Genomic DNA, 281,418 nt, shown 5'->3' on the forward strand with positions numbered 1-281,418 from the left:
GAGCTCTTTAAGTTTTTCATCATTTCTCTTGTCATAAGTGCATTTTCACAGCAGTTCAACAATAGAACATTATATCTCCTCATATAACACCTTTTTTTTTATACAGTACCAATACATCACATTGAAACAAGTTGTCATTCTGTCATAACAACTTGCAAACTTCTCTAATTCTCAAATCTCATTCAAACAACCAAAGCAGGTATGTTGTTATGACAAAGAAACACAAAAGACCCACTCATTGCTCAAATTAAATTTTATTTGTATAGCACCAAATCATAAAATGCATTATCACAAGGCACTTTACAGGGTAAGGTCAAGACATTGCAATAAATAATAGAATAAATTATAGGCAATTTCTACAAAAAATTGACAACGACTAGATCATATGGTTTGATAAAAGCTTTAAACACAATGGTTAAAGTTATGGCTGAACAATTAACCAAAATATTAAATATTATCCAAATTGCAATAAGCCCAAATGCAACATCCAAATCACAGGAGCTGCAATGTTTTTGATGATGGGAAAATTAGTCACAACAGACCATAAATGAAGTGTTGTGGAGCTACAGAGACGCCCCAGCCTACAGATCATATTCTCCAGACAATGTAAAGGAACCTGATTGACTGGTACAAGACACAACAAAAATCCCAATATCATCATTTTTGTATTTTTTTCAGTGAATATGAAATGCAAAAATAACTATTCCAACTGAAATCGTGACTCATATCACAATTACAATATCTGTCAAATCAATTGCAATATGATTTTTTTGCAGTCCTAGTTTAAGTATCATTAAAACTATAAATTCTGTTCAGTACTGTAGTCAGGCTGACAGACAGCTACAGCTCTGTTGATCCATCTATACCTTTAGCCCTCAGTTGTAATGACTTTATGAGCTTCTTTTCCAAATAAAATTGTCTCTGTTACAGAAAAAAATTCACCATCTCCTCCCCACAGCAGGCTCAGATGTACTGTCCAGTTCAGCAGCCTCAGAGTCCACTGTAACTGGCTTATATTTGGACTGTTTCTCTCCTGTAGATCTCTCTGAGCTCACTTCAACAGTTTCTTCATCTAAACCATCGACTTGTCTTCTAGACCCCGTTCCAACAAGGCTGCTCAAAGAAGTTTTTCCTTTAATCGACAACTCTATATCAAGTCTGATTAACTTATCTTTATCAACTGGTTATGTACCGCAGGGTTTTAAAGTTGCAGTAATTAAACCTCTACTTAAAAAGCCTACTCTTGATCCTGATGTTTTGGCCAATTATAGACCTATATCCAACCTCCTAGACAAACAATGGACTTGTCTCTATACTTGTCCTACTAGATCTTAGTGCTGCATTTGACACCATCGATCATAAGATTTTATTACAGAGACTAGAGCATATGGTCGGCATTAAAGGAACCGCACCAAGCTGGTTTAAGTCATATTTGTCAGATAGACTCCAGTTTGTTCATGTTAATAATGACTCTTCTATCATCACTACAGTCAGTCATGGAGTTCCACAAGGTTCTGTGCTAGGACCAATACTTTTCACTCTATATATGCTTCCTCTAGGAAACATTATCAGGAGGCACCAGATACATTTCCATTGTTACGCAGATGACACCCAGCTGTACTTATCCATGAAGCCAGGTGAGACTAACCAGGTAGCCAAGCTTCAGGTGTGTCTTAAGGACATAAAAACCTGGATGACCAGTAACTTCTTACTCTTAAATTCAGACAAAACTGAAGTTATTGTAATTGGCCCAAAACACCTCAGAGATACACTATGTGATAATATACTGAGTCTGGATGACATCACCTTGGCCTCCAGTGCTACAGTCAGAAACCTTGGTGTCATTTTTGACCAGGACTTACCCTTTACTTCACATATAAAGCAAGTCTCTAGGACAGCCTTCTTCCACCTGCGCAATATTGCTAAAATCAGACCCATTCTGTGTCTAAAGGAAGCTGAAAAACTAGTTCATGCATTTGTTACCTCAAGACTGGACTACTGTAACTCTTTATTGTCAGGATGTCCCAAAAATTCAGTAAAAAGCCTCCAATTGATCCAAAATGCTGCAGCACAAGTACTAACAGGAACTAGGAAACGAGATCACATCTCTCCTGTGTTAGCTTCTCTGCATTGGCTCCCTGTAAACTCCAGGATAGAATTTAAAATCCTCCTCCTCACCTACAAAGCCATTAATGGTCAGGCACCCTCGTACCTTAAAGAGCTTATACTTCCCTATTTTCCCAATAGGACACTTCGCTCTCTAAATGCAGGTCAACTTGTGGTTCCCAGAGTTTGTAAGAGTAGAATGGGGGGCAGAGCCTTCAGCTATCAGGCTCCTCTCCTGTGGAACCAGCTCCCAGTGTGGGTTCGGGAGGCAGACCCCCTCTCTACCTTTAAGATCAGGCTTAAAACTGTCCTGTTTAGTAAAGCTTATAGTTAGGGCTGGCTCGGGTATGTCCTGACCCATCCCTTAGTTATGCTGCTATAGAGCTAGACTGCTGGGGGATTCCCATGATGCACTGGGCTCTCTCTCTCTCTCTCTCTCTCTCTCTCTCTCTCTCTCTCTCTCTCTCTCTCTCTCTCTCGACTATTATCTCTACCTCTGGAGCAGCAGGATCCAGATCCACCACTACTCATCATTACTATTAACCACTGTTATCTGTCATTATTATTGATAACACCATTACCTATACAGCTGTTCCTGGTCTCCCTCTCTCTCTCGACTACTTTATGCCATTAACTTTGTTTTTTTTTTCTCTCCCATAGTTTGTGCTTCTCCTCTCTCTCCCTTTCTCTCTCTGTCCTCATTCTGCAGGTCTCTCTGCCTCTGGAGCAGCAGGATCCAGATCCACCACTACTCATCATTACTATTAACCACTGTTATCTATCATTATTATTGATAACACCATTACCTATTCAGCTGTTCCTGGTCTCTCTCCCACTTTTTCTCCTCCCAAACCCAACCAGTCAAGGCAGACGGCCCCCCACCCTGAGCCCGGTTCTGTTGGAGGTTTCTTCCTGTTAAAAGGGAGTTTTTCCTCCCCCCTGTCACCAAGCGCTTGCTCTTTGTGGGATCTGTTGGGTTTTTCTCTATAACAAAGTAAGGTCTTGACCTGACCCTGTAAAGTGCCTTGAGATAATGTATATTATGATTTGGCGCTATACAAATAAAATTGAATTGAACTAAATTCAATAATTTGAGGGCTGTGTAAAAATGTCTGCAGAAATCATCTAGAAATATGCTGACACTGAGTCCTTTGGGTCCTTTTCCTACAAATCCGAAACATTCATGATAAAGTAGTCACCTCATGTTTGTACTGATTTATAAAGTAAAACATATGTTGTTATTGAGAATGAAGCACTTGTTGAAATGTGCTAGTAATCTGGTGTAACGTAGCTCTGGATTATCTCCGTTGTCAGTTGGGATTCTATGATGTGGACAGGGCTAATCTGTTATTGGACAAACACAGACAGGTATAACTTGATGGTAAAGGTTTGAATTAAATAAAATATTGTGAATCAGGGCCAACTTATGTTATAACAAGAAAACAAAATCTTTTTTAGATGAGATATACTGTTGGTTAACAAGACAGTTTGCTGATTCCATTAGATTAGAGTTATATGTAGTTATAATAAGAAATGTTTTTTAAGACAGAACAATGTAGTATGTAAAACAGAAAAATACATCAAAAAGAAGCTGTAAAAAGAAGTCTGATTGTATTGAAGTCTATGAGAAAATGTCTCTACTTCTCACTTGATTTATTGCTTCAGTAATGGTCTCAGTCTCTAGTTTCAAGTCTTCTTCAATACAATATGAGTACATTTTTCACATTATGGTCCATTTAGAGGAAAATAGACCATAAAGCAGGGAATGCATTAGGGCGGGACTACCGTGTGATCGACAGACTTTATCACACACCTGCCTGACAATCAGGATAGAGTACAGAGCAGGTCAGATCCACCCCTCACACCTCCTCAGCGCCACCTCCTCCTCCAAATATGGTTTCTTGTGGTTTCAAAAAACCATGATGGAGACAGAGAAATTACAAACTGGAAGCTTCAAAACAGCAGCTCACAAACCAGTGGGTGATGTCACAGTGGGGTGACACTAGGTTAGAGACACTTTCAGCTGATGTGAACCAGGTGTAACAACAAAGACCTCAGAGACTGAGGATGATAATGTTGATGATGATGAAGCTGACAGGGTCAAAGAGTTCAGATCTTCATCAGTCCACAGTCAGACAAACTGTCTATAGATGGAGATGGTTCAGGTCTAGATGACTAAGTCCAGCTGAGAGATTCCAACAGCTCAACAAAGAAGCTCAGAGTCACAGCTGAAGGCTTCAGGTCTGGCTCTGACTGGACTGCTCCAGAAGGTGGATTTACTCTGATGTTTACAGGCATTGTTCTGCTGTATCAGCAGCTTCTCCTGAGCATCAGCAGCTGGACAGACACCCTGACATGATCCTGAAGAGCATAAACTCATGAATTCATTTCCCCCTTGATGATGTGGAGCTGTCCAGAGGCAGAAAAGCCCCAGTTCCTGATGCTCCCTCCATCCTGCTCCACCTGTGGGAGGATGCTTTCACGGTGGTGTGCAGAGCCCTTTTTACACCACACATAGAGCTGCATGTTCTGCACACAGTTCAACCTCAGTCTATCAGTCCATCAAACATGTTCCAGCAGTGTTGTGAAGAATCAAACTTCAGGTCAGTGATGCAGCAGCTTCCTCTGTGGTGTCCATGGCAACAGAAGTCCATGCTCCATGATGTGTGTGTGGTGGACTCATGAACAGAAACCGTAATCCAGTGGAGCTACTGTGGACTGAGCTCATAGCCAATGACATCAGACATCCCGAGAGTGTGTCTGAGCTGAAGCAGCTCTATAGGAAGTATAGTCCAAACTTCCTTAACATGGAGCAGGTCTGATCAGCAGCATCTGAAGAGCTGTGTAGTATCTGAAGTTCTATATGTTATGTGAATTTATGGGTTTGGTATGTTTAGCTAGGGATTCCCTGGTCAAAAAGATTTAAGGGCCTTAGCTAGGAGGCTCTAGGTCAAAAGATTTAACGGCCTTAGCTAAGAGGCTCTTGGTCAAAAAGGTCTAGGTGTCATTGGGAGATGGATGACTCCCTCATCTTATGTAATGAAGCCCTTTTTTATTTATGGACCATATGTTTTACCTTAGGTTCAGAAAACAACCAACCTATATAGGAGGAAAGTTAGAGCTGTTATTCAGAGGAGATTCATATTGGCTTCGATTCCTCTCTCGAGTGCTCGGTTTGATGCTGGACTTCTTTGTAATAAACCTCTTTATATACAAGCAAGACGGTGTCAGCATCATCATCACATCATTGCTATTAATAAACAACAGCTGCTCTCAGGTTTAGCAGTTATTAAATCCAAGCTTCACTGACTGTTTCCATAGCACGGAGAAGGTTTAATGACTGATTTCAACAAACACTCAAAGATTATAACTGTTTGTCTGTTATTATCTTAAATTTTGTGTTTGTCTGTGCTTGTGACCAGTTTACATGACCACATACGTTTCCCTGTCACTGTGGCATAAAATAAGAATTATGGTAGAGAAATCAAAATAGGCTATAAGGAAATACAATGGCAAAACACTCTTATTTATGGGGTTTACTTATATCACACTGAAAAACTCGACTCTGATCAAACAGCAATTTACAAAATGTTCACATGATTTATGTCATTACTTTTCAACAGCCTTAAACAGACTTTGGGCCACGTCCCCCTGAACCGGTATACATACACATACATATCTGTTAACATTAATGAAGGGTCCCTATCTTATTTGTCTGAATTCATTGCCTCTGTTTTTTATGTCATTATTGTCTAACTGTGAAATTCACTAGGTTTACATCATAAAGTGGTTAATCCTGTTTACATTTAGACCTTATCCTTATCTGGTAGGTTTAAGTGAAGTTTAAAAAACTACACAGGGCATTACACGTAAACTAATACTAATAATAATATCTTTCTCTGGGAGGAAAAAAAAAAAAACAAATACAAAATTCCATTTGGACAAATTCCTGGTCTGTTAATGTTTTCTTAATGGCTTATTGATGTCTAACAAGTGAATCAGGCCACACCTCGGACCTTCTCACATCCCATCTGTAAAATCAGTTGTCTTAAAGGAAATGACAGCTGTTCCTCAGCCTGAGTTTTACTGTCTCCAAGACTGTGCTCTTAGGCTTCACAGGTGTGATATTAGTAGTGGTATAGCAGAAATATAGTAATAGTGGGTATGAACATTCATTGGTCTGAGACCTAGCTGCAACTGTTTCCTGGCTTTGTCTTGTTTTTCTGAGGTCTTGTGTTTCCTTGGCAGTCCAGCAGAGGGCCCAGGTTCAGCTTGTTGAAGCTAATGCCTGTTGTCTCCTCCTCTCAATATCCAGCTGAGTCTAGTTGTGACAGATTGTATTGCTCTATTTTATGCCTGTTGCTGCTGTGAGAACAGGATCCTGACTCCTGCTTCCATATATGGAGGAAATCATCAGACATTTCAGTCCCAGTCAGAACTGTATCCATCACCCATTTCAGCCTGTTTATTGTGGGTCTTCTCTCAGGTGCAGTTATTTTCCTGTTGTTTGCATGATGTGTCCTTTTCTTATTTTATGACAGGGAAACTAAAGACTATGACCACACTCTCCACCAGGAGAAAGTTTGGTGACCCTCCTGAACAAGCAGCCTGACCAAAAAATTCAGTAAGTGCAGTGATAATAACAATAATAGTGTGTGTGTGTGTGTGTGTGTGTGTGTGTGTGTGTGTGTGTGTGTGTGTATATGTGTGTGTGTGTGTGTGTGTGTGTGTGTGTGTGTGTGTGTGTGTGTGTGTGTGGAGGTTTAGTTTACAACCTCTTGTGTGCAACTTCTAGATATCATGATGGTAAAATATTACTTTTTCCCCTCAGTGATTTATTTTGCCTTCATGTAGCTTACTGTACTGCAGGTGAATGCATCTGCAAACTGGAAACACCAGTCAACAGTCATGAATTTTTGAGGTTCTTCTAAAACCTAGAACCCGAGTTTCTTCAAGAACCTCAAGCTAGTCCATGTACCTTCATATAGGTCTTAGGAATACCATGACCTTGCTGACTGAGAATCTTCACAGACATATTACATGAATTTCTTTGGACATATGCATGAACAAAGCTAGTTATATCTAAAATTTTTACTGTCATTGGATGATAAGGCTGGTGTTCTGTATTTTTCTTATCTTATTATTTTAAAATCCCATGAACAGACCAAAGCAGACAATATTCTACCTGCCTGGTCTGAGCCCATGTGTTGCTACTGGAGACATAAATCTTTATAAATGTCTTGCAATCATATAGTTTAGGTTTTATATATATATATATATATATATATATATATATACATATATACATATATACATATATACATACACACATTATATATTACCTATACCAGCATATATATATATATATATATATATCCTAAACCTATATATATATGTGTGTATATGTGTGTGTGTATATATATATATAACTGAAACTTCTTAAATAACTTATAAACTATAGTTTTCATTTCCTATAACAGCCTGACTACCCACATCACCGTGGTTTTTAGCAAATGTCACTCAAACAGGAGGTGCACTGATGCATTTGTTAAGGACTGTTATCAGCTGTGAACTATTACACATCTGGTGCTGTATTGACTGTTTCCAGCAGCAAGGTGGTTCATGTGGGATTGAGTCATAATAAACTGGTAGAAAAGTGACTTTGAGCCTCTATACTGGCACATCAGTTAATACCTGAGGACCAGAGGAGAGACATTCAACACTTTACTGTGTTTTCCAAAGGATCTTGCTGAGGAAGTTGACTGTTACAGGTGATCCAGTGGCTCACAGAAAAATGGTCAGTAAACAGGGATACTCTAATATATCTAATCAAAGCACTCTTTTACTATTGAACAAAGAAACGGCAATAACTACAACAAATATCAATAGTCAACTCAAATAATGCATCAGCTGCACAGTCTTTCCTTTCTTTGAGGCTGACTTTATAGCTGTATGCAAAAAATCACAAGATGTACACAGGTAAGAACCTTTGGTTTTCTGTAGAAGGCAGGACGTGTTTGTAGTGAGTAAACTGAGCTGTGTGAGTAAGCATCAGAGGCTGAGGGATGATAAGATGCTTTATATGCCCGAACAGCTCCACAAATTGCTCTATGACAATAATAATACTACATCAACAGTCTGGACGGAAACAGACATTTGAGGTTTACTAACTTGGTATTTACCACAGAACTATTGGACTGTCAGGGTGTTCTTATTCTTATTCTGTCTTATTCAGACTACTTGTCGAAGCAACACATAATGCAACAGTATTTATCCAGATAACAGAGAACAGACAGTTGGGCCTGCTGATTCGATCAGTTTTGATCCACTGGTTCTAATTCTATCCTGATAAAGGTGCTTCCACGGAACTGTAACCACTGCAACTGTAACTGACACTTTGGTGTGGAGGAGGCTGCAGCTGAGTAACCACTGATCATACTTCCTCTAATGCACGACACATTCATGATAATCCTGTCAGATCTTTGTGTTAAAGTCATCAGATAGAGGCCTGATGGAGCATGGCACCATTCTTGAACCCTACCTCAAGATTCAAAATGTTTTTCTACATGTTCCAGGTGTTTGATTGTGATGACTAAGTCTGGTTGTTTCTATTTACAGGCCCTGAAACAACATTGATGCTACTAATGTTGTTGACGCTCTCAGAAAAAAAGACACCTTTAAGGTAAACAAGATTAATTTGTGGCATCTCTATTTTTTATCATCTATTATGACATGAATCTTCATGTAACCAAGAAAAAGAAATAATGAGGCCATGAACTGAGCTGCAAGTGGGACTAGATAAAAGTCAAGGAATGATGAAGGTCATACTCTGAGGTCCATCCAGTATTAGTTGAGATACAATTTATGGCCAAAAGTATCTGGACTACACTCAAAGTAAAGCATCTGCATTTTCAGTGCTGGTGTGAGAGTTCCTGCCATATGTCATATATGTTTACTACATTATAACAGCTTGTATGCATTAATTCCAGTGTTAGGGGTAGTTTAAAGCTGCACTGATCAATGTTTTTATTAACTATGAAACAAATTACTATTTGTAATGTGAAAGGATGTACTTTCAGATTCAGATTTCCTTTAATGATTATTTTTATGTAGGTACATAAAAACGAAATAGTATTTCACATAAAAACTCCAGGCAGAACAAAAAGACCTTACAGTAATAATAATAACCCTCATCTTGTTGTCAGCTAAAATGTTTTAATAAACCCACCATACACAATGTTAGCAGATAGCAAAATAAATCCGGCCACATGCTTGTGTTCTTCTGGTTCAGTGCATGCCCAGTTTGATGCCCCAAATCTGGCTCATATACAGCATGATTACTTCACATCTGGGCCAATTCTGGCACACACACTGAAAATCTTCCAGCTGTCAGTCAATAACAGCCAGACCCTGCCCAGATGTGGCAATACATGGGCCAGATTCAGCCGAGAACCCATGCATATGTTGGGCCAGAGGTTTCATTTTGTTATCTGGGATATGGTGGAGCTTTCAGCAGCTAAGGAGATATTGTTCTCAGGAGACGCTTGAACCAAAACAGAGCAAAAAGAGTGAATATTGGACTTCAACTCAAATCAATGCTAATGTTGCTCTTTGTGTGCTGGAAGTACAGGCAACTCTTTGTTCACACATTCACATAACAACTTTATAAAGTAACATCATGTTAACAGTTTGTTCGGCTACACCTGGGTGGCCAAAATCATCACTGAATACAATAAAGTGATTGGCTATTGCTATTCACCTGAAACATTATGCCGTTCACGTTTTGTGTTAACCCTTTTAACATCAATCCGTCAGCACACATGCTCACACCATATCATTGGATTATCAATCAAAATAACTTATTATTGGTGTCCGACGATTTCCTTATCAATCAGCGACATTCACGCGGCACATTCACGCGGCTTCCGAAATGGAGAGATTGAATTTACGTGGGGACAGTGAAGGCATCAGTGATCCTGGTACCTTCTCATCACTGAGGTGTTTCATTGTGAGCCACCGCGGGGCTGGGTCGGTGCCTTGTCTCAGCTCGGAGAGTCCCCGTGTGTCTCAGTCGGTCACTGTCTCTCTCTGGTCTTGGGACAGGGTCTGCATGGCAAACGTCTTAGCCTCAAAAATGAGCAGCTTGCGGGCGTGTAAGGAACCGTTTGGTGAGTTTACTGTGCAGTGTGTTACTGTAACAGCTTCATTTGTTTTACATCGTTTTAATGAAACTGTGAACTGTAACTGGGAGACCTTTTACACTGATCTTCTCATTTATCATGTTTTAGTATTGTTTTTGTTTTAATAACTAAAATACACGTTTTACCATTTAAAGTGTTTTATTTGAGCAGCTTTAGCTCGATAGAAGATTTTTAAGACCGTTTCTGTCTGCAGCCACAATTTAAAAAAACTCCCCCTCTCTACTGATGGGAAATGCCTTTGCCCAGTGAACCTTTCTATAAATGTATGATGTGTTCATCCTGTGAGACTGATTGGAAATGAATATTAACAGTGACAGAAAAAGGGCTCATGTGTTAAAGTGGCCACATGTTCAGTGGTAAGTGTGTTTCTTTTCAATTCACCTGAATATAGTCTTTGTTACAACTGCAGTACCTTTAAAATCCCATGTTATTTTCAGATAACTAGAATATTGAATTATGACTAAACATAATAGGACACTCTTTGTACTGGTTTGTAAGCTGTACCTAATTCCTTTATTCATGGGCCTAACATGTTGCCATGTTAGGCTGGTGATTAACCTCCTCCGCTGTGACATTAGAAGAACCTTTTATAAATAACTTAAGACTTGTAATTGCAGATGACTTATCAAGTATGACCCATGATGCATTGATATACTGTTTAGATAGATAGATAGATAGATAGATAGATAGATAGATAGATAGATAGATTCAAATCACCTGAACCTTGCAGTCCACATGTATGTGATTAGAGAGAATGAGATCCTCCTCAGGTCATTAATCCCCCAGATTCATACAGACATGTTACAGAAGACCAGTGTCCTCAGTGGAAGCTACAGGCAAGGTTCCTATTAATGCCTATTATTTCTATTAATAACTGATCCATGCAGCATTAGGAAATGCTTTATTAACCACTAATTAACTAATGAACTTAACCCTGTATAAAGGCTGCTCTATTGTTTCCCCCTCAACACTCATGAGAGTTGACTGTCTACCCATGATTCAGTGAATAATAATAACATATGATATGGTCATATGTTTGTCCACCACCTTCTGTTTCATTCTGACTTTCAGTGACAGTTGTTAAAGAAAAGGTCGCACTCCAAAGAGCCACACTCACTGGTTTCTGTTGTAAACATGAGCATATTGAAGAGCCTCACCTGCACACTGTGACTGTGCTAAATACTCACTATCATGTAAACATCAAAGACTCTTGGCTCATCAACACCTGCTGTCTCAGCTCAGAATTCAACGTGATCTCACAGTGTGTGTGTGTGTGTGTGTGTGTGTGTGTGTACTGCTCACGCAGAAGTGTTATATCCTTTAGATTCAGGTGTAACCAGCTTTTCCTGCCTGTAGTTACCAAAACCACTTTCACACAAACACTATGTTTGACACAGGATGGTGAACATGTGTTTAGTCACACTGCAGGTTAATGGCTGTTTTTCTGCAATCCTATATGATCCAAGCACACACTGTAGTTCCCTTTACCATAACTAAACTGTAATTACAGCAGGTCTTCAGTAAATCTCTCAGCTAAGCCAGGACATTGAGTTTAAACTGGACAGTTCAAGATTCTTCAGTTGTCACTTTATAGAATTTACTTGTAGATTTATTGAATTTCTTTTAATTATGTGGTCACTTGAAAATATTACTGCAACAGTAAATATATCTACTTATTATCAAGTAACTAAGATCAGAGAGCAGAGGAAATACTAGTAGAGGAGGCAAAGCTACCACTAATATCTGTTAAACAGCAGTACATTTGTGATAAGTTTTTACAAATTTTATGTCACTGGATTTTTTTTCCTTTAATACCAAAAGTGAGCCATGTCAGAACTACACAAAACCACCGATGCGAGTCCTTGTCAGTTAATCCACACTGATGTATCCACACTGAGGTGGCTGTGGGTTTGCAGCTGCGACGGTGGTCCTAGTGAGTTAATCAGGTGGGACCTCTGTAGATTTTGGAACATGTGCGTTTGAAGGAAAGTCGGCGGTACTGTTGGAAAAAAAGAAAAAACACCTTCAGCATCCAGCCCTCTCTAACTCTGCGCTCATGTTTCAGCCTGCACACTTCACCTTCCCAGCACAGTGGCTGGACAGAGGGTGTAATATCTGTTTCTGCACGCTGTGGATAATCTACAGAACACGCTGTCAGCTGATTTCACAGGTACTGTTACTTTGGAAGAAAGGGTGGGGTCAGTGTTCACACTGGAAGTATTTCCTGATAAATTGCAGAGTATCCATCCACCCAGCATTTCTGTAGCTGCGGCTGGGGAGCACAGGTTTTGGTTGTGGTCTCTGCACATGCACAGTGGAACCAAACTAAGAAACCTCACTGTTGCACACTATTAACTGCACCTGGCTGCTGTTTGTTAAGAAACAGGTTCAGCATGTAGCTGCTACCGAAACCAACATCCTCATGTTTATGTTTCTGCTGAATTACAGGTGGAAAAAAAATAAACCACATCATGACGTCTGCTCCCAAACTTAACTCAGATAAATGATGAGTATGAAGCTTCTTATCAACATCAAATAAGACCTTTAAAACTAAGTTCTGCATCTGTTCAGTGGTAAAAACAATCAGAGATACAACAGAACATTAAGCTGTTGGAATATACAGAGTGGTTTTATGTGACTCTGATCAGGGAGAAATATCTATTTTAATTGGCTGATGAGTCATTAAAGCGGTAGTGTAAGCATGAATATATAATGTGCAGATATACCACCGTCTGTCAGATGTTCCACATGTAGCAGAGAGTCTACTGGGTGAGTGTATGAAGCTGCTCGCAGTCTAGACTTCACTGTGGCCTGAGTCAGGTATTAGTATGTCATTCACCTCCATTCATGTGCAGAAACAAACCCATGACAAAACAAACAGGCTGCTAAACAGGCTGCTTAGAGACTGTGCTTTATCCTTTCATGGGTGGTCAAAATGGAGAGAAGTTGGGTTCACCTGCATGGAATTATGGCCCTGAGCAATGTATTATGATGTGGTTTATATTTCATTTTTTGAACTTTATCCAGAGCATGCAGTCACATGCCCCTGCATTCCCAGAGAGGGAGAAACAATGCTCAACTGATCTGGGGTTTGACTTACACTTGGTAATTGGGTGACTGGCTCTAAGTCCTGATACTTAATTCGCTGTTTTTAAAGGGGAATACCACCCAGGGGTGCGTTTTTCAGTTATGTACTGATAGTTTTTCATCTTTGAGAAAATTAACTACAAATGGCCTACATTTTACATCACTTCATCGTGTTATTAAAAAAAATCCATAACATTTTAGGTTGATTTTCTAGCCTCCAGGCGGCCATGACTTTACATTCATCTCAGTGTTATGTGCTCTTTGTGGTGCTTCCAGCAACTTTTGAGATAAAAGAGTCAGCTGCTGAAATGCACTGTTGTTCAGACATCTGAAAACATCACCCTGACCTCTGGGATTTTATAGTCACAATTTTGTGACATGTAATAGACCAATTAATTAATTAGAAGGGAATGTAACTGTTCGATTAATCGATAATTAAGCCCGTCTGTGCACAAAGAAACTTCAGTCTCTGTTTTGACCTAATTCAGTCTGGGAAAGTTTTAGGTGATTGAAGTGAGATCCAGTTTTGAAGTGAGTAAAGGGGCAATCAAACCGGTGTCTGTAGGAATCATATTCACAACAGACCATTTTGCATCTCACAATTTACCATCATCCAAAGTCAGTGTTCACTGCCTACATCGGAAGTAGCATACCCCTTGATGTAGTGAGGTGGAAAGTAAGGGAGTGGAGGTCAGAGTGGTGGACGTGTGTGAAGCAGACTCTCATACAGGAAACCAGAGATAAAGTCTCATTACACACATTCAATTAACATTTACCTTTGTAGGAAGTGTAACCACAATGTTTCCCTAACCTTAACCACAATGTCATGTTTTATCGTAACAAGAGATCCATTTTAAAATGTTGCTATTAGGCATAAGTTTTGGAAAATCATCCAGATTTGACCTTCTTGTCTGGCAGTTAGTGTTTGGTCATCAGGATGAGCACTTATGACAACTCAGGTGTTGCCTGCACAGCAATGAAAACTGATGCATATGAACTTGAGTGGGGATTTAAAAGCTGCCAAGTAGTGGACCCTGCAAAGAGTCTTTATGCACTCCATATGGACTCTTCTTCTTCTCTTTTTATAGTGAGGAGCTCTAAGACAAAAAGCTGCTCCTCCACAGGCAGGACTGAAAACAGTTTTTAACAGTCAGTGACTGTGGTGATACCAACACTGAAGGCTGAGCTGAGAATCATTCACTTGTGTCACAGCTGGGTCTGAGATGATTTAGGCGTTTAACCTGAGGAGATGTAGCACCAGCCTGATGGTTCAATACGTTCTTTAAACATGTCTGGCACCAGCCCATGAAACTTTCCACAGATATATGTGCAAAAATTGTATTGTGCATGAAAACTAAAGAAGAGGTGGTTTGAATTAAGAAATATTGAAAATTGTAGACAGGTGTATTCTCAGCAGGACTTTTTCCATATGAATTGTTGATTCCATGCGCAAATACTCAATAACCAGTTATTCTAAAAATAGAGGAACTGAACACATCATGAAAGCCAAGTGCAACATGTCAACATTTCCTAGTAGTCTTGTGTGGGCTGGTCTACAGAAGCAGTGGTGACGGGGATTTACCATTCATTTCCTCTCCAATGGATCACACTGACTGTCACCTCCTGTGGTCTCTGCTGTGAAAACGTTTAATCCCTTAATGAGAAATACATCATCAGTGCTAGACAGGACAGTTGAAATACATACTATACGTGATGTAGAAATGCAGAGTCTCTGACAGTCTGGAAATACAGTATCATACACTGACCCACAGTTTATGATGGATCCACCTTCATCTTTTTGATAAGAGTCAGAAAAATCTCTGGAACGTAACAAAGATTTGTCTGAAGCGTTTGAATAATCTTTACAGATGTTTCACGTGCTCTCTTTGTATATTCTTTATGTTATCTTATGATTGTGTGTGTATAGGTGTGTGTGTGTGTGTATGTGTATATATATATATATATATATATATATATATATTAGGCATTTTTGCCCTCACACATTTTGACATCATATGTTGCACAGTGGAATTTTTGTGTGTTTGTGTGTTTGAAGAGGCGTGATCATGATGCACATGTGCCCCCACAGTTGTGTGTCTGTGTTGTGACAGGTGGGAGGCCTGCAAGATTTTCTGATTACTGAAAAGTTAAGAATAACGATCATCCTCACCTTCATTATTTTGACCTTATGCAGTTGTCCATTGGATGTGGATGTGGCTACACATCAGATAGGGGATCACTAATTTGGGAAATGCAGCACATTGTTTAACAAAACCATTATACTATTTACCTGTTTGTCCAGGTGTATCTGTAGTGTATCTGTGTATCTGACTGAAACAAAGATCTTTGTTTGGTCTTTGAGAATCAGAGATTCTCCTTTGGAAACTCAGAGTTGTGGATTTGCATTGTACGTTTCTTAAAACGTATTTTTGTTTATGACTTAACTGATGGCTTCCATCTAAAAGTATGGATGTTGATGTGTTACAACATAATGTACAATAACATAACCTTTAAAACCACATATAGAATGTACACTTTCATTTTTTAAAAAGGCTCAGTTGTCTCCTCAAACGGCTGGGCAGAGTGGTTGCTGCAGTTTTTAGCAAACAGACATTTGTTAGATCTATTTTCAGCAGATGAATCCACAGCAGGATGGTCTGTGGGACTGAGAGAGAATAAACTACAGTGTGGCTCTTTGCTGTGTTTCTAATAGTGTTTGGCTCAGAGGAATAAATCCCTGTTGGTTTGTGTTTGCATTTATGATGTCTTGACAGTAAGAGGTGTAGGCTATTACCAGACTTGAAGGTGCCCTGTGGAGTCTCTCTGGGCCAGGGATCAGTATGTCACTGGGCAGGTTTGATTCACCTGAGCTGTGTTTTACCTGACACTCGAATCGGCTCAGGACTGAAAGAAATAACTTAGAGAGGCGTCTAAAGAAGAAGTCTGTAGCTGTATGCAGCGGGTGAAGCTGTGTGTGATAAAGTGTATGTTGTTCCAGAGTCCTGTGACATACAGGCTGGTTACACTCTGTGTGACCTGCACACATGACTGCTCTCTCTCAGGTGAACACCACCTTGAAAGCTGCATGGCCTGCTAACACCTGAACACTTAATCCTATTTGTAGTTTCCCGTGCAAATGAAAGTTTCATCGTCACAGAGTGTAACCTAAGAAAGGCCCTTTGGATTCAGTGGCCTCAGCGTGACGTAGACTGATGAAGGCCCTCATACCCCCGTCCAGGTATTTGCTGGAGTGAAAAGCTGCCTTTGTGCTGCTCTCCCAGCTCATCTGTGAATGTGTGAGTGCAGAATATTCCTTTTCACTGCTGAGGGCATTTGATTTAAGAGTTTTCCATGTTGGTGCTGAACAGTCTTTTCATTGTTTCTGGGAAGTTTTCATGCACTATCACAAGCTCGCCTTCACATCACTGAGGTTCATTTGGCAGGTCTGATGTAGCTTGTATAAAAGCAGGGCCATGACATAAGTCGTCCTACACTCATAGTTACATTACACTGTCTCGTTTTAGTGCCTACATGAACATGTCCACGCTACATCACAGTCACATACCAGTAACTACTGTTGGCTGGAGGATGTGGCTTTTCTGTGCGTGTCTTGAGTTAATGTGATTCACAGGAAGTGAATGAGATGAGTGGAACTGATGACATCAGTTCACAATCCTGAATTCTCTTCCTTTTGTGTGACAGGTGGAACCAGCTCTGAACCTGTGGAGGACACAGACACCACCAACTTTGTGGCAGAATTTGTGAGCAACTTTTACTTACTTATCTAGTCATATGTTTGTCTTGACTTGTCTTCTATCCAGTTTGCTTTGTGCTGATTTCTCATTGTTCTTCTGTAGAGAGCTGAGTCTCTCAGTAATCTGCTAAGAAATGTACCAGAACTGAACACACTGTGCTGTGATTGCTATAGCCTGGAGGCTTATTGAGGAACAAGTCGTAGCAGGCTGTTCCCTCTCTGTGCACACAAGGTAGTAATTTTCCTCCACAGTTACAGACTACTTCTTGATTGCTGAAGAGACTGAATATGAAGCTCCCACAAAGAGAGTTCACAGCAGATGAACTTGTGTTTTTCTTTTTAGCTTTGTTCATTTTACTTTCTAATGTCATCATGTCTGCCCTTCTCTCCCACAGTCCGTGGAGGCCAATTATCCAGTGCAAGTGACAGATCCTCATGGTAAATAAGGGAGTCAGACCACAATTTGTCAATTTTAGAAAGCACACATGAACACACTCCTATTTCTGTCAGCATCCATTCATTCTGTATCTTCTCAGATAAAAACTGGTAATTAAGTAATGGCGTAGTGGATCAATGAAGGCCTGGGAGAAGTGCCCATCTACTGAAAGCAAGTTGATTGGTTGATTCAAACAGAAATTAAAATAAATGTAAACATACTACATACAAGTATAAAGGAAAGCTACACATACACAGCTTCAATAGATCAAGACAACAGTCAAATATACAACAGAGTGTGTTGTCTCTAATCTAAGCCAATAAAGTCCTGACTGTCGTCTGTTTATGTCAATTAAGATTTTACATACATTGTTTGACTAATCTGTTACTGTGAAAAATGTTTCTCAGTGATAAATGTGTATACCTGCAATGTTTTTTTGGTAATGTGTCCCCAGCAGATGCTGTGACGCTCCACCTGAGCTCCATGCCCTCCAGATACCTGAGCCCCTCCTCAGACAGAATAAGACAGGTCAGTATCACCTTTGATGTGTGAATGCACAACAGGTGTTTGAAAAATTAAACCTTTATCATCGTCTTTTACAAAAACTCAATTCTACAAGTGTTACACATGTCATTGAATGAACATAGATTTACACAGAAGTATGTTGTTGAACATTTAACTACAGTGTTCTACCTGTGTTGACACAGGGCAATGAACATGTGATGTATGTAATAGTAGCAGTGGAGACTCTCAAATTGTAGTGCTTCTTAAAGAAAGCCCTAATGTAAAAATAACTCAGTTGGTTTCAGCCTAGTGCCAGCTGGTTTCAGTCAAGTGTCAGCCTAGTGTCAGCTGGTTTCAGTCTAGTGTCAGCTGGTTTCAGCCTAGTGTCAGTTAGTTTCAGCCTAATGCCAGCTGGTTTCAGTCAAATGTCAGCCTAGTGCCAGCTGGTTTCAGTCAAGTGTCAGTCTTTTGTCAGCTGGATTCAGCCTAGTGTCAGCTGGTTTCAGCCTAGTGTCAGCTGGTTTTAGTTAAGTGTCAGCCTAGTATCAGTTAGTTTCAGCCTAGTGCCAGCTGGTTTCAGTCAAATGTCAGCCTAGTGCCAGCTGGTTTCAGTCAAGTGTCAGCCTTGTGTCAGCTGGTTTCAGTCTTGTGTCAACTGGTTTCAGCCTAGTGTCAGCTGGTTTCAGCCTAGTGTCAGCTGGTTTTAGTTAAGTGTCAGCCTGGTGTCAGCCGGTTTCAGCCTAGTGTCAGCTGGTTTCAGTCAAGTGTTAGCCTAGTGCCAGCTGGTTTCAGCCTAGTGTCAGCTGGTTTCAGTCCAGTGTATACTGGTTTCAGTCTAGTGTCAGCTGGTTTCAGTCTAGAGTCAGCTGGATTAAACCTTTATCATCATCTTTTACAAAAACTCAATTCTACAACTGTTACAGATGTCATTGAATGAACATAGATTTACACAGAAGTATGTTGTTGAACATTTAACCACCGTGTCCCTGTGTTGAACTTTCAACAGCTACAGAGCCATGAACATGTGATGTTCATATTGTAGTGCTTTTTAAAGAAAGCCCTAATGTAAAAATAATAGTTTCAGCCTAGGACCAGCTGGTTTCACTCTACTGTCAGCTTGTTTTAGTCTAGTAGCAGCGGGTTTTACCTCTCTTCTCTCTTCCTATTTGTGCTCTTATATACAGAATTTTAATACAGCTGAATTCACAATAAAGCTAACTCAGTCAGACAGCAACAGTTGCGTCTATACGGCCGGCCCTGTAGTCGTAGTCCAGCCAAAAAAATGAACGTAGCAGATACAAGAACTACAGTCTTAAGTAAAAGAATGAGCACACTTATATACCATGGATGGATTATGAGAAAATGGGCCCCTGGGCACAGATATGTAAAAGGCACCAGAGGTATGACACAACAAGCTTTGTGCACCTGGATTTGGGGATTTTCTGCCATTCCTCTCTGCAGATCCTCTCCAGCTCTGTCAGGCTCTATAGGCAGTTCCTCCAACCTTGGGGTATAAAGTCATTATGGGGTATTGTGTGTAGATTGATAAGAGGAAATTAATTTAAATGATATATAGGCTGCAACATCACAAATTGTGAAAACGTGCAGAGGTCTGAAGACTTTCTGAATACTCTGTATATCAGTGACTGTAGAAAGTTAAGACATTGATGAAGGAAGAACTTGCCCCTTTGTGGTGCAGACAGATTGACATTATAATCCATTTTAGATTTTGGCACACAACTGCTGAGGCAGATGAGACACTTAACAAAACTGGCAGGAAAAACACACAGGCAACAAGGGAAAACAACAAACGACAAGGGAGGTGAGAGATTTCAAAATAAATCAGGAAATACTAGAGTCCAGGGAGATTGTCACCATAATAATCAGCACGGCCTAAAACATTCTCACATTAAATTCCATATACCTTTAAGCCTTTACCAGATTTATGTAGTTGTGGCCTATTTCACATAAACTGCCATTATTCTTAATATATTTGTGCCTATCAAGCAAAAGAGTTGTTCTTTTTCTCACACGACACTGCAGCACCATCATTCATTTAAAGGGCCACAACTCTGTGGTCATGAGTCACCTGAAAACTTTACACAATCCATCCTATTACAAATGTTCATACGGCATTCTCCAAAAATACGACCACCATCAACCAATCGGCAGTAGGCATCATTCCTGTGTATTTTGATACACATTTTCTATTATTCAAACTACCAAATGTAAAGAATTATGTTCTGCCTTGCCAGAGGTTCACTCTCTGGGTGATTTCTAATTGAAGCTGTGAGCAAACAGGATGTGGTTCAGTACCACTGAACTAGAAGGTGCAGCTGTGAGCTTTGCTAATAACAGAGCAGGAGCACAGAGGGTAGAGAGAGAGTTAAGCTCATTCTCTATCATGCTTTAAAAGCTTTAAAGACAACAGTGTTGAACATACACACAGTATAAGGAGAAGGCAGCATGTGGAGGTGAGGAACTTTACGGTGTTCACTAGTAAGATGTGTAAATCCCTCCAGGGATAGTTCCTCCATTCTCTGTCTGGTGAGAACATGGCTTTTGTTGAGACATGTTCAACTTTCAGAAGACAGTAAAACAGTTTGAGGAGACCAACCAAACTTTTGAAAAACAAAGTGGGGAGAGGCACAGCTTTGATTCAAGACATGTCCAATATCATGTGACCACAGCTTACGAATGGAACATTAGCATGATGTCCTTAAACATCTAAGTTAATAAATCACACCATTAAGCACAAAGTGTTTGTGAGGCTATCAGTGTAAACTTTACATTTTAAGAGCTGTAGGATTAGCACTTGGTACAAAACCAGGGAAGGGTCAGTAAAAATATATCTACATGCAGAATAAAGTGAAGCAAAAAGAAAAACCATGTCCTAGTTTTCATTAAACTCAGAAACACTATAGTGCTACCATCAGCACTGTAATGCTAAATGCTACCAGGTTGGTGACACAGTGTGATGATGCACCTTGAGACCAACAGAGGTTTTGCCCTGATGTTTATTCGGGGGTGTCTGTCCCCTGGAATCTCTGGTTAGACAATGTGATGTTTTGAGCCTTGCCAGCATCAATGTCCCTCTGTCAATCAGTCCACCACTTTAATCCAGACTTAAATATCTCAATAACTTTTGGATGGATTGCCCTGAAACTTTGTTCAGACATTTAAGGTCCCCACAGGACAAATCCGACTGACTTTTGCGAGCCCCTGGCTTTTCTTCTAGTGCCACCATGAGGCTGACATTGTGGTTTTTAAATGGAAATGTCTGGATGGATTGTCGTGAAATTTGGTCCACACATTCATGTCCTTCTCCAATTTAACTGTAATAACTTTTCATTCAGTGTCATCATCAGATCAAAGTTAAATATTGTCCAGTACTGTGGTTTGTGACTAATTACCTGCAGAACTAATGACATTTCCATCATTCTCAGTGCCACTTTGTGTTTGTTGCTAATTAGTACACACACCTGCTAAACATCAGTATGTAGCATTGTTGTCATGTGCAGGTTGAAACTAGCATTGAGCTCAAAGCACAGCTGTAAACACTTGGTCGCGTTAATTCACAAACCATTTCTCAGAAAACAAACTGTATCATGTACTGCACATGTGTATCATGTTATAAAACTACATATAAATTAGTGCTGCTGTTGTTGTTTACTGTGAAGGATGAAATGTGACAGGAGCTAACTGTTTCTGATGTTTTCATATTTCAGGCGTGTTTGTCATTGAGTTTGGAGGCTGAAAGAAAATGATCAACATTGGATGTGGTGTGGTTTTTGAGTAATTGTTGTGTTTGTTTTTCTGTGTACAGCCAGTTGAAGATGTGGAAGAATGTACCTGCCCAACATCTACTTCACCAGGTAAACTGATCATTATATATTATTATAATAAGAACAGGAAAATCATTACTGACTCATTCTGCATGAAAACTGCATCATTTTTGGATTATTTATGAAAAATTTCCCAAAACATTTACAGCCTTGTTGAGGGTAAAGGGTGTTTTATTTTGAAAACTTAATGACCGTATAGGGTGTGTAATCACTTGAACATAATGTTATTGATATGAGGGTACCCTGCAGCAGAGACAGATAAGAGACATGTGGAAAGGAAGTGGGTGTGTGCCTTAGACCACTGACCACAGGGGCCCCAGTGTGGCCACCAGGAGGCAGATAGTTTATATTTACTCCTTTTAAATTAATGTGGATATACTGTAAAAATGTGATGCACACATTCTATTAAACTAATTACATTTTCCTCATGCATCTGTGAGTTCAGACTACCCCAAAGAACTGCAGCTACTGAACAGCCCCTGTGAAAAGTGCTTCTGTCCAGCACCTCCTCCAAAGATCAGCGACCTCATGAATGACAAAGACCTCCTGGACTTACTGCGGCTCAAACTGGATCCAAACCACTGCACCATCAAAAACTGGAAGAACTTTGCAAGTCGCTGGGGGATGAGCTATGATGAACTGACCCTGCTGGAGCACCGGACCCAGGGCTCGTTGTCCCACAGCCCCACCCAGGAGTTCCTGCTGCGCTACAACCAGAAAACAGTCACTGAGCTCACTGAACTTTGTCGCATCTACCAGCGCATTGATGTCCTGCGACTGCTGCAGAGCTGGATAGAGAAGGACTGGCCATCACGGTGGCAACAGACTCAGTGTCCAGTTTGACTCTGTGTATTTATCCAGTCTCTTTGTTTTCCTCTTCAGGGTTCTACTTGTTAGGATTTTATTCCTCTTCATGAGCTTGGATACATGTTACCACTTTTTTATGTAACTTTGTTGGCCAGGTGGTCTTACAAAAAAGGTAAAACATTGACCAACAACTGGAAACTTCCTGTGGAGAACATCACTGGGTGCTTCAGGTAGCACAGTATCCTACAGACAGTTTAGCTCTCACTCACATTTTTAACTGTTCCACCGGCCTGTCGCTCCAGACTGAAACATCTCAGTGGAGAGACTGACGTGAACATTTGTACAGATCTCGATGGTGACTGAATCCACCAACTTTTTTCATCCCCTGACTCTTCATCTAGCACCACCAGCAGGTCTAAATTTTTACTAAATCTAATGCAACATGCATTTTTACACATTAGTACAAAATTTGGTGCATGTGATGTTCATGGTTCTCAGACAAAGACTTTGATGATCTTTTTGTCTACTATCACATGAGGTTTGAACTACTTGGATGGTTTTTATAACATGTAGTAAACACATTCATGGCCTCCTCAGGATGAGTTGTAATAAACGTGGTGACATTTTCTTTAATCATCAGGTCATAATATGAATGTGTTCATTACTTTGATTTTGGACCAAATACCTGACCCACTGACAGTCTCATCATCATGTGTTTGTGTTTAGTGCTAATTTAACTCATCCTAACTAAATGGTGGATATTACCATGTTAGCGTTGTCGTCACATGCATGTTAGCATCCTGACCCTGGCATGTAGCTCAAAGTGGCACTAAGTTTAGACTCTTGGGTGCTGTGTTTGTGCTCTAGCAGTTTGGTGAAGTCCTGATCTTGATGACACAGACGCACAAACAGGCAAGAGGTTCAGTCAAATGAAGCAGCACAAAGAAAGTTGGTAGTGTTTAGTGGGAAATGGGCCTTAGACTTTTTCACTGAGAGTAGAAGCCACACAGCCACATCTGTTTCTAACATGTCACCTCAAGCCAGTCTGCAGATTTTATCACGAAGAGCAAACACTCTTTATCTAATGACTTCCCAGCTGGCAGGGGCGTTTAAACATTCTGTTTACTGTGTTAAAAGCTGGAACATCAGTAAAGCATCTTATCATTATCTCATTATTTATCTCTAAATAAGTATGAGTGATTCTTACAGTGTCTGTTGCTTCATACTGTATGAAAAGTTTCTCCCTCTGCTAATTAAATTTTCCACTGTGTGCAAATGACATCTGGCTGTCTCCATCAAATACTAGATGTGTCCATCATGTCAGAGTTGCATTTTATGTTTTACTCTTGAAATGCATTACAGTGCAAATGTTGGTGTGGTGCATTTTACACTGTGATGTTACATTGACAATTATAACATGAGACACAGTAGAAATAAAACTGAAATAGTGTCTGATTGATGTGATGATAGAATCAGCTTCATCAACATTTTTAATTTATTCCCTCTAATAAAAATCAACACCATCTCCCTCTGGCTGCAGATTTGTGGTTCTGTGTTCAGATCCAGACATCAGCGTCAGCTCCCTCTCTCCATTTGTTGATCTGTTGTCACCTGTGGCTGTGATTTGCTGAGCTATTTCAGAGATCCGTGATGTGACTGGCCAAGACTAACTTTATGAGTCACTGCCCCCTCTAACTCATAGTCCACCCCAGCCCACCCTTTTGAACTTATTACTGCTGCACCTACATAAACTAAAATAATGGGTGTGCTTAGAGGCAGCCACACAGTTCATGTGATCAGGACCTACCACCTTGTGCTTGTTGTGCTTCACAGTTAAATAGGACCTTTGGTCTTGTTAATGTATTGACTGTATGACTGTATGTGTGTATAACAAACAAAGCACAAAAGCAATGGCAGATTATTTATTTTTTATTAAAAAATTTAGTTTTTGGCAATAACACTCATACACATATACAACATGTTTTAACAGGATTTACTTCACAGCCTCTCTAATCACACTGTGTCTCATTTGTTTTAGTTCTATTGTTGCCTCCTGCTGGATGGAGCTATGTGGGAAACATCAGAACATATGAAATGACAGGTCAACAGGAATAATAACTTTTATAGATATTTTTATAATTTAGTTTGATCAAACAAAATATTCAACAAAAAATATAATTTGTGTTCATTTTAATATTTAAACCTCCAGTTAAAACCTGCTCTTCAAAGTTGTTTGTCATCTAGGTTTTTTTTTTATTTGAAGAAATAACTTTTCTGTACAATACTTGTTTTCTCACTGTAAAATAAACACGTCAAAATTAATTAGCAGCCACATCAGCCTTAAAGACATTTGTCTGTTGAATAAATACACAGCAAAACAACAAGCTTTTCTTTTTTTTTAAAATAAGGACCCTTAAATTATGTTTTGATATTTTTATCAGTAACACATTATTTATTGTATGGCTTTATTTTTTGGTGATTTCCTAATACTTTCTAAAAAGGTTTTTTGAAAAAAAGCAATGTAATTTTCGTACTGATTATACAGAGAGTGTTCAATTGGCAGCAAATAAGCATGAAAAAGTGCAAATGTACAATTTAAATCATATATAGTATAAGTTGCCAATAATTTTACTTGTGTTTAAATTGAGCTGTTATTCAAGAAAATTAGTATTTTTCTGATAATAAAGTACCAAATTACATTTTTTTCCAGGGAGTTAATTAGAAAATTTACTAATCTGTAAAATAAATTGGTGCACAGCTTCTCAATTTTCATACATCCATTTACTTTCAGTTTTTTCTTTACTTATCAGTTTCATTATTTTTACTTTTATCATAGGAAAGAATCAGAACAAAGTACATTAAATGTATTGAGTTATTTATTGAACAAAAAAATAACAATTGCAATCACTCACACAACTGACTTATCTTTAAAGTTTCTAAGGTAAAGTAATGCAATTCTCAGGAACTTAAACAGCTCAACGTGATCACATGCAATACTGAGGCAGTTATTTAATAATAAAAAGTAACATACTTAAAAATCAACTGTGTTTAGAAAAAAAAGCTCATATAAATAACAGGAATATACACATAGTTTATAAAAACAAGTTGGCAACCCAAAGTTATTACACATGGAAGCTGTAGCTAGCATTACCTGCAGAAAACTGTGGCAAATGTATATTAAACAATTGACGTCTCTATTTGTATGTATTTACAGTGTGTCTGAACTTCTATACCCAGCCAGAACTAGTCAGTATCTGAATCCTTGACATTAAGCCCAAGCATATTGGACAGGCTCAATGACAATTTGTCATTTTCATCTGATGTCAAAATTTCAGGGGCCACCAGGCCCAGTACAGACTCTGGTTTTTCTACTTTAAAGGTGCCTCCTCTCACCAAAGAGGAGTCTCCTGCATCTCTAGAGGCACTGACATCAAGACTTGGGGCAGCGGGCCTCAGATCAATGTCAGTTTTAGCTTCGGTTGGGGAGACATTAGCTGAGGATGCTTTTTCTTTCGCCATTTTCAATCTCTCCATAATGTTGATCTTTTCTCCTGATTTTGATGTTGCATTTACTATTGGCAAGCGGATCCCTTTGCTCACGACATAATCCTTTGCCTCTGTGTCAAGTTTTGATAAGCTAAAGGTATCATTGATTCCTCCAATGCCATCAATGCTGTTTCTGGGCAGTCTGTGGAATTTGAATGCAGGAACCTCCACTTCAGCATTTGACACTTCATTTTCAGAGTCAACACCACTTCCCTCTTCATCAGTTCCTGAACCAGACTTTAGTCCCCATTTGAAAGGCCATCTCAGCTTACTTTTGGGGGATTCTTTAACTTCTGCATCTGCTTCAGCTGTGAGATCCAGTTCGGGTGTCTTTAGGCTTGTACTCACTTGAGGTGCAGAGAGACTGACATCAGGTGAACTAATGCTTCCTTCAACACTGGGAGCTTTGACTTTCACATCAGGTGAGACATCGAGATCTGCGCTGGTGTTAACCTCTGGAGCTTTTATTTTATGTCCTGAAAATCCAAACTTTGGAAGCTTGAAATGTGGCAATTTGGGCTTTTCAAGATTAGTGTCTATATTTGGAGTTTTTACATCTATTTCGGGTCCTTTGATATCTCCCTCTAACTTTGGTGCACTCAGGTCTATTGCAGGAACAGAGATGTTGTCACCGGCTGTAATAGTGCCTGTGTTCATTGTGGGTGCCTCTATTCCAGCCTCAACTGATGGATTACCTCTGGGAAGTTCTACTTCAGGACTTGAAAGACCAAGTTTTGGAAGCTTGAAATGAGGCAATTTAAAGTCACCCACATGAGAATCTAAAGCTAGATCTGGTGTTTTTAACTGTGCATCAGGTCCTTTGAGATCCGCTTTGGGCAGGTTGATATCCACATTTGGAGCTTTCAGTGTTACATCAGGTGCTTCTAGTTCAGCTTTTGGCAACCTGATGTCTGTGTTTGGTGCTGAGAGGTTCCCATCAATTTTTGGTAAAGAGAGGCTGAGATCTGGTTCTTTCAAGTTAAGATCAGGTACCTGGAGGTCTGCTTTTGGTAGATCAGCTTTGGGCAAATTAAGTTCCCCGTCTAGGGTGTTAATCTTCGGGGTAGAAAGATTGAAGTCTGGTAAATCAATGTTAGTTTTGGGGGTGGAAGGGTCAGCATCCAGATCTAGACCTCCTTTAAATGCAGGGGCAGAAAGATTCAAGTTAGGTGCTTTAACACCAGCTGTTGGTAATTTAAGATCTACATCAGGAACAGAGATATCTGGAGTCTTAAGTTCTGCATCAGGTAACTGCGTCTTTGGTCCTCCGATGTTAAATTTTGGCATTTTGAATGTTGGCATCTTTAATTTTCCAGAAGGAGCATCAATGTCAACATTTGCATCTGGCCCTTTCAGGTCTGCTTTGGGCAGGCCCAGGTTCACATCTGGAGCAGCAATACCCCCTTCAGTTTTGGGGGCTGAAAGATTGAAGTCTGGTTCTTTTAGATTAACACCAGGTGCTGTTATATCTGCTTTGGGTAGCTTTGAATCTACATCAGGAAGAGACAGATCCAGATCTGCATCATCATCAAGGTTAGGTCCTTTTACCCTTGGCCCAGAGAAGCCAAACTTTGGCAATTTTATTTTAGGTAGCTTCAGTTTTCCAGCTGAGGCATCAACCTCTGGAGCTTGAAGGTCTACATCAGGGCCTTTGAGATCAGCTTTTGGTAAATTCATGTCAAGATCTGGTGCATCGTAGCTGCCCTCAATTTTTGGTGCAGATAAGGAGAGATCTGGTGCTTTTATGTCTACATTAGGTGCATCCACAGAAACTTTAGGTAAGTCAAGACTAGGATCAATATCTGGTGCTTTTAAATCAACATCTAATTCAGGGCCCTTGACTTTTGGCCCTTTGAATGTTGGTAGTTTCAATTTGGGTAATTTCAGTTTTCCATCAGGTGCATCAAGGTCAACATCTGGACCCTTAAGATCAACATCTGGACCTCTGACATCAGCATTAGGTATGCTGATACTTAGGCCTGGAGCATCAATCCCACCCTTTATGTTTGGTGCAGAAAGATTAACATCTGGCGCACTCAAATCCAAATCAGGCCCCTTGAGGTCCACATCTGGTACCTTAACATTGGCATCAATGTCAGCCTTTGGACCCTTCAGTGTGCCAAATTTGGGTTTCTTTAAAGTGAACCATTTGAATTTTCCTGATGGACCTTCAACATCTTGAGCATTGACATCTAGCTTGGGGCTTTCCAGGTCAGCTTTTGGTAAGTTTAGATTTACATCTGGTGCATTTATCTCACCGTCAATCTTTGGAGCTGAGAGATTCAAGTCTGGGGCTGAAACATCTAGATCCACATCAGGACCATCAACCTTAGGACCTGAGATGGACCACTTTGGCTTTTTAAGAGTGGGCCATTTGATCTTCCCAGATGGAGCATCAATGTCTACATTTGGTGCTTCAATATCAACACCAGCTTTAGGTAAATTCAGATCAACGTCAGGTGCTTTCACATCAGCTTGAAGGTCAACATCTGGGGATTTCACCTTTGGTCCAGAAATCAAGAACTTTGGCTTTTTGAGCGTTGGAAACTTGATTTTGCCAGAGGGGGCCTCAATGTCAGCATCTGGTGCTTTAATATCAACATCGGCTTTGGGTAAATTCAGATCAGCATCTGGTGTGCTCAGATCTGCATTAAGGTCCAAATCACCTTTGGGGCCATGAAGTTTGGGTTTTTTCCACTTTAGATGAGGCCAGTTGATTTTTCCTGATGGAGCATCAATGTCAAGATCTGGGGCCTGAATATCTACATCAGGTCCTTGAAGGTCAGCTTTTGGGAGATTCAGCTCAGCATTTGGTACATTAATACCACCTTCAATATTTGGACTTGAGAGATTTAAATTAGGTGTGTTTAGGTCAGTATCTATGTCTAAGTCTGCTTTTGGGCCTTGAAGTTTGGGCTTCTTCCATTTCAGATGTGGCCAGTTGATTTTACCAGATGGAACTTCTCCATCAATATGTGGGGTTTTCACACTCAGATCAGGGCCTGTAAGGTCTGCCTTCGGCAAATCAATGTCAACATCTGGGGCATTTATCCCACCCTCTACTTTTGGAACAGAGACATCAATGTCTGGTGTGCTCAGGTTAGCATCTAAGTCCACATCAGCTTTTGGGCCATGAAGATTTGGTTTCTTCCACTTCAAATGGGGCCAATTGATTTTACCAGATGGGACATCGATGTCAGGATTTGGGGTTTCAACATCTACAAAAGGGCCTTTGAGCTCAGCTTTGGGCAAGTTAATGTCAACATCTGGTGTACCTAGATCCCCGTCAATCTTCGGTGTGGAGAGATTGATATCAGGTGCAGACAAGTCAGCGTTTAAGTCAGCATCTGGCCCTTTCACTTTGGGACCTTTCCATTTTAGATGGGGCCACTTGATTTTGCCTGAGGCTGCCTCAAAGTCAACATCAGGGGCTTCTAGATTTACATCAGGACCATTTAGATCCATTTTTGGCCCATTCAGGTCCAAATCTGGACTTTTAAGATCTAACTTTGGGGCTGACAGGTCAAGGTCTGGTGTCTGTAGATTCCCATTGACAGAGGGGAGATCTATGTCTTCAGATACATCCATTTTTGTTTTTGGTGTTTTGATCTGAGGTAGATTGAAGTGTGGCATGGTGAATTTTGGGGGCTTGTATTTTCCATTGCCAGTCTTGATTTCTCGTTTCTTGACGTCAAATGAAGCACTGGGAGTGTTGACCTGGGGGGTCGAGACACTGACATCAGGAGCTTTGAGGGTGCCATCTAGATCTCCTTTTATATCTGGTCCAGTCAGTTCCAGGGAGGGCATTTTGAAGTTGGCTTTAGCATCAGCTGAGGGCTTATTTAGACTGAGACTGGGAAGGTCTCCATTGAAAGTGGGACCGCTTATTTCACCCCCCAACCCCTGTGCAGCATTTAGCTTTCCAAGGGAAACACCTGGTGCATCCAGTGACATCTGTTGGGAATGAAAAAGTAGGTTAAGTAAAGTAAAAGTAGGTGACAAATTAGGTTAACATATACCTTAACACCACTGAAACATAACTTAAAGCTTCTCTTGTTTTATTAATCAATTATATGAAGCTACTGCTCCTATTAATATGTTTTCTGACAATTGAATTAATGAATAAAATGTGCAAAAAAGGTATTTTTTGCAGGTCTTAGGGAATGTCCACATGACAACACTAACAAAACAAACTATCAGTGGAGGATGACTTTGAATTGCTGCTGCTTCTGACATCAGAGTGGGTCACCTCTTCCAAATGAAGTAGGTATATGACCATACAGATAGCTATGGTTTCAGGTGCCTCATCAGAACTACTTTGCCTGAAGATATTATACATATTGTTTATATAAAAACTGATCACAACTATTAACTAAATGTAATATTTCAATGATGGCTTTGGCTGTGATGTCTACCTCTCCTGAGTCTTTGAGACCTAATTCCAGAGAGCCAAGGCCAGCACCAGCACTCAGCTCCTTCTTTGTCAGAACCTTCATGTTGTTGTCATATGGCTCCAAGACCCTCAGGATGTTCAGCACTTCATTTTTGTCTAGGTGGTCTAGGTGTATAGTGGCTGCAACAATCTCATCCCCTGCAACACACAGAAACAACTTTACTAGAACCAGTTTAACATATTGATGTTTTTTCTCAAATCCCTGATCCACAGATGCTGGTCTGGTTGGACTCTATTCTACTGAAAGGTTTCTCTCTTACCTGCTTGCAGGCCACTCTTTGCAGAGATTGTGTCATCTGTGATTCCTGTAATGACGACTCCTCTCTCTGAGTCGTCTAGGACCAGGCATTCTGAAATACATGTACTCTTGCTGTCCCCGCTCTGTATTTAAAAGTGGTTATAATACACAACGTAAGACATTGTCTGTCTTTCATTATGGATTAAGACTGTCCACATTTTGTAACTGTAAAACTGAAGAGTTTTTGTGATAGTTCATCATACTTACCATCATTATGTGTGTTGTGTTTACATCCACATATCATGGAATTTATGGTGAAACACAAGAAACCATGGAATCTCAAAACCAGAGTGAAGTTAGCTGGAAACACCAGAGAAAAGCAACATTAGTATAACTCAAATCAGTGGCATAACAACACTGTGTACCTGATGCAAGAGATATATTTGATGTTTAGTCACTATTATTGTTCATGAGCAGACAGTCCTTCTTTAATTTAGAAGAACACAACCAGCAGCATATATTCGGTCTAATAGGTTCAGGTTTACACTTTGTAACTCTGAATATTCATATATGACAATGGTAAAGTGTGACAAGTGAGGATTTGGTATTTCTTAGTCTTGGTTTGATTTAGTTCAAACTGGTGTGGAAGTATTTATCAAAAACATATGTCTATATGTACATTAGATTTCCAACATTTGGACCTTTTAATATTTTACATACTTCAATCTGACTTGACTTATGTTTTCATATTTAATGTAACCTGCATACAAGTGACCTAACGTCTCCTGTTATCTGACCCTAGATGAAGGCACACACTAGAACATGAACTTTGACCTTGGCAGAAGAGACAATGGCAACACAAACAGCACCAGCTGAAGTAACGCACCAAACAACACTGGGGGTCAGCGCATTCCTCTACCCACTCTCTGAGTTCTTCACCTGCCTTCACCCTGACTGATGGAGGAACGACGCCCACACACACATCACCTCACGCTTCAGGAATTTAAAGCCTCCGCCAAGTTTGTTCAGGGGAATGTCTGAATCTGAACCAGTCAGTTTGGATACATTCTGACTAACATGCCATACACACACACACACACACACACACACACACACACACACACAGACACACCTCCCTTCAACCACACCCCAGCAGTTTCACATGTAAATGTGAATGTAGTCCACTTGCAACACAGTCACATAGATAAAAGCAGAGCAGGCTTTAGGTTGGGCAACGCAGCTTCCACTAAGATCCAAACTGTCTCCTGATGACACAAACACACCTGAAGTCAACACCCATCAGTGTTCATGCAAAAGCTAATTCTGTCTTCAATTGGGGAAACAGCTCCACAGTCACAACAGCCAAGTAGTTTAGACTGAGAAAACAACAACTTTGTTGTGCAAAGAAAACACACATCATACATTCATGGTTATCATATCATTATTTCTCAGAGCAGCTGACGTCACTGCTCCTGCACAGGTGTCTTTGATTTCTAAATCAATAAGAGAGAGGAACAATAAGAAGTGATATAACAGCACGGTGGCTTCAGGCTCTGCTTCCACAAACCAGAAATCAGCAGTGATCCAAAAAAAACAGGTAAGACAGTAAAGTCACAATAGATTTCAAAGAATAATAATAATAATTATGAGCGATGTGGCTAATGGGTGTATCTAGTAAAAGGGGAGGCAACACCAACTGTGTTGCAAAACAGCAGGGTGAGAGTCAGATGACAGCAGAGTTTGGGATTTCCCAGGTGCACTTCTTGTCACCAATAGTTAGTATAGAACATGATATAATGTAAATTCTTTACAGTTTTATATTCTTTTACAGTTTTCGTATGTTTTGAATCCTCACTTCTTAAACCTACAAACACACAACAGGTCTTCATGTTGTACCATGATGCATCAAAACAATGTCTGAATACATTTGGAACATATTGTAAAACAATCTGTGATTCCAGTGAATGTGAAGAATTAAAACCTACAACTTTAACCAGCTTTAATGTTCATTTAAACTCAGTATTTCAGCAATCACTTGTAGCAGCAGTCAGTTGTAACATTTTAAATAGACTTAATATTCATCATGGACACATTTTTCTATGCTTCATCTCTACTGTTTAAAGTCAAAAACCACCTACAACCTTTATAAGTGATCTAATATCAAAAAGAGGCTACAGACCAGATGTGTGATGGACTCACCTCCTGCTGCTGCTGCAGATGCCTCCACCTGAGGAGAGTCTAGATGTCTCCTCCTCTGTGTCACCTCTGCTCTGAAAGGCAGGATGGGATGGACCTGCCTGTTAAATGCCTCTAAGCTTAAAGCCAGCCAGAGGAACAGGTTAGGCCACATCAGCACCGCCTCTCCTGGTGCCCCCTGTTCTGTTTGCAAGACACACATATACACACACACACACACTCCCACACACACATACACACACAGACATACACACACCTTGACTTCAAAATATGTCACAGAGAGCGACACCTTGGCCTCTTGGCAGCCGAAACCCGACTAGAAAGCACAAGAGAGAAATAAACCACTCCTCCTTAACAGGACTAACCAGGTTTACAAAGAACATCCTTAGCAACACATCTCATACAGAAACACTTCACTAACACACTTCATTTGATGCTGAACGCATTTTCTTTGTGTTTATATCACAGACGTTCAGTTATTTTGACTTTTTTATTGAATCATAACTGAGTTTCCATTTACATTAAGTCACTGTTTCTTTACATTGACAACAATCATGGCATGATGTGTCCTGTCTATATTCACACTCGTGTTCATTCATTTTAGTTGTTGTGTGCGTGTAGACTATACAGTTCAGTCAGCACCACAGTGAAATGGAACAACAACAGAAGGAGATGCAATGATCACAGTTCACGTGTATGCCCCCAGATTTTCACACCAAAGTGATGTGAATGTAAAGTAGCAGCTGTCAGGACTCAATGTATGATGATGAAAAATAAAAATAACTGTGCTTGAAATAGAGATTCTGAAACTTTTGTTAATTATTTGACAGGTTTGAAACTTGACCATGAAAAATTCTACTTCCTGTTAAAATGACACATCAACAAACAATTTAAACTACAATGTACACTGCGGTTACCAATAGGTGCTTCACATCACATGACCTTTCAATTCACAGGTGAAGATTAGTCTAATAACTCTAATCTAACCTTAACCCTAACTGTTGAAGCAAGAGTTAAAAAACACTGAGAAGCAGGGTTAGCTGAGCTCAGCTGGAGAAGAGAAGCCTGGTTACACACTAAAGGTTAAAAAACTCACTGAAACACTGTATGTTATTTAATTCATGCAAAAAGTATGAAGAGCTGGTTTTACAGAGTTACTATTTCGTTTGTTACACTCAGACAGAGCCACAGTTTCCCCTGTTTCCAGTCTTTATGCTAAGCTAAGCTAAGCTAACTATGGTGGAGAGATAGTTTGTGAACAACACACAGAGATGGATGCAGGTGTGAACACAGGCTCTGAGGTCTAACAGCATCAGAATAATGCTGCTGATCTATGTGTAAAAACTCTGCTGTGCATCTCCACCATACATGACTACTCACTCACTTTCCTCTGGATTATCATCTTTACATTTCCATCACATGCCACTCCATACTTCACCACATCTGACTTTTAATTCCAACTATATTTCTCTGACAGCTGCAGTAAGGAGGTATTTGGCAGGTTAAGATTTTAATAAGACATAACGACCATATGAAGTCCAACCTGTTATCATACAGAGCTCCACCTCCACCAACCTCAATGAAATGACACTTACATCCTTCATTATGAGGACTTTGATTCTTTAATTACTTTTAGCTGTATTGAAGTAAAGCATGTGATTACGTGTGGGAGTTCTAATTGGTGAGTTTCGTGTCTCATGTAAAGAAGAACATACAGGGGCGGATCAAATATTACAAACACTAGGCTATCTAATGGAATACACTGTGATGATAATGAGATAAATACTACTGCTGTGATGCTAATGAGGGCCCTGCTGATTGAAGCCTGTGGTAAATTTTCAGACCATCACTTGACATGCTGGTGAACTGGTTTCACATTCTGTTCTCAGGCATTTCAGGCATTTTGAAGATAATATCACTACAGCATTCTCCTCACACAGATGCATAGCACTCGACAGTATGCAGCATGAGTCACCACCCAACCCATCCAACCAATTAATACAATGTGATGACTGTGTAGGAGAGATTGAGAAGGGTGTGGTCAGTGTAAGACAATAGCTTAACGATGAGCAATAGAAACTGATTTTCATCAGGAGAAGAGGAGTGAGTCCTGTTTTCACTCCCTCAGTGGACTCACAGATACAACATGATGTTCCTCATGGAACAGAGGAGCTGACAGATATAAAAGAGGCTCCTCATCAACCAGCAGAGCTCCCCAAGGACCTGTGGCCAAGCTGCAGGGTCTTCAGATTCAATTTTTTCAATTCAATTTTATTTGTATAGCGCCAAATCATAATATACATTATCTCAAGGCTCTTTACAGGGTCAGGTCAAGACCTTACTTTGTTACAGAGAAAAACCCAACAGTTCCCACAAAGAGCAAGGGGGGGAGGAAAAACTCCCTTTTAACAGGAAGAAACCTCCAACAGAACCGGGCTCAGGGTGGGCGGCCGTCTGCCTCAACTGGTTGGGTTTAGGAGGAGAAAAAAAGGGGGGGGTGGGGGGAGGAGAGAGGAGAAAAGAGAGAGAGAGAGACCAGGAACAGCTGTATAGGTAATGGTGTTATCAATAATAATGACAGATAACAGTGGTTAATAGTAATGATGAGTCGTGGTGGATCTGGATCCTGCTGCTCCAGAGGTAGAGATAATAGTCGAGAGAGAGAGAGAGAGAGAGAGAGAGAGAGAGAGGGAGAACCCAGAGTCCAGTGCATCATGGGAATCCCCCAGCAGTCTAGCTCTATAGCAGCATAACTAAGGGATGGGTCAGGACATACCCAAGCCAGCCCTAACTATAAGCTTTACTAAACAGGACAGTTTTAAGCCTGATCTTAAAGGTAGAGAGGGGGTCTGCCTCCCGAACCCACACTGGGAGCTGGTTCCACAGGAGAGGAGCCTGATAGCTGAAGGCTCTGCCCCCCATTCTACTCTTACAAACTCTGGGAACCACAAGTAGACCTGCATTTAGAGAGCGAAGTGTCCTATTGGGAAAATAGGGAAGTATAAGCTCTTCAAGGTACGAGGGTGCCAGACCATTAATGGCTTTGTAGGTGAGGAGGAGGATTTTAAATTCTATCCTGGATTTTACAGGGAGCCAATGCAGAGAAGCTAACACAGGAGAGATGTGATCTCGTTTCCTAGTTCCTGTCAGTACTCGTGCTGCAGCATTTTGGATCAATTGGAGGCTTTTTACTGAATTTTTGGGACATCCTGACAATAAAGAGTTACAGTAGTCCAGTCTTGAGGTAACAAATGCATGAGCTAGCTTTTCAGCTTCCTTTAGACACAGAATGGGTCTGATTTTTGCAATATTGCGCAGGTGGAAGAAGGCTGTCCTAGAGACTTGCTTTATATGTGAAGTAAAGGGCAAGTCCTGGTCAAAAATGACACCAAGGTTTCTGACTGTAGCACTGGAGGCCAAGGTAATGTCATCCAGACTCAGTATATTATCACATAGTGTATCTCTGAGGTGTTTTGGGCCAATTACAATAACTTCAGTTTTGTCTGAATTTAAGAGTAAGAAATTACTGGTCATCCAGGTTTTTATGTCCTTAAGACACACCTGAAGCTTGGCTACCTGGTTAGTCTCACCTGGCTTCATGGATAAGTACAGCTGGGTGTCATCTGCGTAACAATGGAATTTTTTTTTGTGTGTGTGTGTCCTGTCCCAATATCATTGGCAAGCAGTATGAGTGGTCTGGATGCCTTGTGTTGTTGGGGCAGATTTACTCTGCGAAGGAGGAGTGTGAGGGAAAAAAACAAAAACAAAAAAAAAATGGAAATGTATCTGGTGCCTTCTGATAATGTTTCCTAGAGGAAACATATATAGAGTGAAAAGTATTGGTCCTAGCACAGAACCTTGTGGAACTCCATGACTGACTGTAGTGATGATAGAAGAGTCATTATTAACATGAACAAACTGGAGTCTATCTGACAAATATGACTTAAACCAGCTTGGTGTGGTTCCTTTAATGCCGACCATATGTTCTAGTCTCTGTAATAGAATCTTATGATCGATGGTGTCAAATGCAGCACTAAGATCTAGTAGGACAAGTACAGAGACAAGTCCATTGTTTGTCTAGGAGGTTGGATATAGGTCTATAATTGGCTAAAACATCTGGATCAAGAGTAGGCTTTTTAAGTAGAGGTTTAATTACTGCAACTTTAAAACCCTGCAGTACATAACCAGTTGATAAAGATAAGTTAATCAGACTTGATATAGAGTTGTCGATTAAAGGAAAAACTTCTTTGAACAGCCTTGTTGGAACGGGGTCAAGAAGACAAGTCGATGGTTTAGATGAAGAAACTGTTGAAGTGAGCTCAGAGAGATGTACAGGAGAGAAACAGTCCAAATATAAACCAGTTACAGTGGACTCTGAAGCTGCTGAACTGGACAGTACATCTGAGCCTGCTGTGGGGAGGAGATGGTGAATTTTTTCTCTAACAGAGACAATTTTATTTGTAAAGAAGCTCAGAAAGTCATTACAACTGAGGGCTAAAGGTATAGATGGGTCAACAGAGCTGTGGCTGTCTGTCAGCCTGGCTACAGTGCTGAACAGAAACCTGGGATTGTTCTTGTTTTCTTCTATCAATGATGAATAATAGGATGTTCTGGCTTTATGGAGACTTTGTTTATATGCCAATAGGCTGTCTTTCCAAGCCTTTAGAGATTCTTCCAGGTTAGTAGAACGCCACCTTCTTTCTAGCTTCCTTGAATTTTGCTTTAAAGCTCGTGTTTCTGAGTTGTACCATGGAGCTAGTCTTCTCTGACTCACTTCCTTCTTCCTCAGAGGGGCCACAGTATCTAGAGTTGCACGCAGTGAGGCTACAGTACTGTCAACAAGATCATCAACCTGTGTGGATGTGAAGTTAAGAGAGCTGTCCCCTACTGCATTGATACATGGCAGTGGGCTAAGTACTGATGGGATTCTTTCTTTAAATTTGCTAACGGTATTGCCAGAGAGACACCTGCTGTAATGGATGCTGTGTAGAGGGTTAAAAGAGGGTTTTGGGGAAATACTGTTAGATATTCAATGTCAATCCCATAAGTCAGAACCAGATCAAGGGTATGGACACATGTGTCAACTGCTCTGCAGAACAACTGCAGTTACCAGTGACAGGTAAACTGGATTTTATTGGTCCTGTTATCAGAATTGTACTGTTGGAACATGTTTGTTTGTTTGTTTGTTTTTGTGTCTTTTTATTCTCCAAAATCCTACTCAACTGAAAAACTGAAAAAATAGATTTTTCCTTGTCTCAAAGAGTTTGGACATGTTCGTTGGGTTAATTGGCAACTCTCAAGTGCTGGTAGGTGTGAATGTGAGCATGAACGGTTGTTTGTCTCTGTATGTCAGCCCTGTGATTGACTGGCGACCTGTCCAGAGTGTAGCCCGCCCTCCTCCTACAACCCTATAATAGTAAAGCAGTATGGATAATGGATGGATGGATGAATAAAAGAGTTGGGCTGGTGTGGTAATTGTTGTTAGCATGTGAACCCCATTAGCCACTGTATGTGACACTGAATTGTCAAATAAAGTTGAATTAAAATGATCACTGTCTTCTGTGCAGATTTCACTGTGCAGCTGACCAGTGCACAACTACTACAGCTAAAGCTTTGTGCAGCTCCTCTGCATTCACACATCAAAATGCACTTAAAGGTGTAAGCAAACCAAAGTTATATTTACATTCAGTGTTACTCACCAACACACAGTATGTGCATCCTCGAGGTCTAACAAATGTGTTGAATGATCTCCTTCCTCATGTAACATTCAAAAAGCCATTTTTTGAAATATCATAAATAGTAGATTGATTACATTTATGTTTGTTTGTGCTTAGCTGTGTCTCCTGGTTAGTTACTGCCAGACATCAAACTAACTGCAGGATCGTGTGTCTCCAGTACATGTGCATGCAAAATTTTAATGATCCGATTTCTTAATTGTCAGTGCTTCCCCTCAGCTCAGTGATTCTTCAGATAGTCTTCTATCATTGTACAGCCTCCTGCTCCTCTGTGATAGCTCATCACTGTTTTATTTTCAGATCCCCAGTCTGGTGCCTCATGATTGGACATTTCACACCGACAGATGTTGACTGAAACTGTTCTGTTTTTGCCATTATAATGACTCTTTTTCTATTGACAAACTCTATGTTTTTCTGTGTATGAGACTCAGTTGGCCAGTGCCTCTTCAAAAGTGAACTCTGACTTTTTGGGCCCAGGTTAACCTTGAGGAGCTCCTCTTGATGTTTCAATGACAGCCTGTTTCTGTGAGGAGTGAGGATGAGGTTTTGAGAAGAAAACCTTTGTTCACAACCGGCTGCATACACAGCCAGGGTAGTGGCCAGTTGAGCAAGAATGGTGAGGTTAGGAAAATCTTCCAGGTGGTACTGTGTCACCAGTGCCCAAAGCTTCCACATGCTGTCTCTGGACAACTTTCTTCACCAGGGCCCACTCCTGTCGAGTTTGTTCAGCACTCATGAGGGGCTGGGGAGTCGTCTGGTGGTCCTCCCCGTCCTCCCTCCATTGGTGGGTTGCTTATGCCCATAGTGGGCAGCAAGCAGTACCAGCTCCTCCTCCCCATAGCCATTCAACTCTTCTTCACTCATGAAGCCAGTTGGATGGAGACTCATCACACAAAATGCACACAATGGAGAGGTGTTTAGAAACCTGGAGTTATTTATCAGGTTGTTAATAAATTTGATGCAAAACTGCTGCAGATCAAATGTGGCTCTGGTGATTTGATGCTCTCCCTTGTACATGTTGCCCTGGATGTCTCTGGTTAATGCTGTCAGGTTAGGCGATGTCATCCCCTTGATCTTTTCCAGGTCCTCGATGGCCAGGTCTAGCTTAACTTTTAACAAAGCCACATCGATGTTTTCTATTTGCAGGAAGTGGGATAAGACTGTAACAGGGGCCATTGTAGCCATCATCAGGGCGGAGATGTTGATGAACTTCACCGTGCCAAACTTTTTCTTTAGGCCATTTGCCTGTAGGTCTTTGCTGACATCCACACAGTACACATTCACCATGTGCGGGTTGGACCAAAGCAGTATGCCTGTGCACCTTTTGTTTCTTCCCGTCATGACGCCACCTGATCCAATGCTTATCACCTTGGTTAATGGTATATCCAGCCTGACATCACTTCCTGGAAAGATTTTGCAATCCCCACACCCATTCCATCTTTACACTCTTTATTTGCAACAAAATGAATGCTTGGTTCAAATGTTTGAGTATCAGTGATTTACACATACACAACAAGGTGTTTATAGTTGGTTATGTCTGGAAACTCATCTGTGAGTGCTGTCACAAATGGAGATTCCTTCACTTTCTTTCCACAGAGCTTGCCATACTGGACAGCATTTCCGTGGCCATGTATCGTGAACTGTAGGAAACAGCTTTTTGATGTAGAGGTATGAGTTCTGGGACAGAAACCTCTGTTAAAAAACGACTTAAGGACTCAAACTTGGACAGAGGGACACCCTCCTGAGTCATCCAGTGAGTGGCTTTAATATCACCATCACTGCTTTGTCACTGCTGCTCTGCTGATGTCTGTGGGTTGAAGACTTCAGGCTCATTGACTGTGAAAAATGTTCCACTTCATATTAAATATGAATATTTATGTGTCTCTGTTTAATTACTATATTAAAAATGTAACTGTCCCACACACTTCTTTCTACATTGATGTAAACCTGCTCACATTAAAGCTGAGACTTGTTGGCATTTTAATAAAGAATCCATTATTTTATTTTAAATTGAATGTGCTCAGAGCCTGAAGAACAAAAACTGTGTGCCTAATACATTATAAATCATAGACTGGGTGCAGAGATGTGTGATAGATGTAGGTTACTTTATTGTAGGACCTCTTATTGTATGTCAAAGAGCTGAAGCTCAGAGTATAAACAAACAAAAACTGTGTACCTGTCCAAACACTTATGACCTGGTCTGTATCTTCAAGTTAAGGTAAAGGCTCTGCTCTTCCACACAGGTGTTTTCAATTACCCTGGCCAATTAGATCTCCAGTCAGGTGTGCAGTGAGTTGGGTGGAGCTATGCTGGCAGTCACATGACATCACCAAACTCTATGCACTAGTAGGTACTCAGCAGGATGGGGAGGGAGACCCAGTCGGTTACATGACTGAAAAACGTGGGTGGACTGAGGGTGAGTAAGAGACATACACACTAAAATATGATGCATTACCATTGATTCAACTACCAAACACTATCATAAATGATTAGCATGTGCTCCATTAAAATGTTGTAGCTGGGGTCCACTCTGTACAATGAGTAAGTACTTCTACTGTTGATACTTTCAGTACATGTTTCTGATAAGGTCAAAGTTTGAATGCAGGACTTTTACTCAGAGCAGAATATCTTTGCTCAGTGATATTTCTACTTGTAATAAAGTAATGCATCTAAATGCTTCCTCCCCCTTCTCCACCAGCTGCAGAGGTCTGGGCTCCCGTCACCCTGGATGGTCACCTGGCCCACTTCAGTGAGATGAGGGAGGTCAGGAGAGATGCAGTTGTGTTGTTTCTGATGTCTGAGAGGTCCAGTGTTGGTTTTTATGTAGTTCTTTATTAAAACTAAAATCCCATCCAACCTCACTCACACACACATTTTTATTTTCATTTGTCTTTGTTTAACCACAAAAGTGTGTCAGGATGAAGAGCAGTAGCAGAGTTTAGAGAAGGGTGAAGGATCCATTCATCCATCCATGTTCTATACCACTTATCCGAACCTGGTCGGGGGGGGGGCGCTGGAGCCAATCCCAGCCAACATTGGGTGGGGGCGGGGTACACCCTGGACAGGTCTCCAGTCTATCACAGGGCTGACATATAGAGACAAACATCTAAAGGCAATTTAGAGTCACCAATTAACCTAATGTGCATGTCTTTGGACTGTGGGAGGAAGCCTGAGAACCCACAAGGAACCCATGCAGACACAGGGAGAACATGCAAACTCCACACAGAAAGAACAAAGGGGTTTGAATCCAGAACCTTCTTGTTGTGAGGCATCAGCACTAACCACTGCACCACCGTCAGTTTGAGTGTTCAGTAATAATGATTCAGTGATGTCTGTCCAGAAGTTCCCTCTCTGTGGTTCATTCAGCAGAGATCTGCCCACATGAATATTGTTGTACCATCCCTGTATGAGAGTACACCAGTGCAGTGATATCTGTGGTGTGTGTGAATATAGAAACAGGTATGATACAAGGTGCAGAATGTCTGTGAATGCCTTTAGATTGTTAAAGCCGCTCATACAGACTGTGAGCAGGACTGAGTCAGGATTCTCTGTCTAAAGAGCAGAGAGTCACACAGAGCCAGGTGTTCAGAGTGTGAGAGAGCAGCTGCAGGTGAGTTTGTTCATACACGCCTGTTAGCCGAGGGCTGCTTCTTCTAGAAACAGAGGGAAAGAAAAAAAACATGGCTCCTCGATTCATGTTTCAGTCACTGTCTCTGCTACAGGTCTGGACTTGTGCCTTTTAATGAATACCTGCAGAACAGTATTAAGGCCTGTAACACAAAGCTGCACACATAAACACACAGACACACACACCTGCTCTACTCTTACAACAGCACAAATGTCGTTTGCATCACTCAGAAGTCCTTCATTTATCAGCACCAATCTGCAGCTCCTTGTAACAGCAGCATGGTCACTTGTCATAGTTACATATATACAATCTCTGAGTGCATAGACTGTCATTCTGGTTCTTATGTAGCAGCGTCCTCTGCTAAGTGGTACCCACAGTGAGGAAAGGCATGTGGAGCATGTGATGGAAAGTGAGCTCTCTACAGCGCTACACAGCCAACACTGAAACCAACACTGACACAGGCTCATTCATTCAGGCCCTGAAGTATGCCAAGGGTTACATACCTGCTGTTTGCTTCACCTCCTCTTAATCCTGAAGCAGAGAGAGTCACAGTATCTAACTCCTCCACTGACTGTTCTGTCACACACAAAACATCTGGAAGACATTTCAGCCTGTCAACTTCACTGTAACACTGTAACAGAGATCCAGAGGTGGAACCAGAATCAGCTACGGCTTTATTTCATATGGACCAGAAAACCTCAGTCAACATCACACTGATGTAATACAACTGACTAAAGATCGAACCTTCAATTATAACATTACTTGACATGTTGTGTGACTCCATATGTCTCAATAAAGACTGTAATTTAAAAAACATCTAACATCATAGTTTATATGTGTATGTATCTGTTCTCTGTTCTTTCAGACGTCTTTATCAGACACTGTTTCCCAAAGCACAACGTCACCAGCTCCACAGACCAGTCAAGAAGCAGGTGTATAGAGCTGTGACAGTGGCAGCTCAGGGAACAACACACATGTTCTAACAGCTGGAAGGTTGGACAGAGCAGAGGAGGTTACAGAGAAGTTTCCTATGTACCAACAAATGACATTGAGTTACACATGATTAGGGCTGGACTCCATCCCAAGCCACTCTGCTCATACAAACCACCAGACCACTGATTCTGAAAAAATTGTGACCATTCACTGGTCAAATTGATTGTGCACAGCAGCAGACAAAACAACCTAGACCACAAGGAAATGTCCCAGCTACTGACAGACAGACCACCACTGCCCAGCTAATGAACCGCAGCAAGGTGGGAGGTGATGTCAGAGCTGTGTGACACAAACATCCTGTTTGACCTGAGCCATCAGGTTTAAGCAGCTGTTAAAAAGCGTTAACTAATCATTGTAACCCAGCTGTCCAACAGTTTGGTGCAAAGCAAGATACTAAACAATTACAGGCCTTTAAAGATGGCACCCAGTGGATGACTCCTCAATATAGTAATTACACTGACAATACATGTAACAGTTGTAAATATTATTCATTAAAGAAGGCATATTACCTGAACACCACCAGAGCAACAGATTTACATACTCTCTGTAAAAGCATGCATTGTGCATTTTTACAGTCATTTCACTACATGACACATTCTTTGACTGCTGTGTTGACGCAATAGACAATAGATGTCATGCAAACACACTTGGGTGTAGTGAAGGAAGCTCAAGATTTCATCTAGGATCCACCTGGATCAGCAGATGCTTTATTTAAAACTATACAGTAAGAAACACAAGTTGATGAGATGAGGGATACTCACAAGCCCCCGGATGAGCCAAGCAGTAACCTCCAAGGCTGAAAATTGAAGCCAAGACGGAAATGTCTGTAACTGCACTTCTTTGAATGACCACTGGAGTCTGGCTCCAACAGTGAGTCAGTCGCCAAAGACTCAGCCTGGTACAAAAACTGTCTTGGTCTCTAGAGTTAATTTCCTCCTTCATGACAACTGTATGGGCTGAATTTTATAGAACTCACCTGTTCACATTTTATTAAGACCTAAAGTTCTGCATAATTGAGTTTTGAGTGACGGGTGAGTAAGTGTATGGTAAATGGTAAATGGTAACTGGTAAATGGACTGCTTATATAGCAGCCCTGTATGCTTGCCACAAACAGGCAAGTCTTGTCTATCAGGCCTTCTTGGAGTCTCTGGGCAGTGTCCTGGAAAAGGTTCTGCCTGGGGATTCAATAGTTCTGCTGGGGGACTTCAACACCCATGTGTACATGGGTTATGTTTGAACATAAGGAGCTCATAAGTGTACTGGGTACCACAGCACCTTGGGCCAAAGATCGATGATTGATTTTGTGGTCATACCATCAGATCTGTGGTCCTATGTCTGAGACACTCAGTTGAAGAAACAGATCAAATGGCAGGGACAGACCTGGTTAATGCAAACGTGTAGTGAGGGCAACCTAGGAACATCTGGCAGGAACCCCTGTCCATGAGGTCTTCAACTCGCAGCTCCAGAAGAATTTCTTGTGCATGTTCAGTCATGTTCAATGCCTCCATTGCAAAGGCGGTGGTTTGGAGCTGTAGTCTTAAGGTCATTGGTGCCTGTTGAGGTGGCAACCCAAGAACCCGCTGGTGGACAGCACTGGTGAGGGAAACCATCAGGGTGAATAAGGAGGCCTTTAGGGCTTGGCTGACAGGTACTGGGGGTTAGAAGGGCTGCAGCTTTGGCAGTCGCAGAAGCAAAAACTTGGGTGTGGGAGGAGTTTGGGGAGGCTATGGAGGAGGACTTTTGGTTGGCCTCAAGGAAGTTCTGGCAAACCATTCAAGAAGGACCAACTCAGGAAGGGGGCAGGGCTTGACCCAGGCTGTGTTCAGTCAGGGAGGAGAACTGCTGACCTGGACTGGTGATGTTGTTGGGCAGTGGAAATAATACTCCATGAGGAGCGCCTTTAACATGTCCTCCGTGGAGGAGGCAGGGTATGAAGACTCAGGGGAAGCCTCATCCATAGCCCTGGCAGAGGTGGCTAAGGTAGTCAAGAAGCTCCTTGGTGGCAAGGTTCCAGGTATGGATGAGATTCTCCCTGAGATGCTGAAGGCTTTGGACATGGACTGTCATGGCTGACAGTGTCTGTGGTGTGGCAGACTGGGCTCGTGGTTCCCATATTCCCAGACCAGAGGCTGTGCTCCTGTAATCAGTGTATCACATTGCTCAACCTCCCTGGGAAAATTTACTCCAGGGTGCTGGAAAGGAGGCTTTGACCGATTGTCGAACTTCAGATCCAGGAGGAGCATTGCAGATTCCATCCAGGTGGCATATCAAAGGAAAACAACATAAAATGTCATAGTCATGTGTTGTTCCACCACGTTCTTCCAGAACAGCTTCACTGCTCGAAATCTCTGAACTCCACTGGAGGTTTAACACCACTCTTCATGTGGTGTCTTGATGATGGTGGTGGAAAGTGCTGTCTAACATGTCACTCCAACATCTCCCATAGTTCACCTGGACTGAGAGCTGGTGACTGTGAAGGTCACAGCAAGTGATTCACATCATTTTCGTCTTCATCAGACCATCAGTGACCCTGTGATCTGTGGATGGAGACATTGTCATCCTGTGTCTCACTGAGAGGCACAGTATGTTGTCTTATATCAACATTAAAATGTAGCAATAGAGCTAATCCTAGATAATATTTTTTTTCTGTTCCTCTTTATGAATTTAATTCCGTTGAATAATTGTAATTGTGTTTTGGCAACATATTCACAATGTCATGCCAATAAAGGCTGTTGAATTGAATTGAATTAATAATGCTACGATAACTGACTAAAGGAAATTAATCTGAATGTTAAACCAGCAGTAGTGGAAGAAGTATTGAGATGCTAAGTAAAAGTATTATCAGCAAAATGTACTTATCAAAGGTAAATGTACTCATTGTGCAGTAAAATGGTCTCTGTCAGTGTTTTACTGATATTATGATGCTTTTGGATTAACCAAATCACCAACCACGTAATCTCACCAAAATGACCAGAGCCGGCCTCAAACTCAGCAGAGACAGAGACAGTGTAGTTGATATAAATGTCCTAATGACTGTAGATGTAGTGTATAAGGTCAAAGGGGGGGTGGGAGGGTGGGATCATAGCTGTCTTTTTCTGTAATTTGACGGTACTTAAATTTACCAGTACAGATCCACAGACTGCTCTGAGCTGCAGCCACAACAGATTTACTTCAGTTTTCTTGCTCTTTCTGTTATAGACTCTGTCGACCCACACAAATATGATCCTGGTAACGTCACATGATGTGAACCACCTTCATCTAATGCATCAGATCATAGAGCTATGGCCCCTTAGCTCATCTTTTTTGTCCTTGATTGTACATGTCTATGTGTTACAGCATCAGTTAGTTCCCAGTTCTCCCAGTTTCACAGTGATGTTCACCAAGCTCCTGCTGTTATGAGTTACTCCCCCAGTTCCCTTCCTCTTCCTCTCCCCCTCCCCCCTGACTGTGAGGATGTGGTAAGAAAACTTCCTTCTAAACGCAGCATCATCAGAGGGTGAAAGAATGTGATATATTTTTACTCGCGTGGTGAAATCATGACATTTATTCTGAAATGAATTTTTTTTGCTAGTCGGCCACTCCCCTCATGGGTCGCCACAGCTGAACGCCGCATATTCTAGTCTGGCACAAGATTTTATTCTGAAATGAATATTTTATCATAAAATCATTCGTAATTATTTCCCATGTCAATAAAACTAACTAAAGATAAATCTATATTAGTTTTGTGAACCATGGGTTCCCAGACAGACTCTGCTGACAGTCAGTGTATCTTCACCACACACAGTGACACCAAGACATCTGGATATTTCTGCACATTAAGGATACAGATGTTGCATACAGTAAAATGTGATCATATCCTCTTCTTTGCAGAGGATTAAGACATGTCTGGGTTGTTATTATAGTCTGCCGTTACAAAGCTGAGGGCCTCACTGATCTGCATGATAAGGATCAGACTGTAGGTGTCTGCAAAGCAGCAGGTGTCAAAGGTTCCATTACATTGTATTAGTACTGATGTAGTACTAATACTGACAGTACAATGTATGTAACGCACTGGAACATCACTTACCTTCTCAGTCCTCTGCTGTTTCAGTTTGAGCTCTTCAGAACCAGTTTCCTCTGCACAGAAACACATTGTTCTGTTTGCTCATGTCAACAACAAACTATTCAAACATCACAATGACTGTGATTAAAACGTCCCATTGGTCTGAGGCATGTACAGTGTGTACAGCTTAGCCACTAACTGTTAAAAAATGATGCTCTTATCTGTGCATAATTGACTCTGGATTGTTTGAATCAGATGTTGTTGTAACAGAGACGTGTCGGTCACAGAGAAGAATCCTGATACAGTCTCTGCTCAGGTCATGTGTTCAGGAAACGCAGTCAAACTGCATTCCTGTCAAAATGTTGAGCAGAGTAGATATTTCATTTCTCACTGTTTCAGCCTCCAACACTGTCAGATACACACACACACACACACACACACACACACACACACACACACACACACACACTGAGGGTAAATACTGCAGAGTTATATGTGATGAATGAACCAGTTACATCCACTCTGCTCAGTGTTATTCAGAACAAACACAGTGTAATTATTACATAACACAAAACTGGATCATTATAAATCTGCTTTCATGGCGTCTGCACAGGAAGTGAACTAATCCTGAATCAAATGATCACAATAATCTCACAATAATCACTCAAAATCAGTAGGGGGAGGGACGTAGAAAATCTCCCCCTGTTGTTTCCCTTCTGTCTGAGCTACAATGGAGGAAAAGAGACTGAGCTCAGGGACATGTTCTGTGTATTGATCTCCTCCACAGCACAAACAGGCTCCACACGGTTCAGGGAGGAATTATTGGCATTGGAATCAGATGCCATTGCTTTTTCATCTCTACAGGCCTGATGTGTAATTGTGGTTAACATGGAACCAGCTACGCCTCCTACACACAGTTTCACAGCATGAGAAGCTGAAACACTCAACCAGGGGATCAACCTGGGGTTTTACAGGATCTGGCAGCCATTTTTGTAGTACTTTGACTTGCCTGGTAGAGATGCTGATACACAGGTCTACAATGTCATTGATTGGTAATCTCTATTAAATGTATTACAACTTGTATTTTATGTTATCATCATCTATATATCGTGTGGATACAGCTTGTTGTCTCGTCAATGGTTTGAATTTGTTGTTCTTGTCATTAAAAAGCCAATAACAACATTTGAATAAAGAAAATAGGCAAAAACTGATTTAAAAATCACCTCGATGGAAATAAAATAACAGAACAGATAACATTTAATATTACACAAAAAAATGATTTACATATTTTGATAGTGACACAGGAGGTGTCTGGGAGTCTGGGAGTGTCCCAGTCTGGGAGGTCCAGGATCCTGTTCAGGTAGGATTAAGTCCTGCTTGGGGTGTCCTGCAGTGTTACACAAATGTTTTACACAAGGTTCATGTGTTCAGGCAGAATCGAGATAAATCTGCTGCTTCTGTATGTCCACCTGTCCTCTCAGGGTATTAGCGGACAGGTGAAGACACCTGTGCCAGGGCAGAGTAAGTGCTGTTTGAGCAACAGTAAGTGAGGCTGGTGGAAAGTGACTGAGCTATGCGTGGTATCTGAACCAGCTCAGGTATTCTGCCTCACAGCAGCACTGAGCAACGACTATTGTAATAAAACTTCCCTCACACACATCCGCCTTCTTTACTACACATCTACACTGCAGCAATCCTGACTGACATTAAAGATGATACAGGGAGGTTGACACTGTTCGACTCAGTGGAGGACTCACACTTCTTACTTCAGTAAAGTCCAGTCATGACAAGTCAGTCCTACCAAAGTAAAAGCACAAAAGTATAGCCTTGAAATATACTTACATTGAGTGATGTATTATAGCATTTTATTATTGTAGCTGGTTTTAATAAGTCTATATACAGCTAGTTTAGCCCAGTGGATCACAACCTGACAGGCTTTTTACTTAACTGCTACAACTCACAGACATTTGCACCAACGCTCCACAAGTTGGTTGTTCCAGGGTCTTAAGGAAGCTGCTACAGAGTTGTATCTCTGTCTCTTTACATGTACTGACATAACTGTGTGGGGCCTCACTGTCTGCTGCAGGGCTCCCTGGTGTCATGCTGCTACACACCTACAGATACACATTTGTATAGAAAGGTAAAAAATACAATATATCCCTCTGAAGTGCAGAGGAGTAAAAGTATAAAGTACCAATAAATGGATATACTCAAGTTCAAATGTGTGCAGTGGTTGAGTAAATTACTTAGTTAAAACTTCTCACCACTGCTGCACTTGCTCTGTGCAGAGCCAGAAATGATCAATGAGGGAGAGACTACAAAAATAGTAACTTTAAAAATATATTAAATACCCATAAGTGGGTATTCTATCTGCTGATTTCAGTGTTTTTAGACAGTTTATTTAAATAAACAAGTTTCTTCTTCTCAGTTTGACCTGTCTGCTCCTCAGACAGAGCTGCAGGTTGACACAGTTATTTCAGTCTTCACACCCCATCAGTGTTTTCACATTACTTTGCAGCTTTATGTTAAAATTTGTTCAATTCATTTCCCCTCATCAGTCTACACTAATACCTAAGCATTCAGACACTTCACTCAGTTCTCAGTGATTACAGCCTCCAGTCTTCTCAGGTTCGCAGAGCTGGATCTCAGACTCTCAGGTTGGACAGGGACCATCAGTGGACAGACATTCTCAGGTCGCTGCAGAGATGCTGGATTGGGTTCAGTCAGGGCTCTGGCTGGGCCACTCTAGAACATTTCAACAATTCTATTGAAAGGCTGGAAAATATTAACAACATGAAAGGGTTTGAAAACTTTCTGAATGCTCCGTCAACCAAAACTGCAGCATGATTATAAAAACAAACCTGATGACAGATGTACGATGTTCTGTTTAAATGACACAGCTAAAGAGCAATTATTTCATTAGCTAACAGAGCTGGTTCAGTTCAAACTGAGCAGTGAAGAGCCTCTGCTGGTTTGTTATGTCTTTAGACAGGCAGTCTCAGTGCCACATTCTTCAGTTTCATGTAGGTAGGATTTTTTCAGTAAACACTCAAGCATGCATTGTGTATTTTCAGTTATCTTACTATGTGACACATTCTTTGACTGCTGTGTTGAAGCAACAGACAATAGATATGATGTAAACACACTCCTCACAAACACAGACCTCAGCCTCAGGGTCCACTTGGATCAGAAGACAGTTGCTTTATTTAAAACTACACATTAAGAAACACAAGTTGAGAAATCATTGACATATATGTTGTGTTTAAAAGCTTCCCTCCCACTGTGTGACACAGTCAGAACCTGGATCAGAAGCTGGTGATGAGGTTTGAGTCTGTCTGAGCTGAGCTGGTCAGCAGGTTGTCTTTAACTGGAGACATGGGCTTCGTCTTTGCCTCTTTACAGGAAGTCATCTTCTGGGCATCTCTGAAAAACACAAGCAGCAACATGTAAGTGCTGCTCCATTACAAACTACACACACTGTTAAACACTGACACATAGGATTTCACAACGTCAGACAGTTTAACTGCTCCTATCTCTGACAATGTGTTTTAATAATGTGAACTATCTGCTGCAATCAGTGTGTTGAACAAAGGGCTTCAGTCTTTATAGAGCAACCAATGACAGGGAATTGATTGGCATTGGATTTTTCCATGAGAGTCTATTGAAGTCAGCGATATCTCTGTGGCCAGCAAACAGCCAATATCAACAAAGAAAGATAATATGTTCAAATGAAGCACATTTTTACATGAGTTAATATTTATTGGGGCCACTTTTGCACTGTTTGTGAGTTGTTAATGCTATATACATGTTTAATAGATCATTTACTTTATAGATCAGTTATAAGTTATTGATTGGAAAAACTTCTGATATGTAAAAAATCTCTGGTTATTGAGTGAAAAGACTGATACAGTAAGAGAGGGTTTCACTGTCTAATAAAACCAACCAAGTCGGAAGGTATAAATCTTAATTATGTTTAATTAAAAAGGTCAAATGTCAACAACAACATTTAGTGAGAAATGAGTGATTATAGATACATTAATTTAAAAAGAGTCTTTAAGTGTAAATGTTAATTATTATCAACTCTTCACCCACACTGCAATCATCCAATCACATCTTAGTAAGAAATGGATTAAACAGCAGCATGCCAGTAACCAAAGAGAAGATCAAATCCAATGTGTAGTGTCTCTGGCTCTGGATGTGACTATCAGAGCGCAGGCTAACATCACAACGTAAGGCTAACATTAGCGCACAGGCTAACATCACAGTGTCAGGCTAACATCGGACCACAGGCTAACATCACAACATAAGGCTAACATTAGAGCACAGTCTAACATCACAGCAACAGGATAGTTGTGGTTATCTGATGTGGGGCTGTCTGAGGTAGTCATGTTTGGTCAGTAGATGCAGTAGATCCAGATCAGCTGCCAGTTAGGAGAGGCAGCAGGAACATGACACACTGACAGAGCGATGAGCTGCTGTGGACATGACGGGAAAATAAAGAGCTGAAAATATCCTACATGAAGCAAACATTTCAACATTGTTTCAGTGGTCTTTTGTCTTCTGTGTCATGTTCCTGCTGTCTCTCCTAAACTATCACTTTAATTAATTATTCAGTTACTACCTGTCAACCCTAATACAGGATGACTTGTTAGAAAGTTCCATCTGTTTTTCATAAATCCAGTTTACCAGCTGATCTCACTCTATCAAATGACACAGCCTACAGCTCTGTGAATGTTCATTTCAGCTCCTCATTGAAATCAGTTGCTCTGGTCACAGTGACTCTCAGGCTCATCTGTGCGTCAGGCTGCAAAAGCCAAAATGTTATATGATAAACAGTTGGTGAGTATAATTCACAGCATGACTGAGTCACAAAGCTGCTCCTCAGTGATGTAGCAGTCAGTCTCTAGTGTAGTTGTGATGTTAGTAAAGTCGACTGTGTATGGGTTGTATTTATTTATGCTCTTATGATTCTCAGGACAGTCAGAGGGAGAAAGGCATTCATGCAGAGGAAGAACAAAGCATCCAGCATGTCTAGGTCCCTCGTACATCCATGATGTACAGTGGGCTGAATTCTGGATTTCTATTTGAAATATTTCCACTTCTGTAATGTTCCAGGATATTTACCAGGCACCGTTCCTTTGAGACCAGGTTTTCAGAATCATGAGAGTTATTCTTCAGTAACTGGTGTATTTCTCTCTTACTTCTTGAAGCTGAAGTTCTTCCACAGGCTGCTGATGGTCGCCTGGACACTAGGGTTGTTCTCATTATTGGCAGAAGAGACTTTCTTCCCAGAGCCCACAGACTTCTTCCTCAGGCCGCTGGCCCTGGCTGGGCCCAATGTCTGTACCTTTGCTGGTTGACCCTGGTTGATGGACTTCAGCTTTGACAGACCTGAGACCTGGAGGCAGAGAGACCACGTACAGAGGACATAACAAAAACGTCATCATTTCAAAATGGAGAGTTTAATAATCTGCTGCCATTCCAGTGTGTGTGTGTGTGTGTGTGTGTGTGTGTGTGTGTGTGTGTGTGTGTGTGTGTGTGTGTGTGTGTGTGTGTGTGTGTGTGTGTGTGTGTGTGTGTGTGTGTGTGTGTGTGTGAGAGACCAGATAAGTAACAGTCAGCACCAACTATAATGAGAAGCCTGCATGTTTTCAGCATTCAGTGTTTGCTGAGAAGAGTTTAGATCAGTGAAGACCCTTATACTTCTCCAACCACAGAACAGTCCCTGAAAGATGAGAGCAGCTTTACTGTACTACTGTGTATTGGAACAATACAACTTTAATGGTTTTAATGGTTAAACAACTTCTATCTAGTTACATGAAGTCAGAGATGTTGAGACATGTTGAGGACCCCCCCAAAACTGGAAAAGGGAATTATTATAATATTTTCCTTATCAGGGTGGAAACCTCATTACCAGCACCTATCCAGTGCTATCAGTGGATACTAAACCCCATGCTAATGACATTCTTTAGTTGTTTGGAGCTCTATAAGGCGAGCTGACACCATCCTCCTTCACTATATGAGAGAGAAGAAATATAACTGAGATAGAACCAAAAATCTGAAAAACGTTGGCTGTAATTGAGGCACAAACTCACATTTGACCTCAGAGTGCCGGGTTTCTTATCTGAGTGTGTGGGACTCAGCTCTGGCTCTGAATCGCTGCGTGGATTCATTTCCTGAGGAAGCACATGACAAACACGTAAAGACACAGAGTCAAGCTACCAAAATAGATTTCTGCACACCTACTCACAAACTCTGATGATGACGTATGTGTCAAAGCTGACCCAACCACAGGGGATAAAGAGACATTTATAAGGCTGATGAAGATTTGTATGAACATACAGATACTGCATCCTCCTGGTGGGTGGAGGGGAAGCTGTAGGTGGGGACTTCCTCTTCATGGCAGGATGTAATGCAAGGCTGGGACTGGGAGCCATAGGCGCTGTCCTGGGATGGAGGGGAGTCTAGGAGGTTGTACTTGTCCTCTGGGTTTCCATCCATGGATGATGGACATGAGGATGATCCATCTCCAGAGGGTCTGTGGGTCTTTGAAGAAGAGGAACAACTCTCCTTCTTATACTGAAATTGCTGCAGGGCGGCGAGACCTGAGGTGGACTGAGGCGTTTTTGATTGTTCCCTGGAAGAGGAGCTACCTGACCAGTGGAACAGCTTGAGGCCTTGACTGGCTGAACTGGGGGATGTAGTGCTAGGTGATGGAGCTGGGATGGGGGGGTCCACAGATGGAACACTGGGATCATCACCGTCATTGGTCTGGGTGCTGGGAGAGGACTGGTGCTGCGTGGGACTGACAGCCGTGGGGTCCACACTCTGAGGTGAATCCCCCTGAGCGGACTCCTCAGTGCTCAGACTGGAACTGCTGAAGAATCTACATGTGGGAATAAACACAACCACATTGGGATAACATACAGTGTTAGCTTTAATTAAAACTACAGCTACATGACTATTAAATATATTGTAATCACAACTCTTGGTTTTGAGGAACAGTTCGACATTTTGTGAAATACACCTGTGTGAAACAGGAAGATGAACACCAGGAGATCCACTGACACTCCACACACAGAAGAGTAAAGTTACTCTTTGTTCAAGCCTTTAGAGACTGATGATGTCACAGGTCTACACGGTTTGTGAGATTCAACAGCAAAAACACAAATGAACAAACAATGCTCAGAACCTCATGCAGACAACTTCAAACAACTCTGCTCATAGTTCATGTCCCACCATCTACTTTACATGTTGCTGTGTTTTGTGATTATTGTATATTGTTCTCATGAACAATATCCTACATGAGCTGCCTCCAGCTTAACTCCAAGGAGAAGATGCATCAGTCTCACATCCGTGAGTGCAGCATCGAGCTGGAGCCAGGATGCGATTAGCCTAGCTTAGCATAAAGACTGGAATCATAGGCAAACAGGTAGCCCAGCTCTGCCCACAGTTAAAAAACTATGCCTCACACCACACTAAAATCTATATAATTACACATCTATATCTGTATGTTTAACACATGGTATCACTGCGTTTGTTTCATTTGTACACAAAGACAAACCTAAAACCAGCAACTTGTGGCTTTACTGGGACTTACTATACATGCTGGAACTATTTCTTGACAAACAGCAGTGTATCCATCCACCAAATACTTCTGTGATGCATCTCTGGCTACAGGTTTTGGTCTTTATACAGGCACGAAGATGCCAAACCTGGCAACCTCACTGTCATGACGAGAAAGCAGTGCTTTTACCTTCAGATTATTTCAAGGTTAAACGATGAGATACAACTTGAAGCCCCATTCACGCCAGCATTCAAAAACAGTCCAAATCTGTTCATTTTACTTGCGTCGAAGGATGACGTAGATCCACACAAGGTTTCTGTGAAAAGTTTTAACAGTGCTGAGGCAGAGAGTTCAAAACAGAGGAAGCTATCACAGCCTGTTAATTGTGTTACACCACCACTGTTATGTAACTCTGTTCTGCTAGAGTTTAAACTGCTCTGTGAAAAAGGCCTGGTTTGTATTTATGAGACAAACAGGTGTCTGTAAAAAAGTTAGCTTTTCATTCACTTAGCGACCATGCTAGCTCACCAACTGACAGCAACATAGCTACCTTGGAGAGCTATTGTGACTAACCAGGTGTAGCATTGTGTTGGCTAGCATGTTGGCATTTAGCTCACCAGCTACAGTGTTTCAGCAACTAGACAGTGCAGTAGTAACTCTGTCACCAAGCTGTTATCCAGTGCCTCCAAACTTTATGCTGAGCTAACCACATCATCCTGACTCCACACTTAATGCATTGGCATGAGAATATCAATCTTCCTGTCTCACTCTCAAGAGAAAGTAAATATGATTATTTCATCAAAGCTAAAACTCAAGTTGACAAGATGATTTTAGTTTTAGTTTTTTAAACACCACACATTTAATTTTTTGTGTGGATCATAGTTTATTTAGACTCTTAAGTCTCGCTGTGCTGATTTACAGATTTTTTGAAGTGTGGGTTTCTTGTAATCCTAAGTGGCATGGGCCAAATTTTTGCCATGACACAGAAATAAAAGTAAACTAACTAACTAACTAACTACATGTGATTAGTACTGTATTACCTGAGGGGCAGCTACAACTTCCTTAAGAGAAAGATTTTAATCATAGAAACTTCAAACTTCATATGATGATTCATCTTTAGAAATAAAACACTGCTTTCTCTCTTCTGATGATCTATTTACCAACTCATCTCCACCACACGTGTGTAAGTGAGTCCCCTATCACACATTCAGATGTATGGCATATCAAGTTTTTCCTCGTCGAGTGATATTTCCCCCAAGTGCATCTGAAGCTGCAGTGGAAACCAGAAAAACCACGACACCACGCCATTTTCTGTGTTCTTTATTCATACCACTGTACATTACCTAATATTTTAGGTAACTTTATTTACCCTAAAATATTCTGCTGTAAACTTATGTTTCTAGAGTAGTTAATGATGGCTGGACTGAAGTCAGGAAAAGGGATAGTTAGATGAGGCTGAATGCACATGTCACCTGCTGCGTGTGGCCTGGCCATCCCCCTCAGCTTCCTGGTTCCTCCTCTGCAGTAGGGTGGCGAAGCGGTTGCGTGGCAGGGAGGGACAGGTTAATGTGGGCTTCTCAGGCTGCTGGTCTGACCTGGATCGTTTCTGACTGGAGGAGTACTGCTGCAGCATGTCCTGGTCTGATATACTGGAGTCTGTGGGAGAAAAAGACAAGTACAGTTGTGATTAAGAAAAAAAAAAACTTAATATGTAAAATTGTACATTATATGAACAAACTATCTGTATTCATTATAAATGTATAATTATTCACATCCATTATTCACTTTTGTATAAATATCTCTTTATTTTCTTGTAATAACAGGTTTTACACTCATTCCTATTATTTCTGTGTTTTTGTATTGTTCTCCCAGTATTTTGCTGCCATGGTGAGGACCAGTTTTTTCTGCAGATTTTATTTCATTTAAGAAGACTGGGGAGGTAGAACTTGGTATATCTGTATTAAATAACATGTAACTAACTAAACACAGAGCTGACAGCTCACCTCTAGGTCTCTTCACCTGCAGCTCTCTGCAGGGCAACCTCAGGTCTTCAAGGCTGATGACTCTCTCCTTCCCCCTGGTGGAGGGTGGCCTGTCTGGAGAAGGAGCAGAGCAGGGTGGGGCAGCAGAGGCTGGCTTGAAGTTTCCACTCCAGATACTTGGCCCAGTAGGGGCCGGTGAGTCATTCCAGCGTTGACTGCGAGGTTTAGATGGCTGAAAAGACATTTGCAAAGTTGTTATAAATTAAATATGAAACTTCATTTTTATCATTCGGACTTCTTTTAACTGACTGTGATCAGATACCTGTGGAATGGGTTTGTCAGGGCTGAAGTCATCTATCCTCCCCATTGTGTTGATGTCAAGGTTTCCTAAAGCCATCTGCAGACCTTTGTCATCTCCTACATTACTGGATTCAGCATCGTCAAGGATAAGACAGCAGATGACAGAACAATTTCTCACCAGATGAACTATAAATACATTTAAAGAGGTGACACTTCAGGTCAGGAGGATACAGTCCAGCGTAGCTGAGGGTGGCCGGGTCAACGTGCTCTGGGTACGGGTTGAGGGGTACAACCTTCCTCCTGACAGGATCGAAGACCAGCTGGTAAAGGAAGGTGTTATTGGCTCTGATGAATCCCTCGATGTACTGTTCAGGCACGACTAGACTGATCTTCAGGTACTGGCCCATCTTTCTGATCACCTGATAGCAAATGTGTAGAGACATGACTGGTTTTATTTTTTTGTTTTTATTTTTTGCATTTCTAGTTTATTTTATCGCAACATTAGAGGTAGACGGGAAAGTCTAGAGAGAGGGAATGACAAGCAGAACAGAGCCGAGCTGGACTGAACCCGGGCCACTGCAGTAAGGACTCGGCCTTAGCCCATGGTATGCATTCTGCCAGCTGAGCTACTGGGGTGCACTGTGTGTGATTTTAATTACATACCTACAACATATATTTTTACACTTTTGTATTTCCAAACATTAGAACCTTGATGTTGTCTAATATAGTTGAGTAACAGTTTCATATTCAATCATAAAAGCCATTTTGTCTTTATTGACAGATACAGTGGCGAGACAGGATGACATACAGTCAGGGGCTCAGGCCAGACTTGGACCAAGGCCACTATAGCAAGGACTCAGCCTGGACACATTGTACACATTTAACCAGGTGGGCTACAGGTGCACTGTGTCATTCCTTAGTCTGTATCATTATATGTGGAACACTTTCTCATTTGATTTGTATTCTACAGTACAGTTGTTTATTTTGTACTTATCAGATTCATTCGGACTCAGTGTTTCTGATCAGAACATTTTTTTGGGGGCTTTTTATGCCTTTATTATAGATCAATGGAGACTGACAGGAAAGGGGTAGAGAGAGGGGAATAACATGGAGGAAAGAGTCGGACCAGTTGGGAGTCGAACTGGTGACTGCCTGCTAACTTAAGTTTTGTTTATGGTGAGCCGCTTTTGTTGAACGGCATCGTTTGTGGCAACAAGTGACAATCATGGTTCATTTCAAATGTACTACACCAGAGTAGGTAGAGTCATGAGTCTGACAGAATCCTTTTAACTCAAAATCCATCTATAGACTTGGAGATAAGTGAGCCATCTCCATGACAACTGAGCAACTGGGATGTGGTTGAAGATCTGCAGAAAGTTTGTTCTGAGTTAGGGTTGCGTGATCTTATCCACAGTCGGATCGTCCTATCATTACCCTGTGAAACTGCCAATAGCTCATACGATCATGTACAGTCAAATACATTTCATGGGTACGTTAAAACTAAACAAAACTGTCATCACAAAGAAAGAATTAATTATTTACATTTAATAATCAGAGCATTCACAATTTTCACTCAAAATCAGCTGGAGGAGATGCGTAGAAACCGGTGTTTATGTCTTCAGTTCCCTCGCTCTCACCTGTCCCTTCACTGTCTTGTTAGGGCCAAACGTTCTATGTAGAACCACGAAAAGCAGCAGGATAAGGAACCGAACTAAGTGACATGTTCTCTGTCTATCGATCTGCTGCTGCTGCTGCTACTAATACTACCTAACCCCAACCGTGACCCACATAAGTGAGTGGTCATTCCAGAATTTTTATTGCTTATGAAATCAACTTTTCATTTCCAACAGGAACAATGTGTTATCTCTTCTTTCATGCACACTCTCACTTTATATCTGTTGGACCCTCTAAGAATGGTGATGTCATTTTTTTCAGTCAGTTGATCGGTGTGAAAGAGGAGATTTTTGTACAGGTTTTAGTCTGATGACTCCGAGGTTCAAACAGCAGTTGCTAAAATGCTTCATCCACACCAACTGTTCTCACCTTGAGGATATCAGGATCCTTGGCTAACCGAAGCAGCTTGCAGGCCTTCCCCAGGCCGATGCCATGCAGGGAGGGCAGATAGTCGCAGCCAGAGAGGATGCACATGTAACGAAACTTCTCCTCTGTGAAAACGTTGCCCAGGGCACGACAGCGGCCTAGGTTACTTTGGTCTATCTCCAGGCCATTTCCCTGCTTGTCCATTTTGAGAATCACCTACATGGCAGTGAAAGACGATTGGTTTATAAGTTGAGCAATTGATTTATGTTTGGCAAAAAATTGTCTTTACTCAACATATGTTTTGCTGTAAACAGGCACTGCACTAACACTGAGTAATAGCGATACGTGTGTTGACCCATAACCTGCAGGTCGGGCAGGTTCGGGCCAGCACTAGGAAATGTCTCGGGTTAATAGGAAATGTCCTGGATTCAGACAGGTTAGGTCAAAACCAGACAAAGCAGCATTCTGACTAACAGACAGAAACATTTGTGCAACAGGCCTGACTGTGATTACTGGTCCCCCTCTCACACTCTCTCACTCATACACACATGCACACACTGGAGCGTGCAGGCAGTGTTAAGGCCTGGCTTTGAATAAGCTGCGATACCGAATTATAAAGTAACCTACATCTATCACACATCTCTGCACCCAGTCTATGATTTATAATGTATTAGGCACACCGTTTTTGTTCTTCAGGCTCTGAGCTTCAGCACATTCAAATTTGAAATAAAATAATGGATTCTTTATTAAAGTGCCAACAAGTCTCAGCTTTGATTTGAGCAGGTTTACATCAATGCAGAAAGAAGTGTGTGGGAGAGATATAGCATTTTTTAACACAGTGCCCAAGACATGAAGTCAAACTACATCATTTTATTTAATATTTTGAGGAAAATCCTCTGTAGTCAATGACAGCCTGAAGTCTTTAACCCACAGATACCAGCAGACTCTTTGTATCCTCCCTCGCTTCTCTATGCTTCTGCATTCATCCTGTTGCTTCCATCAGTGAAATAATCGATGAATGTGCCAGTGAACCAGTTCCACTGGGAGCCATACATTCCCAGGCCATAACAGAACCACCACCAGGTTTGACAAATCTCTCATCAATGTTGATCTACATATTGTTCCAAAGTTTGAGGGCTTGTGGCTGCAGCAGCTTTTAATGCAACAAACAGGACAATTACCAAAACTAAACAAAGAGGTCAGACTTGGAGGTGGGTGCCCTAAACAGCATGTTGCCTCTACAGGCTAGAGACATGTATACAGCTGCTGGAATCACAAATTAAGTATCAAAAAAAAACAAAAAACAATACACATCCATGAACTAACACTTAGATGACATACAGCTGCCAAACGAAACATTTAGGTGCTAAGTGTCTAGTTACTTGTAATTCAGGAACTATGTGTTTAAAAGACTACATCTCCCACACACCTCTTTCACTATTGATGTAATTCTACTCAAATCAAAGCTGAGACTTGGTACTTTAATGTAGCATCCATTAATTCATTTCCAATTGAATTTACTGTTCAGAGCTCGAAGAACAAAAAGAATGCACGGCCTGGTACTTCATACCTTTTTGCAGCCAAATGCCAGCAGATCTGAGTCTTCTGTGATGACAGCCTGGGCCAAACCGGATTTAGTGAGGTAAGCTAACTGAGCATCAGCTTCATAGGGAGCCACCACACAGTCCACCCCTCTCGCCCTTGCAGCCTGGTTCAAGAAAACACAGTCACACAAAAACATTTCCTGTTATACTTAACTTCACCAACATGCAACATTGCTGCAAGTCAGCATAAAACCTGAAACACAGTAAAAGAAACACAAGACGTATCAGGCAGCACATGTATCTCCTGGGTTAAGGAAGCTAAATTTAAGATTTTCTTCACATTTTTAATGTTGCCAACAAAAGTAAGTAACTTGTCAGAGAGATTGAAGTGGGTCTCTGCTGGGGTTGGTTGTGTTAGTACATCTAAACTCGTTGTGCAAATGAGACTTCAAAGACTTTTCAGAGACTTCAGGATTAACTATTGTTTTAAGATTATTACTGGAAGGCAAATGTTCTTGCATTGCCTCCCCTTCCCCTAAAATAAAAAAAAATTCATTCCATTTCCCACCTTGTACTAGCTTTATCACAGAGTTCTCAGACAGCTGAAGGTGATGTCAGAGGGAGACTAGATCACAAGCACTGACTTGAAGGATGCTTACTCTCAGAGGGTGGATGTCTCAGCCTCATCTCTAAGTTTCAGAAGGGCATGAAGATAACAAACGGCCTATTCCTCCAGTTGCTGGCCAAGTTGATGGTGGGACTGGCACACCTCTAAGGCAACATCTACTACATCATCTCCATCCAGACGAGCGTTTTAGCTCCATATGAGAAACAATCCACATCCATACTAACACACCTGAGAACACATATTTGTGACCATTCGTGGACACTGGGCATGTGCGAGCTGGTGTAAACAGAAAGCTGACTGTCTACTCTAAGGTGTACTCAGCTAATTAGTTGCAGAAAATACTATGACCAACAAATACATTTCATGGGTACGTTAAAACTAAACAAAACTGTCATCACAAAGAAAGAATTAATTATTTACATTTAATAACCAGAGCATTCACAATTTTCACTCAAAATCAGCTGGAGGAGATGCGTAGAAACAGGTCTTTATGTCTTCAGTTCCCTCGCTCTCACCTGTCCCTTCACTGTCTTGTTAGGGCCAAACGTCCTATGTGGAACCACGAAAAGCAGCAGGATAAGGAACCGAACTAAGTGACATGTTCTCTGTCTATCGATCTGCTGCTGCTGCTGCTACTAATACTACCTAACCCCAACCGTGACCCACATAAGTGAGTGGTCATTCCAGAATTTTTATTGCTTATGAAATCAACTTTTCATTTCCAACAGGAACAATGTGTTATCTCTTCTTTCATGCACACTCTCACTTTATATCTTTTGGACCCTCTAAGAATGGTGATGTCATTTTTTTCAGTCAGTTGATCAGTGCGACAGAGGAGATTTTTGTACAGGTTTTAGAGAACACATTTGTGTGACCATTCGTGGACACTGGGCATGTGCGAGCTGATGTAAACAGGAAGCCAATTGTCTACTCTCAGGTGTACTCAGGTAATTAGTTGCAGAAAATACTATGAACAAGGAAAACAAAGGCTGTTGTAGCGATGCTGGATTTAACTGAACGACAGCTGCTAGCAAAGACAACACAGTAACATTTGTAATTTATGTTTTCAGCATTGGTAGCTGAGGCTGATAAGACCCAATCAGGGAGCCAACGGGTGTGTGTACGTCATCGTTTCCAAAGGTCCCCATTTTGCCCGTCCAAATTAAAACTGCTGTCTGTTCAGCGTGTTCCCTTAAACTTATTTCCCTCCTGCTGGGCAGTACTGATAACAGATACCACCCTCTCAGGCTGGGGGCTGTATAGAACCACAGGACAGTCAGGATGACCTGGAGCGCTCAGCATGCAGTTCAGCAGATAAATGTGCAGCTGGTGCCAGGGTCAACACGTGAACCTGAAGAGTTACTCTAACCATATATTGCTGAAATTTTTTACAAATATTGCTGCATCAAGGCTTTATGAGCACCCTTGTTAAGTGGCCAGTCTGACTGTAGGGTCTCCTTCTCTGAATAGGGCTCTGCAGTTACAGCCCCCACCTGTGCTTGTGTCTTCATGGGATTTGGATTGTTCTGGCAGCGTTGTGCTCACCACCATCTGAACTCCTGTGGCAGGCTGAGCTCAGGGACATGTCTGGAAACACTGCCTTTCTCCTTTCTCCCTATTGCAACATGAGTTGGCTTGCCTTGTGCCTTGTCTGTTGCCAGGAGTGTTTGTGTTGGAATTTGGATGGGTGTTGGGTTGCTATGTGGCCCTTTTCACATCAATCAGCCTATCAATTTAGCAGTTTTTGCCCCACAGTGGAGGAACTGCATCCTAGAGTCAGTCCACTTTGTCATCCTCAAACTCAGAGACCGGAGGGTACAGGAAGGGATGTGCCTTCTCTAAACACACTTCTGCTTCCACAGGGTTAATGTGGCGACCTCTCATCCTACAGCAACAGCTGTCTTGCCTGCTCTTTCAGTGAAAAAAAGTTTGCTTGACATTTTTGCAAATATATTAAAAATAAAAAACAAAAAAAATCACATGTACATAAGTATTCACACCCTTTGCCATGACACTCAAAATTGAGCTCAGGTGCATCCTGTCTCCACTGATCATACTTCAGATGTTTCTACAACTTGATTGGAGTCCACCTGTGGCAAATTCAGTTGATTGGACAAGATTTGGAAATGCACACACCTGTCCCATAGTTGACAGTGCATGTCAGAGCACAAACCAAGCCATGAAGTCCAAGGAACTGTCTGTAGACCTCTGAGACAGGATTGTATCGAGGCACAGATCTGGGGAAGGGTACAGAAAAATTTCTGCAGCATTGAAGGTCCCAATGAGCACAGTGGCCTCCATCATCTGTAAATGGAAGAGGTTTGGAACCACCAGGACTCTTCCCAGAGCTGGCCGCCTGGCCAATCTGAGCGATCGGGGCAGAAGGGCCTTAGTCAGGGAGGTGACCAAGAACCCGATGGTCACTCTGACAGTGCTCCAGTGTTGCTCTGTGGAGATAGGAGAACCTTCCAGAAGGACAACCATTTCTGCAGCACTCCACCAATCAGGCCTGTATTGTAGAGTGGCCAGATGGAAGCCACTCCTCAGTAAAAGGCACAGGACAGCCCGCCTGGAGTTTGCCAAAAGGCACCTGAAGGACTCTCAGACCATGAGAAACAAAATTCTCTGGTCTGATGAAACAAAGATTGAACTCTTTGGCCTGAATGCCAAGCGTCATGTCTGGAGGAAACCAGGCACCGCTCATCACCTGGCCAGTACCATCCCTACAGTGAAGCATGGTGGTGGCAGCAGGGATGTTTTCAGCAGCAGGAACTGGGAGACTAGTCAGGTTCGAGGGAAAGATGAACACAGTAATGTACAGAGACATCCTTGATGATAACCTGCTCCAGAGCGCTCTGGACCTTGGACTGGGGCAAAGGTTCATCTTCCAACAGGACAACGACCCTGAGCACACAGCCAAGACAACAAAGGAGTGGCTTCGGGACAACTCTCTGAATGTCCTTGAGTGGCCCAGCCAGAGCCCAGACTTGAACCCGATTGAACATCTCTGGAGAGATCTGAAAATGGCTGTGCACCGATGCTCCCCATCCAACCTGATGGATCTTGAGAGGTTCTGCAAAGAAGAATGGGAGAAACTGCCCAAAAATAGGTGTGCCAAGCTTGTAGCATCATACTCAAAACGACTTGAGGCTGTAATTGCTGCCAAAGGTGCTTCAACAAAGTATTGAGCAAAGGCTGTGAATACTTATGTACATGTTATATTTTTGTTTTTTATTTTTAATAAATTTGCAGAAGTTTCAAGCAAAGTTTTTTCACTTTGTCATTATGTGGTGTTGTGTGTAGAATTTTGAGATTAAAAAATGAATTTAATCTACTTTGGAATAAGGCTGTAACATAAGAAAATGTGAAAAAAGTGAAGCGCTGTGAATACTTTCCGGATGCACTGTACATGCATACCATCTCTGGTGGTCATTCTCACCTCATAGACCCCAGTTATACACTCCTGTTTCGTTTTTAAATCACTTTAATCTGCTAACTGTTTTTGTCCTAGTTTACTGATAAATAAAATTGTTTTGAAAATATGTCTCCCTCCATTTTTTAATGTCTGAAAACATTATCATCATCATCAATTGAAGAAAGACTGTGCAGCACCAGGAAACTTGTCAGCATATGGTGAAAAATAAAGAGGTCACACCAAAAGCGTTAATGCTCACCTTAATCAGACTATGAGCCATGGCTGGTGTGATGTTAACACAGCGGGTGAAACAGTCTCTGGCCTCAGACAACTTTCCTTCACGTAGCAGCTGTCGGCCTTTTTGAAGGTTCGCTTCTCTGCGCCTGAAAGGTGCATGAACTAAGCATAATTAATAATGCTACACTCTGCACAAAGGCTAAATTTAATACAGCTTACATTGTAAAAACTCAGTAAGAAGGAGAGAGAAACAACTGAAGTCTGTTTCTGGACAGTGATATAAACCTACAAAAAACAGCTGTCCTGGTAGAGTCTGTTTGTTTGTGAGAGAGGTGTTTGGTCACACCTGTCTACAAGCCTGTACATTCCTCTCAACACCTTCACACATGAACAGTGTTGCTCTGTTGCTGTTTAGGAATGCAATCCCTCAAACAAACAAAGCATTGTCTGAGCGTGCTGGTTACCAGGTATAAGAAACACTGGGTTATTGTGTTTGGCAGGGGCCATCAGTGTTTCTCAAAAACAAATAATACAGTGACAAGAGTCAAAAGTCAGAGAACCTTTGAATGACTGGTTTTCTGCAGTGATTGGTCATAAAATCTAATCTCATCTTCATTTAAGTCACTAATGTAGTCAGAAATAGTGTCTCTAAGCTGATATCACACAGTTATAATCTTTGTGTGTTTGTTGAAATCAGTCATTAAACCTTCTCAGTGTTATGGAAACAGTCAGTGAAGCTTGGATTTAACTGCTGAACCTGAGAGCAGCTCTTCAGTAGCTCATCAGACCTGCTCCATGTTCAGGAAGTTTGGACTATACTTCTTATAGAGCTGCTTCAGCTCAGACACATTCTCAGTCTGATGTCAGTGGCTTTCTTCAGGTCTGGCTCTGACTGGACTGCTCCAGAAGGTGGATTTACTCTGATGTTTACAGGCATTGTTCTGCTGTATCAGCAGCTTCTCCTGAGCGTCAGCAGCTGGACAGACACCCTGACATGATCCAGAAGAGCATAAACTCATGAATTCATTTCCCCCTTGATGATGTGGAGCTGTCCAGAGGCAGAAAAGCCCCAGTTCCTGATGCTCCCTCCATCCTGCTCCACCTGTGGGAGGATGCTTTCACGGTGGTGTGCAGAGCCCTTTTTACACCACACATAGAGCTGCATGTTCTGCACACAGTTCAACCTCAGTCTATCAGTCCATCAAACATGTTCCAGCAGTCCATGGCAACAGGAGTCCATGCTCCATGATGTGTGTGTGGTGGACATATGAACAGAGATGTGAAACAGCTCCAATGATTCCTTTAAGCCTTCAGTTGTGACTCTGAGCTTCTTTGTTGAGCTTTTGGAGTCTCTCAGCTGGACTTGGTCTTCTAAACCTGAATCATCTCCATCCACAGTGCATCCGGAAAGTATTCACAGCATTTCACTCTTTCCACATTTTCTTATGTTACAGCCTTATTCCAAAATTGATTAAATTCATTTTTTACCTCACAATTCTACACACAATACCCTATAATGACAAAGTGAAAAAACTTTGCTTAAAATTTTTGCAAATACACTACAAATAAAAATCAAACAAAAAAAAAAAAATCACATGCACATAAGTATTCACAGCCTTTGCTAAATGCTTTGTTGAAGCACCTTTGGCAGCAATTACAGCCTCAAGTCTTTTTGAGTATGATGCTACAAGCTTGGCACACCTGTTTTTGGGCAGTTTCTCCCATTCTTCTCTGCAGAACCTCTCAAGCTCCATCAGGTTGGATGGGGAACGTCGGTGCACAGCCATTTTCAGATCTTTCCAGAGATGTTCAAATGGGTTCAAGTCTGGACTCTGGCTGGGCCACTCAAGGACATTCACAGGGTTCTCCCGAAGCCACTCCTTTGTTGTCTTGGCTGTGTTTGGGGTCGTTGTCCTGTTGGAAGATGAACCTTCGCCCCAGTCCAGGGTCCAGAGTGCTCTGGAGCAGGTTATCATCAAGGATGTCTCTGTACATTGCTGCATTCATCTTTCCCTTGACCCTGACTAGTCTGCCAGTTCCTGCTGCTGAAAAGCATCCCCACAGCATGATGCTGCCACCACCATGCTTCACTGTAGGGATGGTACTGGCCAGGTGATGAGCGGTGCCTGGTTTCCTCCAGACATGACACTTGGCATTCAGGCTAAAGAGCTCAATCTTTGTTTCATCATCAGATCAGAGAATTTTGTTTCTCATGGTCTGAGAGTCCTTCAGGTGCCTTTTGGCAAACTCCACCTGGGCTGTCCTGTGCCTTTTACTGAGGAGTGGCTTCCGTCTGGCCACTCTACAATACAGGCCTGATTGGTGGAGTGCTGCAGAAATGGTTGTCCTTCTGGAAGGTTCTCCTCTCTCCACAGAGCAACGCTGGAGCACTATCAGAGTGACCATCGGGTTCTTGGTCACCTCCCTCAGATTGCCCGGGCGGCCAGCTCTGGGAAGAGTCCTGGTGGTTCCACACTTCTTCCATTTACAGATGATGGAGGCCACTGTGCTCATTGGGACCTTCAATGCTGCAGAAATTCTTCTGTACCCTTCCCCAGATCTGTGCCTCGATACAATCCTGTCTTGGAGGTCTACAGACAGTTCCTTGGACTTCATGGCTTGGTTTGTGCTCTGACATGCACTGTCAACTATGGGTCCTTATATAGACAGGTGTGTGTCTTCCCAAATCATGTCCAATCAACTGAATTTGCCACAGGTGGACTCCAATCAAGTTGTAGAAACATCTGAAGTATGATCAGTGGAAACAGGATGTACCTGAGCTCAATTTTGCCAGTGTCATGGCAAAGGTTGTGAATACTTATGTACATGTGATTTTTTTAGTTTTTTATTTTTAATATAATAAAATTTCAAGCAAACATTTTTCACTTTGTCATTATGGGGTATTGTGTGTAGAATTTTGAGGTAAAAAATGAATTTAATCCATTTTGCAATCAGGCTGTAACATAAGAAAATGTGGAAAAAGTGAAGCGCTGTGAATACTTTCCAGATGCACTGTATAGACATATTGTCTGACTGTGGACTGATGAAGATCTCTCAGCGGCGTTTCTGTCAGTTGTAATGAAGGCCCAGTTTCTATCTGCTTTATCTCTTTTTCCCCAATCAGCCCCAGTATTTGTTGATGGCCCAGGACAGCAACTAACTAACTTACCTTTTTATTCATCTGTCATTTATTATTTAGATTACTATTTTAATGAGTTTTATATTATTGTAAATGGACTGTCATTGAGTTCTAAACTGGCCAGAAAAAACAGAGACAAGTAGAAAATACAGACAATTTTTTGAATTTTTTTAGTTTTCTCCCCCATGTTGTAAATACAAAACCAGTCTGTAGCTCTGAATCTCAAATTGTACATATAGATTATTTCACTCTGACATTATACAGAAGTAAACAAATTGTGACATCCATGTCCTGATCCACTGTTTTATAAGTGTTGGTTCTGTGCACCTGTTAATGACCTCTGGGGGTCTGTCACTGACACTTTACAAACAAGACAACAAAATGCCCATCTCTCCTGTTTTGTGGTTTTAAACCCAAGGTTCACTTATTGTCTTAGGACCAACAGCTGCGAAAAGTCATAAATCCTCAGGACCTGTTCAGACCCCCTCAATACTAGAGCTAGACAAATAAATCAGCAAAGCAGATATATGGTATCTGCGTAAATATACACTGTACACAATATGTGTATGATGTATAGATAAAACTTTGCAATGAAAAATACCAGACAAGGTTTGAGGCAGTCTAGAAACAGTGTCAGTGTTGCATATTTTTTCTACCAGAAGCACAAAAAAATATAAGGGATCTGTCAGGATTGTTTGTTATGTAAAAAAGATATTTTTAAACCAGGGGTCAGTTGCACAACGTTTTCTACTTAAGTATGAGAATTAAGGTTGAGCTTCTTCTTAGCTGAGGAAGTTACTTAAGATTTTTCACAGAATAACTTAAAAGGTTTCCTTATTGAAGTAAAGATGTTACGGCATTTGCAGCAATGAAAGAGATTTCACAGCGGAAAAATTCTACAGTTTCCATAGAGACCGTTTGTTTGACGACATTAGTGCCAGTTAATATCTCACCAATATATCGTCTCACAAAGTTGGCAAGAAGAAAAAAAAGGCAGGAGAAGGCAAGCAAACTAAATTGTTTAGAGAAGGAAAAGACAAAACTCCCTTTTTATTTTATCTCCCTTTTACTCCAGGATTTGTGAGGTTAGATGTCCAGTTTGTGTCCTGCATCCACACATTCATCCATAATCAAGATAAATACTCACTCTCTGCGAGCCTTCTCCACCTCTTGTTTGGAAGGCAGATTACGTCCATCAAACACCAGCACTGGTTTGACACCGAAGGTCAACAGCATGTCCACAAATTTCATGCAGTACCACACATACCTTGGTTTGAAAAAATTAAAATGCCTTCATCAGTCCTGGACTAGATTACAAGGAAAATACTGACATACTTCTGAACACTTTTTATTTTATCATTCATCTAAAATATTAAATAAAAAGGCTTACTGGTCAGTTGGTTCTCCTTTAGCAAGTTTCTCAGCACATGAAAATGCTCCTTTATGCAGCCAGCAGTATGTGTCCACAGCCACTGTCTGACCTCTGTATTTCTTCACACTGATTGGCTCTGCTGCATCTTTGATGAACTGTAGTAGTCCAGAGATTCCCATTTTTAACAACACTGAACCTGTGAAAGAATCAGGAAAATACTCATAAAAACAAATGTTCACGCTTACAATGAAGAAAGTTATGTCCACCATCAACAAAGCTCATTGTTAGTAACAGAGAACCTCGAGACCATTCCTAAGAGCACGCTTCAAATGGCCTCACATAAAAAGGTCGAAGAAAAATTGCATGACGTAACTTTAAGATCTGTAATTATATCTTAACTAGTTGCATCTTTTGAGTTAACATAAATTGAGTGCATACAGCAAGTGTTAAATACTTTGATAGACAAGGTTCCAGCATCTCCCCCTCTCATAAACTGGGGCCAAAGAACTGCAAAAGTCTGACAAACCCTTAGCCAAGACTAAAGAGACTTGGAAACCACTCAGTCATTATTCTCTTCTTAATATACAGTTGATATGCTTCACTATGGTTGAGTTAATGCTTTCAAATCAGTTACCAGAAAAATGGTCAACTAAAATAAGCTCTCTTTCTTCCCATTTGCATATTTAACAACACAAAATACAGGGATTAAATATACACCAATATGCAATATATATCTGACTTGCACTAGTATCATTGTGCAGTGTAATTTTATCTGATTGATGATCTGATTTTGTTTTTTTCTATTTTTGGGAAGATCTACAGCTGAATTTGAATCAGAGACGTTGTGGTTCATGGTTCGCGCCTTAACATCTCACATATCTTTCATCTCATGTATTAATGTCATAATAAGCACTTTTATTGTTAATGAATCTATCACATTCTTGAAAAGAAACTATATTAGATTAGAAACTAGAAACTCATTCCTCACATTTAGACAGTCTGTAGGACAAACACATAACTGGAACTAGTTATCACTGTCTTTGATGAATGGACACTTTAATACATGGAATAAGACAACTAGATATATCAACATTTTCTAGTGCTGTTAATGGTTGGTTAAGACAATTTTACATACAGAACACTTCTGTATCTGTAGCTGTTATTTATACAGTTAAACAAAACTGAACACCATTAGCTGAGATAAAATTCATGGTGTGATCACATACTATACAACATGTCAGTGATCGGGTTTTACAAATAACTTCATCATCTGTTTGTTTTATGACATTGACCGCTTAGGGCGACTGTATCAAAGGAAGCAGCTCTCAAATGGGAATGGAAACTTGACTTAAATAAAGAGAGCTGGACATTTTTACTTTATTTCTGTAGTAAATACTTTGTGAGTGTGTTGCACTTAGGACCATATAGGAATAATTCACCTCAAACTGGCGCATCGAACACATCAGAACCCTGCGTTCAGGTTTAGCAGTTATCGGTTGTTCATCCTATCTTCATCGACAAAGAAAAACAAACAGATGGAGCTGACGTTAACAGTAACTAACACCAGATTTCAGGAAACATTAACGGTAACTGAAGAAGGGCTCGAAGAAGAGCTGTTCGCAAAAGTTAGGATTTAACCGGGAATATTATAAATGTTCTGGATGTCTTAAAACCTGTATGTTTATTAATGAGGAAGTCAACATTAAAGTGGGGTTTTTAAATAGAGAATTCTCTACAAGCAGAGGCCGTCTCCGTATCGACAGGTAACACTAACGTTTCTTTTAGATGCTAACAGCTGAAACGAAAGCTGAAATGAAAAGCATCTTTCATCTTATGAAACAGTTACAGAACAAAGCTACCAGCAGCTCCTTTCGACGTTCGTGTAGACTGCGACTGAAAGGATTCACACTCTGACCGAGACAACACGTACAGGTGATATAGTTAATGTCAAACTCATGGTACTTACTTATCTCCTGTTGTTTTATCCACTCATACAGGCAGCTTGATGAGGTAGAAGCTGGAGCGAATTTAGTTTTAGCGGCAAAAGACGTATTTTAGCATGACTTGCTGCGATTGGTCAGATGGACCTAGGGGGCGGGATTAACAGAAGGAAAAGGCTGCGCTATCACGTGACTGCCTCAGGATGTTGACATGTTCACATAACTGCTGCGCTAACGACCTGATTTACAGCTTTCAACAATAACTGTTATCCCAGTTTCACACACTGAAGTTGCTGCTGTCGGAATGAATATCTTATATTTATCACTACCAGGTTCATTAGTAATTAATGATGAAAACAATTAGTCTGAAATAGTTAAATTTACACCGTCAAGCCCGCCACTGCAGACAAAAACTATGTGTGTGCTAGTAAAGACTGTGTGGTTTCCACGTCCTTTTATTATAACAAGAGAAACATTTACTGAAAAATAACAATAAGAAGTAAACAGAGCCAAGGGGACAGACAAAAATCACAATTACACCACAGTAACACAGTGGACGAGGTTATTACATAAGAATATTAAAGTGTACACATTTAGCGTTTTATAAACTTTCCTGTTTTTAGAGTAATGCAGTGTTTTAATGTACCCTTGCAATCTGTTTAAATTACTAAAAAAAAAAGATCTGCGATTGAGTATTTTCACCAACCATAAAATAAAATAAATATAGAATTCACGGACTTTAACAAAAGAATAATTATTAGAACCAAACAGTACATGTAGATAGATAAATAGATAGATAGATAGATAGATAGATAGATAGATAGAGAGAGAGAGAGAGAGAGAGAGAGAGAGAGAGAGAGAGAGAGAGGTTTATGACCACTATAAAACTCTTTTGGATCATCCCTGATCTCTTGCATTACTTGACTGAAAATTTACACGAGAATATTTGCTTGCAACTAAGAATAATATTATACATAGTTATGCAGACCTATGTCGTTTTTTTTGTTTGTTTGTTTTTTGTTTTGTTTTGTTTTTTATAAACAATTGAACTCTCAATCATCAGATGGACTAAAATGGACTAAAGCATTCACATTACATTTGCACTGGTTATTTTGCACATTTTCCTATGACGATTCCATTATATGTCCATGGTTGTCATAACAACCATAATATCTTTTCATGCAGCCCTTGGTTAGGATGTATTTTCTTGTAAACAGGTCCAATATCCCAGCTTTGTGACATGCCCTGAATGCATCATAAGACGTGTCTCATTACCCAGTATCCTCTGCACTTCCTGCTTCCAGCTGCAGCAGTGACAGACGGACCGAAAACAAAATGATATTTTAACTTTACCGATGAGCTTTGATCTAATGACAGCGTTACTAGCGCTTCCCGCCACATCTCACTGACCGCTGATTTAAATGTCATTTGTCTGGACCTGAGCCTTGTGGCAGTGACAGGAAATCAAGATGCAGTTCTCTCCTAACAACGGAGATTTCACGTTCGTCTCTTCGACTGAGGCTGAAGGTGGGCTAATGCTAGCTGAACTCCACAGGCCTCAACACAGCTAACCAGTGGCCTGTTTACGTGCCTTGTTTTAGCTGTCAGAAAGTAGCAAATTGACCTAGACACAAGTGCAGTCTGTCAAAAAATACTACTGAGGTGTGGCCGACGCTGTGCTATTTGCAATAGCTACTGTTACGCTACATTATTAAATGCCAAAGCCATTATTTGGTTTGATAACTAATTTCAGAACCAGTACGTGTTGTTTGTTAGCTTGAAAGGAGCTTAGCTGACAAACATCACTGAAAAACTGGAGGCTCCATTTAATCTGGTTTATCGTCCACGCTAGAAGGCCATTAAAATAAGACATAATCCAACTCATAGCTCTGTGACAATGGTTAAGTTATCTAACGTATTGCTTACACTGGTCACTCAGAAAGTTTCCGCCACATCATAACCTCCTGTGGCGGATGGAAAACAGATTTCATAGCATGGCTAGGTGAGTTAACAGTAAAGTAGATATAGGTAGAATACTTTATTGATATCAAATGGAAATTTACAAAACCAAATGAGGTAGGTTAGAAACATAAAGCAAGTATAAAACGGAATAATGTAAAAACCGATTGGACTCTCACATTTTCTGTAATATTCATTGAATATTCGCTGCACAATGATACTAATACACTGTAATGTAATGTATATTAGTGCAAGTCAAGTTGATTTTATTTAGCTGTACAGCAGGGCGCAGATTAGTCCTTGACAATTAAACATAATGAACTATACTTTGGATAAATGAATAATAAATGAATTTTGTAAATACAGATGAGTGCTAAAAAAACAGGATTTGAAAGATTACAGCAGATGAATCACGGATGTATAAAATGTGTTAAATGGATGTTTAAATAAACATGTTCTCCACAGAGCTCAGCGGCACCATCAGTGCTCCAGACATTAAACTAAACATGGGCAGTGACAGCGGTAAAGACCCATACGCCACCACCTTTCTGAGGCAACGAGGCTACGGCTGGCTGCTGGAGGTAGAGGAGGATGACAGTGAAGACAGCAAACCTCTTCTGTGAGTTCTAGCTTTTTCTGCACATCTTTTTCTGACTGTTGTTAAATGTAATTGGGATAGTTTCAAATTGTTTTGGGAGACAGAAGAATCTGTTTCCTGTTCTTCAGTATAAGAGAAGTTACAGCAGAAGTAGATGATTACTAATAGAAGTTCCAAGCCAGTTAACAGTAGTGGGTGGATCTGGCTGTATCCCCTTATGGCAGCTCTTACAATACTGTTAGTGCGGCTCCTGTTTTTCCACACAGGAGCAGGAACAGCATTCTAACTGATCATGCATCTCTAAGGTGCAGTTAGTACACCAAGGACCTTCCTACAAGCTGAGTAGCTTCAATCATGAGTGGACACAGTGTTGTGGGGATACTCACAAATACTTTGTGCATCTTCACCACTGACTTCATTCACAAATCATGGCCACACAGTTTGCTGTATTATGGGAATTTCTGTTGAATCAGTTTAGATCTGACTTCAACAAAAAGGAAAACATCAGGCCTGATGATGTCATCACCTGACTTGTTGCTATTTAATACAGTTCTTATGTGAACAGGTTTAATCCAGTGTGTGTGATAGTGTGGTCTTGTGTGTGTGAGCAGGGAGGAGCTGGACATTGACCTGAAGGACATCTATTACAAGATCCGCTGTGTACTGATGCCAATGCCATCACTGGGTTACAACCGGCAGGTGGTCAGAGACAATCCGGACTTCTGGGGCCCTCTGGCTGTGGTGTTGCTCTTCTCCATGATCTCCATCTATGGACAGTTCAGGGTGAGCAGGACTAATAAATACTACTAATGAGGGTCTGAACAAAGTGGTTTGTCCAATAACTGGACTTGATTCTATTTTTGCTGTATTTGTTGTGGTGGTCCATGCAGATGCAGTTGTAGTTATCTGTTTAGTTGTTTGTGTTGTGATGATCAGTTACAACAGACAGTGCACTACTACCAACTACCTGAAAGTAGCTGGAACCTGCTATGACACTGGTTACATTTGTTAAGCTCCTGCTGTGTTAAAAGGTTGTAAATAACTCAGGTTAAATTTTGAGGAAAACCATGAATACTTCAACATTTTAATACATTTTATTTGAATATACAGAAATGAAAATTCAGCAGGTTCAACATGAAGATATCAGAATTTATTTACATATTTGTGGTGCTGTTTTAGTTGATATGGTAAATTATGTTGATGGCTTGATACAAATGTTACATAATTGTGATGTTAACTTCAGTGTTGACACTAAATTCTGCTTTTATCTCTCAGGTCGTGTCTTGGATTATCACCATCTGGATATTTGGATCACTAACGATCTTCCTGTTGGCCCGTGTTCTTGGTGGTGAAGTGAGTGCAGCTGACACAGAGTCATCATCTTCTTCAGACAGTCAGAATATCGTCAGACTTGATGTTTCACTTGTTATTGTAAAACACAAACATGTTCTCATGGAGTCCTGTTGTTCTTTGGAGTAGGTTTCCTACGGCCAGGTTCTTGGAGTGATTGGATATTCTCTTCTTCCTCTCATCGTCATCGCCCCTCTGCTCTTGGTGATCGGGGGGTTTGAGGTGGTCTCTACACTAATCAAAGTGAGTGAAAGACCACCCAGTCTTTCATTTGTCATGTTGTGTAAAAATATAACTTTAAATGGAAAGACACTGTGTACAGTGACAAAAAAAAAATTCCCGCCATATGCAATATTTTTCCTATCTTTTTTTTTCCAAAACTGTGGACTAACCCTCAAAACTTTGAACTGCTGTTTAGTGGCAGCATCACTTACATAAGATACAACAATATCATAATTTATTATTTAAAAAAAAAAAAAAAAAAAGAAACAGAAACATAAATTAATAATAATAAGCCACATAATTTTCCCACCTCCTCCAATTTATCATGGGCTTGTGGTTTAATTTTTTTTCTAATGCCTTTGTTTATCATCTGTGATATGGAACATCACATTCCCACGCAGTCAAGAAAAAGTGTGCATCCTCTCATAGTTCAGTTATAAAATCCACCACGGAGCATCCCTCCTGTCTGGAGGTCCAGCTAGGCAGCAGTAGAGGAGGTTTTATCAGCATCTGGCTCACAGGTAGTTTAGCCAACATTACTAATGTGATATTTGTATACACTGAGTCCAAACCTACCATCAAAACACAAGAAGACTAATGCTGCAGGTCTTTGCGAGGAGACGGTGAATTCTGTTGGTAAAATCCAGAGCATGATAATGACAGTGTAAGTTCTGAGTCATGTGATGTTTGTTGTTTGTCATAATACTGATGGATAATTGTAATGACTCTTTCCTGTCCGCTCTCCTGTTGCAGCTGTTTGGAGTCTTCTGGGCTGCGTACAGTGCTGCTTCGCTGCTTGTCGGAGATGAATTTAAAACAAAGAAGCCCCTTCTCATATACCCCATTTTCCTTTTGTATATCTACTTCCTGTCACTATATACTGGTGTCTGATGGGATGAGTTGAAACTGTGGACCTTTTAATGGACAGTGACCCTGGAGTGTGGGGGTGAAGAGTCATACTACGGAACCAAGATTTTTTAAAAAGGTGTTTATTTCTTTTTTAACTCTGTTAAACTCTAGATGATGGGGATGCTTGGAATATATATCAGTGTATATAGTTTTGTCCCTTTTGTCTTTGGTCAATAAAAAGCATATGTTCTTACAGCTTCAACTTGGGTATGCAGACTTCTCGTTCACTTATACAATAATCACCATTGTTATTTGTAGTTGATGAATCTGGAAATAATCAGCTCAATATTAATGTAATGATTTATTTACTTGATCACGCTGATTAATGTGTTGCCAAATATTTGTGTGTTTATGCTGATGCTGAAGGAAGATTTTGAGCAGAGAGACAGTGCCACACAGAGAGAGACTGTTAAGCATAATGTCTTTTTGCACTGTAATGTACGATGAGAAAATGTCCATTTAGGATTTTCGTTTTTCATACATTTGTTTTGTTAATTGAAGGATCTGAGCTGCAGAGGCAGATTGACTGGGACAGTTGCAGTGATATAAACCATTGTCTACTAAATGTGGTGCCTTGTTTTCCCATCCCTCAGTCCTGTTTGTCAGTTGTTTGTCAGTTGTTTAATACAGAGATATAATCATTTGATTTATAATTACAGTAAATTAATAGTCATTTGCCACTTAAACATCTGGTGTTTACTGAGAACTTACTGCATTACTTGCAGTCTGCACAGCTGGTCACACAAATACAATAAAGAATGCTGTATATTGAAACACCTTTGAGATGGACTCAGCAGGCTCGATTCATATGACATGCTAATACTTAACACGTTTTAAATATCACACTAGAGCAGTGAGAACATAAAGAATACTCTTAACAGTTAGTGTTCGTGCTGAGTGTATAGCCACACTAACATGCTGGTCTATAACAGGTGTGTGTTCACCATCTTGAGCAGTGTCCACAATTAGTATTACACATGAGTTTGCCACAGCATGAAGTACTACATATCAGTCATTATACTATACTGTCTTTGCAGTTAAATATAAAAAATTAACACGCTTGCCATTGAAGATTTGTTCTTACTTTTGTTTTTAAGGATCTGCGCGGAGCCTGTGAAGCTCACTGACTGGAGGCATTGTTTTTACTCTTTTGGTCTTTGTGAGTCTGTGTGTGTCATCATGGCAAAATGTGGTCCCCCCCTCCTGTAGCAGAGCTACAACAGAGGCAGTTTTGAGACTTTTGCAGGTGTTTATATGTCTGGCTCTCTGGGGACAGATTTTGTCCTCGAGATGGTGTCATAAAAAACCTGCAAGATACAGTCGCTAAACTCTACAGGTATGTGGCAGAGATCAGAATCAGGAGTTCAAACATGGGTGTGGTCTGAATGTTTTCCTATTGTCCCTCCATACATCCCATTCTTGTAAACTCGATATCTCATTAAGGCCTTGAGGGAATTTCTATGTATTTGATACATAGATTCACTTTGACTCAAGAATGAAGTGCTTAGATTGGTTGTGACCATGTTTTACATTCAGTCAGATACTGAGCTGGTGATGATAATCATAGGTGCCCTTTTTGGATCAGTGATGACTATAAGGAGTGGAAGTGACAAAATTAACTGGTGAAGATGGAGGTGATGAAAATACCTTTGGATTAATTGAAACTCGATTTGACTGAAACAGTGGTGATGTGATAAAAACAGCCATGTTTCATCCTATTCTCTCTTATATTCATCAGTCACCATTAATAACACAGAATTTGTCATTTATCATTTCAGGAAAGTGGCCTGAAGGGTTGAGGCCACAAAAAGAATTGAAAAAAATGAAAGTAATGAAATGTGTGGGAACTGAAAAATAGAGTGATACAAAACTTCTTGGCCTAGAGCCACATTGTCCGACTAAAACATAAGGCTTCTGGGTGTTTTTTCAATTAATCCAAAGACATTAATTTAGTTTCAGGGAGAGGGTCTCTATGACATTAACACGGCCTCCACCCAAAGGATAGGTTTGGCATCATGTCATTTTACAAATGCTGTTGTTGCAAATGATATGATTTTAGAATGACAAATGTTTGTGAAGGGGATGTCTTCCTTTACATTATGTTGTGAAAGCAACAGCAGATACAATTACAAAAGCATATCTTAATGTGACGAGGTCAGTTTTATTGTGCATGTTTTGTTTACCAGATTTTGTTATTTTGCATGTTGTGTTGTTTTGTATGTTTTTTTATAGAGATTTATTATTTTGGATTATGTTGAGTTGCATGTAGTGTTTCTTTTTTCCAACTGACCGTGAACTACACACAGACTCACCAGCAGCGGATTTAATTAGCAATGAGCCACAGGTGGTGGCGATCGCGTTTTGCAGCCCTTTTATATGGAAGCGGCCGTAAAGGGAGGGCGCGAGGGAGGAACGGGAAAGGACCCGAGCAGGCGGCAGGCGGCAGGCGGCAGGCGGCAGGCGGCAGGCGGCAGGCGGCAGGCGGCAGGCGGCAGGCGGCAGGCGGCAGGCGGCAGGCGGCAGGCGGCAGGCGGCAGGCGGCAGGCGGCAGGCGGCAGGCGGCAGGCGGCAGGCGGCAGCTGCGAGAGCCGCCTGAAACGCAGTAGCCGCGTCGGTTCGGCGGGACGACTCCAGCCGGGAAGAGGGCTGATCGAGCGCCAGATCGTGGGCCCCGAGGAACGGAGTTCGGACTGCAGGTGGAGAGGAGGGTGACTTCCAGCACCGGTCAGAGTCGAGGGGAGGCGCCGCACCCCTCTTTCAGCTAACTACCCTTTCGATCTCTTTTTAACGGACTAAGGATTTTAAACAAGACTCGCCTCTGGTTTGAGCTTATTTTATCTGACCACTGATCCCGAGTGTTTCTTCTTCTGTCTCCTGTGCATGTGCTCTGGAGGCCTGAGGCCTGCTCCACCCTCCACCTGTCGCTTCAGCTGGTTGGAGAGGGAGAAGATCCAGAGACTGTGGGATCCTTGGGCGAGACTTTGGGCTGGGTTATTATTATTATTATTATTATTTTAAACAATAAATTTTATGTACACTCTGGATTGGACTCTTGGTTTTTTTTAACTCTGCTCAACCCTGATTTTAAATTAAGAACCTGCGTTGTTAGAGTCCTAGGCTCTCAAACCCAGGTGGCGTTGTCGGTTTTTTAAATTACTAATCTTTTAATATTTATGATTTAGACTTTTTAGCCTCGCCACATTAACATGTAGAAGCTCTAACCAGCAAATGGTTATGTATGTTGGTTAATTGAGAGACAATTCATTAATCACTTCAGCACTATATCTGATATTTGATCATTTGTCCATTGTATATTTTACTTCCTGTCTCTGTGTTTTTTGCTGCAACTTCTCTGTCTTACCTGTTTCCCATTAGTCAATCAGTTCTATGTAAATAGCCTGTATCGTTGCTCTTTGTCCTCATTCCTTGTTTTTTCCTGACTTCACTGTGTTTGGACTTTTTGCCTTTTTTCTTTGGAGGTGGTATTGACGATAACAGTGATATTTTAAAAAAAATGATATATTGATATGGTGTTAATAACACATGATAATATGGTGATGGCAGATGTTAGGCCTTGTGGATCTTTTATTCATCAGTTCATCTTGTTGCCTTTTTCATTGTCCATGAATTGTTCAGTTATAGTCACAGAGTCTCTCGCCACCTCCCTGCACTCAGTCTAATTTAAAAAAAAAAAAAAACAAAAAAAAAAAAAAACTGCATCTTTTGTGTCTGCATTTGGGTCCTTTGTGGCTCCACCTCTGATAGTCATGTAGAAAAACTGCCCTTTGGGTCTAAGTGGACTAGCACAACTTTTGCTAGACCCTGCCAATAATTTGACTCGTCATGTCATCAAAAGCATGGGTGAGACTAACCTTAACAATGGGTCTTTTGCATATCTGTTTCAGTCAGCATTTCATAACGCAGTCATGAGTAGCATACTAACTACGTCTGCACTTTTCCTTCCACTTTTCTGCCACTTATCAGGAGTCAGGTTGGGTAGCAGGATAAGTAAGGTAGTCCAGATGTCCCTCTCCCCTGTAGTATTTTCCAGCTGCTCCAGGGGAACGCTGAACATGAATTTAAGGACATTTCTCACAGTTTTCTGACACAGTCAAGTCTAAGGATTTATTGGCTAACTTAAAGGTAAAATTTTTGAAAAAGATTTTTGTAGCCCTGGACAAATCTCAGCATTTATTTGGAATATGTCATGAAGGAATGGCTTTTCCTAACTTAATTATTATCTAGTATTATTGAGCAGCCAATATTTGTAGTATAATATATTGGAAGACTGGCTGAAAATTGAAGCCTTTATTAGTAAAATTTCTACAGTACCTGCTCCTCACATGTTCCTTGCCTATGGGAATCTTTCCATAAAAAAATAACACTTTTTAAAATCTTCAACCACATAAATCTGGGTGCAGTTTAGGAAATAAATGTGGTCCTTTATCAGCACCAAAAGACTAAAATCACATTACCATCACTCTGAGATTTTACATTTAAATTATGGAACTCACAAATCTTTTTGAGATCTGTGTCAGTGGTGCTTCTTCTTCATTCACCCTATTGATACAATCTTCTCACAAACATTTCTTTTTCAGATATTTACAGATCAGAAACTTTGCCTGAACCAATCTGGTCTAGTTCCCTCATAGACCAAATAAAACCACTTTGGGCCACATCCTACTATAAACCCACATAGACAGTGTGTGGTTATTGTTAGTCTTGAATGTCCCTCCTTATCTCTGACTAAAGGGACCTGTTGAATCTGGATGAGAATCCATCTATCTATCTCTTTCCCTCTCTACATTTATACCATACCATATTTTTTTTCTCTCTCATAGTTTGTGCTCCCCCCACCCCATCCCAATCTGGTTCTGTTGGAGGTTTCTTCCTGTTAAAATTGAGTTTTTCCTCCCCCCTTTCACCAAGTGCTCTTTGTGGGAACTGTTGGTTTCTTTCTATAACAAAATAAGGTCTTCACCTGACCCTGTAAAGAGCCTTGAGATAATGTATATTATGATTTGGTGCTATACAAATAAAATTGAATTGAATTGAATTGAATCTCTGATGCACAACTGATCCTTCTTCAGAGGGAGGATGAGACACCACCATCACTAACTGAATAAGTACTAATGCAGTTTTTGCTGTTTCCTACTGATAGGTTTATAAGACCTGGCAGACAGTCATTGCCCATGTTTAGAATACAAGGTGAACATGATATTGTCTGTATGTGAATACTGCTGTAACATGCAGCAAAACTGACAACAGTCATTCATGGTCAAAATCAGAATCAGTTTTATTGCCAAGTAGGTTTTCACATACGCTGAATTTGTTGGTTGGTGTTTTGGTGCAAAACAGTAAATATAATAAGAAGGAAAAAATATAAACAAAGATTAAAACAAACAAGTTCTGCAGGTCAGATCATCAGAACATTAAAATAAAATGTTCACAATAAAGATGTGAAAAGATGTCTGTGGTGACAACATCACAGTTTCTTTCACCTCCTCTCAAGTTAAATTTTTCTGTAATCATTAATATTACAGATCTGTTGTATTGTTATTTGTGCTTATTGGACTGCTAAATGACATCTTTTGTGTCTGCTTGTCTGTTTTAAGATTTAAAAAAAAGTGACAAATAAATGATGAGCTATTGTAAGTTGCAGTCCTAGCAGACTAAAAGCTCTCTACATGATACAAATAGAAATAGTATGAATATTAGGCCCGAGTGCGAAGTGTTCGCAGTGTCAGATATAACTGTGTTTTCATAATGTTGTTACCTGTCTTACTCACGGAGCTATTATTTTGGTGTTCCTATTATTTTGTCCATCCGTTTGTTCTCACTTGCACTTCGTGTTATCGCGGGAGGTGGCGGAGACATACGCTAGCTCCGTGTACCTATCGTGTAACTGACAGAGAACCCAGCCTGGAGTTCCTTAGCGCTGATGGTGAATAGCCACTGCTGTGGTAACGGGCGGAGGAGAAGAAGCCGCAGAAGGAGTCAGGAGTGGCAGAGGAGAGATATTTCGGAGTTGGTCTTTTAGATTTAGCAGTATTACTTGTATCATCGGACCATTACAAACCCCAGAAAGGAAGGGAAGGGAAAAATAAGGAAAGATGGCGGCCGCGGCCTCGCCGGGCTCCGGCTCGTCCACCTCCTCAGACTGGATTGTACTGAGAGACGGTTGCCTGCGTTGCGACGAGGAGGGCCTGCGAAGCCTTTCCTACCACCCGGCCCTGAACGCTATCTTGGCCGTTACCAGCCGCGGCAGTATCAAAGTAATTGACGGCACTTCGGGGGCTATTCTCCAGGCTTCAGCGTTGCACGGTAAGCACCGGAGCCCGATGTCAGGCCCTGACACATATAGTTTCTGTTTTGACAAACCAACCACTCATTGTCAACAGACACTAAACACGACACGGGCTGAGTTGTAACCTCAGCTAGCTAACGTTAGCTGTTCCCAGCAGTTATATTCAGGCCCAACGCCAGTTAGATTATTTGTCAAGCAGGATTCAGTTAGCCTACTCTGTTTGTGCAGAAACACAGTGTTCAGACGTTGATCTGCTTGTGGTTACATTTTAAGTAGTTCTCCTTGAACGTCAGTGTTTTCTACTGTTTACCACACTTGCAAGATGACATATCTACCATACAAGCTAATAGCTAGCTATGTAACTTAGCACAATGCTAGTTAGCGGGGCAACCTTCCTTGACAGTTTATATTATTCAAGCGGTCAATCACGATAACGTTACGTAGTTATAAGTGCAGTTCATATCTTGGGCACCTGAAGCAGCACACCTACTGTTGCTCTGTTAAATGTAGTACAGTGTGATAATGTGAATTGCTGTGATAGCCACAAAGCTAGCTGGCGGCTCCCTAGCTGCTTGTGCGCACCGTCATTTGGAGGCATTGGTTTGATAATGAAGGTTCACTGACTTGAGGTTGTGTGTTGGTGTAGTGGGGCCTTGTGTCCCTGCTGGGCTGACATGGATAATTCAGTCAAATAACCACCTTCACACTTGTGTTGCTGGTGTTGCACGCAGTGTCCTGTCACAATGAACTGACAGGACATTACAAAGTTTCTGTGAGAGTTAGGAATTAGTTTCCCAGGCTGTGCACCTGATAACTGCGGTACTGATGGTTGTCCTCCTTGTTCACACATCACAGCAGTCATAGAGCTTTTTAAAGAGAGAAGTGCATGGACACACCTGGCCTGTATCATTGAATAAAAGTGGTGACCCTAGTTTTTCTTTGTGTAGCTGTTGACTGTAAATAGTATTACGACATATGCAGTCACTCACATAAATACTGATAAAGATGCGGATTATTGTGCACTGGCTGTTGTGTTTGATATGCAGTAGCCTGTCTGAGGAGTGTTTCAGAAGACCTGAAGATTTTTCTGGGAAGTCAGACTTTCAGGAGATAGACACCTCTTTGTTTGATGGAGTGACCATAAGTGTTACAACCACCTTCATCTATGTGGGCTGTCGTGACAACTTCATGCTGCAAATAGCTGTTACAATTGCAGCCACACTGATTCTGTATGTCTTCAACAAATCCTCAGTTTGCCTAAATGTTCAGTTCATTTTCAGCTAAGGCTCACTGTGTCTGTCACCATCAGATGTCTGTCAGTTGTGGTTGTTAGAAGGTTCAGCCCAGTTGATGTCATATCCAGATCTGTTTCAAAACTTGTTTTGGTGGCAAACAGTGGTACTTTTCTGTTTATACGCTCTGGTGTTGTTAGAGGACAACAAAAAAAGACAGAAATGGAAAAAGCCTGACATCACATTTGGATTGTCGAATGGTTTCCAGTTCTTAATCTGCTGAATTTGGAAGGTATACTTTTTTCATGTGAAAAAACATTATGGGCAAAGCCCTCATATACATATTTACTTCTCTTCCATGCCCACCAAGTTCATGCTCCAGAATAACCCAGCAGATGAAACCTGTCAGACAGTGTACGTTTGCTGTCAGATTGGCGTGAGTGCTCCAGCTCCTCTGTTGACCATGCTCACAAAGCGGAGCAACTAATATATGAAATCAGTCTTCCACACAGTCAAACAACACAGTATCTGGGCAAATTGATAATACTGCACCAGAGAAAACCAGCAATTTGTTGTTAAATCAGAAACGATTTGCACATGTGCTTGTAATATATAACCTGCTTGGCATGCTAATTACTAGCCCCAACAGTGTGGTTGGTATTATTTTCAACTTGTGACTGTGTGTGTGTGTATGTGAATACTTTGAGTACTTTTGCCAGGTTTATATTAGTGTTGTTTATAATTAACTCTTTAACTGTTAACTGACAACAAAAATTTTAACATCAGCACCATCTGAGCAGGTATTTTCTGCTGCAGTTCTCACAGTTAACAGCCTGCGCACCAGCCTAACCCCACAGCATTTCCACATGTTGCTATTTCTGAATAAAAAGCAGTGGATGAGCTGTTCGCTCTGCTGAGGACTAAGGTGATTTAATTTGCGACTGCAAGTTTTACCTTTTGTTAACCTGTTGTTTCTGATCATTAATCACCTGGGAGCAGAGGAGGAGGAAGAGGTTTTCATTACAGGGTTCTCAGCGTAATGTGTTTTTGTTTTATCAATCTGTTTATAGATTAGAAAGTCTGGCTACTATTTACTATTTATTTGGATAAATTCTTTTATATGTTCCTACATGTGAGAGGCTACTATGCCGGTCATACTTTATGCACTCCATGCTGGAGGATTCAATGTGTGTTTTTGTTTTGTTTATGCTTATTAAAAAGTCTGGCTTTAAACGGTTAATGGTTGGTTAACGAGTATCAGCTGTGGGTCAGAAAAAAAATTCAAGGTACAGTCACCAAACTTTACTTGTGTGTAGTTGAGATCAAAATGAAGGTTGAGTTTAATGATGAGTGTGGTCTGAGCAAGGGCACTAGAAATAAGGGGTAGGAAGTAGGGGAGGGACCACTGACACCCCCACTGGGCCACATTTGTTTTAAGTTGTGGATCACTGTGTTCACTGTTTTCTGCTTTCAGTTAACCTGTTCACTCAGTGACATTTGGAAAAACTAGATACTATCTCTCAATGAGACACACCAGCTGCAACAGTGCGGCTGGTATTGTTTTCAAAGTGTGTGTGTGCGTGCGTGCATGTGCCATCATGACAAAATGTGGTCCTGGAGACACCTACTGTAGCAGAAATGGCAACTGTCTGTCTGCCTACCTGCCTGTCTGTCGGCCTGCCTGTCTGTCCGTCTGTCTGCCTGCCTGCCTGTCTGCCCGTCCGTCTGCCTACCTGCTTGTCTGTCGGCCTGCCCGTCTGCCTGTCGGCCTGCCCGTCTAGCTGTCTGCCTGCCTGCCTGCCTGCCTGCCTGCCTGTCCGCCCGTCCGCCCGCCCGCCCGCCCGCCCGCCTGTCTGTCTGTCTGCCTGCCTGCCTGCCTGCCTGCCTGCCTGCCCGTCCGTCTTTCTGCGTGTCTGCCTGTCTGCCTGCCTGCCTGCCTGTGGACTGATCTCTGTGATAGCATCACAACCTGCAAGATACAAGATAAAATTCACAAAACTTTCCAGATGTGTAGTTGAGATCAAACTGAAGGAAGATGAAGGTGGGTGTGGTCTGACCCATGATTATTGAGTACTTATGTAATTTATGTAATAATGTAGTGGTAACTACTGAGTACTCATGGGTTGGAAGGTCAACGTGTGAACGGGTATAGTGGCTTCTGGTTGCTCTCTAGTTGTAGTGACATAAAATTCAGAAATGATCTTGTGCTCTCAGTTTGCTGTAGTTTGTGCTTCTCTTGGTTTGGTCACTGATCTTTAGGTGCTGAGCGGTGTGGCTGTCATATTATTGTAATATCTATGTCCTCTAGAACAGACCTTAGTCCAGAACATTGTCTTTGAACCAAGACAGTTCCAGATGTAGTCAACAAGTGATAATCTTGTGCACAGTTGTGTGCTCATTCATCAGATAGGGTTCTGAGCTGGAGCAGGGAAACTGGAGAAAGATTCAGTCACTAGAAATTTAAGTGCACACAAGGGATTTGTTGATCATCTTCATTTATTACAAATCTGTGAGCAACCCATTTCTCTTATTTCATGATCCACAAGTTTGTGTGCTTTAAAGATTGTGGGGGCTCACAGTAGCCTGTGATCAGCTGCAAATCGCATGACACACATTTACCTTTCTAAAGCCATAATATGAAACACCTATCAAATACAATTCATATTAGTCTACATTATAGCCAAGAATACAACAGTATCACCTTAACAGGAAAAATACATAGTTGAATATGCTTTGTTCAGTAGCTACTCAATGATGTCACCTCCTCCTCAGATAAAGACTCCTCGTAAACCCATGAACCTCAGAGTGGAAGCTCAGTCATGTGTTTTGTCCACATGGTGACTGGCACTGATATCTACAGCCATTAATAAATAGAGATGATCTGGACATCCTGTGTTTGCAGTACAATTTCTACTGAATGAATATTTCTACAGATCCAGACTTAGTTTTGATGTCTTCTCTTTTTTATGATAATCTTGAAGATAAGATTTTCACTGACAAGCTCACAGCAGAAAATGACTTCATGGTAACAGGCTGTGTGACAGTCCCTGTGGTATCCATGGCCACAGGGTGTTTTGCCTGCGGGGGGGGGGGGGGGGGGGGGGGGGGGGGGGGTCTGAGGGTCTGAGGGTCTGAGTCCTTGATGATTACTTGTGTGGTCTGCTGTCTGGTGATCTGGTGAAGGGAAGACAACATGGCCTCCATATAAAATGTTTTTGTCAGTATTGGAGAAACTGATACGTTCAGATGCACTTCAGCCACTGTGCTATAGCTGTGATGTTTGTTGCAGATGCACCTGCACAGATACAGATTCTGTTTTCAATTGTCTGAATCACTGATGGAGATGAGCACAAGTTACTGCAACTCTAATGTAGGAAGTATGTAACATTTATGAAGGTGAGCCACTGTAAAGTAACAACACCTTTTTGATGTTGCTTCCAAATGAAACCAGGTTCCTGGAAAAGAGAGCAACCTGCTTCCTCAAATCACAAACTCAGGTTATTGGAAATGCAGAGGGAGTGCCTCCACAGTCGAACCAGAGTTCAAGTCAGGCCATGTCAATTTCAGCTGTTGTGATACTGTGCATGTTTACATCCAGTCATCAGAGCGGTCTGCAGGGTGGCCAGGTCTGCTCTTTACAGCGAACACGTTAAGCAGGTGCCAAGGGCGTACGTACCTCCCCCTGCTGATTTTGAGTGGTTACTGTGAATGCTGTGGTTATTAAATGTAAGTAATTTATGCTTTGTTTTGTGGTGACAGTTTAGTTTGAACAAAGCCATAAAGTGAGAAAGTTTTGTACTCAGCCTATAGGGTAGCCCCCACCCACCCTGTTGTTTGTATTCATCATGAAATGATTTGTATAGACAACCTGTTAAGTTTCCTAAACATGGTCTCTTTTGAGCAAACAGTAGAGCAGCTGATGGTGTTGGTGTAAAAAGGTGACCAATCAGATTTGTTAATTAGAACATATGTTTGGTTTTGCTCGGCACAAGATGGCAGAGCAAACATAATGAATACCTAAGGGTGTTTTTCAGGCAGTGCTTTTGGACCTGTCTTCTAGCCTTTCTCCTTCAAACCTCCTGACACTGTGTCTCTGTTTCTGTCCCAGCTAAACCTGGCGGCCGTGTCAGGTGTCAGTACTTTCCTGCAGTGGACAAGGTGCTTTTTGTGGATGACTATGCAGTGGGATGCAGGAAGGACCTGAATGGCATCCTGCTCCTGGACACAGCCCTCCAGCCTCCAGTGGCCAAGCCTGAGGACATGGTTCAGCTGGAGCTGCCGGTCACAGAGGTAAGAGAAAGCTGCACTGTGACAGGAAGCACATGACAGAGAGGGTTACTGTCACCTAATATGTGAAACCAGTTGTTGTGTTTGGCCCAGATAGATGTGTTTACACTGAGCCTTGTGTTCCACAGTCAGATTATAAACACTCTGTCAAGTGGAAGGCAAGTTTGACAGCAATCACTCAGCAGGTGACAGTGTAAATGCTCCCTCAGATACTTGAGAATCACATTAGCCCTCTCACACTCATCTGCTCCCCTGGGATAACTGCAGGAGCTCAGTGTTAAACCAGTGATGGTGTGAAGAACACAAAGAGTGCTTCACTGCTGATGGAGAGCAGTCATCTGATCACTGAACTGACCAGACACAGTATTCAGTGACTATTTCATTACTTTAAAGTCATCTGAAAATTGAATTGCTGTCAAATGCTTTTCTTGCTCACACTATAACTGGCAACTCACATCTGGCCCTGTTCACATCTGCCATTAATGTGTCTCAGGTGATCTCATCACTTGAGACACATGTGGAGACAGGTTCTGATCCGGCTGTGGCCTGATCTCTTACTGGTCAGCTGACACCTCATGTCTTTCATCTCATCTCATGCACCCGAAACTTCAGCTCATTGAAATAAACATTTAACAAATATTAAACATATCAACTGTTTTCATTGTTAATACTTGAACTGAATCTGACACTTCAAACCCCATCAGTGCTTCAAGTGGCTCTGATCACATCTTTTTTTATATATATATATTTTTTGATTTACAGAAGACAATTACAAATATTTAACTTCACATCTGTTTTGACATTTATACATCACAACAACATGAAGAGAAAGAAACACACAGCAGGCTGAAAGAAGAAAAACAACACATCCAAGTTCAAATCAATTTCACAGATTAATCATCTCTGTTATCTCTGTTATCAGCTTTTCCTTCACAGGTTTAATATCACACTCTGACCAATCTGGATCACAAAAAAGAAGAAAAAATGTAGTAATAATAATAATAGTAAAATAAAATTGTTCGTCAGTAAGTCAGTCCAGTCCTCAGTCTAGAGAGCTAGGAGCATCAGCTGCTTGAAAGTTGTAGCTTTTTACTCAGTGTGTCATGTTCATCTTTAACAAGCAAACATCTCATGAGCAAAAAAGTTAAAATTTAACATTTTAACGAGGGATGCCCCAATCCCATTTTTATGCTGCCAGTACGATCATCTATGAGTGAGATTGGCTGATCCACGGCCAATACTGATCATTTTTTGTTTTCTTATAGCAGCTGGTTTAGTGGGTGGCACCTTCAACCTTATTGAGTCAACATCATGCTATAACTTTGTTCAACAGAGCAGTACAAAAAACTCTCAAGCAGCAAATCCTTCATCCAACAAGAGAACCTGATTATTACACTGTTGCACACTTCAAATAAGACGCACACATTTTAAATGTCACAGCCGCCATCTAAAGCCTGACTGTTCTTCATTTCCTTCATGCCAAGTCATCAATTCCATCATCATATGAAATCTGCCCAGCAATGGCATGGTTAATACTGATTGTACAGCTATAGAAGTGCGCTATTTGATAGATTCCCCTCCAGTGGGGCCACCTGTGGTCATCTCCACTTTACATCTGATTTTAAGGTTTGCCTACGGTCGTTAGAAGAAGTTATGAAGCACTTATGGATCAAAAACTTGGCACACAATCTTTCTTATACAAATGCTGTTTAAATAATTAGCTTATTTTGGGTCTTCTATACTTGACAACATGTGGAAAAAGAATTTAAAACTATTGAAGCTGCAAACTGTCATATGCTGAGGCTTTTCTCACATATTTGTGCAAAGTTTTTGGAGACCCAACTGCATGAAAGGAAACTGGTTATAATAAGCATCTGCTGATGGAGATCAATTTGACCTGGGCACTGTTTATTAATCCTGTAAGTGCTGACGTTGTCTGTCACACCACCCTCAGAGGTGGTGTGGTCCACATTCAGAGACATTCTTTTAGCAGTGTAAACACAGTTGTGTCCTGGGCCACACTGACAGGACCACTTACTTAACTGACATCCTCTACCTTACATTTATCAAAGGTATATGTCAGGTAACCCTAAGGTGGAATTTATGACCTCATGATGCACTTACGAGTCATATTTTTGTGAGCATGTCCCTGATTTGTTAATATCTGGTGCACACATGCACAAGGATGCAAATGCATGAGTGTGAAGTGACACAGTGCTGTCAGGCTGATCCACTGTTGGTGGCAGTAACAATGCAAAATGCAACCAAAAGCCAATAGCTATGGATGTAGGCAGGTTTCAAAATACTTAAAAATGGCTTTTCAGATGTTTTATAAGAAAACACACAGGAAAACACTGAATGTAAAGCTAACTTCATTTGTTTACAGGAAACATGGTGCACAAAAACCAAAATAACACAAAAAACCCACAACCATCAATATTCATTAATGAGGAGGGAGAAGAATTTTGAGGTCACATCACATGCAGTTGTCAAATAAGGATTGTTGTCCGGCATCCAAGTGATATGGATGAACATGGATACATAGAAACAGGAATTTACTATGAATCAGAGTACCAAAGCCTCATTCAGCCAATACCAGCCAACCAGTGGAACTTGTACCTTGCTTGACACTGACATTTAGGAGCACGTCCAATCACATTATAGCCATTCTGACCAGATGAATGAACAGATCTGACAATCTGTGGCTGCAGACTGCACAAAACTTCACACAGTGGTGAATGCCACAGTGCAATCAGAATATAGTTTATATATGTGTATCTTGCAGGTAATATGTATGTGTGTGTGTTTGCAGGCCCAGCAGCTGCTGTCAGCCTGTCAGGAAAAGATTGATGTGTCCAACACGGAGGGCTACGAACTCTTTATCACCCAGCTCAAAGAGGGCCTGAAGAATACCTCACACGAAACAGCAGCCAATCACAAAGTGGCCAAGGTGAGTCTGACAGTTGCACAAAAGGTGCTTATATCTTGTTGTGACAACCTGTATGAACAAAGGACCCATATCAGCTGTGCAGTGGTGACATATCAGGGATTTTAAATGTCACTGCCACTGTTTCAGTGTGTAGGGCGCCATGTGAGAGGAGGCTGGCAGAGAAAACTAAAGATGGCTCCACACTATGGGTTCATTCAGGCTAATTCATTATCTCTCTCCCTGTGCCTTTGGTTTCTTCTTCTCCCTCAGCGCAGAGCAGGTGGGGTTAGAGCTGTCTGAGATCTAAAGCTTTCTGACATGACCACTGATGCAGTGCTTTAGTCAATCTGGGTATTGTGAAGCTTGTGTTTAATAACTCTTGACACTGGTGGGTTGAAGTCAGTGGTGATTTTACAGGGTATAGTTTGTGGTGGTGTTGGATGAGATTACATATACAGGTTCTGTGGTCCTGGGTTCTACCCCCTTTATTTAAGGTAAAAAGCAGAAATACTGACAAATAATTCAAGCAATGTGATGATATCAAGATTTCATGCTCCGATTATTGTGACAAAATTATTACAGTAAATTATCTTGGTAACTACAACTTAAATTGTGTTAGCAGGCAGACATGAACACGAGTCACACAAGCAGAAGCAACAATCAGTACACACCTGCAAACTACAGTCACCACTTTAGTGTCTACCAGGACATCAGGTCCTTCATATGAACATGGGGGTGAGAGTGAGTCAGTGTTTACATTTTGAACTGTCCTGGTCACAAAGAGAGTAAATTGCTGGAACAGTAATCAGGTAAACTTGCGCTCTCTAAGTCTGATGTCAGTAAATAACAGTAGGCTAATGCTAAGTGTTCGCTTATACTGCAGCACTCTATAGTCTGTCTGTCTCTCTGACTGAGCTGGACGGTGCATCTCTGTCTGTCTCACCACCCACCTCTGTGACTTTGAGCCTGACGGAGTTCACAGTGAAATACAGCTGCTTATTCTGTTAATGCTAACAGGCAGCAGTGTGTCTAAACTGCAGCAGGAAAGATGACAGTGTGTGAACATGTGTTCATGAAACTGGTGCTTCCCTGTGTGAGGACCAATCTAGACAATATACGAGTGTGATGGCTCCTCATCATTTAAAAACAAGACAGTGGAAACTAAGTGGACTGACTTACTGTGCACCTGTCAAGCAGCTGCTACCACTGGTTTTTTGTGAAGTTGGCCGTCTCATGAGGACGTCCTCTGTCTGTGTAGGTCTGCAGGGCTGAAACTGACTCATGAGTGCAGTCTTAAGGCGTCCAGTTTCCTCTTTGTCATTACCATCTAGTTAATATTAGAAAAGTAATGTATGGCCACAGTGGATGGAGCTGTGAACAAACCAAACTTCTGATGAAGGTAGCATTGCAGTGATACTTACACTAATGACATGGACAGAAATAATCAGTGGTGGAGTGAAACTGGTACATCAGCACACTTCCAATACAATAAGGAGAAGCTATCAATAAAGGATTTTCCATTGCAGTGGAGTCATGCTGAGGCTGAGGCTGTGAGAGGTTGTGAGTGGTCAAGCTGCACTGGTATGGTGTGTTTTTTTCACTGTACCGCACAGCAAGGTAAAGTTGTTTATCATGATTGTGTGTTGTAGGTGTAAGAGCCTGTCGCCTGCTCTCACAGTGTGTCTGGATGTAGTATTCCTCCCTGCAGTATTTAAACCTTCTGCTGAAGATGTCGACATCTGGTTGATGTGACCCGTTTTTATTGAAGATTATGAAGCTCTGCTAAATCAGCAGAGCAAAGTGGGCTCATGGAAAACCCACAATGGTGAAAGGTGTGAGAGCCAATGTCAAAGTGTGTGGGTAGCTTTCGAAACCCCCTCCACCATATGTTCCAAAACATTCACACTGGCTGATATGACTTTAAATCAATGTCATGATTATTTCAAACTTTGACCTCGATTATGATTAATGATCTATCACTGTGGTGTTCATTGATCTCTCTTTATATTATTTCGGTGTGATTGTGTCCAAGTGATTAAACTAACTTGTGGTGTTACCTTTGGTATCCATCCATGTTGCATTCACCGCCAATCAGGAGGTGAGGCAGGTGTCTGCATCAGTGTTTCCAAAGTTTCTGTTTCTGTCTGTCCAGCACCACTAAAACTGGTCCAATTTCTGAAAGTCTCTGTTTCAGGGCCTGAAAACTCTGGAGTTCTGTGGACGTAGCTAAAGAGATGAGTTTAAAACCAGAATGCATCAGTGTGGACGGAGCCTGAGGCTCAGTGTTTGTGTCGTCCATATCACCAGCTTCACTTTGACTTAGCTGGATAGGGCGGAGCCACGTGACTGAACATGAGGTCGTGTTTTCTAAAGGGACAGTTCATGAACACTGGGAGGTTCTGAATATGGGTTTTGATGTTGTGTGCAGTCCATCTCAACACTATGAATGTATCCCTGGAGAGACTCCATTATCTCAGTAATAGTTTTATCAAGGTGACAAGTGTTTGGAAATCACTGCAAAATGTATTTACATTCAGAAACTGAAGTCTGTCATTGAGGGAAAGGGTCTGAATACTTTCTGAGGCCACTGTGGCTGAAGCCTGCTGCAGTCAAATCCAGGGTCACACATCAGTGTCAGTGTTCATTTAATCTTTGTGTTGGCAGTATGATGTATGGAAATGTTGAGCCTAGCTAAGCACAAACATTGGAAACTTTTTGAGCAGGATCAGAAAAGAAAAAATGGCACTCTTCAAATTCAGTTTCTTGACAAACAGCAGCCTGTCAAGTCTTGTACTCTGTGTTAGGAAGGAGGCTCCCTCGGCTCTAGCACTGTTACTTCTGCTTCTGTTTTCTCCTTTAGCATAATGAGTTAGTGTCAGATGAAGTGACTTTGAGTACTCCAGACACAGTTTTCCTAAGCAGTCACAACTTGTGAATAGTTTGAGTAAAATTCCTGGTTATTAGGAACACTTCAAATCAACAACAGTCATGTTGACAACATGTAGGTCATGTTGTCAACATGACTGTTGTTGATTTGTGTGTATACGGTGTGTGATTGTGGTCCTGGGCCAGTGCAGCTGATGGAGGAGCTCCGCTGGTTGTTGGAAAAGGTCAGCCAATCATCAGCCAGTACACTCTCTCTGTCTTATTTCATTTAGCCTTTTTCTCTTGGACCACACAAGCATGTTGGGAAGTCAATCAGAGGAGTTCACTGACGCTTCCTTATATCCAGTTCTGCGGGAAGTAGGTCACTGCAGCACCAAGCTAGTAATACTCCTGCTTGCTGTCTACTGTCCAGGGCCTTTTCCTGGGGCTGCCCCAGGTACCCCCCACAGTCACCTGGTTGTCTGAGTGATGGATTTCATTTGTACCTGTCCTGCTGAGCTCTTGTTCAGAATTACTCTCATTTAAATAATCACACGGAGCTACAATGTGAAAATGCAAAGAAGTGTGATCAGCATCTAAAATCACAGCTTGGTTTGTGAGTCACGGTTGTCAGTTGTGCATCTATTTGTTTCTTTGTTTGTCTTTACGCTTCTCTCTTTTTGTAAGTTTGGTCTTTATGGTAAATGGACGAGTGTTCCGTGGGTGGGGAATCTAAAGAGCCTCAGCAGTGATTTCACTGTGGCCCATAAGGGTGAACATTTATTGATCACCGTGTGAATCTCACAGTGCAACTCTACACAACCCTGCTGATACAAACACACAATATGTTTGTACATGATGTGTGACTGAAAATGTAAATTAGCATTTCTTTCTAATATTATAAATGATTGCAGTCATTGCCGTCAGTTTACATGCAGTAAGAAAAAAAGCATAAAGGAATCTAACAATTTTCACATCTTATACACAGACCACTGTGTGCAGAACTTTGTGTTATCTTGATGAATATTTGTCATAGTTACTAAAACATATATTCTGTATTTTATTAAAGTATACAGTATATCCAATTAATACTTGCCTTTACTACAGTTTAAACTGCAGTAAAATGACTGCATCTTTTTACAAACACCAAAAAAATGTAGCCACAGACCTGCTGTAAAAATTTAAACCTTTAACATCTTCCTTTGTGTTCAGAGTGTGGACTCATGCTGCATGCTCTCATGTGCAGCTTCTCCAGCTCTAACTAACATGAAGTTAAGAGTCCTTCAGTAATCTCATCAATGGCTCAGTGGATATCTCATCTACCACCGAGCCTCTGTTTTAGGGGGTTCAGTCCCCAGCTTCTGGAGGCTTCAGTAGCTGCACGAGCTTTCAGTCTTCACACTGCTGTTTCTTCAGGAGATGCACATTCTAGTTCCTGTATTTTCCTCTGTCTTTTTTCTGTATGCTCTGGTAGTCTTGCACGCTATGTACCTGAATGCCAATAGCGCTGGAGCTTTGTGGTCACTGATGTCACTGACAGTTTACCAGTATGACCAGTAGAGGAGGAATCCATCCCCTCCCATCCTTTTTTTTTTTTCACCATAATGACCAGACTTAGAAAAAAGGTTGAAGCACAAAGACAATTTGAGGAACTCAGATGAAAAGCGGTGACTGACAAACTAAAAAACAGACGCTGCTGCTGTGATTTTAGCTGTGATCATGTTTCTTTATTTTCACATTGTAGCTCTTTGTCATATTTTTTAATGATTCAGGTCGGCTCAGCTCACTCATGTGGAGTCAGAGCTGGAAGAGTCTCTGTTGTGATGTAGTTTCCTTGTTTGTGGGTGTTATAGTTTCTCAGTAAACTATTACAACACTGAACAAAGTGGATCAGACAAAGACCTTCTGTTGACAGTGTTGACAGACTGAAGAGCAAACAGTGTTTTCTGTTTGATAGATTGTGAGTCAGATTTAGATTCTGCTGGGGACTGAGCCATGATTTCAGTTCTTGGGATATTTGAGGATGAAAAGAAATGAAAGTAAAAACCACCTGAAGGTTCAGCAGGTTTGGGCTTCCTGCAGACTTTATCTGTTGGTCTCCAGTGCTATTTTTTTTATGTAGTATTATGACTGCAGATACTAACATACTGACTACCACATAGATGGTTATCGCTGCAGATATGAGCCCATACCCAGTGGAGACCTCACTGGTGTTATTAAGTTATTGCTTTTGTTCACATATTGACTATTTACTGACTGTTTGGCTGGAGCAGAACAAATTATGACCATGAGCGACCGTTTGTTTTATCAAAAATACATTCAATATATTGATGACTCACTGTACTTTGTAGTTCCGCACTTGTCACTTTAAAGTACATTTTGAATTGTGAACTTTGTGTATGTTACACCCTGAACTTGTACTTCTGTCTTTCTTTTCTACCTTTGGCCTTTCTGTCCACACTAAACCAGCTTTTTCATTTTTCAGCCAAAACTGAACGTTCAACTGTATAAACCTGAAGATCTTTAGTCAGAGTCACATCATGTTTGTGGGGTGATGTGGTCATGAACAGAGACGAGTTTCAAAGCTGACTAGAGTGAAGAGTGTAATGCACAAATAGCAGCAGCACTTCTCAGTTGTCCCTTCCCTTGTGTGAATGTGTGACCAAGGAGAGTTTTGAACATGGTTCCACTTGCAGCTGTGTAATAGCAATAATCTGTGTGCACTGAAATTAACACACACCAGCGTCTGCTTAAGACAGTTTGATGCACGGTGGTACGTTTGTGGTCAGTTTTCATTTCTCTTCTCTGACCCTCTGCCTCGTTTCTTTCAGTGGGCGACAGTCACCTTCCATCTCCCCCACCATGTGCTGAAGCTGGTGGCCAGCGCTATTGTCAGTGAGCTGAAGAAAATCAACCAGAACGTGGCTGCCTTGTCTGTGGCCTCATCCATCATGGACAGGCTCTCCTACCTCTTGTCAAGTGCCAGGCCTGAGCTCGGGGTGGGCCCGGGGCGCTCTGTGGACAGGTGAGCGAGTAGTGACACAAAACAGGAAGAATCAAACAACTGAGCAGGTGAACACCAGGATTCTTGTTCTGGAGTTTTTTAACTGTGAGGTTTTTAAACTGTGAGACCAGGGTTGAGATGATGAGTTTGTTTTCCAATCTCACAGAAAGTAACTGATGACTTTGTCGTCTCAAATTATTGAGTGTGCACAAATGATTGGTGGAGGCAGACCCCCCCCACCCCCCCCCCAACTCTGAGTCCGGTTCTGTTGGAGGTTTCTTCCTGTTAAAAGGGAGTTTTTCCTCCTCCCTGTCACCAAGTGATGCTCTTTGTGGGAGCTGTTGGTTTCTCTCTATAATAAAGGTCTTGACCTTACCCTGTAAAGTACCTTCAGATAATGTATATTATGATTTGGCGCTATACAAATAAATTTAATTTAATTGAAATGACTAAATGATGCAGTGACACTGTCCCTGATGTTAATGTGATGCACAATAAATCTAAATGAGCCGTTTGTTGTTTCCTTCACAAGCTGCATTTAAAAAGAATTTTAGTGTGATCTATGTTCTTCTATGCTACACATATGACGACAAAACAGGTGCAGTGACACATCCGTCACCATCGGCATGTCTCTAAAACGTGTTGCTTTCTGCAGATCCCTGATGTACAGTGAAGCCAACAGGAGGGAGACGTTTACATCATGGCCACACGCTGGGTACAGGTGGGCTCAGCCTGATCCGATGGCTCAAGCAGGTTTCTACCACCAGGTGGGTTCAAGGAGAACTCGTATCAGCCACATTGTCTCTCCATATACAGTATACTAAATTCACATCTCTGTTGACTCTTATACACATTCACCACATGAGCGTGAAGTCAAAGGGCTGTTTGCCTGCTCAGATTTGCTGTTTCAGGTCACTGCAAGATTGTTCAGTCAGAGGGAGAAACATTGCTTTATGTAACAGACTGTAACCATGGAAACAGCTCTTGTTCAAACCCATGGTCTTCGGTGTCATGCCAACAACCTAAAGCTGTCGTAAGTTGTTCTCAATCATCAGCGGCTGATCAAACCAAAAATAAATGTAAATGTTGCCATTAGCATAACACGATATCTCAAAAATGCCCTGAGGGAATTTCTTTTGATTAGAATTTGCTTGTCAGACGTAAAAGGTCAAGGTCACTGACATCACAAAACACATTATTGGCCCTAACTCAGGAACAAAGACACCCTTATACCTTTTATTAAATTCCTTCAAAATCTTCACCCAATAATCCACAAAGATAGAGTAAAGACATCTTTGTATTTTTTGATAAAAATCAAACACTGAAATCTCTCATTTATTAAAATCTTCAGAGGGGGTAGAGTCTGGACTTGGGCTGGACCACCTAAAGACAGTCAGAGACTGGTCCTGAAGACTCTCCAGTGTTGTCTTGAATGTTTGCATCAGGTCATTGGTGTAAATATGCTGCACTTCTACAGTGCTTTTCTGCAATGGAAGACACATTCACACGTTCAGTTCTACAGAGAATCCACTGGACTTTATGGTAATTGTGGGACCTTGTGTGTGCACTGCTCTGAACGATGCCCAGTTGATAAGATTTGCCACAGGTGGACGACCATTGAGTTCTGGACACATCTCAAGGAAAATTAAAGCAAACAGGAATCAGCTGACCACAGTCTGGAGCCACAACAAAGAGTCTGAAAACATTTTTAGATAAGAGATTTCAGTTTTTGGTTTTTTTTAAATTTGCAAAAATCTGTAAAAACATGTTTTAACTTTCACAAAACTTTCTCCATTTCATATTAAATGTACAGCAGAAAGTGAAGAGGTCTGAATGTTCTCTGTGTTAGAACTCTGATGATCCTGCCATCTCTCCACAGCCTGCCTCAACAGGGGATGACAGAGCCATGTGTTTCACCTGCAGTGTGTGTCTGGTCTGTTGGGAACCTACAGACGAGCCATGGTGAGTGAAGATCATTACTTACTCAGCTGCTCGTGTCAGAAACACAGAGCTATAGCCTGTTACTGAAATGTTTCTCCTCACGTCTGTAATGATCAACGTTTCTCCACCAACCCCAGGTCAGAACATGAGCGACATTCTCCCAATTGTCCATTTGTAAAGGGCGAGCACACACAGAACGTCCCGCTGTCAGTGACACTGGCGACCAGCCCCGCCCAGTTTCCCAACAGCCCCGACAGTTCGGATAAGATCGCCTGCTACGGCTTTGGCAGCTGCCCGCAGTTCCTGGCTGCTGCTACCAAGAGGGGCAAGATGTGCATCTGGGACGTCTCCAAAATGATGAAGGTCAGATCACTGAACTGTGAGCAGTATCATCTCTCCTGTGTTTCACATTCAAAGCTGTAGGTGTCAGACATGAAATGTCAGTATTGACCCCACAGTAACGTGTATGTGATGAACAGGTGCACTTGAAGTTTGACATCAACCCGTATGACCCTGCCATCCTGAGGCAGCTGATCCTGTGTGGTGGAGAGCAGAGCCAGCAGACTCTTACCGAGTCCCGGAGACCAACTCTGGCCTGGCTAGAGGAGTCCTCCTCCTGCTCTGACCTTCCCAAGCTCGAGGGAGACAGGTGACACACACACACACACACACACACACACACACACACACACACACACACACACACACACTCATACTTGTACTTCTATCTTTGTGAGGACACTCATTGACATAATGCATTCCCTAGCCCCTAGCCTCACTCTGTTAGTAAAATACTTTTTTTGGTCCTTACTATGTAGCAAGTACAAGTGTACACACACACACACATACACACACATACACCAACCCTCACAAGCACAGCCACAGGATGCACCTGAACACCGATTACAGCCAGTGTGTGTTGAATATCTATATACAGTATACATATAGAGTACATATACACATATTGCAGTTCTATCAACAGGGTTGTCTGCTCATAGTGCTATATACCTCAGTTTGACATCAGGAAGAACATGTAAATAAAACAAACAAGCTCAAGGTGCAACACAACAACAAATCCTGGAGGCGGTGGTTGCTATAGTGTAAAGCAGGGTAGGTTGAGGTTCAACAACCTGAACTACAGAACAGCAGTGTAATAACCCTACAAGGGTTCTATCAAACTCAAAGAGAAGAAGAAGGCACCACAGTAAACAATGACAACAACTGGCAGGATGGCACCATGTCCACCATGACTGGTGTGTGGAGATGGAAATTCCTGTGCAGAGTGTCTCTGTAAAGCTGTGTGTTGTTGTTATGGTAATCAGTCCCACCAAATAGACAGGTTCTTCTAGTAATAGTTGTTGTATTGTTTAGTGCTACAGAGGTGTTGTCACTGTTCTGTCAGCTCTGACTGGTTAATGACCATCAAAGGTGACAGTCACGTATTTGGAATAGTTCCTCCTCTGTTCTGAAACAGATCAGGTCTGTTCAGAGCAGAGTGGCTGATCCAGGAAGTAAAAGCGGTAAAATAAATGCAAGAAACAGCAGGTGAGCTGTTATAGATCCAGATCTCTTGACAGTGAGTTATGTCAGGTGATGATGATAATTTCAGTTTCATACAGCATTAAACAGTTACTGTATAACTCCTCATACTGTGACACACAGTTCCCAGTTTGTGTTGTATCATGTTGGTCATGTGTTCTGTTCCAGTGATGACCAGCTGGAGGATTCAGACAGTGATGAGCATTCCCGATCAGAGTCAATAACAGGTACGACAGCCTCAGCTTTAACTGGCATCTTTAACTTGTGAATGAGCCACATCTGTGTGAATGTGATTATGTTTTGCAGCGTCCTTATTGAAACAGTGTTTTCCATCCCTGGTGGTATGTTACAGTGTTGAAAGGAAAAACTCAGACCTCTCTCGTACTTCTGTTTCAGGCCAGCCGTCTCAGTGGGAGAGCATGGATGTGAGCCTGGGGGTGACGGCGCTGAGTGTGCTCCAGCAGCCAGAGAAGCTCCAGTGGGAGGTGGTCGCCAGTGTGCTGGAGGATACGGTCAAGGACCTGGAGGAGCTGGGTGCCAACCCCTCACTGAACCAAGCCAAGGCCCACAGCCAGGCCAAAACAAAGGACAAGGTTCCTGACCACCACAACATTCCCTTCCCCTGCCTGCTGGCTGGAGGCCTGCTCAGCTATCGCTCTGCATCCAGTACCCCTGTGGCTGGTCCCCCATCCATAGCCCCAACTACAACACGCAGGACCACAGAAGGACCCCTAAGGACTCAGGGCCCTGAGCCCTTCCAACCTGGGGCTCTAACAGACCAGGGTCCCATGGAAATAGAGACCTGCAACCCCCAGACTGCAGCCCAGCAGCAAGGCTTCTCTAATCTAGCAGGTTCCCAATCTCCAAGCCCCTCCTCTCTGCAGCCTGTGCGCAGGACTATACCCGTGCTGCTGCTGTACAGTATCAGAGAGGTAGATGACAAGTCCTCAGGGCAGGTGTTTGCTCAGATGAACAACATTATGAGTAAGGGGCTCCATGAGGAGGGTTTCACTGTACCACAGATCATCGAGATGGAGTTTGACACACACGAGCAGCTTCTCCTTCAGGATCCTCCAATCACATACATTCAACAGTTTGCTGATGCAGCAACTAATCTGGCAGGGTTAGATGGTCACATGGACAAATGGAGCACACTGGCTGCAGCGACTGTCTCCGCTCCGCCTCGACCTGGAGCACTGGTGCAGTGCTTGAGGCTGCCCAAACAGCTGGAGGATGAGAATCTTTATGTGGACTCGATCACTCCCTGCTGGGATGGTGTGCACCTCCTGGTCGGCCTGCAGCCGTGTGGCACCGAATCTCTGAGTGCTACAAACCAAGTGGAAGCGCTCAACAACCTCAACCGCCTGCACTCTGCCCTCTGCAGTCAGCGCAAAGGAGACCCCCTACACCCAGTGGCCAATGGAGTGGAAGGCCACCACCCAGGGGAGTCGCCGCCTCAGACACCCCTCATCCTGCCCCCAGGAGACCAGCAGCAGCAGAGGTCCTCGGGTTCTGGGAGTGGAGGGGGCTATCTTGCGCTCTACAAGCTTAACTACTCGACCCGTATTGTCACCTTGGACGAGGAACCCGTGAAGGTGCAGCAGATCTGGGACCCTTGTGATGCAATCACCTCTCTTATATTGCTTCCTCCAGATGTGCTCGATAGCAGGGAGGATGACAGTGAAGAAGCTTCTGAGGAGCCTCTCCCCTCTGCTCCAAAAAATGGCTTGTCTGGCTTTGGAATGGGACCAGCAGGTTCTGCTGGCTCTGGATCTGGGACTGCATGTGGAGCAGCCACAACCAGCAGCAGTGCTACTGTCACTAGTTCCTCCACCTCTGCCTCCAGCCCCAAAGACTGCAAGCGGTTGGAGGTGGCAGGCCTGGGCCACCTGGTGGTGACCACACGGGCTGGGTACATTATGATTCTGGACCTGTCCACGTTAGAGGTCCTGGCTAAGGTGGAGCCGCCTAAGAAGGAGGGGTCAGCAGAGGAGACAGACCCATTTGTATCAGTTACCTATTGCTCTGGGACCGATCGCCTTTGTGCCTGCACCAAAGGTAAGTGTTTTGCTTCTGGACCTGTCTGCCTGCAGACAGCAGCGCTGTTGGCTAAGGAATGGACAGGTCGGCTTTAACGTGCTCCATTCCCATTGGTTCATCACTGATGATGTAAATGTTCAGTTTGATGTTAAGAAAGGCTCAGTAACAGAAGGCTCATCCCCTAAAAACAGCAGGAAATGAGTTTTTTAACTCGTGTTATTCAGACAGGAGGAAGCAGAGCATTAGTCAGGGAATAATCCACATGTGGTGCTCAGTCAGTGTGTGTGGCAGCAGGTGACTGCAGTGGATGGTCATGGTGATTTAGGAACATGTCACTACTGTGTTGTATTAGTTTGTGGTCAGGCTTCAGACACACATTTTATTAGGGTCAACTTTCTTTTTCAGACATTTGTTGACAACAAAATATAAAATAATATCAGTGCTGTGTGTTTTTTCTGTGTCCTTTGTCGCAATCACAATTAAACTATCAAATTACTGCCAGTGTCCATGAACATATTTACTGGTACTGAATGAAGTAATGCTGATATCATAATAAACCAAGATTGATTTTATTCTGTCCACATTGGGTTTAACAAGTGATTTCTGCTTCCTGCTGTCCAAAATGTTTTCTCAACACATTGTTATGCTGATTAATGTGACATTGACTATATGTTGTGGTGGTTCAGCACCTGCAGGTAGATGATCTGTGTCTGTGGGTGTTCATTTTGTCTCTGCTCTCCTCTGAAGGCGGAGAACTTCATTTCCTTCAAATTGGAGGTGTGTGTGATGATATAGATGATGGAGACATGTTTATTGATGGCCCCCTTTCTAAAGGGGCTGAACTGCTGCTCGAGGGGGCCAAGCCCTCCTCCAACCCTTCTAGCCCAGGGATCACAGGTAGACCTGACACAATGGCACATTATACCACATGGTCTGATGATGAACCACATGACAATGCTGAGTTCCTCTGTGACATTGTTGTGATGCTCCACCCATGTTCCCTGACAGGAGTGGACCTCCTGGTGGACCAGCCGCTAACCACGGAGAGCCTGATGTCGCTGGTGGAGCTGACGCGCTTCGAGACATTGACCCCCCGCTTCTCAGCCACAGTGCCGCCGTGTTGGGTGGAGGTGCAGCAAGAGCAGCAACAGCGACGCCACCCGCAGCATCTTCACCAGCAACATCACGGGGATGCAGCCCAGCACACTCGCACCTGGAAGCTTCAGAGTGATAGGTAGTGATGTCATTCACTGCATCCATGACAACGTTACACTTCCTGTTTGCCTCCTCTCAACCCCCAAATTATGGCAACTGCAATTTTCCCTCAAATAGAAGTGAGACATTCCATTAACATGAAACTTTTTATCAGTATTCCTTGACATAACCAAGGCTCAGAGTGTCACACTGACAGGGGTCTCAGATTCCTGGAGGAGTTGCAGGGAGTGTGTTGGCAGTTTTCTTAATTTCATCCCTGTCAAAAAACCTTTGAACATCTAAGCATTTGATGCCCTGTGTTCTTCTTGCAGCTCCAGCTGGGACGAGCATGTGTTTGAGCTGGTCCTGCCGAAAGCCTGCATGGTGGGTCATGTGGACTTCAAGTTTGTCCTGAATGCCAACATCGTCAACATTCCTCAGATCCAGGTCACTCTACTGAAGAACAAAGCACCTGGGCTGGGGAAAGTCAGCGGTGAGGACGATGAATCTGATTCTGTTCCTCACACATGAAAACCTGGGACTGCAGATTGTTCTCTGAACAGGGAGATCACATGTGGTGTTTTGTCTGTCCAATATCAGCTAAACTACGCTGTGATGCTTGGAATGGCTGCAGCAGCTTCTTCATGTGTTTGGTTCTCACCAGGTTGAACTGAAAAACTGTCTGTGTCTGAATGTTGTTTTGTCACATGTTGAACAGAGACGGCGGTGGACAGACAGATCTCCTTCCCCCTCTCCAATGTCCTCCATGCCAATGGGGAGAGGAATGGCCAGCCTGTCCTGCATGACTTCACAGAGGACATCCAGTTCATGGACATAGAGGAGACATCAGGTAAAGAATTCATCCTAAATTCAACCTTATCCTGCTGGAAAAATGTATTTTTAACTCATTAAGATTAGTGCACACGTCAGAACTGACAAAAAATGTACCAACAAGGACCCGATCAATGCTGCATGCATCTTTAATTTTAGATTAGTTTTATATTGAGTTCATAAATCAGACAGTTGTTCTCATTTTCACTCAGCTGTCATTGTTTTTGTGCTGCACATCATTAATGAATGTTATTAGTACTGGAGGACACAGTTGGACCTGATGCTTCCTAACAATGAATTAAACACCTTTGATTCTAATTCATGGTCTCTGGTCTTTGATCAGCTGTGTTTGATTAGAAACAGGAAGGACTGTCAGTGACATCACATAGCACTTAACACTGATGTCAGATGTTTCCTGCTCCATCTTTCAGGGCAGAAGGTTTTGAAGCTGTTGAACATGTTTACTATCTACCCTGAGTTAAACGGTGGTTGGTGGGTTTATTGTAGGCTCCATGCTGTGTCCATTCCTAGAGGACCACAAGGAGGACATCCTGTGTGGTCCCGTGTGGCTGGCCAGTGGCCTGGACCTCTCTGGCCATGCAGGCATGCTCAGCCTCACCAGCCCCAAACTGGTTAAAGGTAACAACAGTGCTGTCTATGTGTGTGTGTGTGCGTGCGTGCGTGCGTGTGCACATGCATGCGCGTGCGTGCGCGTGCGTGCACGTTCAGGTTCAGAATCCTCCATGAAGCTGTGAGAGCATCAGTGTACCTCAGTTGTGCTGTTCCTCCTTCTCTTGCAGGCATGGCTGGAGGGAAGTACCGCTCCTTCCTAGTTCACATTAAAGCAGTGAGTGACAAGGGCATGGAGGACAGCGCCCGGCCCCTGGTCAGAATGCCCAGCGCCAAGCCCCAGGGCTCCAAATCTCACTCACTGTCCACCCTGCTGCAGCGGGCTCAGGCCTCCAAGGTACAGATTCAGTCTTTCGTTCTGTTTCTACTGCAGGGGAAACTGTACGTACTATACACAAGATAGACACATTTTAGTTTTGACTGGACTGTCCTAAAACTGTTAATGTCACTGACTGAACATAAGACACACCGAGCAGAGAGAGCAGGGAGGGAGAGAGAGAAGTCATCTGTAACAAGGCTTTGTACTTATGTCCAGCTGTGACCAGTTGTACATATCAAACGGAGGAGTCAGGCATAAAGACCTGCCTCCGATAAAAGTCTGTGACCTTCTGGAGTTAAAAGAAAATAAAAGCCAAACTATTGTGGATCCAGCTCTGTGTGAGAGACAAAATAAGAAGGTGGTCTGTCTCAGGGCTCATTATATGACTGTAATAAAGGCAAAAGCCAGAAAAAATGACTTTAAAATAAAGAAAGATAGTCTCTTCTAACTTTCCCTCTGAGTGATCAATTTAGAAGTAAATCCAGCTGAAATCACAGCTCAGACTTTGTCTTTCATTTATGTGTTTGGTGTTTCTGTCAGACGACATCATGGTTATAAAATCAGGATTTGACCATAAGTTTTCCAGACATGTACTAGGTTTCAACCTAGTTAGAGGTAGATTATTATTATTATTTTTTTAATAATATTTTGATTAATTTTCCAATAACAAACGAACACACATACCATACAGCACAAAACTTCACAAATCTTTGCCAGATTGGAGGGAAAAAGAAAAGAGAAGAAAAAGAAAATGAAAAAAAAATGTACATGGGTGACATCAGCACATATTGGGATCGTATTATCATCTTATCTACATCATTATTTGCATTAGGGTCATGTCAAAGGAAGAGATTCAACAGCCTATGACTTAGATGTGAAGACAAAGTATGGACGCCCTTTCTGTAATAAATCAACAACATTATTGGGAAGTTGATCAAGAAGGGGCTGCCATATATTATGAAAGACATTGCTGTTACCTTTCAAAATAGCACTGAGATGTTCCGTAGGAAAAACCTTAAATGATTCTCTGTACCATTGTGTAATTGAGGGAGGCTTCTCCTGAATCCACTGGAACAGAATACATCGCCTTGCTAGAAGCAGAAGTTTACATTTTAAAGTCAACTGTTCAGTGGGTAAAGGAAGCTGTCCTGAAGGTATACTCAACAGAAACAATACTGGATCTAGAGCTACTGTTTTGTGGAAAATTGAGCAATATTTATTAGCAATATTTTTCCAAAATCTGAATATTAATCGACATTGCCAGATACAGTGGTAGAAAGTTCCTACTTCCTTTTTACACTAAAGGTAGATTTTTAAACCTAAACTTAGACCTTTAATGTCCAGTCACAATGAGCATTGTTAATGTGAACAGTAATGTGTGGTCTCAAATAAAGCTATGAGAATAATCAGTGAGTAGTCCACCGTGGAGAGCAGTGTTACTTTTGTCAGATGTTTTTAGTCTTGAGATAAAATTCTTTAAATATTTAGTCAACCTTTTATTTTCAGTTTCCTTTAAGTCCAAGATAAAACTTGACATCTTACTGTTTCTCTAGTTTTCAGAAAATCGGTTAAAACCTGACTGAGCAGTCCAGTCAGAGTTCAGCAGACTGTTCTCAGAGGAGATTTCATCCAGTTGATTTGATGCTAAAAGAAAACTGGAATGAAAGAGAAAATCCAATGCAGTTTAATTTTTGCAACATCAGTTGCTCATAACTGTGATTGCACTTGAAGAACCAGGACAGGCAGTAAATCCTGCTCAGATTTGTCAGGACTGTGATTTCACTGTGTAGTGTTGTACTGGTCTGTGTTAAACTCATACATGACATTATTGATTATTCACTACAATTTAAAGAAATGTGTAAAAAAAAATATTTGGAACCTCCTTGCATACAACACAAGTGTTAGACAACTAACTACAGGTGCTGGTCATATAATTAGAATATCATGAAAAAGTTGATTTATTTCAGTAATTCCATTCAAAAAGTGAAACTTGTATAATGTATACATTCATTCCACACAGACTGATATATTTCAAGTGTTTATTTCTTTTAATTTTGATGATTATAACTGACAACTAATGAAAACCACAAATTCAGTATCTCAGAAAATTAGAATATTGTGAAAAGGTTCAATATTGAAGACACCTGGTGCCACACTCTAATCAGCTAATTAACTCAAAACACCTGCAAAGGCTTTTAAATGGTCTCTCAGTCTAGTTCTGTAGCTACACAATCATGGAGAAGACTGCTGACCTGACAGTTGTCCAAAAGACGACCATTGACACCTTGTACAAGGAGGGCAAGACACAAAAGGTCATTGCTAAAGAGGCTGGCTGTTCACAGGGCTCTGTGTCCAAGCACATTAATAGAGAGGCGAAGGGAAGGAAAAGATGTGGTAGAAAAAAGTGTACAAGCAATAGGGATAACCGCACCCTGGAGAGGATTGTGAAACAAAACCCATTCAAAAATGTGGGGGAGATTCACAAAGAGTGGACTGCAGCTGGAGTCAGCGCTTCAAGAACCACCACGCACAGACGTATGCAAGACATGGGTTTCAGCTGTCGCATTCCTTGTGTCAAGCCACTCTTGAACAAGAGACAGCGTCAGAAGCGTCTCGCCTGGGCTAAAGACAAAAAGGACTGGACTGCTGCTGAGTGGTCCAAAGTTATGTCCTCTGATGAAAGTAAATTTTGCATTTCCTTTGGAAATCAAGGTCCCAGAGTCTGGAGGAAGAGAGGAGAGGCACAGAATCCATGTTGCTTGAGGTCCAGTGTAAAGTTTCCACAGTCAGTGATGGTTTGGGTGCCATGTCATCTGCTGGTGTTGGTCCACTGTGTTTTCTGAGGTCCAAGGTCAACGCAGCCGTCTACCAAGAAGTTTTAGAGCACTTCATGCTTCCTGCTGCTGACCAACTTTATGGAGATGCAGATTTCATTTTCCAACAGGACTTGGCAGCTGCACACAGTGCCAAAGCTACCAGTACCTGGTTTAAGGACCATGGTATCCCTGTTCTTAATTGGCCAGCAAACTCGCATGACCTTAACCCCATAGAAAATCTATGGGGTATTGTGAAGAGGAAGATGCAATACGCCAGACCCAACAATGCAGAAGAGCTGAAGGCCACTATCAGAGCAACCTGGGCTCTCATAACACCTGAGCAGTGCCACAGACTGATCGACTCAATGCCACGCCACATTGCTGCAGTAATTCAGGCAAAAGGAGCCCCAACCAAGTATCGAGTGCTGTACATGCTCATACTTTTCATGTTCATACTTTTCAGTTGGCCAACATTTCTAAAAATCCTTTTTTTGTATTGGTCTTAAGTAATATTCTAATTTTCTGAGATACTGAATTTGTGGTTTTCATTAGTTGTCAGTTATAATCATCAAAATTAAAATAAATAAACATTTGAAATATATCAGTCTGTATGTAATGAATGAATATAAGTTTCACTTTTTGAATGGAATTACTGAAATAAATCAACTTTTTCATGATATTCTAATTATATGACCAGCACCTGTATTTATTAACACTGAAACCAAACTTCTATATAATATGCTGTGCATTTTATTAACCAGCATATGCACAACATTTAGCTGCATGGACCCATTAGAAGACCTGACTATTAAATGTGTATGGCAATGAGCTTGTGCATGTTTAACACTCCAAAATAAACAAACGTGTGTGTGTGTGCATGCGTGCGTGCAGGAGAAGGTGTCTGCAGTGAAAACAGAGACAGCAGCTCCCTCAAAGAAAGCAGAGAACCTGCGAGGCTGTGACCTACTGCAAGAAGTTTCAGTCACAATCAGAAGGTTCAAGAAGACATCGATCCCCAAGGAGAGGTCAGATCTCTGCTGAACGTTGTGTTGTCATGACTGCACACACCCACATCACAGCCGTCCACTTTAACCCTGACTGTCTCTGTTGTGCTGTTCAGGGTCCAACGCTGTGCCATGCTGCAGTTCCCAGACTTCCACGAGAAGCTGCTGGACACGCTGTGCCGGCGGACAGAGGGCAGCCCCGCCACTGAGCATGCCCAGAGTCTCATCCTTGACATCTTGTGCTGGCTGGCTGGGGTTTTCTCCAACGGCCCCTGCAGGTAACACTGAGGCTGGAGCACACAGCAGATAAGGCAGAATCATCCAGGACATGTAGGCTACACATTACTGCCACTCTGATGAGAATCTATCTTGTGACTTGTTTCTAGCTTAAGAGAAGGGAAGGAGGGACTGCTGGCAAAAACCCGGACACGGCTGACAGATATCGTGCGGGTGTGTTTCTTCGAGGCTGGCCGGAGCATAGCGCACAAATGTGCTCGCTTTCTTGCACTTTGTATAAGGTAAGTATCATGGTGATTTCACGGATGATGCTTTTAGTTCTTTTCCACTGCAGGAACTTTACGACCCTGTAAACCTGCAGCTTCCCATAACCTGAACCTGTAAGAATCTGAAATCTCTGGGTTCTAGGTTCTGCCTTTTTCCACTGTGTGCTGTACATCAGATTATTTCAATTACACAGTTGATCGCTGAAAAGGTGACACTGCTTGGTCGACCTCTTTGGTGCAGTTCAGTAGTGGGAGGGACAACAGTTTTCACTCTGCTCCTTGTTGACATGACTGCATCACATCACATCATTTCTGCAGATTTGTTTGATTCATGCTGCCAGTCTCCTGTTCTATCACATCCCAGGGGTGTTCTACTGGAGGGGGGGGGGGGGTACTAAAGCACAACCCCACAATAATGCTTAAATCTTAATTTATGGGTTGTTAAGTTCCTGCAGTGGAACAAGTTTGAAGGAGTTGTTCCTTGTTGATAAGTGAGATAACTTGAGATAATGATGAGGATGCTGTTTGATTTCTTGCTGTAGCAATGGAAAAGGAGACCCAAGTCAACAGGGTTTGGGTGTGAGTCTTCTGAAGGCTCTGCTAGACAATATGCCTTACTTGACCGCAGCAGCAACAGGTGGTAAGTAACTGAATAACGATACACACCAACATCCAGCACAGTTTTCATTTCCTGACACCCCCCCCCACCCCCCCGTCTGTTTTCAGGCTCAGTGTTCTGGTACTTTGTGTTGCTGAACTATGTAAAAGAGGAGGACCTGGCGGGCTGCAGCACAGCCTGCGCCTCTCTGCTTACCGCCATCTCTCGACAGTTGCAGGACCGCCTCACCCCTCTGGAAGCACTGCTGCAGACCCGGTACCTCTCCCAATATGTAGTTTAAGTAGCTGCTGCTGCGATGCACATGTGTACTGGTCGTTAGGATAATGAGAAGATATTCTCTCCTTGCTCTGCTGTTTTCCTGCAGGTATGGTCTGTACAGCTCTCCGTTTGACCCAGTGCTCTTTGACCTGGAGGTCAGTGGTTCCTCCTGTAAGAATGCCTTCAACAGCAGCATCGGAGTCCAGTCCGATGAGATCGACCTCTCTGACATTATTTCAGGTATGGAACATGCACACCAATTATCCAACTGTATCCGGAATAGTCATGGAAATATTTGATTCATGAGGAAAAACCTCATGTGTCTGTGTCTGCTCCTGTCTTGGAAACATTATCAGGTCTGATGTAGGAGGTGGTCACAGGAATTATTCACCTCATCCAGATCTTAAACGTTCTGCATTTTCACAAAGTCCTGATGCACCATGATGGGTTTCTGTGAATTGATTAGATTTTGGTGGTCAAAGGTGAAGGTCACTGTGAGCTCAGATTTTTGTGAATGTGTTATTCTAGCTGCACTGTGCTGTGTTTTCTTGTCCTGCAGGAAATGGAAAGGTGAGCAGCTGTGCAGCAGCAGAGGGCAGCTTTACAGCATTGACAGGACTCCTGGAGGTGGAGCCTTTGCACTTTACCTGTATCTCCACTAGTGATGGCACACGTGTGGAACGAGATGATGCAAGCATGTTCACCGGTAAACACCATCTATCTTTGATTTGACTCATTTTTGGTTTCACTGTATGAACTGCTCATTGCCTGAACCTCTGCTGTCAAACCGCAGTGAGTACGTTTGGTGTGACCCCAGCGGTGGGCGGGCTGTCGACAGGAGCAGTTGGTGAAGCGTCTACAGCTCTGAGTTCTGCGGCCCAGGTGGCGCTCCAGTCGCTGTCCCACGCCATGGTGTCAGCGGAGCAGCAGCTGCAGGTGCTGCAGGAGAAACAACAGCAGCTGCTGAAGCTGCAGCAGCAGGTGAAACAACAAGTTACTGTTGTAAGGATCTTTGTTCAGGAGCTTAATGAAGCCTGGGGTAATGTGGTCACTGACACAGGTTCTACTCTTTTAAATGTAAATGAATAAATGAATAAGCTTTATTTATATAGTACCTTTTATTCAGACAGAGCAGCTTTACGATTCAGCAGCAAAAACAAAAACACAGGTTTAAACCCAAACACGTACAAATGGAGGTTTGTGCATGTACTCGGGAATATTTAAAAATAACTATCTATAAAATATCATTCATGCAGCTAATGCTAGTTATAGAAAGCACTGGTGGAGGTTGTTTAGAAAAATGAAGACAGACAGCTGTTAGTTATCAGCTCTGTTAAAAAGATGTTTTGAGATGTCTTTTCTTCCCTGTTCTAGCGCATTAAGCAGGGAACACATGTTGGAGGTTACTGACCTGCTGCAGCTTGCACTGGTGTGTCTGTTCACACTGGCTGTGTGGCTGCTCCATCTCTGCTACTGCAGCTCTGTCTGTCTACACAGAGTTTGCAGGATAATCCAGTGATTTCTCTTCGTTATGAATTCATTTCTGATTTCTTTTTGACAGAAAATGTTTTCACTGTGAGATGTGAGGTGCGTGTCATGCAGGCAGTGTGTCCACTCTAACCTGATACCACCCGTAGATCAGTGGAATAATGTGACACCAGTGGACTGTGTGTTGTGGTAACATCTCGTGTACAAAATAAACAAAATAGGGACCATAGTACTGCTAGAGTCTTAAAACCCCACAGAGAACCTTTAAAGGTTCCTGGCTACGCTTAGGTTCATGTTGATCCATCAGATGTTTTGTCACGTTCTCAGCATCTGACAGATGGAGATGCAACACAGCCAGTTCTGAAAAAAATGGACAATGATTGATCGCTTATCATTGCTTCAGTGAACGTGTATGACAGTGATTGTCAACTGGCGGCCCGCTTCCAATCCAGCCCGCGATTGAATTCTGAAATAGTGAGGAGGAAAAAGAAAATCTCTTGTGGTATTTAAGGTATCCTTTAAAAAAAAAAAATCCCTGCTATTAAAGCAACCCAAAAAGCAATTGAGATCGAGTTCTCCTCCTTCATCTTCTTCATCTTCTCTGTGAAGTTGCCACAGCAGCGTCCTTGACAACAAATCTGCCTGGAACCAATCAAGTTTGTTCCAAAACGCAGCATTTTTTTCCAGTGATGGACATGACAGCCCCACAAATATCAAGGCAAACTATCTCTATCACCCCTGGTGGCAGGCAGCGGTATAGGTGATAGGAGCCTGACTGATAAAGGCTAAAAAATGACATCAATTTTGTAAGAAAATTAAAATATCAAAACAACAATACATTAATGGGACCAAAATGTAAATTTTATTTAATTTTATTTTAAAGTCTGGCCCCCACAGTGTCGGCCGAGAAAGATTCTGGCCCTTCCACAAATGTAGTTGAGAATATTTAAAAAAACAGTACATAAAAATGATGTAGTTGTGCTGACTCTGGTCCTTTTAATGACGAACATCCTAAATGAATTTCACACCAAAACCTTGCAGGTTCAAAAAGTTGATGTATGAGAATCAGTTACATTAATGTCGTATGGGAATAATGGAAACCTTGTCAAAATCTCTGTCATAACCATCCCTACAAGACTGACTTGCAGTGTAAAGTCCAGTGGTCCAGTGGTGCAGTGGTGTTTGGTTCCTCAGTAGTTTTTCTTTACTAACGGAGCCGCTCTGAACTTTAATAGAAAGACTGAATGTGTAGTTGACTTTACAGAAGTGCTGCTTTCACTGGAAATAAAGATGTTCATCAGTATTAGACGCTGACTGTGAACATTGCTCTCACTCCTCCTTTTGTCATTGATGAGTCATTATGGAAAAAATATAGAAAATTCCCAGCTGCACCTGAAGTCGACTGTGTGGCTCGAGTCAGACTGAAACATTTAAACTTGTCTTTGACCTGAGTCACATCCAGGTGAAAGCGTTTGTGTGGATGTTATTGTGTTACTTTAACAATCACTCCGGTGTTGTCGTGTTGTGGTGAGTAAGAGCTCTTTGTCTGTGCTGACAACAGAAGGCTAAGCTGGAGGCCAAGCTGCATCAAACCACCTCTGCAGCCGCCGCTGCCGCCTCTGGTGTGGGACCCATCCACAACTCTGTGCCTTCCAACCCCTCCTCTGCTCCAGGCTTCTTCATTCACCCCTCTGACGTCATTCCTCCGACACCTAAAACCACACCCCTCTTCATGACCCCTCCTCTCACGCCGCCCAACGAGGCCGTGTCGGCAGCCTTCAGCGCAGAGCTGGCTCACCTGTTCCCTGGATCCATGATGGACCCTGGGCCTGTCAACCTGGCTGCACACAAGAACACACAGAAAGCCAAGCCGGTTAGTAACACACAGTGTAACGCTGGGTGCGGTAACGATGGCTGGGTGTACATGTATACGGCTGAGAAGTGAACATCAGCACGTTGATGTTATTATTGAGCAAAAGTGGACAGTTGGTCTTGAGAGCTGCAGTTCAGGTGGCACAGGAACAAGGTCTTCTTCAGACACTGAACAGCGCAAAAAATGAAATGTCAAACTTGTTTATGTCTCAAACTAAGGTGCAGAAAAAATCTATTGGTAACAAAACTGAGCTGTTTTTAGATGTGAATGGTAGCCAGCCTGAGCATCATCCAGTGTTAGACAGTTGTTAGAGTGGCTGCATCAATACAGCAGATAGTAAAAGTTTTTTTCTTTTGACTTATAAAAAAAAAAATCATAGTTTCTTATCAAGTAGTGTAATAAGTGTTTTCTCTTTGATCCAGAGCCCCATTGGCAGTGGTCTAGCTTTGGCCATCTCCCAGGCATCTCACTTCTTGCAGCCTCCTCCTCATCAGTCCATCATCATAGAGCGGATGCACTCAGGTAAGTGACGAAGCAGTGTTTCAGATTTACCATCCAGCTGGTGCTTGGACACGTCTGCTAAGTCAGAGTTAAATGTTTGAAACGACTTTGAGAGGAAAGCAAATGTCTGTTTAAATCAGATTGATAACATTTTATCTCTGCTGTTCTTTCCTCCCAGGAGCACGGCGCTTTGTCACGCTGGACTTTGGTCGTCCTGTCCTGCTGACTGACGTCCTGATCCCAACCTGTGGTGACCTTGCTTCTCTATCTATGGACATCTGGACGCTGGGTGAGGAGGTGGACGGCCGCAGGCTGGTGGTTGCCACCGATATCAGCACACACTCTCTGATTCTCCACGACCTACTGCCGCCCCCTGTCTGCAGATTCATGAAGGTCAGTTTGCAGGATTTTCAACCTCATGTTGTGAGTTTTTAATGCTTTTGTGTGTTTACCACAGTGACGTGTTCTTGTTTGTATCATACAACCATCAGATCACTGTGATTGGTCGCTATGGCAGCACCAATGCTCGAGCAAAGATCCCACTGGGCTTTTACTATGGCCACACTTACATCCTCCCATGGGAAAGCGAGCTTAAGTTGATGCATGATCCTCTGCGGGGAGAGAGTGAGGCCGCCAGTCAGCCAGATATAGATCAGCACTTGACCATGATGGTGGCGCTGCAGGAGGACATCCAGTGCAGGTAAGATGCAGCTGCACTCCAGGTGTGTCTGACTGACCCAACATCTGTTCACGAGATCCGTCATGTTCTCAAACATTAGTGAAACAAAAAGTGTCGTCATTGGAGACATTTTAGCTGTACCGCAACAGAGGAGCCAGACCTGTGAAAACCAGTGTCCCTGAATGACGGACTGACTGATAGAGCTGAGTTATTGAGTCACGCCATTGGTCAACTGAAATTAACATGACTGAGTCATGAAGTTACACCATTGGTCGGCAGGCAGAGTGTTGGAGTTTCCACATTGGGTGTTGCTCTTCCAAAATGAATTGACACTGTTTCCGTTAGGGGTGTTCACAGTCTGCAGTGTTTCCAGCTCAGAGCATTTGTCATTAGATTTAAAAAAAAGCACCAAATCTAGAGACTCTTTGGACAAACCTTGTCTGTTTAGAAGAGAATCTCCAGCAGTTGTTACACTGGACCAGATCCCTGTGCAACGGTGTTCATACGCAGATTACTAAATGAATAAATCTGAGTGTCTAAATAAAGAGTGAGCGAGACGAGCAGACACACAGGCAGGAGAGAGGCCCCTCCCCTCAGATCACTTCACAAGGTGATAATCTTTTAAACTTAATAGTTGCAGAAGCAGCTGATTCAGGAATACATGAAAAGCTCAACGTTATAAATTCATGATTTTTATAAAACTATAAACCACCTGACACTAGACTGAAACCAGCAGACACAAGACTGAAATCAGCAGATACTAGACTGAAACCAGCAGACACTAGACTGAAACCAGCAGACACCAGACTGAAATCAGCAGACACTAGACTGAAACTAGCTGATACTAGACTGAAACCAGCTGACACTAGACTGAAACCACCTGGCATTAGGCTGAAACCAGCTGATACTAGACTGAAAACCAGCTGACACTCGACTGAAACTACCTGACACTGGACTGAAACCAGCAGACACTAGACTGAAACCACCTGGCACTAGGCTGAAACCAGCTGATACTAGTTGATTAGTAGTATCAGGATCACTGCCGGTTGAGTGGCCAGAAAAATACTGAATGCAGCTTTTGACTCTGGACACTACAGGACTGTGTTTGACTTGTAGTCAGGTGTGGCTGCTATCAGAAACTCTGTCTCTATGAAGTACAAAGTGTCACAACAGCTGGAGAAGATTCTGTGCTAGATCAGTTTTTAGCACTGAAAACTTTGTACTCATGAATCCGACCATGTGTGATGCCTGATCTTAATTTGTGGATTGATTAAAGCTCCAGCTTACTTAAACAAGTCTGTCAAATATTTATCTTATCTGTTCTGTGGTCCTGAATGGATCATCTTTTGGGAATCTAGAAGATAGGACTGTCAGATTTTGAGATGACCAGATTTGGATCCAAGAAAACAACAACATTTATAATGTGGTAATTGTTCATATGAACCATGAAAAGTGTGTCAGAGAAGGGACTCTGGCTTAAATTGCCCTCTTCTGCTCGTTACCAGGTACAATCTAGCTTGTCATCGCCTGGAGACGCTTCTGCAGAACATCGACCTGCCGCCTCTCAACAGTGCTAACAATGCCCAGTACTTCTTACGAAAACCAGACAAGGTGGTGGAGGAGGACCAGCGTGTTTTCTCAGCTTACCAGGACTGCATCCAGCTGCAACTGCAGCTCAACCTGGCTCACCACGCCGTTCAGCGACTCCGTGTGTCACTGGGCGCCAGCCGCAAGTCGCTCCCCATGGCTGGGGCTGTGGAGGCCCAGGAGCTGGTTCATAACTCCTCCACAGAGCAGCTGAGGACCATCATCCGCTACCTGCTGGACACACTGCTCAGCCTGCTGCACTCCAACAACGGTGAGCAGGGGACGGGACACAGAAAGACAGACATTCAATGTTACGTAGTGGTGATGAAAGCATTTCCCTGAATTGAACCAGTTGATGACGGACAGCATCCTGTTTACTCACACTTCATCCTGTCATGTGTCTGTTTTCAGGCCACTCTGTGCCCTCGGTGCTCCAGAGCACCTTCCATGCCCAGGCTTGTGAGGAGCTCTTCAAACACCTCTGCATCAGTGGGACACCGAAGATTCGTCTTCACGCTGGCCTGCTGCTGGTACAGCTCTGTGGAGGCGAGCGCTGGTGGGGCCAATTCCTTTCCAACGTCCTGCAGGAGCTCTACAACTCTGAGCAGCTGCTAATCTTCCCCCAGGACAGGTACAGGCCATCTGACTCCATATAGTTAGAGCACATCAAAGTAACATTTTCACAGGGCTTTTAAACACACTGACAATTAGGGATTGTCACTAGGCTGAAACCAGCTGGCACTGGACTAAAACCAGCTGATACTAGACTGTAACCAGCTGGGTCTAGGCTGAAACCAGCTGAGTCTAGACTGAAACCAGCTGATAGTAGGCTGGACTATGATACGATGTGATTGGTAGAGAGATGCCAGTCATAGTCATATAAAGTACCTCAGTGAATATATTTAATGCAAAGTAATATTTTAATAATAATAATTGATGAATAATTCTTCTGCCTGTGTAAGTGACAGGACAAATCACTCAGATTTTTGAGGATATTGTTCTAAATATATAATTTCCATCTGATTTTATGTCAGTAGTTGAGACAGTCTGCTTCACAGGTTTTTTACTGCTGCCTCAGCACAGCTTCAGAGATTCATGAATCCTGCAGAAGTGTTTTTTTGCACTGTGGTACAGCTATCTCTGTTTTTGGGACAGTTTGATTTGTCTCCTTGTGTATTTTGGAGCCATATCATCAGAGATGATGTAAACCAGTTCTCTTCTGATAGAACTTGTTCAAGTTTATGTCCAGGCAGTGGAGGGTGATGCAGTATTTTCCATCTCTCTCCACCCAGGGTGTTCATACTCTTGTCCTGCATTGGCCAAAGATCCTTGAGTAACAGTGGTGTGTTGGAGGGGCTCCTGAACCTGATGGACAGTCTGCTGTCTCCCCTGCAGCAGCCACAAGCTGCAGCCCAGCGGAGGACTGAAGGTAAAGGAACAGTCACTGTGGCAGGTTTATAAATGCACCGCAACACTTTACAAATTTTCTGGAAAATACAGATGGAGTCATACTTCATTTGTACCTGTGTCAGAGTATTCATTTGACAGATGAAGTACAAAAGTGAGTGTGTGTATGTGTGTGTTTCCAGGTGTTTTGGATATCCCCATGATCAGCTGGGTGGTGATGCTGGTTTCTAGACTGTTGGACTATGTAGCCAGTATAGAAGACGAAGCCTCAGGTGGAAAGAAGCACCTTGGTGGAAAAGAGCGAGAGAGAACATTTACAGGTATATGATCTACAGTTTGTTTGTTTTTTTACAATTTTTTGATGTGCTCAAAATGAAGAGGAAAAAAGACGCTTGTTTTGTCACAGTTTGATATCTCATGCTGCTCACGGCTCATTCAGCTTGTAGGTTCACTCTGGATGTTGATTACCTTTGAACACATTGTGAAATCATCTGATCCTTGAATAATTGATCACGTTTGCTTACAGCAGAGTAGACCTGTTGAAAATCTCATACAGTACCCTTCATGTCATTTCAGTAATCACACTTGAGCTCAGTGTTACCCCCTGACACACTTACTCTACATGTAGCATCCAGCATCTCTGTGTGATCTAACCCACATTTTACCCACAGCAGTGAACCAATCAGTGATGTTGTTCCTGTGTCCTTCAGGTATTCAGTGGAGCTTCATCAATAACAGCCTTCAGTCTCAGAACTCCAGCAGATCCACTAAAAGCAGTAGCAGCCTGGACCGACTCTACTCCCGCAAGATCCGCAAGCAGCTCGTCCATCACAAGCAGGTAAATGTGTCTCATTCCAGCACCAACACACCTGGAAACTCACAAATATGTTTTTAAATACAGCTGCAAGCGGCAACAACCGAGGTCCAAGCAGATAACAACATTTAACATGTTCAGAAGATGAAGAATTTTGACCAAACTGCATCTGAGATAATTGCAAAGATGTAAACTGGATTATTACAATGTTCACCTTGAGGTCAATGAGTGGATTTCTTGTGTCTGAGTAGTGGGTGGGAGAAGCAACCCACCTGCCATTTTTTGTGAGTTTTGTCCGTGCAATTTTTGAAGAAGAATGAGAAAAGCTTCAGCTGCTTTACTGCTTGGGCCCCAGCTTTAGAAATAGGTTGTGTATAGCAAATGCTTCTGCAGTGCCTGTATTTATTATGCCCTTTTTATTGTAGCAGTTGAATCTATTGAAAGCAAAACAGAAAGCTTTGGTGGAGCAGATCGAGAAGGAGAAGATTCAGAGCAACAAAGGCTCCTCCTACAAACTGCTGGTTGAACAAGCCAAGCTCAAACAAGCCACATCCAAGGTGAGCAGTTCATCACACACACAGCTCACAGTCTGCAGCAACATCATGTCCTCAGTTCACAAGTCACTTAACAGAGACGGGTCAGTGTGTGTTTCACAGTGTTTTGTCTCTGTGTTTTGTGATTTACATGCAAATTTAATTTTCAAAGTTTGAAGACAATCATAGAGACAGTGGTTGTAGAGACAGGAATCCTGGTGATAAAGCTGTTCAGTGAAGTCCACATGATACGCATCACAACATCAAAGCCACTCATTAGTGGAACATTAAAGCTTCACTTGTCAATAGTTTTTCATAACAACGGATCAAATGACTGTATTTAATGTGATGAACCCAAAGAGAGTAATCAGTCACCCCCACAGTTCCCTTCATCTGCACTGAGCTTCTCGGCATCTTCAATCCAGGTGCAGGCAGCTGTAGTAGTAATAATAATAATAATAATAATAATAATAATAATAATAATAATAATGCTAAAAAAAACAAGCAGTTAACTCTTGAAGTGAGTTGTAAAACTGTAAGGGAAGCAGTGAAGGGCAGTGAACACGCTGCCGGACCTCCTGGTTGTGTTAAGTGGTTTGGTGCCACATGTGTTTTAGACACAATGGACCATTCCTGTCTCAGTCAAATTCAAATTGAATGGTGTATGAATTGAACGTGGGGCTGATTTGTAAAGAATCTGTATGACTCCTTTAATGGACTGTATTGATGTGTTGCCCCCCCTCCCCCTGCTGCAGCACTTTAAAGACCTGATCCGTCTGCGACGGACGGCTGAATGGCCTCGCTCCACACTGGACACTGAGTCCCCAACAGCCAAAGAAACCCCAGAGGTAGAACCTCTGCCCTTCACACTGTCCCATGAGCGCTGCATCTCTGTGGTGCAGAAGCTGGCCCTCTTCCTCCTCTCCATGGACTTCACCTGCCACGCTGACCTGCTGCTCTTCGTCTGCAAGGTATTGGTCTGAGGCATCTTCCTTACCGCAGGAGTCTGTGAATACTCGTCACTCAGTCTCATAAATAAACACCTCTGTTACCACCTCAGGTGCTTGCTAGGATAGCCAATGCCACACGACCCACAATCCACCTGTGTGAGGTGGTGTCTGAGCAGCAGCTGGAGCGCCTGCTGCTCCTGCTTGTGGGGACGGATTTCAACCGTGGGGACATCTCCTGGGGGGGTGCATGGGCACAGTATTCCCTCACATGTATGCTACAGGACATTCTAGCAGGTATGTTGCTGTGTCTGTGGTTTAGTCTGACACTAACAGTGAGAATTCTATTCTACTCAAACTGGTTTTGTTCTGCTTTATTTTGATAAATCATCATGTGATCAATACAAAATTAATCTGGATCATTTTTGGTCATGGATTAATAATTTTTATAAATTAAAAAAGGCAGTCATTTGATAGTTTAAGACATGAACTGATCACAGCTGCTGCTTGTGTTGGTCCCTCGGGCAACACAGTCTTGAGTGGACGTACTCTGATCAGAGTTACACGTATAGTTTAGAAAATTAATGAATGAATGAATATCCTCTACATCCATTCTCCATTTCCTCAAATAAAAACCGTGAGTCAGTTAAAAGCCATGTCTCCAATAACGGCAAATACAGGCTTTGTAAAAACAAGGGTTAATAAACTCAGAGGCCTGTTTAATGTGCACCCAGTCAAGCATAATGTCCACTTTAAGCTAATGAATTTAATGAATTTTATCATCAGGTAGTTTTCAGCAGTTTATTGTTCTGGATTACTCTTCCAGAATAATTGATTCTGATCCACTTTGCTTTGTTGTCCTTTAATCTCGACAAGCTGTTGCATATGGTGCCCTGCAGATGTTTCACAATAAAAGTCCTGTTAAGAAATAAAGGGTTTGCGTCCACTGAAATGAGGTCTTCTAATGTGAAATGGTTGCAGGAAATGCTGAGTTTGCATTAAGAGCTTAATTCAGTAACTTTAACCAAAATATGACCAATTACACTTATCAAACAGAGGCAGTTAGAAGTAAAGACCTGCCTAAAATACAATATATTTGTGTTTCAGTTCAGTGTCATTTTGTTGGCTCTTCAGGTGAACTGCTGTCTCCAGGCTCACTGGACGTCATGGAGGAGGTGGCGGTGGGTGAGGAGGCTGGGGCATCCTCCTCCTCAGTGGGGGCTGATTCGGATGACTCCCTGCCCCAGCCAGCACCCATCCCCCTGGTAGAGAGCATTGATGAGGCCCTGGTACCTGATATCATCGCAGGTACAACAGCGACCTCCTCAGTATTCCAAAGTGCGTGGGTAGCCCCGTCCGTTCTCCTCACAACACCACACAGATGTTGATATGAACCCACACTGTCTGTCATCACAGTATTAAGTATTTATGTGGTAAATCTTCTCCTCTTTCTCATAGCTATATGTTCTCTCTGTGGCAGCAGGAGTCGTCCTGTATAAGAGCATAAGAGCTAATATTTTGATCGGCATTAAAATTGCCCAGTGAAGTGCTAAAGGAAGTTTCTTGCTTGTATATTTATCTAGTGTGTTTGCTTGGCAATATTAAAGCTGTTTTCATTATCCAAAGGTGCTCCACCTCTGTCATCTTTGGAAAAAGATAAAGACATAGACTTTGACTTGCTACAAGACCTGATGGATGTTGATATTGATCCTTTAGATATTGATTTGGAAAAAGATCCACTCGCTGCCAAAGTGTTTAAGGTATGTTGATGATGACTCTTTTCATCTTCCTGTTGACTCTGTCCCTACATGGTACCACCTTTGAGAGTAAAGTTATTAATCAATGTAATGGTTAAGAATGAAGGTACAACGTTATGCTATTATTTATTTACAAGGAAAAAGACAACAAGAATTGAAGAATAAAGTTGAAATGTTGAAGTTAAAGATAAAGTAGAATTTTTACGATTAAAAAAAGTCTTAGTATTATGAAATCAAGTCTTAACCTCAAAGGAAGAATTCATATTTTTCATAGTTATTTTATAAAAAACTATGTTCATATGTTTTAGTTATCAGGTGGTAGAAATCTGTCAGCTTGTGTGACAAATGAAGGATGTTGATGACGTCAAGTGATATTTAATTCATTAAGTATGTTTTTTGTGAAATCATTTTTTTCCTCAGAAAATTACCTCATTTCATAATGTTCCAGTTTTTTCTCAAAAATATTCTCACTTCATTCTCTAAATATGTTTTCTAATAATCGGTTGAAGCAGCTCACCGCCTGAATTGTTTCATTCATTCATTAACTAAAAGATTCAAACACTTTCCTTGTTTGATCTGTTTGATACGGTGATGTAAGTGAACAGCAGCAGAGTTTTTGTGTGTCTTCCTGTTCCAGTTGTAATCACACATTACTTTCAGATTTTGAATCAAATGAACTTGAACTTCATTGGAGCTTTATCTCGTGTCACTGTAAAAAGTTGAACAAATTTTTTGAGCGGCTCAGTTTGTTAGTGAAGTCTGAAGCATCACACGTGCATCATAAAGTAGAGACTGATATGGACAAAGTGAAGGTGAAGTGATTTCTCTGTTGTCTTCAGGCTCCTGATGTTTGATGTAATCATGCAGTTTTGCTTTGTTCACAGTAGAATGACTGGAAACCTTACTCTCACGTTTCCTACCCCTCCCTCTCCTGTCTGTTCTCAGCCTATAAGCAGCACCTGGTATGATTACTGGGGCGCTGATTATGGCACATATGGGTACAACCCGTACATTGGAGGGGTTGGTATCCCTGTGTCCAAACCTCCAGTTGCTGCTGAGAAGCCTGGGTCACAGAGTCTGTCAGTGTCCGTGTCACAGGGTAAGTTCGACCCAGATGTGGATCATGTTTTCTCCCCAGTCTTTAGGAGACTGCTAATGTTGATGTCTTTCCATCTGACGTCTGTGTGTCACAGCTCTGGACGCCCGGCTAGAAGTGGGCCTTGAGCAGCAGGCTGAGCTGATGCTTAAAATGATGGCAACTCTACAGGCCGACTCCATTTTACAAGCCCTCACCTCAAGCTCCTCCACAGGTAACCACATTAACACTGTCATAAGTGACTAAGTGCTCAACAACCTGCAGACAAAATACTCTTTCCAGAGTTCAAATGGCAGCCTGTTGGTATTGTTTACTTTCAGTGAGCCAGGCCTCCAATGGGACCGATGACTCCCTGCTGAGGGCCCTCCATGGAGGAGGCTCTCCTCCAGGCAGCAGCCTGATAATCCAGCCCTCGTCCATCCCCATGCTGAGTGCCTGCTTTAACAAGCTTTTCTCCATGCTGCAGGTCCACCACGTACAGGTCAGAATACGCTCTACAGCGCACCCACTATAAAATAGAAAAACAACACATATAACACATATAATACTCAGTGGAAGCACCAAAATCTTCACTGACAAACCCACACCTGCAGGCACCTACTTATCTGTCCTCATCTTTATTTCTTTTCTTTACAATCTGTGTCATGTGGACCTGCAGAGGACTGGATGGAGGTCTACACTCTGACATTAACATTGTTGTTTTAAAGCCACTCTTGGCTTCTAGCTGTAGTGTGGTATAATTCGGGTTGTTGGGAAGAATCCACCTTGAAACCTGTGGAATAGCTGTAATTCAACACTGTGCATATATGATTTCATACAGTGAAACATGGTTAAGTTTAGTGATGGAAATCCACTCAAACAAAGGTTTCTGAAGAAATCCACTTTGCTCCGTGAATTCAGTTTCACTCTGTTACATGTTTATTAGATGAGAAGATTGATGAGGCACATACCCAATTCTTAGCCTATAGCCAGGAGGTATTTAGCTTAGTTTAGCATAAAGGATGGAAACAAAGGGAAATAGCTAGCTTAACCTCACCTAGAGTTTGTCCAACTCTAACAAAAGACATTTTACCTTGTTTGTCTAATCTGCACAAAAATCTAAGAGTTAAAATGACAATTGTCCTTTTTACTGGTGGTTATGTGCTGGACTTGTTCTTGGTTGAGCTGTATCATGTTGATTAATGAAGCCTCCAGACATTTGTAAACCTAGTCAGGACATTAGCCTGTTCGTCCCTGCTGCTACAATGTTGATGATTCTTTGACTCTAGTATGTATAATGTAAGTAGTAAATCCCAGTCTGATCCCTGTTTAAGTGCTGAACTTGCTTCTCCAGCCTCAGGTGTTTTATAGTAACCGCTTTAGTGGAGAGATTCTGAGGTCGAAAACAGACTTGTGTATATGTGTTGCAAAACAGCCACGACTTCATGCTGGATTTAGAGACTAAATTATTTTTTTTTTTACATTTACTGAGAAAACCTTTTAAACTCAATTTGGTGCCATTTGGTGTAAAACAGAAGAGAGTGAGTTGAAATGTTGTTGTTATCTCTCAGCTGGAGTCGCTGCTGCAGCTGTGGTTAACACTCAGTCTCAACACGTGCTCTGGCAGCAGTGAAGAGAGCGGCTCAGACATCTTCCTGTTCAACGCCAGCCGAGTGCCCACCATCCCGCTCAACCAAGGTCCGGCCCGCACACACTGACACACACTCTCTCCTTCTGAACCTGCGCTGTGTAGCTGCAGAAGCTGAGTTTGTTATGTTGCTTTACATTGTATTTTCTGTGTGTGTGTATGTGTCCAGCATCCATCAGCAGTTTCCTGTCAGTGCTGGCGTGGTACCCCAACACCTCCCTGAGGACGTGGTGTCTGGTGCTGCACTCTCTCACTCTGATGACCAACATGTCAGCCTGCGGTCAGTACCCACTCTCCCTGTGTGTCGTCAGAACCTGTGAGACACCGTAGAGTCAGTCACATGATCAGATCCTGATCTGAGATAGTTTGTCTCTGAGAGGAACCTGAACCTGATCTTGGACAGGGGACCAGCGATTGTGAAATCAAATGTTCATCACTGTGCTCAACTCAAACGGAGGCGTCCTGAAGTCACAGCTGACACCTTCAGCACTGTCAGGACCGTCCCTCCAGTCCTGATCAGGGATCATGGATCCAGCCCCAGAGTCACATTATTCTCATCAGAATGTCCATGTTTACTTAATGTTTACTTGTTGTTTACTTATTGGTTGTTAATTAGATTTTCCTCCAGAGCAGCTCCTGAATGTTTTTCATCATCCACTTCTTTTGGATATCATCCCTCAATGTAGAGAGAAAAATGTCCCCTGCTCAGAAATTCAGACCACAGCACAACAACATAAAGTAACTGAGCAGACTCTCGACTGTGGATTACCCATGTCACCACAGGTTTAAGTCTATGTGAGGTGATTTCCACTGTGTAATAAAATCATTGGAAACCTATTTGATCTAAACACTCGGTGGTCACCTTTGAAAGTAGTCAGCAGTGTACAACACAAGGTGAAAGTCAGTGGATGAAAATGCTTCAGTGTGTCTGTGTGAGGATGTGTAACTCAGATTTAAGTGTAGTATGTTTTTTCCAGTTCTGTTGAGTGTTTGTGTGAAACTTGTGTGAACCTCCAGCCTCCAGCAGTGGGATGAGTTCTTCTCAGGAAAGCACAGCTCAGCAGATGGTGTCAGATCCCACCCTGGTTCACGTCCTGGTGCGCTTCCTGTCCGGCAGCAGCACCAATGGGACGAGCCAACACACCTCTCAGGTGGGACCCACTGCCACTCAGGCCATGCACGAGTTCCTGAGCCGCCTGCAGGTCCACCTGTCCTCCACCTGTCCGCAGATGTTCAGCGAGTTCCTGCTCAAACTCATGCACATCCTGTCTACTGAGAGGTGGGCTACTTCTTCTGCATGTTACAATATGATTCATAGTTTTGTCAAGAATCACAGCCAGTGGGACTGAAGGTGGTCTGTGGGAACTAATAGTTGATCTTGAACCTTCAGGGGTCCGTTCCAGTCAGGTCAAGGTCCTCTGGACGCCCAGGTGAAGCTGCTGGAGTTTACTCTGGAGCAAAACTTCGAGGTGGTGTCAGTGGCCACCATCTCCTCTGTCATCGAGTCCATCACCTTCCTGGTTCACCACTACATCACCTGCTCAGATAAGGTGGTTTCCCGCAGCGGCTCCGACAGCTCTGTGGGCGCCCGCGCTTGTTTTGGTGGTCTGTTTGCCAACATCATCCGTCCCGGAGATGCAAAGGCTGTGTGTGGAGAGACCACACGCGACCAGCTGATGTTCGACCTCCTGAAGCTGGTCAACGTGCTGGTGCAGCTGCCTCTGTCTGGAGACAGAGAGTTCAGTGGACGGCTGCCACCGGCCTGCAGCGGAGCAGCTGACAGCAGCGTGTCCGATGAGGAGAAGGTCTGTGGCAGCAAAGAAAGCGTGAGCGGAGGGTTGGCATCCAGTCAGGGTCCTCCTGCGGGTGTGGCCGACCTGGTGCTGGCCAATCAGCAGATTATGAGCCAGATCCTGTCAGCACTGGGCCAGTGCAACAGCAGCGCTATGGCCATGATCATAGGTAAGCCAGAGCAGAGCCCACAGGTCCTGTCAGCTCCAGCAAATGTTTCCATGTCTTTGTTTTAGTTTTAAAATCTTGGTGCATTTTCCAGAGCAGCAGCTTTGGCAGCTAAAAGCCTGATATTTGTCAGGAGACTAAAATAAATACTGGACTGAGGTTTGTCCGGCAGACACGAACACGTCTCCAAATGAAGGCTAAAAACTGTTTGTGAACATGTTCACCAGAGCAGTTTGATAAGATGGTGATTAGGGACGCGACAGTCAGCCACAGTTACAGTCTGTGAAACCATTAACTGGTAACCACTGACGAAACCATTAAGAGACACTACCTAGTGGCACATCCAGGTACTACAGCAGACTCCAGAACATTTTCTAACATAACACCATGTGTCCTCATCTTCTGCACTGCCAGTTCATATATTTGTTATATAATACATTTGTAATGGCAGTTAATGGATAATTTATAAATCTTTGATATCTGCAGTGATAATATGTCAGTGTTGTCTTAACAGCTGCTCCCAAGTGCCTAGAAAAATCAGTGGTTTCCACCTTAGATGTGGAGCCGTATGAAGCTGGAGCACATGTTGTTAATTTAAAAATCCCTCATGGAGCCTCTGAACCAGGAGTCTGAGTGCTGCTGACAGTCATCTCTGTTCTCCAGGAGCCAGTGGTCTCCACCTGACCAAACATGAGAACTTCCACGGGGGTCTGGATGCCATCTCAGTTGGGGACGGTCTCTTTACCATCCTCACCACCCTCAGTAAGAGGGCCACATCGGTCCAGGTCATGTTGCAGCCCATCCTCACATACATGGCCTGTGGTTACATGGGTAGACAGGTGAGCATCACACTGCAGTGTTTGGTCTTTAATGATTTAAATTCCTCTTGAATAAACACACCAAGCTGTAAGATACTGAATATTTAATGTGTGTTTGTTAATTATACATTTTGTAGGGGTCCCTCTCCACATGTCAGCTGTCGGAGCCTCTGCTGTGGTTTATCCTCCGAGTGCTGGACACCAGCGAGGCTCTCAAGGCCTTCCACGACATGGGTGGGTGTATTCACTCAGCTTTACTCACCTCAACTTCTGAAGGGTTTTTCTATTTTCTGTGGTGAAGTGGCTCTGAGCCATGCCGTGAACACCTATAGCAGAAGCAAAAATATAGATAATGATTGATGCCAGACTGTTCTCCAGCTCTGTGCCAGTGCTATAGAGAGTGATCTGGCTATTTGAGAGCAGCAGTAACTTAACACAGCTCTAAAACCACTGATGGTGATCGCTAACCAGTAAAATCAGGCTGAAAAGTGAAAGTACAAACAAGAACATGGCAGTGAAGCTAAACTGGAAATACAGAGATTCAGGTAGAAGCTACTAAGGTGCTGAGAGCTGAAAGTAGAGAGACTCTCTACATGAGTGTAGCTGCTGAGGACACCGCGGCACAGCACGCTGCCCCTTGCCCACACAAGTGCGTGTTGTCGTGGCTTGGCTCAGCAAAGCATGGATAAAATGGACCAACCCGGGCTAATGGAAAAGCCCATGAGTCCAAGCAACAGGTTTAACCTGCTGAATATGCAGGAGCACAGACTGGATTCTAGCAGTGTTTGGAACTAATTACCATAATATTCTTGTCTCTGACCAGGTGGTGTACAGTTGATCTGTAATAACATGGTAACTAGCACCCGCGCCATTGTGAATACAGCACGTAGCATGGTGTCCACCATCATGAAGTTCCTGGACTCAGGCCCTGGAAAGGCAGCGGATGGCAACCTCAAAGCCAGAGTGATGACCTCAGAGCCCGACAACACTGAGGGACTCCACAACTTTGCCCCTTTAGGTGCTTTAAACTTAGTCTGTTACGTCTGTGAGGATGGGTACAGTATGTTTACAGCGAGTTTACAAACTAACACCAACTCTTTTCTGTGTGTCTCGTCGTAGGCACCATCACATCCAGCAGCCCCACAGCACAGCCAGCAGAGGTCCTCCTCCAGGCCACGCCGCCCCACCGCAGGGCACGCTCTGCAGCGTGGTCCTATATCTTCCTGCCAGAGGAGGCCTGGTGTGACCTTACCATTCACCTTCCTGCTGCCGTGCTCCTGAAGGAGCTGCACATCCAGCCACACCTCGCTTCTCTAGCCAGTGAGTAAACGGGTCTCTACAGTACCTGTCCAAAGTCTGACAACATCCAGTTGTCCAGTGAAAAACCTTAAAGGAGCTATTTTTAAACTTTACTGTTGTTACACAGCCAACGTTAGCACTGACAGCAGTTTACTTACTAACGATCTGTTTACAAGACAAGAGTCGTGAATGGTCAGAATGGAGAGAAACAGACCAGTAACTAAGGCAGACTGGTTGGACAGGGCTTCATCTCACAGCAAGATGATGAGCCACAACATCAGAAGATCAGAACCAGACGGAGGCTTCACAGAACAAAGACCAGCACAGTCTCCAGGGGTCACAGTCCACTCCAAATTTTTCTGCCTCACAAACCCACGTACGATGTTGTCTGAAGACTTTTTGTGTTTATGCTACATGTCTGCCCTCTTTCTCCCCTTTAGCCTGCCCGTCCTTGGTCTCAGTGGAGATCAGCGCTGATGGGGTCAACATGTTGCCGCTCTCCACGCCTGTCATCACCAGTGGCCTGACATACATAAAGATCCAGCTGTTGAAGGCGGAGGTTGCCTCAGCCGTTTGCCTGAGGCTGCACCGGCCTCGTGATGCCAGCACTCTGGGTCTGTCTCAGATTAAACTCTTGGGCCTGACAGCATTTGGTAACACCTCCTCTGCAACCGTCAACAACCCCTTCCTGCCCTCTGAGGACCAGGTCTCTAAGACCAGGTACCAAAAGCTGATCCTGGTTTTTGGGTATGTACATGTGTATTAGATGTTGTGTTGTTCAAACCTTTTCCTTCTTCCTGTACAGCATCGGATGGCTGCGTCTCCTCCACCACTGCCTGACGCACGTCAGTGACCTTGAGGCCATGATGGCAAGTGCTGCAGCACCCACCGCCAACCTGCTGCAGACTTGCGCAGCACTGCTCATGTCACCTTACTGCGGCATGCACTCCCCCAACATCGAGGCCGTGCTGGTCAAGATCGGCCTGCAGTCAACACGCATCGGACTCAAACTCATCGACATTCTGCTGAGGAACTGTGCCGCCTCTGGCACCGACCCTGCCAGTGAGTCACACACAGCTGCACTGCTGAGTGTTAACAGGCAGCAGATTTGCAGGACCTTAAACAGCATTTACAAATATATGGGCTTAAGAAGTCTGAGTTCAGGTTTTGAGAGTTTGAAAGACAAGAACATGTTTCTGATGTTTCATGGGTCATTTGGTACCATATGCTTGGTCAATAGGGGAAATGTTCAGCTGCTACATTTTCACTTTATTAACTTCATGTAATGGACAAGGTGAGATCAAGAGTCTTTAGTCAGAAAGTCACGGCAGGTCTGAAAACCAGAAACCTGTCTCCAGGTAACAAACATGAACATGAATAATGAAGAAAGATTCTCTTTGTTTTAACTGGAGCTTTTCTTTCAAGAAAATACCATTTTCTCTATAATCAGAACCAAAATACACATTAATCATTAATCATTCATCTAACTGGGCAAAATATTCTGAAGTTTTGCCATTACATTGTCATGCTGGCGGAGCTGACAAATAACTGGTCACTGCAGAAATGAGTTAACAGGAAATGAAGTGAAGGAGCAGAGTTCTGCACAGGCCTAAAATTGAACCTGTGCCTTTAAGACCTGAGCCGATTCCCAACACTGTTTACTTTATTTGATCACTTTCTGTGTTAACGGGTGATTGGCTGCATTCTGTTTCTTTCCTGTTCCTAATCTGCATCATGTGTCGACACACATGGAGGCAGATGATCGACACAGTCAGAAATGACTGAATGAATCACATTTAATGACCAGACCTGAATCTGAATCTGGGTCCTAAAGTCTTGGTTTCTGTTCAGGTAAATGTATTGCATAAAACATCAGACCAACCCCCACCCCCACCCACCAAATTCATGGGTTAGACAGCAGAAGGTAGTTCACAGGAGATCAGAATCATGTGCAGGAAGAGGAGAACTATCCTCATTCTGGCCTTTGCTTCTGTGTCTGTAGATCTGAACAGTCCTCTGCTGTTTGGGCGGCTGAACGGTCTCTCCTCAGACTCTACCATCGACATCCTGTACCAGCTGGGCACCACACAGGACTCTGGGACCAAAGACAGGTACATTAACGTCTTGTTTGTGCCTTAGCTCAAAGAAAACCAGCCAGTGAGAACAGTGTTAAGTCAAGGTTGATGTTCCAGCCACTCGACTGCTGATAGTAGAACGTGTCCTGATTCTCTCCTCGTCATCTTTTACTGTCGTGTCTGTTAGAGGCTCTGTGATGAGTTATTGATCAGAGCTTGCCCTGAATTTTAACCCTCCAGGATCCAGGCTCTCCTCCAATGGGTCCACGACTCTTCAAGGGTGGCAGCTCACAAAATGAGCGGCCCCATGGGATACACTGGGGCAGGCCCCGGCTCCTCCTCTGCTTCGTTGAGGGAGTACGGCCTCCTCATGCCTTCACCCTCACACCTCCACTGTGTGGCAGCCATCCTGTGGCACAGCTACGAGCTGCCTGTTGACTACGACCTCCCTGCACTGCTCAACAGAGAGCTCTTTGAGTGAGTTACAGTCTGTCTCCCCTATGAGACTGTACAACACATACATGCACAGATTTTTTATATATATAAACACACACAAGGAAACTGTGAGGTGTGATCTGGTGTTGCACCAGGACTGTCAGGAAGGTGAAGACGCCTGGAGAGCATCTGTTTGGTACTGTGTGACTGACTTAGGGAAAGCAGCTGTATATGAAGGATGTCATTCAGGATGCAGGACAGGACAGTGGGGCGTGAATGTGGCTTCTTCCTCTGATTTTATTATCACCTTGTTTATTTGAAAATAAATATTATTTGTTGAATAATTAATGTAAATGAATATTGCTAAAACTGACCTTTCTAAGTTATCATGAACACGTCTTAGACTAAATCAGCTTTGTTAATGCAGCTCTTTGAAGGCTAACAACATAGATTCCTGATTGATTATGGATTTCATTGATTGTCCCTCCAGGCTGCTGTATAACTGGTCCATGTCATTGCCATGCAACATAGTACTGAAAAAAGCTGTGGACAGTCTGCTGTGCTCCATGTGTCACATCCACCCCAGCTACTTCTCCTTGCTCATGTCCTGGATGGGGATAGTCTCAGCGCCCAGCGCCAGCCACTCACAAGCCCAGCACTGCCGCCTTGCCATGACCGATGACGGCAAAAAGCAGCATGATGCCAATGCAAATGCCTCAGGACTTACAGATGATTCCAAGCACGCGAGAACCCCCGCTAATCTGTCTGAGTCCCAGCTGACCACGCTGGCCGCTGCCTCCCAGTCTCCTGGAGCTATAGAGCAGCTGCTGGACTCAGGCCTTCCCTCGCTGCTGGTTCGCAGCCTGGCCCAGTTCTGTGTTGGCCTCTTGGCCAGCGCCGACCTCCCTCTGCCTGCTGCTCAGGCTGAGAGGAGACACCACCACCATCACTACCACCCCTCCTCCTCATCCTCACACAGTCGGCCACCTCTGGCTGCGGAACTGGCTGCTCCAGTGCTGCGCTTCCTCACAGAAGTAGGCAACAGTCACACCATGAAGGACTGGTTAGGAGGACCAGAGGTCAACCCTCTGTGGACCGCACTGCTTTTCCTGCTGTGCCATTCCAGTGCTAGTGCCGGTGCCAATGTGGGCTGCCAGCCTCTGAGCTCTGGATCTGCAGCAGGTCCCCCTCCATCCCAGCCTCAGCATTCAGGGTCACGCTTCTCTCTGGCTTCCTCCGGCCAAGCTGGAGGTCTCACCACCCAGCAGAGGACAGCTCTGGAGAACGCCACCGTGGCCTTCTTTCTCCAGTGTATCTCCTGCCACCCCAACAACCAGCGGCTCATGGCACAGGTCTCCTCACACCCGCCACTGCTCACTTTGTTTTTGTTCTGACATCTGACTCATCCATTTGCAGCCAGAGACTATAACATTTTAATTACTGTTAATCATGTTTGAAAGTGTGAATGCTAATAGCTTGATGATGTAGTAACCCTATGAAGGCCTTGGAGGTATCACTGACAACATTTAGTTTCATTTAAATGTATTGATCAGTCTCTGTGTAGGTCTGAAGACTGTTTTCTGGCTGCAGGTTCTCTGTGAGCTCTTCCAGTCTGCACCTCAGAGAAGCAACGTGCCCATCTCTGGAAACATCTCAGGCTTCATACGAAGGCTTTTCTTGCAGCTGATGTTGGAGGACGAGAAGGTCACAGTCTTCCTGCAGTCTCCCTGTCCGGTGGGTAACGATCTCTGGTGTTGAACATCTGCTCTGTCTCCTTTCCAGATTAGAGAGAAAGAGATGTCTGCTCAGTAGACTGTGGCTATGTGCAGCCTCGCAGAGCAGCTGACAGGGCTGTAGACAGTTCAGGAGCCAAAATACTCATAAATACTAAAAACCTGTGTTTGAGATGATGACATTTATGACAAAACACAAGCCCCCACCATGTTGTTAACAGGACAAACTAATGGTGTGTCACCATGTGTGAAATCGGATGTAGTACTCAGCTGTGACCACAAGGGGGTGGTGCAGGGACAGACAGATTTTGGATATGATGTTTCCATAGACTTTTACTGTGCTGAGAGGATGACTCCTGCTATAGCTCCACAGGTCAGAGGTCACAATGAGAACATTTTGTTCCTCAAACTGGTACAGGACATGTTACAGGTTGTAGGGGTCTGCTGGTTGGTCGCTCAGTCCGCTGGTCCATCCACCTCCACACTGAAATATCTCTGTTATTGAATTAATTGTCAGGAAGTCTTTTACATACATTTGATGAATTGATCCCCTGACTTTTCTGACTTTTTGTAGTTCTGAGGGATACGTCTCCATCTATTGGATGAAACACAATGAAATCTATTTCAGACGTTCATGTTCCTGACTCATGATCATTTTCAGTAACCATGGTGATCCTCTGACTTTTCATCTCACACCATCATCAGGTCAAATTTAAATTTGTCCACTACTTTGATTTGACCACATACCTGTAAAAATAAAAACAAAAAAAAACCCTTCCTATCAACCAGCTGAACTGAACTGAGTCAGTTAACATGGTAAACATCACCACTGCTGCACAGCCTCACAGAGCCACCAGCTTGACTACACTCTTAGTTTTTTATCAAAGTAGAATTTCAGTTTATTAAAATGTGCATCTTCATAGTTTTGGCCATAATTTTGAGATTGTACTGAACGGTCAAATTATTACTCAGAATGTCCAATGTATATCTCCAGTGACTGTCTTCAGTACATAAACACACAGGTATCCTTCAGGTTTCCTTTGCAGGTGCAGGTTTGCAAAATGGGACCTGAGAACAACCCTGATACAGAGGTTTCAGAAGTACCCTCTTCCTTTAAGTCCCAGTGAACTACCTTTCCTGACGTGCCTGTGGTATCATCAGGGTCTGCATCTGTCTGTGGTGATGCATCAGGCCTGTGACAGGTCTTCAGGCATTGATATTTGTGTGTTGAATTTCTCTGACGGTGGCAGCACTGTCGAAGAAAAGAGAGACACAGGAAAGATGGAGGGAGCAGGAGGAGTCTCAGGCAGGATTGACTGATTATTGATCACAGATGTTGGTAAAATCATGGCACCCTCAGTACTTTTCCAGGAGCTCAGCTCATGGCACTAACGCAAAACTGTTTTCTTCTCAGTTATACAAAGGACGTATCAACGCCACCAGCCATATGATCCAGCACCCCATGTATGGAGCAGGCCACAAGTACCGCACCCTCCACCTGCCCATCTCCACCACACTGGCTGAAGTTCTGGACAGAGTGTCTGGTACATTTCACTGACTGTGTTCACCATGAGCCGGACTTCACAACTTAAAAGTTTGGATCAGGGCAATGAGCTGTGTTATGTGATTCGTGTGTGTGTGTGTGTGTGTGTGTGTGTATGTGTGTGTATGTGTATGTACTTGTGCTACATAGTAAGGACTACGTGTGTTAGACCTGCTCAGCAGATGCCATGAGCTGCAGTATCACCAGCTCTTGGGTGTGTGTGAGTGTGTGTTTTTTTGTGCAATTGAATATGTGCTTTCCTAAAGCTCGCCAATACTTGTTCTTCTGGAAAACAAAAAATGACTTTAATTCTGGAATTATTAATAATAATAATTAGTAATGAATGTGAATTTCCCTATAGGGATAATTAAAGTATTTCTTATCTTAGTATTTCTTAATTCTGTTTTCTGGTCCTCCTAACAGACACACCCAGCATCACAGCCAAGCTGATCAATGAGCAGAAGGAGGACAAGGAGAAGAAGAACCATGAGGAGAGGGAGAAGATGAAAGCAGACAGCGGCTTCCAAGACAACTACAGTGTTGTTGTGGCCTCAGGTGCTTGGTTCTGTTCCACACACACCTCTTGTCCAGAGTAAAAATGGAATTGTATTGCTTGTTTACTCACAAATAGGATCTGTGTGATAATTACAGTCAGTGCTATTTGGGTAAAGTCCTCAGGGCCTGAAAGCCAGTGGAGATGAGTGCACGTGGTGCTTTCAACACAAAGGTCCCTGAACTCGACACATATACCAAGGCTGCAGAGTTCACCTGTTAAAATCAAATGAAAAGTGATTTGAATCATAAACACCAGGTGCTGCATCAGTTGCATTCAGACAAACCAGGCAGAAAACAGAGCGTCCACTTCTTTGCTTTACGATGAGATTGTGTCTCCAGATGTTGGTGAACCAGATGTAGTACGACTGCATATATGAGCCATATTCTGTTTCCTATTACTGTTTTCAGATTAGTTAGGTTTTATATGTGTGAGAAAGTAGACATATACCTTTGTCTTTGAACAAGAAATAACAGAATTAAAGAATATGGCCTCAGGTCAAGTCCAGGGCTCAGATTTGGCAACACTGGTCGGTTCGGTTGGATCTGTTAGACTTTGTTGGCCTCAGGTCTCAGTTTTAGGTCTGTGCAGAACTCAAACCACAAGATAATCTGATTTATAAACACCTGCACAATATATCAGCTGTTGTCATCTTTTAAAATAAAACTCAATATTTTGATTAAAAACAATAATAACCTTAATTTCTGTGGATGAGAACAAGACGAACAGGTCCTTGATGTTTCTGTCCCTGCCATCAGGCTTGAAGTCCCAGTCCAAGCGGGCCCTGTCAACCCCTCCCCGACCTCCATCAAGGAGGGGCCGCGTGATGAGTGACAAGTTGACTGCTTCATCTGGTGTGGACCCCTCAGCCAAAACCATCAGTGTGCCTGTCTTCCACCTCTACCACAAGCTGCTTCCAGGTTCTAAAAGCACACATGCAGAGTGAACAGGAGATGAAGATGTTTGAGTTAAACTGGTCTGAAGTGGATTTTTCTGTTTGCCCCGTCAGGTCAGCCCCTTCCACCTGAGATGACCCTGGCCCAGCTGCTGACACTTCTGTACGACCGCAAGCTGCCACAAGGCTACCAGTCTATCAACCTGACAGTCAAACTGGGCTCCAAGGTCATCTCTGACCCGGGCCTTTCCAAGACCGACTCCTTCAAGAGGCTGCGCACTGAAAAAGGTACAACCACATGCAGCTCCACACACAGGAGCGATAATACTTCAGACAGGAAAAAGTTTCATTATTATTATTTGACTCAAGGTTTTTCAAGTTCGCTGTTCAGTATTTTGAATAGATTTCTTGGTAATTCTCAGACCTGCACTGCCACTCACTTCAAGCCCCTTTTCCTCTGGTCAGAAAACCCACTGACATCCACTTACATCAGGCTTTTGCTGGCAATAGGAAAGGGTCCAATCTACATTCACACCTGGGTCAAATGACTCTGCAGTAGACGCCAGTATTTATCGGCTCCAGCTCCACATTGACATTGGTGTAAATATGAACAGGCTAATTTCACCCCTTTTCTGTTCTTCAGAGCGCAGGCACTATCAACACACCTCTCACCTGGGTAGCACAGTGCTGTTACATCAGAAACTCAGCAGCTAGTCTGAGCTCAGGGATGACACAGTGAGCTGCAGCCCTGAAATAAGTTTCTAAAACACACAATCACTGGTTGAAGCGTCTCACCTGGAGGCTCTGTTATGCTAACATGCTAAGTTTAGTGTAAAAAGGGCTTTGGAAAAAAATAAGTTCTTGTTGCTTTTAGTTGTATCCTGTATTTGGTTCACACAGACTTATTACAGTGAACCAAGAGGGTTAAACATAAAGTCTTGAGGACTGACGGGTAACAAATTCAGTGGATAGTTTTGATGACTCATCCTCTTCCACTGACCCACATTAACTCATGCTGCACTTCACTGAACAGAAATAGGTGGTTATCAACATTATTTAACGAGACTGGATGTCATATATAACAATACATGACAGTCACCGACAAATAGAAGCAGAATGAATTTGAGCATCATCATGAAGGAAAGACATAGACTGTTTAGCTGCTGCATTTCTCTCACCTTTTAATGAGGAACTACCAAAATACACACGGGAGGAAACAAGAAGAGCAAACATTTTTACTGTCTGAGGGAAAATGACTGAGCTCATGTGCTGACACACAGTGGAGAATTTATTGTAATGCTTTTCTTATTTAAAGTCGGTCCAATTACCATTTTTATCCCAACAATGGATCACATGACTACATGTATGTGTCGCTCCTAATGATGAATCTAGAGAGAATTATCACCTGACCTCCTCTCAGCCTACAACCTGACTCCTCTGGTTCTCACCAGCCTTAAAACTTTTGCACCAATATTATCCTGAATGAGGTTTTGAAGTAAACCTCTTTAAAAAAAAATAAAAGTGCTTGACTGCTTTAACACTGTCAGATGAGTTTGCCAGAGAGGACACAGACACACAACTGCAGGGAGCAGCATCATCACATGCAGTAACACAACACACACACACAGATTCAAGTAAGATTCAGTAAGCTGCTGGTAAAATGGATCCTTTGTCTCATCTCCAGGCTGGTGCTCCTGTCAGTGTCAGAGCCTGCGAGATGCTTCAGTCGATGATTGTGATTTTAAAACTCATTTCAGAGCTGCAGCTCAGGTGTGTTCACAGTGTCTGTGCTCTGAAAGACGTCACAGGAGATAAAGGAAGGATAATTAACATGATCACCTTGGTGCCATGTTTACGTCACTGCTGATGGAGCTGGAGCTGATACCTGTGATTACTGCAGAGTCATGTGACCCAGGAGTGAATGCTGATTGCACCTTTTTACAAAAGCTATGTTAAAATGCGTTGATCAGCCTGTCTCACTGTAAAACCATCTGATGGAAATGAGACACAGTGGTGACAGGTGATGTTTGTTGCAACAGAACGTCATGTGAGGAGACGGAGGTTTTGGTTTTTGTTCTAAATGGGTTGTGCTGCAGTAAAGATCCAGTCCAGTGGCTGTTACTCTCCTCCTGTGTCAAGATTAATGGAGTTGTCCTCGGGTCATTTCCAGAAAGAAAAGGCTTTGAAGTCTAAAAGCTCGTGAGTGGTTTTGAGCACAAACTGTTGAATCACAGTCGCTCTCCTGCTTACCTTTGCAGCCCTCAGGGGGTTTCAAGCTTTTTCATCTCTAGATGCTGCTTTCATACAAAATTCATGGGATTCTTACTGTGGCATTCATGTATCATGGCACAAAGAAAGGCTGTTCTACCAGAGATGCTGTGCTGAATGCAGTTTGTTATTTTGGTTTGAAAAAGTCTGGTCATGGTTGGAGCCTACCTGTGTTATCCAGGGAGATGGATAAAAACACAAAGGGTACTGAGTGATGACAGGCTGTTGATAGGAGCAGACTGCTGACCCTGCTGTAGACAGAGGGTGAGGTGGTTATTCAAGGACTGGTTCCATTTAGCTGTGTGATTGTGCCGATTCCACAGTCAGGACCAGGTCAGATGATTTTTTAACACCAGTGTCTTGTTTTGATGATCTCAGCACTGGTGAAAGTGCAGACCTGTTCAGATACCTGTCCTGTCCCTTATCGTCTGCAGCATTTTGGACTTAATCCAGAACACCTCCTCTAAAAGCAGGAGAAGCACAGGTGGAAGTAAAGACATCAGTGTTGGCTCAGCTGTTCAGTTCAGTGTCTGAAGCCACACAGAGAAGCCCTTGATTTTCTGTTTTTCCTGATGGAAAAAAACTGTGAGGAACATGATGCTAGATTTGTGGAGGAGTCATCCAGAACAGCACCTGTGCTGTTCAGGTGATGTTCCCCCAGTGAAGCAGCACTAACATGAACATGAGTGTCAGCTGAGTGCAGTTCAGCCCTTCACTGCTCCGAGCCGTCACAACCACAACCTTTTAGGTCCTTGTGAGGCTTTGTCCATCATGTGCATGAAGCTTGATTAACCCTGGAAACCACAACAGGTTTAGACAGGAAGGAAGTTTGCAGTCCAACAGTGTGGGAATTGTGTTGCTAAATTCTTTGTGTTAAAGTATGTGAAGTCTTGGTTGTTTCTGAGAAACATCATTTCCTTCCCATGCAAACAGAGGAGCTGGAATATTTAGTCCCTTGCCTCCATGTTTGTTCTTTGAAAGAATATCATGGTAGAGGAGCTGTTTCTTAATTCCTCTGGAAAGCTGCCAAATGAGCCTCTCATCCCCAGCCTCCTGAAAACAGGAGCATCCTCTAATCCTGAAGTTAACACATGTTAATCTCTGTTAGAACTGGTTAATCAGGGGTCAGACTGTCTTGACATTAGAGCAAACATTTCTCCTCAGCATAGACTCCAGGTCACAAACACCAGTGTCTGATGTCAGACTGTGCATGAACATACAACAGGTCCTCTCTTTGCTCTGCTCGCAGTGGATCACTGCGACACGCTCAACAGCTGCTCTGAGGATGAACCAATGATGGCCAGTGAAGAATGTCTGGACACCGCGACTGACGAGTCCTTGTTGGAGACCAACCCCATCCAGTCCCCGCTGCAGGTCTTCGCAGGCATGGGTGGCCTGGCCCTGATCGCAGAGAGGCTGCCAATGCTCTACCCCGACGTCATTCAGCAGGTGAGGCTCAAACTTTCAGTCTGACTGCTCGTTGTTCTGCAAGTCACAGAGAGGGGTGGTCGTTATCTGCAGTGAAGCTTATTCATTTCATCATTTTGACAAGAAATTTGTTTTTTTTTTTTTTTAGAACACACGTTCTGTTTGTGTTAGTACAGAACAATAGAATAGTCCAGGGATGTGTTCCACATTAACTGAGTCCTGATCGATCTGAGTCTTTCCACCTTCAGATGAACCCTCACCTCATCAACCCAGCACCTGTGTGTAGGTGTGACGTCCTGCTAAAAGCTTTGAGAAGGTAGTGGGGGCCTCAGATCACTGAGCTGTGCCAAAACCTGCCAGACTCGTTCTCAGCCCGTGACCTCATTACACAGAGTATTTTTAGAAGCCTCGGGCCAGAGTGAATGAGTGAGGGCTGCTCAGTTGAACCAGTGGATGAAATCATAAACTGAGTTCTCATGTCAGCTGATCTGTTAAAGACGGTGTGAAATTGTTGAAAGCTGTAGAGAAGAGAGTAGGGAGCTTGAGTCAGGATTGTGTGGTCAAACTAGTCATTAAAGGCTAAGAATTTCTCTTTCTCCTTGATTAAATATCTTGGTTTTCCTCAGACCTGGATCATGATGTTGCTCATTGTCTGGTAACAGAAACACTATTTAACATCCAGCATCTCCTCTCCTTCACCTGCTCAGCACCACACTGAGCTGCTGTCAGCACCGTCTCATATTCACACCTGTCACCTCCCGGCTGCTCATTCACAGGTCAGCGCCCCCGTGGTGCCCTCAGCCACACAGGAGAAGCCCAAGGATAGCGACCAGTTTGAGTGGGTCACCATCGAGCAGTCAGGCGAGCTGGTGTACGAGGCGCCAGAGTCTATCGCCACTGAACCACCCCCCATGAACAAGCAGCAGTCTCAGTCGTCCACCTCATCCTCATCCTCAGTGCAGACCATGTCACCCATCCCTGCCCACTCGCTGGCGGCCTTTGGCCTGTTCCTGCGCCTGCCGGGCTACGCAGAGGTGCTGCTGAAGGAGAGGAAGCACGCCCAGTGTCTGCTGCGCCTGGTGCTGGGAGTGACAGATGATGGAGAGGGCAGTAAGTCTGAAATCACACCACACACACATATTAATAATGTCTGTCCCTTGAAGTCAGAGACCTTGTTAGTGAACAAGGTTTCTGAGCTTCTTGTTAGTGATGCAGGTCACAGCACATCAGGCCACAGCACGTCTGGCCACAGCTGCAGAGGAACATCTGGAAGAGGAAATTATTAATTAATAATTATTATTCCCTCAACATGTTTCCCTAACATCTTAAAGTGATCAGTATACAAATTGTTTGGGCACATCCCACATGGGCACAAATGCTCTAAAGCAGAGAGTCCCTGTTCGACTCCTGGCTGGCTAGTCGTTCCCCTCCTCTCTGTCCCACTCCCTGTCACTCTACACTGTCATTATTTAATAGTAAAGACATAAAACTGCCAAATAAATAAAGAAACATATGTTTAATAAAGCAGACACACACACACTGAACAACTTCTGTGCCAAGTCTCTACAACATCACAATGAAATCCGTAAATCATGTTGTCAGAAGACAGTAAAATCTAATGTACATTCCAGCTCATGCTACTGTAAATAACTGAACATGTTTATGGTCTGAAAATTGAAAACTAATGAGTTATAACACAAATATTAACTCATGTCAGTAAAACAAGAACTTGTCCAGTTTCTAAAGAGTCTTGCTTGTTAGTGCTGAAAAAGAAGTTACCTCCAGTGTTCAGCTTAATGTTTTCTGTTTTATGCTAAAAATCGTACAAAAAAACACCCAGATTTTAAATTGTCACAGTGAAAGATCTGATGATGTGTTTTAACTTGACATGGGTGAACAAATAAAAGCCTCTTAAAGCCAAACCTGAACCAAGAGCACCCAGTTTCCTGACTGAATGGTTTGCTTGGCCTCCTCATAGGTCATATCCTGCAGTCTCCGTCAGCCAATGTGTTGCCCACGCTGCCCTTCCACGTCCTGCGGGCGCTGTTCAGCAGCACTCCTCTTACCACCGATGACGGCGTGCTTCTCCGCCGCATGGCTCTGGAGATCGGTGCCATCCACCTCATCTTGGCCTGTCTGTCGGCTCTGAGCCACCACGCCCCCCGCAACCCCAACGCCAGCACCAGTGTCTCTGAGGTATGGGCCACACACACAGTTGCTGTGATGTTGATGAAGCTCTTCAGCTGACCACAGTTGTCGTCCAGAAGTGAAGACGTGACAGATATTATTCCAGTATATTATTCCAGTATATGAGTAACTGTTAGCCTGAAACTTTGGCCCAGCTTTGAGGCGTAAACCTAAATACACTGAAGATCCCTGAAACAGCTGCGACAGCTTCAATGACCCAGCAGCAGGGGCTGATGGGACAGAGGAGAAACAAAACCCAGAAATACAGTAGCAAAGACAAACAGCAGCTGTTTGGTGACACTGATCTGATAACCTGTGGTGAACAGAGTCTGTTGTTGAGCTGCAGAAATCCATGCACAGCGTTGTATCTGTCCTTTATCTGGCTTTGGTTAATGAGGACAAACCATCCTCTGGGAGTTGCATCAAAGAGGGTCTGTCAGTTCTGAACCAGACCTGTTATGTTTTTGACATATCCAGTTTCCCGGCCACTCCCTTTCCCGTCACTGGGTGGATTTATGGAGTTGTCAGAGCTCAGTACAGATCATGGGGCCAAAGACTTGAATGTAAGCCAAAGACCTGTCACTGTGGCGGTGGCTGTCCTTGAGACCCCCAGTCTGTGAGCTGAGACACACAGCCACTGTTTTAAATGTGAGACAAAGGCACATCCAGCTGACATCACTGGTTCTCATTATGTCAGAATCCACACCAAGTTAATCCACGTTTGACTCCGTGTGACCATAAAACCAGCTGAACTCCAGACGCTTTGACCTTTAATAGAAACACTTAACTTCTGGTGTTAAAGAAGTGTTTACCACTGCAGCAGGTTGATCTGTGAGATGTTTACTTTCACATGTACTGAAGTTCAAAAAGAAACCTCCCTCTAATCCTCCACATTGTCTGATGTCTGCTCTGACAGCCACAGATATCCAGTTGTCACGGTGGGGGGACCAGTGAGGAGCAGCAGTTGTACTGGGCTAAAGGAACTGGTTTTGGTACTGGATCCACTGCCTCAGGCTGGGACGTGGAGCAGGCCCTCACAAAACAACGTCTAGAAGAGGAGCATGTCACCTGTCTGCTTCAGGTGAGTCGTCCAATCCACATGTCGCATCAGAGATGGGCAGGGAACCAGTTTCATCACGTCCAGACGTACCATGGATTTTACAGCACGTCATGACTGTGCTAAACACACACACACACACACACACACACACACACACACACACACACACACACACACACACACACTCACTCACTCTCTCGCATACACTCACTCACTCTCTCGCATACTTTAGTTTTAGTGCACACACAGGAGAGGTCTACCTCCCACAACACCCGCTGTACTAAGGGGGGCTGTTCTTGTGCCGTGAGGTTTTGGTCCTGATGGATGGCTGACTCCTGCCAGAGGGAGGTGCACAGGTCCTGGAGGTGTTCAGGTCTTGGCAGATGAATGATTTTGAAGGTGGGATGTTGGTGGAGGGTTTGAAGGTAGAGCAGTAAATCCACAGGTCCCTGCAGTTATTACTACATGTCTGTGTGAGTTCATCCTCTGTTCCAGCAGATTCTGTAGCAGTGCAGAGAAACAGGATGAGAACATATCCCTCCAGTTCAGAGACTAGCACCATAAACCCAGAATGAATAATAATCAAGAGAATCAACCTGTCAAGCAGTCGGAGAGATTGCAAGAGAATGACTCTCGGCACAGTTCAGACCTCCACCAAACACAAACAATCCTACACTTGTCAGTATAACTTTATTTAAATCAATGGGAAACACTGCAGGAGTTATTCTCCTGCGGCCAGAGAAATCAAGTGATCCTGCCGTTATTTCCTGTGGTTGTGAGCTCGTAGTTACAGTGTAACAGTGGTGATCAGCTATGGTGTTTGGGTGAGTCTCCATCCTCTTGATTAAAGGTAAAACTTTTAAATCCAGGTCGAGGTTCACTCTTGTTGAACAGGAGTGAGCAGTTGTAGACAGTGATGACACAGCGTGGTTGAGGGCGGACTGTCCAGGTTTGGCCCCAGTGCAGAGCAGGTCATCTGAAGCTTGTACTTGTATGTGTCAATGTAAGCAAGTATCATTAGTAACTCATCCTATGTCTACATTGTTTTGTCACTAGGTCTTGGCCAGCTACATCAACCCAGCAGGCTCCTGTAGCTGCCACAGTGCTGATGGCTCCTCTGCAGACAGCAGAGCCCACAACAGCTCAGCCCTGCCAGCTGTGCTGCAGGAGCTGCTGAGCCAGTCCTGCCTCATCCCGGCCATGTCCTCATACCTGCGCAACGACTCAGGTAGGTCCCCTGCTCTTACAAATGAAGCACAGCGAGGTGGCTGAAGGAACATTACTCTGCTTTTACCCGAGGCAGCGCTGATGAGACATGATTTCACACTCCCTCATCACAGTAAGTCACAGAGCATGTGTATTATCTGAGAACAAAGAAGCTGAGAAGATTTATGATGATGTCTATTATTAAGACAGCAGAGGCACATGCCCCCATGTCTGTGCACCGTCCCATGCGCGGTTTGTCCATCACATGAATGGACCCTCTGATGCTGAAACTGTTGGATCTCTGTTCTGCCTTTGGTGCTGAGACAGTGGGTGTGTTTGGTCTCACTGATAATTGTGTCTTGCTAAGTGAAACAGCAGATGGAGCCACAGTGTCTTATCCAATCCCAGTGCTTCCAGTTTAATGAGCCCAGACTTGTCAGGCACCATCTCAGTGAACAGAATGGTTCTGTGTTATGAGCCTGTTGTCTTTGTTACAGTTTAGTGTGATGCTATTATAGTGTAACTGTTGGTTCGCTGCTCTGTGTGTGTAATCGCAGCAGCTGTATTGTGCGTGTTGAGGTCCTCCCCCTCTCTGAGCTCAGCAGCCTGCAGCAGAGCTCTACACCGTGGACTCAGGCCAGTCCATCGCTCATTTCCTCTCTGGGTTCCTTGGGGACTGGCTGGTTATTAGTGCTGGGTGGACCCTTCTGTAGTTTGTCTGCAGTCATGGTTTAGACTGCTCTGTTCACTGTGCTGTACCTGAGAACAGTTTCACTCTAAAGCACAGAAACTGTTTTAGCTCTGTTGATGCGGCCCAGCAAATCACATCAGCTGTTCGTCTGTTTCAAGCTCATATGTCTTAAACTTTATTTGAATCAATGGGAAACACTGCAGGAGTATTCTCTTGTGTCCAGAGAAATCAAGTGATCCTGCCATTATTTCCTGTGGTTGTGAGCTCGTAGTTACAGTGTAACATTGGTGATCATTGACGGTGTTTGGGTGAGTCTCCATCTTCTCACTCATTATCATCAATCCTGTCACTCTCACATGGCCTCTGCTCCACCTGCTGGGGCCTTGCTCACCTTGCAGTTCACGTTTGACTGGCTAGCAAACGTGGCCTAGGTGAATGGAAATAAATATGTGCCTCTTCAAGCTAAATTGGGGTTTTAAGTTGCTCTTTAATGTATTTAAATTAATTCTCAGTTGTATTCATTTTTACATTTTTTATATTTGCCTGATTTCGACAATTTATGCATCATAAAATAAAAACAGAATTAATCAGCTTCATTGCACTAGTTCACAGAATGTCACAAAAAGATGACACGTGAATGTACCAGTGACCCTGTCATGTGTGCACAGCCTAATGCAGCAGTGATGAAAGCTGTGTTTTGTTATTATTGTGTTTTTAGAGGTTGAGTAATGTTTGAAGCTGGAGTTTGTGGTGTATTAGTGGACTGCATCACAGTGAAGTGTAGAGCAGACATGTCTGTTCTGTCTCCTCCCACACGTTTACACTGTGTTTAATCAGGCTTCTCTTTGTGTTGACGGTGGATGGAGCAGATTTCATGTAGTAAGAGACACAAGGATTTTCACGTCAGTGTTTATCCCTGTGTGTGCTTGCTTATCAGCCCAGAGCCAGGTCCAGCTCAGTGTGTGTGTGTGTGTGTGTGTGTGTGTGTGTGTGTAATATGAAGTTGAAGCTGTAGCCTTATTTATGACACGTTTCCCTTTAAAATGTCTGTCTTCACCTCTCAGTTCAGTAACAGCTGTTGTACACAGCTGGTGACTCTCTGACCATCTTCTATATGAAAACCAGGTCCAGGAGCACTGACTACAAGAATGATGAAAGCCAGTGTTACATATGAATTAATAGTTAATTAATGGATTTGTCAATCAACAGAAGATTCATCAGCATTTTTAATAAAAACATTCAGTGTTTGACAAAGTGCTCACACAGAGGTTTGCTGCTTTTCCTTGTTTCCTATCATTGAGCACTTTTTTTATAAACATTCTAACTTTGATAGCATCATTAATTTTATTCGTGTGACAATAATTAACAGTGTTTCATCATCTGAACCTGTAACAAAATGTCCACAGTGAGCCACATAGACATGTTTTTCATAGTACAGAACATCATACATAACCCAGAGCAAGTTCTCAGCAGCTCTGTGGAGACTTCCCTCCTCTTTGAACTCATTGTTTTAGTTTTAAGACGCATTCCTGGTTTGATCCTGACTCAGGCTCTGTCCACTCGACTACGTTTTAGTTTTAAACTCATCACTTTCTCTGCGTTTCCTCCTACCTTGTTGTCTTTGCTAGCAGCTGTTGTTCAGTTAAATTCTGCATTTTAACTCTACACCTATCTCTGCTGTTCCTCATTCATAGTTTTTGCAGGAGCTGCAGAGCAGGCTGGTGTGTGTATGCGTTTCAGGTATGTTGGTATGGACGGAGATAACTTGTGATATGGGCTAAAGCAGTCGTCCGGACGGAGTTGGTTTTCAGTTTAAATGATATTTTTCTGGTGGAGACCACAGAAGAGCTGAAAGTAGAGGGAACGTGGGATGTACATTCATTAAGGGGACAGACACATAACTGTAAATGAAAGACAACAATGCTCTGTCTGTGCAGGACGTTTAAATAAGCAGCTCTTTGCTAACATGTTAAACCAGCTTGGTGTCAGCTGGAGTTCCCATGGTGGCCAAAAAATCCATTTATGCTGCTTTAACAATTTGAAATGGAACCAAATCAATTAGTTAATGATGAATTGTCTCATATACCTCTTTTAGAGGGAATTACTACGCTCATATATTTTAACCAAGCGTCATTAGCCTTATTCTACAGTGTCCATTAAGGCACCAGGATCACTAAAGACCAACCCATTCCTCTTCATTCCACTTCTTCACATCTGTGGAGCCCATGAGGGTCCTGAGGTCCCTGAGGACCAGGAAGCATTGACGAACCTGCTCTCATAAACTCACACAGTCTCCCTGTTACCGCCACTGAGCTCAGAATCATACAAGATGCTTTGCAACGCTTTCTCCAGCCAGACCTGTTCTACTGTCGGCCCAGTCCAGCACAGAGTACATGTTCTGGAGGACATTAAAACATGTTCTGACTAAACAGTTGGAATAGATTAGCTGTGTTCAAAAGAGTTCACAGTGACTATTGTGACTGTCCCAAACTAACCCAACCCAAGGTTTTCTGGGCTTCACTGGTTGTTCACAGGTTTTCATTCTGGGTTTATGGTCCCAGGTTCACAGCTCACTGTGAACAAGTTCACTCAGCCAGTCCACATAGAAAGCTTCAGAGAGCACAGCATCTAGATGAAATTACAGTCACTGCAGCTCATCAAACGCAGGCGTTTAACCCCCTGCTGTTGGAATTTCTTTGTGGTTATATTTATATATTTGTTGTTATGTTCCTGCACCTTGATTTCTCTGTGATTTGCCAAACAAGACGAGTTTCATAGTCAATCTAGGCTCCAGATGGTGACGCCACTGAGGTAATGGCTCTGTGTTTTGGCCCATCATTCTTGTTGAGTGGGACTGCATGTGATGTTGGAGGGTAATGTAAACATGACTGGCCTGGTGGAGGTTGGTTTGTAATGATTAATCACTCCGGATCTCATAGAGTCGGTGTGGACCAGACGGCAGGCCCTGCTGTGCAGGACAGGCCTGTGTGAGCTGCTGCTGAATAAATGTGTGAACAGCCAGAGTGTGTTTCTCATCTGTAATTTCAGAGGTTTCCCCAGTCTGCTGTGAAAAGATAGAAGAGCTTAACCTCATGCACAGAAATGAAATCTGTACACAAACTGATTGGCAGGATTTCACTGGAGGCAGCACAAGGTGAAAGCTAAGCAAGCCATCGCACCGCCTTCATTACCATTCCCTCCGTATGGGTTTGTGGAGGCAGAGAGATGCTTTCACATGGATGGGGGCAGGGTTGGGAGGTGGTGATCATCTTTGTAATTTCAGGAGCCATGATGCTGCTCTGGTTCCTGGGCTCTGCTCTCAGAGATGCCTGGTGGATCAGATTGAATATGTTTGTATGTATATATTCTGATAGCGCCCCTCCCTTTCCTTTTCCACATTTTGCCAGACAACAGGTGCAGTCAGGAGCCTGTAAAGCTCAAACTGAGGAGAAGTGAACTGCTCAGCAGGGATGAAGCTCATATTAGCCGGCAGCCATAAAGAGCATCACATGAAAACGTTGCAGCTTTATATGCAGTAACATGACCTGGTGACGGTCCTGACTCGGTCTCTCACAGATCCTCCCACACTCACTGATGTGCTCTGATGTTTATTCTTCAAATGCACAATACATTGAGACTTTATTCAAATGTTTATAAAAGCCTTGTTAATACAGGAAAAGGATTGTTGACATGACCCTGACATCAACATGAACAAATGTGTCAAGAGAGTCTCTCAGCCCCTCCCCCACTCATCAGTGTGCAGGAACACAAAGAGGACAGGCCCAGTTCACCTCATGTACATCAGCTGTATGGTTTCACTGATTAACACCCCCCCCCCCCCCCCCTCTGGTTTTCACATTTTTGAGTTTAGCATTTCAACAGTTCATCCTCAACATGATGTTAAAGTTGTTGCAGGTATGGTCTTGAATAGAAACTGTTTTTATTCTGAGGAGATGACAATACAGCAGAGTTTGTCCAGAACCACATCTGTGGGGCCGGGTCCTCTCTGACAGGAGGCCCCCCACCATACATCTTACAGGCTCTGCTTTTAAACATGTTGCTTAAAAGCCCTTGAGGAAAGTGGCAATCAACGTCCAGACACTTGAAAGTGGAGTAAAAACAACAGGAAACACATCAGTGAGGTCTCTGAGGCCGCCTCGAACAGCTCTCTCCACTGAGTCCAGGGAAACAAGATCAAGGTGAAGTTTGTATTTTCTATCAGGCCACAGGGGGTCAGTCCTGACTGGGGAGCTTGCTATTGTCTGTTTGGCTGCTCGCCCTGATTCCAGTGTGGCCCTATTCCTGACATGTTGTCCAGCCCTGTGTTATCTCCGCGGCTCATGACTGTGACTTGGCAGTATGGCTTCTTTGTCCTCATTCTTTGTCCGTCTGTCCAGTCGACTCCTCCTCCCTCCAGGAACGATGTTCATGTCAAACTTCACTGTCTTATTATCTCCTGCTGCTCACCTCAGTCTGTCTGAACAGAGCAGTCTGCTGTGCTACGTCACAGTGTGGTGTAAATGTAAACAAATACGATTACAAAGAGGTTGAGGAATGTGCCAATGATGCCTAACATGGCCAAGATGGACTCCTCCTGCTCCTCCTTGGCCTCCAGCGCCTGCACATCCTCAATGGTGATGACTGTGGTGCCCATGGTCCTGACGCTCAGCTAACCTGGCAAAGGAATCTGGACGAGAAGGAAAAGATGGAGACTGTCAGAGGTCGTCACACAAACATGAACCACAACAGTGAGGATGAAACTAACATGATGCTCAGCAGTGCCTCTCTGTCCCCCTCCCTCCAGCTAATCCACCAGTTTTTGCTCAGAAACCCAGTCAGGGTTCAGGTATCCCCACCTCCACCCCCCAGAGGAAATCAAACAAAACAACAGCCATGTGGAGCAGAGGTGTGAGCTCATCCTCATCCTCAGATCATCTGCATGAAACTGTGGCAGTGCCCCAACTCTGACCACCACCAACACCCCCCCCCCCCCAAAAAAAAAAAAAAAGCATGATTTAATGCTGTCATTCAGCGGCCCCTCCCACCCGCCCACCTCGTTTAATATGCCATTAATGATTCACAACCCCCAGATCTTCACAAGTACCTGTTCTGAGTATGACCCCACACACACACACACTGAGAAGGGGTAAGGACAAGGAGCTGGAGGTGTTGTTGTGAGCAGAAAGGTAAACGGGATCATTCTTGACTCAGGGTCAAATGTAAACAGCTGCAATCATCATCCTCATCTTCATCCGTCTCATGAGGACTGCAGCTGATCAGTCAGTCCTAACTAACATGTATGAAGTAGAGAGAGAGGCTTACCCCGAGGCGTCTGAGGTGTAAGTCGACATCATCCAGCGTCCTGTTTGGATCTTCTGGAAAACAGTGGCATGCTACATATGGAGCCCGGGGGGGGGGCTGCCTGTGTAGCCAGACAGATTAAAAGACGGAGAGAGGAATAGAAGGCAGTGTTGTTCAGGGACATTTCCAGTGAAGACCCCCTCCTGTCACTTCTCTGGTCCTCTGGTCTGTAACCCCTCCTGTCAGGGTCAACACACCACCATCCCCTAACTTCCCTTTGGATGAACTTCGCCCCCACAGTCTTTGCAGTCAGTTTTTTATCAGCAGGTTTGCATTGCTGCTGCTAAAGCACTAGCAGCTTCTGTCTAGGGGGCGAGGAGAAACCCTCTCCCCATTTGCCCCCTCCCGCCTTCTCACCTCCCCACCTTTCCTCCCATCCTCCCCATCTATTCCCGCTCTTGAGTTTTCTGTCACCGCTTTGCTTAAATTTCTCCACCTCCCTCCCCAGTTTATTAGTAAATATACACACACCCCCTGGTTCTGTAGTGCCCCCACCCCTACCCCCCAAACCCTCAACACTTACTTCACAACCCTCAGGGGAACAGTGCAATTAGAGCCTTAGAAGCCTCTTTCCCCTCACTGAAGCCCCCTTGCCAGCACCCTGCATGATTGTGTCTGTAGGATCAGCAGCTGGTGTCTCGGTGACACCCAGCCTCCGCTGAGCGAGCTACCAACACCAGCTCCTGGAATTAGCCAAGCCTGACAGGTGATATTCCAGAGGAGGAGGAAATGCTGTAAAATCCCACGGAGCAGACGCCTGTGAAGAGGCACAGGCAGCCGGAGCGCCAGGCGCACACTGTGGCAGTATGGATCTGCAGCTACCGCCAGTGACAGCTGTTACGGTAGGGCTCCAACGCTAGTTAGTCGCCGTGGAAGGACAGTGCATTGCATAACCAAGCAGAATGATGGCGAGAGAGAGGAGGGATCCTGATGGCCATGGCAATGAAGGAGAAGTAGCATGAGAAGGGGAGAGAGTGAGTCAGTGAGGGTGGGGGAAATGACATCGCTCCCGCTTACTGTTGTCTCCTCCTCTCCTACTGCTGTGTGTGCTGGTTGAGCACACACACACACACACACACACACACATGCACACACCCGAACAGCTACCACCTAGACAACACAAAAAAAAAAACAAGGGGAAAAAGCTAAGGAGGAGGTGAATTCAGCTCCACTGTGCCGAGCTCTGCTCTGAGCGCAGTCGCTGTTACTGTGGCAAACCTGTAGCGAGGGGAGGAGGGGGACAATAGAAGGCAACGGGGGACATAAAGGATGGTTGAGGCTGGGTGGAGGAGCAGGAGGGAGGCAGTGGAAAGATGTGGGGGTCTGTGCATGCAGCACAATATTCAAGCCTGTCGAGCCGTCTGCTCCTCATTACACGTCCACACCAAACCCTCTGCTTCTGCACCGAGGCACCAACTTAAGTTACTCCAGCTTCACACTCAACTGTTGATTTTAATAAATGTGGAAAAATTGCTTTCTCTTCCACTTGTGTTGGTCAGTGCAGTTGTGCTGCAGTTGTAAATGTATGTCAACAGGCTTCTGGTCCAGTCAGCTCATTTCTTCTAGTGTTATGACTCACTCTCCCTCCTCCTCTCTCCCTACCTCACATTATCTTAATCCTGTTGTTTCATGTCTCTTCAGGTGGGCTGCAGATGTCTGCTGCAAGACTAATACACAGAATAATAGTTTGTATGTCCAAGTACATTTTATTTCAGCTCAGCTTTGTCTGGCATTAAAATGATTTGTTTGACTTCTTTTCTTTTCAGTTTTCCAGTCTAAAGTAGCTTAACGGGACATGACTGATTTCACATCTCATGAATGAATTGTGCTGCTTGTTTGTTGCAGTTTTGCTGGTACAGATTATAGTCAGGGATCAGACATGGATGAATAAATAGATCAGAGGTTTATTGGATAACCTTTATCGAACCGTTATGGGTTGTTGAGATGGTTGCATTGCTGATTGTCTCAGCATCAGAATGGGCCAGCTTAACATCGTCAGCCTCGCCCTCCAGGCAGATCAATAATTTATAGTCTCACTCTTGCAGTTATCTTGACCTCAGGGGTAACAGAGCAGTGCAGCTAAATTGTGGGAGGTCAGTAAAACAGTGATGCTGCAACAGTCTTCTTTCCTCCACACACCCTCCTTCACCACCCCCATCACTGACCCTCTTTCCAGGTCACCACCTAGAAGAGAGGGGCCTTCAGCAGCTGGATGTTTTGATGAAAACATAACCTTCACCAACTGTCACATTAAGCTGGTTGCATGTTAATGGGCACCAGCCTGATCACAGATCTCCATCTAAGTTACAACAATAAACAAACACATTCTGTTGTAGCTAATAAGACACAGATCGTTGTGTTGTTCATGTCCATGTTAAAAACTATTCAAACATTCAGTGTAGGTTGGAAAAGTATGTGAATTGTGAACCAGGTCACACACAGAGTTTAGATCCTCATCAGTCCACAGTCAGACAAACTGTCTATAAAGAGATGATTGAGTTCTGTGTCTACACTCCTTAGAAGTAGACGTCCAGCTGAGATCATCAAAACAAGAAACATTTTGTGCAGATAATTCACAGTCACAGTAACATTTCCAAATAGGATACTGTGATTTATTTTCTTTCTTTCTTGTTTTGTTTTCCTTCTTATTCTAACCCAGTCACTGTTCCTTCTGTCCTTTGAAAAAGCACAGAGCTTCAGGCCACTTTTTTCTGGTTGTTCCACATATTCTTGCTTTGATGCACATTATCTACAGTGTCCACTGAGGCAGACTGTGTGTTGGCGGAGACATGTCAGAGTCTTACTACTTCAGTGACTCTCTCCTCTGTTCTATTGCCCTAGAGGGGTCAGGAAGACCTGACATTGTCCAGCCATGAGCTTGAGTCAGAGTTTTAGCCACCCACTTGGCTTGACCTGCATGCTCAATGCCTTCTTCCCCTTGGGAAGGCAACAGACACCCATCCCTTGTAGCAGCAGCCATCCCATGCACCAGCTCTCCCGTTCACCCATGAGTTGTGATAACCCAGTTAATGTTTCGAGCTTTGTTTTTTATAGAGCATTACAGTAAATCACTGGGTGTGTGGAGCATGTGGGTTTGAAGAAGACCAATGACTGTCATATCCTTTTGTCTCAGTGGGTTTGTTGTGGCAGCACTGGTTTGGACGTGTTGCCAATACATTAACAAACCGCCAGAGCAGTCACAACAAAATCCACTAGTGTGTGTTTAATAATGATAACGGACTGTCTTAAAGCTTCATCTATCACTCTTAATTTCTGCCACTTGGGGGCAGAAGAATAAGCTGACAAACCCACAGCCCTGACGTGGTCGTATAAAGTTGTCATCAGTAACATTACAAAAACAATTTTTTATTTATACATCTAGCTGACATGGAGCAACATTAGCAGTTCAGTATTTGCTCTCCTGTTCAGAGGGTCGTCTCCCCCAAAAACTTGAGAAAAATATTTGGCTGTTAGGTTGATATATATAACACTGTCTTCATCAGCTAGTGGCAAATTTTACCTGCTCAGCACAAAATAAACTCTATACAGTGGGTTTACTAGAGTTCATTTGGTTAATCAGAGTCAGAATCAATTTTTTTACCAAGTATCTTTCCACATACAAGGAATTTGTACTGGTGGTTGGTGCAGTTGGGGATCGGGGGGATCAGTGACAATGGGGCTCTCTAGTCTTGTTGATAAGGCTGATAGCAGGCGGGAAGAAGCTGTTTTTGTGGCGAGAGGTTTTGGTCTTAAGAGTGAATACCATATTTTTGATCCTGAGACTGTTAATATTTTTAAGTTTAAAACATAACGACGTACTGGCCAATATTGTTAATTTAAGAAACACATAGCATGAAAATACATTTGACAGTTGTTGTCAACAATCAATCCATCCATTTTCAACCACTTATTCCAGGGATGGGTTGTGGTGGCAGCAGGTCAAGCAAGGTAGTCCAGATGTCCCTCTTCCTAGCTCCTCCTGGGGGATTGTGAGGTGTTCCCAGGCCAGATGAGATATTAATTCTTGACAGCATGTTCTGGGCCTGTCCCAGTTTCTCCTACCAGTTGGACGAGTCTGGAAAACCTCCACTGGGCGGCGCCCATGGGGCATCCTAATCAGCTGCCTGATTCACCTCAGCTCTACTCCGAGCTCCTCACTCTATCGCTAAGGCTGAGCCCAGACACTCTGCAGAAGAAACTCATTGCAGCTACTTGTATCTGCAGTGTCATTCTTTCTGTCACTACCCAGAGCTCATGTCCACAGGTGAGAGTTGGAACAAAGATCAACTGGTAAATCAACTGTTTTGTCTTGCGGCTCATTTGTCTCTTCAGTGGTCAACGGTCCAGTATGATGTACGCTTTACTGCTGAAGCTGCCCCAGTCTGCCTGTCAGTCTGTCTCCCACACTGTCCTACTCTCACTTGTGAATAAGACCCTGAGATACTTTAAGTCCGTAACTTGGGGCAGCAGCTCATCCCCAACCCGGAGGGAGCACTCTGTTTTCCAGCAGAGAACCATGGCCTCAGAACTGGAGGTGCTGACTCTCATCCCACCTCCTTCACACTCAGCCTCCATCCAGCAGTTGTGGAGACAATTTATTCAAAACCATAAATGTTCACCTGGTGGTGGTGGAGAGGAAAATCAGTGGATTGTGTAGTCATTATGAACTCTAAATGTCTGTACAAAATTTCATGGTGTTCTCTCCAGTAGTTGAGATATTTTAGTTTGGATCAAAGGACCAACTGTTTGTGGGTTTGACATCGGGAGTCATAAGTTTTATATTTCATGCAGTTATTTGATTTGCTATTAAAACATATAAGTATTGATTATAGGTGATTTATGTTAACACACTTTTAACCTTATGTTTTTGGCCTCACTTGTAATAGCTTATGTAAGCAGCAATGTCTCAGTATCTTCAGTTTCCTTGAATGATTGCAGCGGTGCAACAGGAAACGTTGCAATTTTTTATGAATATATTTGCATCATCGATGATTTAGGATGGCCTCTCTATTGTATGATCACACACCCACACACTATAGCAGCACAGGCCAATTAAAGGCAGTGATCAAGTGTGTTCATTCTACACTTGCACAGCTATCTTTATTAGAAAAGGGCTGTGGTCCCAGGAGCTGAATCATGAGCAGCTCTGAAATGATTAGTGTTGTTTCACCTAGAGGCTGAGAATCTTTATCTAAGCTGAGTCATTTTATGTTTATGTTGAAGGAATTTCATAGGTGTTGTTGGTTTTTTGAAGCATTTTTATTTTGGCCACAGGGATTCTGCCCCCCCACTGATACTGACAGTCAGCTATCTGAAACTGGCTGTTATTGTCTCCCAAATATGGATATGAATACTTCATGATTTCACATCCCTTCTTAGCTCTGCTGTGACACTATCTTCAGTAATTAACAGCACAGAGGTGTCCATTTCTAAACAAGTTCCCTTTTCAAAACCTTTTCTGTTGCCTGTGTGGATGCCCCCTCCCCCATCCTACACCCCCAGTAAAATACCAAACGTCAGTCTGTTGGCTGTAATTACAGGAATCTTGCCATCTTCACGAGGGACCGCGGGGCAGGATAGGTACTAAATTGGATGAAAAGTAAGGCAGGAGATGTGTGTGGACAACAGGGTTTTGGGGTTAATTAGAATTTCTGTTTGGCATTTGACAACGTTGTAGAATTGTCTGTGGTTGATTATCAGTGTTATTTCCAGGTTTTAACTACTTGGCCATGCACTGTCTGAGATGAGATGTTGTTCTTCATGTAGAGGTGAGATAGGACGTCTAAATGGTAAAAATACATACAGGTCTTCTCTTTTTATGAGACACAGTAAACAGAGACATAACATACATGGTGGGGAAGTCATGTTCCAGATGAAATAACCTGCAGTGTTGTGGGTCCACGATTTACTCACTGAGCCACAGTTAAATCTTTTATCACTCTGCAGTAGGCAGTTAATTAACCTCACAATACCTGAACTGCAGCCTATCCACTGCCACGTATAACCCTTATCACAATCATATTGGGACTGCTGGTATTAACAGATATGTTGATATGTGACCATTATTTTTGTAACCACAGATATTTACCCTTAAAAAAACCATGGTTGGTGAAGACTTTCACTTTTTACTGGTAAACGATGTAGAATGAACGGTGAAGTTATTGTTAATGAGCAATGGACAGCAAAGTGTCTCTGTAGCTTCATGTGAGTAACAAATTAAAAGGTGACTTAATATTTGTTGCTATGGCAACATCACAGTACACAGCCAGCAGTAAACAGCCTTATTTTAATCTATGATATTTCAGATGGTTTGATGATCTTTAGTTTGCCTTTATGAAGGATGACAGTGCAGCACGTTATGTACAAGAGACAGACAAGAAGGTCAGGGTGAGAGAGTACGATGTGTGGCAGAGCGCCTCGGGCTGGACTCAAACCTGGGCCACTGTATTCAGAAACTGACCCTCAAAACGAACCGTCAGGACTTCTGGAACTTTGTGATGTCACAACAAAACAGTTGCAACAATTGTAGTTTTATCCTGAGAGAAGCTGAACAAATATGTTCAGATCCTTTTTCACTGACCACAAACAGAAAGACTGACTGACCTGATCAGTCTTTATTCAGTGTTTCCCATACATTGATCTACCACAACCTCAGTATTGACCACCACATATTGATTTTCTATTTTTTTTTCACTATTTCAAAAAGGTAAAATCTTATTTCTTTGTAGAGCTGTGCACAGAGCAGCCCCTCCTTACCCACGCTGCCTCTCTCTCTCACACACACACAAACACATTGTCGATTGACCCATCTGTCATAGTCACACTGGCCATCAAGAACACCGCAAGAAATCCTGCCGAATCGGTGGCTCAGTGGACCATTAAAAATTCCATTCAGTTTTTACTGTCTGTGTCTTTACTGTTCAGTTATTTACAGTCACAAAGTACCTGGCAATTCAAATATTTACAGTGGAGCACCTCATACACAGTATTATTTAATAATTCATTTAAACACACACACACACACACACACACACACACACACACACACACAGACAGAGGATCTACTAAAGGTTATGGTATTAAAAAACTGAAGGTCCAGACTGGACTAAGAACCCCAGCGGTTCATCACTCAGCTGTGACCTGTGGTAAAGGACAGGACAGACTACCTTGGCTGATGTACCCCCCCACCCCTGACTGTGCACATCAGGAGCATTATCTCCACCATGTAACCTGTACATTTCCAGCTGAACCATGTATTTGTTCTTCAGTAATATGACTAGTTCACATCCATAAACTGACATAGGAAAATAGTTGATGCTCCGACTGTGTGTGTGTGTGTGTGTGCGTGTGTGTGTGTGTGTGTGGTTTTCCACACTTCCAGAGGCCACCCATAGAGGAAATCTAAATATATAGCTTGAGCTCTGACTCTGGCTTAAATACATACATCTTTATATTATATATATATATATTATAGAGTGTGTGTGTGTGTGTGTGTTTCTGAATGATTCACAACATGATATCAAATGCAACTTCCTGACAGACTATCTCTGTGAGGCAGTTGATTTGAAACTAGGTCAGGCTACATGGGCGAACAGAGGGACATTAGAAACCAAGGGTAGCACCTTTATTTCCAGCTGCCCTTCCACATGCCACGCTAACTCATGCAGCCTCTCACGTTCACGTCTGTAGGCCCGTTAACTATTCATCAGCCTGAGCATCCAACATGGCTATACATAGCACCTATCTCTGTATGCCCCCCAGAAGGCCCTAAATCACAACGAGTGGAGGCCTGCTGTCTGTAGCATGGTGATGACTGCAGGTCAGCACCACCAGGAGTGTCATAGCTGTGATGGATGTCATGGCTGTTTGTGCTGCTGCTTGTCCTGTGGCTGAGAGCAGGCTCTGGATTTTCTTACTGCTGCTCTGGCCCTAAAAAGTGATGGAGTCTCTAGGATTTCATTGAAGTCGGAGTTTCTTTGCAGAACATGGAGAGCCAGGGAGTGGGTTTTTTTTTTTTTTACTTGTGAAAATTATGTGCAGCTGTAAACGGTACCCAATGATTCAGGTAGTTCACCGTAGTTTTGGGGGATCATTAAAAACTAGATATTTATGTCAGTTTGGAAACCTTTTGAGCACTTTATTATATCATTAGGCAGGAAACATGTAGGATATGTGGTCGGGATCATTTACATCTGAATAATTAAACACTTGGATCAAATGTTGTGGTTTTTGAGTCTTTTTTGGCTCAGTTTATCAAATTAAATGAAAATAGATGATTAAAGTGTAATTGAATCTGTAAACTTCAATGAGAGTTTGAGTACAGCATTTGTCATTGGCTAAACTTGTATTATTTATCCAGTCCCTAAGTCACTCCTCACAAAGCCAGTGGTTAATCACACTCATGAAATCCAGCCCTGAAGTGACATGTGCCATCATTTAGTGGTTCAAAGCGAGCGTCCTCAGGCCACAAGTTGTTGTGCCTCTGTGCTGGGACAGTTGTGGCCAGAGGCAAAGCTGATATGTACAGACCAGCTTGAGGAAGTTTCCTCAGGTGACTTGAACTCAAAGATAAACTGTGTAGATTTTGGTGGTCAGGGTCAAGGTCACTATGACCAGACACACTTTTGACCATAGGTTAAATCCATCAAGCAGTAATTCTGGTTGAGCTTTTAGCTAACTGATGATGTTTTTATCACCTCTCCACCTAGAGTTCAGACAGTCCACTCAAAAGCAAAGATGTCTAGCTCAGGGTGGCTGAATAAAAACCTTGGGAACCACCAAAGTCACTGGCATATTTTGAGAACAAATTCATTAGATGACTTTTATTCTGAATGAATAGTTTATACCATGAAATGTTTCTGACCTTCACGTATTTTGCATATTTAATGTCTGAAAAAAGGGAGAAAGAAGGTTGTGAGAAAAAGGAAACACAAATGCTTTGTAAAGGTTGTCAGTGTCTCTCAGTGGTGTCCCCTTCTCTACCCTTGTTTATTCTCTGTTTATTAAAAAAAAAAGACATGTATTTAAAGTGTTGGTGGACGTTCTGCCCCTTCTTTTTATTATTTTCTCTTTCACTCTGTCTCGTGGCTTTTATTACCCACAGCGGAGGGAAAACAGTCCTACACTGGCAGGGAGCAGGAGGAGGCGTTCTGATGAGTTGTGAGTGCTGTATGTAGAAGGGATTGTGATTCCATGGTGCCGTCCACAGACTATGGTTATACAGTCATGGAAAAAATTATTAGACCACCCTTGTTTTCTTCAATTTCTTGATCATTTTAATGCCTGGTACAACTAAAGGTACATTTGTTTGGACAAATATAATGATAACAACAAAAATAGCTCATAAGAGTTTAATTTAAGAGCTGATATCTAGCCATTTCCCATGTTTTCTTGATAATAACCAAAATCACTTAAATTCTAGCATCAATAGCTATGGCATTGTACTACCAAAAACAGTGCTTTTAGGCATTCTATGTTTTCTTTTCTGCCTCTTTTAGTCACATGATACACACAGGAGTTAGTACTTGATTGCATAACCATTGTTTTTGATGACTGCAGCCATGCGTCTTGGCATGCTCTCCACCAGCTTCTGACATTGTTCTGCTGTCACAGCAGCCCATTCCTGTTGCACAAATTCAAACAAATTTGCTTTGTTTTTGGGCTTGTGGTTTTTGAGTTTGATGATTTTCCACAGGTTTTCCATTGGATTCAGATCTGGTGATTGAGCAGGCCAAGGCATGGTTCGAATGTTTGGTTCTCCATCCAGGCTTTAACTGACCTTGCCGTGTGGCAAGGGGCATTGTCTTGTTGGAAAATCCAGTCATTCGAGGCAGGAAAGAGTTTTCCAGCTGATGGAAGAAGACTGTTTTCAAGAGTAGCCCTGTACATGACCTGGTTCATTCACCCTTCACACAATTACATTTGCCCTGTGCCACCCATACTGAAACAACCCCAGATCATCACTGATCCACCCCCATGTTTTACTGTAGGGGCAAGACAGTCTGGTTTGTAGGCTTCTCCAGGCTTCCTCCTAACCAGTAAGTTGGCTGGAGTGGGCATCAATTCAAAATTGGATTCATCACTGAAGAGAACCTAAGCCCAGTCATCAACGGTCCAATCCTTGTGATCCCTAGCAAAGAGTAACCGGGCCTTCCGCTGCCTTTCGTTGATGTAGGGCTTCTTCCGTGCCCTGTGTGACTTCAGACCAGCTTCAAGAAGTTGGTTTTGAACTGTCCTTGCCGAACAAGTCACATGTCTTGACAGTGCCCACTCATTTTTAAGGTCCCTGGAGGTCTGACGACAATTCCTGACACAGGAAGGCACGGTCATCTCCTGGGGTAGAAAGACGTTTCCTGCCTCGACCAGCTAGCAATTTGGTAGTACCATGTTCGGCTTGTTTTTTCTTGGTGTAATGAACGGCTGTCTTGGAGATCTTCAGTTTTTTTGGCTACCTGTCTCTCACTCATGCCAATTTCCAGCAGTGCCAAGATGGCTGCCTTTGTGGCTTCACATTATTCTTTTGTTTTAGGCATTATGTGAGAGCTGACAACTTCTGAGTTGTGCCACAGCTTGAATGTAAGCAGGAAACCACTCCAGGCCTTTGCATGTGCAATGCTGCTGATGACATGAAATGGCCTCTTATATACCCTGGGAATACAATTCACCTTAAGCATTTCAAATAGGACATAAAGTATTTTGTAATTAGCTGCATTTTAGTCGTGTTCATTGTATTCTTCAGGTAATATACCTTTAGTGATACCAGGCATTAAAATAAACAAGAAATTGAAGAAAACAAGGGTGGTCTAATAATTTTTTCCATGACTGTAGGATTGGAGAGCAGATTGAAGCCTGGTGAGGTCAGTGTGGTGCAGATTCTGGGAGGACAGTGGAGAGCTGGGAGTTTCAATATAAATGTAAAACAGTCTGGTGCCACAAACGAGCTGTTCTATTTGTTTTGAGGCTGACACTTGAGGGCACGCACATGGATACACAAGTACCTCCACACACACTAAACAGCCCATCTCACAATGATGCAGTGCACATGGTCAGCCTGTTGATAATTATCTCACTGTCTCAACAGACCCTTGTATCTGATTGGCTCCTGAACAAGTGCTGGTTGATGAGACTGACGGCTGAAAATTAACCCAACACTGAGTCTTCAATGATGTTTTCTCAGTCTTGTTTTCGTATTGACAGGAGCCATCCTCTGCCTCCCTCTCAAAGTAACATGTCATCATCAGGATGTGACTTTGTCTAATATTCCACAGTCAGAGGCAGGAGGCAGGACTCTCAGGGTTCCTGACGTACTGGATGGACTGCAGTCAGTGATTCTACAGATAGTCATGGATACACCCTAATGACTGGTGATCCTCTGACTTATCATTTCAGTTTTTCACTTAACCAGCAAGTCAGTCTAACCTGTGTATCACAGTTTGGAACAGACACACAGTGAATTCTCAGTGATCATGACACATGATACATCTGGTTAGTAAACACTCCCTGCCATGGTCAGTGTCCTCTTAATAACTCCACAGTTCTTTACTACCAAGAGACCGTTTCTGTTCATCTGTGTGGAGCTGAACTTTGGGACCATATGTTCATATTTAACATCCTGTCAGTGTACCTGTTTGTTGTTTGTTTTTATGCTTCCACATCGGCTACAGCCAGTTCGTCTGTCCACTGGTTGTTGTTTATCTGTCCATTCTTTCATGGGAGATATCTCAGTTACACCTTGAGGCAACTTCTTCAAATTTAGTACAAATGTCCACTGGACTCAGGGACAAACTGATTAGAATTTGGTGGTCAAAGGTCAAGGTCATTGTGACCTCACAAAACACTTTTTAGCCATTACTCAAGACATGGTGATAATTCTATTTTATCTGTCAGTGCACAGTACAGATAACATTGGTCACATTCACTACCCAGCTCTCCCTTCACATCCAAACACTCCCGTGTCAGTGGTGCCTGCTCCGTCATGTTGTTGGTGCCTGCTCCATCATGTTGTTATGATCTGATATAGATCACATCTAGCTGGTGCTTCACTTTCACTCAGTTACTGGTTTTTAAATAATTCCAGTTCTGCCAAACTTAAACTGGAGAACGGCAACTTCAGTTTTGTGTACAAAAGCTGGGTTGTGATTGTCGAACTGATCCAGTCTTGCAGTCGGTCTAAAGAAGGAGGAGAAAACATTGAAGGGGGGGTTTGTCCTCTGACCCTGGTGTTTGCTGCTGAGCGTATGTCTCCTGCTGACTCTGCAGAGCCATGTCCTGGGATTTCAGGCTTCAGTTTGGTCAAGATCATTGACTGTCACACACACACATCACCGCAGACCCCCCACACACACCACATCACATCAGGCTGAAGATAAACGTGTTCCTTATGAGCTTGTTCTGTGACACAGAGGAAAACATATGACCTGACCTGTCCTTTGGTCATTTGTAGTTTTCTCATAACAGTTATTCAAACCTGTGGAAACAGTAGAATAACAAACAGCTGGTTTTAATTGTGTTAATGTTGTTGTCACAACAGTAGAACACAACGCTCTGTGAGATCTTATTGTGATGTGGGTCTCTAAGTGGAGCTTTGACATCCAGATCCTGTTCCCAGTCAACTGTAGACAGCAGCCGTGAGTACCTACTGTCTGTGTTTGAGCATCTTACACTTTGAGTCCTTCCTATCTCTCTGCAGTTCTGGATATGGCTCGTCACGTGCCTTTATATCGGGCACTACTGGAGCTGCTGAGGGCCATTTCCACCTGCACTGCCCTGGTCCCTCTGCTGCTGCCGCTATCTGGAGACCCGGGGCAGAGCGAGGAGGAGGAGGATGAAGAGCACTCTGAGGGACAGACCTCTGTTGGGATGCTGCTGGCCAAGATGAAGACGTGTGTGGACACATACACCAATCGCCTCAGGTGAGATGGAGAACATTGATATGAATGTCTGTCATATGTGAATAATTTTGCATTCCTTTAGTTGTCTTCTAAAAACTGACTCCAGACATGACAGGTCTCCTCTCTGTGATACTGATGACCTGAGAGGCTTTATATCTGTTGCCCTGTTCACACTGGAGGATGTGACTGTCTCAGAAGAGACTTGGAGCTGCAGTCTCTGAGCTGCTGCTGGAGGTCAGGGGCACATGGAGAGACGTTCTGTGCAGAATAGGCTTCAGTCTCACCAGAAACATGAACTTCATGATCAGGAAAAGAAAACTGCTTTGTATTAAAGGAGCTATTTGTAGGTTTTGCTATTGCTACATAGCTAATGTTAGCATTAACAGCTGTTTACTTAACAGTCTTGTCAAGTGCCTCAGCCTTCATTGTGTTTAGAAGACCAGAGGTTATAATATGTCCTCTGAGCAGCTACGGCTTCAGGACAGACTGGATGCTACAGTAACAAGACTGTCCAGCCAAACAGAGGCTAGCTGGTTAGCATGCTAGCTTCAGCAGAACAAAAGAAGTGATAGAAATAGAAGCAAAACACAAGGGTTGATTTCCACCTCTGGAGACAGATGTTAGTGAGTAAAGAATGAAGTCTGATGCGGAACTCACAACGTGTCTTCTAGACTGGTGAGTAAACAGCTGCTAATGCTAACATTAGCTATGGAGCAATAGCAGAACTTATTAACAACTCCTTTAAGCACCGTACCTTTTACACACACTCACATTACCAGTTGAACACATCCTACGTCATTCATGGCCACAACATCTTCAGATGGTGAAATCATCTCCTTCACTCAAAGCTTGTTGACAACATGCTGTACTCAGGTTTACACGTATGTACACACACTGCACACATACATGTCAAAGTGTCTCATTCTGAATGATGTATCTGCTAGTATTTTTAGAGCTGCCTGTCATGAATGTTGCAGCAGCCATCGTATGGTTCATTTCAAGTACCACAGCAAGAAAACCTGCTGCTTCCTGCACTCTCTTACACTGAATCCAGCAGCAGATCATAGAGATGTGAGCATGGGCCAGAATGATGTCCCAAATCTTATCTGAAAGCTCTTGGACCAGGTCCAAAGATGTAGCTTTTGTAGGTGAAGTAAGGAGGTGGCACCCTTAGATGCTGGGTTGAGATCAAGAATCTGATGCTTACAAAGTCATGAAGTTGAAGATGTTGAAAGATTTTCAGATGTGGAAGCTTTAATGAGCTGCTGACATGATGTATCACAGTAATCCAGTGATGTGTCTGTACATCCAGGGCTACAATGCTCACAGGAACCAGCAGGAGCTGATTCAACTCTGAATGGTTCCAGTTTGACAAAATGGAAGTAAATGTGGCTTTAGAAATACTAGAAACTCCCTGTAGCAGCATATTTGATTAGTTTTAGGGATTGATCTCTGTTAAGCTGATTATCAAACAGTTTTGACTTTGTCCAGTATTGTACACAAGTCAACATTCAGGTGAATCAGATGCAATGAAATGCAGCAGAAGGACAAGCAGCTTCTCACCATAAAATCCAAGGACATCGCTCTGAGCACGATTTAAGATACAGGAAGAAAAACAGCATTGAGGCTGTAATTGATACTGGATGGAGATGATAAATTAACCACGTACATGCTCTGGGTGGGATTAGCATCACTGACTGGCACCGGTGATGTTAAACCACTATGTCAGCCCCACCCAGAGAAATAAAAGCAGTTTGAATGGGGCTTAGCTTTGGTACGAGCTGTTGTATCTCACCAGTGGTTGTTTCCTCTCTTCTCTCTGCACCACATCAACTCCTCCCAGGTGGTTGGCACATTAAAATACATGTGATATAATCACCAAAGCTTTCTGAAGTGGAGGTTATCAAACGACACCCACGTCTCCTTTGTGACTGAGTGCATTTGTGTCATAGGTCAAAGAAAGATAAGAGTAAAGGAGTGGTGAAGACAGAGAGCTCAGATCCAGAACCTGAGGGTCTGACTCTGCTGGTCCCTGACATCCAGAGGACGGCTGAGATAGTCTACACCGCTACGACCAGCCTGCGGCAGGCCAACCAGGGTATGTACTCAACACACTGTTTACCTGCTGTTGTTTCCATTCTCAGCTGTATCTACATTATTAATCACAGTAAATGAGTGTATCAATAAGATGAAGATGAGGATGAAGACATGTTGTATGACATAATTAGCAAATGTAAACACTGCAGTATAATCACCATAATGTTTAAGCATTAGTGTAGAACATTTGTACTGGGACATCTCTGCGTTAGAAACACCCCGGACTCACTGAACTCCACTTCTGTTTATTAATGGCAGATCAGTCATTGTTCTTGCAGTTAAGATGTAAATGAGGTTTAGATATGGAATCAGTGAAATTAATGAGATGTGTGTCCTACTCCGTTTGTTACTCACTATGGTCCCCACGTCTGGTTTTTTAAATTCAATCACTGAAGCAGATGATCGCACACTCTTTGATTTAAATCAGAATGACATCAGCACACCTGAACCAGAGTCCAGCACAAACCCACACTCGTGCAGCATGAAGACACAAACAAGTCCTGAGCAGATCTGGATCTGTGCTCCCTCCTTTACTAAAAGCCTTCGTTAGCTCACATCCAGAGCTATTCAACAGGTCCCAGTCCTCCTCTTTCACCCATCATCATCATCATCATCATATCTTTTCTCTGCCCTCTTGCTACAAGGACAAGGAAACAGGTTTCTAAGTGTAGTTTATCACAAAGTCTGAATTCCCTCAGCTGACTGACTGAAACACATCTGAGGCTATCGGCCTGTTTTTAAACCCAACAGACTGAAGCTACAGGTCACACTCAGCCCAAAGTACTGAGCTGATTTAACCCAGATTCACGCCTCCCAACAGCCAGAGGAGAAATGTGGTCCTGGACCTTGGTGGATTCTGATGCTCAGCCCAGATTATCTGTTGAAGTGAGGTGTTCACAGATCCAGTCTGAAACCTCCTGGACTGGGGCTGCCCCGGTCAATATCAAACATGTTTGATATTTCAGAGGTAAAATCAGGATGATGATGATTACATCAGCCAAGCAACAGTTAATACTCCGGGCTCTGAGGATAATATTAGCTAAGATAAAAGCTATTACTGACAGATATTATAGCTGACCTCCAGTTCTCACTGAAGACGACCTGTGTCGATCGTGTCTCTCCAACCACTTTCTGATCCAGACTCGTTTAGTCTTCTGCTTTTGGTTTTTCTTTTTGACCAACGTTACAACAAGACATTGCACCACAGTCTCCATGTTGTTCGCATCTTCTTCCTCAGGAGATCACATGAGATTAGATCATGTGAGGAGGTGCAGTGCTGCCTCTGGCACAATAATCTCAATCACATCCTGCAGTGTGTGATTGTCTTTAACTCCTGTCATCTGAGTCCATCTTAAAGCCTCTTATAATGTGACGTCTGTGGCTCTCGAGTCAGTGAAGCGCTGTACAAACCTAAAACTTTTCCACGTTCCTCTGCATCTTCTCCTGTGGAGAAGATGAAGAGTCATGGGACAGAGCACTGCTGTCTTCACTGGTGTTTGTTCATAGAAAGGAGACTCTTCCTGTTGGCCATTAGTCACACGAAAGTATCACCATCAGTGTCCTCTGCATGATGAAGCAACACCTGCCCCATTACCTTGTTGCTACATAGAACACAATATTAATTACCCGCCCCATGCCCTTTTCCTCCAGCTCCCTCCAGATAAACAGCCGTCTGACTGATCACTTGGGTGGGGAGCTGGTCATCAGCTGTGGTGGAGGTGTGCACGTAGGGAATGGGAGTCAGATAAAGATCAATGTCATGTCACTCCTCATAAAGAAACCCATGTGATAAAAGCTCAGCAGGCACATATCAAACAGAGCTGTACAGTGAGGAGCTCCAGGTCCTGACAGATGGATAATCATTTAATTAGTACACAGCTTTAAGAAAGATCTCAGAGAGGAGCCCTGATCACAGCAGCAGGAAGTACTGATGCACATCGGAGTACTTTATGAGTACATGTGTAACAGCCCAAAACCATGACATCAGCAGCCACTCTACGCTTTTGTGTACATCTTAGTCAGTGTGTCCATACAGTGTTTTTCTCTGGTCTCTGTGCAGTTTTTACAACGCATCACCACAGACCAGCTTTTTTCCAGTGTCCAACCCACCTGCTCCACAAAGACAAGAAGTCTTTGTTGTGTCAGATTCTGTCCAACACATCACATCAAGGTGACAAGCTCGGCCCCCTCTGATTGGCTGCCTGAAACGATACCAGCTTCTTCCTGAAAAGTTCAGAGATTTTCAACAAGAAGCTCTTGGAGCAGCTGCGCAAAAACAGCAGCATGCTCAGAAAGAGACAGGACAGCAGGTTTTTTCTCTCAGACCCTGAGCAGTCAGGCCCCGGTTTGATTCCTGGTTGGCTGGACCGTATGCTGTGTGTCTCTACTGTCTCCCTGTATTTCAGTTTGATGTTGCTGTTTTTCCCCAGATGTCCCAGAATTACTATGGTGACTGAAATTCTAATCAACCATACTGGTTCATACTGGTTCTTTATTGACATGTAGAATTAGTGGGCATATGGCATCATTTATCCTGAACATACTCAGTGTGATTTTGAAGGAAGAAACAACAGTTGAGTGTAGCATAAAACATGTTTTATATAGAAGTAATTATTCCGTAACTTCCACGGGTGGAGTTCAGAGGGTCGTAGTCGTCTCCACCAGGCTCTTTGTATGTCTTTGTGTACACACCTGTATGTTTGACAAAGATTGTTCCAGTTGCTCCGTAAGCAGACTCTTGTGATCAACATCCCTGTGGCTCTAAAGCTGATGCTCCTTTGTCTCTTTTCACACTGGTCTTCATCATCTTTGCTCCCCAGAGAGGAAGCTTGTGGAGTCGTCGAGGAAGGTGTCGAGCCGGCCCAAGCCCCTCTCCATCCTCCGCTCTCTGGAGGAAAAATATGTAGCTGCCATGAAGAAGCTGCAGTTTGGTGAGTTTATATGTTTGTGTGTTTATGTGTGCGTGTACATTCATATACAGTCGAGTGTCGCTCATGTTTTTGATTTTACTCTGAACACAAAAACAATGCTGTTGTCCCTCTGTAGAATTCCTCCTTTCCCCAACATGCACACACACTTCTCTGTCTGATATTACCCATAATGCCAGAGCTCTGACAGGGAAGCAGACTCAGGCTGCATCCCCGTCCTGCTCGTCCCTTTTGTCTTGTCCATCACTCTCCATTCAGCCATGTCCGGATTAATTACACTGGTTTTGCTGCGCTGCCATTGATTCAGTAAGAAGCTTGATTTCTGAACTAATCACAATTGACTGGAGTGGAAACAGTGTTGTTTCACTTAACAGACACACAAACTGAAGACAGTGAGGCCTTGACGGGGACTCACTATTACACAACATTAGTGTCTTCTTACTGCCATTACCACAAAGCAGTTAGACCAGCAAAGGTGAAACACACAGGTGGACATGTTGTCCAGTGAAACTTTGAAACTGCTTGAATTCTTTATAACAAGCGCGCACATGAACACAGTCAGCACACCGACAGCTTTGTATCTGTGTGACCACTTCAACTGTGTTCACAGGCAGTAATGACGTGTTCTCCTCTCTCTGTCCAGACACCTTTGAAATGGTTTCAGAGGACGAGGACGGGAAGCTCATGTTCAAGGTCAACTACCACTACATGTCTCAGGTGAAGAACGCCAGCGATACAAACAGCGCAGCCCGATCCCGCCGCCTCGCCCAGGAGGCCGTCACCCTGTCCACCTCTCTGCCCCTGTCATCCTCATCCAGCGTCTTCGTTCGCTGTGATGAGGAGAGACTGGACATCATGAAGGTACTTGTCACCTGTGTCACCTGACACCACAGTATGAGAGGCAGCTCAGAAACCATGACAACCACAGGTGAGGAGGAGCACAGAAAACCATCCATGTGTTTAACCACAACACAAACTAACAGATACGAGGTGTTGCGGTCAGTAAGTCAGTGAAAGCAGTGAAAAGAGGGGGGTCACAGTGTATAACCACAGGTCAGGCATTCATAACTGGTTCTGATGACTGTCAGTGTCACAGAGGAGCTTTGATGATACCATCAGATGGAGTGTGGTAGTTCTGTGAGGTTTGTACCCTATGATTGCTAGAAACCACTAGTTTGAGGACTTTGTGACTGAATGAACACTTGTGTGTTCATTAAGGGTGTTGTTGTACTGTGTTACTTTGTTGTTGTTACCACACGGCCTGTGGTTGACGGCTCTTACTCATTCCTCCAGTGACATTTAATAAACGGCTCTCACCCCACCAGTTGACTAATGGCACATTCTGCTTTCGTAAATGTCAAAATCCTCATCTGATTAGCTCAGTGTTGGCAAAAGAACAGACTGAATGAAGGCAGTGGATTACCAGCAACAAAGTCAAACATCAGCGTAATAACTGCAGTTTGTCTTGTTTTATTATTGGATCTTCATGCAGTCGTAGATGCAGACACATTAAGGCTGTAACTATGACAAACAACACCGACCATGCTAGATTTAAACCCACTTTGTTCACAAGGTGGGTAATAAGAGGACGGATCTTTGTCCTCAGCCAACAGTCCTGTCACAGCAGCGCGTTGTTGTGTTACACAAACATGTTCATAATCTACCAGAATGAACCTTTTACCCAAGAATAACATCAACAGAGAGGGACAGTGACTGGTGAGGTGGAAAGCTCCTGATCTGTGAGGGTCACTACATCCTCGCACCTCACGCCTGCATCCTCACATTAGTGCCCATTAGCACCCAGGCCGCTGCGTTCGTCCACCCCTGTCACAGCAGGGGGCTGTTCACATCTGTGCTGCACTATTTGTTGTTGCTCCTTCTCAAGGGTCTTCATGTTAAAAAACGGACCCCAGCCTTTTCTCCATTGGACTTTGTCCATGTGTCCCTTGTTAGGTCTGAATTCTGTGTCAAGTTGCTGGTGCAGATTAGTTCTGCTGTAGAAACTGTTTAAGCTGCTGTCACTGGGTAAAACCCCGATGAGAGAGCAGGAGGGAGACAGAAGGGAGGCTGAGGAGCGTGGAGAAGAAAGAATCATTCACTGATTTCACAGAATTTTACGAACACAAAGACACAACGTCACCATCCTGAGTCAATAAAATCTTGACCTCAGTTTGGTTTGAGATCTGTGATCAGTCACAGTATCATGTGGTCTGCTTCAGAACCCACATTATCTCTGTGTAGTGGAGTCACCTGCGCCTGTCCACAGTATCAACCCAATCAGCACAGTACCTGCTTCCTGTTTGGTTTCCTCACACAACTGAATGAAATTATTATTAATTATGCTCTGGAGTTTTAATTTGACTATTAGAAATAATATTACAGGTGACTTAGATTTGTCTGTATTTGGTCAGGGCCTTGTTACCGTTCTTTGATTAATGAGCGAATTTCATTTAGTGAGGAAATGAACCCTATTTTGCTCCACGAGGACTGTAGCCTGCTCTGTTTGTTCATAACATTGTTGTAATGAAAACCTAAGGGAGTCAGCACCCTTTCTCCATTTTACCCTTTACCCTGTATTCAGTCCATATTTACTGATGTCACTACATCCACCATGTTCCTCCTCTGTGTTCTCAGGTTCTGATCACAGGTCCAGCCGACACCCCGTACGCCAACGGCTGCTTCGAGTTCGATGTGTATTTTCCACAGGACTATCCCAACTCTCCTCCGCTGGTCAACCTCGAGACAACAGGTGGACACAGCGTGCGCTTCAACCCCAACCTTTACAATGATGGCAAAGTGAGTGGAAAACGCTTAGTATGTTAATGTTAATTTCAATGTTCTCTAGTTACAGCAGTATCTCTGTATGGAAGCCTACAACTGACAATATTTAAATGATTTATTCTGGCATCATTTGGAGATATTCCAAATTCCAGATATTCCTTTTTAATCATTGGTCCTAACTCTGATGAACATTCATGATGATCTGTCAGAGTCATCATGAGACACCAGAGGTTTCCATATCCACCTTGTATTCGCTAGGTTTGACTTAATTTGAATGTTTTCATACATCATGACCACAAAGAGATAAAATTTCAGTTTGAATGAATGAAGCATGAAGACATAACATTCCTGTAGGTGAGGAGACAAAGTGGGTTTGGGTTCAAAGCTACTCTCTCCTCTGATAGCTGCTGTGTTGAATTCTGTGGAAATGGAGGCAGAAATTCATCATAAAAATATTAAGCAGTGTGTGTAGAAAAAGTGTGAGAGAATAGCATCCTCTGAAAATAAGAAAATGACGTATCTACAGGCAGTGAGTATAAAGAAAGAACAGTTCAGCTGTTCTTGTGTGGAGGAGACGGGGTCAAGGTGCTGAAGCTCACCTAGTCTGCTGCAGCTCGTTAGGCAGCAACTGACAGTCCACATTTACATCCATAACGGCCCAGACAACAGCAGTAAGACTTACATGGGGCTTCCCACATCAATGATAGGGCCGGGGGGGGGGGGGGGGGGGGGGGGGGGACAGGTCTGATGATGGCATCTCATCAGTTTTGAAGACGCCAGGTGATGGAGATGTTTAACAAATGGTTTAACTAGTCAGCTTTTGTTCACCTCTGTGGTAAATGAATGGACCTGCACTAAACTGATCATCAGGTCGCTGACAGTCAGAATACACAGCAGTGAAGCCCATTAAAGATGAGTAGGAGTACTTCATTTTTCTAGATACTGCTCTAATGTCTCTGCAGTAAACATGCTAGCTTAGCATAACAAGCAGAGTTAGAACATGCACTTACTAACTTCCTCTGAAGCTCACTGTATTAACACTCTTTAAACTCTTTCTTCAAATCATCAACACTTCTCATTTTACTTAGTGTTTGTGCACAGGTTTAACAAATGAGATATAACCTGTTCATAAGTCAGCTTCAGAGGTGCAGACACATCTAGTCTTCACTTTAAATGAAACATGGAAACATGCTTAGGACCAAAATGCCTTTGACTTTGTGTTGGCAAGACTTCTGAGAATCCATGAAAGGCAGCTGCCACCTGTCCTCACACACTTTCTATCTGTGAGTTTGTCATTTTCAAAATATTTGCAGTGGTAAAATATCATAAAATCCAAAAGTATCAGCCCCTTCATCTCAATGACCTGTCAGTGGATTTGTCATCACCAACTCATGCTGTTCAGCTACATCAACAGATCTTTAGGTTAAATCCCAAAGTGTCAAAACACACCAGTGAAATGATGCTGAAGACATGGAGAATATTTCCATTTGTCAGAGCGGTGCAGCCGTGACTCTGGAGTTTGAATGTTTTACTAATTCAGTGTCAGTAAAGACCTGAAGGAGCTGATGGTACTGTCAGACAGTGTGGGGGATTCTTCCAGCGTCAAAGCTGCTCTCATGAAGGTGATGCTGCTTTTGTTTAAACTTTTTGAGAGGTGTTTGGTCTGCCAGTCAGCCTGCCCTCACTGATATCAGCAGAAACACCTGTCATTATTAAGCAGCACAGTTCAGCAGCTCCATGAACTACATCCTTCACAGGATCATAAAGTTAAATCAGCACCTTTAAAACTGTTCAGGAAAAACTGAACATGCTTCATGCAGGTAGGACCTATTACACAACTGCTGCATTTAGCTGACTGTGGCTAATGAGCTAGCATCTGAGTGTATATATGAAGGTTAACAACTGTTAACTACACTCCATTTACCTGATCTTCATTTCTTTTTTGTGTGTGTGTGTGTGTGTGTGTGTGTGTGCGCGCGCGCCAGGTATGTTTAAGTATCCTCAACACATGGCACGGAAGACCAGAGGAGAAATGGAACCCACAGACCTCAAGCTTCTTACAGGTGAGGATCCATCATGACGGCGTCACCTGTCTGAGAGGATCAGCAAGGCTGATGTCTGAGTGTTTGTCACAGGCCACAGTTCATCATGGCCCTGTCACTGCACCGCCAGGGGCTCTGTAGTAATGGGCTTTGTGTTTCGACAGCTGACATGAAGGATCCTTTTAAACTGGGGTTATTATTTTACTTTGGTGACAGTGTGTCAGTGTTAATCAAACCAAACACAAACCAATATCATTTGAACCTCCAGGTTATGCCTGTTTACACACATCAGTCATCTTGAAGTTACAATCAGTTGACTTCATGCATGTTTAGTCCAGATGTTGTCTATTTTTCAGACTTGATTTAGTTGACTGTTTTCACTCTTTACCCCTAAAATCCACATTGTGGAGGCTTACCTCTGAGGGTTTTGATGTGGTGAAGCAGCATGAGGCCCAGGACCAGTAAGGACCTGCCGCTAGTCTCCTAAAGGGGTGGGGCAGTGGTGAAACCCATGTGACATAGATACAGCAAATAATTCAAAATATGAGGTCTCCGCTCTGAACCGTCAGGGGTCAGACATTGCTGTGATAGAGCCACTGTGTGGACAGTTAATGTGTTCAAGAAAGAACCTTTCACCTGTGGATTCCATGAGCCATCATCTCTAATAGTTGAAAGAGAAGGTGCAGCAAGTAAGTTGCAGGATCTGTAAGAAAGCAGCAAGTTTCAGCAGCTGTAGCTGAACAACAGTTTTTAATGAAAATGCATATTCTGCTTATTTTTTCCATATTCATCTGTACGTTCTTTTATCTTGCTACTAGTCCTACACACCTGCAGCTAAAAACATGGTTGCAGAGCTAAAATGTTGGGCATGTTTGGGAGACAGGTGCTGTGACTCTGGCTGCAGGTGTCTGTACTGAGGTAAACATGATGAATAGTTGATTAAAAGTTTTAAAACTGTCGTCTGTCTGGGGATATAGAGAGGTTTGTCTGTATATTTCCCCTCTCTCCTTCCCAAAGGGGAGCCAGGTCACCATGGCAACCAGTTTATGAGCAGTTGCTGGCCAGACGTTGATGAGGCTTACTGTGATTGGCTAATTAGGCTGATTAACTCAGGGCCATTTTTACTGTTGACCATGTTGTCCTCTACCAACAGGAGAAATATCAGCAGCTTTATGGCAGATCAGCACAGGTGTCACTAATGATATTAACAAGAATCTCATACCTGCAGTGACTAAGATCGAGGAAGGTGTGAGGAAAAGTAATGTCCTCTGTAGTCATTAAAATATGAGTGTGTCTGTCTGTCTCTCTGTGTGTGTGCGCGTGTGTGTGCGTGTGTGTGAACCTCTGTGGTACAGCTCCTGTCATTAATACTCATGCTGATCATCCTGGTCAAATTGTCAGTACCTGAGGTGGTGGTCGGACTGTCAGGTGCTCCTGGCTGAATGCTTCCTCCCTCACATGCACTTGTTCAAATACAGCTGACAGCTGACTGACACACACCGAGCAGCAGCACAGTCACAATGTCTCCACAGATGTTCTAGTTATTGTAATTTGTCGTCCTCTGCCACGGCTCAAGCTGCTGTGAGCTGGAAATGTGAAACTTGGTTCAAAAACTGGAAATAATGAACAAATACCTCCTAAGAAACATGAGCCAATCAGCCCACATGGACTGCACCTATATAACACTCATACATCTCATCCATACATACTCTTATACAGGGGCAATTTTAGGTTCAGTATTGAGCCCTGGAAATGTTGAAAAGGCCACGCCCCTCACACCGTTGGTCCAGCTGACCTGAATGCTAATTAGCAAGTTGGACTTGTGTGTCAGATACAAGTCCAGCTTGCTAATTTGCATAATGTGAAAAAAAGTAAGGTCATTTGCTTTTTGACTCTCTTGACACTAAATGTGGTGAACAGCCGTGTGGGACTGATGTACTAATTTCTTGTTGGAATGTTTGATGATAATTTCATTTTTCAGATGTCTTTCATGGTTAGGGGAATATTTCTGCTCAAAAAGCTTTTTGTAAAGAGTGTAAATCTAAAGCCTTACAGGCTGGACTGTGTGTGTGGTAGATAATGTGCAGCATTAAGGGACGACTGGATATCCAAAGTGGTGCACAGGCTTCTGGATAAACACACAGCATGTTGGCACACACCCTCAGCGTTATTTGCTTGTTTTCCATGCACGCATTTGCATTTATTTTCATTTATATTGATCCAACAAGTGTGCCAGAGCCCTTGGAAATGGATCTCTCCTTTTTTTTTTTTTAATAATTCCCTCATTTGCAGGGTTGGAGAGTGCATAGAGATGTCTCCATTGATTATCATTCCAGTTAGCAAGAGGCTAATCAATAATAGAATAAAGGGGGAGGGTGAAGAGGAGACAGGGGAGTGGGCTGGAATCAAGTGGTTGTTAACTGAGGTGGATATTGGCTCTGAACTGTAGAAACCCAGTTTCAGACAAACAGATCATGTCATTTGAAGTTCCCTGGTATCATTGTCTTTTTTTTTTTAAAGATATTTTTTGGGCATTTTTTGCCTTTATCGACAGGACAGTAGAGAATGACAGGAAAGGGGCAGAGAGAGAGAGGGAATGACACGCAGGAAAGAGTCGGGCCGGTCGGGAGTCGAACCGGCACTCAGCTGCTAAGAGCACCCACTCATGTGGTACGCGCCCTAACCACTCCACTATCGGGCCGCCCCACTGGTATCATTTTCAAGTTCACCCAGCTCCAGCATGGTGGGGCCAGCAGGCAGGCCTCCAAGCCCAGCATCATCATTGTTAGTAATGCAGTGGCTCGGAGCAGACAGAGTGATGCAGGAAGATGTCCTCACTCTCCTTGAGACGGGCCGAGTCATTAATCGGGCTGTTAATAAAGATATATTGAAGGACATATCTTTATGGGGCCAAAATACTCTGTGCCTTTGTCAGACTCTGTCCACTGCCAAATCAAGATATGGAGGACACTGAGGGGGTGTCTGGGTAATTCAACAGTGGATCAGGATTGTCCCAAATCAGCTGGAAACATTAATTGTAAAATGTAAAAATTAATTGAGAATGTCCTCTTCTGGAAACCATACCAGGCTCTATATCACTGAGATGCTTCACGTTCAGTAGTACTAACTCTGTTCTTCCTGTCCGTCCTTCCATCTGTCACTCTGCTGTAGGTGCTAGTGTCAGTGCAGTCCCTCATCCTGGTGGCTGAGCCCTACTTTAACGAGCCAGGGTATGAACGCTCCCGTGGGACTCCCAGTGGCACCCAGAGCTCACGGGAATATGATGGCAACATCCGGCAGGCCACCGTCAAATGGGCCATGCTGGAGCAGATGCGCAACCCCTCACCATGCTTCAAAGAGGTAGGCATCACTGCATCGCAAACAATGAGGCACTCATTCACACCTTTCAGATCACATTGTTCTTGTGACTTTTGGTGCCACACTGGCATGATAAACCTTCTCAGTCTGAGTCACACTCACTGACAACACCTGACTGACAGAACCTGCTCAGTAAAGGTACACTTTGAAAACAGTGGAACCACATGGTAAAGAACAGCAAAAAATATCAGCTCTTGTAATGATCTTTTAGGTGACTGCATTTACAATCAATAGGCTTAATAAAGGATCCATCATGTGATTATCAATCAACACCAATTACACCTGTACACCTGAGAGGAGGTTCTACTCCCATCCCCACAGCTACTAGTTCTATACTGAGAACAGTGACAGCTGGAAATAAGTGTCACTGTTCAGTCAAGTGCCATAGCTTCGTGGTGGAGACCAGACAGATCAGTTGCAGTGGCCCCACATGGTGAAAACCACTCATTCACCTTTAAACCTTTCCTCTAATGTCTTTTGCATTTATGTCAGAAGTATTGAATTGTTTTGGTCAAAGCTCCTGGTAGCATGCAGCTCCATGCTCTCCCCACTATTCATTAATGTGTCAAGAACATTAAGACCAAACACAAGCTCGCAAATGCTTTGCAAATATCCAGGAACTGGGTGAATCCTCAAAGAACCAAATCTCAAGAACCTAACAAAAAAAACAGGACACTGAAGTTTGCCGCCTCTTTAATCTGTATATTTTCCATAAACTTCAAGCAAAACAAACAATGTTTTAGTTTCTACTGTTCTCACAATGACATCTTCGCGAAGGGACAGGGACATTTATACACTTCTATGTACAATATACAGAGAAACACATATATACAAAGAAACTGTAAAGTATCTGAGAAGCAGATTTTCACTCTCATACAGATACTTAGCAGCACTGATGATTATCTTTTATTACCGAATATTTATTTAGATTGAACACTTCCCGAACAGGGAGGGGTTCTGATACCAGGTCCATGTTGGATTCTGGTAAAAAGGATTCATTAAACTGCACAACCAACAAATCCTTCATCACATCTTTGGTTGATGTTCTCTGTTTAGTCTCTTCTGCTTCCCTCTGACACTAACTAACAAACTGATGACAAATACATCCTAAAGTCTATGAAATGATGTAAAATGTTACATCCGTGGGGCTCAGGACTGAGAAGGACAGACAAGTCCTTTGTTTAAATATCTAGGGTCCAGAAGTTAGAACTTGTGATGGACTCGGCCTACACAAGTGTTAAACAGGTTTTACACAGGTATTCTGTGACCTGTCACAGTGCAGAGCTCCCCTTCAGGTGCACTGAGCCTACAAACACCAGTTTATTTCACTGATGTTTACTGAATGATAAAGTAGACTTTATTTTTCAGTACAGGGTCTTTTGCATCTAAACATTCATCATGGTCAGTTTTGACTGAGTATAGGAGAGTGATGCTGATGTTAAAGATGAAGGAAGACGAGAACAGAATTATCACTCTTCCTCCAGTTATTGTAATCCTTATACTGAAATGGTTAATGGTAAAGTTTGTTGTTTAACAATAGTATACATATTTACAACCAACCCAAACTGATCTAGATCCAGCCTGAATATGTCAGTACCCTGTTCCAGAACTGTGAACCTGTATCCTCAAGTCAGCACAGGAACCATATTTCTGTTGAATTCATCCCTTGACACAGACAATCAGTTTACATCATTTAGAGTTTTATGTTTCTGTTAAAAATTACTACTGAATTATCCCCATGATACATGAGCAACACACGTCTGCCCTTCTTCACATTCTCCACCTATTTCAGTCCAGAGACCAAACCAGGAAAGAAAAAGCCACCTCTCCTCCTTCAGGGCAGTGTGGGGACACACTCTAATTATAAATTCCCCTCGTATTAATTCCTTGGTAGATGACATTGTCTGGAGGTTGGCCCATCACTCTTGCTCCCTCTCTTCCTCACAGTTTTCCTTTTTCCTGTGATGGTTTGCTGAGACAAATTGTGCTTTGGAAAATAACAGTCTTTCAACTGCTTATCCAGAGAAGACTCATTTAGAAATGTCAAGAAAGAGGAACAGAGGAGGAGGAGAGGGAGGGAGTGATCCAATCACCTTGACAGGATTACATGAGAAAAACAGAGAAACATGAAAATAGTTAAAGGTCAGAGACAGATGGTGAATCTATAGGTCTAGCTCCTCTGTCTAGCTGTCACTAGACTGAAACCAGCTGACTCTAGACCAAAATCAGCTGATACTTAACTGAAATCAGCTGACAGTAAACCAAAACCAGCTGACCCTAGTCTGAAACCAGCTGACACTAGACTGAATGATAATACGATGTGATGATGTCAGTTGCAAAACTTTGATCAAACCTTTTACAGTTTTTTTTAGATGTTGATAACAGTCCATGTTGAGACTTTTCATCAATACAGTACAGTACAGTTTGATTTTTGGAAGTCTTCACTCATAAGCACAGCAGCAGTGAAGTCACAAGAATAAAAGCAGACATGATGTTCACTGTGATCAGTGATTTGATCACATTTGTCAAGGATTTAAGCAGAGCCACAGGTCTTTAGATGCACTGTAGTTTTCCAGAAATGGTCAGGACGTGTGTATGTTTTGAAGAAGATTATTTCTATAATGTAGATTATCCTCCCCATGAACCAACAACCGCTGCTGCTTGTATCGCTGTGGTATTTGAAGTTGTTGCACAGCAGGTGATGCTGGATCCATGACATCACTGAGCCGGTCAGTGAAGTGAACCGTTGGACCATCAGATGCTGACTTGACACCCAGCTAAGCGGTCTCAGACATATTTGCACAGAAATTCAATTAAGCTTGTGAGATGATCCCATGTGCTTTTCTTGCCACTGGGCTTTTAGCACCTTTAAGTTCTCAGCTGAGACAAACATGGACACGGGGAGGAAAACCTGATTAGGGATTGACCGATACAGGTTTTTTGGGGCCGATGCGGATACCGATTTTTTTCCATCACCCTTAGCCGATGACCAATTATGGGGGGGGGAAACGCCGCCGCCGCTGGATTGATTATGGCAGCAAACGGCTCTAAACACGTTTTCACTAAACACTGACACAAGTTAGTACTACATATAAAACATTTCTCTCATCATTAAAGTTCTTCTAGGACACGCTAAAGACCTCTGATAGCCCCGCAGTTGCTGCTGCTCCGCTCCGCTCTGCTCTGCTGCAGGAGAGCACACACAGACACACACACTAGAGTTGTCACGAGACCAAAATGAGTAACCACGATACTATACCAGACAAAGTATCACGGTTACGGGTATTATCACGGTACTGCTGCCTTTTTTTTAGTATTATCATTTTTATGAACTGCGATGTATTTGTACAAGTTATAAATACTTATTAATTACTTATAATGTTGTTTGGTGCATGATAAACATAATACTGGTGAAGTAAGAATTAGACTGAAACAAATTTTTTTATAAATAACATTTATTAAAACATTGAAAAAAAAAAACCGATCCACTGGTTGTGAGTCTAGTCAAACTTTGAGGTATTTCATTTAAAGGACAGAACTTATGTTTGTTTTGAAGCGATTTCTTTTCACCGAAGCGGAGCTGTCTTTGAGTTCGTTCTTGCCGGCAGAAACACACGTACAGCCAATCAGCTAACAGACGGGCAAACCCAGCGTGCGGAAACAGCCTATCATATCCCTGGACATCACCAGTAAGAGGCAAACAGCCAATCATTCAGCAGCTGTGTAGTTCAGTTGCAGTAGTTGCCATGTGGGTTTGTTCACAGGGGAGTAGCATGCAGTGAGAAGCCGGGAGGAGAGTAGAGGCGGCCACTATGTAGCGGAAACTGGCACCGGTAGCATAGTAATCCACGGTAGTACCGTCGTGTAGAATTTCTAGTATAGTAGGAACCGTTACGATTTGGCACCGCGGGGTACCGTGGGTATCGTGCAACACTAACACACACACACACACGACACGCATCTCAGCCCGGCATTCGGTAAACTCCTACAAACACCATGGAACTGAATTGACAACTTTGAAATTACAACTAATATTACGTCATTACTAATATTTCAACTAAGTTTAACAGTTAGAGGCTATTTGAAAGTTTAAAACTTACTGTTGTTCAAAAGCAGCCTCCTCAGTGATGCTTTGACTTTCACCACTCTTTCAGTGGGGGAGGGGTAGCGCGTCTGCATGTGCTGCAGGGTCTTCCGGCAACACAGAGCTGCCCGCGTGGATGCCTGTCTGTAAATCATACCGCGAAAAAAACATTGGCGAACGCGCAAATCGACCGATGCCGATTCGCGTAAAAAACGCAAATATCGGCTCGATATATCGGCCGGCCGATGAATCGGTCGATCCTTAAACCTGATGTGAGGTTTAATGGTTTTTTAAATGAATGTTTTTCTGAATAAGACATAAATTACTGTGACGTGTTAAGAGGATAAATGAGGCACATGTACAAATCTGTAACATGTGTGTCCTGGAGCCTTTTTGTTCATGTGATCACATTCAGTGAAGACCTGAATCCAGAGCTGTGTGGGTCATTCACCAGTGTTTACCTCCTGTTTGCTCATCATGTGCAGCAACTGTAACATGTTTTTCAAAGGCTTCTCACAGCGAACAAGGAGAACCAATCAAACAGCTCCAGCACACAGTCAGACAGGGGACTGTTCCTGGAAACCGTATGCTCTGTTGAGCAAGCAGTATTTGGGATTCCACTGTCACTGCCACTGGCGTTGCAGTGGTCCCTGCTGACGAGGTGGTCCCTGCTGCAGCCTGGCTGATGCCTCTCTAACTGACGCTGTCATGCCTCTCACTTGCCTGAGTTCATCTTGTCATTTCTCATGAGGCAGCATCTTTAGCACTTTGGATCTTGACACAGAAATGTGTCAGTTTAATGAGTAGGAGTGAGAGTCATGCTCACCCGTCTGAACGCTCTTCATTCTCTGGCTCACAGCTTTCTTGCTGTTTGCAAACTCATCATTTCACATGTGGTCCCCTGCTGCTGTCACTCCAGGTCTGTGGATCCTGTCTTTCTTTCACAATGACTGCAAATCAATAGAGGTGCTTGGCTTGATTTAGAAGACGCCCTCCAGATGAGCCAGTCTACCTCTGTCTGGTTCTTCTGCAGAGCTTCATCAGAAACCTTTGCTGTTGCAGCTGTTCTCTCACTGTAGGTGAATAACAGTATCAATAAAACACTTCCAGAGTCAGGGTGACAGACAACCTGTTTCACTGTCTCCTCTGACTGTATCGTGTGTTACCTCTGTGGTCAGAGGTGTTCTCTGTTACACCTGAAATCACACCCGACAGTGATGTCAGTACACCTGTGCTTCACTGCAGCAAGGTGAGACGTTTCACCACTGGAGTCAGGTAAAGTTACACTTGTGTTGGTCAGAGTGGATCTTTACTGGTGTAGACCACACTGTAAAGTGAATCAGCCAATTCTGGACCTGCAGGGGCCTAAAGATGAAGTGTTAGTGGATCAGTTTAGTAGTTTGTTGTTCCCTCTGTGCATCCAGAAGCACTGCTAATCAGTGGGTGGAGTCTTTAAACCTCAGTCATCCTCCTCCAGAGATCAACTTTTCATACCTCAGTGACCCTGTGGTCTTCTTCAGCTCCTCCCTGAGGATGCACCACCTCCAGTCTGGACTTTTTCACCTTGAAAACAGAGGTTTGACAGAACAGTCTCAACCCAAGGTCCACTTACTACTGTGCTCAGGAGCTTTCAACCATATCACATCATCTTCATCAGTAGATGGAGTTTGTGTGGTTGTTAAGTAAGTGGACCTTGAGTTGAAGTTGCTTTATCCGACACTGACCAAAACAGAAACCTTTTGATTTGTCTTTGCACTGTGCATCTTCTCCCAGACCTTCCAACCTTCTCATTCATCGATGCACAGAGAGAAACTGACTGAGGTCATCAAGACTCAACTGTTCCCACATCACAGTTCTGAATCTGTGCTGATGATGGTGTCACTGATTGGACTAGAAGGATCTAACGTGTGTGAGAGAGAGAGGGAGAGAGAACTCACCACATGCTATTTACAGAGGGGGAGTACAGGCTTGAATTATACAGCAGCAGATTGTCAGGTGGAATTAAGTACAATGTGCAGCGTGTTAAAATATGGATCTGTGTGTGTGTCTGTGTGAGAGAGAGAGAGAGAGAGAGAGAAAGAATACACTTGTAAATGTGTATGTTTGAAGTAAGATGGGTCGTCACTGTGTGTTTGAGAGCAAACACAATGTCGTCATCAGGACTGTTCCTTCTTCTTCATGTAGACTCTGTCAGAAAATCCAACCGCCTGAGGGTCGGTGATCCTTCGACCACATTAAATCAAAGGCAGCAGAGTCTGGGAACATTTTTCTGAGGCTTTAAAAATCAGTAAAACGGAAGCTGATGGATGGTTTGAATTTGCAGCCTATGTGAATATGGATTTGCTGAAGTAATGAGACCAGCAGCTCATAAGTATTTCTGTTGAAATCAAGCTCTTATAGGCTTCTTTTAAATTTGAACATTAAAACCAGTGTTGAAATAACTGACTGTTCTGTTCTTCAACATAATAGGTCTACATCTTTATTTCTCTTTAAACATAGAAACGTATAGATGAATCTAAACAAGGATAAATTAAAAAATGAAATAACTGAACACTGGAAGTATTTTTACCTCCAGTGTTCAAGCTTGAATATGTTAAATAAAATCCAACAGGATGGTGGGATCAAACTACTGTACTCCTGTTTCTCTTTCAACATAAAATCAACAAATCATTTGTGTGTTTTTTTCCTGGACCAATTAACTAACTGTTCTAAAACCAGTGATTTTGATCCTGCATGTCTTCATTTTGTTATGAATCAGCGGCAGTCCTTCTGCTTGTTGTTCATCAGTTGACATCATCCTCCTCCTCCTCCTCCTCCTCCTGTTGCTGGCCCTGTACACTGTTTTCAGACACGAATCTTGTGGGGTTGAACGTCCTTTAGGAATGAGGAGAAGTGTAGTTTGAATCTCATACGTGCTGCTGTGTGGTGGTGTCTCCCCATCAGTGGCTGCTCTGTCATCCCCGTGGCGCTTCTTCATATTGGTGATCCTTCATGTCCTGTGACAGTAACTCTGTCAGGAACTCTGTCAGACTGCTCCTGGCTTCAGGACTGAAATGATGTCCTCTGTGAACCTCAGTCGTCCCTTCCTGCTGGTCCCAGGGTCTGACAGCACCAAAGTAACTGTCTGTCTCTGCTCCACAAGACGTTGAAGTGTGTGTGTGGAAAGAATGGAGTTCCAGCAAGGTGCCACATGTTGGGTTTGTGTTCAGTCCCTTTCTGTCTGACACCCTGCAGCTGCTACAGTGCAACAGACCGGCTCCTCTTTCAGGGCTAGTTATTGCATGTTTGCAGTGTGTGTCCTGTGCAGCGAACGAACCCCCTGCACAGATCAGGACAGATCACCAGTCACTTTTCTCCTGGATTGTCATATGCATCTATGACTTCTCCCGGTCTTTGAGGAAGGTTTTCTGCAGTGTGACTCTGTTGTGTTTCTAATAGAAATGTGTGAGTAGCAGAGGGGTTGAATCCACGTTGTGTTGTCGGGCTGACTGAACGGCAGAAACACTTGAGTCACACACAATTCTTCCCATTCACTGCACACATTATCACATAGTAATAACATAACATCAGCAGATATCATAGAAACTCCTGACAGAAGTGCAGTGCCACACTGTACACCTGACCTCCATTAACGCTTCCCCTTTTGGTTTTTGGTGGCGTTTCGTAACATCCATCCATCCATTATTTGTACTGCTTATCTGAACCGGGTCGCAGGAGGGTGGAGCCAATCCCAGCTGACATTGGACGAGGGCGGGGTACACCAAACCCAAAACCCTCTTGCTGTGAGCAAGGTGCTAACCACTGCACCAACGTCCTGCTGTTTACTGTCATTGTGATATATTATAGAACATTAGAATATGATGGTATCACTGAACTCACTGAACTGAGCTCTCTGTGTGGATGTAGGGCAAGTTACTTTAGCAGCTGCTTGCCTTTAACAGTCATACACAGCATATTTACATTTGACCTCTTGTCTTTGAAATGATATTTTATGCAGGTTACTGTTTCAGTGAGATAAGGTGATATTGAGCAGATTGTGGTATGAACCCGTTTCACATTACAGATGTTCTTACCTTTGGCTTGTGCTTTGGACATCAGAGGTAGAAATATTTATGCTCCGGTCTTGGCGTGGGTCAGAGCTGTGGTCAGGGTCAGCCGGGCCGGTACCTGAGGCCTTGACACAGTACTGATGGAATACAGAAAACCAAGAATAAGGAACTTTTTAATGGCTGCATGATTCACTCTGGCCCTTGACCCTGCCTGTGTGGAGCAGCTCGGCACATCCATTCCTCAGCTCCTCTTCTCCCTCAGTTGCCCTGTGGAATAATGAGTGTACAGCATTACTTCAAAGGTCAATGAGTCCGTCTGGCAGCCAGGGCTTTCCATCAGAGGGCCTCGTCGCTGCACACATGAGCTCAGTGTGTCTGTGTGTACGTTTCTCCATGTACCTGTGTGTGTGCGCGTGTGTGTGTGTGTGTACACGTGCATAAAGACACGTATTTCCTGAAGGGTCATTTGTCAAGATGCCCTAATCTCACATTTGCTTCCTAATCACAGATGGTTTGCATACAGAGCTTCCTTCATGCTGTGATCAATGACCATGTCCTCAAGTGTGATGGCCACATGGAGCCCAAGGGAAAACACCCCATCTAAACCAGCACATGTACGAACATGTGTACACATAACGTCAGGCACGTGCTGCTGTCCTCGTCCTCCTTATCATGGGTTCTATACAGGTTCTGCACCTTGTCTCCACTTGAAGAACTTCAGCAGCAGCCAATCTCAACCTTGTTTACCACACATCTCAACCTTGAAACATCCCCTCTGAGCTGGGGAGCCCCAAGCACCTCCCTGGATGTAACTAGAGTTGTCACGATACCAAAATGAGTAACCACGATACTATACCAGACAAAGTATCACGGGTATTATCGTGGTACTGCGGCCTTTTTTTAGTATTATCATTTTTATGAACTGCGATGTATTTGTACAAGTTATAAATACTTATTAATTACTTATAATGTTGTTTGGTGCATGATAAACATAATACTGGTGAAGTAAGAATTAGACTGAAACAAATATTTTTTATAAATAACATTTATTAAAACGTTAAAATTGGGAAAAAAAAAAAACTGATCCGCTGGTTGTGTGTCTAGTCAAACTTTGAGGTATTTCATTTAAAGGACAGAACTTATGTTTGTTTTGAAGCGATTTCTTTTCACCGAAGCGGAGCTGTCTTCATCGAGTTCGTTCTTGCCGGCAGAAACACACGCACAGCCAATCAGCTAACAGACGGGCAAACCCAGCGTGCGGAAACAGCCTATCATATCCCTGGACATCACCAGTAAGAGGCAAACAGCCAATCATTCAGCAGCTGTGTAGTTCAGTTGCAGTAGTTGCCATGTGGGTTTGTTTACAGGGGAGTAGCATGCAGTGAGAAGCCGGGAGGAGAGTAGAGGCGGCCACTATGTAGCGGAAACTGGCACCGGTAGCATAGTAATCCACGGTAGTACCGTCGTGTAGAATTTCTAGTATAGTAGGAACCGTTACGATTTGGCACCGCGGGGTACCGTGGGTACTGTAGGTATCGTGCAACTCTAGATGTAACTTAAGCAACTGAGGGAGTGGGGGGATCGGGTGGGAGGAACAATACACAGAGAAAGAGATGGGAAGTAACGACGAAGATGGAGTGTGCAGAGGTAGATGTAGATAGAAGAAAGAGATTAAAGTGGCTCCCAAAGCCTCCCTGTGGCCCCTTTGCCTCCCCGCTCCTGCTAAGCAGCAAATCAGCAGCCTCCATAATAACTAATTCACTCCCTCCACCAGAGGAGCAGCAGCTACAGACACATTCACCATGGCGCTTGCTGCATACTGATGACTTGGCCCTGGCGACTGTTGCTAGGAAGTCGACTGTTGGGGCAGGAAAGCGGGGGACTTGGGTGTAGATGATTGACATCATCCATTGAGCAGAGCCTTGTACACATGATGTCAGAGAGCGGCTTAAGCACTTCTGATAATAAACAGCCCCTCAGTGATGGAGATATGAGGAGAGAAGTTGTTCTTGTTGATGGTTCTCATTGTGAAGGAGGAATCTGTATGCTGTGTGTGTAAGGTGCTCTGTGAGGGAGTGAGGAGAGTGACAGTGATGAAAGACATGAGCCCACCTGCTCTGTCAGAGGACGCTCAGCACCGTCCCTGCACAGCCCAGAAAAATGACATTTATCTGAAACTGATCAAAATCTAAGCGTCTGGGAACTAAAGTCACTGAAGACGTGGAGGTTTGGAGGGTTGTGTTCTTTCCATTTTATACAGCAATCCAACCAAAGTTTGGCCTTAGAACCAAGTAACCGCAGTAAATAGTAAAACATATTAATATTACAATATTATTAATAATAATACAGACCAATAATAAAATTGTGACCAGTTACATTTCAGAATAAATGAAATCTTGACCTGATGGTGGGGGGGGTCAGAGGAACATTCATATGTTCCATCCATCCAGTAACTGAGACATTTCAGTCTGAACCATAAAAATATCAACCTCACAGAAAGTCATCAGGACTTCTGAGCCAGTCCATCCAGTTGATATTTCAGTGGATTACTGAAATACTTTGACCTGTTGGAGGCTCTTGAGAAAAAATCACCAAGAAGTAACATTATTAGAATTCACTTTCTGAGCATCATGAATGTCTTCATCACATTTCATGGCAATCCATTCGAATATTGAGATGTTTCAGTCTGGACCAACGAGGTGGGTGAACCCATCCCCAGAGCACAGAAACAGTTGTGTTAAGCTCGGCTGCTGTGTCATTAGTGGAGGATTGACCAGAGGAGTCATGAAGCCTCAGGACGAGCAAAAAATTCAAGCTCCATAATCTAACTTCTCCGGTATTTTATCTCAAGTGTTGATTTCCATCAGAAGATATATCTGTGTTTTTAAGAACCAAAAACCATCTCAGTGTAGTTTTACATTTCCTGTCTCGGGCTTCTTTCTGGAGCTCTAGTAACAACAGGTCAGTCAGCCAATCAGAAGAGAGACACTGAGCCTTGATTGGCTGACTGTTTTCTGAATGATGAAATGAAAATATAGCAGATTTCAGGTTAACACTCAGAGAAAACAAATCCAGTAAGGTTGGATGGTGGGTCCAGGTGGGTGGGTCTCGGAGCATGGCTGAGGGCGGTGACTGCTTTGTTGTGACATCACAAAGTTCCAGAAGTCCAGGGGCTGGTTTTTAGGCTCAGTGTCTGAATACAGGCTGTGTGCATTTCTCTGTGGACTGAGGCTTTGATACTTTCACAGTATTAATATAGAACCTAGACCTGCTTTATTATCACAAACACATGGATGTCAGCCTTTAGACTGGATGGAGCTTTAATCATTTTCAAATGGCACAGACACCTCCTCACCTGTATCTACACCACTGAATAAAAACTGACTGTCAATGGGAAGAACTCATGAATTTTCACTCACACCGCTTCATACACAAGTTGTGTGAATCTAAGAAAGAAGTTTGTGACCACGTCATTCTCATGGGATGAGATTACTGCTGTTGTGTGATTGACCCCTGCTGTCGTGTGATTGACCTCTGTTGTCATGTGATTGACCCCTGCTGTCATGTGATTACAGGTGATCCACAAACACTTCTACCTGAAGCGAACAGAGATCATGTCTCAGTGTGAGGAGTGGATTGTCGACATCCAGCAGTACAGCAGCGACAAGAGGGTCGGCCGCACCATGTCCCACCATGCTGCTGCACTAAAGGTAATGTATTGAAAACCATCAGTGTTACAGGCTGTGTGAATGTGAATATCACACAGTGTCACATGTGAAGTCAGACTCATGTCAATAATCAGATTTCCTGGGAAACACCTGCTCCACTGATTTTTCCAGTGCCTCTGTGACTGTGACTTGAGGAGGGGAATTATCTGTGAGGTTTGATTAATTAAATGAGCTGATCAATCCTTTGGTTTGATACAAACTGCTGCTCGACTGAAAAGTGTAGCTTTCAAGAAGAAGGCAGCAGTGAACAGGTTCCCTCAGTGCCTGTAAACAGTGTATCTTAGCACACGTCCTGCTAATAAACCGTGAATTGGCTGCAGGAGACAGGGGGCCCTCAACAGACCACCTTAGTTCACGTCCCCAGCTGTCTTCCCCCTGAGACACACAGGAGCTCAGAACATGCTGAAACACACACACTCAAACACACAAACTGTAGTGTCTCTGTGGCCACTCTCTTCTCCCTCTGGCAGTAAATAAGTACAATTAATCCCCTCTGTAAATAATTGAGCTCCACTGATAAGAGGCCTGAGCTCAGCCAGCTGTTAGACACAGCTGCACATCACTGGAGACTTGTCATTAGCTTCAGTGTTTGAAAGTAAAGGAGTGTTTCTTCTTTTTCTTCTTCCTGCACCATGTGTCAGCAGAGATGCTTTGTTTGTGTCATTTTCTAACATTAGGGATCTTTTCCTGCTCAGATCTGCTCAGTGTCACAATGAGAACCAAATGAACTGGTCATTGAAGAGATTCTTACCCTGTAAGAACACACGGGGGGAGAGGCATGGACGATTTTGACCTGTGTGATGCCATCTGTTTAGGATGAGTCTGGTGATTTTGATTTTGAATGTTTAACAGTCCCATGAAGATTTACCATGGTCCTCTGTATCCTCTGAACCCCCCTCAGACCAGCACGGGTCAGACCTGGTCAGGGGTCTGCCTGAGAGGGTCCGTCTGCGTCAGCTGACCCTCCTTCACATTCTGGTCTACGACCATGCTAGCAGCTCTGCTTAGAGCTACATGCTAACATCAGTATGCTAACATGATCACACTGACAATGCTATCATGTCAATGTTTACACCAGTGTAATGATTACACCTTTTAGCCTATTAGCATGCAAACATTTGCTAATTAGCATTAAGCACAAAGTAGAGCTGAGGCTGAGGGGTGAGTCGGCTCATCAACAAACTGTTGGACACTGTTTCACCTCATGGTGGTGCATGAAGTCAGAAGAAATGAGTAGAATGAATCCTCTGGGGACCATGAATATTAATCATTGGTCACACAGGAAATGAACTGGTCATTCTAGACCTGCACCAGTCAGAAAATAATAAAATCACACTTGACTTTTAGCAGCTGAGTTGGACAGGTAGATAATCTGTGATGTGTGTGTTCGTGTTCCCCCTGCAGAGACACACGGCTCAGCTGAGGGAGGAGTTTCTGAAGCTGCCCTGCCCCGACGGTCTGGAGCCCGATGGCGACGAGTTCTCAGAGAAGAGTGCCGCCCTCATCCTCAAAGAGCTGCCCAGTCAGGATGCAGAGAAGCCCGGCAGCAGTCAGGACAGCGAGGGCCAGCTATGAGTCCCCACCCCCCTCTGTTCCCTCCCCCTCCCAGCATCTCCAACCCTCCCCTCTCCTCCTTATGATTATTGCTCTTGAAAAGACTGGATGGCTTCAGAGCACAAGCCAACACTTTGTCAATATTTGTATGTAAAGATCTAATGGCAGAAACGCAGAGTGAGGGGAGGAGACAGGATGAGATGAACTCTGAACTATGCTACACTCTTACTGAAAACAGTCGACAGAAACTTTTATTTACCTGTACAAGAGTGTAAACATTTTGTGCTTTTTCCAATTGTGAAATAACCACTGATTGGTATGTTATTAAACTTGTTTATGTATACATAATGGAAGAGGAAGATTACAGATTATATAAGGGAAACTACCTTTAGAGAAGAATGTTTACTGAATGTTAATTTCCTTTTTTTTGACTGTTAGAGTGAGAACAGTTGTAACCAAGGATAGACTGGTCATACTATTTAAAAAAAGAGTGAGAAAAAGAAAAATCACACCTAATAGAATCTGAGATAAAAGCCCCTCTGGTCATCACCTGCTTCATTTGATTTCTCCAGGATCATATCCACTGAATAAAGGCTGACATGGACGTTCTTCATGTTCTGTTCTCCTGCCTACAGGCTCCAAATTGAAACACACTGTGCTCTGGATAAACAGAGCTTCTCCATCAACATGACTGTAGATCATGAGACTGAGCGTCAGAGCCACATCAGAAATGTACTTTGAAGGCTTGTGCATGTGTATGTGTGTTTTCTGTGCGTGTGCAACAATCCCCAGTGAGATACAAATCTGTGATGTGCCTTTGATCTACACCACTCCACCAAATACTCCAACAGAGTACCTTTACTGATTTCTTTGCTTTTTCTACAAAATTAATGATTCTGCTCCGTCTGACATAAAAACTGCTTTAATCTTTTTTTATTATGTTGAACTCCAGTGAACAAAAAAATGCACTTTCTATTTTGCTCACTCCTTAGAACAGTCACATACTCCTTTTGCTAGGACATTAAATGGAGCTTGAAAGTACGGATTGACTGTGCGAATGCTTCTTTCTGCGTTTAACAGGACGTCAGCGCTCTCACCTGAAGAGAGCACGCCACAGAGCACCTGAGCTCAGAAAACACAAGTCAGCTGTGGAGGGAGCCCGTAAACACATGTCCATATCCAACCAACCTTTTAGTGTCTTGTAGTTATTTTATAAAATTACTGAGGCTCGTTTTTTGATGCATTTTTCTGCTTTATTTTTTCAGAACATCCTTTAACGAGCTCAGAAAATATGACTGGACTTAAAGCTTTGATTCAGAGCCGATGTTTTTATAGTGTATAATATAATTTATGATATAATTGATAATAATAGATTTGATTAAAATCACCCATTAAAAAACTAAATTTTAGGTATGATTTATTAAGATTTTACACAGTCATGGGAAAATGCTCATCTCAGTATCCAAACAATTCTAATATTAAAATGCTCATGACATTAGCGTATTAGCATGTTACCATGGTAACATTTGCTCATTAGCACAAAGCACAGCTGAGGCTGATGGGAATATCACTAGTTTTCCAGATATTTGGTAAATTATTGGAGAAAATGAACAATGTCGCACTAGATGAGTTCAGGATTTACCAAATGTAGACGTTTTGACTTGTTAAAGCAGGAAGGGCACAGGTGTAATTACTGTCAATTTTAAATGGAAGAAATTGCCATTTAGTTCATGAATAACAACTTAATAATTCATGATGACAAATTTATCAAGCATCAAAACCTGAAACATCTGATTTAAAATAAGAATTCAGACCCTTTGTTGTGTTCAGCTGCTTCCTGTTTGCTGTATGTGTCTGAACTAACTGGAGTCCACCTGTGTTAACTGAATTAATAAGTAATGAAACGTCTACAAACCCAACTGCAACAAATTTCAGTTCACCTTCACCAGAGATATCATTCTTTTATTTTGTCAATATTTTGTACGTCCACCTTTATGTTTGGGGATGTTCAGCTGCTTCAGAGTCTCCTCAGCTGCTCTTTGATCGAGGTTTGTTGATCTGTCTTCACCTTTTATTCTACTGGACTCAGGTCCAGACTTGACCAGGTCTTAGGTTTTCACTGGTCTGGGATCACTATTGTCTCCTCTGGTGGGATGGTGGGAATCATCTTTTACTTCAGTGTCTGGGTACAAACCTGCATCCAAACCAACCATCAACCTCCAGGTCTGAAACATGAAGCATCAACAGTGAAGAGCTAAAAGCTGCAGTTCCTCTAATGACCACTAGAGTCTGGCTCCAACAGTGAGTCAGTCCCCATAGACTCCCATGTTAAAATGTCCAACTTTACAGCAGAAACAAACATGTTTACAGCCTGGTACAAAAATTGTTTTGGTCTCTAGAGCTAATTTCCTCCTTCATGACAACTGTGCGGGCTGAATTTTGTAGAACTCACATGTTTACATTTTATTAAGGACTAAAGGTATGGAGAATTGATGGCGTGGCCTCTTTGAGTGGGTAAGCGTATCCTTGCCACAAACCAGCATGCACCGAATCTTTATTTAGAGTCTGTGGGTCAAAGCAACGTCATCTGTCCTCCAGCTTCTGCTCTCATGCAACCTCAGATCAGCTCACTCCACCTCCACAGTTCATGGTCGGTGCTGTTGTGGTCCTGACCAGGTCCACGCCAAACACACTGCACCACATCTGATCCAGACTAATTATTCTTGTTCATCAGAGACTGAGGTGCCAGCATTCATCAGGCTCCTCCTCATCTTCTTCAAGTTTAACCTGTAGTTCTGTGAGCATCAGTTCCTTCTGGGACGTCTGTAGACGTAGACTTCCAGCAGTTTCTACAGTTAATCCTTGTGCAAAGTCAGAAGCACCTACTCACAAGGTTGTGTAAATCATGAACTGTGTGTGACATCACTCTAAGGTAGTATGACTCTTCCTGTTCCTCTTAACCACTGCTCATGCTCAGTCACCTGCTGATGCTCCTGCACCCTCTCTGTCCTGTTCAGGCCGTTCCTCACCACTTGGAGTCAGACAGACACAACCCGGGCTGATCCAGCACTCTGTGAATTCTGCTTCAGTGATGGAAGAGCTGACATCAACAGATGAAAGTCACTCTGAAGACATGCCAGGTACCCCTGTGGAGTAGCTGATACCTCCTTCAGGTATCTACACCTGTGAAGTATGCCTCATACTGTCAAACACAAGCATCTAGAGTGGGAAGAAATCGTTAACTTATGGTCCACTTACTGTGGTTTTCTGGAGCTTTCAGCAGCATCTCAGTCCTCAGGGCATGAAATTAGCTCAGTTGTCATAACGTGAGTATGACAACTTTCAGTATGTATCTTACTCCCATGGTGTCACTTTACAATCACAAACTCTTATTACTGTAACTTGTAACAACTCATGTATGAAAAGACCTGTGACAGTGGGGACAGGTTGTTCCTGAAAAGGGCTGCAGTCAAGATGCTTAAAGGTGCACCAATAAAACTTGACATTACAGCAGACTCGTATACATCCTCGTGGTCTGACACGTGTCGAATTCATCTCCTTCCTGATTTTGTAAGTATTAAAACTTAAAGTCGTCTTCTTCTCTGCCATCTTGTTTTGCACATGTCAAAAGTTTATTCGTTAACACAAATGAAGTCTCTCCTGATTGAAATTCTGTTACATTGAATGGATGGATGCTGGCAGTCTGGTCTCATGTTAGACACTGTCTTCAACTTAATTTTTACATTTCAAACTTTCAACAGGAGGATGGTTGAAGCATCACTACGACTGTAGAGCTGTTGGGCTTCTCAAGACCACAATACCAAAGTTCAATACATATACCACAGAATTTAAAAAAAACTAAGATAAAGTTCTATTCTGACCAATAATAATTCTATTCTAATCTATTTTAACCAATGACACACAAGTCATTGCGTTGTTTGCCAGAATTTATTTGTTGTTCAACATTCACAGTGTAGATTGATAAAAAAAAAATGTGTGTAACCCTCAAAAGAAGCTAACTGGGGTCAGGAGTTATTAAACCTGGATCCAGTCAGTGAAACTAGATAACCAGGTGGTTTAACGGACACTTTGACATAAGAAATGTTCATCTGAGTTTGCTGTTCACAAGAAGCCTCTGCTGATGTGATGAGACATAACAATCAATAATTCAGAAAATTCAAGAATATCAGATTCTCTAATCTGTCCACAGTCAAACATTGTCTATACATGGAGATGTCCTGCCCACCTTGGCTAACTGTGTTAATGCCCCACACAAGGATCTCCCCGGTGCGGTCCCTACACCTAATGCATATGAGTAAAGGCTGCAGGACACAAATGTTGTTTGCACCATTTTTGCTGTGATGTTGTGCTGGACCTGAGTGTGGACAGTCACACCCCAGGCCACTGCGCCTCTCCACAAGTGGCCTCAGCTTAGTCCCCACTTTTGTTTAGTTTATGTCGGACTGGCATTTGAGATGTTTTGTCCTCTGGCCTCCTTCCTTAAATTATATTTGTAATGAAACTGTATTTTACCCCTTTATTTGTTTTTCATTCTTTCCTTTTCAGCAGCTCCAGTTATAACAATTTAATTATTTTGGGTTGGGTTGTGTGATTGTGTGACACTTGGGACCCAAACAGACACTTGGGACAAACCACTTTCAAGGGGCTCATGGAGGAAACAATCAACCAGTTTTGAGGGGTATTTGCATCTTGGCTGGAAAACCTTGGAGGATAACATTCTCTGGAAATGTCAAGTTACAACTGCCATAGTACATAGACTACATTTCAATAGTCCAACTGTGTTGGAAGCTGTCCAGAGGAGAGTTAAGGATACCAGACCATCTTTGCAAACAGAGTTGGGGAGATTCAGAGAGCTTGATCAGTTAGGACTGATCATGGACGCCAGGGGATCTGAACATTGCTGACCTTTTAACAGGAGGGGCAACCTAAAGTATCTTCAAGAGGGTTCTAAATGACAGAATAGGCCTGAGTTCGTGAGGGAGGCAGTGGATGAGTGGCTGAGGAAGTCAGCCAAAGAGGCTGCAGCATGTTCCAAGGAAGGCTTTCTCAGCAGCACTGACCAAAGCAAAACGGGAGGTAATTCTTCCAAAGTAAAAAGCAAAATCCAAAGCCAGACAGGCTGTTGCTAGCTTTTCTTTGCAGCCCAGAAGGTGTTCAATTCAATTCAATTTTATTTGTATAGCGCCAAATCATAATATACATTATCTCAAGGCACTTTACAGGGTCAGGTCAAGACCTTACTTTGTTACAGAAAAAAACCCAACAGTTCCCACAACAAGCAAGCGCTTGGCGACAGGGGGGAGGAAAAACTCCCTTTAAACAGGAAGGAACCTCCAACAGAACCGGGCTCAGGGTGGGCGGCCGTCTGCCTCGACCGGTTGGGTTTAGGAGAAGATAGAAAGAGGGGGAGGGGGAGGAGAGGGGAGAGAAGAGAGAGAGAGAGAGACCAGGAACAGCTGTGTCGGTAATGGTGTTATCAATAATAATGACAGGTAACAGTGGTTAATAGTAAAGATGAGTAGTGGTGGATCTGGGTCCTGCTGCTCCCGAGGCAGAGATACCTGCAGAATGAGGACAGAGAGAGGGAGAGAGAGGAGAAGCACAAACTACGGGAGAGAAAAAATACAAAGTTAATGGCATGAAGTCATCGAGAGAGAGAGAGAGAGAGAGACAGAAATAGAGAGAGAGCGCCCAGTGAATCATGGGAATCCCCCAGCAGTCTAGCTCTATAGCAGCATAACTAAGGGATGGGTCAGGACATACCCGAGCCAGCCCTAACTATAAGCTTTACTAAACAAGACAGTTTTAAGCCTGATCTTAAAGGTAGAGAGGGTGTCTGCCTCCCGAACCCACACTGGGAGCTGGTTCCACAGGAGAGGAGCCTGATAGCTGAAGGCTCTGCCCCCCATTCTACTCTTACAAACTCTGGGAACCACAAGTTGACCTGCATTTAGAGAGCGAAGTGTCCTATTGGGAAAATAGGGAACTATAAGCTCTCCAAGGTACGATGGTGCTTGACCATTAAAGGCTTTGTAGGTGAGGAGGAGGATTTTAAATTCTATCATGGATTTTACAGGGAGCCAATGCAGAGAAGCTAACACAGGAGAGATGTGATCTCGTTTCCTAGTTCCTGTCAGTACTCGTGCTGTCGCATTCTGGATCAATTGGAGGCTTTTTACTGAATTTTTGGGACATCCTGACAATAAAGAGTTACAGTAGTCCAGTCTTGAGGTAACAAATGCATGAACTAGTTTTTCAGCATCCTTTAGACACAGAATGGGTCTGATTTTAGCAATATTGCGCAGGTGGAAGAATGCTGTCCTAGAGGATCTCTGAGGTGCTTTGGGCCAATTACAATAACTTCAGTTTTGTCTGAATTTAAGAGTAAGAAGTTACTGGTCATCCAGATTTTTATGTCCTTAAGACAGACCTGAAGCTTGGCTACCTGGTTAGTCTCACCTGGCTTCATGGATAAGTACAGCTGGGTGTCATCTGCGTAACAATGGAAATTCATCTGGTGCCTCCTAATAATGTTTCCCAGAGGGAGCATATATAGACTGAAGAGCATTGGTCCTAGCACAGAACCTTGTGGAACTCCATGACTAACTTCTGTGATGATAGAGGTGTCATTATTAACATGAACAAACTGGAGTCTATCTGACAGATATGACTTAAACCAGCTTAGTGTGGTTCCTTTGATGCTGACCATATGTTCTAGTCTCTGTAATAAAATCTTATGATCGATGGTGTCAAATGCAGCACTAAGATCTAGTAGGACAAGTACAGAGACAAGTCCATTGTCTGAGGCTATGAGGAGATCGTTGGTAACCTTAACCAGAGCTGTTTCTGTGCTATGATGGACTCTAGAACCTGACTGAAAATCTTCAAACAAACCATTCCTGTGCAAATAATCACATAACTGGTTTGCAACAACCTTCTCAAGGATTTTGGAAATAAAGGGGAGGTTGGATATAGGTCTATAATTGGCTAAAACATCTGGATCAAGAGTAGGCTTTTTAAGTAGAGGTTTAATTACTGCAACTTTAAAACCCTGCATATAACCAGTTGATAAAGATAAGTTAATCAGACTTGATATAGAGGTGTCGATTAAAGGAAAAACTTCTTTGAACAACCTTGTTGGAACAGGGTCTAGAAGACAAGTCGATGGTTTAGATGAAGAAACTGTTGAAGTGAGCTCAGAGAGATGTACAGGAGAGAAACAGTCAAAATATAAGCCAGTTACAGTGGACTCTGAGGCTGCTGAACTGGACAGTACATCTGAGCCAGCTGTGGGGAGGAGATGGTGAATTTTTTCTCTAACAGAGACAATTTTATCTGTAAAGAAGCTCATAAAGTCATTACAGCTGAGGGCTAAAGGTATAGATGGGTCAACAGAGCTGTGGCTGTCTGTCAGCCTGGCTACAGTGCTGAACAGAAACCTGGGATTGTTCTTGTTTTCTTCTATCAATGATGAATAATAGGATGTTCTGGCTTTACGGAGACTTTTTTTATACGCCAATAGGCTGTCTTTCCAAGCCTTTAGAGATTCTTCCAGGTTAGTAGAACGCCACCTTCTTTCTAGCTTCCTTGAATTTTGCTTTAAAGCTCGTGTTTCTGAGTTGTACCATGGAGCTAGCCTTCTCTGACTCACTACCTTCTTCCTCAGAGGGGCTACAGTATCTAGAGTTGCACGCAGTGAGGCTACAGTACTGTCAACAAGATCATCAACCTGTGTGGATGTGAAGTTAAGAGAGCTGTTTCCTACTGCATTGATACATGGCAGTGGGCTCAGTACTGATGGGATTCTTTCTTTAAATTTGCTGATGGTATTGTCAGAGAGACACCTGCTGTAATAGATTTTTTCCCCAGATGCTCTGTAGTCCATGACTGAAAACTCAAATGTTAACAGAGAATGGTCAGATAAAAGAGGGTTTCTGGGAGAAACTGTTAGATATTCAATGTCAATCCCATAAGTCAGAACCAGATCATGGGTCTGGTTAAAAGAGTGAGTGGGTTCATTAACATGCTGAGAGAAGCCAATTGAGTCTAATAATGAATTAAATGCAATACTCAGGCTGTCACTGTCAACATCTACATGAATGTTAAAATCACCCACCATGATAACTTTATCTGTGCTGAGAACTAACTCAGATAAAAAGTCTGAGAACTCAGATAAGAACTCAGAGTAAGGGGCAGGTGGACGATATACAGTAACTAGTAGGACTGGTTTTTGTGTCTTCCAGTTTGGGTGAGACAGACTAAGAATAAGGCTTTCAAATGAATTATGATTAACCTTAGGTTTAGGATTCATTAATAAATTGCAGTGATAAATGGCTGCCACCCCTCCTCCTCGGCCTGTGCTTCGAGGGATATGAACGTTAACATGAGTGGGGGGTGTTGATTCATTCAGACTAACATATTCATCCTGCTGCAGCCAGGTTTCAGTCAGACAGAGCAGATCTACATGATGATCAGTTATCAGATCATTGACTAGTAGAGATTGAGAGTGATCTGATATTCAATAATCTACATTTAATTTTCCTGTTATTTGGTTCTGGAATAACGGTTGTGTTAATTTTTATTAGGTTTTCATGTCTAACTCCTCCTCTGTTCGCTTTTGATTTATTATATTTAAATTTAGGTGGTCGGGGGACAGACACAGTTTTTAGGGGGTGAATGGCAGGCGACTGCTCTAAGAGAGGCGCAGAGAAGAGTGTAAGACTGCAACTCTGCCTCCTGGTCTCAACTCTGGTTTGTCATGGCTTTGGCTTTCTAATAAACTCAGTGAAGTTTCTAGATAAGAGAGCAGCTCCATCCAGCGTGGGATGTATGCCGTCTCGTCTAATCAGACCAGGTCTTCCCCAGAAAGTCTGCCAGTTAAAAGGTGTGTTACTTTTAATGACACCACTCAACAGACCGGTTGAGTATGAGGAAGAAAAATCAGGAGCTCTTCTATGTGGAGGAAACTGCAGTACTAATCCTTCTTTGGAAGGTATGAATCTCCACAATTCTAGCTCTAGAAGCTCACACAGCAAACCACAAGGAAATAGTAGGAACACTCATACAGATGAGATAGAAGGTCTAGGTAATAAAAGGCTGAAAACTGGCTAAAAAAGCAGCCGGAGTGGCTGTGGACAAAGATGGCCGGACCATTTGAGTTCACAAGAGTAGATCTGTTTGGACCAAAAGAAAGCTGTACCTGGCACGCTGCTCTGAGTTCAGGGTCATCCTTACACATAGGTTCAATACATGTCAAACACACATACACATATAACATGTCTTTGTGCAATGTGGAGAAATATAGTGTAGTATCTGAAGTTCCATATGGTATGTGACTTCATGGGTTTGGTATGTTTAGTTAGGGGCTCCAGGTCAAAAGGTACCATAGGAGATGGGTGCTTCTCTGTCTTAGGAAAATTAGGCCTTTTTTGGTATGGACCATATACTTTGTCTTAGGTTCATGAATACAACTAACCTATATAAGCGGGGGGTTAGAGCTGTTATTCAGAGGATATTCATATTGGCTTTGAATCCTCTCTAAGGCAATCCATGGCGCTTGATTTGATGCTGGACTTCTTTGTAATAAACCTCTTTATACAAGCAAGACTGTGTCAGCGAAGTTTCCTTCATCATCTTCACATCATCGCTATTTAATAAACAACAATAGTCAAAACTATTTAATTACTTTTCAAATATATTCCTGTGACATGTGTTTTGTGAGGTCACTGTGACCTTGACCTCAGACCACAGGCCACCAAAATGTAATCACTTCATCCTTGAGTTCAAGTCAGCGTTTGTGCCAAATTTGAAGAAGTTTTGTCAAGGTGTTACTGTAACTGTCATGAGAGACAGATTTCATGGGAGTGTTTATTTATGTGCATTCTGGTAAATTCATACTGATAAGTTCATATAGTCATTGGAATTGATTAAGACACAATAAATTAAAGGTTCTTTATAAGAATTTCTGTTAAAATACTTGGTTAAATGTACTTTATGCAAGATTTCATTTTGAAAGTAATAAGTCATGTGACAAGAGTTCAGCAGAGGTCACAACCATGGAACTGTGGGTCAGAACCATGGATGTATTATAAGACCTGGATACGGCGCCGCCGCTCAGACTTGCAGCCAGTTGTTTCCAGTGGCCACTCGTGGTATTGCAGCGAAAAATCCCCCTGCGGCCCAAAAAGCATTTTTCCCATAGACGGCGATAGTAAAAGAGAGGCCTGTAAAACACAGGACACCTCCAGCTGTGCACACAGCGCAATATCAATCTTTCTATTCTACATTTTTAAGCCATGGGGTTTTAATCTGTGTAAAAGTTTTTCAAAGCTCAGAAAAGTCTTTTTTCTCTGAGTGACGTCACCACTGTGTACGTGCACTCTATCCACGGTCCCGCTGTGTCTCGGGAACGAGCATGGTTGCTAGGTTACTGCTATAGTGACGTCAGGACGAGAACAAGTTAGTGTGAAAAGTGAATAAACGGCACAAAGGCGAGTTTTCTTCTACACACATCAAGGTTCATTAATTTTGTGATTTTTTTTGCTGCATTTATTCGTCACTTCTTCCACTTTTTTCAGGAATGTAATTGTTTTTAATCGATATATTCGCCGCATAACCGGATTCACTAAGACGCCGACATGATTTTTCATAACTTCCTCCGTAACAGTTTTCTTCAGGTATTTTAATTTAAGTCATTGAGCTTCTTTGTGATAGTTTCTGTGATGTGTGAGCAGCAGTGTCTCATCCTGACTGCAGGTGTCCAGCCTGTCATCCGCTCACAACAACCGCCTTATTATTTTATAGATTATTTAATGACCTTCACTGTGTCAGCGGGTTAAACTATAACTGAGTCCGGCCTGGATGCAGCGTCCTCCGGGTCAGCAGCGGTGGCCTGAGCTGCTGCAGCCCACTGCCCCTCTCTGTCCCTGAGGGGAAGAACCGTCCTCATCGTCGCTTCTCTAACTCCCCACGTCCTCAGTGTGTGCTCAGTATACAGTAGCTAAATGTTCAGTGGCATTCATCATTTAAATTAAATTTTTATAAAAATAATTTTGATATATTTTTCATTTGCAAATCAAATATCTGTGAAACAGAACAGTGAAAAATAGAAAGAGCAGTTACGGGACATAAAGCTTAACTACAGCCCTGCACAGTTTTGGTTGTTTTGTTTTTTTAAAGAAGAAATGCCGTATAAATATGCTTCTCAATGAGAGAAAGTAAACCTAACTAACCCTAACCCTTTATCTGGTGAGTTGTAGTTATCTGTCACATGCAGCATCAATATCTTAAAATTGCCTAAAAGACAATTTAAACATAATATTTTTGCCTGGTTATGATTTTTTAAAATGTTGATTCCAATGTGACTTTCGGCTCTGAAGCTTCAGACTGAATGTTGTTGCCGGTTTAATCCGTGTGTAAAGTCCCGGGCTGGTCCTGTATGCGTCTGTTAAACATCAAGTCTGCTAGCAGAGCACTTGTGAACGCGCAGCGCCAGATTGAGGTAAACGCCTCAGAGGACGGCGTTTACCAGCGTGGGATACAACTGCTGTACACAAGCTTCAGTGAGCAGTGTTACAACGTGTTCCGGCAAAAGAGAGCAGCTCTACAAGCAGAAATAGGTTTGACTGTGCCCCCCCTAGAACTTAATGGACATTTGTAAAACTTAGCAGAAAAACATTGATTGAAACCAAGAGAGAACAGTGAATTTATCTTTAGAGCCTAAGTGTTATTTCCGTTTTGCATTGTCCTTGATATTCAATATGGTTAAGTCTGTGAGTTTATATGCATTCAATTAAGAAGCGCATGAGGGATTCATCTAAGTAAATATGCATTATATGTCAGTACTTTGATTACAGTTGCAAGAGTCTATATGCATATTTAGCAACTAGTGATAGATACAGTTCCTTTCTAAAATATTTAACGATGTTGGAGCACACAGAAAAATCACAATGTGGTGAACTTAATGAACAAATTGAGTCCCTCCAAGTAGAGTTGACTAGATTAAGTGAACTATTAAAATCAGAAACTGATTATGCTGAAAGGGAGAGATTAGAGACACTTATAGGTGATATCTATGCTGAAATGGAAATACAAATGGTATCAGTAATTGAGGCTAATGCCACCACCTCAGTTGAGCCTCGCAAATCTTCATGGGAGAGAAAGTTAACACCCAAAATGCAGGAGCTGAAGCAGCAAGAGGTCTCTCAAAGAGAGAGTAAATTCATCATGTTGTATAACAAATGGAGGGAACTAGTTAGAGCTACACATTGCTCACTTAAAGAGGAGTGCACCGACAGAGACTTATGTGACATGATGGATACTGTTGAAGGATTAGAAACACAAGTGAAGGATGCATACGAAAACATCCGAACACAAATAGTGCCTTCTAATGATATTAGAAGAAAAATTTATTCCTGTACAGCAGTAACAGCAGATGTTATGGGGCTAATGAAAGTACGCATGAGTGAAGTGGGGTTAGAAGAGTTTAATGCTGAAGCAGAAAATGCAAGACTTCACACGCTGCTTGATAGAGCGTATGCTCAGTCAATATTTGCCACTACAATCCCCAAACTTATTGTTTGTAGCCATCAATCTGGATGTCTATCAGAAGAGCATAGTATTACAGCAAAAATAGCGGAATGTATTGCGGAGTTTGCTGCTAAGAAGGCGGAAATGGAAATGGAGGAGACAATTGCTGCACAAAGGCAAGAACTTAAAAGGCTGGAAAATGAGAGAGATCTTCAGGTAATAGCTGCTAAGCTTAAGGCATACTCTGAAGCTGGCTCAGGAGAAGCCTGCAAGAAAAGTAGAATAGCATGCAATGAAGTGGCCAGTTGTCCTCTAGTATCCAATAACAACAAAGAAATTAAAGAGGAACAAATAGGTCATAACAGTAACTATGAATCAATGAACCACATTAACGGAGAGGCATCGTTGGTACAAGCTCCACATAGCACAATGGCTCTCACTCGACTTCCTGCACCTGAACCCTCAGTCTTCTCAGGGGACCCACTCAAGTTCTTAGAGTGGAGCACAAGTTTTAAAGCATTGATAGAACAGCGATACACCAACCCAGTGGACAGGTTGTTCTACCTACAGAAATACATCAGTGGTGAAGCACAATCTGTATTGGAGGGAAACTTCTACAGGAAGAACAACGAAGCTTACAGCCAAGCATGGGATGCTAAATGATCGGTATGGCCATCCCTTTGTAATACAGCGGGCCTACAGAGAAAAACTGAATAACTGGCCAAAGATCAGCTCAAGAGACTCTGTTAAACTGAGACAATTCAGTGATTTTCTGACAGCATGCAGCAATGCCATGCCACACATCAAAGGACTTCAGGTGTTAAATGACTATGAAGAAAATCAAAAGATGCTCCAAAAACTCCCTGATTGGGTGACATCACGCTGGAATCGTCATGTAACAAAACACTTACGGGAAACAGGTGAATACCCTAACTTCAAGGAGTTTTCTGTGTTTATAGCTCAAGAGGCAGACATTGCATGCAATCCTATAACATCCTTTCAGGCCTTGAAGTCTGGTGAAGAGAAGTCATCCAGAGATTTAAAGGGCCCAAAAGCTAATGTGTTCATCACAAATATGAAAGAGTCGGATGAACCAAGCACAATGACAAAAATACACAGTACTGTGGAAGACTGCTCAAAAGGTGCAAACGGATCCAAGAACGTCAACATGTCATTTCCATCCTCAAACATGGTTAAATGCATGTGCTGTGGAAAAGACCACTCCATCCATAAATGTCAGACATTTGCCAATATGCCTGTGGATAGAAAGAAAAGGTTCATATTTGACAAAAACCTGTGCTACTTGCAAAGCTACTTGTAGCATATGTAAGAAACACCATCCAACACAGCTGCATGAGAACCACACTGCTACAGTCACATCTGTTCACACTACTCATGTGGAAGAAAACACATGTTCCCTTTCTTGCTGCGTAGAAAGAGGTGATGGTGGGAGCACATCCATGATAGTACCTGTATGGATTTCTTCAGTCACAACCCCTGAAACAGAGACTTTAGTCTATGCTTTACTAGACACACAGAGTAGCAACACTTTTGTAGACAAAGAAGTATGTGAGAAGGTGGGAACAAGTTTAGAGCCGGTAAAGTTAAAGCTTACCACTATAATGGGAAAAGACTCCATTGTCCAGAGTGAAAAAGTTAGTGGGCTCAGAGTAAGAGGAATTTCCTCACAAAGCCAAGTATTTTTATCAACTTGCCACCTACATATACCAGAGATTTCATACCCCTCAAACGCTCACACATTCCTACCCCTGAAACAGCCAAAGGGTGGAAACATCTAAACAGAGTCGCACAAGAAATACCAGAGCTGCTAGATTGCGAGGTCGGACTGCTGATATGATATGACTGCCCCAAAGCATTGGCACCTCAACATATCATCACAGGAGGTGATGAGGAACCTTATGCCATCAAGACTGATTAGGTTGGATCATTGTTGGTGGCTCGCCTCGGGTTGCAGGATCAACAGAAGTGACAGGTCTGTGCCACCGTGTGTCTGTGAAAGAACTTTCACCGTTGACGCCAGCCACTGTCATTAGAACACTTGAATCTGACTTCAAAGATTTAAACCCTGGGGAAAAGAGCATATCACAAGATGATATACAGTTCACACAATTACTAAGCAAAGGAATACGTCAGAATACAGATGGTCACCTAGAAATGCCTTTCCCCTTTAAGACACGCCCACAGCTGCCAGAAAATAAGCGGTTGGCTTTGGTACGGCTAAAGTACCTAAAGGGGAAACTTGAGAAAAATCCCAAGTTTAGGGATGACTATGTGAAGTTCATGGAAGGTGTCCTTAAGAATGGTGAAGCAGAGAGAGCCGACGATTGACCAAAAGCAGGGAATGTATGGTACATTCCGCACCAAGGGGTTTAACACCCAAGAAAGCCAGAGAAAATCAGAGTTGTGTTTGATTGCTCTGCCAAATACAATGGCACATCTCTGAATAATCACTTACTGATTGGACCAGACCTCACAAATGCTCTCGCCGGCGTGCTCTGCAGATTCCGCAGGTACCCAGTTGCAGTTACCTGTGATGCGGAAGAAATGTTCCACAGGTTCCATATAAGCCAAGAAGACAGAGATTTCTTACGGTTCCTGTGGTGGGAAAATGGTGACACAAACACAGAGCCAAAAGAATATCACATGAAGGTCCATTTGTTTGGAGCAGCATCATCTCCTGGCTGCGCAAATTATGGGATGAAGTACTTGGCAAGCCAAAATGAGAAAGAGTATCCATCAGCAGCCAATTTCGTCAAAAAGGACTTCTATGTTGATGATGGCCTCATCAGTTTAGAATCTGTAGAAACAGCCATTAAACTGGTGAGAGAAGCACAGATTGTGTGTGCAAAGGGGAAACTACACCTCCACAAGTTCATCTCTAACAACAGAGAAGTCTTAGAGTCAGTTCCTGACAGTGAACGAGCTAGTGGTGTTCAGGATGTGAATCTCAGTTATGATGAACTCCCTGTCCAGACTGTGTTGGGAATAAAGTGGAGTGTGAGCAGTGACACTTTAACCTTTAAATTAGCCCTGGAGGAGAAACCTGCTACACGGCGAGGAGTTCTGTCCACTGTGGCTTCTGTTTTTGACCCACTGGGCTTCTTGGCTCCCTTTCTTCTACTTGGGAAGAAAGTACTACAAGGAATGTGCCCAAGGGGCATAGGATGGGATGAACCACTGCCCAAAGAACTACAGCCACAGTGGGAGAACTGGTTGAGTGATCTAGAGAATCTGCAAAAACTCCAGATTCCAAGGTGCTTTATCCCTGAGAACTTAGGGAAGGTTCAGAGGATTGAGCTGCATCACTTTTCAGATGCAAGCAGTCAAGGGTATGGTCAGTGCTCATACATCCAAGTGGTGAGTGAGGACAATGTGCATTGCTCCCTAATTATGGGTAAGGCAAGGGTTGCACCCACAAAGGTTGTAACCATACCAAGGCTTGAGTTAACTGCTGCTGTGGTCTCCTCTGCAGTCAGTAGTATGTTAAGGGAAGAATTGGCACTCAAAGTTGATCAAGAGTATTTTTGGACAGACTCACAGGTAGTCTTAGGCTACATTGCCAATGCGGCCCGAAGGTTTCATGTTTTTGTTGCAGATCGAATCCAAAGAATCAGAGAAACAACTCATCCAGCACAGAGGCACCTCATCAACACTGATCAAAACCCAGCAGATCATGCTTCCAGAGGCCTCAAAGTGGCAGAGTTGATTAATTCCAGCTGGTTTACTGGGCCCAAGTTTTTGTGACAGAGAGAGATTGTCATACCAAAAACAACTCCAGAGCTCCTTTTGGGAGATCCTGAAGTTAGAACAACACAGGTACTACAAAGCAGTGTAGTGGAAGAAAGCAGTTTTCTGGAGAGATTTGAACGGCTGTCTAAGTGGCTTACAGCATTGAACGTTGTTGCACAAATTCAGCGACTGGCAAGAAGAGATAAAACATCAAATCCTCTAACTGTTGAGGACAGAAGAAATGCTAATCTTGTGCTTGTGAAATTAGCACAGAAAGATGCCTTCAAGGAGGAAATGCATTTACTGAGTAAAGGCAAACTGCCACATGGCCATCAGTTGTTCCAGCTTGACCCAGTACTACAAGACGGTGTCCTCAGGGTGGGAGGGCGATTAAAGGTAGTCTCTTTAACGCTTGACCTGAGGCATCCAGCAATCCTACCAAGAGAGAGTGTCATCACACGTCTGATTTTAGATCACTGTCATGAAAAACTCAGCACCAAGGCAGAGGACAAACCCTCAATGAAGTGAGAGCAAATGGCTACTGAATTGTCGGTGGCAGCAGAGTTGTGGCAAACCACATTAAACATGTGTCCTGTGCAGGAGAGCTCGCAGGCCAACAGAAACACAGAAGATGGCAGATCTACCTGCCGATCGCATTAACCCTTTGCTGCCATTCTCCTTTTGTGGGATGGATTGTTTTGGACCATTTCATCCCAAGCAAGGACGAAAAGAGTGTAAGAGATATGGTCTGATCTTTACCTGTCTATCCTCAAGGGCAGTCCACTTAGAAATGCTGGAAGATCTAACAACAGATGCTTTCATTAATGCTTTGCGTTGTTTCATAGCTATCCGTGGGGCAAGACAAATCAGATCAGCTCAAGGGACAAATTTTGTAGGTGCAAAAAATGAGCTTTCAATAGCTCTGAAAGAACTGGACAAAGACAGATTGACAGCTTATCTGGCTGGAAAACAATGTGACTTCATTTTGAATGTGCCTGATGCCAGTCACATAGGAGGTGTATGGGAAAGGCAGATCAGGACAGTGAGGAGTGTCCTAGGATGGGTTCTCTCAAAGAGTGTTGGAAGATTAGATGATGCTTCATTGAGAACATTCTTATATGAAGCCATGTCAATCATAAATAGCCGTCCCCTCACCACTGACTACATCAATGATCCCAAAGGCCTAGAACCACTCACTCCAAACCATTTACTTGCGATGAAAACATCTGTTCCACTGCCACCTCCAGGAAAATCTGTTGCAGAGGATCTGTATGCTAGGAAAAGATGGCGCAGAGTGCAATATCTGACTGAGCAATTCTGGAGCAGATGGAGGAAGGAGTATCTGGCAAATATTGCCCTCAGACAACATTGGCACTCTTCTTGACGAAATGTTGAGATTGGAGATGTTGTCATTGTCAAAGAGGAAGGGATTCCCCGCAATGAATGGAGACTTGGAAGAGTACTCTGTGTCTGCAAGGATGATGATGGTTTGGTGCAAAAGGTCACCATACAAATAGGAAGCCAGAAGCTTGGAAATGTCAGGGCTGAACAATGGCTCGGACTCAGATGCAGACTGACACAGTAAGCGAGTTCACAATGTCCTTTAATAAGGCAAAAGTCGGTACACAGGAGATCAGTCCGCGGAGCAAAGGTATCAGAATCGGTAGGCAAAGGCAGGGTCAAAAACCTAAAACAAGACAAGATACGAAGAAGGCACATGGGGAATAAATTCAATTCAATTTTATTTGTATAGCGCCAAATCATAATATACATTATCTCAAGGCACTTTACAGGGTAAGGTCAAGACCTTACTTTGTTACAGAGAAAAACCCAACAGTTCCCACAACGAGCTAGCGCTTGGCAACAGGGGGGGAGGAAAAACTCCCTTTTAACAGGAAGAAACCTCCAACAGAACCGGGCTCAGGGTGGGCGGCCGTCTGCCTCGACCGGTTGGGTTTAGGAGAAGATAGAAAGAGGGGGAGGGGGAGGAGAGGGGAGAGAAGAGAGAGAGAGACCAGGAACAGCTGTGTAGGTAATGGTGTTATCAATAATAATGATGACAGGTAACAGTGGTTAATAGTAAAGATGAGTAGTGGTGGATCTGGATCCTGCTGCTCCCGGGGCAGAGATACCTGCAGAATGAGGACAGAGAGAGGGAGAGAGAGGAGAAGCACAAACTACGGGAGAGAAAAGGAAACAAAGTTAATGGCATGAAGTCATCGAGAGAGAGAGGGGGAGAGAGACAGAAATAGGGAGAGAGCGCCCAGTGAATCATGGGAATCCCCCAGCAGTCTAGCTCTATAGCAGCATAACTAAGGGATGGGTCAGGACATACCCGAGCCAGCCCTAACTATAAGCTTTACTAAACAAGACAGTTTTAAGCCTGATCTTAAAGGTAGAGAGGGTGTCTGCCTCCCGAACCCACACTGGGAGCTGGTTCCACAGGAGAGGAGCCTGATAGCTGAAGGCTCTGCCCCCCATTCTACTCTTACAAACTCTGACCTGCATTTAGAGAGCGAAGTGTCCTATTGGGAAAATAGGGAACTATAAGCTCTCCAAGGTACGATGGTGCCTGACCATTAATGGCTTTGTAGGTGAGGAGGAGGATTTTAAATTCGATTCTGGATTTTACAGGGAGCCAATGCAGAGAGGCTAACACAGGAGAGATGTGATCTCGTTTCCTAGTTCCTGTCAGTACTCGTGCTGCCGCATTCTGGATCAATTGGAGGCTTTTTACTGAATTTTTGGGACATCCTGACAATAAAGAGTTACAGTAGTCCAGTCTTGAGGTAACAAATGCATGAACTAGTTTTTCAGCATCCTTTAGACATAGAATGGGTCTGATTTTAGCAATATTGCGCAGGTGGAAGAAGGCTGTCCTAGAGACTTGCTTTATATGTGAAGTAAAGGACAAGTCCTGGTCAAAAATGACACCAAGGTTTCTGACTGTAGTACTGGAGGCCAAGGTAATGTCATCCAGAGTCAGTATATTATCACATAGTGTATCTCTGAGGTGTTTTGGGCCAATTACAATAACTTCAGTTTTGTCTGAATTTAAGAGTAAGAAATTACTGGTCATCCAGATTTTTATGTCCTTAAGACACACCTGAAGCTTGGCTACCTGGTTAGTCTCACCTGGCTTCATGGATAAGTACAGCTGGGTGTCATCTGCGTAACAATGAAAATTCATCTGGTGCCTCCTAATAATGTTTCCCAGAGGAAGCATATATAGACTGAAGAGCATTGGTCCTAGCACAGAACCTTGTGGAACTCCATGACTGACTTTAGTTATGATAGAGGAGTCATTATTAACATGAACAAACTGGAGTCTGACAGATATGACTTAAACCAGCTTAGTGCGGTTCCTTTGATGCCGACCATATGTTCTAGTCTCTGTAATAAAATCTTATGATTGATGGTGTCAAATGCGGCACTAAGATCTAGTAGGACAAGTACAGAGACAAGTCCATTGTCTGAAGCTATGAGGAGATCATTGGTAACCTTAACCAGAGTAGTTTCTGTGCTATGATGGACTCTAAAACCTGACTGAAAATCTTCAAACAAACCATTCCTGTGCAAATAATCACATAACTGGTTTGCAACGACCTTCTCAAGGATTTTGGAAATAAAGGGGAGGTTGGATATAGGTCTATAATTGGCTAAAACATGAGGATCAAGAGTAGGCTTTTTAAGTAGAGGTTTAATTACTGCAACTTTAAAAGCCTGCGGTACATAACCAGTTGATAAAGATAAGTTAATCAGACTTAATATAGAGGTGTCAAGTAAAGGAAAAACCTCTTTGAACAACCTTGTTGGAACGGGGTCAAGAAGACAAGTTGATGGTTTAGATAAAGAAACTGTTGAAGTGAGCTCAGGGAGATGTACAGGAGAGAAACAGTCAAAATATAAGCCAGTTACAGTGGACTCTGAGGCTGCTGAACTGGACAGTACATCTGAGCCTGCTGTGGGGAGGAGATGGTGAATTTTTTCTCTAACAGAGACAATTTTATCTGTAAAGAAGCTCATGAAGTCATTACAACTGAGGGCTAAAGGTATAGATGGGTCAACAGAGCTGTGGCTGTCTGTCAGCCTGGCTACAGTGCTGAACAGAAACCTGGGATTGTTCTTGTTTTCTTCTATCAATGATGAATAATAGGATGTTCTGGCTTTACGGAGACTTTGTTTATATGCCAATAGGCTGTCTTTCCAAGCCTTTAGAGATTCTTCCAGGTTAGTAGAACGCCACCTTCTTTCTAGCTTCCTTGAATTTTGCTTTAAAGCTCATGTTTCTGAGTTGTTAAAGGCTGGAACGTAGTCATAAAGAACTAGACCAACTGGCACAGAAGGGAGGGAACACAGAGACTAAATACTCAGGGAGAGGGAAGACAATGAGACACAGGTGCAGCACATTAGGGCAGGGCAGGGCAGGGCAGGGCATCACACAAGGGGAGGACACATGAGGGCAGGAAGTGAGGAACCCCTCCCAGTCAACCAGGTACTGGAACCCCCGGCCCCGACGCCGGACTGCCAGGAGCTTGCGGACGGTGTAAACAGGGCCACCATCGATGAACCGGGGGGAGGAGGGGGTCTGGAGGCAGGGACCAGAGGACTCTCTACGGCTGGTTTGATCCGACTCACGTGGAAGACTGGGTGGACTGTCATGGCTCTGGGGAGTTTGAGCTTGACCGCAACTGGGTTTATGACTTTGGAAATAGGGAATGGCCCTACGAACCTGGGAGCGAGTTTCTGGGACTCCACTCTGAGAGGCAGGTCTTTTGTGGAAAGCCATACCCTTTGACCGCTCCTGTACGTGGGGGCAGGGGTCCGCCGCCGGTCAGCCGCCTTCTTGTAACTCTCAGAATTGCGTAGCAGGGAGCATCGGGCCCGGGCCCAGGTGTGACGGCAGCGGCGGACTAGAGCCAGAGCTGAGGGCACACCAACCTCCCTCTCTAGGGCAGGGAAGAGAGGAGGCCTATAGCCATAGGCACACTGGAAGGGAGAGAGACCAGATGATGAACACGGGAGAGAATTGTGTGCATATTCTACCCAGGTGAGCTGTCTGCTCCATGTGTTGGGACTCTGTGAGGCTAGACAGTGTAGACTGGTCTCCAGCTCCTGGTTCAGCCGCTCCGTCTGACCGTTGGTCTGGGGATGGTGGCCCGATGAGAGGCTGACAGAAGCTCCCAGGAGTGAGCAGAAAGCCCGCCAGAACTGTGCCACAAACTGCGGGCCCCGGTCAGACACAATGTCCCTGGGGAAGCCATGGAGGCGAAAAACATGATGTAACATCGCCTCAGCCGTCTCCTTGGCCGAGGGCAACTTAGGCAGGGGAACAAAGTGGACCATCTTAGAAAATCTATCCACCACCGTGAGGACAGTGGTGTTACCTTCGGAAAGGGGAAGTCCAGTAACAAAAGTCCACGGAGATGTCTGACCAGGGACGATGTGGCACAGGGAGTGGGTGGAGCAGACCAGAGGATGGGCGTCGGGAGACCTTACAGCGAGCACACACAGGACAGGCTGCCACATACTCTGTCACCTCCTTCTCCATGGCTGGCCACCAGAACCGCTGTCGAATGACGAACAGGGTCCTGCGTACTCCAGGGTGACAGGATAACCGGGAAGAATGGGCCCAGTGGATGACCTGTGAACGCAAGGCAGGAGGCACAAATAGTCGGTTCGGCGGGCAGCCAGCCGGAGGGTGACAGTACACGATAGCCTCGTTGACCCTCTTCTCAATGTCCCATGTGACGGAGCCCACAACACACGAGAGAGGAAGGATGGGAGCAGGATCATTAGAGGATTTTTCAGAAAGAAACCACGTGAGAGAGCATCAGGCTTTAAGTTCTTAGAACCAGGGCGATAGGAGAGGGTGAAATGGAACCGGTTGAAAAAGAGAGCCCACCTTGCCTGTCGAGAGTTGAGCCTCTTAGCCGTCCTCAGGTACTCGAGGTTCTTGTGATCCGTCCAGACGAGAAAGGGCTGCTCAGCCCCCTCCAGTGTCTCCACTCCTCCAGTGCTACCTTTATAGCAAGCAGCTCGCGGTTGCCGACATCGTAATTCCTCTCAGAGGCCGACAGCTTGCGGGAAAGAAAGGCACAGGGATGTAATTTATTGTCCTTAGCTGACCTCTGAGAGAGAACAGCTCCCACCCCCACATCAGAGGCATCCACCTCCACCACAAACTGCAGGCTGGGATCTGGCAGCTTGAGGATGGGAGCCGAGGTGAAGCAGGTCTTTAGCTTCTGGAAGGCGAGCTCAGCCCGGGGGTTCCACTGGAAGTTACACTTAGAAGAGGTCAGTGCATGAAGGGGGGCAGCAACAGAACTAAAATTTCTGATGAACTTCCTATAGAAATTAGCAAACCCCAGGAATCGTTGAACCTCCTTACGGCTTGTGGGAGTAGGCCAGTCAACAGCATTGACCTTTATGGGATCCATTCTGACCTCCCCCTCTGACACGATGAACCCCAGGAAAGACACAGAGGGCACATGAAATTCACATTTCACAGCTTTGACAAAGAGTTGGTGCTGGAGGAGGCGCTGGAGGACCCGCCGGACGTGCTGAACATGAGTCTGCTCATCAGGGGAAAAGATCAAGATGTCGTCAAGGTACACAAAAACAAATTCATTAAGCATGTCCCGAAGAACATCATTCACGAGGGCCTGGAAGACAGCAGGGGCATTTGTTAGTCCAAAAGGCATGACCAGGTACTCATAATGACCACTGGGAGTGTTAAATGCTGTCTTCCATTCATCCCCCTCCCTTATTCTAACTAGATGATAGGCATTTCTTAAGTCCAGTTTGGTGAAAACCTTAGCACCCTTTAGCTGTTCAAAGGCAGTGGAAATTAAAGGGAGGGGGTACCTGTTGCGAATGGTGATCTCATTGAGTCCTCTGTAGTCAATGCAGGGTCGCAGGGTTTTATCCTTCTTCTCTACAAAGAAGAACCCAGCGCCAGCGGGAGAGGAGGAAGGCCGAATAATCCCTGCAGCCAGGGATTCCTTGATGTACTTTTCCATGGCCTGAGTCTCAGGAGCAGACAGTGAGTACAGCCGACCCTTGGGTGGGAAGGTGCCAGGGAGGAGATTAATGGCGCAGTCATAGGGCCTGTGCGGGGGCAAAGAAGCAGCCCGGGCCTTACTGAAAACCTCCTTCAGGTTGTGGTAGCAGGTGGGAACCCCTGAAAAGTCGGGAAACTCTGAGTCTGGGCTGGAAGGGTTGAGAGAATGAAACTCTAACGGATGAGGCTGAGAGGGTGAAAAACAGTCCTTTTCACAAGCCTTACCCCATGAAATGACCTGTCCAGTTTTCCAGTCAATATGAGGACTGTGGAGTGTGAGCCAGGGATATCCTAAGATCAGAGGGTGCTGAGGAGCTTTAATGACATGAAAACTGATTCTTTCCGTGTGGGAGTCAGGAAAGGACAGGTGCAGTGACTGAGTGCGATGGGTGACCTTACATAGATGCCTGCCGTCCAAAGCGCTGGCATCCAAGGGCTGGTTGAGATGGAAGGTTTTGAGACCCAGCTTCCTGACAAGACTAAAGTCCATTACGTTAGCATCAGAACCAGAGTCAACTAAAACTGGATGTTGAAGAGTACACATAGGAGAGGTTAGATACACAAAAGGTTGCAAACGAGAGAGAGATCGGAAACAGTCAACATATGGCTCACTAGTGCCCTCACCTTGACTGGTGAACCCGATCCTTTTAATGGGCAGAAGGCGATGAAGTGGCCCAGTTGACCGCAGTAAATGCAGCGACCCTCTGAAACTCGTCGCAGGCGTTCCTCTGGAGTCAGGCGGGTTCGGCCAAGCTGCATAGGTTCCTCCGTAGCGGAGGGGAGCGCAGTGGTAGAGTCAGCAGGAGGTGTGCGTCGCCAGGAAGAAAAGGAAGAAGAGTCTCCAGCTTGCTGCCTCCGCTGGTTCGGCGGGGAACTGCCGGGTCTGGTTCGGTCTCTCTCCCTTTCATACAGGCGCTTGTCGATCTTAATAGCCAGAGCGATAAGGGAATCCAGCTCTGCGGGAAGGTCGGGGGGGGCTAACTGGTCCTTGAGAATGTCAGACAGTCCATCAAGAAATGCATCAAACAAGGCTGGTTGGTTCCACTCACTCTCTGCTGCTAGAGTGTGGAACTCAATGGCGTAATCAGAGACCCTCTTTTTACCCTGTCGCAGTCTAACCAGAGCTCGGGCTGCCTCCCGCCCCGGAGCTGTCTGCTGGAATATCTGGGTGAAGGTCTTGGAGAACAGCGACAGAGAATTGCAGATAGGCGATTTCCGACTCCACTCGGCCGTCGCCCAGGCCTCCGCTCTCCCAGTCAGGTGAGAAATGATGTATGCAATCCTTGAGCGATCAGAGGGAAAGGCAGCAGCCTGAAGCTCAAAGTGCAAATCACACTGGGTTAAAAAAGTTCTGCAGTCACCTGAGTCTCCGGAGAAGCGCTCGGGTCTGGAAAGATGGAGAGGCAAAGACGGAGTAGCAGGCGTAGGAAAAGCAGCATCGGGCCCAGCTCCCGCTGGCGCCGTCGGTGTTGAATCGGCTGAAGCCGGCGGGTTCTGCATCCTCTGCATATTATCGACGAGATGGCTGATCTGAGTTCCGAAAGCTGTCAGGAGGGACTCCTGACGATTAGTCAGCTCCTTCATTTCATGGCAAAGGAGGCTGATTTGTTCGTCTTGGCTGTGGATCTTGCAGACCTGTGCCTGGAGCATGGCGCGCACTGTGTCTGAATCTGCTGAGTCCATGTTATGGCCAATTCGTACTGTCAGGGCTGAACAATGGCTCGGACTCAGATGCAGACTGACACAGTAAGCGAGTTCACAATGTCCTTTAATAAGGCAAAAGTCGGTACACAGGAGATCAGTCCGCGGAGCAAAGGTATCAGAATCGGTAGGCAAAGGCAGGGTCAAAAACCTAAAACAAGACAAGATACGAAGAAGGCACACGGGTAATAAAGGCTGGAACGTAGTCATAAAGAACTAGACCAACTGGCACAGAAGGGAGGGAACACAGAGACTAAATACTCAGGGAGAGGGAAGACAATGAGACACAGGTGCAGCACATTAGGGCAGGGCAGGTAATCACACAAGGGGAGGACACATGAGGGCAGGAAGTGAGGAACCTGAAACGAGAAAAGAGGTGAGTATCAAAATAAAACAGGAAGTACAAGACAAAACACTGGGGGAAACAAAAAAGGGAACTCAGCTATCCAGCTGAGGCATGACAGGAAAAGAGGGACAAAGACTCATTAGTCCATCCATTATTGAGCGCCCTATTCATAAATTGGTTGTGCTAGTGGAAAACACCTAAATGTGTTTCTGTAGAGCTAGTGACTAGATAGTTATCTGTATGGTTTGTGAAATTACTAGGTTTATTCACATATACTCATAAACCATAGTAATTTGGTGGGAGTGTAACTGTCATGAGAGACAGATTTCATGGGAGTGTTTATTTCTGTGTGTTCTGGTAAATTCATACTGATAAGTTCATATGGTCATTGGAATTGATTAAGACACAATAAATTAAAGGTTAAAAGGTTAACATTAATAAAAGGTTCTTTATAAGAATTTCAGTTAAAATACTTGGTTAAATGTACTTTATGCAAGGTTTCCATGGAACTGTGGGTCAGAACAAGCGGTAAAATCAGCTCCGTTGCTGAAGAAAGAGATGTGGCTCCAGTATAATATGCTGCACATGTTTCAAGAGGCACACACGGTAACTGTATTTGTGTTTTATTGTGTTTTATCTATTATTTGTGTACAATGCTTTAATGCCTTTTGTGTATATTGTGTTTAGTTTATATTGTGTTTGAGTTAATTTCCTCTGTGTTAGCATGATTGAGCTTGACTGTTGATGGACACTAGCACCATAAGACTTGCCTACATGGACACAAAGACATTTCAAGGCGAGAGAGACTTATGTTTCAACTTATGTTTATTTTCTTGTAGTTTTCACGGTGTCATATGAAGTCGTCTTCGGACGAGAGAGCAACAGAGAGAGAGAGAGATAAATAAATCTTCAGAGACATCTGTATGAAGCATGGCCATTATTTGAACCGGTGTAGCTACAGTTACTTAGATATTGTGCCCTTGAGAATGGGACGGATGGACAACCTGAAAACAATATGAGGCTGGTCAGGCCTCCACCCCTGGCGACAGTCAATTTCAATTTCAATTCAATTTTATTTGTATAGCGTCAAATCATAATATACATTATCTCGAGGCACTTTACAGGGTAAGGTTGAGACCTTACTTTGTTATAGAGAAAAACCCAACAGTTCCCACAAAGAGCAAGTGCTTGGCGACAGGGGGGAGGAAAAACTTCCTTTTAACAGGAAGAAACCTCCAACAGAACCGGGCTCAGGGTGGGCGGCCGTCTGCCTCGACCGGTTGGGTTTAGTAGGAGAAAAAGGGGGGGTGGGAGGAGGAGAGAGGAGAAAAGAGAGAGAGAGAGACCAGGAACAGCTGTATAGGTAATGGTGTTATCAATAATAATGACAGATAACAGTGGTTAATAGTAATGATGAGTAGTGGTGGATCTGGATCCTGCTGCTCCAGGGGCAGAGATACCTGCAGAATGAGGACAGAGGGGGAGAGAGGAGAAGCACAAACTACGGGAGAGAAAAAAAATACAAAGTTAATGGCATAAAGTAGTCGAGAGAGAGAGAGCCCAGTGCATCATGGGAATCCCCCAGCAGTCTAGCTCTATAGCAGCATAACTAAGGGATGGGTCAGGACATACCCGAGCCAGCCCTAACTATGAGCTTTACTAAACAGGACAGTTTTAAGCCTGATCTTAAAGGTAGAGAGGGTGTCTGCCTTCTGAACCCACACTGGGAGCTGGTTCCTGAAGAATATGTCATACTGCTTATTTGCTTATTTTTCATTTAATGATCACGAGGACACAGTAAACGTAACCACATATGATTTTAGTATGATTTTAAATAATAATGTTCATATGATTTTATATGATTTTAACATATGCTTTTAATTAATACATATGAGTTCATGCATAATTTAACCCAATTATAATATGAGTGTATTTCACCAGACCCGGGGCTGCAGGACTCACACTGAACTGTGGTTTTTCACCAAAAGGCTACAAATGTCAATGTCAATGTCATGAAGAATATGTTTATACAATAGCATTTTCTGTGTGAGTATTGCAAGGTTATGAGGAACATGTGGAGACAGGATGCTTGCTGATATATTTTGATAACTATATGCTGAGGAGTTGCTGAAGTCTCAACCGGGAGCAGGGTGTTCCAGATAGTGAAGTTAAGGATGTGGGATGGGGTTTTTCTCTAGGTGCGGTGCGGACGTGCCACAGCCAGACTGCGTAGGCAAAGACGAGGATAGACGTGTGCAAGGGCACGGTGAACTGATACAGGGGAGACAGCCCTGGGGATGTGGGGGTGTTGTGTCTCTGTTTCAGGCACAAGTGAAGGAGGTCAAAGGGAGTCAGATAACCATGAAGGTGCGAGGGCAGGACAGGCAACAGCCAATGAAGAAGAGCTCAACCTACATTCTCTATTTTCTATGTGTAACAGTAATAAAAACACCGGGCAAGGGGAAGTTAGAGGGTCAGACTTCATGAACTGACACAGCTGAATGTTGTCAGGGAAAGATAGTTTGGACCCGGAGCTCTGTAATGATCCTCTTTTAATTTTGTGAAAGCCTGTTTAATAAATTAGTGAAAAGAATTCTGAATTCGTCTCCTGCATTAACTTCATCAAACGAACGCACGAGTTTACTTGCAATGAGAAAGGACAGTAAACTCAACATTCCACAGGAGAGGAACCTGATAGCTGAAGGCTCTGGCCCCCATTCTGCTCTTACAAACTCTGGGAACCACAAGTAGACCTGCATTCAGAGAGTGAAGTGTCCTATTGGGAAAATAGGGAACTATAAGCTCTTCAAGGTACGATGGTGCCTGACCATAAATGGCTTTGTAGGTGAGGAGGAGGATTTTAAATTCTATCCTGGATTTTACAGGGAGCCAATGCAGAGAAGCTAACACAGATGTGATCTTGTTTCCTAGTTCCTGTCAGTACTAGTGCTGCCGTATTTTGGATCAATTGGAGGCTTTTTACTGAATTTTTGGGACATCCAGTCTTGAGGTAACAAATGCATGAACTAGCTTTTCAGCATCCTTTAGACACAGAATGGGTCTGATTTTTGCAATATAGTCAATCCAGTAGTCAGGGCCTCCTGCCACTGGATGAGGGTGGTCTGGCCTCATCCAGTCTCTGCTCTTCTTCAAAAGCTACAACTGCCTGAGAAACGGTCAGTGGCAGGTAAACCTCTGCCACTTGCAGTGTCCTCCACAATATCAACATCAGCTGCAGATGTACAACATGCCAACCAACACTGCTGGGCAGGCAAAAACCAGGTTTCATCAGATTGACCCATCAGCCCCCCACCCTCAGTCTCATTCCGCCCAGATCCAACTATCTACTCCATCAGTGCAGCGACCAGGTACATCAGTTCTGCCAGGGGTAAAATCAGGGCTGCGGCCTATTCATCCCATTCATGAGTATTGAACTGCAGCTGATGACTGGTTTATGTGGTGCTACAACAAACTCACCGAGGAGCACAACAAGGACTCCTGTCTCCAGCTACAGTTAGCAGCTTAGCTGTTTAACAGTTAACATGGTCTGGTTAGCAGGTTAGCTAAATTAAATATCCAGGTACAGCAGCTTTGAATGAGGCGATGGGTATGATTCATCTGAAGTGGATCATCTGTCAAAGTAAGACATCCACCACTCATCACATCTCACATCTCATATGTCAGGCTCCACTGAAAGGGGGTAGAGAGAGGGGAATGACATGCGGGAAAGAGTCGGACCAGTCAGGAGTCGAACTGGTGACTGCCTGCAAAGAGCATCTTGTGCTCAACATGGTACGTGCCCTAACCACTCGGCTACCGGGCCACCCACGTTTGACTGATTTACTGAAGTGGGTTTTTTTTTTTTTCATATTATACTCATCTCATACTCATCTTATATCCACTATTTCTGAGGTCTGTCAAGCAGGTCACAGAACTATTGAAACTTCCGGTCAATACTTTTCAGATTAAAAGTTCACAATAGCTTCAAATAAAGTATTGCTGCAAAACAACTTTAATTTACACAACCACTTTTATTTTGTAAGCAAAATTGCCTAAGAGGAAGTTATTCTGTAGGTGCATGTATCTAATTAGGTAATTTAATTCCCACTTTCAGTGTGCCTGACGTTTGTGACTAAATGAAAGTATGAATGAACAACAAACAGTACTAAAAATAAAGATGTCACCAGCAGCAATGCCAAATAAGTACCAAAACTAGCTTCGGAAGGCTTGCAGGTCTGTGATTGATCCAGGTCCAGGTCTGCATCTTTGGCTTGGAGAAGTTAGGAAACAATGTTTGTGCGTTATAAAGTTGTGTGTTGATGAAGTAGCCTCGTCCACCTCATCTTACTTTTTACTTGTTAGTGAGATTCTGGTGAACGCCTTCACTATGTCAGCGTGGCGGTATCTCAAAGTGGTCACTGCTGAATAAAGTGATGACCACATTGTGACTGATGTTGGAGTTGGACTGGGTTGTACGTCTGTTTGAGAGCATTGCTCATCTCTTTATGCTGTGGCCAAAGAACACAAATATGCACTCAACCAGTGGCATGCAAGCTGTTAGAGCGAAAAGCTAAAAACTGACATCAATTGGAATGATACTGAAGTGAAGTGATCTCTCTCCTTACATCTGATCTCAGAACAGCTTTCTGTCCCATGAAGGATCTGATACCTGATGCAGGGTATTGTGGAGGCTAGCTTGACTTCCAGCAGTTGTAGCTATATTTCCTGTCACTTTCATGGAATGTGACAGTGTCCTGTTGACAAAGACTGGAGCTTGTGTGGTGAGCGAGAGGGGGAGAACACACACACCTCTAGGTTTTATAAAGCACACATGCATACACACCCACACAAGTGACGTCAATACCAGGAGACTCAAGACAGAGCACACAGAAAGAGGGCTCCACCACCAAAGGAGGACACAGTTCCTATGATGCATGAAAATTAGATTAACCAAAATAATAAATAAAAAAATAGAAAACTGATGCCAGAGTAGGCTACGTACCAATCGGGCAGCGAGAGCTCTCATCCGCAGGAAGACAAGGGAATCTGCAGGCGTTAGTCTGCTACAGCAGTCATTACCTAGAGTGTTGTTTATTAATAGCGATGATGTGATGATGAAGAAGGAAACTCCGCTGACACCGTCTTGCTTGTATATAAAAAGGTTTATTACAAAGAGGTCCAGCATCAAATCAAGCACCATGGATTGCCTGAGAGAGGAGTCGAAGCCAGTATGAATCTCCTCTGAATAACAGCTCTAACTACCCACTTATATAGGTTGGTAGTCTTCATGAAGCTGAGACAAGATATATGGTTCATATCTAAATGGACCTCATTTCCTAAAACAAAGAGGCACTCGTCTCCCATGTCCTTTTGACCTGGGGCCCCTAACTGAATATACCAGACCCAGGAAGCCACATACCATATGGAACTTAAAACACTACAACATACAAAACCCAGGAAGTCACATACCATATGGAACTTAGGACACTACATATTTCCCCCCTTCGAGACTAAGCAGAGTCTCGAAAAATAAAAAGTAACACATACATGTTTGCAGTTGTGACAAAAATAACAGTTCCTCCTACACATGCATGTCCAGCAATCTAGACAAGAAAATTCTCTCACAGCCCCTCTGCCTTAGGCGACCACATATAGTACTCCAGACCAATTAAAAATAAGGAATTTTAACAATTTGTGTAAGGATATGACTTAAGCAAATACATATGGAAACCTCAGAAAATAAAATCAAAACAATGTCCAAATTCAGGCTGGTCGACCCATCGCACCTTCCAGTGGACCTTTCCCTTCCTAGCACCAATATCCCTAAGCACCCCGAAAAAAAGAAAACAATGTTTTATAACATTTGTTTTTAACCTTTGGTGCTTCGCACTCTACTGAAATAGGCTCTGCTGTTTCTGGGACATATTGGAAATCAGTATCACCAAATCTTCTTTCCTGTCCATTGACTGCAGAGTCATCTCTGGCATCATCAAAAATGTGCACAGGATCATCAGCATTGTCCACAACATGGACAGTCTCCTCTTCTGGATTTTGACTCTGGAAATCTTCATGCATCTCTTCTTCTTCTGCATGTTCTTCCCCATTTTCTTCTGGCTCTCTTGAGCCTGCAATATCTCGGCTCTGTGAGCGTGGCGCCTCTTCTCTTGGCGCTTTGACACAATGTGATAAATGATACCATGTTGGAGACCCTTTTACCTGAACCGCAGTTCCAGTACTGCAAACGACTTCAAATGGTCCTTCACGGCGTTTGTTATACCACTTCCTTCTAAACACCTTCACTAACACCTTGTCTCCAGGTTGCACTGTGCTCCTCTTTTGCTCATCGAGCCTCTCCTGCACCTCCTCTTGTCTTTGCCTGTCAGAAACATAGATGGATATTCTTTTATGCAGAGTAGCCATATATGTAACATATGCTCACATTTCATCTTCCAAAAGAGACAGGCTTTGGACCCTTTCCACTTGTACGCAAACAAGGTGTTGGCATCCATCTTCCCGTGACCAATTCATGAGGTGTCATGTACAAATCGCGCAGCTCACTTGAGCGACACACCATTAGCGCCAGCGGAAGTGCCGCTATCCAATTTAGACCCGTGTGTTGGCAGATTTTAACAATGCGATTTTTCAAAACACCATTCATTTTTTCACAAATCCCTTGGCTTTGCGGATGATAGACTGCTCCAAGACGCTGTTTAATTCTCAGTTTTTGCTAAATCAATCTCACTGTTTTATCCACAAACTTTTTCCCATTGTCTGAGGATATCCTATCTGGAAGTCCCCACCTGCTTATGACCTCTCTACACAAAAACTTGGCAACAGACTGAGCATCCTTCCGCTTGGTTGGACAAGCCTCAGGCCATTGCGAAAATCTGTCCACAACAACCAACATATATCCTTTACCTTCAACTGGTTTTATCATGTCAACAAAATCCACAACTAGCTCACGCATAGGACCCCTCGGAGTAGGAATGTGACCAGGAGGAACCATCACACCCCTCCAAACATTGTTTTTCAGACAGATAGTGCACCTGCTTATTACATAATCAATCTGTTCAAGCAAGTATGGTGCCCAAAAACCATACTCCTTTGTAATCTTTCTCCTAACTTCCCCCCTTGCAACATGAGCTAACCCATGTGCTTCCTGAATCATCAGACCTAACAGGTCTGGAGGTGCTACTATCAGGCCCCTCATGATTTCTGCAAAGACCAATAGAATCTTGGGTGGCACCTCGGTCTAGCCACAACTGTTTATCCATTGCAGGAGCAGCTTCCTGCATTGAAATCACATCCCTAAGCGTAATTTTGTCTTCCAAGTTCACTTCATGAGTGACCAGAAGAACTTTGCCCAATTTGTCTGCTCCTGTGACTGCTTTTGAAGCTTCATCAGCCGCTTTATTCCCTTGTGTGACCTTCGACACATCCATTTTATGTGCTGCGCATTTAGCTATCACTATTTCTTTAGGCTTCATCATAGCATGCAACAGTTTCATTATAGGTTGAGGACTTGTCCCTGTACCTGTTGGCTGACATAGAACTGCACATGCATATTTACCCCCAGTAGAAGTAGACACATACAACAAGAAATTCTTAGAGTAGTCTGGAAGCACTAGCGCTGGAGCCTCTTGTAACCTCTGTTTGATCATCTCAAATGCCAAAAGGCCATCCTGTGTCCAGGAAAGATTACAATGAAGTTGAGCATTCCCAGTGTCTTTAATCATAGCCCTCAAAGGCCCAGTTAAACTAGTATAATCCTCTACCCATGCTGAGGAATAACCAGCAATACCAAGAAATGTCATCATCTCTCTGACTGTTCTGGGCTTTGGAGCCTTGCGAATAGCTTCTAAATGACTGTCAGAAATGCTTCTGTGTCCCTGCATTATTGTCTGACCTAAATAAACTACCTTCTCCTGACAATACTGCAGCTTCTTCTGAGAAGCCTTGTGCCCCTTTTCTGCCAGTATCTGTAGCAATTTAATTGAGTCCTTATGACATATTTCCTCATCTGGTGAACAAATGATAATGTCATCCATATATTGAACAACAGTGCTTTTTAATATCTGATCTATCCCTGCCAAATCATCCCTCAATACTTCATTAAAAATGTGAGGACTATGTTTGAATCCTTGTGGCAATCTCTTGTACTCATAGAACTGTCCATTGTATGTGAACCCAAATAAACAGTGACTTTCTATGTTAAGTGGAACACTGAAAAATGCACCACGTAAATCTAACACAGTAAAATGTGTCGCATCTGGGGGAATTTGAGCTAACAAAGTATGCGGATCCGGCACTTCTGCTGGAAAATCAGCTACCACTTCATTCACCGCCCTCAAATCATGTACCAGACGATAAGAATCATCTGGCTTCTTCACAGGCAACAAAGGTGTGTTACTCTGAGGATTCTGTGTTATCTTCAAAACATCTGCTTTCAAAAGTCCTTCAATTTGTGGTTCAATCCCTCGGATTGCCTCTTCTTTCAGTGGATACTGGTTCTTCCAAGGAGGTCTGGTTCCTGGTCAGAGTTCAACTTTCACTGGTTGGGCTGACTTCACAAGTCCAATATCGATACTATGCCGAGACCACAAACATTCTGGAACTTGTCGCAACATCTCCTCTCTCATAGAGTCTGAGTGCATCTTAGCACTGCAAATTGACTCATGTGTCATCCGCACAGTTTGTGGCTGTCCCTGTCCTTGAGCAGAGATCATAATCTTAATGAACCGCTGACCCTCAATCCTCCAGATCACAAAATTCCCTTTTACCGGTACAAGAACAGCTTCCTCTGCTTCTGCCATCATTTCTCCTATATACTTCTGTTTATATTCCTCAGACACCAACAAAGTCACATGTGGCACACTCTTCTCGATGTCAAACTCTTTATCCAAATAATCATCTCTGTTTATCTTCATCGCTGCTCTTCGTGGTCCCAAAATTATACAGCACGAACTGAGTTGAAACCATTCCTCTGAGTTCGACTGTGCAGCATTCTTGAAATACTTAAGCATGCAGTGAATGGATACTCCGGAAGCTTCACATCAGGCATGTTTGCTACAATTAACTTCTCCCACAATTTAGCTGGCTCCAAAAAATCTGCACTAAGATTTCCAACCCAAAATACTGAAGGAGCTTCAGTCTCTGTTGTCATCAATAATTTGTGAACCACACCGTTTGGCACTTCCACCAGACAGCCATCCGGTGTACACTTTATTGTACAGTTCAGTCTACACAAAACATCTCTTCCCAAAAGTGCCATAGGTGTATATTCTGATACCAGTATGGGTATTGTAGTCTTCAGGTTTTTATAGCAGAGCTCAATTGGTTCCGTGACAGGAATCAGCTGTTTCACTCCCTCAAACCCGATTGTCCAAATCAATTGACCAGACATCTTCAGGCCCAATACAGGTGAAAGCAGCTCCGCTATCCGCCATCACTTCCAATGGTTGATTATTTACTTTCACCACTATTGTTGGATCTCTCTCCGGCCCTGACACTACCAGCTGACACCCCCCTCTCGGGTCCTCTGGGTACCTCTAGAATCCTGGCTCCGGGCCCCTGTAAGGGTTCACCGGTCCCCAGGATGGCCTTGGTTGGCCCCTGAATCCTCCTCTGAAATTTCCTCTGAAGTTTCCTCCTGGCCTGTTGCATTCACGGGTCAAACTGTCCACAATTATAACATACTTCTAAAAACTGTTGAAAATTCTGATTAAAATTTCCTCCTCTTCCTCTTCCTAAATTTCCTCGACCTCTTCCTCTCCATGGCTGTGGGCAGGAAATGACTGGAACCACCAATGATGGCTGGGACGATTGGAACTGGACCTGATTCAGCTGCGGTTGTGGTGATGGTTGATTTAGTGGAGACTGACTCTGTATAACCAGAGCCTGCTTCTTCTCCTTCTTCTTGTTATCCACCAGTTGTATTTGATTGAGTTTTCTGAGGGTCTCTTGGTCCTGCTCTTTCTGGTCATGCTCCTTTTTCCTATATAACTCCACTTGATGAGCTATATGATCCATATAAACACCCTTTGCCATGCTTCCAAGCCTGTCCCAGTGGCTCAATAAGAATATTATCAGGATGTACATTAGTTGGAAATGTATCTCTCAGCGCTTACCTCTATTTGCAGCAAACAGCTCTGGATCATTTACAGCAGTCCCCACATATTGATTAAGTCCAGCTTTCCGTAGAATCTCTTCCATTGCTGGAACCCCAAGGAGGTTGGCCAAAAGTCTCTTAATATCTCCCATGGCAGACTGCGTTCCCACCATGATCTCTTCCAACTTCGAAATCCAAGGATGTGCTCCATCTTGAGGAGTAGGTAACTTCTCAAGTATATCTGACATATCTGTACTCTGCCAAGGCTTGTACTCCAAATTCTGTCCTTGGATGATCAGTGGACACATCTTCTCGGATGTCTCCCCTTTTCTTGGACGCAATGTATACTTCATGTCTGATTTTTGGGAGCCAAGACAAGATATATGGTTCGTATGTAAATGGACCTCATTTCCTAAAACAAAGAGGCACTTGTCTCCCATGTCCTTTTGACCTGGGGCCCCTAACTGAATATACCAGACCCACGAAGCCATATACCATATGGAACTTAAAACACTACAACATATAAAACCCAGGAAGTCACATACCATATGGAACTTAGGACACTACAAGAGCAAAACTCCTGTTTGTGAAATGCAACCGGCAGGAAGTTTGCGGCACAATGAAACTGGGGAGGAGCAGGAGGAACCTTCCAGCAGCGATCAGCAGAAAGGTCACTGCTCAGAGCACGGGAAGCAACAGCCAGGAGATCTATAAGCAGCTTCGCAACAAGGACATGCCAAATTGCAAACAAGATTCTTGCCTACCTGCGGCAGAGCAGGAGCAAGGTGCACCGCTCAGCATGAACGGAAGAGCACAAGAGAGTGACCCGCTTTTATAGTGTGTCACCTGGTGGTGATTGGCCAATGATCACCAAGCGAGAAACAGAAACAGAAAGATCCTCTTAGGCCAAAAGCCGCTACAACAAATCTTTATTCTGCTACACTTGTCAAGCTTCAGAGGTCTGCACATTTAGGATAATCTTTGACTGGTGATTAGTAATAGCCAAGGTGTGCTTGTCAAGCTGTCATTGACAGCTTCTACCATTTTGAGATCAGTGCAGCATCATGTGCATGTGCAGACGTGTGTGGAAACTCAACTTGCACATTAAGTGTTCAGAACACAAATATCAAGGGCAACAAAAAAAAGTAACCTAATACTGATTTACGGTGCATTTTTTGGTTGAGTTTCTGTGCACAACCAGCACTGTTATACCTCAGTCTGATTGATATTCATGGGTCAACTCTGCAGCTATTACCTGCAAAGTAAATGATCATTAGATTTAGATTAGATTTGATATTAAATACAAAAGGATAGTTTGATACTTTTTTCCAGAGATAGAAAAAAGCAATTTCTTTAAAGACCCTGTATAGCAAATTCACAGATTTGCTTATAATATCTTATAAAATATATATGTTGGAGAACTATTCCTGACAACGTGTGAATCATGTGAAACTTGTGTGGTACTGAATTGTGCAGTTATACCGTTTAACTGTGTTTCATCATTTTTGTGTTGAGCGTTTTTTTGGGCAGGGCCTAAACGGGGTACTGGTGACGCACTTGGGCCCCTACTTAGCATATCCCACCCCTAAAGCTGTAATGGTATACAAGTCTGTAATGTACTAGCATCAGTGGTTCTCCCGCTCAGTGTTGAGTTATTGCTGGTTAGCTAAGCCTTCCCTCACAGAATGTGTCTTTCCTAGAGGCTGCAATACCAAAAGGTGTGGTGCTATTAGTAATTAGAGAATCATTGTTATTCACTCATGACTTTTCCCTTCTTTTCATGACCAGAAGTTCCGCTTCATCCTCTCATCAAATACCCTTTTTTCCACTAAATTAAAAAGTGGGTTTTTTAAACGCGTGTAAACCCGCTATTAAAAGCCGATACACTCCTTTTCCACCATCAGTCGAATTTGTCTTTCTGTTCTGATATCACCTCTGCACTTAGAGCACACACACACACACAAGCTGGTGAAAGTCTGTCAAAGTGTTGGAGCCTCCGTATGAGATGTTTCGATCTGTGATTGTGTGTTTTTAAAATTTTCAAAACTACAGCTCACTCTTTCATCACAATCAGTGTAGCCGTGGAGGTTCTGGTGTAACAGCACCATGCTGGACTGGTGACAGTTGTGTGTCTGTGTCCTCTGAGAGATGTTACAGCAGGAAAAGAGGCAAAATTTGGTGGGTTCACCCGGGTTTTGTGCTTACATCAATGCCGATTGGAGCAGGATCCAATAAATACCCGTGTCTACTGCAAATACATTTAAACAAACCCTTCATAATTGCTGACAAAAGCCCGATGTTAGCTGGTCTTCGCAGGTTTTTTTCAGTGGTGTGGCAAACTCAGAACTCATATGTTTTTCTGCTTTACAAAATCTTTAAATAAGATAGACTGATATGGTAATTCATGTAGATGTTTTAAAATGTGCATTGTCATATTAATAATGTAGACTAACATTCATATTTATGAATTACAGAATAAATAACAATCTTAACCTTCAGCCCCAAATCTAAGTGAATGGATGGAATATTAGCACAGTCTGCTGATTATTGCCTTGTTACCTTTATTGGTTTGTAAAGATTTTGTGGTGGAATGGCCCTTACTCAGCTGAGGATGGCAGTGGCCACTGCCCCCCCCCCCCCCCCCTCCCGTTTACAATATACCCTACCTCTCTGGGTCTGATTATCTACTCGCCTCTGGCCTCTGATGTCACTACTATGCAGATGATACCCAGGTATACCTGTCAATCCAGCCAGATGACCCTTGTCTCTCAGATATATATGCATGGATGAAGGATCCCACCTAGAGCAGGGCGTCCACTAATCAGAAGCTCTGTGATTAGACCCCTGGGTCCTCCACTCTGCATGTCAAAGTGTCCCTGGGCAAGATACTGAACCACCACATCGGTGTATGCGTGTGTGATAGACCCGTGTCTCGTTACCTTATCCACTTGTGTGTGTGTAAGTCACTGTGTTCTCCTTATTCTGTGTCAGTACATCTGTAGAGTTCCCCTGTGTTTCCTGTTCAGTTCCTGGAGAATGTTCAATTTGAATTATCGGTTTTGCATTCAGTTTGGCATCTAACAACCTGTCTGTAAGCCTGTTTTCTTCATTAAATATCATCACTCCACCAGCCTGCTTTGTTTAATGTCTTAATTTTGGTCCAGAAATCACTGAACTCTAACACCTTTTTATCTTTTTTTTTTAGTTAGTTAATAACTTTCTTAAACCACCTGCCCAGAAACAGTGTGGCATTAAGGAGGGGCTTGGCAGTATCTTACCCTTGAGTTGGGAGGTTCACATTCTGATGTTGTCGACAGGATTTGTAACAACCTGGATTTGTTTTGTATTTGCATTTGGGTCCAGATATGACTGAACTATGCGAACAGTACAAACTGATTTTCAAGATAAACTATTCAGCTAGCCTGTTATGATTTAAACTATATCCTCAGGCTTGGACCCCTGAGCAGATTCAGACATGGACAACTGGGTATTAGGATGAAAGATGTTTTAATGTTTGAACACAACAGTTCAGAGAGGTCTGAGTCCTTTTATGCAGAGGCTAGGCTTGGTAGCCAGGGAATCCAGCAGATGAGTGGTGTGGCAGGTAATGGCGGCAGAGTGTGGAGACAGAGGGAGAGTCAGGGTGCAGGAGCAGATGGCAGCACTAGAGCAGGAAAACTCTGGAGCAAGGAGAAACACAGATGAGCACTTTGTTCTGGAGAAAACACAAAGCGAATAATCAATGTTTGAACGCAAGGGACTAGAATGGTCTGAAGTGTTACCACAAAGCAAGCAGAACAATCTGGTAGAGAGTGGTTGATCAACCGGGATTTTTCAACTGGCTTGATGAGTGATGGGCAGCAGTTGTGTCAGGCTGCCAGTGCTGCACCACGCCCCTGCTGGAAGGAAACACACACGAACACAGGGGGGAGGAGACATAGAGGAAAGACACACAAGGAAACACTGGGGAAAGCAGTGATACAGATCTGTCACACTTTGTTCTGCATTTTTGTTTGCACGTTAATAAATCAGGAATGTCTGGATGTGAATGGGAGTTTTTAGTAAATAGGACAACATGGTGACCAGGTCTGCATTTATAGCTGACACATGTCCATTACAGCTAGACCTTTGTGTGGTCATTATATTTCACTTGTATATTTCAGGAGCAGGTTTATCACTTTAAATTCAGGTACTTCTACCTGTACTCACCAGGTTCTCCCTGGTGTTAGGAAAGTTTCAAAGTGCATCACAGAAGAGACTGCTGTTTAACTTTCTTGAACCACCTGTTGCCCAGAACCATGGCAGCATTAAGGTGGAGCTTAGCAGTACCTTACCTCTGAGATGCGCAGGTCACATTCTAGTGTTGTCGGCAGGATTTGTAAAGCAGTGATGTGTGGTTCCAGTTCTCTTGTGTTGTGCAGTTGGTTTGTTGGTTTTGTAATTATATTTATTATTTTAAAACTAGGGCAAGACAATGCATGTTTTAGAGATAAAAGGCAGAACACTGGCAGACTTGACACTGGATCAGGCCATGTGTCAGTAGTGGATGTGATGGACCCATCTAGTGAACCACAACCTCTACGTCAAGTGGAGCCCACCCTAGTGAATGCATCTTCTACATTCCTAAATAACTTGTTTTTAGAAGTAACTCTGGTATTGGTTTTGTTGATCTGGTTGAAGAGGTGCAATTCACTATGTGAGCCTGATATCTCTCTCCTCTAGACCAAGCTTATTTCAAGCTTAAGAACTTCATGGTTGTTCAAAGTCTTGTGTGGCATTAAAAGAGAATTTCTTTTGTTTTTTCAAAGTTCACCCAAGCTGCAGCTACAAGAGATCAGTGTGCTTTCACAACAACGAGCATCCTTGTGAATGAGTGGTTCGACATGTTTGGAGCCCACCTTCATTCTGACCAGAGTTGAACCGTTTAGGACCACTTTTCTTTTAATTTGTTCTCTTACAAATGGAAAACAAGTTTCCTCTGATTTCGAATAATGCCACTATTGCTATGTATGGAGATGACCCCACAATGTGCACATCTGCACACATGACTGGATAAAATGAAAGGGTTTTAAATGAGGAACTGAAGTTCATATATAAGTGGGTGAATACACTGGTCCTAAAAAACAGAATGGTATTTGGTTCCAAACCTACATTAAAAGTTAGACCCTCATTACACATAGTAATTGTTAGTTTACCAGGCAGTCATCAGAGGGTAACCTTCTACTGGATCCATGTTAAACAAGTTTAATACAGAGAACAGTCAGTAATCCTGCAACAGTGGCTAGGGATTCACCAAGAGAGGTTCTGATTTAAGAAAGTATTGAGTCATGTTGTAACAAACTGATAAGAGTTTATCTGTTTCCACAACAAATGAAGTAACTTAATATATGACTACTTTGTCCTTTAAGGTGTGATGTGGGTCTAGACAGCTAACACAACATTTTTTTAAACTTTATTTATTTTCACCTGTCCAAGATAAATATATGTAGAGCTTTCTTATATTGTAGACAGGGTTTATCATGTTTTTGTCTTGTCAAGTGTCACTGTGAGTATGGATGGTAACTGTTATGTGTACTCCTTGACTGTTGTAAATGAGTAGCTGCTGTTACAATGCAGTAGCTAGCAGGAATCTAAATAAACATCTGATAAATCAGTATGATGTTACAGGGGCTGTCTGTGTTCTGTCTGGAGTCTCCCCAGATATCAGGAAGAAGACAGTCTGCCAGTTCTCTGTTAGAGGTAGAGGTGCACTGTGATAATAAGAACCTCTGTTTGGATATACCTTCCTTCACTGATGTGATATAATTAGGCTGTCAGGGCTAAATATCACTCAGAGTTTATTTATATCCTTATGACCCACTTATTTCTAAATCTATTATAATGCTGCACAGTCCTAAAAACAGTAACATAAGGCCCTGTTACTGCACACAGTCAGTATTTATTAAGCTGTTCTGCACAAAGCTGAACACTGTAGGCAGAATATTCATCATACACTCATTTGATCATCACACCTTATCACACCCAGTCACACTAGTTAACTGCCCTGAAACAAGATGGATTAAAACCACTTAATTAACTTTCCAATATAGATGTGCACACATGACATGACTGGATTTAAGTGACATTTCATGGGGAACAGATCCTCTCTCTCTATGGTGTTCTACAAACCATAAACAGAACTGGTCTGAATATCCAGACCAACTGTAGTATGGATAAAATCCTGTGTGGACAGTGGTTGTTGAGACACCTGGATTGGGCAAAAGTCAGGCTGAGTACTATCGTTAGACCCTGAAATTTACCTTCTAATACTGAAAACTGCTGATATAAGTGGTGTAAAATGCAGTTTGATTTCATGATCTCAAGGATTATAACTTGAAAATAAAATACATTTAATGAAGTACCTTATGTTTTATGTCTATTGTAATGACCTTCTGGGCATGTGCCATTATCTCCTCTCCTCCTGCAGGGTTGGCGTTAGATTCTGGTGGAGGGATGAGTCTTGGACCAGTGAAGAACCCATTCAATTTTGGTGAAGATCTGGTTTGAGGGGCTGATCCAGGAATGTTTTTATCGCTTTCCTTAACATTGTGAGATACAGCTCTTTTCAACACATTCATCAATTTCCAAGGAAATAATGTTTGGATATTGAAGTAAAATGTCAGACATATTGATGGTGTTGAGATCTATGGCTTTGTATAATACAGATCCAGATAATTATCTGGGTCTGGTGGAAGATATTAGGCCTTGGCAGAAGAAGCTATGTCCCCTGAGTGCCAATCTAGATTAGAATTATATTGCACTGTGCTGCATCTATACAAATGTGCTACACAAATGGAGTTGTTTCTTATTAGCAATAAAGAGTCCTTCCATGTATGTTAAAGATCCCATATTTTACCCTTTTCCTGTGTTTCCTGTGAACCTAAAACCATCTCAGTGTAGTTTTACATCTCCTCACTCAGGCTTCTCTCTGGAGCTCTAGTAACAGCTTGATGAACCAACTTTTGGCTGACTGGCATGGCTGAGGGCGGTGACTGCTTTGTTGTGACATCAGAAAGTTCCAGAAGTCCTTGTTTTAAGGCTCAGTTTCTGAATACAGGCTGTGTGCATTTCTCTGTGGACTTAGGCTTTCATACTTTCACAGTATTAATATACTAATATAGAACCTAGACCTGCTTTATAATCAAAAACACATGGACATCTACCTTCAGACTGTATAGACCTTTAATAAAAAAAATAAGCCCTATAGTAGTATATAGGATAGCAATAAAAATATATTGTGAATGTTATTATTGAATAATCACTTCAATTTCTTATAGATATTTTTGATGGAGCAGTTTTTATTATATATTGATTGATTGAACAGGGCCAACATTAACTGAAGTTAACATACATGTAGTGGTACATTTAACATCGCAGCCCTGTCGACTGACGTTGAAAATGCCCGGCGTCCCTGTGCAAGCCTTCATTAGTTTTCCCACAATGCAACGCGCATCTGTCATGGCTGCTCACTGATATCACTTAAACCACATGGGTGGAAATAAACATTTTATCTGTGATTGATGAACTTGGGTTGGCGCGTTAAAAAAGCAGTGAATCTTCGGCTCTGATCTCGGACCGTCCTGACTGAAAGCTGCAGCTCCCGCTTCTCTGTAGCAGGAACCAGAGGTGTTCAGTGATGTCGCTGGACGTGGAGATCCCCGTTCTCCGAGGCTTTTTAACACCCAGCGAGGCAACGCGATGGAAGCAGAGTGTTTTCAGTACAGCAGGTGAGGCGCCGGCGTGTGATTTTATTTTTAACACCGTCAGGAGCAGGTTTTGTCACCTGATGAGAGCTTTGGACACGGGCAGGTGGTGGTCGCCCACAGGGCAGAGTGACATTTCTACGCAGCGGTGTAGAGGCTTCTCCCGCTGATGAAACTCACGGTAACGACACCGGTGTAGCCGGTCCCGGTAATGTAGCTGTGGCCGCAGTTCCACCACTGTTACAGTTGAAATGGATGTAAGAACTGCTCAGCGAGCTGTTTGCAGCGGTACGTGCTTTTCTCTCCCGTGTGTGAACGTCCTGTCAAACCCCATTCACATTTTGGCATTATTAACTCGGCTCATTTATGGCAAACAGTTCCTATTTAAATAAACAATATTTGATACAGAGTTGTAATTGTTGTGAGCAGAACCGGAATTCGGCTTTTACACAATACATGATTTTATGTTAATTAGCGTTAAATATCAACTTTTGTAACATTATAGCTAACGCAGTGTTAGCTTTAGCTCACCCGATTTTTTTGTCTCTAAAAATAGGTAGTGGTAAAAATTCATAGAATTGCCAAGGTAGGTTTAGACAGAGAGCTAGCTACATGGAAAATCCGTTTTGTTGCTATTACGTTGTGTGTGCTGACAAACGGTAGATTTAAGACTGAAGTCCTCAATCCTTCGCCCTCATCGTGTTCAGCCGCTCACATCAGTCAGAAACCGCTGGTTATAACCTGGAATCACACACTGAGTCAAAGCTCAGAGATCTTACCACATCAGTGATCATACACACTGTACATTAACACTGTACTGTCAGGTCAGTGCTCTCTGTCTCTGGGGTCACCTGCTGCCAGTCTTTTCTGTTGTCTGTCAGTTAAAGGTGTAGTAAGCGATGTTTACTGTATATTTGAACTCATCTGGAAAAAAATGCACCCCTCCCTCTAGTGCTCCCTCCAAATCTCCGCCCCAAATACATGGACGGGCATTGCTAATGAAATGACACCATAGCAGAATCCAGAGTGTTTTACACAGCATGGAAACAAGCCATGCATGCATGCATGCATAGCATGTTGTATAAACAAATTTCATGATACATATGACAAACTGAAGCTGCTTTCCACAGAGGATATGAGTGATATGTGTACATGAGGGTCTTTCTGTGTGGAGTTTACATGTTCTCCTCGTACTTGCATGGGTTTCCTCTGGGTAATTAATTACTTAACTGATCACTCTAAATTATAATGGCTGAATGAGTAAAATAAAAACATGTAAAAATTATATATGAAACCTATAAGAAATTGGAACATTTAATTTATTGACATATGTGTCTAGCCTATACAAATATGTATGTTTATGAATGTATGCTGTATGTATTGTAGACATATGTTACATAAACATATATCCATTCTTCCTCTAATCAACATTTGTTGATTAATATCAAGAAGAAGAAAATCTGGTAGCAATTTGTGGCTGCGGTCAAAAAGTATTTTTCTTCTTGAAATGAGCTGAAGTATCTGAGCAGCAGCCACGATAAGAGCTGTTTGAATCCCCTACAGAAAAGAGCTTCAATGTTCCTTCCATGATGGTTTTATATTATATCTCAGATCAAATACGCTACACTTCATATTATAGATAATACAAGTATTATAAGATGGTACAATTTCATTTAATATTTTAGTAAAGTTGTTATGTACTACTATACTATATGTTGTTATATACTCCATAGCAGTGGTTCCCAACCTTTACCAACTCAGGGGTTGCTTGAAAATGTCAAAAAAGTTGATGGATCACATTTGACCCCATAACTTGTACGAACAAATAATGCAGTTACTTTTTATTTTAATGCTAACGATGGAGTTTTTGCCATGGATGTGATCTTATAGTGCTCAGTCAGACTGAGGTGGCAAAGTTTATGATGTAGTCCGGTCATTGGCTTATCACAATGATAGGCCTTAATACAGGGAAAAAACTATGAAGGGTGTCTTTAAACATTTTTATAAAATAAATTATTTATTCATTTACTTTGATTTCACAGAACAGGTGAGGTCTGGGGTCTTACAATATAATCAAGTCTTAAAACATAATTTTTTGTGTTTAAAAAAAAAAAAAAAAAAAAAAAAAAAAAAAAAATATATATATATATATATATATATATATATATATATATATATATATATATATATATATATGATAATTATGTAATATATATATGTATGATAATATATATATGAGATTCTGTTGCCATGGCGCCGCGGATGGCTGCCTCGGTGTTTTGGTGCGCATTTTTTTGCCTTATTTTCTTTATAAATCCAGTTTTCTGCTTTGGTTTCCGGAGCTCTTTCACCAGAGAAGAGCTCATTAATATCAGAGAAACAACTCCAGTGGATTTTTTTCCTACTTTTCTCGACTCATCTGTGGGATTATTGGACATTTTGGTCAGAGGTGCACTGACCGTTGCTCTCGCAGTGAAACGCCGGAGGAGAGGAAAACGTGCCGGTGCGCTTGCGCGTCTCCGCCGGCGCGCACTCCGCACACCTCTCCCAGGTATCTTTCTCTCCAACGTGCGTTCACTGCCCAACAAACTGGATGAACTTCAGCTACTGGTGCAGAAGAACAGAGACTTTTCCTCATCTGCCGTCCTGTGCTTCACGGAGACGTGGCTGTGTGGATCGATTCCGAACTCTGCGCTGGAGCTGGCCGGCTTCCAGCTCTTCAGAGCGGATCGCGACACAGAGCTGTCCAGCAAAACCAAAGGTGGAGGAATCTGCTTTTATGCAAACAGTGGCTGGTGCAAAGACGTGACAGTGATCCTGCAGCACTGTTCTCCTGACCTGGAGACTTTCATCATAAACTGCAGGCCCTTCTACTCCCCCCGTGAGTTCACCTCAATCATCCTGGTCGGTGTTTACATCCCACCACAGGCCAACGTGCAGGAGGCACAGCGGGCGCTCGCAGACCAGATACTGTGTGTGGAGCAGACCAACCCGGACTCCGTAGTTATTGTCCTTGGTGACTTTAACAAAGGGAACCTCAGTCATGAACTGCCCAAATACAGACAGTTTGTTAATTGCCCGACCAGAGAGGGGAACACTCTGGACCACTGTTACACCACAATCAGTGGTGCTTATCACGCCGTCCCCCGGGCTGCACTGGGCCACTCTGACCATGTCATGGTCCACCTGATTCCCACATACAGGCAGAAACTAAAACTGTGTAAACCTGTCGTGAGGACATCAAAGCAGTGGTGCAGTGAAGCCATAGAGGATCTGCGGGCATGTTTGGACTGCACTGACTGGGAAGTGTTCAGGACTGCTTCCAACAGTCTGGATGAGTTTACAGAGGCTGTGACGTCATACATCAGCTTCTGTGAGGACTGCTGTATCCCATCACGCACCAGGGTGAGTTATAACAATGACAAACCCTGGTTCACAGCTAAGCTCAGTCAGCTCAGGAGGCAAAAGGAGGAAGCTTTCAGGAGTGGGGACAGGGACAAGTTTAAAGAGTCCAAGTACAGGTTTAGCAAAGCGGTGAGAGAAGCTAAACGACTGTACTCTGAGAAACTTCAGCTCCAGTTCTCAGCCAATGACTCTGCTTCTGTCTGGAAAGGGCTCAGACAGATCACTAACTACAAACCTAAACCCCCCCACTCCATTAATGACTTCCGTCTGGCCAACGATCTGAATGAGTTCTACTGCCGCTTTGAAAGACAGTGGGACAAGCCTGACACTAACCTCCACATCAGAGCCACATCAGAACCCCCCTCCTCCTCCCCTACCAAAGGAACGTCTCTCTCTATCCTGGAGAGAGATGTCAACAGGCTTTTTAAGAAGCAGAACCCCCGCAAAGCAGCCGGTCCTGACTCTGTCTCTCCATCATCCCTGAAGCACTGTGCTGATCAGCTGTCTCCAGTGTTCACAGACATCTTCAACACCTCACTGGAGATCTGCCACGTGCCAGCCTGCTTCAAATCCTCCACCATCATCCCTGTCCCCAAAAAACCAAGGCCCACAGGACTAAATGACTATAGACCCATTGCCCTGACCTCTGTGGTCATGAAATCATTTGAGCGCCTTGTCCTGTCCCATCTCAAATCCATCACTGACCCACTCCTGGACCCCCTGCAGTTCGCCTACAGAGCCAACAGGTCTGTAGACGACGCCGTCAACATGGCTCTCCACTTCATCCTCCAGCACCTGGACTCCTCAGGGACCTATGCCAGGATCCTGTTTGTGGACTTCAGCTCTGCCTTCAACACCATCATCCCGGCTCTGCTGCAGGACAAGCTCTCCCAGCTGAGCGTGCCTGACTCCACCTGCAGGTGGATCACCGACTTCCTGTCTGACAGGAGGCAGCACGTGAAGCTAGGAAAGCACGTGTCTGACTCCCAGACCATCAGCACTGGATCCCCACAAGGCTGCGTTCTTTCTCCTCTGCTCTTCTCCCTGTACACCAACACCTGCACCTCCAGCCATCAGTCTGTCAAGGTCCTGAAGTTTGCAGACGACACCACTCTCATTGGACTCATCTCTGATGGCGATGAGTCTGCCTACAGGTGGGAGACTGAGCGTCTGGTGACCTGGTGCAGGCAGAACAACCTAGAGCTAAACGCTCTGAAGACAGTGGAAATGATAGTGGACTTCAGGAAGAGCCCAGCCCCACCCACCCCCATCACCCTGTGTGACTCCCCCGTGGCTACCGTGGAGCATTTTCGCTTCTTGGGAACCACCATCACACAGGATCTCAAATGGGAGCTAAACATCAGCTCCCTCATCAAAAAAGCTCAGCAGAGGATGTATTTCCTGAGGCAATTGAAGAAGTTCAACCTGCCAAGGACTATGATGGTGAACTTCTACACCTCCATCATTGAGTCCATCCTCACCTCCTCCATCACCATCTGGTACGCTGCTGCCACGGAGAGGGACAATAACAGACTGCAGCGTATCATCCACTCTGCTGAGAAGGTGATTGGCTGCAATCTTCCGTCCCTCCAGGACCTGTACGCCTCAAGGACTCTGAGGCGTGCAGGGAAGATTGTAGCTGACTCCTCCCACCCTGGACACAAACTCTTTGAGACACTCCCCTCTGGCAGGAGGCTGCGGTCCTTCAGGACCAAAACCTCTCGCCACAAAAATAGCTTCTTCCCATCTGCTATTAGCCTCATCAACAAGGCTAGAGAGCCCCACTGTTGCTGATCAATTGCACCAATCACCAGAAAAAATTCCTTGTATGTGAAAGCATACTTGGCAATAAAACTGATTCTGATTCTGATTCTGATTCTGATATATATATATATATATATAGTGCCCATTAGTAAATGTTAGCATGTTAACTCATATTGTGAGCATGGTAAACGTTGACATTATTATTGTTAGCATGTTAGCATGCTGATGGTAATCCAGTGACTAGTCCTGATTATTTGAATGTTGTCCCTGGTGATGCTGAACCCACAGACAATTACGGAGTATTATTTTGAAATGTAAATATGAAACCCAGGGAGATGGGTTCAACAAGACAAAATATAATGACATGGTCTTGTCTGTGCTTTTCGTCACACTTCAGATCTGTTAAACACACATGTAATATTGTATCAGGGGATTTATGAAGGTTAGAGGATTTGACATTGTAGTTTGACAGGAAGAAGGTTTGTAAGTTTTGCTATTATTACGTAACCGTAATTAAACAGCAACAGCTGTTTAATTACCAATCTGGTAATTGTCCTCATGTGGTTACATAGACTAAATGATGAAGCACTTTACAGTGGGTTAAACTTCCAAACATGTTTCATGTTCCAGAGACAGGCTCTCTGCTGGAGTCCTTGATGGAGGGGGACTTTGAGGCAGTTCTGCTGAGCCCCCAGGTGTTGGATATGCTCACTGGAGATGGCAGCTGCAGCGAGGGGGAAGACATTGAGGCCTACCTGGAGAGACGGGTCCTACTGTACCTGACCGGCACCAACGATGACCAGACCAACAGGTAATACAACAGGATATCAGTCATCAAATAACTAGATGATCCTGTTAAATTTCACTGATGTGTTTGGATTGGCTGTAGCAGCTGGGGGACTCAGACCTAGTACCTATGTACTGCTGTAGCTTAACCAACAAAGTTTTTAAACCATTATCCATTTTTTATGTGAATCCTCCAAACTGGAGGTCAGATGCAGCAAAGTGAGGAAAAGTTTCATCATCATGATGATCTGTTTGTGAAACGTTCTCTGCGGTTATGATCATGATTTTTTTTTAAAGTCACAACCTAAAAGGTAAAATGTTTTGTCACCTCTTCATAAGACAAGCAAGTGTCAAATTGCAACTTTCTCTATGTGTAGGATAGTGCCTCCCTCAGCGTATCTGACTAAATATGTCATGTGTCACTATTTCTAAACCAAATACGTCAAATCCTGCCAGTGTAAAAACCAGCCTGGACATTACGTGGTTGCATATCTGTTTTCCAAAGGCTATGGAGCTGCTGTTTAAGTGCAACTTAAATGAATATTCTTCTAGGTCAGTGGTTTTCAAAGTGTGAGGTGCACCTCCCCTTGGGGGTGGCAGAGAACTTCAGGGAGGCCGTGGTGTGAGGAAAAAATGAACTAAAAAAAGGCTGCAAACATCTGGTTGGCTGAACTCAAACTACTATCAAACTATGGATGAATTTTTAGTGCCTACAGTGAGAGAGGAAGTAGAGTCTGGGGCGAGCAGAAAACGGAGGAAGTAGGATCTATGTTTATTCCTTTCTACAATACATCCCTGCATCAACCTCCAAAGACACATCAAACAGGCAGGGCCCTATCACCCAGCATAACAGCTCCATAATGAACCGAAATCAGACAGATTGTTATAGAAAATACTAAGAATCACTGTACTTGGATTGGGAATAATTGTTATATTGAAACACACAGCAATATTTATTTGTTTTGTCCATAGAGGACTGTTGTAGGTCTGAACATGGTCTAACAGCAGCCTGAGACCAAACACAACCAGAGCTGCAGACTTTAAGCATCAGCCTGCTTTATCTTCATAACAAATATACACTTACCAAGCCCTTTATTAGGAATACCTGTAGACCTGCTTACTCATGCAATCAACCAATCATGTGGCAGCAGTACAGTGCATAAATGGGAAGAATGGACAGACTGGTTGGAGCTGACAGAAAGGCTCCAGTCACTCAGATAACCACTCTTTACACCTGAGCTGAGCAGAGAAGCTTCAGAGTGAACAACATGTCCAACCTGGAGGTGGATGGACTGCAACAGCAGAGACCACATCAGGGTCCACTTCCTGTCACCAAGACCAGAAACCTGAGGCTGCAGTGGACACAGACTCACCAACATTGGACAGGTGAAGACCTGGTCTGATGGATCTGGATCTGCTGAGGCAGCAGATGGTAGGGTCAGAGTCTGGATCCAAGGACCAACTTGTCCAGGTGGTGGTGGTGTGATGGTGTGGGGGTGTTTTCTGGACTCACTTTGGGCCTTAACACCAATCAGTCCTGGTCTGAATGTCTCGGTCTGTCTGAGTCTTGTTGCTGACCATGTTCATCCTTCATGGCCACAGTTCACCATCTCCTAATGGATACTTCCTGCAGGATAATGCTCCATGTCTCAAACTGGTTTCATCAACATGACAGTGAGTCTAGTTCAGTCTCTGGACCTGGATCCGGTAGACCCACTTTGGGGGAGACCTGCAACATGAATGTGACACAGTCATGTTAACATGGAGCAGAGTCTGAGAGGAAAGTTTCAACATCTGGATCCAGGACCTGAAGAACTGAGGAGCTACAGTGTCAGTTTGGTGTTCCTAATAAAGTGCTCACTGAGCGTGGACATGTCTTGTCATTTGCTTGCTCAACAAGCTTCCATACAAACATTCACAGGGGGAAACTGAGCTGCCAGCATCAGTGTGCGAGTCAGGTAGCTTGGCACTGAACATCATTTCAGTAAATTGAGTTGGTCAGTGATGTGTTGTTGTTCGTGCCAGTGTTAACAAATCTGTTGTTAGGCTCTAGTTACTCCACAGATTTACATTACAGTTCACATTGGTCCTGCTACAGCAGCTTTTCTTTTTTTCACTGTGAAAATCACTGTGTTCTGATTTATTGATGCATTAATAACTAATTGTGATTTCAGTTCTATTCTGTTAATAACAATAATATAAATAGGAAAAGACATGCAGGTAACTGAGAGTCACTGAAGTCACTAATGAAAATCTCCAAACTGAGCCGATGAGGTCCTGACAGTGGTTAATCAGATCTCAGGAGTGTCCTCGTTCTCCTCTCACTGCTCAGGTCATGAATTATTAATTTTTAATAAGGAAAGCTGAACATGTCTCCTCTTGCTCTGAGGGGAGGTCTGTCTGTGAGTATGTGCTGAATGCAGTGCTTATTGCTTCTTCATCATTTTAATTCTCAAAAGCTCAAACTATTTGAAGCCTTCACTCCTTCCCTCCATTGTATCTCTGCACTAAGTCAAGTGTGTGTCCCTCCTGCTGCAGGGAGCTGGCAGTGATGGGCCTGGCCGTCTCCTGCCTCCACATGTTTGTCCAGAGTAACTGGACAGGTCCTCCAGTGTCCATCCATGTATCTGACCTGCTGCCCCCGGCGCTGCTCTCCTCTCAGGTAGGAGACGTCTCATCACTCTCTCCTGCTCTCGTGTCATGTATCATCCTGTGTCCTGCAGTGGTTTTATATTGGCTGGTTTACTGAGAAGTTCAGCTGATGTTGGAGAAGTTTTGTCAGTGTCATTCTGGGATATTGAGTTGACTGATGAGGGAAAATGGAGTTAAATTATTTCAACATAAGGCTGCAACACAACAGAAAGTGAAAAGTGCAGAGTTATAAATGTTCTGCTCAGTTGCACCTTTGACCAACAGCAAACCTGTTTACAACAGAGGAGGCTGTTGGAGGCTGTATAAACCTCTCAGCACTGACCTGTGGACAGTTATCAGACGTGAAAGGATGGGACACAGACCTGTGAACAACACACTGACGAGCGAACCTCTCTATCTAGCTAACTGGCTAGCTTTACCATGGTCCTTACTGTGAAAAGCAGCCAGTGATGATTCTATGGTCCTGTGGGGCTAAGCATTCATCAGCATTATGTAGTAAATAATCTGACACCAACATTTTTTTTTATCATTCTAAATGTTAATGTTAGTAGAAAATCTAAATCTAAATAACTTGGAAAATGTTATATTTTTCAAAATATAGATTATAAGGAACAATAAAAATCAAAATAAATAACTAAATAACTTCACATTGTAAATGACCCACATTATAACGTCAGTGCTCATGTGCACACGAAGCCCTTTAAGCAGGTTTCTCATGGATGTGTTGGTAACTCTGGTGACTGTTAAAACCTTCCAGATACTTTTCCTCATGCAGTCAGAGACACGTCTGTAGACTTTCTGCACAGACCTGACCTCCTCTCTGATGTGGCTCTGGACTGACAGTGGTCAGTGGGCGGGACAGAGCAGCAGCACATTCAGTTGACCAATCAGCTGTAAATGGGCAAACCTATCGACCAGTTGTTTTTATTCTATGTGACTTAACTGTCGAAGTTTGATTTTGTTGCATTAACAATAGTGAATTTCCTCCAGGTCTCTGTTCATGATACTTCAGTCAGTCTGAGAAAAAGCTACATTGAACAGTTTAATATTAGATTTAGAGGAGCTGCTTGAAAAAAACAACTAATTATGTAGGTGTTTACAGTCAGATAACTGAAATTACCTGTAGATCCAAAATAATCATCTCATATGTATGTGCAGCTTTACTAGAAATACAGCTTCTGAGGTGTTGTTGAAACTCGTCAACATGTTCACAAGTTAACAAGCTGCACCTCTGAAAACAGCTGATACCTAAATTGTGCTTATTTGAAATTGTGGCTCTCCAGCCTCCTCTCAGCCACCCAATAAATACTTAATCATATCAGCTGATTACAATTTGTAATGATATAAATGCGTGCACTGCATGAAATGTATATTATAGTTTAGTAGTTTTTAGTACATTGTCTAATACTGAACAATGGGCTTTGCTGAGTGTGGTGAAGCTTAATGTAAAGTGAGTTCAGTCAGAGCTGAAGCAGAAGGCGCTTCAGGCTTGGTGCAGGAGGAGTTCCCCTGTAATGAAGCATCTCTGGGGTCCTAATTACAGCGGGCTGAGGAGATTGCTTCCTGTTGGCGGTGTGCCGCTGAGAGCAGAGGAGTGCGTTTCACACTGCCATTACACCAGAGGAGAGAGCCGTTTCTTTTATCGAAGCTATTCCTCTGGCAGCAGTGATTGATCTGTGCTGTCACACTGAGGAGCCTGCGAGAGAGCATCTTGTCCACACAAGCACGACTCAAGGAAGGCGGGAAACATGGCACCGCCGTCATTGTGTGAATTTAATTCGTCAAAAAGTGAAATGTACTTGAATCTAATTCATGTGGATCTTTATCATATAGGGTTGCACATCTCTCTGTGATAAACGATTCGATATGCATCTAGATACACAGGTTACGATTCGATTCAAAGACGATATCCTTTTATTACAGATCGATTCGATATGAATTGATTCCATACAGTGTAAGAACGATACGATTTGATTCTATGGTTAATATTTGTTGTAGATAATAAAGAAGCCAAGTCTATGAAAGTGACAGTACAATAGTTTCTTTTTAAATATGTAAAAGACTGGCACTGGCAAAAAAAAAACTAAACAGAACAACAAAATCACATGTCAATGTATTTATTTTTAGACATGGACCAAAAAAAAGTCTGGCTGAATCGTTGGATGGGAACTCCAGAGGTAAAAGTAGCACAGAATAGTAACAACAAACTTTGTTCGAGCTTCCCTTCCTTCTTATAAAACCCAAAAACGGTCCACACCTTGGATTTTTGTTTCCCCAATGCGTTGAAAATCTTTCTCGGTGCATTATCAGGCTGAAATCTGCCATCGTAATGAATGATGATGTGAAACATTAGAATGTAGTGTTTTTAAAGTTAAACTAATTGATATTTGTATAAAGAATGACTCAGACTGTGCATAGTGTGAAAGGTGCTGCTGGGACTGAAGATCACGACCAGCCTCAGCTCTGCTGAGCCTTTTAACAGCTTCCAGCTCATGGTTTTGTTTTGTGAACTTCAGGTACAGGCAGCTGTTCTCAGAGTCACAGCTCTGTCCACTAACAGAGGCAGAGACCAGCTGCTGAACATTTAGCTGGTCCCTCAGCGCTCTGATAAAAACCATAATACGACAACACTCTGCTGAATGGTCATTTATATCCCTGTCTGGACTGGAACAAGTAGATCTCAGCTTCTTTGGCAGCTTTGATGGCAGGTGTATGATATTAACCAACACACATGATTGTTGAATAGTTACCTCTGAACCAAGCTGGAGCCCCCGTTATGAAAGGGTGTACTGATGCAGTCAGGGTGTTTTTTAACGACCAGACAACAATGAAATCCTCTCTGGATTTGTGTTTGTTGGAAGGTCACGTTAAAGATGGAAAAGTCTGATGTTTATGTTGTTATTTCTTTAATAACACTTCATGTATCATGTATTCATATATCCACCAGGCTTCACTGTGGGAAGGTCTCAGGTGGGGACTCACTGACTGTATGAGTGCTGAATTGTTTTAATTGCTTCTGAGCTGGACTGTTGGTGTGTATTAAGGTGTGTATTAATAAGCGGTGCTCTCCAGTGCATGAACTCATGAAATGATGATGTTGCAGTTAAAACTGCTGGTCCACAGACTTGTGATGAAATTGTGAACAGAAGAAGATGGTGAAAGAACTTGAGAGTCAGGTTGAAAATGATGATCCTTCTAACGTAAAGCTGGTCTAATCTCAGACCATGTTCATCTGTCAGTTAACTCTAGTCTGCATGTTCTGACAGCCCCAAACCTTGGCTGAGGCCATCCACTCCAGCCTGCTCCTGGATGGGGAGTCAGTGTACAGCCTGGTGGCCAACCCCCTCCTCCTCCTGCTGGCTGGAATTATTCTCACCAAGTGCTCCTCCAAGATGGACAGACTCCAGGTAGGAACACCTTTCTGTCCCAACCACCTTTTCTTGATGAATTATAGGTTATTGATGATTGATTTTTCAATGGTAATTCAGCCTCTATAAGAGCAATTCATCACGTAGGAAGCATTAAGTATCTGTTCAGTCCTCTGTACTGTGCAGAGATTAGACTTCACACTGTCATTTCGTCAGCCAAGCTGCGGCTGTTAGCAAGGCTGTACAGTGTATAGTACTAGGCTGCCTATGGCTGTGCAGTGTATACATGAAACCCTTTTTTTCAATACAAAGTTCATCAAAACAGAGGCAGAAATGATCAAAGACTGTTGATCCCATGATGAACAGGGACATGAGCTTCTTCACCTCTCCAGAAACAATGCAGCCAGTTTTTATGATTTTGACTAACTACAAATTTAAATCTTGGACTTGAATTAAGGCTCTGAACTGGGACAGAACCTGGTTCTGACTGATTCTTGAAAGTCAAACACAGAGGGCAGCAAAACATAGCTACACTTTAACAAGTCTACATGAACACAGATGGAGGCTAACGGCTAACCTCGCTGCAGAGGCTGCTGGGAGGCGTCTGGCTTATTCAAGAAGAGCCACTGAATGAGCTCAGTTTCTTGGCTCTTCCTGCACATTTACTGTCTCTTTTTAACCCATAACCAAAAGCAGAATAAGTAAATCAAACTGTTAACATGAAAACTGGTTAACATGAAGTATTACTGTTGTGTTCATGTCAGAAGATGTTTTGCATCAGCTGTTATCACCAGTTGGGATGTGAACACCAGTGCAAAAATGGAGCAGGCGCCTTTTTTGCTGTAAGGTTATTTAGTGTTAATTTGCTCTTTAAATGCTAATGAGGGAGAGGAAATAAATTACCGGCACTGTTTTCCATCACGCAGGGGGTGAGGAGGGACTGTCGAACATACAGTGCAATAAGTGTGTGTACTGACATGACTAATTTGTGTGACAAGGTTGAATAGATAGATAGATGGATGGATGGCAGGCAGGCAGTGGGAACAAAGGATCTCCTGAACCACTCAGTCCAGCAGCGCAGAGAGCATGTATGTGTGTGTTGAAGGGTGGTGATTTGTCAGACAATTAAACCCCCATGTAACCAGGTAACAGAGGTCAATGATAGAATTTACATGGCTACAAGACATTCAGTTGTCCTGTTGGCACTTGCAGCAATCTGTCATTTCTGCTTAAGTGAGCTAAAGAGCAGCATTTTATATTTTTTAATTAGACTTACACATATTTAAAGATATATTGTATTATTGAAATAACAGTGAAATAAAAAATAACTGCTCCAGTTTTCAGGAAATTTTCATTTATTTATTATTTCATTTATTTCAATGTACACTCATACCAAGGCTGACAAAACATATTTACTAACTAAAAACTACATTTACCACCTTGAGGTTGTATGCCTCTGCCACTCACACACAAAATTTCACACAAATGTTTAATATTTTATGTGACTGGATAAACAGGGATGTGATCTGAAACTAGTCTAAGTGGACATACAACCATGAGGCAGTGATTCCAGTTTTTCACTGTTTCTTTACCTGCTGGATCTTGTTGTAACAATGTCCCCGTCGACCAGAGCTGCACAAATATTCCTTGTTATATTTTAACTCTGTTGCCTTATTCTCACCTATTCTCATTTGTCTCTCCTGTTGTATTTTTTCATTTGTGCGTGTAGCTGCTGCCCTGGTGGACCCTGCGCTACATCAACCTGCACCAGCAAATCCTGGAGGCTCGTTCTCCTCAGCTCCACAACCTGTTCCACAGCAGCATGGACAAAGGTGAGTCACCGCAGTGTGTTTTGGTGTGTGTATGTTTTCCCAATTACCGCTGCATTGAGTTTGTTGAATGATCTCATTGGGGCCTTGGACAGAAAACAGTGTTGTGCTGCCTTATTTGTGCCTCTGATTCAGAGGATCATGAACTGCTGCTGAACAAACTTCAAATTGTTGGCTTCAGTCCTAAGGCTGTTAAATAGTTCTAGAAATATAATAGAAACTGTTTTGTTGATGGAACCCAGTGTGTCTATGCAGAGGGCTGTAAATCAGACAGAGAGTTCTATTTTGGGGCCGATGTTATTTTCAGTTTATATAAATGACTTGAGTAAGGGCATTCAAGCCAAATCCATCTATATGCCAATGTCATTTATACTTATGCTCCCTTTATATAAAAAATGTTCAGAAAAGAAACTTCAAGGTTGTTTTAAAAAGCTCATATACAATCATTTAGTATTTTAACATCTGATGGTAAATCTTGTGGAGGCTAGCTTTCTGTCTGTGATTGATTATTGAGATGTGACAGAAAAACCGGGAGTCAATCTGAAAATAGGCCGGCCACACTTCTTATTGGTTTTATTGTTTTTTTTGGGGCATTTTATGCCTTTATTTAACAGGAGGGTGTAAAGAGACAGAAAATGCAGGGGCAGGGAGAAGGGGAATGACATGCTGCTGGGAGTCGAATGGGAGACTCGCTGGTCAGAAACTGTTGGTCAGAAACATCACATTGGAGAAGTGTCAGACTTTAAATGTTTTGTTTTTTTTGCTTGAAAAATGACTAAAGTGATTAATTGATTAGCGAAGTAGTGGTCAGTCAATTAGTCAGTTAATCAACTAAGGACTGCAGCTCTAGTTCCTCATCTGGTATGTTTACTGGACTTCATGTCAGCGACAGGCACTAACCATAGGAGTGATGTGCAAGCAAACAAAACCAGTTAAAGCTGAAAATCGAATGATCCCGAAGTGGAAGTGACGTCTCCTTAAAACAGCTTCCTGTCCTGTAAGTGATCTGGTGCCTGTTTGCATCCATCATGTAATTTACTGCCCTCTTGTAGTGGCAGCAGGGTATTGTCTCTGAAGGTAGCAGGACTTCCAGCTGTTGTATCTATTGTTTCTGTCATTTCTGTGGGTGTGACCGTGTCCTGTTGACAAAGGCTAAAGCTTGGTAAGTGGAGAGGGGAGCAGCATTATTTGGAGGTTTGATCATTGAGGATAAACCTGGATCTTTGACTAATGGTGAGCTACAGCCAAAGTGAGCTTGTCAAGCTCACTTTGGCTGTACTGCTGTACTTTGGCAGTACTGCCCCTGTTCTGAGATCAGCTGTGATATTCCAGCATTAAACATATGCAGAGATTTGTGTGGAGGTTAAGTGATAAGAGACAGTGGTAGCCAAGTAAAGGAGCTAATTACCCTGATTTATCATCTCTGTGCAAGATGTGCAGCAAGTTTGAGACAGAATTTCGTTAGAGCAGCTCCTCTCAGGGAGTTAGCCGTTAGAAGTATAGCTGTGAACACAGCAGTGGTTGTGGTTGTTCGGCTCTGTAAAAGCCACTGGTCCATCCTATAACTTAAGTAGTCTGGTGCAGTCTAGGTTTACTTGTGTCCCTTCACATGTGGCATTGATTATTAGTAGGGCTGTCAGCATTAACGCTCTTAAACATGATGAGATTAAGGACCGAGCATAAGGAGTTATTTTTTTTAATCGTGTTAATCGCGTGCTGCCAAAGATTCTTTATTTTACACCATCACTGGTGCTTTTAGAGCGCTATGTTCTAGAATCTTTGGCTGCTACTATTTTGACCCTTTGACACACCCTTACTTGTTGTCAAGCTGCCACAGACACTTCCTACAAAGATTTTACATGGCGGAGCAAGATACTTCATGGCAACTCATGTCTATAGGAGCAAAAGGGGGTCGGTTCCAGTCTGCATGAAGGGGCGTGTCGTAAGACCTAAAGCTTTTAAATCCACTGCCTGAATCGTCATTGGTGAAGATCGTGTGAGTTGGAAAATAAAAATATACCTTATCCAGAGCTCGTCTATAGATAAATAAATGATCAGACAATGATCAGACATCTTCATAATTGCACGTCAGACATGCTAACGATAGCTTCTAGTTCAGACAGACCGATGGTTATGTGTCGTCAAGCAAGAGAAAAAAGTTCTGAAATGCAAAATAATATAATTTTAATCATGTGATAAAACATGCGGTTAATTGCAATTAACTATTGAAATTCAACGATTAATCGTGCTTAAGAAAGATTTATCGTTTGACAGCCCTAATTATTAGTAGATAAGACATATTGATTGGTTTGCTGGATGTCTGTCATGGACTGGTTGATGACTACTGTTTACACAGAGCTCATGTGTGAAGCAGGAAGTCAACATTAGTTTCATACAGTACAACTTTACTTTGAGAGATAAGTTCAATACAAACTATCAGGAGCCCTAACTTTTAACAAAGAAATGAGATGAATCCAGTGCCTAGACCACTTGTCAGCATGTACCCACAGCTCAGAGTCAGATACAGCACAAACCAATGAAACAGGTCTAAGAGTCTACTGTGGTATTAAGCAAGCCAACACATAAAAACCACACACATGCATGTGAAACGAGCATGTCTCCTCCACGAGGGTGGCAGGAGTAAACAGCGGAGCTGCAGGTTTCTGGGTAGAAAACACTGTGACGCTTACATTTCTCAACTGGTTTCAATTAATTCAAGCATTTATGATCCATGGGAAACATTTTCTTTCCAGTCACCTTTTTCCAACAACATGAGCAGATTTCAGGGCTGCGCTCACTCTTCCATCCCTGAGTGTGCTGCAGCCGTGGTGTTTCTGGGCAGGTGACTGATGTGTTCAGCAAGAAAAGGGGCAAAATTAGTGTGTTTACATCACTGCCAATTGGAGCCAGAGCCAATCAATACCCTGTCTACTGCAGAGTCATGTGACCCAGGAGTGAATACTGGTTGTACCCTTTTCCATTACTGACAAAAGCCCAGTGTTAGCAGGTTTTTAGACGAGTGGAGGAGCTGAGGAGGAGAGTGTGTATCAACTTTAGGCTGAGGATAAAAAGAATCTGTCCAAAAACCCAACCTCTCCTTGAAGAGGTGAAATAATTCCAACATCTCACAGTCAGCAGGAAGTCATTTCCTGCAGAGTGAAATTTGTGGTGCTAAAGGTGGCACAGATGTGTTACTGTAAATCTCTCTCTCTCTCTCCATCAGCATCAGTGTCGCTTCATTAATGTTGACTGGGGATGAAAATGTGTGACTTGTGATCATGAATTATCCACCAGCTCTCTGCTGCTCTCCTCCTGCTGATCTCAGCTGAGGATCATCTCTGTCTGTGTGACAGAGGCCGAGTTAATAATCAGATCAAGTGGAATGAGAGGAGGAGGCGAGCAGCTCAGAGATGGATATGCAGCTTTCATCTTCCTGCTGTTTGTCTCCCTGTTGCCTCAGGGCCTCAGTTCTTTAGGTTATTGTTCTCGGTTCACGAGGATGGTGCAGAAGGGAGAACTCGATGCCTGGTCCTTCCCTCAGCCCATGTTGACCATGTTCCTCTAGAACTCTGCAGCAGGTTTATATTACATGCTGTTTGATTGATTCTGTGCAGGAGCTGTTTACCTGCCTGAGTGTGAAGAGTCTGCTGTCCTGCAGCGACATAACAATAGTCAGAGCCACTCGAAATGAAAAGGTCGTGAGCAGCTGAAAAATAAACATGTTCCTTGTGCTTCCTGTTGAAATCCTCTGTGTGACTCTTTCCCTTAAGATGGCCCCTCCCCCACAGCTTTCCAATGACCATTTGTACAGTAGGCCTGAGAGCTCAACACACCGCAACTCAAGAAAACATGCACTTGTATCTACAGGGAGAACAGTTTGATTCTCCTAATCTGAAATATGACTCTCACAGGAAGTGGCGATGATGATGATGATGATTTGGTGAAGAAAATATTAACTGTCTGTAAAGTTTATTACAGTTACAGAGTTTAATGTTGTTATATTTGGATCAATTAAACTGAAATTCATTCAGATTTTACTATTAATTAGTGTTTTGTCCTGTTTTGAAGAAAATCACAGGATCTGCTCACAACTGGTCCGACAGGTGTGGTCCACCTGTTTGTATCTGAGAGAAAACACTGCACATCTGGTCTGTTTGTTTGAGTGGTTCCACCATGAGGCCCAGTGTCTCAGCTGCTGTGGGGTTCAGCACCAGACTTCATACTCACTGTTAGTATCAGCCTGTCAGTGCTCACAGATGACACAGTCAGAACAAACAGGGATCAATTATGAATCAGGCCCATTGTAATCAGGATATATTGAGGTGTATGTTTGTATGGTTGTGTCATATCCTGTCACACACTTGTGCTTATCTGGCAGAGATGATGTTGAGTGATAAACTCTAATCTAAGACTGAAATTGCGCCTTCAGAAACACACAGCTGAGCCAGTGTTTCTCTACAAGAGGTTTTCACACAATTCAAAGGCTTTAAAGCTGAAGTTAGTTAAGATAAAGCAGCTGAAACTGGCTGGTTGATTTGGGTCACATACAGATTCAGCCCTGGTTAACTGGTCTGCTCCTGTTGCGCTGTTCTCAGTAAAAACTGTACTTGTTGGTGATGAAGAAACTCCCTGTACTCTTTCACAGTGCTGACGTGCCAGTCTGTGCTGTCAGAACAGAGACACCTGGCCATCCAGCTCCACCTGGAGTGTGCATACACCTGTCTGACCTACTACGAGTACCAGCCAGCCAAGGAGCACATCAGGAAGGCCCAGGAGCTGTCGGGGCTGAACATCAACATGACTGGTATGTAAAGTCCAGCAGTTCCTGGTCTGTATCATCGTACCATCAGAGGTGATGATCCTCTGAGACACGTGTTGGTCAAACCTCCGTGACACTGACTGGAAGCGAACCACTCACTGTATTTGCTGAATCCAGGTGCTCTTGGCAAGCGGACCCGTTTCCAGCAGAAATACTTGGCTCAGCTCATCCTGGAGGTCTGCAAAAACCAGGACCAGCCAGCCGAGAAGGACAACGAGGCCACTCCCACTCCCACACCTCAGGCCTGCCTACCGAAGGTATGCAGACAAAACAGGAAGTGTTGCATGTCTTGATAACAGTCTGTTAAGACAAAACTTGGTCCAGGAGTTTCGTTCCATGTAAAATGTGATATTAATCACATAAGTGACATTAGTGAGCTGTTGGACGACAAGAGATCAATATAGTCCCAACCAAACAACCAACCAACCAACCAACCAGCTGAACATTAAGAAAATTATTCCAAACCACTATTAGACTTAACAGATATCATCTATGTAGTCTAACGATCACAAGTTATTAAGACTTTTAATACTGCCAAAAATGCAAAAGTTAGACAGGAACACAGGAAGTGATGTTGTATTTTTAAGTAGGACCCTGTTAATACCTGCCTGCAGGTAATTCAACTGGTCATTTGGAGTCATTCAACTGTTTCAACTGTCCATTCAATTATCCTGCATCCAGTGATAAACCTCATCAATGCAGGACATAAAAGACGACACTGATGATACAGTTGTGTATCGCCTGCATAGCAGAGGAAATCAATATTATGTCTCTGTGAATCCTGTGGTAATGTGCTGCCAAATACTGACATAGAAATACTGAACTTCTTCACATCTCTGTTGGGGGGTTCAGCCGAGTGGGGGGGGTCAGTCACAGAGTTCATGGTTTTAAAGAGATGGGATTATGACCCTGTTCAGTTAGCTGTGGGAAATCAGAGTTTAACTGCACTAATCAGAGGACATGAAAGTGACCACACAACACACAGGATGGATCCATTCAAACATCTGCAAGAAAGAAAAACAACATGACAAATGCTGCTTTTTTTTCCCACAACTGAATATTAATTTTCACAACCGACTGTGTGATTTTAAATTTTTTTACAATTTGATTACAGAATTGAATTTAAAATATCTGCACAGCCGTAGTGGACATCTTTAAGACAGTGAATATGTGAATATGTTTATCCGTCTTACATCTCTGTTCTTCTTTCCTCTTCTTGTCTTTTTAATTTCCTCATGTCTTCATTGAAGCAGAGAAGAAGATATTACAATCTGTATCTGACAGAAGCTTCAGAATCTCAAACAGCTGTGCAGGAGCTGTTAAACACACTGGGAAGCTCTTCTACACTGATGCCCTTTATGCCTATAAAAATGTTGGGGGGGGGTTAGGATCTGGAGAGACACATTCTGAACTCAACACACACTGAACTAAATATAAATAAATACAATGAATACAAACAAACAATAGTTCTATATTCCTACATTTGTTTTATGTCTGTAGAAAATAGGTTAAATATTCATCAAATAAATTCCTGGTTTATTCTGCAGCAGCTTCTACCCTTTAAATTTAAATTTGCACTTGTTAAAATTTGGGGCACCACCCACCAGTTCAAGAAAAATAAATTAAACGAACCTTATACCTTATAATCAGAAGTGGTAAACTCTGTCTCTGCTTTGAAGGAATAAACAGGTGATAAACGAGGAGATCACAGACAGCACCAGTGTTTTACCTCCAGCAAATGTTGGCTCAGAGTTGAACCACTTCCAGTTTGACTCAAAGTTTCAGTACTCATTTCACTCGTGGATCTCCCAGCGAGGTGATGCTCCCAGAGCCACAGCTGTTGCCTTGCAACGATGGTCAGAGAGAGGGGCTTCTTAGCTGATCTGGGGACCTCACATTGATGGAGTTATAGCTGAGTAGGCAGAAGCTCGTCTGAGGAAGACTAGTTTTTATCATGGCTACTGGGCATTTCAATACTGTGGCTGGTATGACTCTGAAATGTATTAAATTACAGTCTATGTGGTAATTAAAAAGGTGTAAAAATCTTTAACTTGTGAACCCTGCAGAAACCTGTTAGAATCACCACAGCCACCCTAAGAAAACTTTATGAACACGATCTTCTGAGGGGAAAAGCCCAGAACAGAACATCAGGAACTTAACCTACACCATTGCTGTAAAATTTAAGTAATGGCCAGGAATATTAGGTCCTGTCCCAGATGAGTTATGAAATGTTCTAGTGGCTCATACCAGTGATCGGTTTTACAGCCATTATATGTATCATGCGGCTGTGCTGCTCTCTGTGGGTGAAATGCAATAAAATGCTGCAGGATCACTCAGAGATAATCTGCAGGTTTCAGATGAATTTGGTTGCAGCTGCACAGTGAATTCAAGAACAATCATCAACATTTGATATTACATGGAGCACACCTAGAGGAAATTAGCAGCTCGTCATAGAAAGAAACGCAAATGAAATAACTTCTGTAATGGGGAATTGGACTGAACTGGAACAGATTCATCCAAGATAAGTACATTTTTAGGATGAATGTGGTGAAAACGCTTTTATAAACTTTTTAAAATGACACAGTTTGCACAGCTCAAAATGGCACCGACTCTCCACCCAAGAAAAACATAAGCATCTGTTGTTAGTCCAAATACCCAATACAGTGTGTATTTATGTTGCCCCAGACTCCTGCAACATTGTGAAGTATGACTGTCAAGAGCAAAACACCAAGATACTTGGACTCCTTCAGTTGTGGCAGCAATTCTCTCCCAACCTGTTCAACAGTTTCCAGGTTGAAAGTGTTTCCATGGAGCTCAGGCTTGTGACTGTGGTCCAGCTCCACCTCCTTGTGCTGTGCTCAGACCACTAATGCCTTCATTACTGGAGGAAGGGGGAGTAAATGGTGTCCATCATGGCTGCCATTAACCAGAGCTCACTGGCTTCCGATCTCAAATGGATAGATGGAAGACAGAGAGGGATAAGGAGGGAACTCTTCATCTCCTCCAATCAAAACCACTGCCAGCAGTGAAACTGGGCCAGTTCTGTCACCGTGGGTCTGACTGGACCTGGACTTCTTGTCTTATTGTAATGAGAACAAGTCTGGTCCAGACTTGTTGTTGCTGGTGCCAAACCACATTCTCACAGCATCTGCATGGATAGAGTCTGGATCGAGTTGGCTCTTTTTGCATCAGTGTACTGTATATGGGCCAGGATCAGACCAGAGGAGTGACGGGACCGGAGGAGCGAGGAGACTGAAGGAGCAAGCAGTCCGAAGGAGTGAGGGGACCAGAGGAGTGACGGGACCGGAAGAGTGACGAGACCAGAGGAGCGACGAGACCAGAGGAGCGATGAGACCAGAGTGATGAGACCAGAGGAGCAATGAGACCAGAGTGATGAGAGCGGAAGAGTGATGACACCAGAGCAGTGATGAGACCAGAGGAGTGATGAGACCAGAGTGATGAGACCGGAAGAGCAATGAGACCAGAGCAGTGATGAGACTGGAGGAGCGATGAGACTGGAAGAGCGATGAGACCGGGGGAGTGATCAGAACAAAGGAATGAGGAGACTGGAGGAATCCACTTGACTGTCATTGACTGAGTGTCATGCATTGTCCAGTCCTGAAGCTCTGAATGCCTGACATCTGTGCAGTTCGATCCCTGGCCCCTCCTGTCCACGTGTCTGAGTGTGCGTACATGGGTAAATGTGAGACATTGGAAAAGAGCTTGGGACTGGTCTCAGGTAGAGGGTGGTATGTAAGACCAGTTTAACTGATTACCAGGTCCTTACATCCACCAGCCTGTAGTTTGTTGAGTCTGAGTCATTCTGTTTAGACTTGAGTCAGTGTCAGCAGATCAAGTGCTGTCAAAGAGTCAAAGTACATGCATGAAAGCTGTGCTCACAATCTTTAAAGTTTACTTTTATTTGTGTGTGTGTGTGTGTGTGTGTGTGTGTGTGTGTGTGTGTGTGTGTGTGTGTGTGTGTGTGTGTGTGTGTGTGTGTGTGTGTGTGTGTGTGTGTGTTCGCCTCTAGATGATGCACTAGACCATCTCAGGCCAAAACAAGTTCTTCATTGGCCACAACCTGCCCTTTGTTTGACCCTCACAAAGGTGTTCAAAGGTGCATTCATAATATTGGTAACAGCAGGTTAGCTATCATTGTCATGCTACTGTAGCATCACCAATGAAAACAGACATTAACATTATATAGCATCATGTATGATGTTGGTCCAGTAGGTCTCAGGTCCAGTCAGCCTGTGCTCTGGTCTCATCTCTCTCTTTGTCTGAGGTCTTTTTTTAGAAGAAAACATGCTTTCTTCAGTGGAGGGAGATATGGAAGGTTGCTGTCATCTGAACTCTGTGTACTGCCACCTCACCTGTGGGCGGTGCCTGTGTCTGTGTATTAACATGTCTTCACCACAGGGCAGTAGCAGCTCAGTGACTTTGAGATGACTTTTCAATGTGACTGTGTTTTTTCTCTTAACCTGTCTTCGTGTGTCACTTCCTGGAGATGTAGGATGTAGAGAGTAATGAAATGTATCTGCAGATGAAGTCGTCACCTGTGTTTAAAGAACCACACATTTATTGTAAATTACAGTTAAAGCTTTTCTTTGTAAAGCTGCCTGCCAAATGATCAGCTCTTTAGTGAATATTATATGAAATGAGTCATCTACTCACCTGCACCTAGTTTGAAGAAAATACCCTAAAAATAAACATGTGTGATGGAATCATTCTTAGAGTTGTTGAAAGTTGAAATTCAAAACTGTGATTTTTAAACTAAATGGCATGCTGCCTCACTCAACAGAATTTAGTTGCTGCTGCATGTGTGTACACACCTGACTCATGTGTTTGTGTGTTTACAGGACTGCAGTCTGGGCGACGACACTGTGCTGGATAAGATCAGTTTAGAAGAGCCAGATCAGTACGAGCTGCCTGACCTCAGTGCAGAGGAGCAGGCTGTCATCCTGGGCGTCTGGTAAGTCCAGTACCTGAGAGCTCAGCACTGTTCCTGCAACTTCCTGTTAAGTACGTTTATTTAAGATTGAGACACAAAAACACAGGAACAAGATTTAGGAATTGGTCTCACAGAAACTTGAAGATCATAACTTTTTCTCATTTCATAGCCTTTGACCTGATGTGTGACTTCACTAACATCTCAGGAAGCAGTGGATCCTTTATTCTATCAACACATTCACTGGATAATTAATAATAATAATTAATTAATGAGCTTGTTACACAGTTGGCCTGATTAAGCTTTCTTTGGTTTTTGTTACTATACCTGGTCAGAACAGGAAAGCTGCTGCCCGGTTGCTTCACCTGCTGACAGAAGCTTTGTTAAAGCAGCAGAGAATATTACACCAGGAGTAAAGGTCAAAGGTCAGCACAGAACTGAGATAAAGGGCAAAGCTCCAGCCTACATTCACCTCCAGATAGATAGATAAACTTTTGTCATTCAGACTAAACACCACACAGTGCACATCAGAACGAGACTCCGTTGCAATGGCTGGAAACAGTGCAGAAAGTATTCTGCTGGTATAACCCACTTCAATCATTGACCACATGATCAGTGGTCAAGTTGCATTGTGGGTAATGCAGACTCCAGGGTTTGACATGGATAAGGTGTTTATCATGAGTGTGATTGTGTTTTTGGGTGCACAGTCCAGTTAACAGCAGGACGACTGTCTGGAATATGAAGACCCTGTCTCATCTGTCTGCGTGTGTGTCTACATCTAACAAGTGTGTGAAGAATGAAAAGAAAACTTGAGGGGGAAGTTCAAACCCAGACAATCTTGGTGTAAAGGACACATGACTGTCAGATTATCAGCTTCATAAAGTTCAGCCCCCACTTCCACTCTCAGAGTGGGGGTGTCAGACACTGTTGAGCTTCATTTATAGTTGCGTGTGAAGGTGCTCACTGCAGCCGCCATTTTTTAAGGTCAGGTTGTCCCTCCGTCTGTCTGTCTGTCTGTCCATCCCATTCTTGTGAAAGTGATATCTCAGTCAAGGACAAAGTTCAATGTCACTGTGACCTCATAAAACACATTTTTGGCCATAACTCACAAATTAATTCACTAATCATGACACAATTTAACTGAAATGTGTAGAAGGATAAAATAATGAGATTTTACATCCAGAAGGTGAAAGGTCAACTTCACTGTGAATCATAAAATGAAAATAAATGAAAATGAAATAAAAAACAAATGGCTGGTTGGTGTAAATACTGCACATTGCAAACCTTCCCACTGTCACTGGTGTCATAATGTAACAATGTAAATAAGTTCCAGAAAATTAGCTGAACTCTGCCCCGTCCAACTAATCGTAGTCCACATTCACTCTAAGTGAAGCTGGTGATGTGGACGACACAAAGCCGGAGCAGCTTCCACCTAAATGATGAGACATCCATCATTTGGAAACATTGTGTCTCCAGTGAAGACGACACTGAACAAAAAGAAGTCAAATACAAACACTATGGAAAAACAATTTCAGCGACCACAGGTAACACCACCAATCAGTGTAGTGCATTTCAATCACAAACATATACACTCCTTCATTAGAACAGCAAATGTCCAAGCTTTAACAGTTCAGTGTATTAACAGTACTGACCTCTTTAAAGATATATAAGGGTAAAAACATTTGAAATGAGTCATCATCGAGGTAAACGTTGGAAATAATCCTGATACTGATTTAAAACTCTACTGTAACCGTTGCTGTGGTAATATAATTAATGCTCCATGTGTTCTGATCTCGTACATTATGTTTACCCAGGGTTACAGTGGAGGAATCAAACACTAAGTTTAAGAACCTTCACAGTTATTATCTGCAGCAGGATTATAGATGGTGGAGCATAGATTTGGCTTAAGATGAGCCAGGCAGCACTTTGATCCATCCATCAGTGATGGACTGTATGCTCCTGGGTGACTCTGACAATAACTGAGGGGAAGCAGGGTTTAGAGCAGTTGGCACATACAGAGTTATTCACACACAGCAGTGATAGTACAGAGGTTCCTCCTCAGTCACATCTCATGTTTTGGCCTTGAGAAAAGTCTTTGAATAAAGTGTGAGGCAGGAGTCAGAGCCTCTGTGAGCTGTGGGTTTCCTCTGGATTTATGACTCACCTGCTATAAAGAGTGAACTCTCCTGTGTTTTTGGTTTCGTTTAGACCATGCTGAATATAAAACACTCAACCTAAAGTCAGTTAGCTCCTCAGTGAGTCAGTGAGTAATCCCCATGCTGCCGCTGGTACAGCACTGCAGGGTCGAATGAAGGTCACTGGAGCAGGCAGGGAGATTGCTGGGAGATGATAGATGGTAGATCAGCACACCTGATCATCCTGCTCCAACAGTGTGTCACAGATTAATATCTTGTACCTCTGCACTTCTCCAGCGACTGAACCAATCACAGTTATGCAACATTTAAATAAGTCTTCTGGTGTCATTACTGCATCCAAGAAATAAGGAAATATATTTTCTCTCCTATGCTGACTGCACTGATATGAGTCATCACTGATTCACTGACTTTACAGCTCAGAGGGAACTGTGAGGGAAAGTTGAAGTTATCAGTGTCCACTGTCCATCCACCTGTAACCCCCTCACCTGTCCTTTAAGGATAGTATGGAGTATTTCAATAGAAACAGGTTCCACCTATAATCTAGATTGGATTGGCTTTAAGTTGTCTAAACTGTAAAGTAGATATGAAACATCCACCCCACTGAACACATGACAACTGACTGGCTCTTGTTAAGGTAAGTGTATTACATCTTAGTTCAGCTACAAATGTATTGGAAGGAAATTAAATGTATTACCAGTATTATATTACCAGCAACCAGATTACTTGTCAACAAGCATAAAAAATAATGACAGTCTTATTCCTCGCTCACACTAAGTGCAAATGCAAAACCCTTGTACACATTCAATGTTTCTCTCTTTAACCTTGTTGATCCAAACAGGAACAGTTTTACCCCACAGAAAACACTGAGATCTCAAAGTTCAAATGAATAAGGAAAAAAAAAAGAAAATTTAATGAAAATAAAATGAGTGCACTCAAAATCTCCTACCACCATCATTTACACGGAATGTTTGACAAGATGGTCTGAGGTGATGACTGATTTGATGGTGAGATGGAGATGTGGATGGATGACAACAGACGGTGACTGTACTTCCAACAGAAGATCTCTAGAAAAAACCAGCCTACACACACATGCAAATTACCAGACTGACATGTAAACAAGAGTCATAAAATGCACCAAACTATGATCACACACTCATGACAAAGTTTTTTCCCCTTCAAAATGATCCTGACTGGTTTAATGCAAGTACAGAGCTTTTATCTGCATGCATCATTTCCTAATGCAGGTTTCATGCTACAGTAGCAAACAGTAAGTTACAAAAAAACTTACTGAGAGATCAAATGTTTGCAATTCTCAGCATCCATAGGCAAAATCACAGCTCCTTCATCAACTCCTGTTGTGTTCAGCATCAAACATAAACGTACAACTTACTGTTGTCAAGCTTTAACTTTGGCTAAAGGAAGGTGCGTCGGGACCATCCTAACCAGACGCCCCAACCACTGCAACACTCCAAGCTCCCCCTGGATGCCCAAGCTCCTCACTGTCTCTGAGGCTGAGCCCAGAAACCCTGCAGAGGAAACTCGTTTCAGCCGCTTGTATCCATGATCTGATTCTTTCGGTCACTACCCAGAGCTCCATCCCACCCTCACTCGTGAACAAGACTTCACTTGAGGCGACAGCAAGGTTTTTAACACTGTAATTAAAAGTGTGATTAATTATTACCTAACCCCCCTGAAACCCAAACCCTAGAGGTCAGTGTCCTGAAGTCAGAGCCTCCATCTGTGGCAGCACCTGCACCTAAATCTGACAGGTGCTGCTGCAGTGGTTCAGTCAAAGCTCAGTGTAGTTCAGCTTCATGCACTTTCTACTAATAGCAGCTGCCAGTCGCTCAAATATCTAAACAGACACTGGGTGGATTGTCATGGATCATGGTGCCTATTGAATCGATAACATTTAGTTTATACACAACACTCTATTAATTGATAGTAAATACATAGTGTAATTTGTCACAGTTTCTATGTTCTGTCTTGACCCCTGTGTCGTCTTGACCCGTGTCATCTTGACCTCTGTGTTGTTTTGCAGCACTGACTTCCAGAAGAACAACCCTGTCCACAGACTGACTGAAGAGGAGCTTCTGGCCTTCACATCTGTAAGTCATCATTTACTCTTCTGTGATCAGGTTTGAGCAATGTGCTTCAGACATTATTCATTCTCTTTTTGCATGTTTTATTGTGTTGTTGATCTAATAATAGGTAGATGACATTGACATTGAAGTTTGCGTCAGATATTTTATTATGTTTTGATTCCATGAACACCACAAGCAGGTCAGAGACTTCAGTTATACTAATAGCTAATCGTAAACTCTGTGAACTGATGCATAGTCTGGTGCAGGTATTTATGGCAGAGCCTTTTGTTTTTATGACCTTTGGCTCTTCCACAGGAAGAAAACATTCCTATTCTCAATCCCAAACACAAGGCTCCATGTTTATATGGGAGCAGTGTAACAGGAATCTTATTTTGAAGCCACAAAGCAGTCAGGATACCACAGCTGGGTTTTAACATGTGGTCCTGGCCCTTGAATAAACCAGGGTTTGTTGCTCGGTAGCATTTGTTTTCTGGTTGAGCTGTGAAGCCCTGAGCTGCCTCATCTGTGTGCATCACTTCATCTTTGCCTTGCTCTCATCAGACATTTATCTGCTGTTTTTGACTCTGTGAAGTCTCTGCAGTGTAGTTTATAGACGAGTGTCTGACACCTCATGTTTGTGGAGCTGGTTTCACCTCAGCGTGAAACATTGATTTCAGTTTGTGAGAAAACTGAGTAGCTGTCTCAGCTCAGTACTGAGTGTGTGGAATATATTGACTCAGAGATGTTAATCTTTGTGTGATGTATAAATTAAAAGCTTTGTTGAGGTGAAAATGTGATACAATCATCATGGCTGCAGACAATTATTGATTAAAAAATAATGATAGATTAGAACCATAACAAATCTTGATCGGGTTTATGTAGGATTCAGTCCTGAGCTGGAGCGTTGTGGAGTTTTCCTGTAAACAAACTAGATGCTGATATTCAGGATCACAGTGTGTCTCTTGGAGGTCTAATAAACATGCTCAGTGCACGTCCTTCCTTTAATGGTATTACATGTATACTTTGATAATTACTTATTATTAGACTTACTTATTATTTATAATAATAACTAGTCAATATGAAAGAGATGACCCTGCCCGTATCACCTCAGCTCTACAGTCTTTGTTTGGTGAAAACGTGGAGAAACTCTTCATGAAGCTTCAAGTATGTGACACTGATACTGATTATTTAGAGGCACTCACCTCAGATGGCAGAAGAGTCTTATGATGCAGGGATGGATGAATGATGAAGATGGATGATGGTTGGATGAAGGATGGATGATGGTTGGATGATGGATGGTTGGATGATGGATGGATGATGTTGGATCATGGATGGTTGGATGATGTTGGATCATGGATGGTTGGATGGATGATGGATGGATGATGGTTGGATGAAGATGGATGGATGATGGTTGGGTGATGGATGGATGATGGATGGATGATGGATGGATGATGGTTGGGTGATGGATGGATGATGGTTGGATGATGGATGCATGATGGTTGGATGATGGATGGTTGGATGATGGATGGATGGATGAGGTCACTGCTCTAGTTTTTGTGCTCGTCACATCCTGCTGCAGGTTCAGTACCTTGGCCGCTGCTGTGAAGACTTTGAACTGTATTGGGTTGTGATCAGGGAGTCTGGGCCTGCACTGGGGTGTGATCAGGTGTCAGTGTTGGCAGCTCTATCGACTCAGATTAGAGCAAACAGCCATGCGTTTCCCAAACAAGAGACACAATGAAAGAAAGAATGGGAGCAGGAAAACATGGTACCTCCAGTGGGGAGGTCTGTAAATACTGGTTTTGGGGTGGACCAAGACACTGCAGAATGAAGTCAGGGCTGACCCTCCTTCTGCTTCTCAGGGGCCCAGACTGAGGGCCTCTGGACGTAAACGGACACATATCGTAATCGTCAACAGCTGTTTTCATGATGTCATTAGGTTTTTTCTTCTTATTTTTTTCTTCTTATTTCCCCTCATCTTTATCTTTTCTTTATGTTTAGTTTTCATATTGTTCACAGTTTTGTCACATTTGAATGAGCACATAAGAATCGTAAAGACAAATCAATAAAATGTTCACTAACATTAAAAAGTGCAGGTTGCAGTTGAGCTCACCTCAAAACAACCACTTCTGATCAGAAAGTCCAGCGTGCTGTGCTCATCATCCATATTATAGCTACTGATCCAGATGGATCCAGATCCAGTTTGATGTGTGGTATACAACCTTTTCTGTGCTCATCACTGTCTCAGAGGTTGGACTGTGGTTCCAACTGTGAGCTCAGTTTGGACACTGAGCTGTGTTGTACTGCTGTGTGGGATGTGGACGCAACTGCAGGCAGCTGCTGGCTCTGTGAGCAGGCATCTTCCCAGCCTACATGTAGATCCAGGCATCTGCAGGCTGGTTAGATGGTTGTCACATGTCTGGCCGTCGTCATCGATCCCTGACTCGCCCCATCTACCTGGAGCACCGTCTGAAGTTGTTACCCAGGCTCTGGTGAGAGGCTTCTCACCCTGTACAGCAGCAGTGTTTCAAAAGGCAGTGTCAATATTATCCTTGAAAAAGTGAATGAGGTTGTGTCTCTGACTGAAAAGTTGTGTATCCTCCACATGTTGTGGCAGAGCAGAGGTGAAGAGGGTTCAGTCCGCAAACACTAGACTGATGATCATCTCAACTCCACGATTTAGGGACCTGACTGAGGTCCAGGTCCCACCTCTATGTATCCCTTCAGGTCTGCAAACATCATCCTCTGAGCTTTATCTCTGTGATAGTCTGGTCCCTCCCTCTCTACAGTGGGCTCAGGACTGAGCTGAGGGACCAGAACCAGGGTCAGAGGATCCGTGAGGTTCATTTATGGTCCTGGAGCTGTTGTGACTGTGTTTCCATCAGTCTGTGGTCAGTCCAGTTTCTTCATGTACAACACATTACACTTCATTTATCTTCTTTTAGTTTGTGGTGTCTTGCAGTTGCTGTAAAGGTACCATCAGCGTTTCCTGTGTGTCTCTGACATTAAAAGCTAACAATGCGAGGGATTATTAAAATATCTGACATGGTGAATTCAGTCTGATGAGACTGACTCCCTCAGTACAACAGCACACTGTCATACTCACTGTTTTTATTCAGTAACCCAACACCTCAGCAGATTCAATTTACACCATAATTTAATCTGCACTTTCACAGTCACTGGAATGCTTTTAATGTGAAAATCTGTGCAGGAAGTGTTTAGTTTAACTGGTGCTCTGTATAAACCTGTGATCTTCTTCAGTTATTGACAAACAGATTGTCCGTTGTCTGAGTCTGTCATGTGTCATTCAGTGTTACTCCGCCTCTTGCAGCTCGTCCTGTCTCCTCCGTCATGTCTGACCTTGTCGACACCGCAGCCGCTCCACAGGCTTTGGTCTGGATGCCTCTCACATCTGCTCAGTTCTGATCAGCAGACCCACAACCTGAAAGCAAATGATCCCTCCCTGTCCAGTCTGCCCCCTCACAGACCTGGTTATCAGATTAAATCACTGACAGCAGAATAAAAACTGAAGATGATGATGGTCTGAGTTCTGTGGCGCTCTTCAAGTGCTGTTAGCTGTGATCTTCACAGCAGACTGGATGTGTGTGTTGTTCTTCAGTAATGCTAGCAGCTGGGTGGCATGTTTGGAGTAAAGTGTTGGCCCAGTGTGACTGGAGCAGACCACTGCTCATCTGAGATTCAAACAACCCTCACCTCTCTGAAGTTACTGTTGGACCAACTGTAGCTCCAGATTATGACTTCCTGTCCATCCTGAATGACTTGATGCTGACACTAAAACATCACCCCCCCCTCCACAGTATATTCTGTCGCAGCCCAAGTTCTGGGCTGTAGAAGTCACGGCGCTTTGTCTCAGGACCAAACTGGAAAGAGGAAGCTCCCGTCGTGTTGAGAGAGCCATGATGCAGACCCAGGTAATGACAGATGGGAGGGGCTGTTTTTATACTTTAAATGACCGGGCTCACAGGCTCATGCTGTGTGACACGAGACTGTGAGAACATCAAGCAATGCTAGCTTTTTAACACACACAGATTAGCTGTGTACCACTTCCTCCCAAACTGCCCTGTAGCTGTACCTGTTCATTATAATCCTGACATCAAAGCTTCTTTAAATGAAACATGAACCTTCCTGATGAACGAGTGGTGAAGCTGTAAAGAGCTGTAACTATGAATTCAGTTCATAGTGTAGATTATGTAGCAGTCACAGGTGATCAGCTGATGAGCCAGTGGATCATGAACCTAACTAAGAGAAGTCTTTACAAAGACATAGTATTTTACCTAAGTACTGTAACAGTAACATAAAATTCACCATGTTGAATGAACATAAAACTCACCCCCTGTCTCCTCCTCCAGGCCATAGTCGACCACTTTGAAGACAAGAACTGTCCTGTGACTGAGCGGCTCAAAGTCTTCTACTGCTGCCAGGCCCCGCCTAGGTGGGCCGTCCAGGTACAGTTCACATCCGACAACACAGTCCACTTTCTGTTTCAATGATTTTTATTGTAATGTACCAAGTGAAAATGTAACATCATTATGTCACTCACACCACAGTTACACACTGTTCACTGATGTTACTGTTACAAAAGACACAGGTAATGTGGCTAACGCTCTCAGTGATCGTGCTCAAATGCTAACAGTTAGCAGGTTAACGTTTGCTAATTACAACTTAGTATATCTTTTTAGCATGCTAACATTTGCTAATTAGCATTAAGCACAAAGTACAGCTGTTCGTAGTTATGAACCAAAACACTGAACAGATTCAGCTTGATACTTGTTGTAGATGAAAAGTCAGGATCACTGAAGTGATTATGATTCGTCCTGTGTTCATCGTCATCGGATGTCCGTCCGTCCGTCAGTCAGTCAGTCCGTCCGTCCGTCCGTCCGTACTCTGTGGACCATGAATGTCTTAATGAACAATGCTGATCCATACACTGTGGTGATGGAGATAACAGTCCTGAATGAGATTGTCTCTAACGTCACTTATAGTTAGCTAATGTTCTGCTCACCCATGGTCGGGGAGGGAGCCCTAGATTAGTAAGCTAGTTAGCCAGCATGCTAATGTTGGCACCTTATGTTAGAGTAGGTAAACACTCTTTAATCGATTCTTTATTGTTTGGCTTTTGTAATTCTGGTTTTAGGAAGGTGATGTGGAACTTTTATTGTACTGTCTTATTATTTGTGCACAACATGTAAAACATTTCTTCATGTGGAGAAATGTAAAGACCTGCTGTGACTAGATAATGGTTTCTAATCACTGTTGGATCGTTTATAGTCTCAGTCTGTCTTTCTTTCAGTTAGAAAATATTCCTCCTCTGTTTTTAGTACAATCATAAATTTACTATCAGGACAGAAGGTGTCAACTCTGAATCAATAATAGGTGAAACAGGATATATAGTGGTCTCACAGGAGCTGTAGAAAACTACACTTACAACACATCTGCTGAACCACAAAGCATCAAAAGATCTGTGAAGACAAACATCAGACATTCTGATAAAGCCCAGGATATGGTAGAGAATAAAATGGAAGGAGCAGTGATAGAAAGATAGAAGAGATTGAAGGAGGGGGAGTGTTGGAGGGAGAGAAAGCTCATTGGGAGAGGAGACATCACCCAGGCAACGTGTAATAAGTCATAACAGCAATAAAGCTGGAATTGAAAAGCACCTATTGCAGCCTGGGGACCTGACAGAGGGTTGAGGTGGAGGATACAGCAGCACCGGAGTGCATCAGGAGAACCATGGCTGCATTAACAGAGCGCTGAAGGCCACTTTATAGGTGTGTGTGTGTGTGTGTGTGCGCGCGCGTGTGTAGGCATTTTTATATTTGTTTTATGCTGCACAGACCAGTACCTACACATCACACAGTATATTTGAGGTTACTGCTGACCATTTTCTAAACTGTGTTGTGAATCTTGCTGCAAATTTCCCTCCTCTCAGGCAAGGTTTGGTTCAGGCAGTCATGGTTCCTGAAGAGTGTGTCCCTCTGCTCCTCTGTCTTTTCACTGTGAGCCTGTTAGTGTGTGGACAGCCTTACAGAACCGTTAGCATGGTTGTAGCCTCTCAGCGCTGTTGTCTCCCTCCCTACAGAAACAGCTGGCCAGCCTGCTGACAGACCTTGGCTGCATCAGTTCAGCTCTGCTCATGTATGAGAAGCTGGAGCTGTGGGAGGACGCAGTTATCTGTTATGAGAGGCTGGGCCAGCATGGCAAGGTAAAAAACACACACACACACACACACACACATACTTGTACTTCTATCTTTGTGAGGACACTCATTGACATAATGCTTACCCTAACCTTAACCATCACAACTGAGTGCCTAACCCTAACCCTGACCCTAACCTTAACCTAAACCTAATTCTAACCATGACTCTAAAACCAAGTCTTAACCCTCAAAATGTGATTTGAAGGTGTCTCAAAAAGTGAGGACCGGCCAAAATGCCCTCACTTTCCCAAAATGTCCTCACTCTGTTCGTAAAATACTTTTTTGGTCCTTACTATGTAGCAAGTACAAGTATACACACACACATACACACACACACACACAGAGCCACACATTCATTCAGGTAGCAGAAAAAAAAATCAGGTTGTTGCCACAGTCGCACCAGACATCCCAGTGCTCCCAGTGGACAGTAATAAATAGTCAGATCACAGATTTAAAGCTGGTCACTACAGCAGCAGCAGACACAATAGCTGCAGTTTTCTGATGCAGGATTCAGTGAATCTTCTTCCACTTTTCAGTTTCAGCTGTTTTTTAAGTATCAGCCAATCGTGTTCAAGTTCAGACAATACACAGTTCAAAAAACAAAGTCATGTGCTTTATTTTTTATTCCACATTTCTCCTCCTTATGATCTGTTAGATTATGATCTTGTTAACTGTAAGTAAAATAATCAAAGAAAAAGCTGCTCTGATCCCTTTCTCCTTCCTGATGATGACTCTGACTCTGTGTGATTGACACTGATGCCGCTGCATTAAAAACATGAACAGCTATAAACCAATGACCCTGTGTGGATGTGCTGTCACTGTTGTGTGGCTCAGGTTAAACCTTTTGTAAGACATGAACAGACACATGAAGATCACACAACCTTTCATCTGATTTAACTATCAATCAAATAAAGAGTAAATAATGCAGTAGTCCCACCCTCCATATTAAAGCCGGACATCCTGTACACGTGTTACTGGTGGGACATTTTGTTAACAATCAGATGCTGGTGTCAGAACCAAACCAAAGGTCTGCTGAAGTGATGTGAACCTGTCTGATGATCATCTCACTGATAATCTCCTGCGTGTTATTAACCAGTGTGTGTGTGGGTGGGACTGCTTAGATTACCATCCAGACCACAGTGCACAAATGTACAGTTTATTGTATTTTTATGAACATTTACATGCTCAGTATGTTTGCATACATTCATCATGAAGTGCATACATTAATGTTAATGAGAGCCCACTCATAAAGCTCAGGGACTGTAGTATACATAATGATATAGGCCAGTGAACACACAGCTCACCAGCCCCCTGCAGCCTCATCTCTGTCCTCAGTAGGACCTCTGCAGACTGGCTGCCCTGTCCCAGTACCTCCATGGTCTCCTGTCGGAAACCATGTGGCGTCCCAGCCAACAGTCCATGTGATGTACTCAATGGGGTCTAAAACAACAAGGCGGTCCATGTATGTGGTCTGGTCTGGTCTCTGTGCAGATCCACATCTGGGCTCCTGCCTTCCTTTGTCACAGTGACTCACACAGATAATGTAGGAGAACATGTAGGAGCTTTAACTGTAGCTCTGACATCACAACACAAACAGAATCTCAGATTTAAATAAATTATTTCCATTGTCATCATGTTATTATATAAAACCGATCAACATTAAAACCACCATTAATCTTTGTGCTGCATTAACTGGAGGAAGTAAACCTGTAGCAGTCTAGTCCGGTCCTCCTGCAGGACTACGAGGTTTGGCCTGTGGAGCTCAGACCTGGTGAACACTGATGTCACTGCATTGTGTCTCTGTTGTGTTCAGCCTGACACCTGGAGGCGTTTCAGACTTGTTTTGATGTCATGTTCTGTGTTTTAAATGTTTGCAGCTCATTAATGATCATTGTGGTGACTGATCATCTGTGGCTACACTCTGCTCTCCTCCTATTTTATCATAAGAAAAAAACACAAGAAAAAAAAACACAGAGGTCATCATCTGAAAAGTGGCAGTAAAATATTAGTGAAGATAAAGTCAGTAACTGATGAATATCTTGTCGTCTGTTGTCTCAGGCTGAGGAGATAGTCCGGAGGGAGTTGGAGAAGAAGGAGACACCTAGTCTGTACTGTCTCCTGGGAGACATCCTGAGGGACCATCAGTACTATGAGCGGGCATGGGAGCTGTCTGGCAGACGCAGCGCCAGAGCCATGCGCTCCAAAGCCCTGCTCCACCTCCGCAACAAGGAGTTCCAGCAGTGCGTGGACTGCTTTGAGCAGTCCCTGAAGATCAACACCATGCAGGTACCACACTCTGAAACTGCTGGCTCAGCTTGAGGGTGTGGGACATGTGTCCATGTTGTGTTGGTGTTTCGGTGCGTGCATGTGTTAGAAAAGATCAGTCAGTGTATGACAGACGATAAAAGGAGAGGTTGTGTTTGACAAACCGGTGGCGTCAGGTTCAGCCGTCCACACGCTTCCTGAACCAAATTCAAATGTATGTGGGTCACATAAACCTCGAGACCTTGGTGATAGTCTAATGGGCATCCTTATTGGAGTCAAACTCTGATTGGTTGGATTTGAGTTGTTCCCCCCTCTCCATGCGTAGTAAGTCTGCACCCCCCACCATCACCTTTCCTTAAAGCTAATTTATTATTTGTCTTGTGTATTTCCTTTGTTCATGTGTGTGCTGTTGGCAGTAATTTTTGTGCATGTTGTGTATTTATTATAATTCTGTCACCTCGCTCATCATTAGGCCACTGAAGCTTTTCAGAAATACTGTTAATGATCTAATTGAAAAAAGTTTGAATTAAACAGTTGAATTTAAATTGAAAAAGATCCAATAATCTAGATACAAAATAAACAACACATGCTGTTTATAATAGAGGTCAGTACAGTTATTAAAAAATTAACATCAGGGGGCGGCCCAATGGCGGAGTGGTTAGGGTGCATACCACATGAGCTGATGCTCTTAGCAGGCGAGCGCCGGTTTGACTCCCGACCGGCCCGACTCTTTCCTGCGTGTCATCCCCCCTCTCTCTGCCCCTTTCCTGTCACTCTCTACTGTCCTGTCAAATAAAGGCAAAAATGCCCACACACTGTACCTCAATGTGGAGTTACAGTGTCACAACTGGCAGCAGAGTAGGAGGTGAAGTGACGTGGTTGATGTTTGTATCGATGCTTCAGTACCAGCAGGAGCTCAAAGGATGAATCACACGACTGCAGAGCCTTTGATCAGCATCACAGGAAGTTTCTGTCGATCCTCTTCAGTCTTCATCTAACGTCTGCCTGCTCTGAACTTCAGACCACTTTCTTCCCAAATCCAGTTCAGTTACATCATCATTCAACAGCATCACAACTGTCACAAGCCTCTCACCAGGTCAGGCCAGGCTAATGTTAGCCATGTTAGCTTCAGTTACAGGTCAGCAATAACAGGCTGTACAACGAGGATTTAACTCAACGTCAAAACTCAGAAAGTGCAGGAGGAAGGACAGAAACATCATCGTCACTCACTCGACCTGCTCATATAGACAGATGTGTGACATCACAGAGACTCTGTGCTGGGGAGCTGGCGGGTTAAGCTCCAGTCCAACTGGTTTGTACATTTGCGTTGTGACATACAGCTCCTCTGGGTAATGTCCAGATTCAGGTCTGCATGTGTGAAAGCAGCTTTGGTTTCATCAGACCAGAGAATCTGGTTTCTCTCAGGGTCCTTCAGCTTCGTCTGGACTCTCTGTCATGAAGTCCAGATCAGTGGCGCTGCAGTGACAGGCATCCTGGAAGTTTCTCTGGAGCTCAGAGTCACCATCAGGTTCTTCTTCTTCTCTTTTACCAAGACCCTGATGTCTCAGTTAGTCCAGGTCCAGGTCTAGAAGAGTCCTGGTTGTTCCAGACTTCTTCATGTCAGAACGATGGAGACCACTGAGCTCTTGAACCTTCACTGAGCCTCGACACACCCCTATCCCAGGGGTAGAAGCATCCATCCACTGATGACTGTTATTTGGTTCTATGTTTGATATCAGGCTGACAGTAGCTCAGATCCCCCTCAAATAATAACCAACAGTGTTTATCTGTGTGTGTGTGTGTGTGTGTGTGTGTGTGTGTGTGTGTGTGTGTGTGTGTGTGTGTGTGTGTGTGTGTGTGTGTGTGTGTGTGTGTGTGACAGCTTGGTGTGTGGTTTTCTCTTGGATGTGCCTACTTTGCTCTGGAGGGCTATGAGGGAGCTGCCAGGGCTTTCCAAAGGTGTGTGGGACTAGAGCCAGATGTGAGTACATACACACGCACACACGCACACACACACACACACACAGAACAAAACAAAACAAAACCTCATTAACAACATCATCAGTGTCTCACTCCTGGTCCCTCACTCTCAGTCTTTGTCTGCAACACACTCATTTACACACAGCTGTGATGTTCGCTCTTCACACCTAAGCCCTTTGGCTGTCTCTGTGTGGGTACTGTTATAATGTTGTGTTATTAATCTCTACAGCTCTTCCCTCCTGTCTCCTCTCCCTCTTTTCTTCCATCCTCCTCTCAGAACGCAGAAGCATGGAACAACCTCTCCACAGCCTACATCCGCCTCCAGAAGAAGTGAGTCTGAGTCTGAGTCTGACCCTGAGTCTATGTGAGCCTGAGGCTGAACCTGAGCCTGTGTGAGCCTGAGCCTGAGCCTGAGTCTGAGCCTGTGTCTGTCTAAGTTTGAGCCTGAGCATAAGTCTGAGTCTGAGCCTGAGTATGTGTGTTAACTTGTTTGCATCAGGAGTGTGTCTGTGTCATTTCATAGAATGGATTGAGTTTTGTGTTAATGGATTTTTGTATTCAACAGCACTGTGTGTGTGTGTGTGTGTGTGTGTGTGTGTGTGTGTGTGTGTGTGTGTGTGTGTGTGTGTGTGTGTGTGTGTGTGTGTGTGTGTGTGCGTGTGTGTGTGAGTGACAGCAGCATTGTATTTTCAGTCTTTCCAAATTACTGTTTACTACACTTGAAACTGTTCCTGTTGTGGTTTATTCATTCATGCTGAGGTTGTTCTTCCTGTCTGTCTCCCCCTGTCTGTCTCCTCTTGTCTGTCTCCCCCTGTCTGTCTCCTCTTGTCTGTCTCTTCCTGTCTATCTCTTCCTGTCTGTCTCCCCCTGTCTGTCTCCTCTTGTCTGTCTCCCCCTGTCTGTCTCCTCTTGTCTGTCTCCCCCTGTATGTCTCCTCCTGTATGTCTCCTCCTGTATGTCTCCTCCTGTCTGTCTCCCCCTGTCTGTCTCCCCCTGTCTGTCTCCTCCTGTCTGTCTCCCCCTGTCTGTCTCCCCTTGTCTGTCTCCCCTTGTCTGTCTCCCCCTGTCTGTCTCCCCCTGTCTGTCTCTTCCTGTCTGTCTCCTCCTGTCTGTCTCCCCCTGTCTGTCTCCCCCTGTCTGTCTCCTCTTGTCTGTCTCCCCCTGTCTGTCTCCTCCTGTCTGTCTCTTGCAGAAACAAAGCCTTTCACACCCTGCAGGAGGCTCTGAAGTGTAACTATGAGCACTGGCAGATCTGGGAGAATTTCATCGCTGTCAGCACGGACATCGGGGAATTTTCTGAAGCCATCAAAGCGTACCACCGTCTGATGGACCTCAGGGAGAACTACAAGGACGTCCAGGTACAGGACTGTACTGAGCGACAGTCAGTAATCTGCTAGCACTGCTCACAGTCACAGTATCTCTCCAAGCTAGTTGTTGTGCTTACTGTCAGGTAGCCTGTGATTACAGCCTGGCTAACTGACAGACTGAGACCGAACACCAACACAATGTGCAGGGTTAGGGCCATGTGACTGACGGAGACAGCCTCAGGCTAGTAAATAAGTAAATAAGCTAATTTTCTGTAGCCTTGCTAGCTTGTGTACTAGTACAGATAAGCTAACTCTAATGACCACATACCACAAGGGAGGGGCAAACATTTCAGTACAGTTCAGCAAATGCTCATTAGACGTTAGTTAACTCAGAAATCAATGTACACAGAGCAAAATGATGTGACTGATGTCAGGTGATGATGTTCACGCTGTTAGAGACTGTGGCACCTGATGTGACTGATGCCGTCTGATAACTGATACCAGTGTGTGTAGAAATCAACTCAAATATTTGTCTTTGTGGTCTAAATCAGTGCTTCTCTATGTTGTCCAGCTCATGTCCCACTTGTAAACTCAAAATTGTGGGTGGCCCACATCTGACTCCGTAACAATATGGAGGCTGAATAATGCCTTTTCTGCAAAATTCTACTTTTTTGCCAATGATTTTTCGGCCAGCTTGCAATACTTCTGCAACCTGCCAGTGGGCCCTGGCCCCCAGATTGGGAACCAATTACTCATCAAGACCCATATACTGTTAACTGGGAGATATGAAAATGCAAGTATGACATGATGATAAGATAATGGAGGAAACAGAGCCGAACTCCACCAATGCGGCGTCTAGAAACAGCTGTTTTTGGTCTTCACCTCTCTGAGTTATCTCTGGTCATATTTGAACACCAGTCAAGACTAAAGCAGAGTTTATTCTGTCCTGTGGCTGTGATGAATCTTTTTACTGTGGTCACATGTGCAGAGTCATTTACAAAAACTGGAAGAAAAGCTTTTCTTCATCACGTCTGAGTAATGACACGTCCACTGCTGCATTCAAAGTAGAAAATTATCCCTCAGCTTTGAATAAACAAGGCAGAACAGCTGGCGGCAGCGTTTTCAGGGACATCAGTTCTCCTTCAGCCCTGGAATATTTTTAGTCTTGTAGTTTTAAAGAAGCATCCTCCAGTCGGAGCAGTTGAAGTCACAGTTGTGATGCAGAGGGACAGAAAACTCTAACTACTTTATATAACTGCAAAAGATTTCACATTAAGTTTTCTTCATTTTCCTGTCTCTTGTTTTATTATTCTTCCATGCTGGCGACAGTCAGAGCCGGAGACATACTGTTTTCAGGTTGTCTGTCAGTCCCATTCTCATGGACATGATGTCTCAGTAATAACTTGAGGGAACTTCTTCAAATATAGCACAAACATTCACCTGGACTCAAGGACGAACTGATTAGACTTTGGTGGTCAAAGGTCAGTGTGACCTCACAAAACACTTACTCAAGACTTTACCCAGTAATTATGACAAAATGTCACACAGATGGTTCATATTTGATCTGACTCTGGATAAACAGGATGTGATCTGATACTAGTCTGAGTGAAGAAGGGAGATGACCACGAGGAGCTGATTCTAGTCTGCCTTGATTTAGGCAGCATGTCCACCGTTTTCCTCCTCCTCAGGTTTTTTTCAATTCCCTCCTAATAAACAAATTCTAATACACACAGCTTCCATTAGGTCCAGTGGCTGTTCGGTGTGATTCTCTGACGTCCTACAACACAAACCCTCTGACCACAGAAGGTGAAACATGGAGGTTTTCTCTGACCTGGTTATCAGTAAGGAACTGCGTCTTCTCTGGAGCAGCATCAAACCATGTGACTTCCTGTCTTCACCTGAGTGACTCAGACTGTTACACCTGGATTGAAAATGAGCAGAATCAGCTCATTCCAGTGGATTTACCGTCATCAGTGCTTCATATGACGTAAATCTGCATCAGTCTTTTACCTCAAGTTCAGCTCTGTGAACCACTGACCAACAGAGGAAGCTGTAATCAGCTGTTTTGACCTTGTTTTGTTGTAAGCTCCACTAAAGGTTTGAGGACAGTGATGAGACAACTGTTAATCTACAGCCCAGTTAGTGACAGAGCTGGGACTGACATGTTCCCACCTGATCATCATCATGTTAGCGGTCAGGTTTTTAAGCTAACCTAGCCAACATGGCGACAGTCAGATAACACACAGAGCTAACTGACGGCTAGCTGGTGTTTAAATATCGGTTTCCAGGAAGTGGAGCAGCGTCAGTGTTCAACCCTGGTCCAGAGGAAGGTCGTGGAGGAGGGTTGGCTGGCGCAGACCCCCAATGCAGGTTTAACCTGTTGTGTCGGCCTGAACTGGGTCTGTGTGTGGTGCAGCTCCCCCCTCAGTGAAAAAAAAAACTGTCAGATTATCACATGAAGGAACAGCCTCTCGCTTCATTCGCTCCATTTTTGCTCTTCTATTTTTACACACACCTTTCATGTAGTTCTGTAGAAGTGGAGGTGACAGTTGGCCTCCTGTTACCACATCGTCATGTCAGTCACATTTTCAGAAGCAACATCTCTGCTTCGTTCTGTTTGACATTTCCCTCCCTGTAGCTGTGTTCAGACCTGACACAGTGTAGACAGACAGAGTAGCCCAGACAGTAGAAGGCCCCTCGGCCCCTCGGCCCCTCGGCCCCATCAGAGAATATGCAGCACCCTTCTAATTGTGAAACACTTAGAACCTTATTAACTTGTTAGGCCTTAATTGACTCATTAGAGCATTAAGGCAGGTCAAGAGTTGTCATTTGGACATGTCAGCTGATGATCATTTCTCTGTCAAACGTGGTAACAATCACACGCTCTGCTAATCAGCTGACTTAGGGTCTGAAAATGAAGCTAACAGCTAATTTGTAGAGACAGCCGTGTCTCTACAAATTACATTTATATACAGCTAAACTGGTTTGAACAGCAAACACATTTTGTATGAAACTAGTTTAAACATCTTGGATTCAGGTGTAACCAGAACAGTAAACAGTCTGGACTCATGGACGGCAGAGGAACGTTTCTGCCCTGTTGACTGGTGTTGACTGGTTCTGTCATCATTGTGTACCATAAGTAGATGACTGTGTCAGATTGGTATAAACACCATAAACCAGTTAGTTTGTAAAAAATAAGAACCACATTTCCCATAAACCCATTTTCTTTTTATCCTGCTGCTCCTTCATTGGAGTCTTTGGCAGCACCAAACAATGCTGCTGTATGTATGTGGCAAAGAATTCAAACCCATGACATCACATATAACAATGCTTAGACACAAACATGAGATTGAAATCTTGTATTATTTATGTTCCCTCATGGCAGATTCTACAGATTCTGGTACGAGCGGTTGTTGAGAACCTGACAGACCGCCAGGGGGTCCACGCCGAAACCCTCCAGTCCAGACTGAAGGAACTCCTGGGTCGGGTCAGTTCCCGCCACAGCAACGACTCTGACATATGGCGGCAGTACGCGCTGCTGTACGGTGATGGCCACAGCTCCAGCCCAGAGGACAACGAGAAGGTCAGAGCCACAACGAGCATCATAGTGAACCACAAAGAGTCAACAGAGAGACTCTGTGCAGTTGTGGCAAAGGCTGAATGGGCCAGTCAACCCGAGTGTTTCACCATGCTACTCAAATCATGCCGTCAGCTAAAACAGCTGATAGTTAAAACTGCAGGGCAAACTGTCGCTAACTGTCGCATCTAACTGCCCTGGCTAACTGTCGTGTTTAACTGTCATGCAAACTGTTGTGCTAATTGTTTTGCTAACTGTCATGACTGACTGTTGTACTAACTGCGATGCTAACTGTCGTGACTGACTGTCATGGGTCACTGTCGTGGCTAACTGTCATGACTGTTTTTCTAACTGTTGTGGCTAATTATTGCAGCCATTTGTTGTGGCTAACTGTTGTGCTAACTTGGTGGCTAAGTGTCATGGTTCATTGTTGTGACTAACTGTCCTGTCTAACTGTGGTGGCTAGCTGTTGTGGCTAACTGTGGTGGCTAGCTGTTGTGGCTAACTGTGGTGGCTAGCTGTTGTGGCTGACTGTGGTGGCTAGCTGTTGTGGCTAACTGTGGTGGCTAGCTGTTTTGGCTAACTGTGGTGGCTAGCTGTTTTGGCTAACCATTGTGGATAACTATTGTGTCCAACTGTGACGTCTAACAGTTGTGGCTAATTATCACAACTAACTGTCACGGCTAACTGTGTTAAAACCACGGTGGTGTTTCTGTGGGGGTTTTCAGGCCCTGCAGTTCCTGTCGAAGGCTCACCGCTGTGAGGTTCAGGCCAGCGGCTGGGAGAAAGACCCTGCTCTCTTCAAGGAGGTGGTGAAAAGAGCCGTTGATATGGGAGAAGGTGAGAACACAGAAACAACAAACCATGGTTACTGACTGAAGTTTAGTAACTTCTCTCTAATACAGGAGGAGGAGATGATGAGCCCAGTCATATAATTAACAGGTTCTGCTTAGTGCCTTACACTGCTGACAACATGTTCTATGAATGGTCCAGATTTAGTGAAAACTGTTTAGTATCGGACTAAGGCTTTAAACAATCATACTAACATTAACAATTATAATAAACCAAGCTTCACATTTGAAGCAGTGTGTAGCCCTTCTATGTGTTGCTTAGAAAGAGTCTGTTTAGAAGAGCATTTGTTAAAGTGTTTTGATGGGGTCATCGTAGAGTCTGGGCTCAGCCCCTGGTGGTTAACAGGCCAGACCTCCTGGTCTGGGTGCTTCTGCTATGTCAACCCATGGTAGATGGATGACCAAACCTCCCTGTGACATTAGGAAACAGGAAACTTCTACCACTGGCTGTGTGACTTTGTGATAACCCGTCGATTAGCTGTCAGCCCAGGTTTCTGAGAGGAGGAGTGAGGAGGAGAGAGGAGGTGTCAGGAGGAGTAAAGATGGAGTGAGGAGGAGAGAGGAGGAGTGAAGATGGAGTGAGGAGGAGAGAGGAGGTGTCAGGAGGAGTAAAGATGGAGTGAGGAGGAGGAGTCAGGAGGAGTAAAGATGGAGTGAGGAGGAGAGAGGAGGAGTGAGGAGAGGGGGAGGAGTGAGGAGGCTAGAGGAGAAGTGAAGATGGAGTGAGGAGGAGTCAGGGGAAGAGAGGAGGAGTGAAGATGGAGTCAGGAGGAGAGAGGAGGAGTGAAGATGGAGTCAGGAGGAGTGAGGTGGTGAGAGGAGGAGTGAGGAGGAGTGAAGATGGAGTGAGGAGGAGTGAGGGGGTGAGAGGAGGAGTGAGGAGGAGTGAAGATGGAGTGAGGAGCAGAGAGGAGTCTGTGGTTCCAGTTCACTTGTTAGTCCCCAGATGTTTTGATGAAAGCTCTGAATGAAACATGAAGAGGAGCAGTCAGAGCAGCATGAAGAAAATATCAGTGTAGCTGGAGGTTATGTGTTTGCTCTGTCCATCAATTGGCCTGTTAGCTCCTCCTCCTCATCTTCCTCCTCCTCCTCCTCATACTGTGTGTGTGACATGCTCAATTTTACGCGTGTGCGTGTGTTGTGTGAGTGCAGAATAAAGCTCTAATAGCTGGATTCTCTGTGTGTCAGTGGCCCTGAGCTGCAGTAAGAAGAAGACTAATCCAACAGAAGCTCTCCAGATGCTCTCCTCCACCCGACTCAGCCTCCGGAGTCTGGCCACCAAAGCTAAGGTACGGTCACTGATACCTGCCATGTTAGACAGACAGTGAAGGTGAACATGCTCACAGCCTGTTCACTTGGACTCACAGGTTGTTCCACTTTGTGTGTTAGTACTTGTATCTTTTTATGATGGAGGACGAGCTGGTCAACATCCCCAGCTCTCAGGACACTCCTCTGGGCGGAGACGATATCACCTGCAGAGGAGGAAACTCTCTCTGGGATGAACTGAGACGACTTCCTGAAGAGTAGCTCAGAGCTTTCTTCTCTAAACCTCCTCATCTCCAGCCTGTTCTAGGAGAGAATGTGGTGCCTTCAGTTCACCTTGCTGTTCTGTATAACAATGTACAGACACAGAATGTGGGGGCATTGTTGTTCCACCTTTATGCTGAATCCATGTCTGTGTAAAAGGGACAGTTGGCGTGGCGGGACAGATGCCAGCGCATTGTTACATCATCAGGACCTGATGTCACACACAGTCTCCTTCTCATTGGCCCTGATGTGCCTTTCTGTCTGTGTCATCCAGGCGTTCCTCTGTGCTTGGTATAAGTGAAGCAGTGACAGAGTGGACATGCTGTGCTCTGACATTACCAACATGGTGTCCGTCATTAGCTTGAGACCATCGCGCTCATCCTCTGTACATGTGATGTCAGCCTCGCTCTGTGGAAAGTAGTGCTGCTCGTCGTTGCTCTAAAAATCATGTCATAAAACCTGCTTCACCATGTGACCACGTCTGTGACTCATCCGCGTGTTGGTACCTGGAGCTGGAGCAGGTCTGGGTTGTGTTGTACCTGGTGGCCGGCTACTGCTGCATCTGAACAAGGTGTCTGCTCCTGCTAAAGTAGTGGCTCCAACATTTGTTATGTTCGTGCTTCCTCTACATTGAAGAGTCAGGGGAGCCTCACCTGTGGCCTCGTCACCAAAGTCAACATCTGAAGTCTGCAGAGCAACATCTGGACCAGATTCCGAGTCATTTAGTAAACAGATGCTGTGGACAGACAAAGTTCAAACTGAGGCACAACCACCAAGAGTGTGTTTGAAAAAAAGTGTTTGATAAAAACAACTGTGAAGCGTGGACAGGATGGAAATATTCACCTTTAGGTTGGGTGGTGGCAGAATGTCACAGGAAACAGAGGGAAGAATGGATTCCACCAAACGTCAGCGGATTCTGGATCCAGATGTCCAGCAGGCACAAAAGACAAACTTCTACACCGGGATCAGGATCCAGAGGAGACCAGATGTGTGTAGATTTTAAAACTGCTGTGTGAGCAGGACATCTGAGATAACTCCTAAAAAACTCCTAAATTCAGAGGAGGGTGAATAATCCCCACAGTTAGTGTCAGCGGACAAGTCAACCAAAGAAATGGCAGTTAGAAAGTGTTGCTGTCACATGGTTTGTCCACCAGAGAGTGCTGACAGGTTTCTGTTTCAACTATAAAATGTGCCGCTGATGAAGGTCTGGGTCACAGGTCTGAGTTTACGTTTTATCTGTTTTTTTAAACTTTCAATTATTGATATCTCAAAAATCTTCTCAAAATACAAGAAAATATAAACGAATGGCAGCAGCACTTTCTCATAATGAATTCATTACTGAAGTTCACAGTCAGAGTTTTTTCTTGTGCCATGAAGTATTCAGCAGATTTAAGCCACGTATGACACAGCAGAGCCTCTCACTTTCTCACAGAGCAGTTTTATAACTAAACACTAAACCACAGTTAATGAGTGAGATGATGGTGATGATGGTGACAGTTTGATCCTCCAGTGACTGACTTCACTGTTTCTTTGTCTTGGTTTTCTCCAGCAAATGCACACAGATGTGACCACAGGTCAGATCCATGCCGAGCTACAGGACGGCGTTGCTGCCCTGGAGCAACTCATCACAGAGCTGCAGGAGCTGAGCGGGAAGCTGCGCAACCAATCACAGTGACCATCTTCAAGACATGCCCCCCCTCTCCAAGGGAAATGGAGCTGTGGCTCTGTAGCTCTGGTTTAAATCTAGAGCAAAACTGGAGTGGAAAGACTCAGTGACCAGGATGTTTTTGTACTTCTGCGTCCACATTGGAACGTAAACACGACTGTAAGACATCAAACAATAAAATATGTCACAGTTTTAATGTCTTTGGAGTCTGTGTGTTGACAGAAGAAACCAACTGCAAATGCTGGTATTTTATTTTTCATGTTATTTTCTGGTGATGATGACCCGTAGAAACAAGCTCAAATCTTACAGTTAACAACCAGCAAACCTCGACAGGGTGAAGTCGGAATTCTTGAAATTTCTTCCAGATTAAACTGTTGTCACTTGTGTTTTCCTGTGCAGGCTCTTTACTGTCCGTCACATTAATGCTGCACTCATGTCATGTCACACTGCTGGCTTCCTACCAGCTAAGTTGCTTAAATTAGCGTCTCTTACTGTGGTACTGTGGTTGATGTTTGTT

At 43.2% G+C, this 281,418-nt stretch overlaps 6 protein-coding genes across 21 annotated transcripts; 4 read left to right on the forward strand and 2 right to left on the reverse strand.

Moving 5' to 3' along the window:
• Positions 1-9,738: 9,738 nt before the first annotated feature.
• edaradd (EDAR-associated death domain) lies at positions 9,739-24,195 on the forward strand. 2 transcript variants are annotated; one of them, XM_071481547.1, is made up of 6 exons: positions 9,739-10,274; positions 17,097-17,155; positions 17,544-17,586; positions 18,042-18,112; positions 21,915-21,963; positions 22,379-24,195. In XM_071481547.1, the coding sequence occupies exons 1-6, from the start codon at positions 10,037-10,039 to the stop codon at positions 22,774-22,776; spliced, it is 858 nt and encodes a 285-aa protein (XP_071337648.1). In that variant the 5' UTR covers positions 9,739-10,036; the 3' UTR covers positions 22,777-24,195. The 2 variants fall into 2 exon arrangements, with proteins under 2 accessions (XP_071337648.1, XP_071337647.1); XM_071481546.1 differs by having other exon boundaries at positions 9,740-10,274; positions 18,039-18,112.
• Positions 24,196-25,598: 1,403 nt separating this feature from the next.
• Positions 25,599-33,311, reverse strand: LOC139623359 (neuroblast differentiation-associated protein AHNAK). The gene is made up of 5 exons (XM_071481545.1): positions 33,177-33,311; positions 31,245-31,337; positions 31,000-31,120; positions 30,702-30,877; positions 25,599-30,240 (listed from the first exon to the last, which is right to left on the reverse strand). Exons 2-5 carry the CDS (start codon positions 31,248-31,250, stop codon positions 25,984-25,986), a joined length of 4,560 nt encoding a protein of 1,519 aa, XP_071337646.1. The 5' UTR covers positions 31,251-31,337; positions 33,177-33,311; the 3' UTR covers positions 25,599-25,983.
• Positions 33,312-50,747: 17,436 nt separating this feature from the next.
• exo1 (exonuclease 1) lies at positions 50,748-71,913 on the reverse strand. 3 transcript variants are annotated; one of them, XM_071481557.1, is made up of 15 exons: positions 71,762-71,834; positions 71,235-71,304; positions 69,814-69,991; positions 69,571-69,690; positions 65,307-65,430; positions 61,031-61,168; positions 59,464-59,676; positions 57,652-57,839; positions 57,443-57,545; positions 57,142-57,352; positions 56,611-56,794; positions 53,914-54,457; positions 53,667-53,747; positions 52,773-52,969; positions 50,748-50,994 (listed from the first exon to the last, which is right to left on the reverse strand). In XM_071481557.1, the coding sequence occupies exons 3-15, from the start codon at positions 69,972-69,974 to the stop codon at positions 50,877-50,879; spliced, it is 2,382 nt and encodes a 793-aa protein (XP_071337658.1). In that variant the 5' UTR covers positions 69,975-69,991; positions 71,235-71,304; positions 71,762-71,834; the 3' UTR covers positions 50,748-50,876. The 3 variants fall into 3 exon arrangements, with proteins under 3 accessions (XP_071337658.1, XP_071337657.1, XP_071337659.1); XM_071481556.1 differs by lacking the exon at positions 71,235-71,304 and having other exon boundaries at positions 71,762-71,913; XM_071481558.1 differs by lacking the exons at positions 71,235-71,304; positions 71,762-71,834 and adding an exon at positions 71,655-71,746.
• On the forward strand, positions 71,352-77,556 carry yipf4 (Yip1 domain family, member 4). 3 transcript variants are annotated; one of them, XM_071481561.1, is made up of 7 exons: positions 71,352-71,558; positions 71,638-71,727; positions 74,160-74,313; positions 74,904-75,075; positions 75,568-75,645; positions 75,772-75,885; positions 76,618-77,556. In XM_071481561.1, exons 3-7 carry the CDS (start codon positions 74,201-74,203, stop codon positions 76,753-76,755), a joined length of 615 nt encoding a protein of 204 aa, XP_071337662.1. In that variant the 5' UTR covers positions 71,352-71,558; positions 71,638-71,727; positions 74,160-74,200; the 3' UTR covers positions 76,756-77,556. The 3 variants fall into 3 exon arrangements, with proteins under 3 accessions (XP_071337662.1, XP_071337661.1, XP_071337660.1); XM_071481560.1 differs by lacking the exon at positions 71,638-71,727 and having other exon boundaries at positions 71,353-71,558; XM_071481559.1 differs by lacking the exons at positions 71,352-71,558; positions 71,638-71,727 and adding an exon at positions 72,992-73,262.
• A 5,099-nt stretch (positions 77,557-82,655) lies between these two features.
• On the forward strand, positions 82,656-191,482 carry birc6 (baculoviral IAP repeat containing 6). Of its 7 annotated transcripts, none has more exons than XM_071481548.1 (73): positions 82,656-83,097; positions 88,421-88,602; positions 91,412-91,549; positions 97,225-97,418; positions 98,053-98,164; positions 99,277-99,359; positions 99,476-99,701; positions 99,818-99,987; positions 101,046-101,104; positions 101,274-102,935; positions 103,665-103,814; positions 103,926-104,151; positions 104,444-104,604; positions 104,830-104,961; positions 105,450-105,581; positions 105,743-105,909; positions 109,599-109,732; positions 109,828-109,989; positions 110,098-110,229; positions 110,757-110,854; positions 110,941-111,088; positions 111,198-111,331; positions 111,651-111,797; positions 111,885-112,072; positions 114,141-114,452; positions 114,875-114,974; positions 115,132-115,346; positions 115,445-115,653; positions 117,138-117,490; positions 117,631-117,850; positions 118,512-118,648; positions 118,809-118,946; positions 119,337-119,464; positions 119,866-119,997; positions 120,729-120,944; positions 121,034-121,217; positions 122,055-122,258; positions 122,547-122,680; positions 123,623-123,776; positions 123,871-123,987; positions 124,094-124,254; positions 125,324-125,450; positions 125,570-125,680; positions 126,418-126,679; positions 126,791-127,362; positions 128,023-128,198; positions 128,315-128,411; positions 129,001-129,195; positions 129,297-129,497; positions 129,917-130,196; positions 130,282-130,538; positions 131,479-131,587; positions 131,792-132,028; positions 132,477-133,338; positions 133,577-133,720; positions 135,134-135,263; positions 135,686-135,817; positions 136,574-136,735; positions 136,825-136,998; positions 140,204-140,427; positions 141,183-141,516; positions 142,385-142,602; positions 143,510-143,674; positions 144,710-144,881; positions 163,600-163,822; positions 165,754-165,899; positions 168,718-168,828; positions 169,469-169,686; positions 171,460-171,621; positions 173,592-173,669; positions 176,820-177,008; positions 188,735-188,869; positions 190,292-191,482. In XM_071481548.1, the coding sequence occupies exons 1-73, from the start codon at positions 82,887-82,889 to the stop codon at positions 190,460-190,462; spliced, it is 15,036 nt and encodes a 5,011-aa protein (XP_071337649.1). In that variant the 5' UTR covers positions 82,656-82,886; the 3' UTR covers positions 190,463-191,482. The 7 variants fall into 7 exon arrangements, with proteins under 7 accessions (XP_071337649.1, XP_071337651.1, XP_071337654.1 ...); XM_071481550.1 differs by having other exon boundaries at positions 140,228-140,427; XM_071481553.1 differs by having other exon boundaries at positions 122,637-122,680.
• A 41,937-nt stretch (positions 191,483-233,419) lies between these two features.
• On the forward strand, positions 233,420-281,097 carry ttc27 (tetratricopeptide repeat domain 27). 5 transcript variants are annotated; one of them, XM_071481563.1, is made up of 20 exons: positions 233,422-233,724; positions 239,500-239,680; positions 242,194-242,317; positions 245,574-245,714; positions 247,405-247,507; positions 252,150-252,308; positions 252,441-252,580; positions 257,183-257,295; positions 261,469-261,535; positions 265,330-265,443; positions 265,882-265,977; positions 267,612-267,734; positions 269,787-270,014; positions 271,876-271,974; positions 272,251-272,303; positions 273,166-273,331; positions 276,666-276,863; positions 277,586-277,697; positions 278,897-278,997; positions 280,785-281,097. In XM_071481563.1, exons 1-20 carry the CDS (start codon positions 233,634-233,636, stop codon positions 280,908-280,910), a joined length of 2,535 nt encoding a protein of 844 aa, XP_071337664.1. In that variant the 5' UTR covers positions 233,422-233,633; the 3' UTR covers positions 280,911-281,097. The 5 variants fall into 5 exon arrangements, 4 of the variants coding, with proteins under 4 accessions (XP_071337665.1, XP_071337667.1, XP_071337664.1 ...); XM_071481565.1 differs by lacking the exon at positions 233,422-233,724 and adding an exon at positions 233,840-233,988; XR_011691488.1 differs by lacking the exon at positions 277,586-277,697 and having other exon boundaries at positions 233,420-233,724; positions 280,785-280,833.
• The last annotated feature ends 321 nt before the right edge of the window (positions 281,098-281,418 follow it).

Source organism: Trachinotus anak, unplaced genomic scaffold (genome assembly GCF_046630095.1).
Source record: "Trachinotus anak isolate AG129_WGS33_773 ecotype Australia unplaced genomic scaffold, CSIRO_AGI_Tana_v1 ptg000007l, whole genome shotgun sequence".
Classification (NCBI taxonomy): Eukaryota; Metazoa; Chordata; class Actinopteri; order Carangiformes; family Carangidae; genus Trachinotus; species Trachinotus anak.

What these genes read in the sequence shown, in the direction of transcription:
- edaradd (XM_071481546.1), top strand. Translation starts at nt 10,037, where the DNA reads ATGGAGAGATTGAATTTACGTGGGGACAGTGAAGGCATCAGTGATCCT. An exon ending in GGCGTGTAAGGAACCGTTTG is followed by an intron (nt 10,275 to 17,096) that starts GTGAGTTTACTG and finishes TTTGTGTGACAG; the next exon opens with GTGGAACCAGCTCTGAACCT. An exon ending in CCTCAGACAGAATAAGACAG is followed by an intron (nt 18,113 to 21,914) that starts GTCAGTATCACC and finishes TTCTGTGTACAG; the next exon opens with CCAGTTGAAGATGTGGAAGA.
- LOC139623359 (XM_071481545.1), bottom strand. An exon ending in AAAGAGTGGCCTGCAAGCAG is followed by an intron (nt 30,878 to 30,999) that starts GTAAGAGAGAAA and finishes TGTGTGTTGCAG; the next exon opens with GGGATGAGATTGTTGCAGCC. An exon ending in GTCTCAAAGACTCAGGAGAG is followed by an intron (nt 30,241 to 30,701) that starts GTAGACATCACA and finishes CATTCCCAACAG; the next exon opens with ATGTCACTGGATGCACCAGG.
- exo1 (XM_071481556.1), bottom strand. Translation starts at nt 69,974, where the DNA reads ATGGGAATCTCTGGACTACTACAGTTCATCAAAGATGCAGCAGAGCCA. An exon ending in TGGCTCATAGTCTGATTAAG is followed by an intron (nt 61,169 to 65,306) that starts GTGAGCATTAAC and finishes TTCTTGAACCAG; the next exon opens with GCTGCAAGGGCGAGAGGGGT. An exon ending in CTGACAAACCCATTCCACAG is followed by an intron (nt 57,353 to 57,442) that starts GTATCTGATCAC and finishes ATGTCTTTTCAG; the next exon opens with CCATCTAAACCTCGCAGTCA.
- yipf4 (XM_071481559.1), top strand. Translation starts at nt 73,205, where the DNA reads ATGCAGTTCTCTCCTAACAACGGAGATTTCACGTTCGTCTCTTCGACT. An exon ending in GAAGACAGCAAACCTCTTCT is followed by an intron (nt 74,314 to 74,903) that starts GTGAGTTCTAGC and finishes GTGTGTGAGCAG; the next exon opens with GGAGGAGCTGGACATTGACC. An exon ending in TGGTCTCTACACTAATCAAA is followed by an intron (nt 75,886 to 76,617) that starts GTGAGTGAAAGA and finishes CTCCTGTTGCAG; the next exon opens with CTGTTTGGAGTCTTCTGGGC.
- birc6 (XM_071481548.1), top strand. Translation starts at nt 82,887, where the DNA reads ATGGCGGCCGCGGCCTCGCCGGGCTCCGGCTCGTCCACCTCCTCAGAC. An exon ending in CATAGAGCGGATGCACTCAG is followed by an intron (nt 114,975 to 115,131) that starts GTAAGTGACGAA and finishes CTTTCCTCCCAG; the next exon opens with GAGCACGGCGCTTTGTCACG. An exon ending in CACATCCTGTCTACTGAGAG is followed by an intron (nt 126,680 to 126,790) that starts GTGGGCTACTTC and finishes TTGAACCTTCAG; the next exon opens with GGGTCCGTTCCAGTCAGGTC.
- ttc27 (XM_071481564.1), top strand. Translation starts at nt 233,634, where the DNA reads ATGTCGCTGGACGTGGAGATCCCCGTTCTCCGAGGCTTTTTAACACCC. An exon ending in TACATCCGCCTCCAGAAGAA is followed by an intron (nt 272,304 to 273,165) that starts GTGAGTCTGAGT and finishes TGTCTCTTGCAG; the next exon opens with AAACAAAGCCTTTCACACCC. An exon ending in GCCCAGAGGACAACGAGAAG is followed by an intron (nt 276,864 to 277,585) that starts GTCAGAGCCACA and finishes GGGGGTTTTCAG; the next exon opens with GCCCTGCAGTTCCTGTCGAA.